The 288,358-nt window shown below is 38.5% G+C and overlaps 3 protein-coding genes and 1 pseudogene across 5 annotated transcripts in view, besides 5 other annotated features; 2 read left to right on the forward strand and 2 right to left on the reverse strand.

Moving 5' to 3' along the window:
* ADAM23 (ADAM metallopeptidase domain 23) lies at nt 15,601-193,196 on the forward strand. 3 transcript variants are annotated; one of them, NM_001410985.1, is made up of 26 exons: nt 15,601-16,149; nt 17,376-17,593; nt 53,301-53,377; nt 102,954-103,017; nt 114,121-114,203; nt 115,322-115,385; nt 119,498-119,570; nt 120,350-120,423; nt 122,164-122,229; nt 129,496-129,567; nt 132,024-132,187; nt 133,197-133,281; nt 134,272-134,362; nt 137,089-137,137; nt 139,292-139,391; nt 142,809-142,880; nt 143,796-143,885; nt 145,184-145,264; nt 159,394-159,444; nt 160,160-160,223; nt 161,478-161,583; nt 164,686-164,805; nt 166,806-166,974; nt 168,120-168,231; nt 177,859-177,949; nt 189,648-193,196. In NM_001410985.1, exons 1-26 carry the CDS (start codon nt 15,936-15,938, stop codon nt 189,694-189,696), a joined length of 2,499 nt encoding a protein of 832 aa, NP_001397914.1. In that variant the 5' UTR covers nt 15,601-15,935; the 3' UTR covers nt 189,697-193,196. The 3 variants fall into 3 exon arrangements, with proteins under 3 accessions (NP_001397914.1, NP_003803.1, XP_005246989.1); NM_003812.4 differs by lacking the exon at nt 177,859-177,949 and adding an exon at nt 181,979-182,069; XM_005246932.4 differs by lacking the exon at nt 177,859-177,949.
* Nucleotides 16,046-16,175: a silencer, noted in NCBI's record as "silent region_12269". NCBI's record gives its function as "represses an Ori minimal core promoter by ATAC-STARR-seq in GM12878 lymphoblastoid cells {active_cell/tissue: GM12878}" and the evidence as "EXISTENCE:reporter gene assay evidence [ECO:0000049][PMID:35858748]".
* Nucleotides 156,238-157,437: an enhancer, noted in NCBI's record as "MED14-independent group 3 enhancer chr2:207448893-207450092 (GRCh37/hg19 assembly coordinates)". NCBI's record gives its function as "activates an origin of replication core promoter dependent on BRD2, BRD4, P300/CBP and CDK7 cofactors, and independent of MED14, by STARR-seq in HCT116 cells {active_cell/tissue: HCT116}" and the evidence as "EXISTENCE:reporter gene assay evidence [ECO:0000049][PMID:35650434]".
* Nucleotides 186,653-187,852: an enhancer, noted in NCBI's record as "BRD4-independent group 4 enhancer chr2:207479308-207480507 (GRCh37/hg19 assembly coordinates)". NCBI's record gives its function as "activates an origin of replication core promoter dependent on BRD2, P300/CBP, MED14 and CDK7 cofactors, and independent of BRD4, by STARR-seq in HCT116 cells {active_cell/tissue: HCT116}" and the evidence as "EXISTENCE:reporter gene assay evidence [ECO:0000049][PMID:35650434]".
* Nucleotides 213,746-214,327: an enhancer, noted in NCBI's record as "H3K4me1 hESC enhancer chr2:207506401-207506982 (GRCh37/hg19 assembly coordinates)". NCBI's record gives its function as "activates a minimal SCP1, AML or CMV promoter by ChIP-STARR-seq in naive H9 embryonic stem cells {active_cell/tissue: H9 hESC(naive)}" and the evidence as "EXISTENCE:reporter gene assay evidence [ECO:0000049][PMID:30033119]".
* Nucleotides 214,328-214,907: an enhancer, noted in NCBI's record as "H3K4me1 hESC enhancer chr2:207506983-207507562 (GRCh37/hg19 assembly coordinates)". NCBI's record gives its function as "activates a minimal SCP1, AML or CMV promoter by ChIP-STARR-seq in naive H9 embryonic stem cells {active_cell/tissue: H9 hESC(naive)}" and the evidence as "EXISTENCE:reporter gene assay evidence [ECO:0000049][PMID:30033119]".
* On the forward strand, nt 214,556-221,434 carry FAM237A (family with sequence similarity 237 member A). Its single transcript, NM_001102659.3, has 3 exons — nt 214,556-214,651; nt 216,296-216,717; nt 220,730-221,434. Exons 2-3 carry the CDS (start codon nt 216,306-216,308, stop codon nt 220,861-220,863), a joined length of 546 nt encoding a protein of 181 aa, NP_001096129.1. The 5' UTR covers nt 214,556-214,651; nt 216,296-216,305; the 3' UTR covers nt 220,864-221,434.
* A 2,255-nt stretch (nt 221,435-223,689) lies between these two features.
* Nucleotides 223,690-288,358, reverse strand: part of DYTN (dystrotelin) — a 66,776-nt gene continuing 2,107 nt past the window's right edge. The window contains exons 2-12 of the mRNA NM_001093730.1: nt 282,593-282,667; nt 279,371-279,572; nt 277,857-277,942; nt 276,912-277,012; nt 272,214-272,285; nt 271,796-271,959; nt 266,835-266,946; nt 265,244-265,392; nt 237,939-238,098; nt 234,972-235,464; nt 223,690-223,990 (exon numbers count right to left, since the gene is read on the reverse strand). Coding sequence (NP_001087199.1) covers nt 223,887-223,990; nt 234,972-235,464; nt 237,939-238,098; nt 265,244-265,392; nt 266,835-266,946; nt 271,796-271,959; nt 272,214-272,285; nt 276,912-277,012; nt 277,857-277,942; nt 279,371-279,572; nt 282,593-282,667 — 1,718 coding nt within the window. The 3' untranslated portion in view covers nt 223,690-223,886. The remainder of the gene's footprint in view (nt 223,991-234,971; nt 235,465-237,938; nt 238,099-265,243; nt 265,393-266,834; nt 266,947-271,795; nt 271,960-272,213; nt 272,286-276,911; nt 277,013-277,856; nt 277,943-279,370; nt 279,573-282,592; nt 282,668-288,358) is intronic.
* Nucleotides 258,586-259,432, reverse strand: VPS26CP1 (VPS26C pseudogene 1; annotated as a pseudogene).

A 288,358-nucleotide genomic window follows, 5' to 3' on the forward strand; every position in this document is an offset into this window, starting at 1 on the left:
TGTAAATTTGTTTAAGTTCTTTTTAGATTCTGGGTATTAGCCCTTTGTCAGATGGGTAGATTGCAAAAAATTTTCTCCCATTCTGTAGGTTGCCTGTTCACTCTGATGGTAGTTTCTTTTGCTGTAAAGGCACTACCTTTTAGTTGTAATGATTTATGAGATTTCAGACTCTCCCTAGCTGGGAAGGAACATGGTGAATTGCATTATTCAGAGGGCACAATAAATAACCCCTCAGTTCTCTAACTAGGTTCTGTACAAGTTAAAAGACAGGTGGAGGCCAAAATATCACTCTTACTGATGGAGGACTTCTGTTCTCTGTGGGTATCTCAATCCCAGTAGGAGAAAGGAAATTCCAAGGTAGGAGAAAAGAAAGCTTATGTAAGCATGCCCAGTTTATTATTCTCAAATTTACTCATCAGCTAAATCACTTCTGTATACCAGAGATGGAAACAGTACAGGGACAGAGAAAAGCAGGAGTAGACTGCAGTAGACTTCCAACTCCTTGGAAAGAAACATCAGGAATGGAAGAATCATTTCCTGCCAACAATATGTTAGAGCAGAAGGTACAAACTGGGAGATTTAAATAGGTAACCGTGGGCCAGACCACAGACACACTAAAAATGAAAGGCAGTAGAGACTCACTGTAGATACTTGAGAAGGGGCAAGATGAAGACAATTTAAAGAAAAGCATAAAACAGTAATAGATAAATTCAAAAAGATAGTTCAGAGAGCAAAAAGAGACTGGGTGTATTAGCAAAGGTAAGAGTAAAAGTAAAGGCTTAGACAGTGTTTTTGGAGAACATTTCAAGAACAAAAAGGAAATACATACAAAGAATAGGGTTATTCTGTGTTGATCCATAGGACAGAATTATATAATCTAAAGTGGAAGTTGTGCCAATATGAGCTTTGGTTCACTGCAGGGAGAGCTTAGGATTAGAGCTGCTGAAATTTATATCGGGCTATTAGACAGGTTTTTCATAGAGCAGAAGTCACTACGATGAGCCAGATCTGGTCCATTTTCATGTTTTCTTTGACTGCAGGCAGTGTTTCAAAACAGTAGAATGAGTAAACACTTAAACATTTTAAAGTTACTCAAAATCTAGATTTCAAGTTTCTCTTGAAAAATGGGAAAATCTAGCAGCATTGGGCCCATTTGCCTGAAGATAACAATTGAATAGAGCTGTGTAAGGGTGGCCTGATGTAGAAAGGCATGTGTTTTCTTGTTTGCCACAGTCTTCGCCATTCCTTATTGCCCGGTACCTTTACTTTTTAAATTACATGCCTAGTCCCTATAGGAATGCGACTTTTCAACCCTTGTTTTACAGGGAGTCCCCTCCACTGGGAGGGAGGATGAATTCAGTGACTCTTGACTCAGAGCTTCTGTAACTCTGTAACTTTTGGCCATTTTATCTAACTTTTTCTCATCTTAATTATGACCATGTTTCTTTAGTGATATGCTGTTTTTATTATGTACATTTTATTCTAGTAATATTTCTTCTTGCTTGGGAACAACCATGTGAGGTTTTTTATCAGGCGATAAATGCAAAAATGGCCAACAGAAGCTGCAGACAGGCCTGATCCCAGGCCAAATAGAACATGACCAAATTTGTTGGAGGCACTGTTTTTCTCCGACTCAGCACTCCCCTCACTGGGAAGGAAGGGTCCTTTGAGTACTTAGGAGTCTTGTTATTCCAGCTTGTTCTCATTAGTCACTACTTAACATGACCTCACAGCACCCTCCATGGCTCCTGGTTGGCCTATTGAACTGCTTGGCATGGCTTAATTGATGAGAAGTTATCCCAAAGCCACTGCAGATGAGTATATTCCCCATAGTCAGCCAAGGAAATCCAATCCACAAGACAGAAGGTAAGTCATATGATTCTAGAGAATCTAGGAAGAGACATAGAGGATGGTGAGGAGACAGGAGCAATGGAGGGGGGCGCGGAGGGCCAAGGGGGATGCTGGTAGGGAAGGGGAGGGACTGGTAGGGGTGGGACAGAACAAAGTGTGAGTGCATTGCAGAGTGGGTGCAGGATGAACTTTGTCAACTAGGAATTCTGATCACTGTTGTCACCTTTATATAAAGTTTGTACTAGACTGGAGGTGGGTTACTTTTGTGTTTGCCTCATCTTGTTGATTGAGCATGGCTTGTATCTCATTTCTTTATAGTGATTGACAGCCACTAAAGCGTAAGAACATTTGCTATTATGTTATAGTGACAAGGGGCCTTAGATGCTCCTTTATGCCATAAAGAATATGTATGTTAATAATGATAAAACCAGTACAATATAACCTAGATATATGCAGTGCTTTACTTCACGGGGTGAAAGTTAGGCTTATAAATGTTGCTGCATCTCTGGGAAATGTTCCAGAATAAGATATGCATCCTTGGGTATCACCAAATTTCAGCCTACGATCTGCCCCAAGGCTTGTATTACAATAAAGCATGGTTTTCTTCTATGACATAAACATCATCAAAGATTACAGACATATGCCACACCTATTTCCATTTAATAATTTATAGCAACTAGCAAACAACATTTAACTAAATGTAAATTCTCAAATATAATAATTGACCATTTTGCAGTATGTTGCATTTTACCAAGTGCTTCCACGTAAACCACTTTTTGAACTCCTCATAAGACTGATCCTGGACCCTTCGGTCCTGGGTTGCCTGGTCCTGCCACTGCACTTCACTGCCTTTCTGCTGCTCTCAGCAGTTCTCAATTTTTGCTAAAATGCATTTCTTGTAAATTCTTTAATAAAACAAATCATCATAAAATGGATTGTGAATTCCCAGAACAATGTTATAACTGAGGGTTGCTTTCTTGACTTAGAACATGAAATCTCATAACAAATAACAAAGATTTACTACCAGTATTTCTTTTTAAAAGATAATAAAATTAAGTTCCATAAAGAGGAAAGGAATATATATACATGTTGATTATGCAATGGCTCAAATATGTTGTAAAGTTTATATAAAACCCAGAAAAACTCTAGCTCTACTGTATCATAAATATGATTCATTTAAAGTGAATATGTTTGCTAAAATACGTTCTGTCAAATATGCAAGATAGACCCACGTATCTTAATGTAACAGTGATTTAATTCAACGATGATAAAGTTTCAGGTTTTATATCATAACTAACCTTTAAGAAACTACCACTTGTGTAGTTTTAGTTTATGTTAAAGATGAATATCTACAATTATCTGAAAAGTTTACTTTTTTTCATATACTTCAACCAAAATAACAAGTTACATGCATGAGCAGATATGAAAATCCACCAGTCTTGTAATGATACACTCAAGAAAGCAACTTGCAAAAATATAAAATATAAAAGAATCCACTCTTTTCACCACCCTTTTTCTTTTGGAAAATAGTTATTTTCATGAACATGTATTATTTATATTATTATATAATGATTATTAATATTCTAAATCAATACTTTAAAAACTATTAAAATATAACCATCAATAAAATATGTAGTAATCATTTTCTTGTCATTTTAGATTTCAAAATACCTTTGGGGTATTGTTTTTATGATCTGAATTTTTTAAAAGTTGGGCAAAACAGAAGGTTGATGCCTCTGTGGTCGGTTTTCTCTGGGAAGCAAATTTTGAGACAGAGTTTCACATACAAGATGCTTTCTAGGGAATGGCCTTGGGAAGGAGGGAGGCAGGGGGAGAAACTAGCTGATCTAAGAGCTATTTGGCACACCCCACAGGGAGCTCTGGGGTGAGAATGGCCCATCAGAGTTGTGTTGCACTGGGGCAACATTAGGGTCGCCAGAGAAAATGCTGCACGTTTGAATTTCATATTCAAATTTTGAATAAGGTTTACTTATAGTAAAAGTCATTTATTGTTTATGTGAAATTCAAATTTAAATGGGCATCCTGTAATTTTATATGCTAAATCTAGTAAGCCTACTCAATATGGCCAGGTCTTTATATCCTCACCTCAACCGGTTATTGGCTGTGGCTCATCCTAGAAATGGTATGACCCTGGGACATCATTGCTCTTCACTACTGAAATAGCCTCTACAAAGGCTGAGAGCTGAGGGCTGTCTGCTGACAACACTCCCCGCAGCTGTGTTAATGAGCCTTCCTTGAGGGGCACCTGAGCAGCTCAACTTCATGTCCATCACACCATCCTGGTGCTGTTGTTGTTAATAAGTTTCTCTAGCAACCAGAAATATTAAAAAATCATTTAATTAACCTTATTACTATAATTAAAGTAGAGACTATTCTTTTTCAAAACTAGTCTCTGTAATATTCAAATACTAGATACATAAATAAATACATAAAACAGCCATTGTCCAATCCTTGCATTGTTGTGTCTTTCAGGGACTGTTTATTGGTAAGGACTAGAAGGATCACACATTTGAGTTTGTCTAAGATATTTTTAGTTTATGCATGACTGCAAAAGCGTCATGGTTAGGTAAATAATTTATCTGCTCTTCCTAGCCAGAACCTTCTTAGTGCCTCTCACTGCAGTAGATGTTATCCTCGACTTTTGTAGAATGGGAAACAGAGCAGCTGAGCTTTATATCCCATTTTATCCAGCTAAAAAAACAGTCCCATTGCACTCCAGCCTGGGCAACCAGAGTGAAACTCCGTCTCAAAAAAAACCCCAAAAAACAAAAAAAACAGTCCCCAGTAAGGACCTTGATTGCCCTCACTGAGCCGATCAGTTGTGGCTGGAAGATGAAGTGCCGCTGTGAGTGGTCCAGCTTGTATCAGGCTCCTGACCCTAAATGAATGACCTGTGATGGGTGGGTTGGGGGAGGACCTGGGGAACAAGGTTATGAGGGATAGACATGGCCGTGGGGACTTACTTTCTTATTTTTATTTTTTACTTGGTGAAAATAATGTTTATTATTTACATTATCTTATATCACCAGACATCTAGACTTTTTTTTCAGCTATGCTTAGAAAACTGTGCCAAATAGATTAAATTACCACCCATTAGAGCTAAAGATAAGGAAAAAATTAAAGTGGGATGTTCACAAATAATGTCTAAGTCTGTTATGGGAAGATCATATTTAATTAAATGAAACAATACATGTAAAGCTATTTGCAGTAATAGGAAAACAGTAAGTGTTCAATATGTCAGCTAATAATCATTATATTTAAAGAACTTCTGAGCTGATAATTTTGAGAATTCACCTGAGTACATCTATGACTTTTCCATTCAGTATTTAAGGAGAAAAACCTGGGCCTAATTCTGATATCTGAACAGGGAGGGTTCCCCAACAGAGGTCCACTACAAATAAATAAAGTACTATGTGCAGTATTGCTTGTTATTTGCTCACAATATCTCTCTCAAATTTCAGATGCTACCCCTTCATTAAAATAGTTCAGGATTTGGATGGTTATGTTCACCTTATCTACACTGCTCATGATTTTAAAGCCTTAGAAAATGTTCTCTCTCATTCTTTATCTTGCCAGATGGTACAATTCTTATCTTTTTAGATTTTCATCTGGCAGCAGCTTGGTCATTTAAAATGATTTTTCCTGGATTGTATCCAATTCCTTTATATGGCTTGTACATCAGAGTTTGGTGTAATTTTGATATTTTCTATTTTGTTACCAATGTTGTGATGTTGGCATTTTTTAGATGAAGTTGTTTTATCCCATTCAAGGAATAGTCAATATTAACTCCACAGTCTGTTTCCCATATTGGAGATGAGTGTGTGTGTGTGTGTGTGTGTGTGTGTGTGTTAGTGCCAGTTGTAATTTGGATAATAATCTGTGTGTGCACTGATGTTTCTAGGTGGGAAGAATGGCTATTTAGATATGCAAATAGTTTAGACTACTTTTTCCAAAACTTACTTGTTGTTATTAAAATTCTTTTATCAGCTTTTCCTTATGTCCTAAAGCCTCAGAAACTCTGTTTATAGTTTATCCCAGTTCACCCAAACATTTGAATACCTGGAAGAACTCAATGGTTTTTTTGCATGACTGGGCATTTTAATGTGCAATCTTTCAGGTAATTTATCAAAATAGCAAATAAAAAGTCTTAGATCTAGAGAATCCTAGAGTTTATCTTTTCCTTCTGGAGAAGTGACTGCTAGTCTCTTTCATTTGATTCCTGCCTTTAAGCCATGTCCATATCCATGTCATGAATAGTCAAATCCCATGACAATCCAACAGAAATAATACAGCTAGTTCAGCACTGGCCTACGCACTGCAATGCACTAAATGACGTTAGGTGTACAAAAGCATGTTGTGTGGTTTAAGGAGCCATACAAATGTTAGCTGTTTTTTTTCTTAGGACAATAGCAGAATAAAAGTATTTAATTACTTCTGTTCAGGGCTTAAGCTTTTACAATTATGTCTTTAGAAATCTAAACATCTTAATATGGCAAAAGCTGATGTTATCTGATATGGGGAGGTGGTTAATAAATGTTGCTATTATAATTGATCCTATTAAATTTAATGGGTAGCTATGTTGGTTAACTTAAAATTTAGAAAAAAATAAATTATCTGGTAAGTGGAGATCTTGGCCTTCTCTTATAGAGAGGTATTCCAACGTAAGAAACAAATTAGGTTTTGTTTTGGGATTATACGAAGAATTGTATAGAATGGCTGCATTCAAAAATCTTTAATGTGAAGTTAGGAACATAATTCAGAATAGTTCTGTGTGGGGATGAATGTGTCAATGGTTTTTTGTTTGTTTGTTTGTTTGTTTTTTGACGGAGTCTCACTCTGTTGCCCAGGCTGGAGTGCAATGGTGCAATCTCGGCTCACTGCAGCCTCCGCCTCCTGCATTCAAGTGATTCTCCTGCCTCAGCCTCCTGAGTAGTAGCTGGGATTACAGGCACACACCAACACGCCTGGCTAATTTTTGTATTTTTAGTAGAGAGGAGGTCTCACCATTTTGGCCAAGCTGGTCTCAAATTCCTGACCGCAAATAATCCACTCATCTCAGCCTCCCGAAGTGCTGGGATTACAGGCATGAGCCACCGCGCCTGGCTGTGTCAGTGGTTTTAAACAGACAAAAATAAAGTGTAAAGTTGGTTTATAGCCAAGAACCATGATTTCAAATGTTATATTTCCTTTGAAGACACTGTTTCAGGTGGTTTGCTTTGGGGCTGTAGTCAAATAGATTAGACAACATCAGTGTGTGTGGTTTTTTTTTTAACTCTAATTTTAAACGAAATTGATCACTAGTGAAATGTGGAATTGGTAGAAGATTGAATTCTGCAGTTTTTTTAATGTGATTTTTATTATTACACTTGATAGATTGATAGTATTTGTGAGTCATTATGGTATGGTTGGGAGTTTATTCTTTGGAGTCAGGCATACACGGATTTCTGACCCAGCCCTGCTTTTTAGACTTTAGACAAGTTATTTACCTTCTCCAAGCCTCAGTTCTCTCATGAGTAAAATTGAGAGTAACAATAGTAGCTCCTTCATAAAGTTGTAAAGGGAGTAAGTGACATTATCCAGCTAAAACAGTTAACAAAGCATCTGGCACACAGTAGATGCTACATACATGATTCCTTTTCTTTCTCTGCCTTCTTCTTGTTATTATTTTATTTTTATTATTTCCTGCATTCTTTTATGTTTCTCACCAAATTTGGTACTACCTAAAATGGAATTTAAGAAGCTGCAGTTGTTGAGTTTGTAAGACATAATAAGGGTAATATAAGAAACTCATCTGATAAGAAAATTGTTCCTTGGAAATCACCTTGAGATCTTTTGTATTTGAGATACAAAAGACAGGAGAAGTAGGAGAAAGACAGGTGTTTTATTTGGGTGGATTACCTCCAAACATGTGGGACTTTCCTTGCATACTGGGCTTTCTTCATGCTGCAGAATGAGACTATTTTATCCTTTCAAGCTGTGGAACTGGGCTTACAGGAATCGGTGATGTAGGGACCCAGACCTCACAGCTGTATCCTTCTTCTCTTTACAAAGCAGTGTCACGTGGAAGACTGGAAATGGATTACATGGCAGGCTGACTGGGATTTTTCTAAGCCAAAACACTTTTTTAAACAAACCTTGTACTAAACACTATGGAAAGTACTGGAAAGCCAGAAAAAGGCTTGAATGTTAGTCCCAGCTCTGCACAGACTGTTGTGTGACCTTGGGAAATGAGCTGAAACTCTGAGCCGTTGTTTCCATAATTGCACAACAATGAGTTTGGACTCCTAGATGATCTCAGAGATAACTTCTGGCTCAAATATTTTCTAATTCTATATTTTTTTAGGTCCTCCAGCAATTATATTAAACTTGTTTTCTATCTTTCTTTATCCAAGGTTAACTTGTGATAAAAGCAGAAATAGGAAAGAAAAACTTGGGAACAGCACAGGATTCCAATTCAGGGTTTGAATTCCAGTTCTGATGCTGAGCAGCTACGTAACCTCAAGGAAATCTTGTTACCCAGTGTGTCTTAACTGTGGTTGCACATTTTATTAATCTGGGAGGATTTTAGAAAACACTGATGTTGAGCCCTAGTCTTGAAAATCCTAAACACTCAGGAATTGGTAGAGTATCAGAGCTCTCTATGTGCAAAATAAATTCAAAATGAAATATCACCTCACATCTGTTAGGATGGCTACTATCAAAAAGACAAGAGATAAATGTTGGTGAGGGTGTGGAGAAAGGGAACTCTTGTACACCATCGGTGAGAATGTATTAAGTTGGTGCAAAAGTAATTGTGGTTTTTGCCATTACGTTTAATGGCACCATTACTTTTTTTTTTGAGACAGAGTCTCGCTCTGTCACCCAGGCTGGAGTGCAGTGGTGTGATCTCGGCTCACTGCAAGCTCTGCCTCCCGGGTTCATGCCATTCTCCTGCCTCAGCCTCCTGAGTAGCTGGGACTACAGGTGCCCACCACCACGCCTGGCTAATTTTTTGTATTTTTAGTAGAGATGGAGTTTCACCGTGTTAGCCAGGATGGTCTCTATCTCCTGACCTCGTGATCCGCCTGCCTCGGCCTTCCAAGGTGCTGGGATTATAGGCGTGAGCCACCGCGCCCGGCCGGCACCATTACTTTTAATGGCACTTCTGCACCAACCAAATAGATTAGTGCAGCCATTGTGGAATACAGCATGGAAGTTCTTAAAGAAATTAAAAAGAGAACAACCAGCCGGGTGCGGTGGCTCACGCCTGTAATCCCAGCACTTTGGGAGGCTGAGACTGGTGGATCACCTGAGGTCGGGAGTTCAAGACCAACCTGACCAACATGGAGAAACCCTGTCTCTACTAAAAATACAAAATTAGCCAGGAGTGGTGGCACATGCCGGTAATCCCAGCTACTCAGGAGGCTGAGGCAGGAGAATCACTTGAACCTGGGAGGCAGAGGTTGTAGTGAGCCAAGATCGTGCCATTGCACTCCAGCCTGGGCAACAAGAGTGAATCTCCATCTCAAAAAAAAAAAAAAAAAAAAAAGAGAGAGAAAAAAAGAGAACAACCATATGACCCAGCAATACCTCTTCTGGTTATATACCCAAACAAAGTGAAATCATCACCTTGTAGTAATATCTGCACTCTCCCGTGGTCATTGCAGCATTATTCACAATTGCTGAGATATAGAAACAACTGAGGTGTCTGTCAGTGGATGATTGGATAAAGAAATTATAATTGTGTATGTATGTAATTTTTTTCTTTCTTAATTGCTGCATAATAGAGGCATGTAGTTTCAGGGTACATGGGATCATTTAATACATTCATATAATTTGCAAAGATCAAATCAGTTATACAACGAAATTTTAATCAGCATCAAAAAGCAAGGCCATCCTGCCATTTGTGACAACAGGGATGAATCTGAAGGTCATTATGCCAAATAAAATAAGTCAGACACAGAAAGAAAAATACTGTGTGATCTCGCTGATATGTGGGATCTAAAAAATAAAGGTTGAATTTATAGAAACAGAGGCTAGAATTGTGGCTACCAAGGGTGGAGGGCAGCAGAGGGCAGGATGGGAGGGAGACTTAGGGGAGATGTAGTCAAAAGGTACAGAGTTGCAGTTGTGTAGGATGACTAAGTCTAGAGAGCTAATGTACAGCATGAGGACTACAGCTATTCATATTGTATTGTATACTAAAAATGGGTAGCTATGTGAGTGACGAATATGTCAATCTGCTTGACTGTAGTAATCATTTTACTATGTATATCAAAGCATCACATTGTACACCTACAATGTATAAAAGTGTTTTTAAAAAAGCTCTCTAGGTGATTTGAATGTGCAGGGATCGAGGATCCCTGCAAAGAGCTGTGAATCTTAGCACTCTTACCTCTAAGGTGGGGCTCCTAAAAACAATAACAGTAACTGCCCTGTGTCACAATGTTGAGGATCACGTAAAATAATATAGACAAAAGCACTTTGCAGTGTGTAAGTGCACAGTAATAATTAAAGCAGGCATTGTTAAAGGACTTAGCCATTGCTATTATGCAAGCGGATGGGATTACATTAGCATATTAATTCTGTCTGCTGGGGTTCTAACCTTTTCATATGCAATTCAGCTGCTATAGTTTAGCCCCCACTCCCACCCCCAGTAGGACGTGGTAATTTACTTCTGTAGAAACTCCTAGTGCTGCTCTGTGACCCAGTGAGGACTTAATGATTATGTGTTGACTCAGCGATTATTCTTAATAAACACAATTCTTCCAAGTTTTGCAGAGCACATATTATCACCACGAATCACCATGACATGCTCATGTATCCCTTTGTGCCCAGCTTGTAAACACACAAAACTGTTAGATAAACAAACCTAATGTTTTAGAGTGGGGGAAAATCAACTGTTTTCAAATTTATCTTATACTATCTGAATTCCTAATTAAACTCCTTTTAACATAATTTCCTTTAAGAACTCAATTTTAGGTTTCTTCTGTGGTTACCTTTCTTCGGATATTTTCATGCTCGACATTGTAACACATTTTTGTCTGTTCCACTACTCCCCTAGAAATGTCCGTTGCCATTGGTCTTTTGGTATTGAATACTTTTTCTTTTCCCAGTCGTGTTGAAATTAGTCACACAGTGACTTTTGAAATTGTCCCACTTTGTCCTGGTCTTCAGAATGAGCAGTGGTGTAATTAACACAGACCTGCAGACTTGCAGACTAATTTTCATGAACTTGAAGGTTGCCTGTGACATGGGGTGTGGCTCTGTGTCAGGAGTGTGTATCCCCTGCCGCATGGCCGCTCTACAGGATTGAGTTTGAGGAACACAGGCAGATCCCAGATGGTGACAGGCTCTGGGAAGGACTAGAGTGCATGTATTACTCCATTCTCTGACCACTCATGGCTGTAGCATCCATTCAGCATCCCCTACTCACAAGAAAGTATAGCTTGGAAAAACAAAAGAAATGTCTAGAATCTTTTTGACATCTGTATTTTTTTTTTTGGTGAATGATTTCTGACTTTTCTCCCATTATCATCATCTGAGAATTGGCTTCAAAAGGAGAAATACTTCTTTCCTAAGGGATCCCTTCAAATGATGAACATCTTTTGAGAATTTAGTGACTACTTACTGATTAAACAACTATCTAAATTACAATGGAGAGCAATCTTTTCTAGAATTAGAGCCCTCTATATTGTGGCACACGCTTCCTTCGCTTTTTCTGCTTATATGCACAGGACATAATACAGTTGATGAAAAAAATTTAACCTTACATATATATATATTTAAGGTGTATATATATAGTATATATTATAAGGTATATATATTTAAGGTAAATATATATATATATATATATATATATAGAGAGAGAGAGAGAGAGAGAGAGAGAGAGAGAGAGATTTAAAAATGGCTAGCTGACAAACCAGGTCCTGTAGGCTGCATGGTTTTCACATTCTTAGAGGTTTGTAAAGAAAAAAAAATGCAGCAGAGACCATATGGCCCACAAAACCCAAAATGTTTATTATCTGGCCTTGTACAGAAAATGTTTGCTGACTCCTGAACCACGTGGCAAGTACCAATAACGAAGCACACTCGCTTTTTACTTTCATGAAGAAATGCATTGTCTTTTCTCCTTTGAAGTATCCACTTCCGCTGGTAAAATCAGTCTTCACAGCTATTCTAAAAGGAGGCTGAGAAACCTTCTCTAGCTGGCTCTGTAACACAGGCTGTCCCAGCGAGCTCCTGGGTATAAGCTGCTCTTGAGCCAGAGCTGCTGTTTGAGGCTTGTTCATGCTCTTGCTTTCACTCCCTAGATCTCTCTTAGTATCAGCACCATCCACTAATTTGCTGCACACCTTCTTTGACCTTGACTTTTTGGGCAAATGCTTATTCCATTCCAATTGCTCTTGTAAGTCTGCTTTGCTACCTTCCCCTGCTTTTTTACTTATTTTACCCTCTGGACCTCTCTTCTGTCATCCCCTTCTTCTACTTTCTCCCCTAGCATCTCAGCCCTCTTGAGGCCAAGGCCTGCTACATCTAATATTTCTATTTCTGTCCTTTGCTTGCTCCTGTCCAGACCCAGTCTTCTCACTGGTTGCAAAGTGGGTCCAGTTCTACCACTGGAAACAGATTTTGGCAAATAGAGACCTTCTGATCTCCTCCCTCACCAGACCAATGGACCATTTTTGTGAACAGTATGACGACCCTTCCTGGGTATTGCTCACATGCACCCCTCATGGTGCTTACCTAGGGTCCATATTGCCTGGTGTAATTTCCTTCCCATGGACCTTCTGGCCACCTGCCTTCACCTACGACTGCAGCATTTCTCCATGTCTGCCACTGTGACTAGATCACTCCAGTGATCCTCTGATGGCCTTAGGATCCAACACACATTGGTAACCAGGGCCATTATAGCACTCAAGCTTCTGGTATATTTCTTTATTCCAGTCCATCTTGCTGAATCCCTCTGTTTCCTACCTGTGAGTGCCCCTCTATGAATGCTGATTTGATTCCAGGTACTATACTAGGCTGTGGAGTCAGAGATGACCAAGATACAGCCTTGCTCTCAGTATTTTTTGATGGAAGAATGATGATATGCACATACACGAATACAGAGCAAAGCAGTAGGTGGCAAGTGATTAAGCAAGTCACTAAATCTTATGAAAGCACAGAGGGGAATATTTAGAAGTAAACTCTATAAAAATAAAAATTCTGAACTACCTAATAAGAATATTACTAACTCTACCAAGTTGACCAATTAAATTATTTAATCAGTTAATATTTGATTCTGTTTTTAACCTTCCCTTAAATATATGGCTTAAAGACTAAACTTCCAGTAAATTTTTTCTAAGTAATGTACTCTTTCTCTGACTCATTATTTCATTTATTGATATCTTATTTTGACTCTAGCAATGTCTGTAACCATTAAAGTTCTGTAAATAAATGCAGTCTTTTGACTATAGTACATAAGACAACATCCCTCTTTGTAAATACCCCAACCCCTTATTAGAAACTATATTGAGGCCAGGTGCGGTGGATCACGCCTGTAATCCCAGCACTTTGGGAAGCTGAGGTGGGTGGATCACCTGAGGTCAGGAGTTTGAGAACAGCCTGGCCAACATGGTGAAACCCCGTCTCTACTAAAACTACAAAAATTAGCCGGGTGTAGTGGCACGTGCCTGTAATCCCAGCTAATCCCAGCTACTTGGGAGGCTGAGGCAGGAGAATCGCTTGAACCTGGGAGGCAGAGGTTGCAGTGAGCTGAGATCGCACTACTGCATTCCAGCCTGGGTGACACAGCAAGACACCATCTCAAAAAAAAAAAAAAAAAAAGAAAAAAAGAAACTATATTGAATCCTCATTCCATACCCCAAGTGCATGAAATGATGTGTTGTAACTGGTGGGTGGGTTTGGTCAGTCCAGGTTGGCTGATAGGTTTATTTATCAGAACAGACTTTAAGAGGTTGTCACTGAATTGCAAGAGATGCCTTTCAAGTAACTTGCATCTGGGTGCTTTGCACCTTTCATTTCCCTCTCCCTTCTCATTGCTTGTACATCTCCTTTCTGGCTTGCTTTCTCTCAGGCCCTTTTTCAGGATGCATATTGTGTCAAATATAAATTTGGAAAACCTAGCCAGAGAATACTTGACTTGAGGGAGACAACCCTAAGAACATTGACCTGCAGTGGGCACTCCGGTGGGGCTAGAGTGTTCACTAGCCTGCCCCAAGTGTGACTTCTGCTTGTGTGTATCACCCATTTCTTTATTCATTTAGTACATATTTTCCAAGCGATTTCTCTGTGCCTCAGACACTGTGTGAGGTCCTAGGGACACAATGGTGTGCAGAAGGGAAAACTGTTGTTGCCCTCACATGGGGGAGGTAGCAACAATTACAAATTTACAGGAATAAATATGTGATAATAATATCCTAGCTCAACATAGAAAGGAAGTTATCTCAGTATTTACCTAACAGTTTTGTAATGTGTGTGTGCGCGCGCGTATATGTCTTCTTCTTTTCTCTTTGTTAAGTGTGAGTGGAGAAGATGATGGCTAACACTGAGTTCTGTCATGGCCATGGCACTTTTATACCCACATTCTTTCTTTTAATCATGGAATTCTCCACCCCAGCCCTCACCCCGTGGATGTCGGAGTAAGACAACATTGTTATCACTCAGATTGTCATTGGGAGGGTGAATAAATGAATGCTTGCATTATGAGAGTTTGGGGGCAGAAATATGCCACAGACTCTTATCTGAAGCCATCAGATTTAGTGGCTGCGAACCCACCGAAGTCAGGGATTTACATTTTTTACAGCAACGAGAGAAAACTTCCCCTTTCCTCTGCAGAAGTCAGGACTGGATCTCAAAAATAGAAATGTGTCCTCCTAAATGTGTGCCCATCCCCGTGGTTGACAAACAACGGATTTCCCAAGATAGCTGCCACACACTTGGTTTCTAATCTCTGTATTGCTTCCCCGCCAGAATGTCGAAGTCCTTCCCGAATATGCCCAGTCATACTTTCTGAACTTTTGAGCAAACACCGTCCGGCTTCTTGTGCTTTCCTCAAAGACCCCAGGCACCGGCAGGGAGGACACAGGCCGGGGCAGAGCGCCCCTGCGCGGGGGATTCCTGCCACTCCGCGCCAGCCTGCGGCGCAAACGCTCTTCTCAGCCGCAGTCCCACCCGCTGCTGGCAATCTGAATGAGGAGCCGCGCTATTTTTACCTCCCCGGCTGCAATCCTTTATATTTACATGCAGGAAGCAAATATATAAGGGATTAAGAAGGAGATGCGTGGCCTTAGTTTATCCAGAGCAGGAAGAGGTTGGAATAGGAGAGGGTATGTGAAGTCTGGGGTGGTGGAAAAGGCAGGTGGACTTCGGCTGGTTGTTTTCTCCCGATCATCCCTGTCTCTGGCCTGGAAACCCCCGTACTCTCTTTCTTCTGGCTTATCCGTGACTGCCGGCTCCCCCTCCACCGCCCCCATCTTTTGAGGTACCACCCGTCACCTCCGATGCTGCTTGGGCTGCTGCATCACTCTGCTGCTTTACCCCCTTCCCCGCCCCCCAACAAAGCATGCGCAGTGCGTTCCGGGCCAGGCAACAGCAGCAGCACAGCATCCAGCAACAGCATCAGCACCCGAAGCCCCGCTCGGGCGCGCTCTCGGGGGGCGGGGCGCACGCCCGCTCCGCGCGTCCCCGCGCCGCTCGCTCCCGCGCGTCCCCGCGCCGCTCGCTCCCGCGCGCCGCCTCAGCATCCTCAGGCCCGGCGGCAGCCCCCGCAGTCGCTGAAGCGGCCGCGCCCGCCGGGGGAGGGAGTAGCCGCTGGGGAGGCTCCAAGTTGGCGGAGCGGCGAGGACCCCTGGACTCCTCTGCGTCCCGCCCCGGGAGTGGCTGCGAGGCTAGGCGAGCCGGGAAAGGGGGCGCCGCCCAGCCCCGAGCCCCGCGCCCCGTGCCCCGAGCCCGGAGCCCCCTGCCCGCCGCGGCACCATGCGCGCCGAGCCGGCGTGACCGGCTCCGCCCGCGGCCGCCCCGCAGCTAGCCCGGCGCTCTCGCCGGCCACACGGAGCGGCGCCCGGGAGCTATGAGCCATGAAGCCGCCCGGCAGCAGCTCGCGGCAGCCGCCCCTGGCGGGCTGCAGCCTTGCCGGCGCTTCCTGCGGCCCCCAACGCGGCCCCGCCGGCTCGGTGCCTGCCAGCGCCCCGGCCCGCACGCCGCCCTGCCGCCTGCTTCTCGTCCTTCTCCTGCTGCCTCCGCTCGCCGCCTCGTCCCGGCCCCGCGCCTGGGGGGCTGCTGCGCCCAGCGGTGGGTATGGCCCCGTGCCCTTTGCGTTGGCTTTCCCGCGGGGCCCTGCAGAGGAAAGCGAAGGGCGCGCGGGTCCGTGTGCTCCGGGCTTGTCCCCGGCTCGGCCTTTCCTTCCCTCCCTGCCTGTCTTTCCACCCTTCTCGTTCCCAAACCCCCATTCATCCCAGTTCACTTTTGGAAGTCCATTTCTGTTGCATTCGCGAAAAACCCATTCCAATTCTTGTTGGTTCCACTGGGAGGTGTTTAGTGGATCCTGGGTCCCTCAGCGATCTCTGTGCAACTTGCGGAGGGGCAACCAGTGGATGGGAAATACAGCGAGGGAGCAAGTTGCTACTTGCGTGGTGGAACCTTAATGTGAATGCGGGGAGGATGTAGTGATAATAGTGGTAATGGGCTGTTTCCTCAAATTTCGTATCCGGCGCATTCAGTGCGGTTGGAATTAAGGTGGGGGAGGCACACTTCGGGGACCAAAGAATTAAGGTGCTGAAGACATACTTCATGCACGACCTTTGGTTCTGATTTCTCAAAGTGCTTGTCATTATAATGAACAATTAATATAATACCATCTTCTATATATTGATGATTGGAAGTCACTGAAAGCAGAAAGCTGGCTTTGTCAGGAAAATAAAAAGAAATTGGGAAGCTGCCAGCATCTGTATCCCTACATGGCAAAGTATGTTTGCTCATCTTAAAGTTAAAAGAGAAGGGAATTGTCCATTTTGTTAAAAGAGTCGATTAATATTCGGTATCCATAAATTCAGTACTCAAGTTATCTTAGGAGCGTTCTTAGCTCTTGGATGGGATGCCACTAGGCAGAGTAGAGTTGTGCTTCTGTGGACTCAGAGAAGGGGTGGAGATCGGGGGCAGGACCCCTGAACATGTTCATTTAATGACTCTTCTTCCCTCAAGTTCATTCTACCCCCCCCCCAACACTTAGAAGTATAGATTTGAGTCTGACTAGAAATGTATATATAAGACATAAATCAAAATAAATAGTGCACAGTTGTATAAGCCTTATTGGCTATTTATTAACTTCTCCAGGCCATTTTATTGTTGAAATAACTTGCTTTACTCTAGCTCTACTTCTTAACTGCTTATAAATAGAAAACTTTGTGTTTGAAATTAAAGGAAAAATGCATTTTAGTGCTTATGTATTTATGGGGTAAATATGTGTGTGTTTGTGTATGTTTGTATTTTCTGCTCCCCCACCCCCCTACCTCCACCAGCTCCGCATTGGAATGAAACTGCAGAAAAAAATTTGGGAGTCCTGGCAGATGAAGACAATACATTGCAACAGAATAGCAGCAGTAATATCAGTTACAGCAATGCAATGCAGAAAGAAATCACACTGCCTTCAAGACTCATATATTACATCAACCAAGACTCGGAAAGCCCTTATCACGTTCTTGACACAAAGGCAAGACACCAGCAAAAACATAATAAGGTAGGCAGGAGGCTGGCTATGCAAAAGTAACTATCATGAAGAGTTTTCCTTTGATTTGATTTTCTGCCAGAATCTGAGTTCACAAATTTTACTGCAGCATTTTATTAAGAAAGCAATTAATATTATGATAGGGGAGAAACTGGAAGGAATTAACTTGGGATCTACTGGGATAAGACTGTTGTTTCTCTTCTCTGACTAAACTGGAACTAGAATTTTCTGATACCTGAAATGATATCCATGTATCTTTCAGGTACATTGGGCACTGAACAGTAGTTAAGTGAATGTGTTTATGATTCTAACTTGTTTCTGTGAGGCTTTATGTAAGGGTGCAGTATTCTGCCTTGATATAAAACTGTCTCCCATGATATAAAAACTGCTTTCAATCTGCACATGCAAGATTGCTTCAAGAAGCTATTTGGCTGCAGTGTCTCCATCAGTCTTTCCACTTAGAAATTGAGTGTTTAAACAGTCTGTTTCTTTAATTGATCAGTAGGAGGAAAAAAAAATTTTCTGTTGTATTTTCAATAGGTAAACAATTTGACATTTAAAAAGATTATGGTGACTAGACACAAATTATTTGCATAATATGAAGACCAATTTTGATTGGCATAATTCTTCAGTACCTACTCTGCATTGATTATGAGCAGTTGCTTTACTTTCAGGTTAGTTCAGAAAGTGGAACTGATATTTACCAAGGTATCAGTAGAAGACAAATGTTTAATATCCAAAGAGTTTAAGGGATCTTTTTCCCTGTGTTACTATTCTTTACTTGAATTAATATTATTTTGAACCCCGAGCAGATTTAAACAATGGATTATCGGTTCTTCTGTTGTTTATCGGGAGCAGAAAATAGAGTCTGTATGTTAAATGTTTCATTTTGATCTGTACTTGTTCAGGTGAGAACAACAGTTAGCAATTAACTGTCTAAACATCTAGAATTTAAGAAAGTATCTGCAGTTTACATCATTGTTTTTTATTAGTTTTCTAAAATATAGGTGAGTGGTAACAGTATTTATCCCCATTTTACAAATGGGGAGCTAGAAATTTAAGGCTTTTGGGTGATTTTCCTATGTTGTAAAGCAGCTAATATAAAATTCAGGTGACCTGAATGTTTAATTTTTACTATTTTTTACAAGTTAGGTCTCTGAGAAAGTGCTTTCTTCACCTTGAATATTACTGGAGAGGTGAACTTTCTTTCACATTATTTTGAAGTGGCTGCTACCCACCGTGAGATAAATGTGTCTCTGTTCTCAGCCAGCCCTTTTCTCCATAAGCTCCTATATAACTTAATGGGGTGACTAATAGGTCATGTCTAACTCATTTGTCTTATTGATAGGAGAAATGGGTGTTGTCTTTAAAGAAGAGAAATCCAAGGCCCTTTTGATAAAATGCATTGAGGCTTTTATAGCTTTCCTTATGAATGAGACCTTTTAGAGTTAAGTGGTTAGTTCTCAAACTCCAGCACCTTTGCTTAGGATGCTGGAGGAAGGAAAAACAGCTGCCTCAAAGCCTGTTTCAAAGAATGCTCAAGCCCTCCTCAGCAGAGACTTGAAATTTCAGTGGCACTTTTTAATAACTCAGATGTTTGAGGCTATGACTAATGCTTGCCTTATAGTTTAACCTTATGTGGCTGTTTTCTTTGGTGGGACGTGGTTTGACTGTAATATACCTGACTTCCGTGATAATAAGGTTTGTTAAACCTGTACCCACCGCTTACCTAGAGGAATAGTTGGGTTTCTTTTATACTGTACTTTGAAAAGAATGTTTCTACAGAAATCGTATTTGAAAGCATTTTTCTTATTAGTTTAACTCTATAAACATTTGTTGCACCTTTCTCATATGCAAGCGGTATGCTAAGTATTCAAAGATAAGAGATAAAGGTTAAAAGGATGAAAAGACATGATCTATCCTCCAGGAGGCAGGAAAATGAGATAAGCAAGATTCTAAAAGTGCTCCCGTACAGGTATAGACAGTGTTGTTGTTTGGTGGGTGCCTTGAAATTACCCTTTGTGTTCTGTGACCTCCCTTTTACTTCTGTTTTTAAGCATCTCTTGAAGTAGTTGATAAAAAGTGTTCCATCTGCTTTCTGCTGTATCTTAGGATGACTTGCTTAATAACAGTGATGAGAGACACTTGCCAGTTCTGCTGCTTTAGAAATGTTTCAGTAAGAAAGTATAGAATTTCATTTCTGCTTTTATGTAAAGAAGTTTTTAATATCTGTGTTATGTACCTTTTTTTCCCTCTCCTGATTTCATTGCACTGAAGCACATTTTAATGAAAGCCTTAGAAATGCTGAATCACTGTGCCTTTCTCATGGATCCCTAGACTGGGGGTAGAGGTGGAAATGGAAATTCCCAAATATAGGTTGCAAGGCCAAGCTCCACATTTATGTCTGAAGAAATTTCGTAAATGTTCAATGTTGATCAATCTTTATTACTTTATAGCTGTGAAAGTTAACATGTTTATTAACTCTTCCAGAATTGGTGAGTGTAAAAGCAGATTGTGCAAACCACCTCTTTGCATCCTAATGTTTCTGAATGCCTTAATGTTTCTTTGTCAAACAATGTTGAAAAATCTTTTTTATCTGCATAGAGTGATGTATAACCAGTTGTCCAAACTGTGCCATTTTTTAAAGTAGAAGTGGGCACTCCTAATAATTATGCCAGGTTAGTAGGCATAAACCAAGGTAGTCTAGAGCAGGCAGGGAGTTTTGACACCTTGGATCCAAATGCTGTATTCCTTGATTTTTGGTGCTTACTCAAATTCAAGATTCTTTAAAGACAATTTTATTTTCTGATGATTTATTATAAATTCTTTCTTGCTAGCTAGGAAGTCAGATTCCTGCCGTGTAGCAGTATTAGGGTCTGAAATGGAAAAATTTAATTTTGCTTTGTGTGATATTGTGAAATGTATTTGGTAATTATCCTGTTTCCTGGTACACAGCTTCGAAGACCGTTGGAATCTCCAGAGTGATGAGTGTCTTTCATATGCCAATGAGATGATGGGTGGCTGGGGGTCCCTAAATAGCTTCAGGATGGGAGCTGGTCACCAGAAAGACCAGCACATTATTAGAGGTTTGGGATTTGCACCCCACAACCCCAAAGAGAGAGGCAGAAGGTTGAGTTGATCACCAATAGCCAGTGATTTAATCAGTCATGCCTATGTAAGGAAGCATCCATAAACACCCAAAAGACTGGGTTCTGGAAACTTTTGGATAGCTGAACATGTGGAACTTCCTGGAGGGTGGAGTTCCTGGGGAGGGCATTGAAGATCCTCGCCCTATGTGTCTCTTCCATCTGGCTCTTCATCTGTATTCTTTGTAATATCTGTTATGTAAATGGTAAGTGTAAGTAAAGTATTTCCTGAGTTCTGTGAACCGCTCTAGCAAATTAATTTAAGGGAATTGTGGCTACCCTAGTTTATAGCTGATCTGTCAGGAGCACAGGCCTCCATCTGGGGCTTGAGATTGGCATCTGAAGTGGGCATTTGTAGGCTTGTGGGACTAGGCCTTCAACCAGTGGATCTGACGCTGTCTCCAGGCTAAGAGTGTCAGAATTGAATTGGAGGACATCGAGGTGGTATGTGATGGAGAATCTGCAGAATTACTTGGTGTGTGGGGAAAACCCTCCCATACGTCAGATGTCAGAAGTGTTGGGTTAAGTGTTGTGTGAGACTAGAGAAGGAAAAAACATTGCTTTTTTCTTATATCTCTTACTTTGTTATCAAGATCGATCGTTTTCACTTGTGGAGACTTTTATGGGCGTAAATGGAATTGTATGATTACTAAATATAAGCATTTTATTAACCATTAATGCAATATATTAATAAAATGGACCATACATTTTAAAAGCAGGAGAAACACTTTAGATTCATTCATTCATTCTGAGATAATCCTATGTGGTCTGTTCCTAGGAGAGTTAAGGAAGCTTTTCCTGAAACTTTAGTCAAAAACTACTTGTCCTGCTGGGCGTGGTGGCTCATGCCTGTAATCCCAGCACTCTGGGAGGCTGAGGCGGTTGGATCACCTGAGGTCAGGAGTTTGAGACCAGCCTGGTCAATATGGTGAAACCCCATCTCTACTAAAAAAATACAAAAATTAGCCGGGCGCAGTGGTGCGCACCTGTAATCCCAGCTACTCGGGAGACTGAGGCATGAGAATCGCTTGATCCCGGGAGGCGGAGGTTGCGGTGAGCGTCACTGCAGTCCACCCTGGGCCACAGAATGAGACTCTGTCTCAAAAAACAAACAAACAAAAAACCCCCCTAAAAAACTACTTGTCCTATATCATGCTCCCTTAGGATTCTCGTCTCTTCTGGTTGGGAAGGGATTGTGGAGATGCACGATGCATAGCACCGGACCTTGGGGAAAGCTGACTTTAGTTGACCTGTGTGGCTCAGTCTTTTGCTTTCTCTACTACCTACCACCCCAGGTTGAAGAGAGAAGAGAGAGAAGTTTAAGTGAATTTAGATCTTGGTGATTATTTTTGTTTCCTTCTCTATTTTAGGATAGGACTGGTTCCACATTTCTTGACTTTCCAGAAACCAGTTGTTCCATTGTTGTTGGTATGGGACAACAGAAAGAGGAACATAGGATGAAGACTCCCACCTGTCTCTGCCATGAGATGTTAGCACACGTTTTTACAATTCTGGAACATAAATTTTTATGACCTTTATTATAAGGAATTAATTTTAAAAATCAATAGAAAGTTTTATACTGTGGAACATGGGGAAAAGATTTCCCTTCTGGAAGTTTCTTTAGCAAGCCTAGACTTTATCTAAAGAGCTGCCTTTATCTAAACAGCCTTCCCAAGTTTTCCAGGTCTTCCTAAGCAGTCATTACAAAATTGTAATATATAGAATTCAGGCTTGTAATGATTTTACTTGTAATGCTTGGCATGTAGTAGGCCTTCTGTGGAATGAATTGATGATTGAACACTTATATGTTAGAGTATAGGGGTTCCCATGGAATTCATGTTATAATCAAACTAAAATTCAAAAGGACCCTCAAAATACTCAAGTATTTTTGGCACTGTGCTCCTCACTGCTACTGAGGAGAGATAATTTTGGTCTTGAGTTTTTAGCACTGCATAAGTCACACTAACTATATGCTTACACTACCTAAAGTAGCAAAAATGCCTGTATCAACAATTCTTAGATAATGTCTCTCACTGCTACCCATCATTAATGTGATTGTGATAATCAAGAGCTGGTAGTTTTTGTTATTTTTATGGTGGAGCAAGATGTGTCTTTCTACTCAAATAGTTTCCAGTAAATCAGATTTACACATAGTAGGTGTTCAGTTTTGTTTGATTCAGCAGACATTTATTGAATACTTCTTTTGAATCAGGCGCTGTGCTAGACTCTGGGGAAAACGAAGAAGACTAACACTTTGTCCCTACCTTTGCTCACTGGTGGAGTGTCAGAATCAAGGTAGCCGCTGATGTGTGGTTTATGTTAGTGCAGTTACTAGTGGAAGGAACAGAAGGCTGTAGGCATCCAAAGGAGAGAATAACCGTTGCCTAGGGAAGTCAAAGAAAACCTCATAGAGGAAGAAGCAATTGAGCTGGCCCTAAAGAGTAATTAGGAGTTAAGTTTGTGCAGAAGGTGGAGAAAGGAAGAGCCACAGAATCGGCAGAGGAGAGGCTCCAGGTGCAAAGGCCTGACTTGCTTGGGTAGTAGCAGGTTATTTGGGTGGTGAGTGCAAGAAGGGGAAACTCAAGTGTAGGAAACTTCAAAGACAGAGTCTCACTCTGTTGCCCAGGCTGTAGTGCAATGGCACGACCTTGGCTCACTGCAGTCTCTGCCTCTCGGGTTCAAGCAGTTCTCCCACTTCAGCCTCCCATGTAGCTAGGACTACAGGTGTGTGCCACCACACCCAGGTAATTTTTGCGTTTCCAGTAGAGATGGGGTTTCACCATGTTGGCCAGGTTGGTCTTGAACTCCTGACCTCAGGTGATCCGCCCACTTTGGCCTCCCAAAGTTCTGGGATTACAGGCATAAACCACTGTGCCTGGCCTAGTGTAACATTTGTAATCAATTTTTAAATATCCTACTTAGTTCCTCTAAGAACCCAGTGACATAGGCATTTATAGACATAGCAGTTGAGATTTATAGTTAGTATCTTCAGTAAGGACAAATAGCTAGTAAATGGCAGAGAGAGCCAGGATTTGAATCCAGGTCTTCCCTTTGCAGAGCTCATGCTGAAGAGAGGTAGGGTGTATTGGGAGTGGCAGGAAGTGAAGGTGGAAGGTTGTGAAGACTGTGAAGACACAAGGGGGTCTGGATTTATTCTATATCAAACTGTAAGTCCTAGGAAGTCAAGAGATGAGCGCATATTGATTGAGCATAGATGAGTGCCAATTATGTGGCTCCCCAGCGAGCTTTACTTCTAGTAGGAAGAGACAGACCATAAACATGTCCAGAGCAGCAATGACAACCACATGAAGATTTTAGGTATTGACACGTGCTTGCAGAAGATAAAAAGGCATAATATGGTAGAGAGTGGTGGGTGTGATGATTTCTCTTGAAGAATCAGAAGATTGGGCTTACGGCCCTGGATGGGAGTAATTCACCTAGGGAGTAACCCACCTACAGGTAAGATGTGGCTCCTCTTTAGATAGGATGACACATGCTGTTTACTGCAGTGCCCTCATTCTTTGTTGCTAACACTAACCCTTCTGCATTTCTGGTCCCTTTGGGCATTTGAGTTTGGATCCTTGTCTTTGATTATTCTCTTCCATAAAGTCTAGACCATTTTTGGACATTTCATCCTGGTTTGGTCCAACTGCTAACTGTGCTTTCCAGCAGCCTACAGCTGAGCTGTGCTGTTGAAAGTCTTGCTTCAGCATGTGTCCCTAAATAATGCTTTCTGCTCACGGGTTGACTCATTCCTGCTAACTATGTAACTATTAGTGTCATTCTGTCTTCACTTATTCTCAGGCTTTGTTAGCAGGGTGGACCACTGTCCTTCTCTTTACAGTTGGTGAAAAAATAACCCAGGAGGCCAGGTGCAGTGGCTCACACCTGTCATCCAGGCATTTTGGGAGGCTGAGGTGGGAGGATCACTTAAGGCTAGGAGTTTGAGAGCAACTCAGGCAAGCTAGCCAGAACCTGTGTCTACAATAAGTTAAAAAAATTAAAAAGAAAAAATAACCCAGGAGCATTTGCCCAATGGTGATGCCCTGTGTGAAGGTAAATCATGCAGGAAGAGAGCTCTCCTTCCTGCCTTCCTCATCTTTCTCAGCCATGCCCCTCAGTTTTCCCAGCTATCTAAGAGTGAACCTTGGGAGTCATCTTTGACTCCTCCCTCTCCTGCCTATAAATAGTCGCTGATTAAGTCTTGACGTGTCTCCCATGACTCCATCCCTCCCCTCTTCTCTGCATTGTGTTCTTGTCATCGCCTCTGGTCTCTCTCTCTGTCAATCCATCAGTCCCACTGCTGACAGATTAATCTTTATGGAACACTTATTTCATCATGTGACTCCCTTTATCCACATTCAGCAAGCATAATTTCAGCTAGATGAATTTTCCTCTTGGAGCCAGGGAGAGGATGTAAAAGTCTCTTGAGAAGAACTGCTGCTTTCCTTCTTACACCACACATTTGCTGTTCCCTTCTCCTTTCAGCACTTTTCCAGGCCTGTTTACCCAAAGGTCAGTCCATAGCAGGTTATAATTTTGGATGATTCTATTCATTTCTGTCCAAACCCTGGGGCTAGTTATAGAAAACCCCTGTGACCAGTGGCAAGAACCGAATCTATCAGGAATGTGTTCTTAGACTTTCAAGTCCAAATTCTGTTAAATTCCTGCTTCAGAACATCATGTCATCTCCATCTTTAAGATCTGAATAATTAATTGCTTGTAGAATATCAGTTTTCTAAATGAAAATATTTTATTCCTTTCAAGAATGTATACAATTATAAGGCTTTATTCATACAAAGTATTCAGTTCACAATTGATATGGGCACCCTTTAACCTTATGAAAGACTCATTCATTCATATAATTCATTCATTCAGAATCTACTGAGTGAATTTTCAATTTTACAAGGGAGTCTTTGTATTTAGAATTTGTATGAATTCAGTATGATTTTAATTAAATTTAATGGTAGAAATGCTATTATAAAAAGGCTAGATCCAGTTATGTTTTACTCAGAATAATGAGAAATTAAAAACAATCATGTTAATTCATGGCCAGTTTGAATAAAACTTTTGCTTTCTATAAGTGACATGAGAGGTTCATTCTCCATCACAGGGCACCCCAGCCTGGGACAGATGTGAACCTGTGAATTAGCACAATGTTTCAAATAAAGTTTTGTTATATGGGTGTCCTGTATGGCTAAAGAATATAGAGAGGCTAATTTCCTCATCTGGAACATTACACATTGATAAATTCAAGCCATGTGTATTGTGAAAGATGTTTGTTACCAAGATCTACCTTAAGATCTAAGTGTTCTCTAAGCCTTTTATTTGGAAATGAAAAGGATGGAAATTCAAACAAGTCTTCTCTGCTGATAGGCACTAATTACAGAGTAGTTAAGTTCAAACAAACCAGTGAACCAAAGTGTAAATAGAACCTTTGTATTAGTCCATTCTCACACTGCTATAAAGAACTACCTGAGACTGGGTAATTTATGAAGAAAAGAGGTTTAATTAACACATAGTTCCACAGGTCGTACTGGAAGCATGGCTAGGAGGTCTCAGGAAACTTAAAGTCTTGGTGGAAGGTGAAGGGGAAGCAAGCAAGTCTTACCATGGCATAGCAGGAAAGAGAGAGAGAGAGAAGTGCCATACACTTTTAAACCATCAGCCCTCGTGAGAACTCACTGTCATGAGAACAGCATGGGGCAGTCTGTCCCCATGATCCAGTCACCTCCCACCAGGTCCCTACCCCAACACTAAGGATTACAATTCAACATGAGATTTGGGTGGGGACACAGAACCAAACCATAACATTCCACCCTAGCCCATCCCAAATCTCCTGTTCTTCTCACATTTCAAAACCAATCATACCTTCCAACAGTTCCCCCAAAGTCTTAACTCATTCCAGTGTTAACTGAAAAGTTCAAGTCCAGAGTCTCATCTGAGACAAGGCAAGTCCCTTCTACCTGTGAGTCTGTAAAATAAAAAACAAGTTAGTTACTTCCAAGATACAGTGAGGGTAGAGGCAGTGGGTAAATGCTCCCATTCCAAAAGGGATACATTGGCCAAAATAAAGGGGCTACAGGCTCCATGCAAGTCCGAAACCTAGCAGGACAGTCACTAAATCTTAAAGCTCTGAAATAATTGCCTTTCTCACATCAGGGCACACTGATGCAGGGGATGGGCTGCCACAGCCTTGGGCATCTCTGCCTTTATAGCTCTGCAGGGTACAGCCTCTGTGGCTGCTTTCATGGGCTGGCATTGAGTGCCCGTGGCCTTTCTAGGTGCATGGTGCAAGCTGTTGATGGATCTACCATTCTGAGGTCTAGAGGGCAGTAACTCTCTTCTCACAGCTCCAATAGGCAGTGCCCCAGTGGGGACTGTGTATGGAAGCTCCAACCAAACATTTCCCCTCTGCACTGCCCTCATAGAGGTTCTCCATGGGGGCTCTGCCCCTGCAGCAGATTTCTGCCTGGATAGCCAGGTGTTTCGTACATCCTCTGAAATCTAGGCAGAAGTTCTCAAGCCTTGACTTTTACCTTCTGCATACATGTGGGCCCAATACCACGTGGAAGCCACCAAGGCTTGAGGCTTGGACCCACTGAAATAAGAGCTTGAGCTGTACCTTGGCTCTTTCTAGCCATGGCTAGAGCTGGAGTAGATGGATGCAGGGTACCATGTCCTGAGGCTGCACAGAGCAATGGGGCCCAGGTCTGGCCCAAGAAACCATTTTTCCCTTCTAGGCCTCTGGACCTATGATGGGAGGGGCTGCCATGAAGGTCTCTGAAATGCCTTGGAGGCATTTTCATTCACCTCCTCTTAGGCAAGCTTCTGCAGCAGGCTTGAATTTCTCCTGAGAAAATGGGTTTGTGTTTTCTGCCACATGGTCAGGCTGCAAATTTTCCAAACGTTTATGCTCTGCTTCTCTTTTAAATATAAGTTCCAGTTTCAGCCCATCTCTTCATTCACGCATATGGGCACATACTTTTAGAAGCAGCCAGGTCACATCTTGAATGCTTTGCTGCTTTGAAATTTCTTCCACAAGATACCCTAAATCATCTCTCAATTTCAGTGTTCCACAGATCTCTGGAGCAGGGCACAGTGCCTCCAGACTCTTTGCTAAAGCATAGCAAGAGTGATCTTTACTCCAGTTCCCAATAAGTTCCTCATTTCCATTTCAGATCACCTCAGCCTGGACTTTGCTGTCCATATCACTATCAGCATTTTGGTTAAAATCATTCGAGAGGTCTGTATGAAGTTCCAGACTTTCCCACATTTTCCTGTCTTCTTCTGAGCCCTCCAAACTGTTCCAACCTCCGCCTGTTACCCAGTTCCAAAGGCGCTTCCACATTTTCCGGTTTCTTTATAACAATGTTCCACTCCTGGTACCAATTTTCTGTATTAGTTCGTTCTCACACTGCTATAAAGAACTACCTGAGACTAGGTAATTTATGAAGAAAAGAAGTTTAATTGACTCACAGTTCCGTAAGCTATACAGGAAGTATGACTGGGAGGTCTTAGGAAACTTATCATGGCAGAAGGCAAAGGGGAAGCATGCACACCTTACCATGGTGGAGCAGGAGAGAGAGAGCAAGCAAGGGGGGAAGTGCCACACACTTAAACCATCAGCTCTCATGAGAACTCACTCACTCTCATGAGAACAGCATGAGGGAAATCCACCCCCGAGATCCAATCACCTCCCACCAGGACCCTCCTCTAAAACTGGGGATTACAATTCAACATGAGATTTGCGTAGGGACATAGAGCCAAATCATATCAACCCTGGACTGGTGACTATGAGAGCAGGATGTGGGAAATCCGTCCCCATGATCCAGTCACTTCCCACCAGGTCCCTCCCTCAACACTGGAGATTACAATTCAACATGATATTTGCATGCAGGCACAGAGCCAATCATGTAAACCTTGGACCAGTGACTATGTTGCTCTTGAGCTTTGATCTGTAATTATATAGCTGGGCACACTCACTTTTGCTTATCTGCATGACAGTGAGGGAGTCATCCTGCCACATTAAAAAAAAAATCTTAGATGGTAGTGAGAACAAGGTAGTCACGTATTCCTGGACCACTTCTTTTTGCCCTCAGTGGGGCTAAAGATTAAATTTAGAAGTAGTCAAATCCAAGCACAGCTAGAGACATCATAAAGAACATTCCAGAGTCATGGAGATAGAGGTTTTTGAGTATCTGTTGAATTCCAGTGCCTGTTTTAGAACCTCCTTTCCCTTAGTGTGGTTATTTAATAATTTACTGCATCAAGTTGTAGTCTGAATCACTTAGTCGGGTGCTTTGTGCTGTCTTTTAATTGTAAGCAGGCCTGCTAATACCATATACTATAATAGCTGTATTGCAGATGGGCTCCATTAACAATGTGAATCAATCAATGCTTAAGAGAGTCCTCTCTCCCCATGTTTATCCTTGCTTTTTATGTTTTCAGGTAAGTAGAATGCATGAAATCAACTTTAGCTCAACTCTCCAATGCATTGGTAATAAATATAATATATTGCCTTTCTATGGAACCTGAATGGTTTTATTGAGGCACTTTCATATCTATAATCTCACATGGTCCTTGCAGCATAACTGCCAAGATGATTATTATTTCTGTGTTCTGGATGAGGAAATGCAACCAGAGAATGAGTCAAAAGCCCAAACAAGTCAGGTCAGTTTGCTAGAGGTCTTAAGAATTATTAGCGTGACCAAAACGACCAGGACTGTGGTTTATAGACTTCCAGTCTCTTGTTTCTTTTTTCACACATCTGTGGGTTGAATAGGGAAGTTTCTGTCCTTTGTAGACAGCTTTCTTCTTGATGATAAAGACCTGTGAACTAACTGCAGCTGAACTATATGCATGTGTACACACCTCACTTGGCCTTCCTCTATGACCAGCTGGTTTTCTCATCTTTTTTTTTCCTTCCCTAAATGAGTACTCCAGATAAATAACCTTGTTTAAACTACTAGCATTTTTAGAATATTTTGCTTATCTGCTTACCTTTCCTTCTTTAATTTTCACTTTCCTCTAGCAGTTTTTCCTTCTTTCTTGTATATGGAACAAAGTGGTTATGTTTGGTGTTTCCAAATAATATGTCAGACATTCGTACCATTCTAGAAGTAGATTTTCTTTTTGTTTTGAAAAATATTTTCTAATACAGAAGTATGCTGCTTGAAGAAGTAGGTCTTCAAAATAAACTGAATTTAATTATAACTGGTTAATATACCCTTTATTTTTTACTAATTAAGGAAATGATATACACCAAATTTAAACTTTTTGTCAGCATGTGAAATGCAGTATAGCCAGTGTTTCTACACTGACATCATATTTTGGTGCAAAGCAAGGAAATTGGCATTTTAACGATCCAGTGTAGCCATTTATTTGCAGGATAAATATGATTGTGCTGCTAGGCTGTATAGAATGTCAGAAATTCCTTTGACTTCTCTCTTCTGGAGGAAGAATGGTTGGAGGTCAAGTTTCTGGAGGTCTGACAGATCAGCTGTTACCAACTATCTGGAACTGGACAAGTTACTTAGCCCCTCTAAGCCCCAGCTTCCTTATCAATCGCACAGTGCCTGGCATACAGGAGGTACATGGGAAATGTTACCAATTAATGACTGACCAGAGGCTTAGGGAATCCAAGTTGTGAACTGCTCTTTCATGAATAATGTATTTCTTTCATTAAAAAAGAAAGGAGATTTAAGGGTAATTGTGAGACAGTTGTGGCGAGGGGTGATTCTCAGGGTCTTTCTGGTTGTATGGCTGCAGATGAGCTTGATTGGTCTACCTCAGACGTAAGTGAACACCTAAGAAGGAGAGACTACATTGGGATGCACATGATGTCTCAGAGGCTGCAAGCCCTGGACCACATTGAGGCAGTTGTACTGTAGGGGTGTAAAGAAGTTTTCCATAAACCTTTGCCTATAATCAGGGCACTCTAAGTCAGGCTTGGATATTAGGCATTTTAGTGGGTTGTCAAGGTGAACCATTTGCTTCTTGGAGCTAATTGTCAGGATGGGTATGGTATGGCCCCAAATACTCATACTATAAATAGCACACGTTCAGATGATAATTTCCCCAAGATGTATTCCAATTAGACATCCACCCACCTCCTCTCTTTTCCCCAACTCACCAAACGAAACCAAACCTAAGAAATACTTTCATCTGCCTTTGGTAGTTTTCTGGCTTTGGAATGAAATGGAACAATTATAAAACCATGACAAATAGAATAGGACATAGACCTCCCAACCCAGAAGAAATTTAACAGGGTAGAAATATCAGACATAAATTCTGTTTTTATTTGGACACTAGGACAATTGAATATGTTATGACAAGGAGATAAGATTTTGGTTTTTGCGTCTTAACAGTCTTAACCAAGAAGAGTTAATACACTGATTCCCCTCTTCTTATAAATTATGGCTAAAATTATGAGAGTTAGTAAACTTGGTAATTACTGTGGACAGCCCTGTGTAATGTAATGGAGTTTCATCTCTGCAGAACGTTTAGACTGTAGTTAGAAGCATTTATCACCGTTGGGCTGCATAAGTACTGTCACTTGTTCCCTTCAGAACCAGTGTGATACTGAGATGATGCCGTCTTATTACTTTTGGCTTTGCAGTGGTTTGTTAAACAGTTTTTGGAAATGGTTAATTATTATTCTTTACCCTTCTGATTAACTATAACTATATCCTTATTTATTCTTTTATTTGGGATGTTAATCCTTTTAAGACCTACTAATGCATTTTAGGATTGTTACCCAAATAGTATATTTATGAATTATCTTGTCTGCCATCAGATCTTAAATTTGTTTTTCCATTTAGTTTTTCAGAGTTCTTGGACTTCCCTTATATTTTCACACCGTAATGTGTTAAACATTTATTAACTTACTTGTATGAAACACTTGTTTGTGATGTAATCGTTTGAGAATCTTTGTTCTTTCACAGAAAGCATAATCTCTTCCTTGATACACAGACCTACATATCCAACTATTTAACCTATATCTCCACTTGGATGTCTTATAGGCAACTCAAGCTTAACATACCCAAAATGGAACTCTTGATTGTACTATCATCTACCCTAGCCCGTCCCTCCCAAATCCTTCCCATCTGGTTAAATGGAACATCACCTTCCAGTTGCTTAGGCCAAAAACCTTTTGCCTTCTCTTCCTCTCAAGCATCATGCCAAGCCATCAAGTTTTGTGTTCCCTTAAAAAACTATCCAGAGATCCAGCCACTTCTTCTTTGCTGCCAACCTGGTCTAACCCACTATCTCTCACATGCACCATTAGAGTATCTTCTTCTCTTCTCCCTGATTTTGTCCCTCTCCTATCACTCTGGTTCTCCTCTGTTTCACACATATCAGGCAGAATGATCCTTTTTAAATTCTGATTGGATCATTTCACTCTTGGCTCAACCTCCAGGGATTTCCCATCTACTCAGAATGACTTTTTTTTTTTTTTTCCCACCTCCAATCATAATGTGGTCACTGAAGAAAATTAGGCTACTGTTAGTTGTTATAGTTGGTTGGCAGGAAGTGCTCTTTATGTTTGTGTATTTAAACACATGCCCTAGAAAAACTAATGAGATATAAAAAGTTGGGCGCTTATAATTCTATTTTTAATTTTTGGAGGAACCTCCATAGCATTTTCCATGATGGTTGCACCATTTTATAATCTCACTGATGGTGCACAAGGGTTCCAATTCTCCACATCCTTACCAGCACTGGTTATTTTCTGTTATTTATTTTTTAAAAAATATTAGCCACTCTAATGAGTATGAAGTGGTATCTTTGTGGTTTGGTTGCATTTCCCTAATGATTAGTGATGTTGAACATCTTTTCATGTGTTTATTGGCCATTTTTACATTTTATTTGGAGAAGTATCTTTCAATTCTTCGCTCATTTTCTAATCTAGTTGTTTGTGTTTTTTTTGGTTGTTGCTGCTGAGTTGTAGGAGTTCTTTATGTACTCTGGATATCAATCCCTTACCAGATACATGATTTACAAATATTTTCTCCCATTCTATGGGTTGGCTTTTCATTCTGTGGATAGAGTCCTTTGATGCACAAAAGTTTTAAATTTTGATGCAGTCCGATTTATCTGTTATTTATTTTGTTGCCTGTGCATTTGGTGTTATATTCAAGAAATCATTGCCAAATCCTATGTTATGAAGGTTTTCCCCTCTGTTTCCTGCTGAGTTTAGTCACTTTAGCTCTTATGTTTAGGACTTAGGTCCATTTTGAGTTAATTTTTAAATGGTGTAGGTTAGGAACCAACTTTATTTTAATTTTTTGCATGTGGATGTCTAGTTTTCACAACACCATTTGTTGAAAAGACCATCCTTTCCCTTGTGAATGTTTTCCCATTTGTTTGTGTCTTTAATTTCTTTCATTCTTTTTCTTCTTCTTTTTTTTTTTTTTTTTGAGATGGAGTCTCCCTCTGTTGCCCAGGCTGGAGTGCAGTGGAGTGATCTTGGCTCACTGCAACATCGCCTCCTCGGTTTAAGTGATTCTCCTGCCTCAACCTCCTGAGTAGCTGGGATGACAGGCCCCCACCACCACACCTGGCTAATTTTTGTATTTTTAGAAGAGATGGGGTTTCACCATGTTGGTCAGGCTGGTCTTGAACTCCTGACCTCAAGTGACCCACCTGCCTTGGCCTCCCGAAGTGCGTGATTACAGGCGTGACCCATCGCGTCTGGCTTGAAGTAGTTTCCTTCTATCTGTTTTTGCATATTTTATCTCATAAGTTTCTTTAAAAGGGAGACCAGACTATGAGTAGAATAATTGACTGGCTGTGCAATAGATAGCCAGTTTTGGGTAAGACACTTATATCTAGATTTAAATTTCCTAATTTTAAAAATAAGGAGGTTGGGTTAGATTTGGGAATCTCAAACTTTAGTGTGAGTTGGAACCACTTGGGGAAGTTGTTGAAAAGATTTTGAGTTTGTAGGTCTGTATGGGGTCTGGTGGTTTGCATTTTTATAAGTCTCAGGTGATTTTGATCTGGATGCGTTTGTTCTCTAGAATCCCTTATGGCTCTAAAATTCTTTGAAATATCCTCCAGTAAAAGGCATTTGGGTATTTATTAGAGGACATGAAATGAGGGTATGGGCCATTGAATTAGGGATTGTTTGTTATTCCAAATCATGGTTGCATTTGTGGACAAGCTGCCTCCTGAGATTTGGGCATGTTAGATGGAGAGTAGGAATTATGAAGTGAGGACATTTATTGCTTGAAAATGAAAAGAGTAGCTGCCTTCAGGAGTGGCTGGTGTGAGATGATTCAGGGACAAAAGAGCTTTTGCAAAATAGAAGCAGAGGAGAGGGGCTAAGGAACAGTGGTCAGCAGAGAGGCTGTTGGGGGGATCACACTGCCTCGATTTATCACTAGGAAGTCCAGAAAGTCCTGATTTGCCGCCAGGAAGTCCAGAAACAGACAGTCTCTGGTCTGGGAATTCTAAACAGGAGTGCTGGGAGCCTAGAGCAAAGGAATGTTACTGGAGGTGAAAAACTGATGACCAATTTGCATACACATGCACACTTACACCTGTAAAGTTAGTATAAATATGTCATATAAAATTGGTGGTTACTCTGGTATATTTACTTACATGGTCTAAGAATTCAGAGTTCATAAAAATATAATATGAAAAGTGAAAATTTCTCTCCCAGCACGCCCCAAAGGCTGTTACATTTCTGTTTTTAGTTCTCACAACGTTAAATAATTTATCTCTACCCTATTTTTAGATCCTTCAACCTAAGTACTATCTTTTGTCTGCCTGCTCTGAAAGGCAAAGACTGTATCACACTATGGTGTTCTTCCCCTTTTCGCCCTACCACTTCGATTTTTCTTCCTTACTTATTTTGAATTTGCTGTGGTCATTTTACATTTGAAAAGGACTTGGAGCAGCGGGACTTAGGGTTAGAATTCTGTGTTCAGTTGTTGTCTTCTGCCCCTGGGGAGAAAAGTAAACTTGGAGACTCAGCAAGAACAGCTGGAACCCAAGTACCCCCATTTAAGGATTTGCCGGGAGCTCCTGCTTGGCATACAAAGCCTCAGAAGGTTGATGGTGAGGGATGGAGAGACATTTTGTGAAGGAAAAATTGCATATTTCCTGCTCTGTTATTTTTTTTTAAAGTTAAGAAGGGGCCAGAGGAGGAAGAGTCTATACAGATTTTGTTGTGGTTTCATCAGGAAGCCACTGATGGGTTTTAAACAAGGAAATAACATTACCTGATTTATATTTTAATAAGATCATTATGGCAGCTCTCTGGAAGACGGACTGGATGGGGCAAGAGTGGCTGCAGGGATACCAGTTGGGAGGGGTTTACATTTGTCCAGGCAGTGATGGTGTGGACTGCACTGGGTGATGAGCAGAGGAATTGCAGGGATGCAAGTAGATTTGGGATACATTTTGGATTATTGTAGGCTAGAAGAGGAGAGGAGTTATAGTAGACAGATTCCCCTAAAGATGTCCACATCCTAATCTCCAACACCTGTGAATATGTTCTCTTGCATGGCAGAAGACACTTTGTAGATATGACTAAATTGAGGCTACTGAGATGGGAGTATATCCTGGATTATCTGGGTGGGCCCAGTGTAATCACAAGGGCCCTGATACAGTCAGAGAGAAGGAGATGTAATGTTGGAAACAGAGGTTTGAGTGATGCGAGGAGGGGCCCACAAGCCAAGGAATACAGACAGCCTTTAGAAGGTGGAAAAGATTAGGAAACAGGCTCTTCCCTAGAACCTCCAGATGGAGCCAGCCCTGCCAACACCTTAACTTTAAACTTTAGACTTTGATTTTGGACTTTTGACCTCCAGAAGTGTAAGATGATAATTTATGTTGTTTTAAGCCCTGACATCCAGGGAAATTTGTTAGGGTAGCAGCAGGAAATAATCCAGCAGTCAAAAATGACTACTATTCTTTGTCCTGGGGAATAGTGCTGCTATGTCCCAATGTGGGGCCGAAAAGGAAGGTTTAGGAGGCTGACAGGAAACTGAGCCTGTTCAGCTCAGGAGGACTGTTGGTCATCTGTGTGCATATGTTAATGACCTCGTTGTCCCCGGGATCAGGGGCAGGTCAGGATGAGATGGAAATGTGGGAGCCTTCACCAGGTAAATGGTATGTAGAGACCTCGGGGTTTCACCCATGGAGAGACTGTATTACGTGAATTGTGGAAAAACAGCTTAGTAATTTCTTTCAGAGGCTACATAGAGACCTATTCCCTCTCATTGCTTGCTGTCTAAATTATAGTTGTTTTCTTTTGAGTCATCAAATGACATTTCAAAAGACAATATGAAGCTGCCACTTTGGGAGAAAGAAAGCAATATTAAGCAGCTTTTTCGAAGATCAAATTTCTGGACTCTGTAGATAGTTGCAATATTTCTTCTGTTATTATTTTTTGAAGGATACATATGAGCTCATTTGACAGATTTAAACCTGTAGTTTAATTTGGGGGGAAGGCTTGTATGGCTATATATTTTTAAAAATCTAGTTCTTTTCAGTTGGATTATATTTAACTGTTGAAAGAACGAAACTTCCCATTTTTGTTTGCATCAGTTACTTCTTGCTGTTTTGTTTCAAGGGCCTTGGTGACAGCTGAAAATAAGCTTTGAAAATAAAGTTGAATTTTGACTGGGCATGGTGGCTGACGCCTGTAATCCCAGCACTTTGGGAGGGCGAGACGGGTGGATCACCTGAGGTCAGGAGTTTGAGACCAGCCTGGCCAACATGGCAAAACCCCGTCTCTATTAAAAATACAAAAATTAGCCGGGCGTGGTGGCACGTGCCTGTAGTCTCAGCTACTTGGGAGGCTGAGGCAGGATAATCACTTGAACCCAGGAGGCGGAGGTTGCAGTGAGCCGAGAACGCACCACTGCTCTCCAGCCTGGGTGACAGAGTGAGACTGTCTCAAAAAAAAAAATAATAATAATAATAAAAAGAAACAAAAGTTGAATTTTGTGTTGAGGCAACACATCTAGAGGAAGCTATACATACATCTTCTGTACATAGAGAGTAGGGGTTCTCAACCAGTTTGCTCCCCGCTGCCAACACTCCCCCATAGGACATTTGGCAGTGTCTGGAGATATTTTTGGTTGTCAGAACTGGGCGGGGGAGGCTACTGGAATCTAGTGGGTGGAGGCTAGTGATGCTGCCAAATGTACCACAGGGCACAGGACAGTCCCCTAAAATCAAAGAAGTATCTAGCCTAACAGGTCAATAGTGCTGAGGTAGAGAAACCCTGCAGTAGAACTTGTAAACTTATCAGTTAGGAATATGGCAACTGTTATCTTTCTGTCACTCAGCACTGTTTCCTACATTGCATCTAGTTGCTCAGTGAACCAGCCAGCTTAGTTTTTTTCTGCCCTAAGTACTACAACATTTTCTTTCTTTGTTTTTCTTAGAGATGGGTTTTTGCTCTTTTACTCAGGCTGGAGTGCAGTGGTGTGATCGTTGCTCGCCGTAGCCTCAAACTTTTGGGCTTAAGCAATCCTCAGCCTCTTGCGTAGCTAGGACTGTAGGCTCACACCACCATGCCTGGCTATTTTTTTCTACTGTTTGTACAGAAAAGGTCTTACTGCGTTGACCAGCCTGGCCTCAAACTCCTTGCCTTAATTCATCCTCTGGCCTCAGCCTCCCGAAGAATTGAGATTACAGGTGTGAGCCACTGCATCTGGCCTACGTTCTTGCAGATTCTATAATTTTTATTTTGTGGGAAATTGGCTAATTTAGTATTCACTGGAATAGGAAGCAGAAAAAAAAGAGTTTGCTTGAAGTCTTCATTTAAATGGATTATAAAATTTTCTTTTTGCCAAGATAAAAGTGTTAAATTTATTATAGTCCTCTACTTTTGGAAAAAAATTAATGTACTGTAAGTAGCTTTTATTTTGAGCTCTTAATCAAGTATTAATAGCATTATGTTTTCTCTAATTATGGCTAATTAAATATTGCCCAGATATAGTTATTTGCTTATTTCAGGTAATTAAAAACATCATCTGAAATAACCGTAATTGAAATAATATAAAATTGTAAAAATTGCTCTGTTTGTTTTTTATTCTTTGGCACTATTACAAAATTTTGAAGCACTGTGAATTTTTTTAAAAATTCAAGAAAAGTCTTCTTGCTGTCATTTGGTGACTTAAGTAGCAGCTCGGAGAACAGATGTAGGAATGAAGTGATTTATATAATGCTTCAGAATCTTTTTGTTCCTGAATTTCACAATATAAACTTTAATTATGAAATTGGTAAGAGATTTTGAGAAACCTACATTATTTAGTAGGATGTGGGATATATCTTAATTTCTGTGACTTAAAATGAGGTCTCTAAGATGGGAGATATAGTTAGTAAATAAAAATAAATAAGTTTATGCCTTTAAAAATTCCTAAAATGAGATATTGTATATGACAATGTATATGATGATGTATGCCTAAAAGTAGTGACATGTTTGAAATATTAGAAGCAGTAGAGATATCATGACTTCCAGAACATGGAAGTGAACTTTCGGAAAATCAAAGATAAACATTATGTTGTTTCTTAGGAATGTTTAATATATATACATTCATGCATGTGATCCATGTGGTTTGTTAGAGAGCTGTGTCTTCATTTGCTGATCATTCTTTTGAAATTTTAACATGTATGTGCAAGACATAAGAAAGTGATGCTCTTGGACTTGAATTCTTTTTGGGAAGTTTATAGTGCATAATATCTCTTGGTTTTCAAAGTGACACTGTCCTAATTAAAAATGTTGATTTTAAAACCCGATTAGTATGTTGCTTTACAATTGACTTCTATAATTTTTTCTCTGTTATCTTAGGTTTCTCATTTAAACTCTAGCTCTATCAGACAGTAAGTTATCCACAGAATTATATACCCTCCTTTATTCATTTACTAGGATTTTTTTATCCCTAATATGCCCTTATTTACTCATTCATATGTCTCTCATTTACTCACTTGTCCATTACTACGAAATTTATTCACTCAGTAAACATTAAAGGATATATCTTTAATTAGTGTATTAGTCTGTTCTCAAATCGCTATAAAGAAATACCTGAGACTGGGTAATGTGTAAAGAAGAGGTTTAATTGGCTTATGGCTCTCCACACTTTTAAACAACTAAATCTCATGACAGCTCACTACTGCGATGCCAGCTCCAAGGGGGATGGCTCTGCAGGCTATACAGGAGGCATGGCAGCATCTGCTTCTGGGGAGGCCTCAGGAAACTTTTACTCATGGTGGAAGGCAAAGTGGGAGCAAGGTGTCTTACATGGCAGGAGTAGGACCGAGATGGGGGGAAAGTGTGACACACTCTTAAACAACCAGCTCTCATGAGAACTCACTGTTGTAACAACAACTCCAGTGGGAATATTGTTAAACCATGGAAAACCGCTTGCGTGATCAAATCACCTCCCAACAGTCCACACCTCCAACACTGGGTATTATAAATGAACATGAGATTTGGGTGGGGACACAGATCCAAATCATAAAATTCCACCCTGGCCCCTCCCAAATCTCGTGTCCTTTTCATATTGCAAAATCCAGTCATGCCTTCTGAACAGTCCCCCAGAATCTTAACTCATTCCAGCATTAACTCAGAAGTCCAAAGTCTTTTCTGAGATAACGCTAGTCCCTTCTGCCTATGCACCTATAAAATCAAAACCAAGATAGTTACTTCCAAATTACAATAGAGGTACAGGCATTTGGTAAATACTCCCATTCCAAAAGGGAGAAATCAGCGAAAAGAAAGGGGCTTATAGGCCCCATGCAAGTCTGAAACCCACCTGAGCAGTCATTAAACCTTAAAGTTACAAAATAATCTTTGACTGCATGTCTCCCATCCAGGGCACACTGTTGTGAGGTGTGGCTCCCAAGGCCTTGGCAGCCCTGCCCCTGTGGCTTTGCAGAGTTCAGCCCCCAAGGCTGCTCTTAAGGGCTGGCATTGAGTGCCTGTGGCTTTTACAGGCACAGGGTGCAAGCTGCTGGTGGATGTACCATTTTGAGGTCTTCAGGATGGTGACCCCTTCTCACAGCTCAACTAGGCAGTACCCCAGTGGGGACTCTGTGTGGGGGCTCAACCTGACATTTCCCCTCTGCACTTCCCTACTAGAGGTTCTCCATGAGGGCTCCGCCCCTGAAGCAGGCTTCTGCTTGCACATCCAGGCTTTTCCATATATCCCCTTGAAGTCCAGGCAGAGGTTCCCAAGCCTCAACTCTTATATTCTGTGCACCGGCAGGCTTAATGCTACATGGAAGCTGCCAAGTTTCATGGCTTGCACCCTCTGAAGCAGCAGCCTGAGCTGTACCTGGGCCTCTTTTAACCATGACTGGCCGGAGCTAGAGTGCCTGGGAAGCAGGGAGCAGTGTCCTGAGGCAGACTGCAGTGCCCTGGGCTTGGCCAGTGAAACAATTCAATTCTTCCCTCCTAGGCCTCTGGGCCTGTGATGGTCTGCTGTGAGAGTCTCTAAAATGCCTTGAAGGCTTTTTTCCCATTGTCTTGGCTATCAGCACTTGACTCCTTTTTCCTTATGCAAATTTCTGCAATCCCCTTGAATTTTTCTCCTGAAAATGGGCTTTTCGTTTTTCACCACATGGCCAGGCTGCAAATTTTCCAAACTTTTATGTTCTGCCTCCCTTTTAAACATAAGTTCTAGTTTCAGTTCATTTCTTGACTCATGCATATGAGCATAAGTTGTTTGAAGCAGCCACATCTTGAACACCACTGCTTAGAAATTTCTTCTACTAGATATCCTAAATCATCTCTCTCAAGTTCAAAGTTCCATGGATCCCCAAGGCAGGGGCACAGTCCAGCCAAAGTATAATAAAAGTGACCTTTGCTATAGTTCCCAATAAGTTCCTCTTCTCCATCTGAGACCTCATCAGGCTGGCCATCTCTGTTCATGTCACTATGAGCACTTTGGTCATAACCATTCAACTAGTCTCTAGGAAGTTCCAAATGTTCCCCCATCTTCTGTCTTCTTCTGAGCCCTCCAAACTCTTCCAGCCTCTGCCTGTTACCCAGTTCCATGGCTGCTTCCACATTTTCAGGTATCTTTATAGCAATACCTCACTCTTGGTACCAATTTTCTGTATTAGTCCATTCTCACATTGCAATAAAAAAATACCTGAGACTGTTAATTGATAAAGAAAAGAGGTTTAATTGGCTCATGGTTCTGTAGGCTGTACAGGAACCATGACAGCATCTGCTTCTGGGGAAGCCTCAGGGAGCTTTTACCCGTGGTGGAAAGCAAAGTGGGAGCAGTCATTCACATGGCCAGAACAGGAGGAAGAGAGATGGGACGAGGTGCCACACACTTTTAAACAACCAAATCTCATGACAACTCACTACTGCGATGACAGCTCCAAGGGGGATGGTGTTAAAACCATGAGAAACCGTCCTCTTGATCAAATCCTCATGATCACCTCCTACTAGACCCCACCTCCAACATTGGGGATTACAATTGAACATGAGATTTGGGTGGGGTACAGGTCCAAACCATACCATAGTTTAAAGGATTTATTCTTTATATCTAACTGCCTATTCACAACTCCACTTGGGTATGTAATGTGCATATCAAACTTAGATTCAGAGTCCTGAATTCCTACCACCACCTCCTTCTCCTGCAATTTTCCCCATCTTAATAAATTGCTTGCTCCTTTTGGTTACTCAGGCCAGACATTTTAGAGTTTTCTTGTCTCCTCTATTTCATTATAATCCATGTCTACTCTGTAAGTGAGTCCTATTGACTTTGCCTTCACTATCTTCCCAGAATCTGACCAAGTCTCATCAACTCTATTGTTATTTCCCAAGTCAAACCCCTATCACCTCCTACCTGGATTATTTTGCAAAAGTCTCTTAAGGCTACTCTGCTTCTCCCTTGCCCTCTGACCACTTTAGTGCATAGTCCGCACAATAGCTTCCAGTGAATTTTAAAAAATGGAAACCTGATCATATCATTCCTCACTCAAAATTCTCAGCAAATTACTATTTCATTCAGAATAAAAGGCAGAGTTCATACAGTGGCCCACAAGGTGCTACACAATTGACGCCTCATTGGTTCTGTGACTATTGCCTGCACAACTCCTCTAGTCTCCCTCCACTTGACCCACACTGGCCTTTTTATTGCTATTCTTTGAATACACCAAGTGTGCCCCTGCCTCGGGGCTTCTACAACTAGCTGTTCCCTCTGTCTGGGATTCTCTTTCCTTAGGTATTTACATGACTTGCACCTTCACCTAGTCTTTGCTCAAATATCAGCTTTTCAAAGACTCCTTCTTTGACCATCCTATTTAAAACTATCACCTCTTTCTTCTAAAAACTCCCTAACTTATTTTGACTCTTGTCTACTTTAATCTTTTTACCTATATCACTCATCACTATCTAACTTACTTTATATTGTTGGTTGTATTAGCCATCCCCCACAAAACACACACCCTAAAATGTAAACCCTGGAAGGCCAGGGCTTCTGCTTGAAATGTGGTAGACACACGTGATTATTTGCTTAATGAGTAAATGATTTCATGTATGATGTAGAAGCCAACAAGGTAATATATAATCTGAGGAAATAGATATATTCCTCAGATACATAATAGACATATTCTATTTTTATTTCTATATGTCTTCAAGGCTCCATCTAATTTTCTAGGTTCACATTTAGAAAAAAAAATGGAGTTTTAATAGGCCTAAAACATTACATGGACGTGGTGAGACCTATCATTTGCGTATGAAAATAGGAGATTCTGCATAGTGGTCAGTATTCTAAATGTTAGTTTTAAAAATTGTGCAAATACAGGTTGAGTGGTTGATCGTTTCCAGAGCTCTGTGGAAGTTCGATATTAGAGAACATGAGGTCACGTATCAATATTAGCTTTTCTACATCTAGCTTTGGGTAAAGTATGTGTAGTACACATTTGTTTTGAGTAAAATTGTGAAACAGGACAGTTGTGGGCCTCTATGTTGAGGAACAGGCCTTAATCATGTTACTTAGGAAGTCTACTGGCACCTGCATTTTTGTAAAATGGAGAAATCCATTTTTGGCATGACTCCCAATGTGAAAGTTACTCTTTTCATCCAAAGGGGTAGAATACAACCCATCCATAGTCGTAGATGAGGTCAGAATTCAGTGCAAAGGACAGAGCCAGACATGGCTGAGGACCAGAGAACACTGAACTTTTCCTAATCTGTAGCTGTAGTTCTCTGTAGATAAAAGGGATCTCTGCCCCAGTAATGTGCAACTTGCTGAGGGTAGTCAAGGAAAGCAAAGACCACTTAGGAATATCATTGTCAAACAGCTGTATATTTAACATGAACTTTGAGCAGTCTCATAAGCAGAGCCTGAAAAATTCTGCAAATGGAAATATCAGCTCTGGTATAGAGATCCCAACATAAATCACTGGGTAGAAACAGTATGAAACCTATCAACAAGGATCAGTGAATCGAGGTATTTCAGGAGAAGAGAGCTCTGGCCTGGACAGGTCTGCTCAGCCTTCTTTGATTACATGTTTTCAGTAATTTATTAGTGAGGGAGAATTGGAGGTTAATATTTGAATCTACTCTATATCATTTATGGTTTGCTAGGTAGAACAATGCTAAAATGAACTGTATAATTACTGTACCATAATTTTCATTTTGTATTTCAGAATTTCTCATTCTTAACGAATCCTTGTGTAGTCATCATAAAGACTCAAGTTAAAGAACCTTCTATTGCCTTGGATTGATATTTGCATTGACATGAGTCCACTGGATTGTTATAGTCAAAATTCCAAGGACCAGAGTAGGCAGACTAGGGAAGTAGGACTCCTTAAGGAGGGTTGCCTCACATGAGGCTTTTTTTTTCTTTTAGAATAGTATTCACATTATATAAGCAAATTTAAAAAACTGCCATGTAATGAGTCACAGACACTAAGCATGGTGCTTGGTGTCTTGCTTTCCAAAACTTATATTTTATTTCCATTCTTTTATTTAAATTATTTAGTGGGTGTTCAATAATTCTGGCTAGAAAGACAAAATATGTTCTTGCTTTATGACACAAGTGTTAGCAGAGAGAGAAGTGTTCCTTGGAGTTGTGCAGTTTGGTGATGTAGGAATTGACGAGGAAAAAGAACAAGGTGAATCACACCTCAGCTACTAGATTAATGCACCACATTAAATGTTACTATTCAGGAAGGCAGTTACCAAGAAGCTTCCATGGTAACTGTTGTCATAGTTGTATTTTTACTCATCTTTCAAAAAATATATGAAAGTGAAATAATACTGCTGTAGTGATACTTGTGCTGCTTTACCCATTTTAAATAGCAAGTGCTCCAAAGGCTTGTAATTCAGTCTTTCTCCTTAGTTGGCATTGCCAGTTTAATATCCAGCAAACATTAATCACTAACAGTAAATGTATAGAAGACGTTTCATATACATGTCCAAGGATGCTTTGTCAGTGAAAGTGTATTGTTACAGAGTCCTCCAGGGTTGCTAAATAATCACTAGGGAAAATCTTAGTTTGACCTCCCCCATACCCACCATAAGATTAAATGTAGCTTCTCTTCTTTGGCTGGCCATGAAGAATTTTAAAAAGAAATATTTAGTGTGGCTAATGTGATTGACTGGAATATGTATTTGGATTATCAGTGCCTACTTCCTCTTTCTCTTCAGCGTCCATCTTTTGCATATTTAAGAGTACTTCGGCTGGGCGAAGTGGCTCATGCCTGTAATCCCAGTACCTTGGGAGGCCGAGGTGGGTGGATCACTTGAGGTCAGGAGTTCAAGACTAGCCTGGCCAATATGGTGAAACCCTGTCTTTACTAAAAAAAAAACAAAAATTAGCTGGGTGTATTGGCGCACACCTGTAGTCCCAGCTACTTGGGAGGCTGAGGCACGAGAATTGCTTGAACCCAGGAGGCGGAGGTTGTGGTGCTGAGATCATGTCACTGTGCTCCAGCCTGGATGACAAAGCGAGACTCCATCTCAGGGGAAAAAAAAAAAAAGAGTACCTCAAACTGAGGTACATAAGAAAAGAGAGGAAGATGAATTTGGAATCTCTTTAAAATTGATTTATTTAGAAAAGAGCTCTTGTATAAGATTTGGTCAGAAGTTAAAATTGACAAATCCATAAATCCAAGCTTTCCTTTTTTCTGTACCATCAGATCGCATAATCGAATATTGGCTAGATTTCTTTTAGAGTAGAAGTTCCATCTTTTTCGGCTAGGTTGGCACAGAGAACAAAGTCACACGGTGATCTGCTTCCTTTAAGTAGGAGATGTTCATCGTGGGTTGTGAGAAGAGTGTGCTTTGTTGATGCTTTGGTCTTGTTTCTGTAATAGCCTTCAAACGGTATGACTTAAGCTTCCTAATTTAAGGCCAAAAGATAGATTGATTAACATTTTCGGGCATGTATGTTTTCGGGCATTTTTCGGGCATGTATGTTTCCCCCCTACTTGTCATTCTTGTAAAATGCTTTATTTTATGATAAACTGTCATGTTTAACTCACACCACAATCCACATTGCAGTATAACACTCCAGAATGGAAGGCATCTTGTGTTTTACTTTAAAAGCATGTTTCTTAAGCATTTATTTGTTAGCAAATACTTATTAACACTTTATAATTTCATTCTATTAAATAAATCCTAGAAGAGCTGTCTGAATTCTTTCTTTAAATGCGGAGAAAGTCTTCCTCATAAGCCATTCTCAGCTCTCTCCAGCCCCCAGCAGACTCACTCCACAAATTCAAATGCGCTTGTTGCCCTTACTCCAAATTTGGTAATTAATCATGCTTATATTGTGTGTGGTATCTTTACAAATAATATTTATGCCAGGGGTAGTGGCTCACACCTGTAATCTCAGCATTTTGGGTGGCTAAGATGGGAGGATTGCTTGAGGAGGCCAGGAGTTCAAGACCAGCTGGGGCAACACAGTGAGACCCATCTCTAAAATAATAATAATAATAATAATAATAATAACAACAACAACAACAACAATAACGATTCTTATTTAATTGACATATTATATTTTTCACTCTTTTCAGTTACTCATTTGATTTCCTTAACCATATTATAATCTTTTTGATCTAAGTGTTAATTCTCGGCCAGGCATGGTAGCTCACACCTATAATCCCAGCACTTTTTGGGAGATCAAGGCGGGTGAATTGTTGAGCCTAGGAGTTTGTGACCAGCCTGGACAGCATGGTGCGACCCCATCTCTATGAAAAAATAAATAAAAATATTAGCTGAGAGCAGTGGCATGTACCTGTGGTCCCAGCTATTTGGGAGGCTGAGGTGGGAGGATTGCTTCAGCTAGGAGGTCAAGGCTGCAGTGAGTTGTGATTGCACCACTCCACACCAACTTGGGCAACAGAGTGAGACCCTGTCTCAAAAAAAAAAAAACAAAAAAAAAAAACCAGAAAAACAAAACTAACTCTCCTATACTAATCTGCTCTAGTATCTTACATAAGGTAGGTATTTAATACAAATTGTTGCTGGTTAGCCCATAATACTATCAATTGGAACATGGTAGAAGAAAACATGATAATATTTTTCTCCTTCAAACTACCTGTTTAAATGCATCATGGCAAGAATGTTCAGCAAATTACCCTAATTTGCAGAACCGCCTTCATGTAGCATTTGCAGCTGTTTCACTTCTGTGGAAAATGATTCATATTATTTTGAAGACATGACAACTTGAACAAGGTCAAAGCATAATACATAATGGTAATTAGCAATAAAAATACAAAATTTGCAAATTTTGCTGAGTGTAAATGCACATTGGAATTTGCTAGATGGTGGCTAACTATCCTGGGAGGGAACTTTAGGGTGGGGTTGATTGATACCCTTCCAAAATGTTACTGTATTCTTTTTTCTCTTTTTCCTACTTTACTGTCTCCTTCCTAAATGACTGAGCTTTTTCACTGTGGCTGAGCTACATTGGTCACATTATTATTATTGCTATTTTCTTTGAGAATGGGTCTCATTCTGTCACCCAGACTGAGTGCAGTGGCATGATCTTGGCTAACTGCAGCCTCAAACACCTGGGCTCAGGTGATTCTCCTGCCCCAGCCTCCTGAGTAGCTGGGACTAGAGGCATGCACCACCATGCCTGGCTAATTTTTGTATTTTTCATAGAGGCAGGGTTTCACCATGTTGCCCAGCCTGGTCTTGAACTCCTGGCTTCAAGCGATCCTCCTGCCTTAGCCTCTCAAAGTGTTGGGATTACAGGCATGAGCCACTGCGCCTGGCCGTCAGTTGCATTATTGTATTATTTAATCCTCGCACACATCATGTTGTTAAGCTATTATTATTTGTATTTTATTGACCGGAAAACATTGAGGCTTGCAGATGTAAGGACTTCTGGCATAAGTATGGCACTTTTTTGTCATTTAACTAAAACTAACACCTCATGTTTCTTCCTTTGATCTATGACCTTGGACAATAACATTAGTTAATCTCTCTCTGCCCTTTAAAAAAGTTTCTTTTCTATAAAAGGGTAATAAAAATGTCTGCTGTACCAATTGCATGGGGTGCTGTGTTCTAGATAGACATGACAGTACTTTGAGATGATTAAAATGTAAGAAATGTGAGGCATTATTATTTTTATCATAACACAAACCTGTGCAATCACCAGTGTATCAATTTAGAATGAGGGATTAGAACAAAATTACAATTAAAAATGGTCTGTTGATATTTTCTTTTGGACTTCAAAACTTTTAAGATATATTTACATATTTGGATTTTTGCATTATACAGAAAAAGATTCACAAGCTGGACTTTCATGTTTCTCTAGCTACAGGATAGGTCCAAACTAGTCCTCTTTAGAAAAACCTCTGTGATTGAAAAGAAGTGACTTCTTTTCCTCAAACTTATTTCAATTTAAAGTTGACATTTTATTCTCATTGATATTTAATTATCTGGGATGCTGGATTCTGTGCCTACTGTTTTCGTATGAAAAGAAAAACATACCAAACAGCCACGCTGATGAAAGTCTTCCTGGTGAAGTGGACTCTTGTTCTCAGCAGCTCAACCCATGATGACAAAGGCAGGGTCCCTCTAGCATCAAATTAGCGAATTTTCCTCCTCCCATCTTGTTAGTTGGTGAATTTTCAAATCTGCCTTCTCTGAAACATTATAAAATGTCCTGAATCTCAAAAAAAGGTGATGTTTTATATTCTATGACCTTTCTCCACCATATTTGAAGATAATGGAGTGGAAACTCTTGAAGGGTCTATTGAAAAACTGTAAAGGTAAGGAAAAGAACCGTATGCAACAAGATAAAGGAAATAAAATACTTCCTGAAAAGGTTATGGTTACACACACACACTCACACACCTGTCACATGTATACAGTGTAGCTGCTGTATTCAGTGTTTTAACAGACATAGAATAAACATTGTTTTTTCTATGTTAGAATAAACAGAGAAGACAGGCATCTGCTTACTGACTTTTGCGGTCTCTAATGCCCTCTTTCCTGAAGCCGAGACCTGTAGCCCTCTTCTTTACGAAGTTGAATGTGAATCATTCCACTGGTGTTTGCTTAGGCCTGCTTGATACCCTAAAGGGCTTCTTACCTCTGTTTGTAAAACATTTTCTTGTCTATTGATATTCCACTTTGGGCATGTTTCGTTCATTACTTAAATGAATATCTCCCTAAATAAACTGAATATATCTTAAGATCAGGAAACCACTTCCAAATTCTGTTATGTTTCTCACACCACCTATAGTTTAGAGCAGGGGTCCCCAACTTCCAGGTCACATTGATATCAGGCTGTGGCCGGTTAGGAACTGGGCCACACAGTAGGAGGTGAGTGGTGGGTGAGTGAGCATTACTGCCTGAGTTCCACCTCCTGTCAGATCAGCAGTGGCATTAGAGTCTCATAGGAGCATGACCCCTATTGTGAACTGCACGTGCGATGGATCTAGGTTGCATACTCCTTATGAGAATCTAATGCCTGATGATCTGAAGTGGAACAGTTTCATCCTGAAACCATCCCCCACTCCACCCCATCCGTGGAAAAATTATCTTCCGTGAAACTGGACCCTGGTGCCAAAAAGGTTGGGGACCACTGGTTTAGAGCATACTAAGGTGAAATATATGTCTCAGAAGATGTGATGATCCATAGTGTAGGCACTCAGTTACCCAAGTTGCTCAATTTCTACTAAATTTTACAATTTAGTAGAAATTCAGCCTTATGATATTTTTTGAATTCTGGGAAAATGTTATTTCCCATTTTCAGTTCCAGTTATGGGTACGCTCTACAGAACTCACAAATTCTTGCCAAGTAGTGAAGAATACTGTTTGAACACCTATTATGTGTGAAACATAGTTGCATGAAAACATGTATATCCTGCAAATGGCTGCCTTTTATTTTTATGATTAGATATAGAGTTATTTTTCTTCTTGTTTTTATGTCTATATTAGCTATTCTAGAATATAAGTCCCAAGAAAACACAATAGTATCTATTGAGCCTATTTAATGTACCCTACACAGAGTTGAGCATGTATGATTGCTTAATGTCATAACATTGCTTGATGATAAGGTGAGAAACAAGTCTTAGCCGAAGAACCCAATAGCTTTCTTAAAGTTATTTAATATACCATTAGATGCCATCCACTAGAAAGAAAAAATAAAAACAAAAGCACATTGCTAAGACGTGTAAACTGTTCTCCAGTGAAGGAGGTTTGTGTATATAATTGAGTTTAATTGTTTTTCTTTTCAGAGCTCCTGTAATTTCCCTGTGCCAGATTCTGAGTTAAAAGAAAAATACTAAAGTGGTTAGGCAGCAGCTGTTCTCAGTCCTTCAGGGTGGTAATTCTGAGCCCAGGGACATGCTCATTCTTGTTGTGAAATGATGTTCTTTGGCTATAAAACCCTGCATTCTTCCCCAGTGCTATTATAGTGAATGTCCTTATAAAAGCAAGGCTGTTTAACAGATATCCCGAAAGAGAAAATAACTGATTATGACCTAATATGTGGTTCATGAACTCTTCTCTGAAGCATTCCTAGGATCTGATTTTGTATTACTGAACACATTTCTAAACCTCACTGTATAGTTCCTTTGTAAAAGAAGAACAATACTGTAGGTAGTCTTTGTATTTTTAATGGATTTCAGTGATGCTGGTCAGTTCATTATCTCTAAAATCTGTTAAATCAACTAAAAATGATATGGCTGTATATTGTAAGACTTTGTACTCATCCCAGCCATTCTTCTAACTTTTCTACCATTTGGAAGAAGCAAGCCAATATTCTGTTAAAAAAAAAAAAAAAAAATATATATATATATATATATATATAAAACAACAATGTGGTTTATAAAATAATGACTCACTTTACATGATTTGAAAACATTTAAAATGGGCATATATAAAAACTGTGTAATATTTTGTTAAAGAAAAAGTGACAAATTGAAATGGACTGCATAGCATCCAGAAGTTAAACACTATTTTAATTGTGTCTAAGACAGGGCAGAAATAAAATGATAGGGAAAAGTAGCACTTGTCAGGTATTTATTTTGGTATAGAGAAGAATCTGTACTGTCTAAGCACTTGCAGAATGTATAGCAATGGAAAGAGAAACAGAATGTAAGCAAAATAACATACATCAATATATTTAAATGACTTAAAATGGATATAAATGTATTAGATGAAACTAATTCCATTTGATACATTGACAAAGAAGATGAATATGGTGAGGAAATCTTAAATCATTTTATAGAAAATGTGCTTCCTCTTAGAATTAAAATATTAAAACATTCTTACTGATAAAGGTAATAAAATCAGGTTTTTTTTTTCCTATGGATAAACAGATATCTTGTTGCTGGCATGATAAATTGCTTCAGTTCTGGAGAGTAATCTGTTAAGATGTTTGAATCATAATGATATGATGATGATGATGATGATGATGATGATGATGATGGCGTGTGCCAGAAATGGTGCTGAGTGAGTTTGAGGGAGTGGCCATTTAGGAGAAGGCTCATTGTCTTGGCCACATGTTCTTGTTTGCGATCATAAATGTCACTGATCATGTCACGTGAAGCCTGCCAGTCTCCATCCCACCTTTTCAGATTCATTGTTTGACATTTCATCTGAAAACCATTTTCCTACAGGCCATATTCATTTTTTAAAAAATTTAAAAAGCTTATTTTTCTCACATTCATTTTGACTCGATTTTTATAAATGTTTTCCTCCATGCCTTGAGTGTCTTTTCTTTCTCTGACACGTGGATTCTTATTCATCTTTTGAGTTGTTGTTCAAATAGCACCTTGTCAGTGGATCCTTTCTGCACCTCTCTGTGCCTGGATGGGGTTCAGCCATGGTCCCTGTGGCCCATTAGACAAGCTGAGGCTGACAGTTGTACCTGCCCCTCTGGAGACCATCACTTCTTAGAGGGCGGAAGCTGTGTCCCAGCTATCTTTATATGCAAAGCAGGACTTAATATGTTTGTGTGGAATGATTGAATGCAAAAGCAAAAGGAAAACCCAGTATGATTTACTAGCTCTTTGATTAAATTCTATTAAACTGAAGCTAGTCACATTGACTTGGTATAAACCTATTCTAGCAATTATCAAATTGTGTAACTCCTACAATTCTGTAAAATGAAGGTACTACATTTACCACCAGATTACCTTATTTTGCAAGAGTGTTGTCAGTGTTTGTACTTGTCACATCACTTATTTGCTATAAAATAAGCCTTTTACTGAGTCTCTGTCAAGTTCTTCTTAGTGTTTATAAAGATGTTCAAGGAGGTATATTTATCAGCTCTTTTAGACCAGGGTGCCACTAATGAACTCATCTCTACTGTATAATATTCTTAAGAGAAACTATACTTAAGGATTTATCTTATTCTTAGGAAGTAAATTTTACATACTTAAAGCTTTTTTGATCTAGAGCTGAAAAATCTCTCCTTGTACAAATTATTCATCAATATAAATATCTTTATGCAAAAATTAATGCTTCAAGGTACAGAATGAATTTGAAGACTAGTGGATATTTGTATTGAATAGAGGTTCTGTTGTGGATAACAGAGACCACACTTGACAGAAGTTTCTCTCTCTCTCTCTCTTTCTCTCTCTCTCTCACTCATAGTTGTATGGATACAGGAAGCCCACAAGTATGGTGACCCTGTTCTAGAAGGTTGTTTGGAATTTGACTTGGTGTCCTATGGCATTAAGGATTTAGGAGCCTTGTTTCTCATTGTTCTGTATTTAAAATTTAATATTTGTTAATTTCCTTTTTACATTTTATGGATTATTATTGAGTGACTATCTGATTTGGCAGTGTGCTTGACTGAAAGTATAAGTCATGGTTTATTTATAGTGTTTTATGGGTTTGGTATGGCAAAAAGATCTTGACAATGAATATTTGGTGAATTACTTGGAAGGTCAGATATGCTGGGGAAGAGTCATTAATCTAGACCTGTTTGCAAGACCCCTGTGATATATGTTGTGGAGCTTACCACCCAGGGGAGGGATGGGAAAGGGAGAGACAGGGAAGCACAAATAAAGTGCTTCCAAAGCCCTGAACGTGAAGACTGTGTGAAGAAAGACTTCATGAAAAGCATTGCAGGTGGGACGCCTTTGAAGGATGGGGAGAGTTTCAATCATCATAAATACAGGGAAGGCAAAGAGGAGCATGGGGTAGTATTGGGGGGAAGGAGGGAATAGAAAGTACTGGGAGGGAGATGCCTGGTGTGTTCATGCTGGTGTCCAGTTACCATGCATGAAGCACTTCACAGATGATTTGCAGCACCCACTGTGCCTTAGGAATGCAATTCTGGAGGAAGGACGTTAGTGAGTCAAGGAAGTACAGTGTAGGTGTTTCATTTAGCCTTGTTCTTTTTTTTTTTTTTTCCTGATAGTGTGACAAAGGAGAGTTTTATGTTAGCTAATACTTTGACAAAACTTTATTGATTTGTTAATTTGCAATATTCAAGATGCTTCTGTGAGCTATAATAATCTTTAACATCTAGTAAATAGGATTCATGTTTAGATGGAATTATCTTTGTAGTTTGAATTAAGACAAAATAATGACAATATTTATAAACATATGACTCTTAAAGGGGGACATAAGCTCTCAGTATTCACAAAAGGCCAGGTTCTAAGTGCTTTCTGAAGTTACAAGGTTGTACTCTCCCATTTTACTGTCATATTCTGCTGATACATCATTTAGAGAACGTTCCAAGAAAGTTCTAATTCCTGCTGAAGAGCAGAGCACTGACATGATTTTTCACTTAGGTGTGCAGAAAGAGTTGTTTAGCTTTATGCACAAAACGGGCTGAAATCAAGCTTTAATTAGTCAGACTTTTGCATAATTCGTCACGGTCACTTTGTAAGTCCAGCAGAATATGCTGTTGGTTTTTATCTTAGTGGGTTCATTTTCAAGGATGTGTTGTCTTATTAGCTCTTTGCTACCCAAATATTTAGATTTTCCTAGCAAAACCATGATATTGTATCTAGTCTCCTAAAGAAATGAATTGCTATATGATGATACATAAGGAAATGAACTGATACATAAAAGTTATTCGTCTTAAATATCATTCTTGATAATAATCTGTCTTAAAGACAGGAAAGTAAGTTAAGGTTCTTCTGTCTTTTTGAATCCATAGGCTGTCCATCTGGCCCAGGCAAGCTTCCAGATTGAAGCCTTCGGCTCCAAATTCATTCTTGACCTCATACTGAACAAGTGAGTATTTAGACATAATCTTCTTAAGAAGCAGGTGCAATAAAGCTTTGTTTTTATAATATCGGTTTAGTCAAAATAATGTCTGTTGTTTAACAACTATTTTCTAGCAGATTATTATAGAGCATGTAAAGTATAAAATTCTGAATGGTGAATTATATATTTTTTTCCGAAATAAAAGATATTTAACATGTTAAGCATCTCAAACCCAGCACTTACATATTATAATTTTAAATGGAATAAATATTTGAAGTAATCCAGTTAATTAAATGTTAATTATAATCATCACTATATATAAGAAGCATGATAAATTTACTGATTCAAGTATAATTTGACTACAGTCTAGAAATTTCTTCCATTTACTCTTTATAATGCAATTCGCATGACTTCTGTGGGAAGAACAGAGTAAGTGATGACTTGCAAATACCTATTTTGAGAAGATTCTTTGCTTTATAATTTGCTCTAATATGGTTTCTTAGAAATTTTGGTCCTGATGAAAATTTACCCGATTGTCTCTGAGCATGTGTTTGTTGATATTTAAATGCTGTTTCCTAAGTTCAAATCAGTTGTACAGATGTCTTTGTACAAAGTGTGAACAAGAGCTGTTGACTTAACTAAGGCTCTTCAGCCTCAAATAGATCTAGCAGTGAGCCTTTCTTTGGTGAAAGAGATTTTCTATGTGGTTTTCTTGAGTTACAGAAATTATAGTCAGTATTTTAAGCTTTTGTCAGTATTTTGATCAGGACTGCATCTTTGCAAGAAAAATACCTGTTAATGCTATCAAACACTATAATGTAAGTGACCACAACCAATATTTGAGAAATTGCAAAGAATTATAAAGAACAACTATTAAATTTTTTGTATGCCAAATTCTGTGAGCTCTGCAGAAAAAAATGCAAAGTCAGCTTGGGTGTTCCTTACCAAGTGTTATTGCAGCTTTAAGTCAGAATGAATCAGCAGAACTCAGAATTGCCTATGTAAAGGTATTGCAGGTTTTCCTCTTTGGTTGAGTTCCGTTTCACCATGCTGTGTCAGCAGTTTGTCTGCCTAAGGGACTTGTCTTGCCAAATCTTACACTATGTTGAGTGGCAAGATAGAGCTAATTTTAGTGTAAGTCCTCAATTCCTTTAACTCTTACTGCGGTGGAGACCATCATTTCAAACTGTAGCGAGATGATCGCAACCAACCCTGCTGTGTGTTTTGAGCAATAAAATATCTCAGCCATAGCAGAGCCTCCCAGTCAATTAGTACATGGCAGAGAAAGGGTCATATGGGATGGCCAGGGTACTTAGAGGTCTGGAAATGTGCCAGAAGTTATCAGTAACATTTAGCATGCAAAGGAATCAGGTTGAGCACCTATTATGAGCAGTCCCTGACTTGAGGAATTTAGAGTCTACTTGGGGGAAGGTTGATAGACAAGTACGTAATTTTAGAAGAGTATGAAATATGCTGGAGGTTAAAATGGAATGTTATGGTAGCACCAAGGAGTGGCAGCTCTCAGGCTGGAGGAGTGTGAAAAGGCGTCTTGGGAAAGGTGATGCTTGAGCTAAATCTTGAAGTGTGTTCTAGGCATGTGAGATAGTATATCTGAAGAGGCAAGGCCACGTTGCAGTGTGGCATGTTAGAGGAGCATGAGCCTTTTGTTGACCTTCCTCATAAATGACAAGATTGAGACGAGGAAGATGAGTTGGGAGAGGTAAGCCTAGGGACAGCTCAGCTCATGGAAGTTCTGGTATTTCACGTGTCAGTGCTGGGCCATTATCCCCTAGACTGAAAAATCAAGTCAGGGGAATAAACAGAGGTCCTGTTCTCAGGAAGTGCTAAGAGGCGTGGAGAGGGAATACTTTCAATAAATCTGCAGTTGATAAAAATTATTAGGATTGCTCCATGTGGATAACAAGGCAGAGAGGATAGTTAAAGCCAACAGAGGTACCTCGATTGGTTGGTTGGTTTGAGGGTGATGTCTAGCTGAAATGGGCAGTACCAGGGAACAAACAGGTTAAATGGTGAAGGGAAGAGAATGTGGCATCAGAAGAGACATGATAGATTTGAGGGGCTTTGGGACATACATGTGGCCATGTCTAGGAGGTAGCTGGATATAACCTCAGGGGAGAGATGGGAGCTAGAGATAGTAGACTTGGTAGGTATTTTTATATAAATGTTAATGACCAACATGGCTGTGAATGAGGTTACCGAGGGAGGGTAGGTAGAGTAAGGAGACAGAAGCTGAGAAGACAGGTAAGAGGAGGGGAGAAGAGGAGGCACCCATGAAGGAAATTGAGAAGGAGTGATTGGAGAAATAGGACAATCAGGAGAATGATTAAACAGAGTTTCAAAATGGGAAGGTGTGATTTACAGTGTCATCTGCAGTAGAGCCATCTACTGGCACATGCTGTGGAATAATCTAATGAGGTAAGAGGCAAAATTTGCCCTTTGGATTTGCCATTTGAGCAGTCACCGGTGGTTGGAAAGCAGCAGTTTCAATGAAACTCTGGGGTGGAGGAAATGAGAGGGGACAGAAACCGGGTTACAGTAGGCTGGGAGTGAATGAGAGGAGATGATGTGGAGGCAGCAAATATCCATTGAGGAGGTTTGGATGAGAAGAAAAGAGAGCAGAAGACATTGGGATCAAGGCAGGGCTTTTTAATGATGACAGAGCAAGTTGGCAGAGCAAGTTAACAGAGCAAGTTTGGTGGACTGAGAGACGGAGCTGATAAGAGTGGGAGGTTGAAGATGCAGAAAGGAGAGAGGAGATATCTATAGGGCAAGAGCTGGGTAGAGACTGAAGGGAATGAGATCAAAGCCCAAGGGCAGAACTTAGTTTTGAACCGGTAAAGACAGGTTGTCCTGCACTGGTGTGAAGCTGTAGGGTGTGTGCAGATGGAGATTGACTTGCAGGTGAGGGGATGGAGTTGAAGAAACACATTTCTGAAGTTATCTACTGTAGGGGTTGGGATGGAGAGGGAGGTTGGGTTGGGGCTTGAGGAAAATGACAAAATTGCTGGGAAGAATGAGTGAGGAAGCCCATCAAGGTCAAATGCAAGAATTTTTGAGCAACCTTCATTAGAAATCATGTGCTATGTGTTAGTCTTTGTGTATTTCTTTCTGGTGTTGTTTTTTATATTTTATTTGTATTATTTTTAAAAATTGGAGTGCTTTGTCACTGCAGAGTGTGAATGAAGGAGGCAGACTGTAGTGTGGACCCAGGGCTCAATCTCTGTGGTAGCACAGAATAAGAACAGTGTAGGCAAAGCTCTTTGAATACTCATGAATAACTTGCATAGTTAAGTATCAGGATCCAGTCTGGGTTAGAAGGGAGATGAGGTCAAGAGGAGGCTATGAACTGGGGACAAATGGAGGTCTCTGAAGGGAAAACTAACTGCAGTGAGAGAGAGGCCATGAGAGCTGCACTCAAGTGCTATCTCCCTTGATATGGTTTGGCTGTGTCCCTACCCAAATCTTACTTTGAATTGTAGCTTTCATAATCCCCATGTGTCATGGGAGGGCCCCAGTGGGAGGTAACTGAATCATGGGGGCGGGTTTTTCCCCTGCTGTTCTTGTGATAATGAATAAGTCTCACGAGATCTGATGGTTTTATGAAGGTCAGTTACCCTGCACATGCTCTCTTGCCTGCCGCCATGTAAGACATGCCTTTGCTCCTCCTTCACCTTCTGCCATAATTATAAGGCATCCCCAGCCATATGGAACTATGAGTCCATTAAAGCTTTTTTTCTTTATAAATTACCTAGTCTCAGGTATGTCTTTATGAGCAGCATGAGAATGGACTAATGTAATACATCCCCCATGCTGTCCTGAGCTTTCTGAGTGCAACCTGAGTGTGCAAGGCTGGCATGATGAACTGGAAATGAGGGAACTGTGTTAGAACATGAGATGTGTTGCTGGGGGTGGGCTCTAGTTTAGATTACTTCTGTCTGGGATTAACCAAAAAGTTTGATATGTGTTAGAATAAAGGTAGAGAGTCAGGAGAATGTTTAAGTCAGTAATAGAGGACCCAAAAGAGCTTCTGAGGAAAGAGGGACCTCATTTCCACTATAGGATGATCATTGCTACATTACAGACAGAGGTGTTAAGTTATCAAAGGAGGGAAAGGTGTCTGGTAAGTATGTGGGCTCAGGGTGTGGAGGAATGAGCACATAAAGGTGTTACCATAAGTTAATCCAGGTGGTGACCATAGAATCTTCAGAGTTGGTGACCTCACCAGGCCCAGAAGCCCAGCTTGTGAGGACTAACCTGACAGGAGTTCCTGAGAGGAGAGCCTGGTTTGCATCTGGCTTGTGGAGGCATCTCATGGCAGTGCTGTGTGTTTTATTCATTTGTTCAGCAAATGTTGAGTGAGCATCTGCTATGTGCCTCTGGCTGTTATAGGTGCTGATGTTGCTGAGAATAAGATAGACAAGACTTGTGCCTTCCCTTTTAGAGCTTCATTCCAGAGGAGGAGGCAAACAGTGGGCCACCACATAAAGACATATAGGATGGAGAGGGACTGGAGGTGGGGTGTCCAGCATGATTTAGATGGTCAGAAGAAGCAAGAAGGCCTATCTGAGGAGGGAACCTGAGCTGAGCCCTGGTTGTCAAAGAGGAGCCACAACACGTTGCTGGAAGGCTGAGGGTTCTGCACAGCTGGGACAGCAAGACAGCCAGAGCTAAGGAGGATGTGGGATGTTCAAGAAGGGCAGAGGCCATTATGCAGTGCAGGGCAGGGGATAGTGGGAGAACGAGGAGACGAGATCAGAGAGGAAGCAGCTGTGCAGTCAGGCGATGAAGGACTGTGGTCCATGGTGAGGAGTGTGGGTCTGAAGCCATTGGATGGCAGTAAGCATGGAAGAGACATGGTCAGATTTCTATTTTATTTAGCCCCAAAGGTCTTAGTTATGGCCTTAGAGGTCCTTTAATTACACTCCTCTCAGGGTGCTCCTCTTTTAAAATTTTGTTTAGTGTTTCCTCTAAAATAGCCGTTATTCCAGGTTACAGAAGATTTTGAAAAGATCACTAGGGTAACGTTTCTTGTCTTTCCTTTTTTTTTTTTAGTGTCAAACAAGCATTTTAGATATTTTTTATTTTGATTTTTATTATCCACTTTATTGAGGTATGATTGATGTTAGAGCAACAATTCTTAATGTTTATCAGTCCTTGGAAGTCTCAGAAGGTCTGAGGATTGATTGTCTCTTCTCTGTGTGTGATCAGAATTATGCCAAAGCCTATATTACCCATAATTATATTTGCTGGTGTTTTCAGCAAATGTTTACTGAGAATAACCATGATTAGAGTGGCACAATGGTTGAAAGCATGGGTAACTCTTTGATCTTGGGCAAGCTTCTTAACTTCTTCCTTTTCTTCATTTTTCCTCTTCCTCCTCTTTCTCCTTTTCCTCCTCCTCCTCCTTCTCTTCTACCACCTCCACCACGACCGTCATCACCTATCATAAAACTCACTTTTCTAAAGTTTACCATTCAGTGTTTTAAAATTACATTCACAAAATTTTGCAGTTATCACCACAATCTAATTCTAGAACGTTTTCATCATCCCCAAGAAACCCTGTACCCATTAGCAGTCACTCCCCATTCCCTTCTTCCTTAGGCCCCTGGTGACCGCTAATCTACATTCTGTCTCCATGCATTCGCGTCCTGGACATTTCATACGATATGCAGCCTTTTGTGACTGACCTCTTTTACTTAGCATAATGTTTTGAGGTTCATCCATGTTGTAGCTGAGTAATATACCATTATTTGGATATATTCTAAGCTTCTTAAGCTTTAGTTTCCTTCCGAAGCTGTAGGTTGTTGCAAGGATTAGATGAGATAACATGTGGTGCTTGCACGTGTTTGTTGACAATGAATTATTATTACCTCCGTGAGGCAGTCACTGCGCTGAGATGTTGGGGGATTCTACATTGAGGAGAAGAGGCATTGATCTCATGGAACTTATGATCTGGTGAGAGCAGCTCAGGTCATAAGAAATGCTGCTTGTCTTCCCTTTGGCTTCAGTCAGTCTTTTTCTGACTTTAGTAAGTGAGAAGGGAGGGGTCCACTATGTAATCTTTTCTCTCTTCAAAGTCGGCTGAAGAAAAAAAAATGGAGACAATTTGGTAGGCCCTGGGTTGATAGGTGCTCAAGGTAGTGAGCACTGGGAATTCAGATAACATACTTCCATTGAGTTGAAAGCATGCTCGCGAGACACTTGGTACTTGTCCAGTTTTCCCAGAGCTGCTCACCAGACATCCATTAAAGAACATGACACGACTTGCAGGCTATTGCGTATATGTGGGTATTTAAGTTTCCAGGCCATCTGACTGGTCCGAGGTGAACACCCAGGTCCTCAGCATGCTGTCCTGTTTATTGTGAAGTGAAATCCCTGTGCTTCTTTTAGCCCCTGCCCGATGCAGAGAGGAAAGAATTCTTAGGATGCATCAAGGGTAATGCCTTCTTGGTTAAAAAGGCAGCATTATGTTCCTTCTTAATAGAACGCTACTCCAGCGAGAGAGTGTGGTGATGTGACATGTCTTTGTACATTCATCTTGAATGATGCCCAGGGAGAACTCCGGGTGAAATCAGTGTAAGACATCCACATTGGGTGGCTGACTCCAAAAACTGAGGAGTAGACCCAAAACTTGGAGAGTAAGGTAGTTTCGGATTTAGGAAAACAATCTTTATTCTGATTTTCTGGGAATCAGAGGTGTTTGATTTAAGATGAATATCTAGAAAATGCTGATTTAAAGAAATACATGCAGGCAGTACTTTGCTCGTTAAAAGCAGTTCACGCTGTGTTTTGGAAAGAAGCAGACAGCTACACTGATATAGTTTCAGTTAGCTTAAATACAGAGCCCAACCTTCTTGCTGACTGACATGGTTAATTCATTCTTCATTCAGTCAACAAACATTTATTGAGCTTCTCGTTTGCGTAAGACACTGTGCTGAGCAACACGGGGGAATTCAGAGCTGTATGAAAGAATTTCTCGTCTTCAAGAGCCTGTGGTAGAGAAATGAGATTACAGTGTACACGAATAGTGTTAAAACATGATAGAAAGTGACTTGAGAGATCTTGGTGATGAGGGAAGGTTTTCTGGGGAAGGTGGGATTCCATGGGACTCCTACAGGAGGCTGCCTTGGTTTTGGGTCCCCTGGTAGCAGACCCTGAGACAAGGAGGGAGGAGCTAGGAAAGGGTGAGTTCTCAAGCTGTTTACTCCTCTGGGCAGCTGGGATTCTCACTGAGAGCTCTGGGAGTCTGTGGACTCATGCCAGAGAGTTATCCCACCTAGAGGCAGGGAGCTAGAGTTTTGTCCACTAACTGCCAGGCTGTTGTTGGCTGAAGTCTGTTTCTTGGGGCAGTAACACTTTACTACCTCCTCCTGGGTAGAGTACAAAGCCCTCAGGCCCAGGGTCTCAGGCAGTTCCAGTCAGCTGCCTTCAGTGTGTGGAAGTGAATGCCAAGGGCATAGTGGCAGGGCCCAGTGGAGCCCATAGCAGGTGCTTTAGACTTTGAAAGGTGTGGGAAGGAGAAAGACGCAGACTCCACAGGAAGTGGCAGGCAGAGGTGTGGAAGCCCAAAAGCACCAAACTCCTGGGGTGAGTCAGGACTGGTGAGGCCCCCTCTCTTAAAGAACCTGAATTACCAAGCTGCAAACAGAAGGCAAACTGCCTGGTGGGAGTCCCTGGATCCTAAGGGGGATATTCAGCTTTATTTGGCTAAATGTTTTTTTCAGCTCTGCGGATTTGGAGATTGAACTTAAATATGGTTGTAAGAAGGAACATGTGGAGAAGAAACAGGCCTCCTGCCTCATTTTTCTCTTGTGGTCGAGTAAGACCAGGACAGGAGTCAGGAGCTGTGGCTGGGGACAGCTTGAGGCACCTTGACCTATACCAGCCTGAGCTGTGGTGTTGCTGTCTTACGTCTTGGTTTCTAAATTTTTGTGATTCCTGAATCCAGATTGGCAGGCCTTTTGTGTCATTGCTGGCCTTTTTCTCTCCAACTAGCAGCCCATCATGCTCACTGCTGTCATTTCTCTTACACATCTGAGAGAGGGAATCAGGGAAGGCACTGGCCTTAGGAATTTGGAGTCAAGACTTCCAATTTCACCTCTGCTTCAGAGAGCTGGTCACACACTCTGGGCCTTAGTCCGAAGGAATTAGAGGAGACTATGTGAACATTGCTTTCCATTTCAGGAGTCTCGGGGTTTATGATGCTGCTAACTCGAAGGTTAAATGCTTTACTTCCCAGTTTCAAGAGATCTGCAGAAGGAAGGCTTTCTATTATGGTGATAGACACTGTGCCAAGCCCTATGTGTACCCATAGTCTCCTATTTAAGTTCCTTTGATAACCCTGTGAGGAAGATGTGATTATCCCCATTTTACTGCTGAGTAACATGCGGGCTGGCGAGATTCAGTCACATGCAGGGACTCCAGCATGGGCTGTCTGCTTGGAGTCTCCTTCACCGTGGCTGCTGTGGTCACAGCACTGGACTACCAATTTGCAAGTGAGCTGAACCTAATTCTGATGATTGCATATCTGTTCACATTAAGTGAGAAAAAGAGTGGAATTATTTTGGTCAATTTGTAACTATATGAGGAAAACACGGAAGGTCCCAAATAGGATTGAAAATAATGCTGTTTGTTGAGTAGAACCATCTGTTATGCTCTGTGTGTCTCCCACTCTGCATTCGTACGTTGAAGTTCTAACCCCTAGTACCTAAGAATGTAACTATATTTGGAATGAAGTCTTTAAAAAGGTAATTAAGTTAAAATGAAATCTTTTGGGTGGCCCTTAATTTAATATTACTATTGTCATGAAAAGAGAAAGTTTGGACACAGACACTAGTGTGTTGGAGGAAAGACCATGTGAAGACACAGTGAGATGGACGGCGGCTGTCTGCAAGCCAAGGAGAGAGCCCTGTGAATAAAACCAGCCCTGCTGACACCTTGATCTTGGACTTCTAGCCTTCCGAACTGTGAGGAAATACATTTCTGTTGGTTAAACTACCAGTCTGTGGTACTTTGTGGCATCCTTAGCAAACTAATACACCGTTCTAATTCACTTATTGCTCACCTATTGCAGTGAGACATTCAGCATTAAGTGCTGCTTGTTAATGGGTAAAACTGTTTGTCCCTTATACTATGATTTTCAAGTGCTGTTTTGAGAAATTGTGGTTTCTTTTGCATTTAGGTACTTTAGGATGATTGGAACTGTTTTGGTAGTTTTGAAAAAGTGTGTGATGATAAAGAATCTTAAGAGGCAGGTATCCCCAAAGTTGCTGTAAATATTGATTGCCACTGTGCTGTGTGCAATATGATGTAGTCAAATATTGCATTGTATATGTCCTAGAGGCCTGATAGTATTCTAAGCTTTCTAGTGCTGGTAGGAATGAGTTGCTATGGATTTTTCTCTCCTGAAGCCACCCTTTCCTGTCTGCTTCTAAACTTTTTAATTCTAGAGTGCCAGGTAACTCTTTTTGTTGCCATATTTTCTCTGATCAGGGTGATCAGACATTTCTGGTCTGAGTCAACCCATATTGAATGCCTTGGGTATTATCATTTGCTTTTGATGACTCATCTTTATGCTGGTAGATCAGGTCCAGAAAATCTTGAAAACATATACAATAAAAGAAATATTGTCTAAATTTTAGTAGATTCTGGTTCTATTTACTTAGGGTGTCTATGCAACCTACTTTCAAAATGGTTTGAGAATGACTTGCACAATTAAACATAACAAGATTATTAAAAATAAAATCACAACCAAACCATTGATACTTATATACTGATTCTTGATTTTCATAGATGAACAAAATCCAGCATAACTCTTGGGTGGTGAAATTCAATGGATGTTTGCCCTCTGCCTGCCCCTACCCCTGCTTGCCTATTAACAATAATTATTGTGAGTGACTGGGACCCAGGGAGATTAAGCACCAGGCTAGAGAAATGAGGAGGGCCACAGGAGCCAGATTTAGATTTTCTAGGTTCTGGGAGATGAGAAAACTGGGATTGCCCAGAAAAGAGGACCCTGTGGCTACAGTCTTTAGCAGGAGAATAAAAAGTATGGCAACTAAGAATTTGTAGCAAAATCAAAAGAATTTAATTGTTGATGGGATCATATTACACTGTTTATCTTACCTAGGATATAAAAGACATCTCTAGTGAGTCAGGAGACTATTTCTTGACTGGTGGATAAAAGGAGACCCTTTGCGGGTATCCACCCCAATGCAGAATGTGGGCAAATAAAATCTGAACTTGACTCATTTTTTCAGAGCACTTCTTGGTCTTTTGAAGACAAAGACAAATAATGTATAAAAATTCCAGCAGAAGTTAATTGTGACAAAAAATTGAAAAGCACAGAGAATTAGATGTGACCAAGCATCTGAGATAAGTTTATTACAGTAGTTACTGAAATGAGATCTTACCTTTTAGTGGGTTGTGTAATTTTCATTATCTGATACAAGAATTTTATCTCTCTAGAGATATAAATGTTTCCTTGTCAAAGAGGAATTATCCCTTGACGCCTGATGTAGTAGGGCATTCAATAGCATAATGGTTAATGTGTGCAACCATTATTTTTCTTAAATGGGTTTCTCATATTGACCCTCTGTGTTAGCCAAGTGTATAAAGTTCTTTCTAACCTGAGTTGATGGATAGATTTCCATTGACAGAAGCCATTCATGAATGATTCCGAGCACTTTTATTTCACAAATGTTTATTGAGTGCCTGCTAAGTGCCAGGCACTGTCAAAGTTTGCCTGGAGAAGTCCTTCCCTCATGAAGCTTATAGAACAATGGAGGAGGAAAGACAAATCTGTAGGCATTTAATGACAATCTGAGAAGTACTGTGATGGGGAAAGTACAGGATGTTTTTATCCCACATAGGAGGGGTACCTAACCCAGATTAGAGGTAGAAATGGATAACAAGGTAAATGTTTATGGAGCTAAATGTCTCAACTCAGGCCTAAAGCATGTTTAAGAGGTGGTCAGAAAAGGCTTGAAGGGGGAGAGAGTGTGGAGGCCTGAAGGTAAGCAAGAAACTTGGGACATGGAGTGAGAGAAAATGGAGGCTTTGAGAGGTGAACAGAACCACACAGCTAGTAAGTAACAGCCAAGAACAGACCTAGGAATGCCCATTGTCAAAGCCTTGGAGAGTTGAGACATTATCTAATTCGTTTGTGCTGCTATAACAAAATGCCATGGACTGGGCAATATTTATATATTGTTTATACAATAGAAATTTACTTCTGATGGTTCTGGAGGCTGGGAAATCCAAGACCAAGCCTTGATATCTGGTGAGGGATCTCTGCTTGCAAGATTGTGCCTTGTTGCTGTGTCCTCACGTGGCAGAAGAGCCATATGGAAGGGCCAGGCAATTCTCCCAAAGCCTTTATTGTAAGGGCATTAATCTCATTGATCATCTCATTAATCTCATTAATCTCATTGATAAAGGCAAAGCTCTCATGGCCTAATCACCCTGAAAAGACCCCACCTCTTCATAGGTGGGGTTTAAATTTCCACATGAATTTTGGAGGGACCTATACATTCAAACCATAGCAGACGTTTTCAGTGATAAAGAAGTCTGACTAAAAATGTGTTTGAAAAGCTCTACAAATGTGAACCTTAGAGAAATAAAAAACTTTATATCATTTGTGTCTTAACCTTGCTTTATTTTGAATACTACTATTCATTGCATAAATCTAGTCCCAAACAATAACTTATTAAATTTTCCTCTTGGTTCTCCATAGATTTATATAAAGTAAGGGCTTGACATCACATGAACTGGCTCATTAAGACTCTTGATGGTCATCTGTTGCCAGTGAGAATTGTGTTGTTTTAGAACCATTTTTTGGATGATTCATACACTAGAATCTCATCATCTAGAGTCATTTCTCCTAATCTTTTAAAATTAATTATAAATTAGAATCCCCAAATAAGAATCCTAACTATGGTTTATTATGGGCTATTTATAAAAGTACTCTCTTTAACAAGTTTGTTCTAATGCTTCTTCCATGATGATATCCATGAGCCTTAATATAATATTTAGATTGTGTTTAAAAACAAAATAATCTATACTGGCTTTTTATTTATTTATTTTTTTGAGACGGAGTTTCGCTCTTGTCACCCAGGCTGGAGTGCAGTGGCGCGATCTCGGCTCACTGCAACCTCTACCTCCCAGGTTCAAGCAATTCTCCTACCTCAGCCTCCCAGGTAGCTGGGATTACAGGCATCCGCCACCACGCCCAGCTAATTTTTGTATTTTTAGTAGAGACAGTGTTTTGCCATGTTGGCCAGGCTGGTCTCGAACTCCCGACCTCAGGTGATCCACCTGCCTCGGCCTCCCAAGTGCTGGGATTACAGGCGTGAGCCACCACACCTAGCCTATATTGGCTTTTTAAATGAAACAATTTCTACAAAAAGTTTCACGTCCTTTAATATAATTACAAATATATTTTTCCATTTTACAGGAATATCTTTCAAATAAGAAGGTGGAAATCTCTAATACATTGTAGAGAGCACATTTCATTTCTTCCTCCTTTCTTTTTTGCCCAAGTGAGTTCACACATCCAATAAATCAGACTAAACTACATGTGACCAGAAGGATCTCACAGCATAAGAATAGATTATATCTCTTGTAAATCTCCAGGATTTCTTGTTTTTCTTGAATGTCCCCCTCTCATCTTTATTGAAGATAATGGACAGATAAAAATTATGCATATTTAAGGTATACAAGGTGATGTTTTAATTTTTGTATACATTGTGAAATGATCACCACGCTCAAGCTAATTAACATATCCATCACCTCAGATGGTTATCTTTTTTCTGTTTTTGTGCTGAGACTATGTAAGATCTCCTTTTGCAAATTTCAATTATACAATACAGTATAATTAATTATAGTCACCATACTGCACATTACATCCACTGAACTTACTGATTCTGCAAAATGGAAACTGAAACCCTTTGACCAACCAAGGGATTCTTAGAAACTTACTAGTGTCTGAGGCTCTCCCTTATTACTGTTCATATTTATTCATTAAGGACTGAGCTAATACTTGACCCTAAAAAAATGTTTGCTCTTTAAAGCTGTTCAGTGGTAAAGGGTTTCTTTATATGATTGCTAGCATTTGCCCTCCCTGTGCACTATGCCAGCTCATAGGGAAACAAGAATAAGATGCAGTTCGTTTAAGGAGCCCACAGTTTAGGGTGGGATCAGGGAAAGCTATACAGAGGAGGAGATGGTTGAGCTGTTTTGAAGGATGACTAATTTGAGGGTGAGTAGTTCAGTACTTTTGGGTGTGGTGAGGGACAATAACTTTTTGAGCATCCATTTATTTTAGCTGGCCATTCAGTGGTTGATATCAAATGTTTACTGGATAAATGGAAGTGATGGATTGTTGATACAGCTTAGCTATTTTGCATCTTTTTTCCCACTAGTATCTCAACCTGACACAGCTTTAACAGCCAGAAGTTTTATAAGCTGCAAAAATGAGTACTACTGATATTTTAGCTGAGGTTAAAAATGTACATGTGAAAACCATGGCACGAGAACTATGTGACGAATGCACAAGCCTCAGTAACCAATGCTATCAACTGGAAGAAAGGGTATCAGCGATGGAAGACAAAATGAATGAAATGAAGCGTGAAGAGAAGTTTAGATAAAAAAAGAATAAAAAGAAACGAACAAAGCCTCCAAGAAATATGGGACTATGTGAAAAGACCAAATCTACGTCTAATTGGTGTACCTGAAAGTGACGGGGAGAATGGAACCAAGTTGGAAAACACTCTGCAGGATATTATCCAGGAGAACTTCCCCAATCTAGCAAGGCAGGCCAACATTCAAATTCAGGAAAAATAGAGAACGCCACAAAGATACTCCTCGAGAAGAGCAACTCCAAGACACATAATTGTCAGATTTCACCAAAGTTGAAATGAAGGAAAAAATGTTAAGGGCAGCCAGAGAGAAAGGTCAGGTTACCCACAAAGGGAAGCCCATCAGACTAACAGCTGATCTCTCGGCAGAAACTCTACAAGCCAGAAGAGAGTGGGGGCCAATATTCAACATTCTTAAAGAAAAGAATTTTCAACCCAGAATTTCATATCCAGCCAAACTAAGCTTCATAAGTGAAGGAGAAATAAAATCCTTTACAGACAAGCAAATGCTGAGAGATTTCGTCACCACCAGGCCTGCCCTAAAAGAGCTCCTGAAGGAAGCACTAAACATGGAAAGGAACAACCGGTACCAGCCACTGCAAAAACATGCCAAATTGTAAAGACCATCAAGGCTAGGAAGAAACTGCATCAACTAATGAGCAAAATAACCAGCTAACATCATAATGACAGGATCAAATTCACACATAACAATACTAACCTTAAATATAAATGGGCTAAATGCTCCAATTAAAAGGCACAGACTGGCAAATTGGGTAAAGAGTCAAGACCCATCAGTGTGCTATGTTCAGGAAACCCATCTCATGTGCAGAGACACACATAGGCTCAAAATAAAGGGATGGAGGAAGATCTACCAAGCCAATGGAAAACAAAAAAAGGCAGGGGTTGCAATCCTAGTCTCGGATTAAACAGACTTTAAACCAACAAAGATCAAAAGAGACAAAGAAGGCCATTATGTAATGGTAAAGGGATCAATTCAACAAGAAGAACTAACTATCCTAAATATATATGCACCCAATACAGGAGCACCCAGATTCATAAAGCAAGTCCTTAGTGACCTACAAAGAGACTTAGACTCCCACACAATAATAATGGGAGACTTAAACACCCCACTGTCAATATTAGACAGATCAATGAGATAGAAAGTTAACAAGGATATCCAGGAATTGAACTCAGCTCTGCACCAAGCAGACCTAATAGACATCTACAGAACTCTACACCCCAAATCAACAGAATATACATTCTTTTCAGCACCACACCACACCTATTCCAAAATTGACCACATAGTTGGAAGTAAAACACTCCTCAGCAAATATAAAAGAACAGAAATTATAACAGACTGTCTCTCAGACCACAGTGCAATCAAACTAGAACTCAGGATTAAGAAACTCACTCAAAACCGCTCAACTACATGGAAACTGAACAACCTGCTCCTGAATAACTACTGGGTACATAACGAAATGAAGGCAGAAATAAAGATGTTCTTTGAAACCAACGAGAACAAAGACACAAAAAACCAGAATCTCTGGGACACATTCAAAGCAGTGTGTAGAGGGAAATTTATAGCACTAAATGCCCACAAGAGAAAGCAGGAAAGATCTAAAATTGACACCCTAACATCACAATCAAAAGAAGTAGAGAAGCAAGAGCATACACACTCAAAAGCTAGCAGAAGGCAAGAAATAACTAAGATCAGAGCACAACTGAAGGAAATAGAGACACAAAAAACCCTTCAAAAAATCAATGAATCCAGGAGCTGGTTTTTTGAACAGATCAACAAAATTGATAGACTGCTAGCAAGACTAATAAAGAAGAAAAGAGAGAAGAATCAAATAGACACAATAAAAAATGACAAAGGGGATATCACCACCGATCCCACAGAAATACAAACTACCATCAGAGAATACTATAAACACCTCTACGCAAATAAACTAGAAAATCTAGAAGAAATGGATAAATTCCTCGACACATACACTCTCCCAAGACTAAACCAGGAAGAAGTTGAATCTCTGAATAGACCAATAACGGGCTCTGAAATTGAGGCAATAATTAATAGCTTACCAACCAAAAAAAGTCCAGGACCAGATGGATTCATAGCCGAATTCTACCAAAGGTACAAGGAGGAGCTGGTACCATTCCTTCTGAAACTATTCCAATCAATAGAAAATGAGGGAATCCTCCCTAACTCATTTTATGAGGCCAGCATCATCCTGATACCAAAGCCTGGCAGAGACACAACGAAAAAAGAGAATTTTAGACCAATATCCTTGATGAACATTGATGCAAAAATCCTCAGTAAAATACTGGCAAACCGAATCCAGCAACACATCAAAAAGCTTATCCACCATGATCAAGTGGGCTTCATCCATGGGATGCAAGGCTGGTTCAACATACGAAAATCAATAAATGTAATCCAGCATATAAACAGAACCAAAGACAAAAACCACATGATTATCTCAATAGATGCAGAAAAGGCCTTTGAAAAAATTCAACAACCCTTCATGCTAAAAATTCTCAATAAATTAGGTATCGATGGGACATATCTCAAAATAATAAGAGCTATCTATGACAAACCCACAGCCAATATCATACTGAATGGACAAAAACTGGAAGCATTCCCTTTGAAAACTGGCACAAGACAGGGATGCCCTCTCTCACCACTCCTATTCAACATAGTGTGGGAAGTTCTGACCAGGGCAGTCAGGCAGGAGAAGGGAATAAAGGGCATTCAATTAGGAATAGAGGAAGTCAAGTTGTCCCTGTTTGCAGATGACATGATTGTGTATCTAGAAAACCCCATCATCTCAGCCCAAAATCTCCTTAAGCTGATAAGCAACTTCAGCAAAGTCTCAAGATACAAAATCAATGTGCAAAAATCACAAGCATTCTTATACACCAATAACAGACAAACAGAGAGCCAAATCATGAGTGAACTCCCATTCACAATTGCTTCAAAGAGAATAAAATACCTAGGAATCCAACTTACAAGGGATGTGAAGGAGCTCTTCAAGAACTACAATCCACTGCTCAATGAAATAAAAGGGGATACAAACAAATGGAAGAACACTCCATGCTCATGGGTAGGAAGAATCAATATCGTGAAAATGGCCATACTGCCCAAGGTAATTTATAGATTCAATGCCATCCCCATCAAGCTACCAATGACTTTCTTCACAGAATTGGAAAAAACTACTTTAAAGTTTATATGGAACCAAAAAAGAGCCCGCATTGCCAAGTCAATCCTAAGCCAAAAGAACAAAGCTGGAGGCATCGAGCTACTTGACTTCAAACTATACTACAAGGCTACAGTAACCAAAACAGCATGTTACTGGTACCAAAACAGAGATGTAGACCAATGGAACAGAACAGAGCCCTCAGAAATAATGCCGCATATCTACAACTATCTGATCTTTGACAAACCTGACAAAAAGAAGAAATGGGGAAAGGATTCCCTATTTAATAAATGGTGCTGGGAAAACTGGCTACCCATATGTAGAAAGCTGAAACTGGATCCCTTCCTTACACCTTATACAAAAATTAATTCAAGATGGATTAAAGACTTACATGTTAGACCTAAAACCATAAAAACCCTACAAGAAAACCTAGGCAATACCATTCAGGACAGAGGCATGGGCAAGGACTTCATGTCTAAAATACCAAAAGCAATGGCAACAAAAGCCAAAATTGACAAATGGGATCTAATTAAACTAAAGAGCTTTTGCACAGCAAAAGAAACTACCATCAGAGTGAACAGGCAGCCTACAGAATGGGAGAAAATTTTTGCAACCTACTCATCTGACAAAGGGCTAATATCCAGAATCTACAATGAACTCAAACAAATTTACAAGAAAAAAACAACCCCATCAAAAAGTGGGTGAAGGATATGAACAGACATTTCTCAAAAGAAGATATTTATGCAGCCAAAAAAACATGAAAAATGCTCATCATCACTGGCCATCAGAGAAATGCAAATCAGAACCGCAATGAGATACCATCTCACACCAGTTAGAATGGCGATCATTAAAAAGTCAGGAAACAACAGGTGCTGGAGAGGATGTGGAGAAATAGGAACACTTTTACACTGTTGGTGGGACTGTAAACTAGTTCAACCATTGTGGAAGTCAGTGTGATGATTCCTCAGGGATCTAGAACTAGAAATACCATTTGACCCAGCCATCCCATTACTGGGTATGTACCCAAAGGATTGTAAATCATGCTGCTATAAAGACACATGCACACGTATGTTTATTGTGGCACTATTCACAATAGCAAAGACTTGGAACCAACCCAAATGTCCAACAATGATAGACTGGATTAAGAAAATGTGGCACGTATACACCATATACTATGCAGCCATAAAAAAGGATGAGTTCATGTCCTTTGTAGGGACATGGATGAAGCTGGAAACCATCATTCTCAGCAAACTATCGCAAGGACAAAAAACCAAACACTGCATGTTCTCACTCATAGGTGGGAATTGAACAATGAGAACACATGGACACAGGAAGAGGAACATCACACACCAGGGACTGTTGTGGGGTGGGGGGAGGGGGGATAGCATTAGGAGATATACCTAATGCTAAATGACGAGTTAATGGGTGCAGCAAACCAACATGGCACATGTATACATATGTAACAAACCTGCACGTTGTGCACATGTACCCTAAAACTTAAAGTATAATAATAATAAGAAAATAAATAAAATAAAAAAAATTTACATGTGATCTTACTCCTTTGAGAGGTTTAGTTAACTCTGTTGCTGTGAAATCACTAATGTTCTCATGTCTGAATGGAAACATCTAGTGACAACAGTGCTTTTAGAAGTAAATAATATGTCTATTTTCATGCAGCTTTGAATTCCTGGGTTCTTTGTATACGTTTGATTCAGTGAACTATGAAAAAATGAGCAAACCTTAAGACACCATGAAGTATTTTCAATAAAAGCAGTTTGAGACAAGGTTTTCAGGTTGGCGGATTAAAGGAATCAAACTGTTCCTTCACCCAGCACCGTGAACAACACCCGTACTACATTTTTCTTGTTTTGAGTTTATCTCTCCTGAAGATATGCTGTTTGGAAGTATTTTTTTATTATTAAAATATTGCACGACTTGTTTGAAAATTTATTTTTGCTGGTTATTTTTTATGCAGAAAATTCTTTCTTCCTATAAGGCCCAGAATATAAGGCTAGCTTAATGCCTTGTTGTGTTGATCAGATACTAATATCAGTGTAGATGATCTCGTACTCATTGTTGCATTAGATCTATTGTCATGGTAGCCACACCATATAGGAAGCAAAAGAAAACTAGTGTTTTTGTCTCTTTCTTTGAAGGCAACTTCCTGGTAAGTAATGATTAAATTATATGACTCTCAAAGTACAAAAATAACACAATTCCTTAGATATTACTCCACATTTGTGTAGCACCAACATGCAGGTAGTTAGCCATGATAATGGATATTATGTTCATGAAAAATCGGTGCTCAAAAGTAGCTTTTAGAAGGGAAACAAAACCTTGTATATTAGTAAGATTTATCTCTATCTCAGCGGTGAATGATACAGGGTCTGTAATCAAAATGTTTTTCTTAGTATAATTTGACTACTAGCTCTATAGGTAATACCTTTCACAGAGAAGCATGGATGCCCATCTCCTCTCCTTTGTGCACAATCCTGAGGGTTAGTCTTGTCCTTCCTCTGCCCTTGGCATCAAGGGACCTCCAGGAACCTGAGAGTGTGTATCTTTGGGCTGTATCTACTGTCATCTGCTTCCACCTGTGTGAGGGATCCCTGGTTCGCTGGGAGATACTTTCCTGCCAGCATTTTTATCCACCGTTGATGAATCACCCTCTCTCATCTGCCACATCTGGTAGGGCTTTGAGTGTCACAACCTCATGCTTTTAATTATTTATTTTTTTAGTAGAAGATACAGTTTTCTTACTGTTGAAGAAAGCATAGTTCAACCTCTTTTTTGAAAGTTGGGTTTCAGTGTTTTCCTGTTTAAAGTCAATATATCAAAGAAGGCTAAGAGGTGAGCCACTCACTTTTTTTTTTTTTTGACTTAGTTGTGTGTAGTGTTTGAATTGCAGGGATTTATACAGGCTACTGAATTGAAAAGAGCTTTGATTGTGATACCTCAGTGAAAACGATTACATGTATGTTTGTGTATTTGTTTCCTGTTTCCAAGAACAACTTGTAGCTTTTTAAAAATGAGCTTCCTTTTTATCATGACATGTTGAGGTTAGATAAATCTTTAAATGTCCTGCAATCTAACTCCCTAGCTGATTTTCGAATCTCTTCTTATCCCTATTGAGAGCTCTTCTGGTGTATTCCTGAACACTTCCAGACTTAGGTAGCTGATTCTTAAACTATGCTGATTGCTATCAAGTACTTTTTTTTTTCATGTCATTCTGTAACGTTTTATCCCCTGGTTTCAATTTTTGCACTTAAAGCAACTCACTCATGGAGACTGAGCATTAGGCTACTTCATTCAGTTATCAGCACCTCCTGGAAATTGGTTCCTGACATTGCTATTGTCCCAAAGATAACAGCCAAAGTTCTGTTCGTATGTGTTTACCTAGAATATAAAATAAGAATACAGATCATTTTCCAAGAGTGGAAAATTATAAAAAGAACTTTTCTAAGGCATGAAAAATACTATATTTTAAGCACATAAGAAGCTATTTATAGTTTCTTCCTGCCAGTGTCCAGTGCTATTAAACAGCAGGAGATTTTTATAGTCTGAAAAGGGATATTTTGAGTCTATAAGAACTTTTTGCAAGGTGATAGCAATCTCAGGTTGAATTCTGCCAGATTTTGCTGTCTCAATATGATTTACAAATGAATTGAAGTTAATACTGTCTGTTAAGAGAGAAGTTAATACCTACCCATTATTAAATATAAAACCAATGTGTTAAATATAATTTAGTTTTATTTCTAAAATTTCATTGAAATATAATGTTTTAGCATTCTGGTTAGAATTGAAATGCAGTAACACAAATATGTTTTTAGTATCTTCTTTACAGAAAATATTAGTTTATTCTAAAAATTAAATTTGATGCCAAAAATTAATTTGTATCTGGTTGCATTGGGAAGAATAATGTCAAAAATGCACTAACTTCCTTTGCCTTGATTTGGGGAATGATGGTGGTGTATAAAAAATGATTTAGAAACCATCAGTATGCAATACCACAATTTTGTGATTATTGTTATCTTTTGTTATTCTTAACACATCTATCTTCCAAATGCGATTGAAAACAGGGCATGCTGTTTAAACTGGCTCTTTGGCCATAGTCTTTGTTCAAAACAGGTCACCTTTTGATGATTTTACCTAAAAACATTTTATAAATAACTGTAGTTATTTTCTCCTGTGTTACCTATGAGCCAGCAGAAACTTTTCTTCTGTGTTTATGGATTTAAAAGAGTTTTTTGTTTGTTTTTTTGGTTTGTAATTATGACATTCAGCTTATTACTTCTTTCATATGTAATACAAATGTTGGCCAAAAATTGGTATTTTTCCATCGACTTTGAAGAACTGTAGAAAAGAAGTCAAACACTTGTAAATCGTATGTTTTGGTGATTCTAAGTGATACTCCTTGGGTTTCCAATGAACTTCAGGTACAGAGGGCTGTTGTTAATTGTCTTTCACATTTATGCCATGTTAGATCATTGATCTGAGCAAAGCCCCAGTATTGTTTAATGTTTTCATTATCTTTATCTATCTCCAGTCCCCATCTTATTTTCCCTGACCATATCCTAATGAGGCAACCAACCCGATGTGTTTTACACGATCTTTTTATTATAGGTGTTCTTAAAAATTACAGTTTGTGGACATGTAATTTTATTTACTAAAAATAGTGTTATGCTATAGATCTCTACTCAATACAATGTTTAAAGGTCTGTCTGTAAACCTGTGTACATTTTTATATCTAACCGTGGTAGAGTACCCTATATTGTGTCTCTAACTGCTTCATCCCCCAGGGGGAGCTATGTAGATTCCCCGTGGCTCTCCACAACCACAAGCCATATTATAATGTATATGTATAAATCAGGATGAATAGAGCCCATTTATACATATACATATACATTGGCTGTATAGGCCAATGGGCTTTATCCATCCTGATTTATACATGTGCGTTATAATATGGCTTGTGGTTGTGTTGCTGGTTTATTGGGCCAGTGTGTACTTAATTTGATGAAGTACTTCAGGATCGTCCTCCAGAAGGGCTGCACTGATCTCCTCTTGAGCAAAGCATGATGTTCACTAGAGTGTTCAAATCTCATATTTGTTTTTGGGATGAACTAAATGACTTTTTTTCCCTAGGCATAGTTACTCTCTGTATGTTGGGTTTGAATGGGTGATTTCTTACAGTAGACAAGAAGGTACTTGTCTGAAAGTTAAAGGAGAGGAGATAATGAAGTGAGAAAAGGATGAGGGAAAAAGAAATACATTGCTTATCAGCTCCTAAAACTAGGCCTGACACAAGGTAGAGGGTCAGTCAATGTTTGTATAATGAGTGAATTAATAGTGTGGTATGGTAGATGTTTTAGATTTATAGCTAAATATTTTGACTTACATTCTGCTTCTGCCACTGGGGGGAAATCGTGAGACCACTCTGACCCTCAGTTTATGAAACTGAAAACTGAGATTGATGGAAGGGCTAATTGAGGTGCAGTATGTGAAGGGACTGGCATGTATAATAGGCATTTAACGGGTGTTTCATTCCTTTGGCAAAGTATACTTTCTATTACATGACCAGTAATAATCAGTTTCTTCTGCAAATATTCTGTCATAAGTCAATTCTGATTTTGGCCTTTTTAATGGCTGCTGTAAGGATTTGTGAACAGTCTGTTATTTCCTATTTTGCTATTCATGGAAGCATTAAGTAAGGTTTTACTTAAAAACCACTCAGAGTTATCATGGCTTCACTAACACAGTTGTCTGTGCTGCAACTACGTAAATTTTGACCTAATTTTTTCCCGATCACCTAAAACCTATAAAGGACTATTTTGAAAGGTCTTATATTGTAAAGCCTCATTTATACAGGCTTCTGGGAATGGAGTTTTACACATTAAGTAGGTTTTCCAGGTAACTTAAATTTATTCCTTGATATAACTTTTATATATCCTTGGTATATCTTTGATATATTCCTTGATATATTCATGACCTATTTCTTGATATAATCTTTATATATCTTTAATACAACTTTTAAAAAAGGTGCCATTTAAAAATCCTCTATAATATGTTAAATACATTTTTTTGATAGAATGTATTAGATGTAATTTTACTTTTTAATATGCAAAATTATTGGTTTGCCTGTTTAATCAGCAATATGATAGGCTTTGTGACTGTTTTCTTGTTATATAGGTTATCATATTTGCCCTGAGTGAACCTGTTGTATCAGCCCAGCTCTTAACTAATTTGTTCCTTTTTAATGTGTTAGAGCCAGAATAAGAAATAACCAAAATTAGTAGCATTTTATGTTAGTCATGGGTTAGTAACCTTGAATAAAGACTTGAGGTCTTCTCTGGCCAAGTGTAAGAGACGCCCTGCCTTGAAAATAGTGCTTTTGAAGACTCAACTTTGTATCCTAGATGCTGGCCATGTTCCAGGTACTTAAGAGTATCATGAATCTGAAATCTGGAAAACAAAGGGCTTTATTTCAATTTTTAGCAAAATAACTTCAGAAATGTAGCTATTAATTTGACACATACTTTGTAGAGTTACAGAGTTTGCACCAAATTCCACCATCTACAGATGAAGACCCAGAAATTTAGTAGTGGACACTTTTGTCCAGGGTCCCCTTGGGGTGTGTTGAGCCCTAGAACCCAGGACTCTGGACTTTCAGCCCATAGCTCTTGTCATTCTCCTTTACTAATAGGGACAGTATTGCCTATAGGGCTCTTATATGTGTAAGCTGTAGATTATGTATGTGGAATTATTAAATGTACCGTCTGTACCTAAATATTTCAGAATATTTAAATAGTAAAGATTAAGTAAAAAGAAGAATAAGTATGTCAAAACATTAATGAAGATTCTGGGACTGAGAATATGTTTTGAGGTCTTCAGTACCAGATTTGATTGCTATAAGACTTCCTCTCCTGACTTTGGTAAGAGCCAAGTGGCCTATAGGGGAAGAAGGGGCTATCAAACCTACTAGCTATAGAATTTTCCAGGAGGTATGTATTTGCAAACTAAAGCTTCTAAAATGGTAGTTTAGATTTGGTTTTCACCTCCAGAATTGTCAGCAAAAGGATAAAAATTTTAGCTCAAAGTTAACAGGGCCTGGAATCCAGGCAAAATAACACTAATAATCAACTTAATCACTAATAATCTACACATTTCCAGTGTGTGTTATAGTGTCCAAAGTGCCTTATATGAGCTAACTCATTTTGTTCTCACAGCAACCGGGGAGATAGTTACTATTTGTATTAGTTTGTTCTCACATGGCTATAAAGAAATTCCTGAAACTGGGTAAGGGTTTATGGAGAAAAGAGGTTTAACTGGCTCTTGGTGTTGCAGGCTCTACAGGAAGCATGGCTGGGGAGGCCTCAGGAAACTTACAGTCATAGCGGAAGGTGAGGGGAAGCAGGCAACGTCTTACATGACCAGAGTAGGAGGAAGAGAGAGAAGGGGGAGGTTCCACACACTTTTAAACAACCAGATCTTGGATAACTTGCTCACTGTCACGAAAACAGCACTAAAGAGTGAATCCTCCCTCATGATCCAGTCACTTTCCACAAGGCCCTACCTTCAACATTGGGGATTACATGAGATTTGGGCAGGGACACAGACTCAAACCATATTACTATTATTATCCCCGTTTGCAGATGATGAAACTGAGGCATGGAGGAGTTAGATCTTGAATGTTAAGTTGTACATATAGTTGATTTCATCTGCATTCTGGCTCTGGATCTCCACCGGCTGTCTAAAGAGGCACCCCCATATAGCTGCAAGTGCAAAGGATATCCAGATTTTCACCAGGCTTTCTCCTTTTCCTTAGAGAGAGAATGTGGGATTTTTGTGGGTGACACAGATTTACATTGGTTCTTGGGAAGGTCCAGCCCTTTTTTAGTTGTGTGTTGACACTTTATAGAATGGATCATCACATTAAGAAGGGTTAGATTTAAAGTCTAGAGTTCTCAGACAAGACAAAATAATTTATTTCCTGTTAAATTAACATATGCCTCATAGAGGCTACCAGATTTCATGAAATTTCTTACCAAGTCTCTTCTAGACAAGCCTTTTGTTTTTGCCTCACCACAACAATTTCTGCAAACAAAAGGTGGTATCTTTCTACACGGTTATTCTTTGTCATATTTAAGCAACTTTTGCAGAGGAAAAGGCTTATGGGTGGGGATTCATTACCACATGCTGACCCTGGACCCTGTAGGATGGTAGGAAAATAAAGTAGAAGCAAAGCAGAATAGGGATGCAAAAAGTAGTAACTTCAGCTGAAAAGTGAAATGTAGTGGGCTAAGCCTTTGCTCTCAAGGTTCACCAAGTGGAGCTGATGTTTCGCTAGGCAGAAGAAAACTTCAGTTTAGGAGTCTTTCTCCAGGCCTTGTCCACCTACTCACACTACAGGCTGTCATGGACCTTAACGTTCCTAGGTTCCCACTGTTTGGTTTTTACTCTTTCAAGCATTTCGTCAGTTATAGCTTGAAATCTGTATTTCCATATTGAGGTAAACAGAGTACCTTCATTTGGATTTTACCTTTTAGATTGCAGATCTAGTCTGTTTATTTTTCTGGATGTTTGCTCTCTGAAGGGTAAAGCCCGTCATGCTTAATCATCATTTGCATTTTTTTCTTAACTTCTCTGCTGTTCACAAAACAATCTAATTCTTTAAGCAGGTGTGTAGTCATGTCCCTTGGTTTTATCTAAGTAAAATGAGAAAAATCTTGTTTTCCAATCAATCATACTTGCATTTTGACATGAAACAGCAGGTATTTGTCAAAATTAATTGTTAGATAAACCTGTATAAGTGAAAAAGAGTGGGATGGCTGAAATCATTTTTAAAAATGGAAAAAGGTGCTCAGAGGATCTGAAAAATGTTGGATTGGATTGTACCTTACCTTGCAATAAAAGGAGATTCACATCTATTTAAGGACTCTTGCTTTTCAACATTCACATAGTGAGATATAAATGCAGGGCTATTTTTTTTAACTATAAGAAAGTATATTTAAAATTTGACCATTGATAAAACTATGACATCCCATATGATAAGTTGCAGTCAGATGCTTGCATGGTAGGTGATATGGTTTGGATCTGTGGCCCCACCGAATGTCATGTCGAATTGTAATCCCCAGTGGTGGAGGTGGGGCCTGGTGGGAGGTGATTGGAGCATGGGGGCAGACTTCTCATGCATGGGTTAGCACTGTATCCCCCTGGGTACTGTCCTCACAATAGTGAGTTGAGTTCTAATGAAATCTGGTTGTTTATAAGTATGCAGCACCACCCCCCTTGCATCCTCTTCCTCCTGCTCTGGCCATGTGAAATGCCGGCCTCCCACCTTCACCTTCCACTGTGATTGTAAGTTTTTTGAGGCCTTCCCAGAAGCTGAGCAGATGCCACCATGCTTCCTGTATAGCCTACAGAACTGTGAACCAATTAAACCACTTTTCTTTATAAATTACTCAGGCTCAGGTATTTCTTTATAGCAATGCGAGAAAGTACTAATACAGTAGGATTTATTGTATGGCTTTTTCCTGCGTGCTTCATTTAAAAATGTACTTTTCTTAATGAGATTTTGTCTGAATGTCCACTGTTGTGTATTTTTAAGCCGTAGTCTAATACTTTTGTTTGGTCTCACTGATATAAAAATGCAAACTTGCCTTTTAAGTTTATAGGTGTCTTTAAGCTTTCCTGGGTCTTTTATTTCCTGATAGACTTTATTTTAGCCCGTAAATTTATAGGCTGGTATTCAATGGTGATTATAGAGCACAGATCTGCAGACCAATGATCCTGTGCAGCCTGCTTGGGCTTCCCTCATTTCTAGGTCTGTCTCTCAGTGGAGGTAAGGGTTTAATGAAATGAAGAAGAGACAAAGAGTTTTTCTCCTTTATAAATAAATTGCCTAGTTCACTTTTTTTTTTGAGACGGAGTCTCGCTCTGTTTCCCAGGCTGGAGTGCAGTGGCGCAATCTCGGCTCACTGCAAGCCCCACCTCCCAGGTTCACGCCATTCTCCTGCCTCAGCCTCCCGAGTAGCTGGGACTACAGGCATCCACCACCACGCCCAGCTAATTTTTTGTATTTTTAGTAGAGACGGGGTTTCACCGTGTTAGCCAGGATGGTCTTGATCTGACCTCGTGATCCGCCCACCTTGGCCTCCTGAAGTGCTGGGATTACAGGCGTGAGCCACTGTGTCCGGCCGCCTAGTTTACTTTTTATCACTTTACTAACAGGTCTTAGAAAAGGCTAGGCTGGGCGTGGTGGCTCTCACCTGTAATCCCAGAACTTTGGGAGGCAGAGGCGAGCGGATCACCTGAGGTCAGGAGTTTGAGACCAGCCTGGCCAACATGGGGAAACCCCATCTCTACTAACAATACAAAAATTAGCCGGGCGTGGTGGCTCACACCTGTAGTCGCAGCTACCCAGGAGGCTGAGGCAGGAGAATCGCTTGAACCTGGGAAGCAGAGGCTGCAGTGAACCAAGATCATGCCACTGCACTCCAGCCTGGACTGAGACTGAGACTCTGTCTCCAAAAAAAAAAAAAAAAAGAAAGAAAAAGAAGAAAGAAAAGGAAGGGGCTTAGTAAAGCCCCCTGCTTTTCAAATATCACCTAATGAAGCTAAACATAGCATGCATTGAGGTACCTACTAAGTTCCAGGTGCTGAAATAGGCATTTTGTATTTGAGTAGTAAAGACCTTGTCTTATTTCTGAGAAGTCATCAACAACATAAGACTTGTAACAAACGCACCTTATAACTCTATGAATAATTTTCTCAATTTTTCTCTCTGAGATCGCTGGCAAAGTTTTGTCCAAAACCAAGGATTCATTAAAATGGCAGCTTGTCATGATGAAGCAATGAATATCCCAAGTTACTTGTTCATCCTCAGTAGTGAAGTTAGAGACCTGTTGTCACCAAACCATCATATGAAAAGAAGATAGCAATAGATGTTTATATTAGTTTCTTTTTCATTGTCAGAAATCTTTGTACTTTTGAGACATAGAAGAATAGCTGTTAAATCAAAAGCAGTTTTTTTGTAAAGAGATAATGTTTTTGGAAAAGTGACTGCTCATTATAAAATGTCAAGTCGATACAAAAAGAATACAAAGAAAAAGTGAAAAACAGATTCGTATTCAGAAGTAACCATTATTAATATTGTTAAACTTAATTCAGAGAACTCTGTATGTATACTGATAGAAGGCTTGATAGTGTACACATATGAGATTATTCTATAATGATATTTTAAATATAAATGATTAAATTTAACAAAATTTGAATACAATATTAAATTTATTTTTCAGGGGGAGATTATTTGTATTTTCTTTTTTCTTTTTTTTCTTTTGGAGATGGAGTCTCGCTCTGTCACCCAGGCTGGAGTGCAGTGGCTTGATCTTGGCTCACTGCAACCTCTGCCTCCTGAGTTCTAGCGATTCTCCTGCCTCAGCCTCTCGAGTAGCTGCGACTACAGGCATGCGCCATCACGCCCAGCTAATTTTTGTATTTTTAGTGGAGATGGGATTTCACCATGTTGGTTAGGCACGTCTCAAACTCCTGACCTCAGGTGATCCGCCGGCCTTGGCCTCCCAAAGTGCTGGGATTACAGGTGTGAGCCACTGCGCCCAGCCTGTATTTTCTTTACCTCTGTATTTTTGACATTGTAATGAACTTGTATTATTTTCATAGTTAAAATTATATAACAAAAAATAAACTATGGTAATAAGTTTTATGTAATGAAGACAAGTATCAGTAGTGGCTGTGTGACACATGAGTGATTCCTTCTCTCCTCCTGAGCCCGTGGCTTTGACATTAGCTAATAGTTGTAGGAGTCTTTCCTTTGGATCCCAGACTTGAGCTCAGAATCTTTATCAACATAGTTTTGTAGATTGTCAGACCCAATTGACTGCAGTTAGTCTTGAATTGAGACTCATTTCCTAGACTTGGTCTCTTTATTTAGTTCCTTCCTAGTTTTTGCTTTCTAATTATGCATCATAGTTATGAAGTGCATATACTGTGCATGAAATCACATTAGGAGGAATTATACGTGGAGGAACTCATGGTCTGTGATTCTAATTATGAGCACCTTCTTTTGGGGCTTAATAAATATTAAATTTAAAAGAAAAACAAATGAAATGAAAGGAATTGGTGAAGATCAGACAAATACTGTATTTCTTTATAACAAAACATATTACTTGCTAAAAAAATCCTACTAAAGTTGTGAAGAACTTTGTATGGAGTCGTTTAAAAAGAAATGCCTCAGATTGTATATTTAAGAAGAGAAGAAATTTATATACTAAGACTTCTTTCACTTCATTCTCACCTGTTATAATGTTCTTTTTACATTGCCAAGATTTATTAAATTTGTGTTTTGTTTAGTAACCACAATAAATACCAATTCTTTACTTAAAATAACTGGGCCCATCATGGGTCTTTTTAGCATGGTTTCTCCATACTTCCTGGATTATTTGTGTTTGGCTTGACTGGAATTAATTAAAAAGCAGATTGTCTGAGAAAGACTTTTGAGTGTTGTATTTCATGAGTTCTTCAACAGTTGGGAAGTGTTTGAAGAATAACTTGGCTGGACATGAAATTTTGAATCATACTTTCCCTGGGACTTTATAGAAATGGCTCAGCTTAAGCTGGAGATTTGCTCAGTGAGTGTGAGGCCACCTAGTTTTTCCTTTTAGAGAGCTCGCTTTTTCAGCCTTAGATGGTCATATGATTTTTCTTTATCAGTAACTTCCAGGTGTACTAACACTATTTATGTTCATTGTTTTACCAGTTTTTCCAGGAACATGGTATAGTTTTTTGAGCTGCAAATTCAAGTCTTTCTTTGATTTTAGGAAAGTTCTGTTCTGTTATATTTTTACCTATTTTTTTCTCTTCCATGTGTTTTATTTAGGAGTACCTACCAACAAGATGTATCTTTTATCTTTTTTGTCTATCATCTCTATACCATTTTATCATTGATTCCTGACTGTATTTTCGTTGTTTTTCCTTTTTCTAATTTGGGTTGCACCCTTGTACTATTTATTTTTTATTTCATTTTTTTCTCTCCTGAGCTTTGCCAGCTGCCTTTTCATGTTCTTTTATGATGTCTCTTTGAAGTCCTTTTACAAAAGAGGTTCTTTCTATAATTTCTTTGAGATCAGAGTATTTGAACATTTCCTCTGTTTTCTTATGATGCATATCCTTCATCTCCCCTGCGGTTTGCTACTTTCCTTCTTTCTTTTCTTCCTGGTTATCTGTGTTCTTTTCTTTCTCATTATGATTCTTCCATGCATGGGGACAGCTATTTGCTGAAGCAGAGTGTGGGGAGGAGAGCCAGTGGGGACAGGGAGGGAAGAGTGAGCCAGGGTTCCACAGCTTGTTTGGAGTTTGTTGTTTTGATCACTCTTCACCAGTCTGTTGTTCTCTGCCTTGGAGGGGTGCATCCCTCCCTAGGGGCATAATCAGGACAGTGGAGCTCATAGCAGAACCTCCTTGGAGCTCTGTGTGGCAAGCAGGCGTTTGAACTTTCACATTTCTTCACTTCACCCCTAGAAGGTCCTCTGACCTGTTGAAATTCTGGGGATGCATGTGTTGGCTTAGACTTCTCAGTATTTAGCTTTGTAGTTTTTAGCAGCTTGAAATTGGACTAATTTCTTTCTGTAGGGAATGTGTAGTAATTTTTTATTCCTCTTTTTTTATTCCTTTGTTGCTATTTATGAGGAACTTATCTGTGCAAGGAATCCAAATAAGGAAAAATTAATGATAGTCTAAGACAGAAAATGAGAGGGAAGGAAACATTTTCATTCCCTGGAAGTATTTTGATTGTTACATATTTCCCTAGGTATGTTACAGTGTCAGTGGCCTTGGATGACAAGGTAACGAATGAGGTTCTGTTAACTAGGAACATTCACTGAGGTATTCAACACTAGGTGCAGATGACTGGGATTTGGAATATTTAGAAGGTAATTTCAATGACATATGTGGTGAAATGTAGGTAACTGTAGGAAATGGTGTAATGCTTAGAATTCACATAAAAGAGATAAAGAGAACTGATAGCCACATGCTTATTTCATGAGATTATGGGTTTAAAAATTAGAATTACTTTCAATTTTCTAAACAAGCTGCTTAATAGCCTCTTAAAGGACGAACAAATTCAAATTCTTCTCTAGTTAAGAATTGTAAGAATGATCAGGCATGAGACACAGAAAAAAGGAAAAAAGCCTCATTATGCTATTACTTCACTCATCATTTCTGATTTTAAATTGCAGTTTAGTGTGGGTATTTAAATTGCTAGCTATTTCAAAAATGTCCTCTGGTTTTAGATACTATAATCAGCTGAAAAGGCTATTGAGTGCCGTTACATGGCCTCAAGATCTAAAAACTTTTGTATAAAAATAGAACAATTTATAATACTGATCTGACCCTCTGAGCATGCATGTGAAGACATTCCTAGAATAACCCTTTTTAGAATTATTGGATGTTCTAAATAGTCTAACAATGTAACGTATTGTCTTTGATGAAAAAATAGAAACTCTGAAAAAGACTTTTTTTTTGAGCAAAAAGCATCTGGAAGTGCCTTGAACTATATAAAATGAGTGCACAGATATACCTAGTTTTATGTTCTTCACTTAATTGTGCTTTGCAGATATTGTGCTTCTAACAAGTTGAAGGTTTTTGGGAGCCGTGCATTGAGCAAGTCTATTGGCACCATTTTTCCAACAGCGCATGCTCACTTCTCTGTCTGTGTCATATTTTGGTAATTCTCGCAGTATTTCAGACTTTTTCATTATTATTTAAATTATTATGATCTGTGATCAGTGATGTTTGATGTTACTATTATGGTTGTTTTGGGGGTACCACAGACTGTACCCATAGAATCCAGTGAACTTTATGGATAAATGTGTATGTCCTGGCTTCTCCACTGACTGGCCATTCCCCTTCTCTCTCCCTCTCTGGCCTCCTTATTCCATGAAACACAACAATTTTGAAATTAGGTCAATTAACAACCTTATACCGGCCTCTATGTGTTTAAGTGAAAGGAAGAGTCACATGTCTCTCACTTGAAATTAAAAGGTAGGAATTACTAAGCATAGTTTCAAGGCATGTTGAAAGCTGAGACAGGTTGAAACTGAGGCCTCTTGAGTCAGTTAGCAAAGTTGTGAATGCAAAGGAAAAGTTTCTGAAGGAAATTAAATGTGCTATTCCAGTGAACACAGGAATGATAAGAAAGTGAAACAGCCTTGTTGCTGATATGGAGAAAGTTTTAATGTTCTGGATAGAAGATCAAACCAGCCAAAACATTCCATTCAGTGAAAGCTGAATCCAGAGCATATCTCCCCTCAATTTTATGAAGACAGAGAGAGATGAAAAAGCTGCAGAAGAAAAGTTTGAAGCTAGCAGAATTTGGTTCATGAGATTTAAGGAAAGAAGCTGTTTCCATAACATAAAAGTGCAAGGTAAAGCAGCAAGTGCTAATGTAGAAGCTGAAGCAAGTTATCCAGAACATCTAGCTAAGATAATTAATAAAAGTGGCTACACTAAACAACAGATTTTCAATGTAGATGAAACAGCCTTCCTATTGGAAGAAGACTCCATCTAGGACTTTCCTAACTAGAGAGGAGAACTCAAAACCTGGCTTCGACGCTGCAAAGAACAGGCTGACTCTTGTTTGGTGATAATGCAGCTTGTGACTTTAGGTTGAAGCCAGTGCTCATTTAGCATTCTGAAAATCCTAGAGCCCTTAAGAATTATGCGAAATCTGTTCTGCCTGTGCTCCATAAATGGAACAACAAAGCCTGGGTGACAGCACATCTGTTTACAATATGGTTTACTGAATATTTTAAGCACACTGTTGAGACCTATGGCACAGGACAAAAAAAGATTCCTTTTTAAAATATTACTGCTCATTGACAATGCACCTGGCCACCAAAGAGTGCTGATGGAGATGTACGAGGTTAATGTTGTTTTTATGCCTGATAACACAACATCCATTCTGAAGCCCATGAATCAAGGAGTAATTTCAACTTTCAAGTCTTATTATTTCAGAAATACATTTTGTATTACATTTTGTAAAGTGATAGTTGCCATAGATCGTGATTACTCTATTGGGTCTGGGCAAAGTAAATAGAAAACCTTCTGGAAAGGATTAACCATTCTGGATTCCATTAAGAACATTCCTAATTAATGGAAGGAGGTGAAAATATAAACATTTACAGGAGTTTGGAATAAGTTGATTTCAACCGTCATGGATGACTTTGAGGGGTTCAAGAGTTCAGTGGAGGAAGTCACTGCAGACGTGGTAGAAAGACAGTAAGAGAGGAACAACTAGAAGTGGAGCCCGAAGATGTGACTGAACTGCTGCAATCTCATGATAAGACTTGAATGGATGAAGAGTTACTTAAGTGGTTTCATGAGATGGAATCTACTGCTGGTGAAGTTGCTGTGAACATTGTTGAAATGACAGCAAAGGATTTAGAATATTACATAAACTTGGTTGGGCAGAGTTTGAGAGGATTGACTCCAATTTTGAAAGAAGTTCTGCTGCGGGTAAAATGCTGTCACACAGCATCACATGCTACAGAGAAATCTTTCATGAAGAGTCAATCAATGAGACAAACTTCATTGTTGTCTTATTTCAATAAATTGGCACAGCCACTCTAGCCTTCAGCAACCACTGATCACTCAGTTCAGCAGCCATCAACATCAAGACAAGACCCTCTACCAGCAAAATGATTACAACTTGCTGAAGGGCTCAGGTGATCATTAGCGTTTTTTAGCAATAAAGTATTTTTAGATATAATGCTATTACATGCATAATAGACTAGAGTACAGTATAGTGTAAACCTACCTTTTATGTACACTGGGGAACCAAAAAATTGTGTAACTTGCTTTATTGTGATACTTGCTTTATTGTGGTAGTCTGGAACAGATCCTGCAGTATCCCCAAGGTATGCCTGTATCTCAGTATAGTCGTGATCATAGGTCTTGCTTTTCTTTAGATTCACTGTTGGTGTTATCATCCATGAATTTCACCTTCCTGTGTACAAACATCTCTTATTACAGTAGGAGAATATGGGAGTCAGAAAAGGAAGACATTTATTGTCATTATGAACTCAGAAATATGTTTTCTAGTGATCATTGAAACAACTGAGATTGATATTTTCCAGCCACGGCAGTTTTGGTGATTGAAAGCAAGATCTGTTTTTTAAAAATTAAATATAAGTTTGCACATTCTTCCAGGGAAGGGCACGGGATAATTTCCCTTGCCATTTTATTTTGAAACCAGCTTTGTTGTGGTGGCACGCTCCATGAGATTTGCTCCATGAGATTTGCTCCATGTTGCACCACACACAGTCTTTGCTCCTGTGTCCTTCCATAGAAAAAAACAGTGTGGGGAAGGATTTGGTTTGTCTTACCCTTTAATCTTCTGCTCCTACAGCTCTCTGGTCTGATAGTTCACTATTTTGGTAATAAAGTCAGATATAGTTCAAATCCTGTCTGGTCTATTATTTCGTGAAATTTTTGAACTTTTCCATGCTTTGGCATCCTCCAAGAACTTTTTCCTTTCTAAGTTTTACTGTTTTAATATAAATGGACTCCTATGTGAACACTTTTAGACTGGAGTCTAAAAGTGGCCTAATAGGCTTGCTATTTTTAGAGAAGGAGAAAGTTGCCTTTTGTTCTCTCTGTGCTTTTCACCTCCCACATGTTCTTTAGAGTTTTTTTTCCTGTTCTGGTCTTAGTAGTGACAGCTTTCTAATTCCAGAGGCTTTTTCCTGGGTCTGTTTCTGGCTCATTTTGTCTCATACTCAAAATTTTTAATGTCAGAATTGGGCTGGGCTCTTCTCTTTCTATTATCTGTAAACATTTTGGGTTTCTTTTCCTCTAATTTATGAAAATTATGAAATGTACACATAAAGGAGTGGAAAATATATTCACCCAGTTTAAAGAAGAGTAATAAAATGGACATTCGTATATACCCACCATCCAGGTTGAGAAATAGAACATTGCTTGTGTCTCAGAAGCTCTCTGTGTTCCTCTCAGTCACGTTCCCCCACCCCAACTCCTACCCAAGGTAACCTCTCATCCTGAAGCTTACATGGAAGATTTGGGCATTTTTATTAAAAAAAAAAAAAAGAAAGAAAAAGCCAAGTAGTGATAAAAAATAGTAACAATAGAATTTTCAGGAAAAAAATAAAGATAATGTAAATGCGTTTTTTTTCTAACATTCCACAAAAGAATAATTTGTTTAGGATTGAGGAGAGAATTAATGCTTGTCTTAGTCTGCTCAGGCTGCTATAGCAAAATTTCATCAACTGGGAAGCTTAAACAACATTTATTTCTCACAGTTTTGGAGGCTAGGAAGTCTAAGATCAAGGCACCTCAAGATTTAGTGGCTGGCAGAGACCCTCTTCCTGGCTTATAGACAAGCCACCTTCTTGCTGTGTCTTCATATGGTAGAGAGAGAGAGGGAGAGACAAAGTTCTTTGGTCTCTTCTTAAAAAAGAGAGGACTTCACCCCTTTGCCCTCATCTAAACCTAATTACCTCCTAAAAGCCCCATCTCCTAGTACCATCACATTGGGGGTTAGGGCCTCAATATATGAATTTTGGGAGGGCACAGACGTTCACTCTTGAAGGATTTCAGCTATTCGTGCTGTGTCACTGAAATTAGAACTAGTGTAAAAAGAAAAGTTCACGTACATATAATGCAAATATTCAGTGAGCTGGCACCCAACCTACCCTTGTTTGATAAGGAATAATTGGAAATTTTCTATTTTGGCCTAGCAGTTTGAGGGCAGACAACTTCTTCTGACCTCATTTCCTCCTGATCATTGTGGACATACACCAGCAGCATTTCCTTGTCTTACAATAGTAAGCTTGCTAAAATAATAATAAATAAATAAATAAAAATAAAATAATAGTAAGCTTGCTAAAATAAAAAAACACGCTCGTACACACAACACATACACCTAAACACACGTATGCACTTTCTTTGTAAAGCTCTGTTTGAAATATACTAAAGAGGACTGTTCCTGAAGTAATCTTGCAGTCATGTCTGCTCTCATCCTTTGTTCTTTCAGCCTCACATTCCCAGTCTTCATGGGCTGACTGCCTGGGATTGACTTTTGCCTTCACAGATACTTATCTGCAAAAGATAGAGACAGAAAGTAGCCCGAGTCTCAAAGTTTTCTTGCTGCCACTGCCGTGTGCTACCTCAGACCCCTCATTGCTTACCTGGGGGCTAAGCCCTGCCTCTAGGACCCTCAGGTTCCTGTGGATTCCTGTCTTGAGTATGGTGTGCCATCTTGTTTTTTTCTGAGCTGCTTGACTTGTTGACTCTTCATCAACAAATGTTAGAATGCCTACTCTGTGTAGGCAGCTATACCAAGAACTGTGGATGCAATGTGGTGCCTGTCCTTTTTATGGGATGGTTATTTTGGAGAGTCTTGTTTGCTTTTCTAGTGTCCACAGGCTGGTATGATCTCTAGCCTTTATAGGCATTTCTCTTGACCCAGAATTTTGACTCTGCTAGACCACAAGCTTCTGGATTTTTCCTGGAGTGGCCACTTCATTTTTCTACCCCTGTCATGAGTTACCAACCTTGGTGTGGCTTTCCTGGATGTGAATCAGTTCATTTAGGACTTTTCTCATATCTTCTCTAGTCCTAACCATTCTGGTTCCTGGAACTGATACTGATAGTAAATTCGCCATAATGGACCATATACAGTTAATGCTAGCATTTCTACCAGGGTTCTAAAAATGTCTGGTTTTAAGATTAAATTAAAAATAGTCCCTCTGAAAGACCTAAATAGAATAGTTTCTCTCTTTTTCTGTGTCAGTCTCTTTGGGATTTGGCTGCTTCTGGAATCTTACAAAGGTTTTGCTTTTGATCCAAACACTGCAAGGCACTTTGTGAATGTGAGTAAGATAGTCTACATGGGCTGAAAATTTAAGACCATTTAATGAAAGTTGTCTGGCTGCAGGAAAAATGCTCATTTTTACAAATTGTCTTAAAGTTCTGATTTATAGATCTGTTCTGCATTTTTCTACTACCACTGGATTTTATTACTGGCACATTATATTTAATTAGGATAGAAGGAATGTGTGTGCTCATAATTATTTAAAATGATTTCAGGACATATATTTAGAGAATCGAGTGTAAATACTTAATAATAGTTAAAAGATAAAAATTCAGTTTTAGTATTATGCAAAATGTCTAGACTCTATAATTAGCCTGGAGTAGATTAAATTATGCACCTCTAATCACTATTTTATACATGTCTTTCAAAGTGACATCAATTGTCATCAAATTTGCTTATTATAAGATTTTGCTGGATGAGTACTTATATTTTCAGTATATTTATTTTTTAGTGTCTTTGTGATTAAAAACATGTTAGCATGACTCTCAGGTTTTTAAAATTTGTTTTAATTACAATTAAGTGATGGTTTTCTAATTGTGTTGTCTGATTTTCAGCAGACCACTTAAATAGTTTGGTGTTAATGCAACTGTGGCTTTAGCAGATCTTGATCATTAGCTCTCAGATGAATTTCTATGTAAAGGAATTTTGTTATCAATCTAATCTGTAGAAAGAGTGTATCACTTTACATCTTGGTAATTGGGGTACAGTCTTTTTGTTGAGGTACATAGAAATATGTAGAATTAGAAGAAAATTTCAGCAGCTCTTTACAGCATATAGGCAATACGAATAGAACTGTTCTTTCAGCACCTTCTGAAAAAGATGGGCCTGAAGTCATCCCAGTATGCAATAGCTGATTATTTGACAAAGCATGTATCAAATAGATGAAAATATCAAATAGACGTGTGTGTTAATAGTCCTCAACTTCCAGTTTAGCCTAGGTGTATATTTAAGGTAGGAGATGATGACAATCATACTCATATTCACTCTTTTAGACTTAGAAGTTTTCTTGGAGACCCTATAATTCAACATTCTTGGTTTTTGTAAGGGAGAAGACTAGTTGGACAATGTTAGTTACTTCTCTGAGATCTCAGAGATGGTCAGCTCCTGGGTGCCTGTTTAGTTCAGGCATTCCCCTGTGACAGGATATGACAGCACAGTGAAAAAGGGCCGGTTAGCACGCTCATAAACAACACTGAATCTGAAAGTCCACACCAGTTGGAAGAATTATCCTTTCCAAAGAAGCTACAAATGACTGATAGTTTTTCCAATATATTCTGTAATTTTCAGAGGTATCTTAGCTTGTTATTATTTTAAAATTGTACATAATTTAGAAGAATGAAAATTCTGTTTGTTAGAGAAATTAGTTGTGATTTAGGTAAGCAAAGCACAATCATGACTTTTTTTTAAACAATCGAAGTCCCAGTGAACAATTTTTGTGATGCTATGAAATGTGCTCAGAAGGTGGGCTTATTTGAAGGTCATTTTTCTAAATGATAACTTAAAAAAATAGTTGCCACTTTGTATGATAGTAGTTTTGTACCCACATGAAGAAAGCATTAAAAATTCTCTGTTCTCTTTCTCTTCTTGGTAGGTTGTGTTCTTATCTACCATACTGGTTTGAGATTACTGTAGAAGTATGTTTCTAATTGCTACATTGTGACAATTACTTAAACATATCTACTATTTAAGAAGAACCAGCCTGGCAAGGTGGCTATTTCTTCTAATACCAGCACTTTGGGAAGCCAAGAAGGGAGGATTGCTTGAGCCCAGGAGTTGGAGACCAGCCTGGGGAAGATAGTGAGACTCCATCTCTACAAAAAAATAAAAAAGATAAGCCACTCATGGTGGCACATGCCTGTGGTTCCCAGCTACTTGGGAGGCCAAGGTGGGAGAATTGCTTGAACCTGGGAGGTTGAGGCTGCTGTGGGTCGTGATATTTCTACCACCTTCTAGCCTGGGTAACAGAGCAAGAGCCTGCCTCAAAAAAATAAAAAATAAAAAGGAGCAAGATTATCATCTCTAAAGATTCCTGTGTTATATGTATGAAGGGTACCATGATTGCACAGAATATTGTTTTCTGTATAGTACAGAGAAATCAAGGGTGACAACTTCAAATGCCTTTTACTTTACAGGGTTGTGCAGACATGCCCTCAGTCTGTCTCTTGGGGATTTGCTCTACAGAGGCCCCTGTCTCAGTTCAGCCAGTAGATATATTCCAGGCTCAGGTTGTGGTGGTGCAGGAGAAATCAAGAGTTGGGCTTCTCCTAGGTAGGACAAAAAGAGAGGAAGAGAGCACACAAAAGACAATAGTAGTAGTTCTACAAAAATCTTACTCTTCCTTTATTAAAACAGTGTAAAATTACAAAGTACACATTAGCATTTGCATAATAAATTTTAGGACAAACATCTATAACTTACAGTGAAAGAATTTAAAGAAATGGCAACATTTAGTTAAAAACCTTTATCTTTGTTAATCATTTCTTTAATTCTCTTCTTCTTATTTTTTTCTCTCACTCAGTATCTTCGGCCGTTAATTGAATGAGTGGAGGACAGTTAAAGCCACAGGTTTTCATATGTGGAGAGGCTGCTCCTTAATGTCTTTGCTGGTCTCTTGCCGTTCTCTCCTGCTGCTAACATTAATTACTTTGCTGATGGCTCTAATTGACCCAGTAAAAGAATCTTATCTGTGTTCAGCCCTTCCCAGGTCCTGAAGTCTTTGCAGCTTCTGCTTGCTTTCAGCCTTTATAAATAGCCTTCCAAGTTCTGAGTTCTGGTTCTAGAGTTCCCTTTCCTTTGAAAGTCCTACCCCTTGCTTAAGCCTGTGGATCACTGTTTCTAAACCCACCTTTTCAACACTATTGCCCCATATCACTGATGCCCCAGCTCAACTGGACTTTTAGCTTTTCCCTGAATAGGCCTCTTTGCCTTTTCCTGTTTCATGGATTTGTACACAGTGGTCCCTGTCTATAGGATCTTCTCTTTCCTGCCCATATTTCCCTGTCCAAATTGTATCGTAGAGACTGCCTAAGCCCTGCTTCTTCACTAAAGGGTTCCCTGATCATATTAATTGAAATTAATTTTCTCCTTGAGGGCTGCTTGATGCTTTGTTTGTTATTTATGGTAGTAGGCTAACTGCTGCCTTGGCTTATTTTAGCAATGAGATTATAATCACCTTGACGGTGAGAGGCATTTTGTTTCTCTTTTTGTCTTTACCTACTCCCACCAGCTGATATTCAGGGAACATCTGTCTCATTGAGTTTAGGGGATGTAGGGAAAGCCTGGTCAGCTGCTGCTCCCTGCATGGTAGGTGGTGGTATTGTGAATGTCTGTGGTTCCTGGTGTTTCCTGGACTCGAAATTAGTCCTTAATTAAATAATTCCTTTATTAAAGGAACTATGCTTCTTTTCCTTTAAAAATATAGCTTGTATTGTGGTTTCGTCTTAAAATGGCAGTATACATTCATTGTAAAAATTTTGGGTAATACAGTTAAGCAAAAGAAAGAAAATAAAAACTCTTGAAAGTTCTGCAGGAAACAGTAGCTCACTGCTACATTTGGTATACACCTTTTCAGACATTTTTCTATATGTGAATGTATGTATATAAACATACTTCTAAAAAGTTGCCAAGCATAGTATTCTTTTATTTTTCTTTTCACTGAATGATGTTGTGAACATCTTTCTAAGTGTGAAAGCCTTGAAAGCTGCTCTCACCTACATCATGCATGTATTGTTTTTTGTCTAGTCATTTCCTCAGGAAACCCTTATGAGTGGAACTTGTGGATTATAGGGTGAACATGCTTTCAGGGCTTTTGATACCTATTGCCAAATTGCCCTCTGCATGCCAGTTTTCCTACATCCTTGCCAGCAGTGGCTACTGTCATTCATTTTTATTTTCTAAAGTGATGGGGGAAAACGATCTCTTTCATTATTTTAATTCACAGGTATTTTATTGCTAGTGCAGCTGTAGGTTGGTGTATGATTGATCACCATGAATATTTCTTGTTTTCTTTTTTTCATGAGTTGCATGTTGTATACATAATTCTTCATGTTTATTTAAATCCAAGTTTATTCATAGGTTATATATATGTATGTAAATATATATGTATGTATATTCATATATATATATCTCTGTGTACATTATACATATATAAATAAATTCAACTATATTTGTACACATATAAAATTTGTTGTTGTTAGTAGAAACTTTTCCCCCTAGATTATTTTTAGATGTTTTTTGTTGGTTGTACATCTAGAAATGTGTTTTGTTTTTGCATATTTATCTTGTAACCAGTCACCTTACTTAACTGTTATTATTTCTGATAGTTTTTCTGTTGGTTTCTTTTTTATTCTTTTGGCTATTTTATATATACCTAGGAAGAATAGAACACCATATAAACAGATGTGCAGTTTTTCTGTATAGAATGAAAAATGAAAAAAGTAAAGAAAAAAGTAAAAAAATGAAAAGAGTTCTTTTCCTAGAATGTGGCAAAAACTGGACTTGGAAGAGAGTAGTTTCTTCTGTACAAGGTTACCAGAAGGCAAAGCTGATCATGGATCCTCTTCTGTTCTCTGCAATTTCTCTATGTGTGATGCTTGCTTTATAGTTATGTTAATAAATATTGGATGTATCAGAAAAGAAGCTGGATTAGCAATAGTCACCAACTACATTCATTATTAGCTTTGAAATTTGTTCATCATAGCATTTCAGTGATGTGTAACTATGTGCAGAAGATAGGCCTTTTTTATTTGGATCCAGTTTTCCTTGTGTTTAATTTTTTTTTTTTTGGTTTTATGACATACGGGGGTAAAACTAGATTGTGAAAGTAACCATGATTCTGTCATAAAGGAATCTCAAAATTACTGGAAACTTGGAGAGACACTGGTAGCCACAACTAGAAATGTGTTATCCACTTCATATGGTCGAGCTTTAAGTTAAGGGGAAGAAACGAAACATCTTTCATCTTTTATTTAAAGATTTTTCTTCTGATACCACCCTCCTCAGAAGGGAACTCTCACTGGCTTTTAGGCTGATCAAGCCAGCTGAGTGAGGGTTCTCAGCTTTTATATCACCTCAAGTCTCCTAACTCTTTGTTTCTCCACTCTACAATTAGCTTGCAGGCCTGCCTATGTTTCCTGTCCTCATTATACTAGGGTTTTCTAAACTTTATTATGGCTAATGGGACCATTACCTGAGATGCAGGAGTACCTACACATTTACATTTCCACTGCAATCTCTCATATGGTTTAGGAGATCATTAAATTTCTCTTGTTACCCCCAAAGAAAAACCTCTATAACCTATTCATGCTAGGAACATTCTCTGCCTGCAGTTCTGTTCCTATGAAATGTGCCCACACTTACCAGCCCTTGCCGGGCATGCCATCTTTGTCTGACTTAACGCAAAGCCTCTATGCAACCTATAATTATTTTCACCCACTTAATATATCATTGCTACATGCTTAAATCCCAGCCTCTCCATGTCCTCGATCTTTTAACGTAGCTTAAAATTCTTACTGTATTGTTTACACTCAAAGGAGTGTATATTTTTTAGCTGAAACAACTTTTGGTATGAAAACTATTTTAGGTGGTATGAGTCTATTTTTTTTTTAAAACTTTAGAAAAGTAATGGTTGAAAAATTGTTATACTTTTAAAGTCTTCTGTTACAAAAAGAAAAGAAATATAAGAGCAAGCATAATTGTAGGATACAAGCTTATGTTTATATGAATGTATTGAGTTTAAATTTTGTGTCTGCATTACCACTTACAGTAATTATCTAGTGAATTTAAAATATCTTATGTGTATAAAAGGACAAAACAGAGAAGCTTCTAATGGAAAGAGGGAGCGGGCACGATGCTTCACTGTGGCTTCATGGAGCCTTGGGCATAACAATGTCACTACGCTCGAGGCTCCATGAAGTTGAGAGTCTCCGCAGTGACAGCATTGGTTGTCATTAAATGAATGAAATGTGTACCTGGAAGGAAGGGGTGGTAGGAGACTTCTTGGATGAATGTCAGCGCTCATTTAGGTGTGATTAGGGCTCCCAGTACTGAGAACTTAAGTACTTTCAAGCAGCAGATAATCAGATGACTGACTTTGCATGAGAAATATGGGCATTTGTGGTACTCCTTTTCTAGATATCATTTAATTTTTCTACTGTTTGTTTAACTTCTGTTCCAGTCCCAATTTGAACACATATGGAAGTAACTTACATGTTTTACTACTGAGAATTGAATTAGGGTATTTGTGCTACTGTTTACTTAGGAACAAAGATGTATGGCAAGGTGCATGGCTAGTCACCACCTGACAAGTTCAGTGTCTTGCAGTGAATGTGATCTCATAGCTTCCTGACTTCCACAACTTACACTGCTGACTCCTCTTGCCCAGATCCACCTACTGATGTTATGCACTGAGAGAGCCTAAGGCACCTACTCAAGGCTTTCCTAAAACAGTGGCTGTATTAGTCCATTTTCACTCTGCTAATAAAGACATTCCCAAGACTGGGTAATTTATAAAGAAAAAGAGGTTTAATGGACTCACAGTTCCACCTGGCTAGGGAGGCCCCACAATCATGGTGGAAGGTGAAGGGTATGTCTTACATGGTGGCAGACAAGAGAGAATGCGAGTCAAGTGAAAGGGGTTTCCCCTTATAAAACATCAGATCTCGTGAGACTTACTCACTACCATGAGAACAGTATCAGGGAAACTGCCTCCCATGAATCAGTGATCTCCCACTGGGTCCCTCCCACAACACGTGGGAATTATGGGAGCTACAATTCAAGATGAGATTTGGGTGAGGACACAGCCAAACTGTATCAGTGGCCATGTGAAGTATGATGACAGAACCCAAAAGCAACTGGAGGAGAGGACATACTCACAGACTGTTTGCTTACTAGAATCTCAGCTTTTGAGTATTTTCCACCTTGTAGACCAACCTGACCTTCCATGTAGAACTCGATGTGTATACCTTAAATTTGGCCTTTAGGTAGGGTGACCATATGCCCCAGTTTTCCCAGGATAGCCCTTCCTGGTTTATGTATGTCTGTTGTCCTGGCACAATTATTAATATGCCTCTTTTCATTTCCACAAATGCCCTAGTTTGGATGATAAATTATATGGCCATCCAGTTGTTAGGCCTTGGTGCTTGCTACTATTCATCTAGACTTTTTTTTACCTAGTTCTGCTGGTGAAGAAATGCTGTGTGGGCCTCTAGGTTCCTTCAGACAAGCTTGTTCTCAGCAACTCACTCAATTTCCTAGTTAGAAATAAACTGAGTGCTTAATACAAAATTTCAGAGAATACAGATTTTAAAACTAGAAAGGACTTCCAGAGACTGGTAGTTCAACCACTTTTTACAATGAAGTAAATGATTTTAAGTCATGTAGAAAAAATGATTTCCTTTGTGGTCCAATGTATATCTTTTCTAGTAGCCTTCCTCATAGCCCAAGGCCCAGTTAGCCACGTCGTCTTGTTCTGAACAATTGTTTTCTTTGATCAGCCTGCCCTTAAACTTTTCTGACCAGAATTACTCCAAAGAGAAGCATATTTTTGTTTGTTTGTTTGTTTGTTTTGTTTTATTCTGAGACAGAGTCTTGCTCTGTCGCTCAGGCTGGAATGCAGTGGTGTGATCTCGGCTCACTGCAACCTCTGCCTCACAGGTTCAAGCAATTCTCCTGCCTCAGCCTCCTGAGTAGCTGGGATTACAGACGCTCACCACCACACCTGGCTAATTTTTGTATTTTTAGTACAGATGGGGTTTCAGCATGTTGGCCAGGCTGGTCTCAAACTCCTGACCCTGTGATCCGCCTGCCTCAGTCTCCCAAAATGCTGAGATTATAGGCATGAGCCACCGCGTCTGGCTGGTTCTTTGTTTAAAGTAAGGGGTTCAAGTTATTTTCCAAAAAAACTGGATCTACTCTTCTTGGTTAATAGCTTTCCTAGATACTAGGGAATCTTGGTACCTAACTTTTCCAATTATTAGAATCCTTGGCTTCTCCATATGGAACTTCCTTGTAATGGAAGATATAAACTTTTGGGAGTTTTGACCACATGGCTGTTTATGTGTCTACTTACATTAGAAACATGAATCTCATATTCAAGGATTCCAACAAATACACACACACACACACACACACACACACACACACACACAGACACACACAGACACACGTCTATACACATACATATAAAACTTTCCTGAGGTAAATCTCTTTTTGTGAATTTCCAATTCCTAAATATAATAGCAGCTCTGCTTGTATAGTTGCTGATGATTGTGAAATTCTTTGAACATAGATTTCTAAAAGATATTTGTGATAAATCCTGAAATTAGGACAGTTTAGACAATGTTTCAGTGACAAACATGAAATCTGAGACTTCAGCACTGTAAAATGTTATCTCTTCCCCACACTGCGATATAGTGCAAGTTGAGTAGCTCTTTTAGACAGTTCTTCTCCAAATCATGATGAAAGGGTCTAGGCTGCATTCATATTTCTGTTATGCCATCTGGAGCATGTGGCTTCCAGGGTTGCCATGGAAGAGAGGGCTTAGATAATCCTGCAGGGATTTTAGTGGTCACACTAGAGGGGCAGACATCACTTCCTTCATGTCTCATTAGCCATGATCCATTGTCTTGGCCCTAACCTAACTGCAGCAGAACCTGCAAAATGTGGTCTTATCAGGATGCCAGGAAGGGGAAAATGAAATAGCATTTGGTGGACACACAGCATTATTTCTGCCACAGTTCCCTTCATTGACCTGATTCTTGGCTCATTTGTCATGTTTCAATAGTTTTATATTCTCCTGCTCTTACATGTTCTTCATATTTTGAGTAAAATCATATTTAGTCTCATTCTAGAGTTCCTAGAGTTTTCACCACTTTAGTGGTGCAGATTCACCATGAAGGGCAGAGTGAGTGGGTTCAAGAGTTTCCTTGTTCTAGTTCTTCCACTTTCTTTCACTGGCTTGAACTTCCATCCTACGTTTATTCATTTACTTATAAAGGTCACTCCTCTTTCAACAGATAACCTGCATGAGAAGCATGGGAGTAGCCAGAGAATACAGCTTTTCTGTAGCTTCAGTGATTGAAAAAAGATGTTTATTTTAGAATTTAGGATGTTCAGAGTTTGCCCACAAGTTGTTAGCATCTTCAGAACCAAACATCCAATTGGCTGATCAACAAAGTAAAATGCCAGTTTATATTTGGGTCCGCAATTGCTAAATAGATGAGTATTAGCATTTCAGAACATTCTGTTTCCAACAGGAAATTGTATTAGGACTACAGAAAGCAGAGGTGGAGGAAAGGACAACTCATCTTCAGGCATGTGGAGACATAGATTACCGGTTCCTTCCTGGCTGGGTGGGGCTGGAGACACCACTGCACAATCAACTATTCCCTTCTCCCTTTTTAGTGTTTCTTGTCCATCATCAAAAATTACATTTCACTATTATTTCAAGACTTTTATAATTAATTAGGTTACATTTCAGTTGATGTAATTCACTCTCAAGGAGATTACAAAATAATATTTTTGAGTGAGGTGATCAATCTTGCACATTTGTGCTGATTTTGCTTAGTTTCAATTTGAAAGTTGCATTTTTCACCCTGTTTCCAAGCCCCTATAGCAGGTGTTGGTAGATGTTTGCTCACTCAGCAGATATTGATTAAGGGCCTACTATGCATTAGGCATTATGCCAGGTGCTAGGGATACTGTGATGAGTGGAATAATTAGTTTCAAGGGAGGCTGGCTGTGGTCAGACAGAAGGAAAGAATGGAGTAAATGGGGATGTGTGCTATTTACAGGAAGTAGAAGAGTGGACTGGCATGGTGAGGAGGGGCATATGGTGGTGTATTTCTCTCAGTATTTGCCATAGACCTCCTGAAAAGTAGCTGTTTTTCTTCTTTAAGATTCTAAAATGCCAGAGATACTAGAAACAGGTATGTTCATGAGAAGAAGAGACCCTTAAAAAGAGGGAAATAGGATAATTAAAGTGACCTTTATGAGATTTGGGAATTCATGGTTAGAATGCCCTTGTAATTACAGGCAAAATTAAGATAACGTTGTTTCCAACTCTTAGATGTGCTCCAATGATTGTGTGGTTGAAAATGTTGAAAATAGTAAATTACCTGTAGAGAGACACAGTTGGAATGTAGTTAGGGAGACCTCTCTGCCTCCTGGTGTTGCAGAAGCTTTCTGCAGAAGAATGATACCATCACCAGCTTCATCTATGTATATCATAGTGCTGGTAGCCAACTTAATTAACTAGCAGTGAAATAAGTTTCTGCACCCTGTGAGATATTCCCCATGTATACAGAGTTCAGTAATTGTCATTACTTTTACTATCTGAGATTTTTAAAAAGGAATGAGTAGACATACCACAATTTAGTTTCAAGTGTAGAATTATCCTTCAGTACACATTTGGTTTGTGATTTTAATGGGAAACATGTCTAAAGTTTAAGCATTGGCTTCCTTTCTGTGTTGGAAAGGTTGTCCTTCATCACACACAGGACATACGCAGGACATACCCAGGAGGCCCCCAGTTACTCTGTTGACTGGTGCTCAACACCCCTTTCCAGCCCTCTTCACTGGATTATTTTTAGAATGCATCAGATGCAGCTCTCAAAATGATGCAAAATCATTGAGTCCTCCCATTTTTCAGCTAAAGAAGTAGTGTCACGGTTTCCTAACAAGAAAACCTACTATGAGGCAAAATTATAGAAAATCAGAATAGCAGAATAGGGCATGAGCTGAGGAATCTTCTGCTTTAGCCCTTCATTTTTGCATAAGAAGAAATAAAGACCCAAGTTTAGAGCATACAGCTGGCTTAGAGTGGGACCTACTCTTGTCCTTCAGTTCCCATTAGGATTAAATGAGTTAATACCATTATAGTCCTTATAACAGTACCTGTGCCATAGTAAGTGGTCAGCAAATGCGAGTTATCACTTGTCATTATTCCTAGTGATAGAGCCCAAACAGGAACCTAGATGCCCTAATAATCCAGTGCTCTTCAGGAGGCACATATTTTGTATTTCCACATTGTATAGGGAGAAATATGTTTTAAGAAGTTGAGTTAAAATAAAAATAGTGACTGCCACAATGCCAATTAATGTGTACCTAATCAGCATACTCAGTACTCTGTACTGAATAAGTACTAGGCTAAGAAATGCAGTACTTAGCCTAGTACTGCATAGTCTGAGTTAAATACTGCATATTCATGGTTTCCTTTAATCCTCACAATGTTCTATGAGATTCACATCCTTGACCATCTCCATTTGACATACAAGTTGGGGAACTTGCCTATTTAAAAAATAGGTTTTAAACACTATTTGACTTCAATGACTTTCTTAACCTTTGTTATTTATTTATTTATTTTAAATTTCTTTTTCTTTCTTTTGAGACAGGGTCTCACTCTGTCACCCAGGCTAGAGTGCAGTGGTGCAATCGTAGCTCACTGCAGCCTCGATCTTCTGGGCTCAAGCAATCCTTCCACCTCAGGCTCCCTAGTAGTTGGGACCACAGGTGCATGCCACCACACCTGGCTAATGTTTTAAATATTTTGGAAATGGGGGTCTTGCTATGTTGCCAGGCTGGTTCTCAAACTCCTGGCCTCAAACAATTCTTTGCCTTGGCCTTCCAAAGCTGAGATTACAAGTGTGAGCCACTGTGCCTGACCCCTTACCCTTCCTTTTATCCCAGGAATTGGCAAACTATTGCACACAAGCAATCTCTGGCCATTCTTAACTTGTACAGTCTGCAAGTTAAGAATGTTTATATGTGTGTGTGTGTGTATATATACATTTTTTTTTTGAGATGGAGTCTCACTCTGTCTCTCAGGATGGAGTGCAGTGGCATGATCTCGGCTCACTGCAACCTCCGCCTCCTGAGTTCAAGCGATTCTTCTGCCTCAGCCTCCTGTGTAGCTGCGATTACAGGTGCGTGCCACCACGCGCGGCTAATTTTTGTATTTTTGTAGAGATGGGGTTTCACCATATTAGCCAGGATGGTCTTGATCTCTTGACCTCGTGATCCACCCGCCTCAGCCTCCCAGAGTGCTGGGATTACAGGCATGAGTCACCATGCCCGGCTTTGTTTTATGTATTTTTTAATGGTTGAAAAAAATCAAAAGAAGGATAATATTCCATAACACATAAAAATTATGTGAAATTCCAATTTCAGTGTCCATACAGTTTTATTGGAATACAGCCATGCTCATTTGTTTACATACTGCCCGTGGCTGCTTTTGCAATATAATGGCTGAGCTGAGTAGTTGTAGTGGAGCCCGCATGGCCCACAAAACCTAAAATATCTACTCCCTGGCCTTTATAGAAAACCCTTGCTGACCTTTGCTTTATACTCTTCCTTGGTGATTACATTTTATGACATTCCAACTGTTTAGGGCATAATTGTGGAATTTTTATAGGATCTGTCTCCTCAAGTTACTTGCCTTTTGGTTTGTTCTGTATTAATTAACATATCAATCAGATCCTGAATAATGTGAATAAAAAGAGTTCACCGTCCGGGAGGCGGAGCTTGCAGTGAGCCGAGATCGCACTACTGCACTCCAGCCTGGGCGACAGGGCGAGACTCAGTCTCAAAAAGAAAAAAAAAAAAAAAAAGAGTTCACCGTTGGATTGTCTGTGTCTTGTCTTTTTTTTTTTTTTTTTTTTTTCTGCAGATTGGGGAGTAATTTATTCCTGGATACTGTGTGAAACTCGATGATAACCTGTTTTTGTTTCTGTACTAACCATGGACTGCAGCTATTTCTGGTTTGCATGCCCCTCACGTTCATTTATTGAGCCGATTGTTTTTAAACCTCCAAGTGTCTTAGATGCAGAAATCACTCTATTTTCTTTCCTTTGTAGTGGTTTGTTGTCTTCTGATTATGTGGAGATTCACTACGAAAATGGGAAACCACAGTACTCTAAGGTACGGTTACCGGCGTCGGCAAGTACTCTAGTATAAGTGTGCTTATCATAGAGTTGATCAGTGCACACTGCGTTGTTTTGACGTCTGTCTCAGTAAAATCACCTGTGCTCTTTTACAATGATACTATTTTTAGTGAGGAGAAATTTATTAAAATATACAAATGTTTGAGGTAACGTTAGGTATTCAGGACAAAAAATGTTTATTGTTTTGATTATACATGCAGTACCTTTTGTGATAGTATAAAGAGCTATACAGTTCCATATCAGCACCTGAAAGTAGTTAGTAAAGAAGGATGAGGCTCATGGCCATCGAATCTGGATTAGAAGACTGGATGGGCTGTTAGAACGGTTCTTTAGTGCAAATGATTTTGCTGCCCAAGAAGGGCAGAGGACAGGTGGGGGAAGTGAGATTTAGGTAGTACTTTTTCTCTAACCTTCATAACAATTCTATGAGGTGGATGTTATTATTCCTGCTGTACTATGGAAGAAATTAAGGCAGAGAGAGGGCAAATAAGCCTGCTTAAGGCCACGGGACATTGAATATGAGGGTACTTGGGTATCTGATTCCTTCATTTGGAGATGAACTTTCTTGTCTTCAGGGAGGATTAATAAAGAGCAAGTGGATTTGGATTAAAGCAAGAGAGAGAGAGAGATGATTTGTATGTAAGAAACAGTGACCTCCGTCAGTCAGGGTGAAGATCCCCAGAATGGCTACAGAAAGAAACTCTGACTTCTAGGGAATCAACAAGTGCCACTGAACCTGAGCAGTGTCCCAGTTACTGGGGACACCAGAAAGGAAACAAAGTGGGGAAACCTCACTGGATTTTTGTTTGTCTTTTTCCTAGATTGCTAACACATGTCAGCATAAAAGTAGCACCTTTCCCGTATGTGGACTTGTGCCATATAGGTAACTGGGATTTTCAATCTGATGGCTTCTCAGCAAATGTTTATAGGTGTCCTTCATTATAAATACTGCTCAGGAGGCCCTGGCATGTCTCAGGATTTATAACATTTCAATTTGTAATTGGACGTGTTTTCCAGCCTTTGAGTTTTGTGCCACAGATTAAGAACTTTCATGTATCATTCTTATTAGTTGTCAGTTCTTGCCTTAGGTTGCATTTGGGGGTTGTTGAGTCTCCCTAAAAGTTAGTGCTGTGGAAAGTGAGCAGAAAAGCTAAATCAAGCGCGGGAACAAGCTTCCTGGCATTTGTACAAACTGAAGCTTCTGTCAGCTGTGCCAGGGCCCTGAGCACTGCAGATGCTGAATCATGAGCCTGGAGTAGACAAGATTGCAGGGAACTTTATAGACTCAGCAAACGAGCCACATTTGCAGGACACAGAAACCTGATCCAGACTTCTCACTAAGGCACTTAGTTACTTTTTTTTTTTTTTTAAAGAAACAGAATAGCTAATTGGCCTCCAGAGGTCATTTGAGGTCCCAAAAGGAGACCTTATCATTAATAAGACACTCCAAATCTGATATCAGTTGTAACTAAAACTTAAAAGGTATTTCAACTCTAGCAAAAGAAATTGTGTTCACTGCAGTTTGTTTTTGTGTTCACTGCTTTTCTCTCTTTCATGACCCATTTTCTTCAAACAGCTCATATACCCAAACTTACGTGCTTCATAGATAATGAACTAACAGTCTGTTTTTTATGTGTCTGTATTTATGTACATCAGAAAAACCCAAGATGATATGGTGCACACTATTTTATATCAAGATTTTTTAAATGTAGCAAAATTTTAAATATTTTAGCATATATTAAGTAATCTTCTAAACCTTTAATTTTTAAAAATTTCATAATATTATTTCTAATTCATTTGTTATAATATGTTTAAAAATGCCATGGTGATAGACATTTTGACTCTTTCCAATCTTTCACTATCCGAATAACTTCAAGGGAAGGCCTTCCAGATACGTTTTGAATACATCCCTTATAATTGCTTCAGAATTAATTCTGAGAAAGGAATTTTCTGGGTCAAAGAGTTGGTACAATTTTTTAACACTCTTCATATATATTAACAATTTTTATTTCTGAAAGTTTGTATAAATTCATATTCCCACCACCATTACATATATATATATATTTTTAAAGCATTTGTAAATAAACTTCATGAAGATTGTCTTTTATGCTGCTTCAGAAAATCTTTGTACAGAGTACCAGAAAAGGAAATTAATATGTAAGAATGGCTAGGTTAAACTTATTTTCACATAATGCAGCCTTTTTTCCCCTAAAGATCTCAAATTGTTTTTTTTATTTTTATTTTTTTGAGATGGAGTTTTGCTTTTACTGCCCAGGCTAGAGTGCAGTGGTGCAATCTCGGCTCACTGCAACCTCCACCTTCTGGTTTCAAGCGATTCTCCTGCCTCAGTCTCCCAAGTCGCTGGGATTACAGGCACCTGCCACCATGCCCAAATAATTTTTTTTGTATTTTTAGTAGAGACGGGGTTTCACCATGTTGGTCAGGCTGGTCTCGAACTGCTGACCTCGTGATCCACCCGCCTCAGCCTCCCAAAGTGCTGGGATTATAGGCGTGAGCCACCGTGCCCGGCTCAAAGATCTCAAATTGTTTAGAGAAAAGTACATGCACACATTGTACACACACATGTAGACACACAATATTTTCCACGTAACTAAAGAACAGTCTATTTGGCTATGAAGTTAAATGTGAATGTGGATATTGACAGCATCCCAGGAATTAGTTGCAACCATACTTTGCAAAGAGGGTTGTCTAGGTTTTCCCATTTCACCACTAACAAGCCCCTCTCTCATTCTTACTTCTCACTAAGAAAAGATTAATGTCTTGGCTTTTACTTTTATTGCATGGACATGGGTTAAAAGTGCTTCTTTCCATGTGAAGCAAATATAGGAGCTCGAGAGGTCCAAAAGAAGCGTGTAATATGAATGCTAGGTATCAGTCCAAGAATAAGGAAGAACTTTTGTTCTGCACTTGATGGAGCAATAGCTTTTGTTTAAGTTCCTACCAGTGCTTTGCACATAATATATAATAAAACTATTTTGTTGATTTTTTTACAACTTTAAAAAGTAATTTATTTACTTTTCTTATTTAAACAAATTTATTGGGATATAACTTATGTATCATAAAGCATATAATTGTTTTTAGTATATCTACAGAATTGTGCATCCATCAACATAATCTAATTTTAGAATATTTTCATCACTGCATAAAGAAACCACACCACCTGTTAACAGTTGCTCCCCAGTCTCTCTTTTACCAACCATAGGTAACCACTAATCTATTAATACTTTCTATCTCAATAGATTTGCCTATTCTGGACATAAATGAAATAATATAATAGGTGGGCCTTTGTGACTAGTTTCCTTTTTCGTCCCTAGTTTTAATGAGATATAATTGAAAAATAGAAATTACATATATTTAAGGTATGTAACTTAAATTGTATATATAGGAATTGTATGTATTATTCAAAACATCAGGTTGATATGTTGGTACATTGTGAAATGGTCACCACACTCAAGCTAATGAACACACCCATCACCTCACATAGTTATCTTTTTTTTTTTTGTAGTGAGAACATTTAAGATCCACCCTCTTAGCATGTTTCAAGTACTATATATTTGTTGACCAACTTTGCTGATGAGCCTATTTAAATAAGTTAATTTTTAGCATTTCAGTTCTTATAAAATAATAAGCATCAACAAAACACTATGAAAGTACTTTTCAAAATTAACATATTTCTATTAAGTCTTTTTTGGTGAGCTGCTAATACATATTTGTAAGTGCTTACTAATACTTTGATTTCTCTTCTGCTTACGTCAGCAGTCATGATGAATAAATAGATGAAGTGCCTCCATCCCAACTTCCCTCTACCTTATTACTATCATTATTAGGTGGGGAAGGCTTCTTTTCCTAGGTCTATTTCCTCACCCTGGCTTCTTCCTATTCCGTTGCTCATTCTTGCTCAGGGAAGGAAGAGCGGCTTGACTGCTGGGAAAGTATGTCTGTGCAGCCAGTTCCTCCCTCCCTTTTTTTTTCTTTTTTTTTTGTAGGATCTACCTTCCTACAAGAAGAGTACATTCTCTCCACCTTTCTCTTCTCTGAATTGTACTGTGGCCACCCACATGTGTGTATGTGGCTGGGGTTAGGTTGTCCCACATTGTCTCTGCCTGGGTGGGTAAGGCTAGCTACTCCTGGGTGCAGCATTAGCAGGCCTATTAGATTCTCAACTAATCCTCTCCTCCAGTATAGCTCTATAATAAATGAAGGTGACATTTTGATGTTTCAATTCTATGTCACTCTCTCATTTAGTTTTAAACTTGGGTGGGCACCAATTCATACCTATGAGGATGGCTATAATGAAAATGATGGACAATAACAAGTGCTGTCGAGATTGTGGAGAGATTGGAACCCTCATACACAGCTTGTGGGAATGTAAAATGTTGTGTGGCTGCTTGGCAGAACAGTTTGGCAGTTCCTCAAAAAGTTCAACAAAGAGTTACCATATCACCCAGCAGTTCTACTCCTAGGCATATACTCAAGTGAATTAAATACATATGTCCACAAAGAAACTTGTACATAAATGTTCATAACATTATTCATAGTAGCCAAAAGGTGGAAACACCCTAAATGTCCTTCAATTGTTGAAGGAATAAGGGAAATATGGCATATCCACATAGTGGAATTACTATTCAGTCATAAAAGAAATGAAGCACTGATACATACTACACCAAAAGATAAATCTTGTAAACATTATGCTAAGTAAAATAAGCCATACACGAAGGGGCACATATGATACGATTCTGTTTATTTGACATGTCCAGAATAGGCAAATTCATAGGAACTGAAAGTAGGTTCATGATTGCCAGGGCCTGGTGGAGTGGAGGGGAGGAGAAATGGAAACTGATTGCTAATGGTTACAGGACTTTTTTCTGAGGTGATGAGACTATTCTGGAACTACATAGTGGGGATAGTTATACAACTCTGTGAATATGCGAAGAAAAACACTGAATTTTATACTTAAAAAGGTAAACTTTATGATTTCTGAATTATATCTAAATAACAACAACAATAAAAAACCCAGGTGGGGAATAAGAGTTTATTTACCCACCCTCTTCATCAAACAAGAATCCTTTAGGATTGGTCTTGTCACATATGCTCATGAATAAGCCATTCCTGTTCATTCATTAAACAAATATGGTTTTACTGTATAGCATAATGTCCTTTAGGTCTACCCATATTTGGCAAATGCCAGGATCTCCTTCTTTAAGGCCGAATGCTATTCCATTGCGTGTGTGTTTGTGTGTGTGTGTGTGTTGAAATAAGCCAGACACAGAAAGAAAAATATTCTGTGACCTCACTTATGTGTAGAATCTAAAAAAGTCGAATATGTATTTATGTTGGTGCAAAAGCAATTGCGGTGTTCGCCATTGAAAGTAATGTCAAAAACCACAAATACTTTTGCACCAACCTTATAGAACAGTGGTTACCAGGGGCAGGAGGTGGAGGGGTGGGAGTGGGGTGGTGGGTTGGAGAGATGTAGGTCAGATGGTACAAAGTTGCAGTTATATAGGCTCTAAGTCTAAAGATGGAATGGATAGCATAAGGGCTATGGTCAGTCATATTGTATGATGGGAATTTGCTAAGAGAGTAGATTTTAGGTGGTCACGCCACACGCTTAAAACGTAACTGTGAGGTAGAAATAAGACATGTTAATTTGATTGACTATAGTAATAATTTCACTATGTATATCAAAATATCATGTTGTATATTTTAGATATACACAACTTTTTTTTTTGAGACAGTGTCTCACTCTGTTGTTCAGGCTGGAGTGCAGTGGTGCAATCTTAGCTCACTGCAACCTCTATTTCCTGGGTTCAAGAGATTCTCCTGTCTCAGCCTCCCGAGTAGCTGGGATTACAGGCACGTGCCACCACGCTTGGCTAATTTTCGTATTTTTAGTAGAGACGGGGTGTCACCGTGTTGGCCAGGCTGGTCTCGAACTCCTGACCTCAAGTGATCCACCCACCTCAGCCTCCCAAAGTGCTGGGATTACAGGCATGAGCCACTGTGCCTGGCCTGATATATACAACTTTTAGAAAACAAAAAAGCAGAAAAAATATTGATTTACCTTGTACTGTGACCTTTTTGAGGTCATAGTTCCTGTTCTAGGTACTAGATATGTATCAGTGAACCAAACAGATAAAGATCCCTGCCCTTATGGGTCCTGTGTTCTCTTCTCACCTTTATTCTTTTCTTTATCAGTATAACCACATCACCCTTTTAGAATGTTCTTTGTGCTTTCCTTATCAAATCATCATCACAGCTCAGTTCAAGCTCGCTTCTAAGAGTGAAGGGTTTTTGGCAGCAGGAGAGCATGGATTGTGATCAGGTGGAGTAGGTCTCTGTGCGCGTGGCTCCTGGCTGGGAGGTAGGGTTGATGCAGAGTGGAAGAGATTGGAGGAGTGCGTGTTCTGAAGACCCTGTCCAGTGTATGAGTAAGGGAGGGTGGGCCCTGCAGAAGTCAGTCAGAGTCTGGCCGAGGTGCTGTATTGGAGTCAGGGTATTTTCAGACACACGGGTCTGCCTGTCTTCCCTTTTCTGAGTGTTTCCCCACCTCTTTCTGCTTCCTTTCCTTTATTTTTCTCATTCCCTCTTCTTTTAGTAATATTTTAATGAAGTTTTCAGACTATTTTTTAAATCTATTTTCCCTTCTTTTTTACTGCCTCTCAGCTTGCCATAATTGGGTTTAAAAATTCGTGTTTGTATTGTTTCTAACCAGAGATAACTTAAAGTTTGTATTTCCACTCCTATACTAAAAATGACTCTTTTACTTGCGTGTACACTAGAATTTTTTCCCTAGTCTTTGAATTAATAGCCAGTTTTTTAAAAAGTTTCTTACCACTGCATAAATAATAATTTAAGCAATAACAAGGAAAACAGAACTATCCACACTAAATCACTTAAATTAGATCCAGGATTATCAGTTATTTGAATTTTGAGTATAAAGTTGAAATTATTATTAATCATTCAAAATATTGACCTTCCTGGCAACATTCGGAGTACATTATAGAATATGAAAGGAGCACGGGGTTAAAAAATGCCCCAAGAAATCAAGATAGCAGATGACACTAGTCCTCACAAAGCTATTTTAAGTTTGAATAGTATAATTTATGTGAACTATTAAAAATTTACATAGCATTGGTACAGCCAAACTGTTCTAATACTTTATTAAACTACTGCAAGAACATTTTCCCCATTAAATTTAATGAAGGTAAATAATTAAATTATTTAATAATTTGTGTGTTGGGAGTCTCAAGTTCCCCAAGTCTCCAAAATTATTGTTTTTTATTTCCTTATTCTGCAGTACTCAAAATCAGGTATACATGTCCCATTATAGATATCTTTTTCTATTTCTCATTTGTTATCAGCTCACTGATTTTTAAAATAGTTTAGCATATCCTAGTAGTTGATAAGCTTGAAGAATTTAAAGATATGTATATAGAATAATCATTTGAGTATAGTGTCAGTAGTTTTTATTATTGTATTCAGAACCTAGATATCATAATATACACATTTTCTAGTTAAGGACTGTGTAGTTTCTTTTCAAATGTTTATCCAGACCTGCAGGAATAGATTGAAAATATCAGTGTATGGTCACTATCAATGTCCAGGTTTTTGGGAGTTTCATAAGCAGTAAAGAACTGGCTGATGGAACTTTACCATGCAGATGGAATAATTAGACACAAAGTTGGGGTGCTTTTAAAAACCAAATTAAAACTATTGGTTCTATTTCCACTAAAATGAGTAGAATCAAACAGTTCCTGTTGTTATTACTATTATTATTATTATCATTATTATTTTTTATAGAGGCAGGGTCTTTCTACATTGCCCAGGCTGGTCTCAAACTCCTCCTGGGCTTAAGCAATCCTCCCTCCTTGGCCTCCCAAAGTGCTAGGATTACAGGCATGAGCCATGATGCCTGTCCAGTTCCTGTTATTAGATTAGTAATACCAGAGAACTGGATCTTTTTTTCCCTACAAGTTGTAATCACTAGACTCACAAAGTTATTATCCCCAGCCATTTCTGGTTAGGAAGTATTTTAAAAGATGGACATGGCTTCAATGTGTCAGTATATGAAGAGGAAGCCTGGTAGGTTCCAATGGGATTCTGAGCTTGGAAACCTTGTGGAGCAGAGTTATTATTTGAGCATGATATGGCTTGTGGAGTGTTCAGCTATGTGCAAGTAGCAGGCTGAGAAAGGTAGGGAGCATACTAGGATTTTTAATTTCCTGTGACTAGCCAATAACTTCCACTTATCAGATGCTCCATTTCTGTTGAATTTAATTAACTGACAGTTTTGGATCCGAAAATGCTGATGTCTGTATGGGTGCACAGAGACTTGTGTCATGGGCTGAATCGAGCCCTTTTTGGTTGTCCCTGCTGCCATTTGCCACGTCACAGGTCTGTGACCCACTCCTAGGTGGTCAGGGCCAGCCCTCTTTAATTGTCTGAGGTCTTCCTAACTGGAGAAAGAAACATGGACTTGAGAACCTGAAGATGTGGGAATCAGTTTGTCTTTTTGTTATTTTTAGAAGAGCCTTTTGCACTTTGTTTCTGTCCCCATATGGGTACATGGAGACAGCAGTCACTGTGAGGTAATGGTTGTTGAAGATGGCCAGATCCCTGGGTGGAAGGCACCCCTGGAGCTGACTGTCCAAAGTCATGATTGCCAGTGCCCTTAAGAAGTGGGCTCCCTGTACTGGCCCACTTCTGTTATGCTTGGCACCCAAGATGGATTGCTCTTTCTCTCTCAGGATTTATTTTATATGAGATAACTCAAGATCTTACTTTGCAGTGGTCTGAAGTGTTACCAAATAATATTTTTCCATAGTACTCTTTAAAAACTTGGTATTAATTTAGTAATAAAAAAATCAGAAAATCCTCTAATACTGCTAGTACTAATATTAAATTGGAAGCTACCAAATTGTTTATAATGTTTAATATAACTACACAATTTAGCTATTAAAACTTTCTTATGATGATAAACATCAGAGATTGGATGTTGCCTGAAGTCTCATTTAAGTTTAAAAAAATACAGTGATTCAAGGCCAGGCACGATGGTGCATGCCTGTAATCCCAGCTACTCAGGAGGCTGAAGCACAAGAATTGCTTGAACCTGGGAGGTAGAGGTTGCAGTGAGCTGAGATCATGCCACTGCACTCCAGCCTGGGCGACAGAGTGAGACTGTCTTTAAAAAAGAAAAGAAAAGAAAAGCAGCCCTTCACTGTACACACACACACACACACACACACACACACACACACACACACACACACACACAGTTGTCCTTGAACTGCACGGGTCCACTTATATGTAGACTTTTTTCAACCAAACACAGTATTTGTGGGATGCAAAACCTGTGCATATAGAGGGCTGACTTTCCATATATGTGGTTTCCACAGGGCCGACTGTGAGACTTGAGTATGTGCAGATTTGGGAAATATGTAGGAGTTCTAGAACCAATCCCTGACTTTATAAATATATATTTATCTCTGTTTTCTCCCGATAACCCACCTAAATAACAGTTAGGGGATAAAAAAGGATATGAACCCACCAATACAAAGACAGGAGAAGAGAAAACAAGCAGGTGAGATGTAGCCATAAAATTTCAGGAGATGGAAAGTGGATGAGGAGTGACTCTTAGCTTTGAGCTTTTCATGCTCTGCTAAGTTCGTATGGGGGGAAACCAAGAAGAAACAAGTCAACTTATGTCACTTATCCCAGAAAGGCAGAAATAAAAGCATCTGAAAAAAGAAAAATTGGTTGAAAGTAGATGTAGAGCGGTTAAGTCCCCAATTCACTGCCTGCCCTGTGGAGCCAGATAAGCAGATAGGAAGTCGGGGACTTCCCTAGTCTGGTAGGAGCTCATGTATGGAAAAAAATGGATAGGAGAGAATTCTCAGCTATATTTTATAAATAATAAAAATTATTATTTTTATTATTATAAAATTCTTTTATAAATATTATTTATAAATATTATTTTTATAATAATAAAAATTTATTATTATTTATTTTAAAAAGCTGCCCAGAACTGAAGTGCATAGTTTTCTTGATTAAAAGGTGTCACAGCAGGAGGCTGAGGCAGGAGAATCTCTTGAACCCAGGAGGCGGAGGTTGTAGTGAGCTGAGATCACGCCATTGCACTCCAGCCTGGGCAGCAGGGTAAGACCCCGTCTCCAAGAAAAAAATAAAAATAAAAGTGTCACAGAGTACCCAGTACAACAAAGGAGCAAAAATTCTAAAAATAAATAAATAAATAAAAATGGAGCAAGAATGAAAATACAATAATTATAGTGGCAGAGCTGTGAACAATATTTGTGTACACATAAACAATGAATATAGATTTAACTAAAACTGGTGATATGAATTAGAATGTACTGGGGGTGAGAGAGGTTTTCGAGATCCTATATTAGGTAGATAATTTCTAAAATGGAATTAGTCAGAACATAAAAAGTATAAACATTCAAAAATATATAGCCAAACACCAGAAGAAACAGCTTAAAACATTAAAAATGGTTGCCTTGGAGGTGGAGGGGAAAGAGGGACAAAGGAAACTGCTGTGTTTTTTTAAAAATAAAACTTGTAGTTATTATTTGACTTTGAAAACTACATTCATATATTGCTTCTAAAATGTTTTTAAAGTTAATTTTTAAAGGTAAGAAAACAAATAAGATATTGTATAATTTTCCATTAAAAATGATTATAAACAAACTTTTGGAGTCTCTCTTCAGTCAAGTGGAAGTCCTTATTCTATAACAACATCTGAAAAGTACCTGTACTCCTACAATACATACTTAAGAAATGTATGTTTTATTAATTACCTTGGTGTCATTGTTTTTTAAAGCCTTTTCTCCTTCATTCAATTTAACACACACATGCTTGTTATAAAAAAGTTGAAAAATTGCCTAGTCTTATTTGCAACTTTATATAGGAGGAGTTTCTAGGGTTATTAATACAGTGCACATATATGCCCATCCTTGCATTTCTTTTTGCTTTATGGAAGCACCCAAAGAATTAATCATAATGCATAAAATACAACCAATCAATGAAACCTGCTTTCCAGGGTGGAGAGCACTGTTACTACCATGGAAGCATCAGAGGCGTCAAAGACTCCAAGGTGGCTCTGTCAACCTGCAATGGACTTCAGTAAGTGGGAATCTCATTGGCATTTTATTCATTGACCCTTTCCAGTTTCCCTTTTATGGATATATATATTTTAGTGACTCTTCCGTGCCAGTGCTGTGTTAGGGACTGCATGTGGAGTGGTGCACAAGGAGGGCAATGTCCCTGTCCTCTTGAACACTTAGTGTTTGCAGGAGATTCAGAGATTAACCAAATGATTACATAGATGAATGTTTAATCACCATTGTGTTAAGAGCTGTAAAGGGGAAGGACAGATGCTTGTGGAGTGGCAAAACCTAGTCCAGGAAGGTTTCCCAGCGGCATATTCCAGAGGACATATCAGTTAGACCTACAGCTAGACTTGAGAGTCAGTAGGCCTTAGATCTAAGAAACTTAGACCTAACAGTAAGTTGGAGTTAGCCAGGCAAGGGTGGGGTGACAAAGAGAGGGGTTCGCACATTGACCTAGGGGTGGGCTCTAACAAAACCATGTGTTGGCACCTTTTAGACCTGGACACAGTAGCACCTCATATAAAGACTTAGTTTCGGCCATGTGACGACAAAGAATCTTGAAACTTTTCGCCCTTTTATAAAAAACCTTATGTCCCTGAAAATTAAATGTAATTTGTATGACATAGAGTCATACTGCTTGATGGCAGTTCAGAATTTATAAGCGTAAAGATACCACTGTTTGCTTCTTCAGAACCAGATGGTTTTAGATTATTCTCATATATAAAGAATCTGTTTTCTTACAGATGATATTGAATTTGCATAATTAGAAATTTGTATAGTTGTACATGGTTCTGGAATAATTACTTTAGAGACTGCCACTGAGTGAATAGTCCTATCTCAGAGTAATTTTCTAATCTGTCTGTTGAATTTCAAACATCAGTTATATCAGGTATAATTTGCATGCATTTGATGTATACTTTTATAATTTTTATAGCCTCCATGCTGCCTAATAGAGTGCTGGGGCCACACTGGGACTCCATGCAGATATGTGAATTAAACTTGTGACAGTGTAAAGGGATTTGTTCAGTTATACTCTTTATTTTGAAGACACAATAATGAAGCTCACTTGCTATTTCTTGCCATTTCCTGTGTTTGTTTATTCCCTCCTTTGTGTGGTTTCTTTTGTGCTAGTGGCATGTTTGAAGATGATACCTTCGTGTATATGATAGAGCCACTAGAGCTGGTTCATGATGAGGTGAGTCTATGCCATCAGTTGCCTGATGGCGTTCTACTCCTCCAGCAACTTTGTCTTTGAGAAGAAAAGAGAAAAGAGTGTAGATTTCAAAGTGCCTTTGTACATGTTAACTTATTTCAAACTTAGAGTAGTACCCTGAGTTTTGAAGTTTTAAGTTGCACATGCCAGGCCCATGTACCCGTAAAGGATAGTAAAAGACATCAAACATAGGTTTTCTGAAGCAAATCCTAGTCCTTCCCAGTCTATGAAAAGAGCAGAGAGGATATTTTGTTTTGTATTAGCCAGCCTCCTTACTTTAAACTAGCTTTCATAGAAGTCATTATATGAAAAAGATACTTGCACACACACATTTATAGCAGCACAATTTGCAATTGCAGAAATATGGAACCAGCCTAAATGTCCATCAATCAGCAAGTAGATAAGTAAAATGTGATACACACACACACACACACACGCACACGCACCATGGAATACTACTCAGCCATAAAAAGGAATGAAATAATGGCATTCACAGCAACCTGGATGGAATTGGAGACTATTACTATAAGTGAAGTAACTCAGGAGTGGAAAACCAAACATTGTGTGTTCTCATTCATATGTGGAAGCTAAGCCATGAGGACACAAAGGCATAAGAATGATACATTGGACTTTGGAGGCTCGGGAAAGTGGAAGGTGGTGAGTGATAAAACACATTGGGTACAGTGTACACTACTTGGGTGATGGGTGCACCTAAATCTCAGAAATCACCACTAAAGAACTTATTCATGTAACCCAACACCACCTGTTCCCCAAAAACCTATTGAAATTAGAAAAAAAAACAGCTTTCATTCTTACTGTCATCTTTAGACAATTGTGTGACTATAAGAATGTACTTAACTTTTATGAACCTGAAAATCTTTAGTGGGGAAATCTGTGGGCTGAACTATGATTATATTATAAAATACTTAGTTTTCTTTACAGATAGGGAAGAAAATAATGTTTAGAGTCATGCACAAACCAGTGATTTAGACAAGAAATCACATGCTCTAATAGTGTTGCTTGCTAATAGAATGCAATCAAATTTAAAATTTGACATATATTCAGTAAATATTGTATTGAGGGCTTACTACAAGCTGGGTATTATTTTAGGTTCTGGGGATACTTTGGTGACAAAATAGACAGAGATTGAGCCAAATGGGGCTTACAGTCTACAGAGGCAGATAGAGATACACAGAATGAATAAGTAATTACATGTGGTATGTTAGATAGTGATACATGGTAAGGAGAAAAAGTGAAGCCAGGAGAGTGGAGAGTTAAATTTTTTTTTTTTTTTTTTTGAGATAGTCTCGCTCTTTCGCCTAGGCTGGAGTGCAGTGGCACTATCTTGGCTCACTGCAAGCTCCGCCTGCTGGGTTCACGCCATTCTCCTGCCTCAGCCTCCCAAGTAGCTGGGACTACAGGTGCCCGCCACCGCACCCAGCTAATTTTTTGTATTTTTAGTAGAGACGGGATTTCACCGTGTTAGCCAGGATGGAGTTAAATTTTTTATACATACACAGTTCCGGGAAGTCCACCAAGAGAAGACAAGTGGTGAATGAAGCACTTAAGGAAATTAGAGAGCTGGAAGAACATTCTAGAAGATGAGCAAATACAAAGGCCTTGAGGCAGGAGTGTGCCTAGGGTGTTCGAGGAGCTTTGAGGAACCTGACAGGGTTGGAGAGGAGTGAACAAGGGGAAGAATGGGAGGAGATTAAGGCACTGAGAGGTAACAGTACAGAAGTCAGATCAGTGAAAAGAACTGTAGCGGGAAAATAATATTTTGTGAGTGATAGAGTTAGATTATTGCAGTTATTTGATGGGGAACAGAAAACATTTTTTATCTTTAGGGATTTCAAATTTAGATAAAATTGGGCTGGGCGTGGTAGCTCACGCCTATAATCCTAGCACTTTGGGAGGCTGAGGTGCGCAGATCACGAGGTCAGGAGTTTGAGACCAGCCCAGCCAATATGGTGAAACCCTGTCTCCACTAAAAATACAAAAATTAGCTGGGCGTGGTGACGGGAGCCTGTAATCCCAGCTAGTGGGGAGGCTGAGGCAGAAGAATCGCTTGAACCTGGGAGGCAGAGGTTACAGCGAGCCAAGATTGCACCTTTGCACTCCAGCCTGGGCGACAGAGCGAGACTCCATCTCAATAAATAAATTAATTAATTAATTAATTTTGAAACAGCTAACAGTTAGATAGGCTACTGATAATAAAAGCTGAACAGACAAACTTTTATTGTCTTGGTTATGGCGATGTATGTATGAATATGGGGTAAATTTCAAAGTTGATGCAGAAAAGTTTTAAAGGGTTGGTGTTTGAATAAACCTCTGTCATTTTCAACTAGTAACTATAAAAATTATCAGGTAATGAAGACAGCCCACTTAGATAAAGACATTTTGATTAAGTAAAATGTTATTTATCTCACTCCAGTAAGGAAAGATAATCTGTGTACAGCAAAATTATTCGACTCATTCAGCAAAAACTCTGACTTTGATTTCTGGCTTTGATTAATGGCCCTGGTACCCTAACAAAATCCACAAAGAACAAAACACAGATTCCCAAATAATAACTATTTAAGCCTTAGAGTTTTTTAAATGTATAAAATGAGATAATTTTTAATGCATTCATAGTAGGGCAATTTTGTAGATTTGATGAATTAATAAATGTAGGTGACAATGTCTATTAAACTGTCATAAGGATTTATAAATATAAACTATTGTTATAATGTTTAAAGCATTGGTTTTGCATTGTTTACTTGTGATCATATTATTCAGGGCCTGATTGTTACATGCAAATTGCCTTCTCTTTGCCTTCCTTCCTGTTGCCTACCTTTTGGTTATGTAATGATTTGTCCTCATCCACACTATGGGTAGAGGAAAGGAATAGTGCTTTAAACTTTAGTCGATTTTTTAAATTGTGTTGCTGATCCCATTGTTAATTTCATTACTATCTTTTCACCTTTTACCAGAATTTAGAGCTTACTGTAATTAATTTTAGATATTTTGATGTTTGTTGTTAGATATTATTGATTTTAGTATGCTTTGCGATAAGTCAAGTAATACGCATGGGATATTTCTAATGAGAATTCATGTTATCTCTCAAGTAATAAATGAATAGCAAAACTGTTATAAGTTTTATGTAACCTATTAAGAAGTTTCTTTTTTATAACTTTTTCTGATTATAAAACTAATATAGGAAATTTGGAAAAGCAAAACAAATACTTAAATAGTAATTTTCCATTATCCTGTCCCCCAAAGATAACTTCTTGTCATGTTTCAGAATATGTTCTTCCAGTTTTCAATGATATAGTCCCATATATTTTTAAAAATAGATTGGATCATTATTTTATAAGATAATTTTAAGACAATGATGTATCTCCCTGAGCCTCAATATCTTTATTTGTAAAATAGGGATAAACCATGCACTATATGGCGTCTTTGTCAGGACTAAATTAAATAATGTGTACATTAACAGTACCTGATACATACTATGCACTCAGTAATGGAAGCTAATAGGAATAAGAATAATGGTAATAGACATTCCTAAAAGCATAATTTCTAGGGCAAAAAATGTAAATGTTTTCACGTTTGTTGATATACCTTACTAAATTTCTCTCTCAAACTATGCTACCAATTTCCTCTTGCCAGCAAGGTGTGAGAGTGCTTTTGGCCTTACAATGGTAATTAACTATGGATATCGTAATTTTTAAAACTTCATCAGTTTTATGGCAAAAGTTGGTGCTTCATTAAAAAAAATGCATGTTGAAGGAATATGAAAGCATTCGGCATGTTTTTACATGTTTATTGACTTTTTGTGTTTCTTGTGAATTTCCCATTTATAGCTTTAAAGAAAGCTAAGATTTAAGAGTAACCAGTAACACTATGTTTTTATCTAAACTGGGGCAATTAGATGATACTCTTTTATTTAAAATTAAGATTTCAATAAGACATACTTTTCACTTTTGATAGCTAAAAAACTGACATATAAATATTCCCATTTTAGGAAGGACATTAGAGAAAGTTCCAACACTGTTTCATAGAGGCTTGTTCACATCTTGCTTTCTAAATTGCCTACAATTGTTTTGTTTCAGAAAAGCACAGGTCGACCACATATAATCCAGAAAACCTTGGCAGGACAGTATTCTAAGCAAATGAAGAATCTCAGTAAGTTTTAACTAAAAATAGCGATTATATTTTATGTAGTATGAGCTTTTATCTGGTGGAGCTCAGTAGATATGCAGGCTTGTTGGAAGTGGAATTGGTCTGATATCAGGGGTGAACATCGTGGATCAGCACTGGAATGAGTGGTGGCTCTTGTGTAAAGAGGCATGGAGAGTCATTTCCAGTGCAGACTAAAACATGAAGACTTTGAGTAAAGCTGCCTTGGGAACCAGAAAGTGTGGTCAAATTTAGTACAGTGATTTACAGTGAGGTTCATCCTGAAATCTTCCTGGCAGTTTGCTGCTCTTGAGCCAGCTTGGATTGCCTCCCTCTCATGCTCTGCTCCAGACACATCTTAAGTGTGCTAATGTTGGAAGAAGCTTCTTTTTGATTGTTGGGGCATGTGATTTTATTTCTGTATATTACTGCTAAAAGTCTTTAATAATTTATGCAAAAGCTAATGCCATACATTATTTTGAATGCTAAAATGAATTAGACATAGTAGAACTCTGTCAAATTTTCAGATATTGTCAAGTGGTTTTATATCAAATATGCATCTTCTAATGAATCTTGAACATTATGTTTTCTTGATGTTTGGGACAAAATTACATTTGAACTATCTTTGTGGTCATGAGAGTGTGAAATATATAATGATCAGTGTGCTTTTTTTCACCTTAGTTTGACATATATTATCAGTGCCACTGTTTCTTCATGTAATATTTTAAAACATACTCCCATTGAAATAAGCATAAAATTTTGATACTAATTTTTCCTTTCTGCAGCTATGGAAAGAGGTGACCAGTGGCCCTTTCTCTCTGAATTACAGTGGTTGAAAAGAAGGAAGAGAGCAGTGAATGTGAGTGTGGCATTGAGCCTTGGGTGGGCCTATTTTACTCAATGAAGTCATGTGCCTATCACCCCACATTATCTAAGTGTACCTAAAACAGTTCAGATTTTGGGGACTGTTGTTTAAAAATGAAAACAATAAACAAAAAACCCTATGATTTGAGCCTTAACACACTGCTTTTTATTGATCTCTTTCTGTTAGTGATTCAAACTGATTACGGTAGTCTCTGAACCCTGACGTCATCTAAAGAACGTGTTGTTTTAGCTCTGTTTTCTACGTGTTTTCTGATGATAATTGCAGTGCGTTTTATTTTCTATTTAAAGTACAGCAGACTTTTCTTTCTATATGGCTTATATAGTGTCATATAAAACATTTCTGTTAATAAAAAATCTAGAGAGAGGAGTTAGGTTTTGAAATGTTGGCTAATCATACATATTTATATTACTTTCAGATTAAAAACTCTGTTACACCAAACTTTAAAGCTGTATGTGTTTTTCAGAACACAATGAATTTATTTGACTATTAGCAATATAACAGTTTCTAAATAAAAATCATGTAATTGTATAATCAACTACTGTTATATACTTCACATGTATTGATAAACGTATAGGGGCTTTGTAATTGAAATTATGTTTCTGGTCTTTTCATAATAGGCTAGAAAGCTGTAATGATGGGGACTGTTTAGTAATTACATGGTGAATGCTATGTAACTGAGAATTAATTCCACAGCTTATACATTACATGGTAATTTACTAGATAACTTAATGAGTAACTATAGTAGAAATTGCACATTTTAGATAATGTTTTGCTGAGTGTATTTTTTTTGTGAAAAAAATAGACCACCAGCCATCAAAAACTTAGTTCCAGTTTAAATTTTCCTCCCTTTTATGAAACTCTTATGATAATTATGGATACATTTATTATATATTATATAAATTATTATTAGATCTCTTTTAGCTCATTCATAAAGATGTGGTTGGTAATAATATGTTTTACAATGGCTGCTGTTCTTTCCCTACAGTCCACCTCATCAAATATAAAGTGATCAATGACTATGTACATAAAGAAAAAAGAGCCACTATTATAATTTTCCAACTATGAAAAAGAAATAAAAGTCCAAATGAAGGCTAAAATACTTACTCTTAAAGAATTATCTAGTTAATTTAGAAGACTTTAGACTGTAATAATTGCCAATATTTTTTCCTTTGAGAAATTGAGCAGTTAAGAATTAGCATATTATTTTTAGAATTTCACTCGAGTGAGTTAATGTTTCTATTTAACTACATTGATATCTGTATCAGATATATCTGGAAGTAATTATAACTTATGCTATTCTTATTAAATGAGTTTTACATAGATTTTCATTGACGTTTTAAGTAAATATGAATATTTTATCACATTTTAATGTGAAATTGAGATTTATTTATTTTAACATAATTATGCTATAATTTTTCTCTAGAATATTTTTACATATAAAAACCATATACAACAACATGGACTGTTTTCTATGTTGATAAGTAAGTACCTTAATGATAATAAAATACAGTTATTTTCTAAATACTTGAATATGTACCCATATTTTATGATCACTTTTTAAAATTTGCCTGACCAACTTTCTTCTAAGGTGTTTATAAAGTAGGCAGCAGAGAGTTGTTCTGAAATTCAAAGTCTTATCTACAACTTAACAGTGAGCACTAGAGAGATTTTATGTCAATCACTATTCTGACCATATATTTTTATTTTCCGTAGCCATCACGTGGTATATTTGAAGAAATGAAATATTTGGAACTTATGATTGTTAATGATCACAAAACGGTAAGAATATAGAGTCAGTGGGTTTTAGAACAGATAGCTTACTTAAGAAAGAATACATTTTACTTTATAGTTAATCATTATTTTTTACTTATTAACCCCAAGATATTCAGACATATTAAGTGACTTGATTTATTTGTCGGTGTTTGGAGACTCTGAGTTTTATAGAATTTTCACAACTCTAAACTTTCCTTACATTTAATAATTATAATTAATAGATTTAGCTATCTGGCATCTTTTGTCTTCATTTAAAATTCTTATTCTCTACTTTTCTTCATCTATGTATTTGGTCACTGCTTTCTAATTTTATTCCGTGCTTTTGTCCTGCTAATATGTTATTTTTTCTTACTAGTTAATTATGCTTATGGTAGATACAATTGTAGGAGGCAAACATATAAAATAAAGGTTTATCTAAAGTGAATATCTTTGATGACTTATCGTCTTTTTTTTTTTTTTTTTTGTGAGACGGAGTCTCGCTCTGTCGCCCAGCCTGGAGTACAGTGGCGCGATCTCGGCTCACTGCAAGCTCCGCCTCCCGGGTTCACGCTATTCTCCTGCCTCAGCCTCCCGAGTAGCTGGGACTACAGGCGCCCGCCACTACGCCCGGCTAATTTTTTGTATTTTTAGTAGAGACGGGGTTTCACCGCCTTAGCGAGGATGGTCTCGATCTCCTGACCTCGTGATCCGCCTGCCTCGGCCTCCCAAAGTGCTGGGATTACAGGCGTGAGCCACCGCGCCCGGCGACTTATCGTCTTTAAATATTGGAAAGATGAATAATCTCGTGTTAACTTCTGTGGCAGTAAAATGTGATTGAATATGTCATTTCAGTAACACTTAAAAGATATATGAAAAACATTCATTGTTCCTCATTTTCCCCTCTTGAAGATACAATAGAAACTCCGTTAACTATACTTAACCGTTTCCTTTATAAAATTACTTGCCTGAAGCCCAGAAGAGTCTTGGTCAGTAGGCTATATACTAGTACACCCAATACTAGTGGTGTGCTGGTAAATTTTAATACCTAGCTCTCTTGATTTATAATGTTTGCTGATATCTGTGGTGTAAATATTGCCACCATAGCTGATTTCAAGCTATCAAAGTGAGATCACTGATGAGGAGTTAGGAGAGGATGTATCTAGTTGGCTCTCGGGATCTGATGGGAGCTGGCTCCAGCAACCACTGCCACACTCCCCAGACTGTTTAGGCCAATTGTAATCTCTGTTGTAGTTATGTGATTGAACTTTAAAAGTTGTAAACTCTAAGGCAAAAAGTACTTGTTTTATCAAAACAAAGTTGCACTTCTGAAAAGACTTTATATAGATGAGAATCTTTTAAAAAATGCATAGAAATCAGGTATTGGTGACAAACTTATGAAAGATTGGAACAAAAATTGAAATTGCTTTGGAATTATCTTTAAGTCTTTGTTTTACTTTAAGGAAACCAAAATTAGATTAGTACATGGTATGATAAGGTTGTGCTTCATGCTAAAATGATGTGAAATTCTAATTAGCTGGCCCTACTCAGAGAATGCCTTGAAACTAGAAATTTAAAAAAATAGTGACTTAATTTATATTTAAACTTTTAAGTTTCTACTTTAATGGATGTTTTCCATTAACTATCAGTTTAATTGTGTTGAATATCAATAGAATACCTCTTACTTTTGTATACACATTTATTTTCTGTTCCAGTTGCCTTTAAATATATTGCTTGAGATGTTAGTAAGAAGCAAAATTTATCAGAACACATATAATTTAAGAGAGGTCCTTTTTGGTGGAAAGGAAAGCCAGATGTGTAGGCAGTCATTTTAGACAGTAAAGGCTAAAATATGAGTTTCTGAAGGACTTTAATTTGCTTGAAACCCCAAGATAGTTTTTTTATCTGAATTATTTTTGTTGATTGGAACATTGAGATTTTTTTTCCCAGCTGATTCTCAATCTTGAGCATTGTGGCATGTTGTGAAATTATGGCTTTTGAAGCCTAAGCTTTTTTCAACATCCATTATATAAATACTTTTAGAGTAGTAGAAATAATAATTAAGATATATTCAATGTCTTTGAATGCACAAAGTGCATTCTCAAATAGCTGTTAATCTATAGAATCTGTTCTCAAACCTTTACTTGCAATTCCAAATCTCTTGTTCTACCATAATATATCAGGAAAGTACATGAAGCTATCAATCAAAAGAGCAAATCTCAGTAACTGTGCAAAATAGGAAACAGTTACTACTAAGTGTTAATTACAATTAAACAGTTATAGTTTTTTGGTAATTGTTAAAACAGCATATTTTTTGAATTTATTTTTTAACCCTTCTCAATGGTAAACATTTAAATAACCTTATTCTTATGAATAATAAAATAGCATACTTCTTAAAATATTATTTTATATGTAGAAAATTTCTACACACCATGTCACATGTTCTGTGATAGAGTTCCTTATTTAGGCTATCAAATCTTTTAAGGGTAAATTTTAATAATTCATTTTATTATTGTTGTTAGTATTATTATTATTATTGTTATTATTTTGAGATAGGTTCTCACTCTGTCACCCAGGCTGGAGTACAGTGATCCAATCTCATCTCGGCGCAACCTGCGCCTCCGCAGCTCAAGTGATCCTCCCATTTCAGCCTCCCGAGTAGCTGGGACTATAGGTGCATATGACCATGCCTGGCTATTTTTTGTATTTTTTTTTTTTGTAGAAACTGGGTTTCGCCATATTGCCTAGGCTGGTGTTGAGCTCCTGGACTCAAGTGATCTGTCTGCTTCAACCTCCGAAAGTGCTGGAATTGCTGGCGTGAACCACCATGCCTGGCCTATTATTACTATTATTAAAATGGGTGAGAAGTAGGTATGATATGGTCATCAGTTTTTGAAACAAGGAAAAAGAATTGTAATTTGTACTGATAAATTTAGAGGGAATCGATGTTTAAAAAGGAAAAAAAGGCCGCGTGTGGTGGCTCACGCCTATAATCGCAGCACTTTGGGAGTCCAAGGCGTGTGGATCACTTGAGGTAAGGAGTTCGAGACCAGCCTGGCCAACATGGTGAAACCCCATTTCTACTAAAATATAAATATATATATACACACACACACATATACATACACATATACATATACAAAAAAAATTAAAAAATTAGCCGGAGGTGGTGACATTTACCTGTAATCTCAGCTACTTGGGAGGCTGAGACAGGAGAATTGATTGAACCCGGGAGGTGGAGGTTGCACTGAGCCAAGATTGCACCACTGCACTCCAGCCTGGGCGACAGAGTGAGACTCCGTCTCAAAAAAGAGGAAAGCTTTTATTTTTGAGTGGTAATAATGCCTAAAATAGAAATTGCCTAAGATTTCTACTATTTAAAGAAATAGTACTTCTTGGCTAATAGAACTAAATATATTCCTTTTGCTTTAAGACAGAGTTACATTCTAATCCATAATAGTCCCAAATACGTATGACATTTTATAAGAATTTTTTTTTTGAGAGCTGAAAAAAATTTTTTGAGGTATGCTTTCTATGAGATGAAGGTTGTTTTTAAATTTGATTGCCACTTCAGTAGTATATCAGAACTTACTGGATCAAAGTACTTAAATTCACATGTTGAAAGTCAAACTGAACTAGAATAATTAATACATTTATTTCTGAATATGTGGGGATTTGCTGCTGGGCTTTAGGATAATCATCTCACTGAGAGTACTCATCTTACAATCTTTATACTATACGATCCAGAATAGTTATTTTGATAATTCTCACCTTCGGGTTGAAAAACCAAATTCTAATCTTATTTTTTTTCAAAAGACAGTTTTCTTAAGGATTGCATGTGTTCAGGAAGGAAAAGCAACCATTTTAAATAAAGATTGTTTTAAACTGATCAGAAATGTGAAAGTAAGTTTTGTTATAAATGGTGATTGCATATTTTTCTTTATATGCAAAATTAGTTCTAATTCATGCAGGAAATAGAAACATTCTGCCTACATTTGCATTCAAGCTTATCCCTTTAATTCAGAGTGATTTAACGTTGGCTGCCTGAAAAAAATGCAGATATCTTATTTTCAATAGGTATCACATTATCAGTGGCTTTCCATTAGAAAAGAAAAATCCCTCAATTTGGTAAAAAGTATCTTAGTACCTGGCTGGTGGAACCTCATTTGCAAGCCAATTATAGCCTTGATAAGAGTCTGCAAACATGTCTTTGAGCTGCTTAAGTTAAAAATAAATATTAAAAATCTTATTCTAATAGAAAATTGGTTGAGATTTTTTAAAGTGCATAAAGTGCATGAAAAGCAAATGTTTTGCGTACGTGTTTTGCTACATACTTAACTATGCGTCAATAAATGTAAATATGTGAGGATAATTTAAATATTTTTCAATTTAAACCTCACTTGGTTTTCCTTACTTAAAAACCACTACATTTTATATACACCTAACAAATTTTGAGTTTTCATTAATAATCATGATTTGTTAGGAATATATATAAACTATTTAATAGGAATTGTTAACTGAACCAGCTTACCTCCTCCCTCAACCTAGAGACTAGAAGGATTTAAATTCTAGCTGTGTGATCTTGAGTAAGTTATTTGGGGATAATAAAACCCACCTCATAGAGTTGTGAGGAGCAAATATTTGTTTTAGGCGAAACACTTACAGTTTCTACTAAACCCTAGGTGTCCAATTAAATGGCACTTCAAGTTAACAAATCTAGTGGTCATTGTTCTGTCCTTGTCTTACTCTCTCAGCAATATTGGACACAGTTGATTACCCTCTTTTTTTGAAAATTTTATTTCATCTCTTGGCTTCTATGACGTGGTAGCTCTCTCACCTCACTGGCTATTTCTTCCTAGTCTTTAAAATCTGACCTCTGGAATTATGTGAGTGCCGCAGGGCTTGGTTCAGGGCTCTTTTCTCTTTGTATACTCTCTACCTAAGTAACAACTTGCAGCCTCAAGTCTTTAAGTGGGATCATGACTTTAAACTCGTTATTCCCTACTTTTAGCTCTAGCCCCTTAAGTTCTGTGCTCATATACAGAACTGCCTATTTGATATCTCTATTTTAGTGTTGATTTGAATAGAACTTCTGAATCAGAACTCTTAGTTCCCTAGTCCTAAACTTCTCTTCTTCTAGTCTCTCTTATTATTTTAAGTGGCACCACAATCCCCCATCCATTCAAGTTCAAAACCTAGGAGTTATCTTTTAATTCTTCTCTTTCCTCACCTTCCACATCCTATACATCATCCAGTCGTGGGAGCTCTACCCTCGTAGTGGTACTTGAATTCACTTCTCTCTACAGTTGTTTAGCCTCCATTATCTCTTACCTGGACTATTGCAGTAGCTTCCCAACAGGTATCTCTGTTTCCATTCTTGGCACTCTCTAATTTACATAACAATGACAGGCAAAATAATTTTTCTAAAAAGAAAATCAGAGGATTGAAAATTACAAATATGAAATAAATTTAAAACATTACATTTTGATAGACTTTTAAAATACCTCATTTTATTAATTTTTAAAACTTGAAATGTTTTAAAACTTGTCATGTTTTCCGTGATCATTATGCTATAAAAAGAAATCTCAATAAAATAACAAATTAATACTCAGAAGCAAACTAAAATTCATCTTAATAGGTGTGTAACACCACTGCATTAGAAGAATAGATATCAGCTAATGTTTTCTCTTTCAATCCACAATTCAGTGGAACTAGAACATTTTCATCATCCCAGAGGAACTTAATGTTAATATTTTTCCTTTTACTCTTAAGTGTATCTTGGAAAGTTTTCAGCTTGTGGAATTTGCTAGGCAACTTAAAATGCTGAGCTATCTATAGAAACTTCTTTATGCCAAGTTTACAAAATGTGTTATAATGCCTGAATAATTTCAGATTAATAGGATGTTTTATGACCCAGTTATATGCACACATTACAGTTTACTTTAAAAGAACACAAATATAGACAGTTTGGGTCAGATTATGATGTACAGTAGTGGCAATAACATGAACAGTAATAGTAATATTATACCAACAGTTATGTATTCATGAATACTATAATAATAGCAGAATATTAATTTATTTAGCATTTATTATGGGTAATCAGTGTTTTTGTTGTTATAAAAAATAAACATTAGATATGTAAACATTGAGATATATATTCTTTGTTTAAAAAACATAGTCACAGATAGAATGAAATGAAGGGAATCTGACAAAAGTTATATATAGGGTGCGAATGGGCAAAGGACAAATAAAAGAATTTTCTAATGTAGAAATATTTTGAATCTTTATGAAAGATGCATTATTTTCATAATTATAATTGAAGGTAAATTTCAAAGACTTGTGCAAATCTGAGTCTGTGGTTTTAAGTAGGTTTTGTTTTCCTTAGTGTTGTAGAAATAATAACCTCATGGACCAGTAGAGGGCATGATTTTCCTATGGTAGACCAGTTTTCAAATGTCCTCTTGAAGACATTAAGCAAAGCGTACTACTCCTTGCTAAAAACGTAGCCCTCCAGATGTCATTGTAGAATTACTCTATTAATTTACTTTTCTTTATTTCTTAAATAAACATAAACAATCATAAACTCTCAGCACACTTCATTTTTACTTTTTGTCTTCTCTTTGTTTTGACTTTGAGCAGTCAAAAGCAAATGGCTTCATTTGGAGGAGGCATTCCTCTGAAAGGATATACTAAATGCCTGGCAAATGCTGTCCATATCATGGACAGTATCTAAAGCACTGACAAAGACATTTTCTTGATCTGTGCGTGGCCTTGAATTTAAAGTGAGACAAGTGGGTTAAGCCGTTTGTATAAGCTACAAAATGTCATTTCAATGAAAACAAAAGGATTGAATTTGTAGACATTAAGACTAAATTTAAAACTTACTTTTTAGGTATAAAGCTTCTCATATCGATTTCTATAGGTCCTTACTATTATTCAGAACATCGTAGGTTTTTTTGTTTTTTTTTGAAAAAAATTTTGTAAAGACAGGATCTCACTGTGTTGCTTAGGCTGGTCTCAAATCCCTGGCCTCAAGCAGTCCTCCAGCCTCCACCTGCCAAAGTGTTGGGATTACAGTTGTGAGCCATGCTGCCCAGCTAACATCATGTTTTAGATAGTCAGAGTTTTGCCACCTAACAGAGAAGTAACACCACCAAATCCAGTATACCACAAACTAAATTATATATTTTTAAATCCATATTTCTACTATTACTGAGATATTTCTGCTTTTACAGCATTTTGAAATTTATTATTCACTTATGATTTGGCAGTGACTGGTATGTATTTCCCCCCTAGTATAAGAAGCATCGCTCTTCTCATGCACATACCAACAACTTTGCAAAGTCCGTGGTCAACCTTGTGGATTCTGTAAGTATCCTGGTTTTCTTGAATTTGTGTGCCAAGATGGAATGGTTTATCTCTATTTGCTTACTTGTACTTTAGGTATTTCTTGAACAAATTTAAAAACACAATCCTGAAGCTCATCTGGCTAAGGAATTATAGGATGGTCCGCTTCACAGAGTAGTGCTCTGAGAGTTTCAGATGACTGAGTTATTCCCGGAATCCCAAAGATACATTAGTGTTGCTTCTAAGTTGCGTCTATACATTATTGCCCCCAGTCTGTGGAGGACAAAAACAGTGGAGAAATAGCTACCAAAATCTATTTGCTATTATACTGGCAAATGAGACTTTTTAAAGAAACAACTGGGCTTTTCTTAAATATATGGTGGTAACAGAGAAGAAAAAATGGATTGAAGCAGAGTATGTTTGGAGAATATAGGTAATACCAAAAAAAATTTTTTTAAGGACACAAATATATTTTCTTAGTGTTCCCATTGGTGTGATATTTCATACTTGATTTCTAGATGATGGAAATAAGTGCAGTCCCCAAATAAAACTAATTTGGAAGAATAAAATATGTATCTCCTTACAAAGACTTCTAACTGTACAAATCTTCAATATTGATATGTTTTCCTCACTTATTTTGTGAATTACAGAAAATGCTTAAGATTTTCTGCCTTTTTCCTGCCTTAGGTTAGAACTCTATAGATATGAACATTATATATTATGTTCCAATGAATATTTAAGTTGACTAGTCAGAAATTAAATATAGAATATTACTCCATATGTTGTAATGTAAAGTGCTATTTTGCTTAGCTAAATATATTTTTATCGGGTATTTTATTGTGTGTTCCTTCTTAAATGCGAAAAAAACCCCACCATTTTTTATAAGTTGCCAAATATCTAAATGATACTTATTTACTCCAAAGAGCTGCCTTCTTTTCTGCCTTTTAAGCAGTCCACAAACCTCCAATCATGTAAATATTCATAACATATGTATGTTATGTACCTGGTGGGCACAGCTGCACAAAACTATAACATGAGTGGATGTGCGTCGAGTATCTCATATAGAGTTAGGATAGCATCTCAGTGCCAATTTACACCTGGTTTATTAATTTTCTTTAATTTCAGCTCTTGTTTATCTTCTCAGAGGAAAACCACAAGTGAATGTGGAAAAGAGAATCTTAACCACATCTTTTCCTCTGCAAAAGCTGTTTACTTGGTAGCATCTCTGAATTAGTCATTTCAACATGATTGAATAGAGTTACATCATGCAAAGTGTAATTTTTATTTTGGGTTACCACATAAGGTTCTGAAGCTGACCACTAATTTTTAAAAGACATTACATTTAACTTGTTTTTGTTGTAAAGTCATTATATAATAGCTTCAATTTGATTTAGGCATAATGGTGTTCCCCTTCTTCAGTGTGTTCAAAGATCATCCATTGGTTTTTGTTTGTTTGTTTGTTTGTTTGTTTGTTTGTTTTTCTTTGAGACAGAGTCTTGCTCTGTTGCCCAGGCTGGAGTGCAGTGGCACGATCTCAGCTCACTGCAAGCTCCGCCTCCCAGGTTCACGCCATTCTCCTGCCTCAGCCTCCCGAGTAGCTGGGACTACAGGCGCCCACCATCACACTTGGCTAATTTTTTGTATTTTTAGTAGAGACGGGGTTTCACCGTGTTAGCCAGGATGGTCTTGATCTCCTGACCCTGTGAAGCACCCGCCTCGGCCTTCCAAAGTGCTGGGATTACAGGCGTGAGCTACCGCGCCTGGCCCATTGTTTTCTTAATTAGTTTGAAAACAGGGCAAAATGACAGCATTCATTGAAGTTGCTTAATTGTGTGAATTGTTTAGCTACTGGGCCAAAAATAGAGAGAGAGCAGAAAGGGAACAATTTAAATATTGTGGGTGATGCCACCCAGTGGTGAGGATGAGATGAGTGATAGGGATCTGCTCTTTTTTAGCCTCAGATCCTTGAGTCTCTCTCTCTCCCAATGTTATTTTACTTTTCATATAATATGACCTCCAAGGGTAAGCCAGCTATATTGTTTGGTGCTTATCTGGAGATTTAGTGATTCATTCCAATCCAGCAGGAATAAATTGTTGCACTGCGGTTACTCAGAACTGGTATATCAGGCTCCAACCTGTTACCTGCTATGAGATTTGAAAGGGTGATTTTACTGAACGATGTTTTAAATTTATGCCCTGGCTTTGGAATCCTTACTGTCTCTCCCTAGGACAGTGAATGTATTGCTCTGGGATCGAAATAACCCTATAGGAGAGTTGAAACCAAATTGTGTGATTGTTCTTTCTTTATTTTTGCTCTTGGAAAAAAGAAAGGAAAAGAAGATTCTCTATAATGGGCTAATTATGACCCCGTGTTCTCTCACCTCCCCCTTCCTGTCCTTCCACTGACTCTGACTCACTGATCGTGCATGTTTGACCCAGTGTTTTCCTCCTGCACCTGTCCTGTTGTATACCCTCAGATTTACAAGGAGCAGCTCAACACCAGGGTTGTCCTGGTGGCTGTAGAGACCTGGACTGAGAAGGATCAGATTGACATCACCACCAACCCTGTGCAGATGCTCCATGAGTTCTCAAAATACCGGCAGCGCATTAAGCAGCATGCTGATGCTGTGCACCTCATCTCGTACGTACTCATTTCAGCCTTTAGTGTAGTCTTTGGTCTGACATTTATCCTTATCCCTTTTTTGGTTCAGTTAAGTTAAATATCAGAAAATAGTGACTTGAACAAGATTTCTGTGGGTTCCTTTGTCTGTTAGATAAGAAGCATGGAGTTAGGATATCCCATGCTGGGATGCTGATGGTTCTGTAGTCACAATATCTACCTTTAGAGCCCATAACTTCCATCCTCAAGATCAACTCACAATCTAGGATGCCTGCTGGCCCTCCAGCCTTCATTACTGGCAGCGGGCATGACATGTGGGGAGAAGGGCAAAAGGGTACTCCTTCCAGCCGAGCTGACTGCTGTAAAGCAGGTTTCCTGAAAGCTTGCACATGTATGTTTCATGAACAAATCATTTGCTAGGTGTTAGTCACATGGGCCACACCTAGCTACAAGAGAGGCTAGCAAAATGTAGTCCTTTTAGATGAACTATTCAGTTGAGTTTCTACTACTAAGGAAAAAGGGTTCTATACTTTCTTTTTAATATAATAAGCTATTCTCTTCCCCAGTCATGGCAAAGCTATTTTCAGATAGTCCTCTAAGGTTCTGTCCTGGAATCAAACCAACCAAACCACTCCTTCTTTTCCTCCCACCATTACCGTTGACTTCCTGTTTTTTCAGTCTTTAATCAGCAATTTTTAATAATCAGCAATATTAATTCTTTTTAATCACTGCTAGATATTCTCTACTAGAAAAAAGTCAAGAGCTGTGTCTGTTTATCTTGGTGTTTTCAATTCCTGTGCTAGTACATGATGCTTAGTAGGTACTTGGTGCTTGCTCAATTGAAATTACGTAACATAACAAATTTAAAGGTAATTATGTCATAAATTTTAAGGTAGTTGAAATAAAGTTTTTGATTTCTTGGAGGAGGATGGTTTGGGGGTGTTCCATGTAGGAGGGTAGACATATTTTGGGAGAGTATGAAATGATGGTCCACCACGTTGGTTTTCTGATAGCACTGCTTTTTCTTAAGGCGGGTGACATTTCACTATAAGAGAAGCAGTCTGAGTTACTTTGGAGGTGTCTGTTCTCGCACAAGAGGAGTTGGTGTGAATGAGGTAAATTTTACCAATTAGAGTTTCATCTTTGCATCTGTTCTCTTTTTTCCCTATGGCCCAGTTTACATCCTTTCTCGTGCTTGTTTAGAATGATGACATGGCAAATGTAGCATGAGTGGCTTATGTTATTAATAAATAGAACCCAACGTGGTCCTTTTGGTTCATAGTGACATATTTTGGTGTCATAATGACAATTTTTCGTATATATCAGGCAAATGCAGCTGAAGATTGGCCTGGAGACTTTTAGGCCTCTATAGATAAGATGTTAAGCTTTTATAAGCTTATTAATCCTTCTCTGACTTTTTTTTTGTTATAATGCTCCTCTGTCTATGTTAAATTTAACTCATTAAAATCAAAGGATTTCTGATATCAGTACTGTATGTTTTTTTCTCCCTATGTATATATTTTCATTTTCATGCCTTCTACCTACCTATCTGTAGAATGAACTCAAACACCTATTTCCTTAATCTCATTGTTCAGATTTTAATACTTTCAGTTTTATAAAGGAAATTCTTAATTGGTAACAGCACCCAAAAAGCATAACCAATTATATCTAAACTCTTGTCAATACTGAAATATATTATACCAGGTTATCTCAATAGCCTACAATTAGCCTGGAATAATATTGGAGTATATTATACCAGGTTATCCCAGTTGCCCATTTAGTAGGTACCTCTCTTGACATATTTTAGTAAGTTAAATTTATTCTTAGTTTGGTATAAGTTGAATTGGAGCACAGCCTTTTGTGACTTGTATTTTATGTTTCAATGTGAGAGCTTCAAATTCTGAGAGATATCACATAGTAAGAGGGGCTTTCTGCTTCTTGGGCCCAGTTGTAAAGAGGAGGTGAGAAGTAGCATATGCCATCTTAAGATACTGACAGGCTCTACTTAGGGAACTGAGAAGATTTGTGGTAACAATTAAGAAATAATAACTAGCTTTGTGCACTCTCTCAAATGTCTCCCACACACTTTCAACTCTGAAAAACAGTATGGTCTTCCAATGGCAGTGGCACAAGTATTATCGCAGAGCCTGGCTCAAAACCTTGGAATCCAATGGGAACCTTCTAGCAGAAAGCCAAGTATGTACACTGACCTTCTTACTCATTTTCATGTGCCATTCTGTCTGTATAATGCATGTCCAGTCAATAAATAAATATTTTTCATTCCAGTCATTATAGTTTAATTGTAGTATATCTCCTTCCTCTAAAATATTTAGAAAATAAGCAACTTAAGGTAATTTTTAATCTGTTTAGGTTGTAAAAATTTCCCTTTCAAAATCCATAAAATCATACCCAGTTTCTCCGGGAATGAGTCAGCTCTTTCTCACACTGCAGAATGTGGGGCTGGGGGCAGGGAATACTCTCACACTCAGGGTTCTAGCAGCTGAGCAGACGTACAAGGTGCTAGATAAAGCCTCCATCACAAGCTTAGTGAGATCACAGTTGGATTGGGAAATAGCTTAGATCTAGAGTCAAAGAGAGCTCATCTTTAAACTCTAATGAAATTTACCCACCTAGTCTCATCAGAAAAGTTGGAGAAAAAGGCTTTGCAAGGGAAGACCCTGCCCCAGGGCCTTTTAAGCATGGGAACAGGTGGTAGAGGATAGGATTCTCCTCTAGTGGCCCAGGCAGGTCCAAAAAGGAGAACCAATAGGGCCACACATCCCATCAGTAAAAAACATAGCCAGTGACTGTTAGGCGTCATTTTTTCGTTAATCAGATGAGAGGTAGATAGGAAGACAGGGCTGATTTTCTAGTGGGCAAAGGGTCTAGGGCTCACAGTAATCTGAAGGGTCCATGAAAAATGTTAATTTCTTTTAAAATCAGAATAAAAGTCAACCCAGATTGTGTTTATCTTTATACAAACCCAGTGGTAAAATATAATTTTTAATACATTTTTATGACAGTGGGCAACGACCTAATGCAATCCGGTGGAAAGAGAGACCAAAGTGTTCATTCATATTATTCACTTAACTAGAAATTAGATGAAAGTGCCTTCCTATTTTTTGAAAATATGAGACACTGGGAGTAAAGGTCTCACTTACCACCCCAACCTCCCTAGAGAAGAAAAGGAAAAATCTACCTTAATATCATTCTATATTTTATATTCTTTTTTTCATTAATGCATAATATTGTGGAAAATTGAAACAAATTATATTTACACAGGCTTCTCAATTCCCTTTATGGGTACATTAAGATAGTCATCACAAGTGTCTGGTGGCATTTCACAAACCTCCGCAAACTTCCATTGATTATCTTGCTCAGAGTGTTTGCTCTCCCAGGAAACACCTAGTACACATTAAAGGAAGTGTTTAGAGTTTCACCATCTGGCATAAACACCTTAAAACCAGAAAGGTGTATGACCAGGTTTATGCCCTTGTTTAGAAATCTTGAATCTGGGAGGAGGCCAGTGCTAGAGTCAGCTGAGAGGTGTTACTGAGTTGCATGATGGAATAGGGTGAGAAGTAGACTTCATTACTAATGCCTGCCATCGTTCCCTCCTTCCTAAAATTCTTTTTTTTTTTTTTTTTTTTGAGAATGAGTCTCACTCTGTCTCCCAGGCTGGAGTGCAGTGGCACGATCTCGGCTCACTGCAACCTCCACCTCCTGGGTTCATGCCATTCTCCTGCCTCAGCCTCCCGAGTAGCCAGGACTACAGGTGCCCACCACCACACCCGGCTAATTTTTTTGTATTTTTAGTAGAGATGGGGTTTCACTGTGTTAGCCAGTATGGTCTCGATCTCCTGACCTCATGATCTGCCCACCTCGGCCTCCCATAGTGCTGGGATTACAGGTGTGAGCCACTGCGCCCGGCCTAAAATTCTTTATTTCTTTGTGACTTGTTTGTTTAGGTAGCTATTTCATTGGTTCTAAACTTTGAGTTTAAAAAATCCATTTGGAAGTCTATCTTTGCATATACCTCTCTCTCTCTATATAGGTATATATAGATAGATGTATACCTCTCTCTATATATATACGTTGATATATATTGCTCTCTCTATCGATATATCGATAGAGAGAGAGGCATAGAAAAGAGAAACAGGAAAAAATTAATGAAGAGAAGAGCCCATCACAATATCAATATGTCAGTTTCTGGTATCGAAGTTAAGTTGTAATTGTTTTTAAGTGATTATGTACACTTCTGTTTTAGATTGCTCTCTTTCACTAAACCTTTTAGCATAGTGTTCATTCAAGTCTCTTGCTCATCCTCACTTCAACTCTAACAAATTGAATTCTCTTCTCTAACTTCGAGCATTCTCTGTTAGAAAACTTCAGTGATGATATGTTGTGTTTGTGCAACAGAGCTTTAAAATTCACAGCACATAGGTACACCGTCTAGTGTGAACCCCACAACCACTCTGGGAGATAGACAAAAAGGTGTTATTCCCATTTAGAGGTAGAAACACTGAGACCCAGGAAATGCTAAGTTACTTGCCTATGGGACTCTCTCATATGACAGATCTTGGACTAGAACTCAGGCTGTCTGATTTGTAGACCAGGGTACTTTTCACTAAACATTAGAACTAGGAACCAAATTGAGTTGTCAGAGTTACAAAAATAATGAAGAGAGGCACAATATTACTTCTTGCCAGCTGTTTTCTTAGGAATTAACCTATAATTCTGGAAAGGATAAGGAACTATTGATTTAAAAGAAATTTTGTTCTGTAAGACTTCACATTCCGTGTCTATTTGACTGACATGGAATTGGTAATAAAGAATTATTGTAGGAGTTGTAATACCAAAAAAATATGTGACTTTCTTTGTTTCCTTTTTCTTCTGTTGCTTTTATTGTTTTATTGGACCAGAATGTGACTGCACAGAATCCTGGGGTGGCTGCATCATGGAGGAAACAGGGTAAATTTTCATTATGCGTGCATTTGATATATGCCTTTTGCTAAAATTGCTGTGTAGAGTTAGAAACAAGGTCTCTCGGGTATTGGTCTTTTAGGCTAAGCACAATATAAAATGAATAATTAATTGTCTGATATTTTTAAACTGAAAGATCTAATTTACTTTGTATTTTAATTTTTTATTTAAGGTTGGTGATAAAAGTAAAATGTATTACCTTCTACTTCTTATTAACCCTTAAAGGAAGCACATGATTAAAGGCTTCTAAGTTTAGTGGAGGCATTAATTTTTTAGTACACTTAGATTAAAAGTTGGTTATCTACCTGAAGCAGTCAGTGAAAATCAATTTAGTCATCAATTTACATTTTAAGGAACTCGTAAATATATATGTTTACGGTAATAAAAATTAAACTTTACTGTTTATAAATCAATAAAGCTTTTTAAAAATTAAGACAGACTTATTGTATCTAAATCAGGTAGTCTTCTAGTGATAGACATTTGAACATTCCCTCACTTTTCTTTTGTGAATACTTTGGGAACTAGAGCAGCTTCCCCAGAGCTGCTGTTGCTTCAGTGAACCAAGGCCTGGAAATATTGCCCTCTTTCACAGGGACCCCTGCCTCATGGGAGCCACTGCCCCCAGACCCCCTAAGCCATAACCCACTCCTAGTAGAGGGGAGAGGTTTCCTCACCCATGTGCCTCTTTTGCTTTCTTTGCCATGCCAGACACCTGCTCAACACACCAACCATTTCTGGTCCTACCTCCGTCCCTCTGGTTGCCAGAGGCCCTGACCTACTTGGACAGAGCTCCTTTGTTTTCTTCCACCAGCCCTCCTAGGAGTCCAACTCCTGGGGAGGAGTGTGGGCATGAAGGTTTGCACAGTAGGCCATTATCCCTGCTACTTTAGAACGCATTTCTAGAAATAGAGTTTAAAACGTGAAACCCTTAGCTTCCACGGTTCCCTATTACTCCATAGCTTAGTAATTTATGGCTTAACCAGGCTTTTTGAGGACTACTATAAGAAGATAACACCTATAATATTGGTTCTATAGGGAGATGTCTTCTGTCTTCTAAATTAATCTCTGAAGTTTTTACAATGACTCTTCATAATATATATAACATATAATATCTTTAATATATTTTATATAATAAAATATATAAAATGTTTTAAATAAGATAAAATGTTTTAAAGTTAACATGTATTTTCTCAAGAATACATTTCTATATATTTTTCTAAGAGGTTCCTATCAACAGTGGCAGGTTTCACCTACTTCTGTAAACTACCTTCATACATCAGAATGCATAAAATTATTGAATTACTTCCTAGAATAAGTGGCCTGTCACTCGCAAGTCAAGCACTGTTATAATCACGCACTGTATTCCTGAGGAATAGGTGTGCGTGTGTGTGATTCAGTTTAACTAACCATGTGTATAATATTCCCCTGTGTTCTGACATAGAGATATTATATTTGATTAAGTAATTCACAGAAAGGCTCATTTTCTATTCCTGATTAATAATGAATATCACCAAATAGTATTTGAAATTGAGAATAAAGAGCCATTATTCATGGAAGCGTACCCCAATTCTATTGTCACTGTGCATATACATACTAAAAACATACGTGCATATACATATATGATCTAACACACCTCTTTAAGGTTTCCTTGTTTACCTGAATGCATTGTTGGCCTGCATGATATAGTCTTTAATATACTGGCCCTCACAACTCTCTCCTCCAATGTAAAATCTAGTACGTTCATGAGCTCCTTTTATTCAGAAAACAGAGGCAAAAAAAAAAAATGCTTGACTTTAATGAGATATAGCAAATAAAAATTAACAAACTTTAAAATACAGCCTATTTGAAGAGGTTTTGTAATGAGCTTTTTAAAAAACATTTCAAGCCTGGTCACAAAAGGGCTTGACTGCTGAGGAGGTTGTAATGTAGCCCCCAAATCTTTGATTTTCTTTGAAATTCCATCTCTGCAAACTCCACCACAGGTACTTAAGTGGCAATTTGAACATAAGTCCCTTGTCAAAATTTGTGTAGATTCATTTGGATTCAAAGTGAACATTTTGTTCTAATTTAGGGGTTTTAATTTTCTTCTCTGATGATTGCTTTTGGTAAATTATTTACATAGTTGATTCTTTGTTTCCTCAGGGTGTCCCATTCTCGAAAATTTTCAAAGTGCAGCATTTTGGAGTATAGAGACTTTTTACAGAGAGGAGGTGGAGCCTGCCTTTTCAACAGGCCAACAAAGGTTAGTAACTTAGAAAGCATACTAAGAAAGTATATTATTTCTCCAGTGTTTTACAGTGCAACAGTGCTGGATATCAGACGCCTGTCTTGGAAAGCAGGTTTCTTGTCAATCAGATTAATATTTAGTTATAAAAGTCCTTATCATGTTAAAGATTGAGTCCTGTTTAAATGAATGACAAAACCATAGATTCAGCATTCTCAGTCTCTGGTGTTTCAGTGCTAGCTAGAACTCCCAAATCCTCCCTTCCAAAGAGCAAACAATCCTTCAATTAAAATATCTTTGAGATTTTCATGTTAAGATTTTTACCCTGCTGCTAAGAGATGGTGGGTTAAATTAAGATAAAATATTATTTTAACTAATTTCTCTGATAAAAATTCCATTTCTCCTTGACATTCTTTCTAGGGACAAGTATTAGTCCATTTTCACACTGCTATAAAGATACTACCTCAGACTGGGTAATTTATAGACAAAAGAGTTTTAATTGACTCACATTTCCACATGGCTAGGGAGGCCTCAGGAAACTTATAATCATGGTAGAAGGTAAAGGGGAAGCAGGCATCTTCTTCACAAGGTGGCAGGAGAGAGAGAAAGAGTGCGAGGAAGTGCCACAGTTTAAAACTATCAGCTCTAGTGAGACTCACTCACTATCATGAGGACTGTATGGGGAAACCGCCCCCATGATTCAGTCACCTTCCACCAGGTAGGTCCCTCCCTCAACAGTGGAGAGTAGAACTCAAGATGAGATTTGGGTGGGGACACAGAGCCAAACCATGCAGGGCCTGACTAATTTCTTGACTTTTGTTTTTTTTTGAGTGGTTTGTCCTCTTGGGACATTAGTTCCTTATGAATATCAGCGAGCCAAAAAATCACCCAAGGTATTTATGGATACCATAAATACACATACGTGTTTATAATGCATTGTCTCTTTACCTGGAGAGGGCCACATTGTCAATTGGCATCTCGTCAAACTTTGTGTATATAGTGTCACAATCCCTTATTCGTGTATTCTTAATTCAGAAAACTGAAAATTTTCAGAAGTGTTTTTTATGTTTGTGGAAAACACATTTGACAGTAAAACTTGTCCTAAACTGAAAATATTTATACCTCATAAGGTAAATATTCATAAGTCTTGTTGCAGAAATATTAACTGATTATAGGGTGTGTCCCAGGCCCCTCAGGACTATTATATAGAATATGGTAAATGCATCGTACTTCTCTAAACTTCAGCAAAGCTGGAAGTCTCAAACTCACCAGCTTCAAAGCTTTTGCATAAATCGGGGCTGTAGACCTGCAGTAGCATGTTTGGAAATGAAGTTGCTCAGCAGGCAAAAGATAGGATCAATGCTAATTAGCAGATGGTATGGAAATTCTAACATGGCAAATTTCGTATTTCTTTTTAAAATACTACTTCATGAGTCAAATATAGCTCATTGCTATGCAAAATGTTTAATACTTTGCAAACTGAGAGAGCAGCGAAATAATGTTAACCTTTTTTTTTAAATCAGTAACTAATGTGGTAACTAACAGGATAATTTATTCCTAAACCCATAATTAAGTGACACTACGTAGTCAGGAGATGGTGGCTTGATGCCTGACATCTGTGTAGAATCTTAGTATGGCTGTGGAAAAAAGAAACAGGACTTTCAAAGTGACCTTGCGTCGTGAAAGTCAGTTGCCTGCCTTTCATAACGTTGATTTCAATGCAACAGAAATCCAAAAGCTTCAAAGTGTTCAAAATGGGTGAAATAAGTAATAATGAACTAATGTGAGCTGCTGGCATTTTTGAATTGTAATGTACATGGCTAATTTTACCCACCTTGTAGCTTAGGAGCTAATTATAAGCATCATGCCTGAGGAAACAACTCTCACTTGTTTGGAAAGGTTAAGGTTTCTAGCATATGCATAAAGATCCATCAATGGATTTCTGAAATTGTCTATGAGTTAGGAGAAAATTATTCTAATAACTTGGAAATGAAATAAAAATAACTATAAATCATCTATTTTTTAAAAAGTTAGTAAATATGGAATTATGTCTTTTTAAACTACGTAGTACAATGGTTAATAAACAACTATGGATGCCAGTGGAATAGTTTATATGTATGTATCAAAGAAGTGACTTTTTCCCCCAAGCGTTTTGAATGTATGTATATGCATGTGTTGTGTGTGTATTATTTTTACATTATATGTGTGCATATTTTCTGTGCTTTAGGAATCTTCCCCACTGCCATGTTTTCCACACTGTTGGAGATAGTGACCCGTCTCAGGATGGAGGCAGAGTCCTAAGAAGGAAAGAAGGGGGAGCCTGGTATAAAGTGCAGGCCATGTTCTAGTCAGCCCTTCCCTTTTCCAGTTTCTCCTGCCTCCTGATCAAAATAACACAGAGATGTGCAATGCTGATTTTGCTCATAGGACTTTTCCACAGGGGGAGTCCCACCCAAGTAGCCTGGAAACCTTTGCTTTTCGTAATAGTTTTGCCTTCCTGGAAGTGGAAGGAGGATCAGTTCTTTCTCAGGTGAATTTAGTGGAAGGCAGCGCTTCCTTGAGGTGTGTTCAGCTGCTGGAGATGGAGTCAGTTTCTCCCTCTCATATTTAGGGCTCAGAGCATTTGGGTTGGAGTGTGCTGCTCCAGCCTTCATTTAAGGTGTAGTGATTATGCCCAGAGAAATCCTGCCCCCCTCCCCACTGCCCCTGGAATGGGAAGCAGGCATGTTTCTCATAAACAGTCAACTACCTTTACAGTTGCTCTATAATATAGTTTATCTGGCAAGCAAGTTCATGGCACCAGTAGACTAGATTATTCTAGAAATTATACTCTTCTATTGCCCTAGGAATGACTGAGAGATTTCTGTATATCCATACATGTGTCTTATGCTTGCAGACACTTGAGATTTCTTTTCAGTGAGAATGATGGTCTTGGATTTCTAGCAACATTTTTTCCCCTAAGTTTACTTGCATTTACTTGATTGTACATATCACATTTGGCTATGACTGAAGCATATTTATCTTTTTGACAGTTTTTATGGCTTCTCAGCTGTCTTGAGACAAGTTAGCAAATTAGATATCTGTGAGTCTTATTAGCAATGCATTTTAGCTCCATTAGCAAATATGAAAAGTGATCTATTCCTCTTGACAGCTTGTCTCCATGAAAAGTAACTCTAATGCTAGAGTTCATCTGTGGAGCCCACAGCCAGAGAATCCCCCAAGAGATATTGCCCCATTTCAGATATATTTTTAAGTACTATTAATAAGTGAACAGTATTTCCCATACAGTCATCATTTATAAGATGCCACAACAACAGATCAAAGAAGAATATCACATGATAGCTGATTATACGGCCATTGTATGTGGCCCAGTTGATGTGCTGATTTTCTGTGATAAATTGAAACATTTTTCCCTTCTGTCCCTAATCTCTTTAGCTATTTGAGCCCACGGAATGTGGAAATGGATACGTGGAAGCTGGGGAGGAGTGTGATTGTGGTTTTCATGTGGTAGGTATAAGAAACCTTCTATACTTACAGCACAGATCTTACTTGGTGCAAACAGGTATAGCATTTGTGAGAGGCCAGCACATTGATTGTGGTCTTACTGCCTTTCTTTCTCATCTCTCTGATTAGTGCTTAATTCAACTCAGACCTGTTGGAATCAGTCATGTCCTTATGGCCTTGTCTGAGCAAACCTAATAGATTCTTCTAATTAAATTCCCTACCTCTTAAAAATTTGTAGCTCATATTCATCTCAGATAAGTTTTACCAAATCGTAAAACATTCTTTCCGTGTTGTATATTATTTTTATCTTTATAAAATAGATTGGGTATTAGAATGTAGTGGAGCTAATTGGAGGAGAATTGCCTGCTAAAAATTAAGCTTTCTCGGCCGGGCGCGGTGGCTGACGCCTGTAATCCCAGCACTTTGGGAGGCCGAGGCGGGCAGATCACGAGGTCAGGAGATAGAGACCATCCTGGCTAACACGGTGAAACCCCGTCTTTACTAAAAATACAAAAAATTAGCCGGGCGCGGTGGCGGGCGCCTGTAGTCCCAGCTACTCGGGAGGCTGAGGCAGGAGAATGGCATGAACCCGGGAGGCGGAGGTTGCAGTGAGCCAAGATAGTGCCACTGCAGTCCGGCCTGTGTGAAAGAGCAAGACTCCGTCTCAAAAAAACAAAAAGGAAAAAAAAAATAAAGCTTTCTATTTGCTATTGAAGTCCTTTCATAGAAGATCTTACTTTGGTGACAAGTATGGCAGGAAGGAATCTATCCTTGTTTAAAGTAATTAATTCTTTCCCAGAATATTTGCTTACTGTTGTATAAATGTTCTCATTTGGAATATGCATGCCACGTGTGGAGAGAATATGAATGACCAGCAGGTAAGGCTCTTCGCTTACTCACGTGAAGTGTTTTCTCTAGGAATGCTATGGATTATGCTGTAAGAAATGTTCCCTCTCCAACGGGGCTCACTGCAGCGACGGGCCCTGCTGTAACAATACCTCATGTCTTGTGAGTTTTCTGACAGTTTCATCTTTCTTTTAATTGACAGATTAGCCAGATATCTCAGTGTGTACACTGAGCATTTGTGTAGCTTGTCACAAATTTCTTGGGTACAGTGTACATATTAGCCTGGCAGTTTTCTAGGATCGATAAATCTCAAATTCTGTGGGCCGCAACATTTATCTCTACTATTATTCACTACCAACCATCTTATCCTCCAATGCCTCATTAGGAAAATATACCTAAACTGCTTCCAAAAGAGTTGCCCTACTAACATAGATGAAATCCAAATTAAATTGTTGAATAGAGGGGAGACAATTTCTGTGGTCTTTTTAATAATATGACCTACTTATAACATTTTTCTTCAAAACTTACCCTAATTTATTTTAGACCTGAACATAAAAGCTAGTGCTCATATTTTCCCATTGGGCTTTTAAAATCCCCTGTAAAGGCAAGAAAGTGAGATAGGAAAGTAACATATGAATGCACACTCATATGTGTATATACATGGTTTGTGTGTGTGTGTGGACAGACACAGTCTTCCATCTACAGAGACCACCAGTTATTTTTGAAAACTCATTTTAATCTTCCCTTTTCTCATATATATAACCTCTAATATTTCTTATAACCATAGAATTACATAATTTTATGATTTTGTTTCAATATTAGGGGGTACTATGCATTATGGTATTTAGAAGTTTCTAGCTTATTTCTCCTTGCTTCATGTCCCCAACCAGATTATAAATTGCTTGAGGGCAATGGGCTCTTTCCTTCACCTTTTACCCACACCCTCCTCAAATAAAATGCTTTGTATACAAAAGGCATTCCCTGGCATTACTAAAGGTAATTCGTATGAATTTATTAAAATTTGATTGTCTGTGTTTAGCAAAAGAAAGTTTAATATCTATGCTAATAGGTAATTCAGTGAAGGTTGGGTATATATGTGAATTCTTCAGAGAGATCTTAAATGTTTATATTATAGTGTTTTGCTATTTTGTCTTAAGCCAAACCAGAATTTCTTCTTTAGGTGATTTCCGTCACATTGTTTTCTGAAAATAGTACTCTGAAACAGTGGGTTTTGAAATCTGAACATTTAAAGCTTTGGTTGATGATTCATCTTTAGTGTAGAGGGTAGCATCTGGGTCTTGTTTCTATTCTGCAATAGGATATTCTGTCTTGCTAATTCTTAAAAAGAGTTTGGTGTTAGTTATGCGAGAGTATAGGCATTGTCGGTGAGTCTAAGAATGTTATAATAACTCTGAAATATTATGTAATGCTAACTCTTAATATTGAATTTTGATTTGCAGTTTCAGCCACGAGGGTATGAATGCCGGGATGCTGTGAACGAGTGTGATATTACTGAATATTGTACTGGAGACTCTGGTCAGGTATGGCGCACTGAGTTTTTGGTAATACATTTTACTTGTACAGGTTGAGTATTCCTTACCACAGTGCTTGGGGCCAGAAGTGTTTCAGATTTAAGATTTTTTGGATTTTGGAATATTTGCATATTCATAATGAGATATCTTGGGGATGGGACTCAAGTCTGACCATGAAAGTCATGGATGTTTCATATACACTTTATACACATCGCCTGAAGGTAATTTTATGTAATATTTTAAGTAATTTTGTGCATTAAACAAAGTTTCTGTACATTGAACCATTGAACCCTCAGAAAGCAAAGATATCACTATCTCAGCCACCCATGTGGACAATCAGTGGTTGTTTGGCATCACCATCATTCCTGACTCTGAATCTGTATGCTACCAATAGGCAATTACTTTCTTGTACTTATTCACACCTAATTACTTAACAGTAAAAAAAAAAAAATTGGACATGCATTAAGACATTGAAAAAATAATATGTTCACCAAGCAGCACAGTAACATCACCCAGATAACTGTATCAGCTGTTGAAAAATAGCAACAATGAAAATGGCAGGCTTTCAGTCACCACTTATGATGCCGTGTTTTAAACCTTTGAAAAGGTTACTGTAGGATGTATTTTACTTTTTTTTTTTTTAAGAAACATCAGAAGCAGTAGAGGGACCAGGAAGTGGGTCCTCTACGGATAAGGGGGCATTCTGCTGGATGGCTTTTTAAAATGTTTCCTCCAGAGTCATCTGCCTCATTAACAGAGTTTTTGCTTAGAAGTCTCTCTTTGATTTTATTAGGTTGGTGCAAAAGTAATTGCGGTTTTTGCCATTGCTTTTGATGGCAAAATCAATAATTACTTTTGCACCAACCAAATATAAACTGGCATGATTTCTTGTTATGAATGCACACTGGCTCTCGTTCTTCACAAAGCCCGTCACACACTTTCACCATATGTCCAGAGGCACTTCTGCAGTGTTAACAACGTCATCTTCATCATCATGTCAACGTTCAAAAAGTTTCAGATTTTGGAGCATTTCTGATCTTAGATTTTTGGATTAGGGAAGCTCCCTCAACCTGGCTCAACCTGTACATATTTTAAAGCTTTCAGTATAGATTGCACATGTGAATATGCTTTGTTTTATGTTTTATTTTGCTTGGTTTTCTGGTTATTTCTAGCTCTTTACCATACCTTTATTTTAGGAAAGTTTGGTGTGGTTTTCTTTTTTTTTTTTTTGGCAGGAGGGGCCTAAATCTTTTTTTCTTCCTAATTTCTCCTTCATAATTAGTTATCTTTATATGATTTATACCCAACTAATTGAGTTTTCTTTTCTGGTCCTTATATCTTAAACAGTACACTCACATTGATGAAGCACTAATGTGCTGTTTTCAAACATTTTAAAGCCACGAAACTATTTATTAGACAAAATTTGGATGGATGCCCAATGTAGAAAATAAGGAATAAGCAGCACTACTCTGGTTAAAGTGGGATTGGGAGCAGAAGTCCACCTTTCTTAATTCTCCATTGCCGTGTCTGTCCCACAGATGTAGCCCTGGCTTCATGGCCTATGTGGTTTGGCATGATCTTCTTCCCATTAAGCTTATTGCCACATAATTAATATTGCCCTCTAAAATTCCTTCTTTACATAATGTTTATGTTTTTAATTTACCTATTTTATGTGTTTAATTTATACATATTATGTCTTTATTTGTCATTCAAATGAGTATTTGTTGAGGGCCTACTGTGTTAAGCACTGCTGTAAATGCTGGGACATGGCCTTGCTCTTGTGGAACCTACATTCTGCTGGGTATAGAAAGGCAAGTAAATAAAAAATCAGATGGTGGTAAGTACAAAGCATAAAATAAGGCAAAGTGGAAAGAGTATAGGGTAGGATGTGATAGATAGGGTGATCAAATATTTCTTTCTGGAGGACATGGCATGGAAGCAGAGACACAAATAAGAAGGAGCTTGTCAGTAAATAGTGAGTACAGAAGCTTAACTTCTCCATGAAATGGAATGAAAGCAAGGATAGCTGGAGAATAGTAGAAACAAAAAGGAAGTCAAGAATCAGGGCAGGTAGGGACATGTAGGCCATGGAAAGAATTTTAGATTTCATTCTACCTTCATTTTAATTCTGACATTATTTTAAAAGCATTTCCCCATACTGTTACACAGTTTTTATAGTTAATTCTTTTCACGATTGTATGAGAGTCTGTCATGTGGATTTATCAGTTGATTTATACCCAGTATGGGTATTTAGATTTTGGCAGTTTATTATTAGTAGTATAGAAGTGAACATCTTTGTGCATTTTTAAAAGAGTGTTTCTTGTTCAGGGTTAGCTCCTCAGGACAAGCTCCTAAAAATGGGGTTACCTGTTGCTAGGCATTGTGCTTTCCAAGAGGCTCCCAATAGAGTACACTTGGCAGTCAAAATATCACTTTTATTATTGAAAATGGCCAAGTTGAAGGCTGTAGCTTAATGTGAGGGCTAAAAGTTATCTTTAAGATCCCAGTTCAGGCTATAGCAACAGGTTACTGACAAAATTGGGTCCAGAAGGACAATGTATGGCACGGGGAGCAATGGAAAATGCATGGTTTATGTGGGTAGGCTTGCTTATAAAAGAATGGCAGAACTGTGGCGGAATGCCTAGTTCTTCTTCCCAAGCTTATCATTGGTCAGTCACTCCACCTCCCAATGATGGAAGTGAGTAAGGAGTAGGGGAGCTGGGGTTACACTGAGTTCCTTAACCAGAAGAAAAAATGAGGAGAGAGAAAGAAGGGTTCCTAAGTAACATTTTTGTAAAGGTGTTGATATATATTATTTGAAATTCAATTCAGATGGACCCTCTTAAAGAAATGGTACAGTGAAATATGTTCAGGCCGTGTTTTCATGATTTTTATGCATATCTGTTTCTTACATTTCAATATATAAATAGGTTTTTTTGCAATTTTCTGTAATATAATGACAAAGTATGAGAATTGTAGGTTCTGTGTTTAATGACGTGTATTGACAATACTGATACACTGTTTCAGAGTTATATTTTTAGCTTTGTAGAATACTACTGTTTTTATGTTTACCATATATGGTTTTAAAAACTTCTGTGTATTCAGCCCTTTTAGAGGTATAGTTTTTTCATTTCAATCTTTAACTCTTTAAGTGCCATAGAATTTACTAGAAATAAGATTTTTATGATGAGAACTCTTTGTTTAACCTAATATTCTATTGTCTAAGTAAAACATTTTTTCTTTTTATAGCATGTGTCTAAGCTGAAAATTATACTGTTAAATTAATTTCTCAGTACATATTAGAATAGAATATTTTTGCTAATATTTTTCTAGCATGATCAGGATGAACCTAAAATAGAAGTAGAGGGAGTTAAAACCCCCCAAAATTCTTCTTTTTCTCCTTAAGAAATAATGAGCTTTGAATTTAATTAATACTACTAATAATTAAGAAAATGGAATCTCTACAACTCTGAGAATCAGTATTTACAGGCAACATTATGACTTTATCTCTTTTACCTCATAATGTGTTTTTCTTAATTTTTATATTAGCATTTACTGATGCCTCAGAGCTACTTATTAAACTTACGGTTTATAATAGAATAAACAATACTTACGTAATTAAGAGAAATCCTTGACAAACAATACTGGTGGATGTAATACAGATATTTGAAAGATAGCAGAAATAGGAGAAATGTTTTTTGTTAGTGCTATGAAATATGTCATCTAAGTGGGTAGTATAACATAATTTAAAATAAACACTTCTAAATGCTATTGCACTATTGAAGCCTGCCTGCCTCAAGTGAACCATCCTGTATAGCATAATGTACAAGGAAGGTTCTGGAATGACATTTAGAGACTGAATCCAATGCTCCACTCATAAGCAGAATAAAGTGCACAGATTTATGGTTTTCCTGTTTTAAATGTCCCCAGAGAACATAGTACATTCCCTAATTTCCCTCGTTAAACATTCCCATGATAAGCAACTGTCTTTTATTAGCCTAAACTAAAACCAAATAGATTAGAAATCTCACATGTGGCTATGCCAATTTAGAATAAGGGCATTTTTTCTTTTTTTTTTTTCTTTTATTATTATACTTTAAGTTTTAGGGTACATGTGCACATTGTGCAGGTTAGTTACATATGTATACATGTGCCATGCTGGTGCGCTGCACCCACTAACTCGTCATCTAGCATTAGGTATATCTCCCAATGCTATCCCTCCCCCCTCCCCCCACCCCACAACAGTCCCCAGAGTCTGATGTTCCCCTTCCTGTGTCCATGTGATCTCATTGTTCAGTTCCCACCTATGAGTGAGAATATGCAGTGTTTGGTTTTTTGTTCTTGCGATAGTTTACTGAGAATGATGATTTCCAGTTTCATCCATGTCCCTACAAAGGACATGAACTCATCATTTTTCATGGCTGCATAGTATTCCATGGTGTATATGTGCCACATTTTCTTAATCCAGTCTATCATTGTTGGACATTTGGGTTGGTTCCAAGTCTTTGCTATTGTGAATAGTGCCACAATAAACATACGTGTGCATGTGTCTTTATAGCAGCATGATTTATAGTCCTTTGGGTATATACCCAGTAATGGGATGGCTTGGTCAAATGGTATTTCTAGTTCTAGATCCCTGAGGAATCACCACACTGACTTCCACAATGGTTGAACTAGTTTACAGTCCCACCAACAGTGTAAAAGTGTTCCTATTTCTCCACATCCTCTCCAGCACCTGTTGTTTCCTGACTTTTTAATGATTGCCATTCTAACTGGTGTGAGATGATATCTCATTGTGGTTTTGATTTGCATTTCTCTGATGGCCAGTGATGATGAGCATTTTTTCATGTGTTTTTTGGCTGCACAAGGTTTTTTTCTAACTGAAACATCACAAAAGTAAAATCTGATAAATTAATTTTAGATCCTGATGTGCTTTTTCTAATAGCAATATTGCTTTTGCATTACTGTTGACTGTGGTTGTGTTAGTTTTATTTATTTTTTAACATTACAAATCTATTTATTTATTTTTCCATAAGTGTTTGGGGTACAGGTGGTATTTGGTTACATGAGTAGGTTCTTTAGTGGTGATTTGTGAGATTTTGGTGCATCCATCACCCGAGCAGTATACACTGCACCATATTTGTAGTCTTTTATCCCTCACCCCCCTCCCCAATTCCCCCCAAGTCCCCAAAGTCCATTGTATCATTATCATGTCTTTGCGTCACTACTTAGCTACCACATATCAGCGAGAACATATGATGCTTGGTTTTCCATTCCTGAGTGACATCACTTAGAATAATAGTCTCCACTCTCATCCAGGTCACTGCAAATGCTGTAAATCCATTCCTTTTTATGACTATGTAGCATTCCATCATATATATATATATGTATGTATGTACATACACACACACTACAGTTTCTTTATCCACTCATTGATTGATGGGCATTTGGGTTGGTTGATGGTCATTTGGGGTGGTTCCATGATTTTGCAGTTGTGAATTGTGCTACTATAAACATCTGTGCGCAAGTATCTTTTTTGAATAATGACGTCTTTTCCTCGGGGTAGATACCCAGTAGTGGGATTCCTGGATCAAATAGATCTATTTTTAGCTGTTTAAGGAATCTCCACACTGTTTTCCATAGTGGCGGTACTAGTTTACATTCCCACCAGCAGTGTAGAAGTGTTCCCTGTTCACTGCATCCACGCCAGTGTCTACTGTTTTTTTATTTTTTTATTATGGCCATTCTTGCAGGAGTAAGGTGGTATTGCATTGTGATTTTGATTTGCATTTCCCTGATCATTAGTGATGTTGAGCATCTTTTCATATGTTTGTTGGCCATTTGTATATCTTCTTTTGAGAATTGTCTATCCTTAGCCCACTTTTTGATGGGATTGTTTTTTTTCTTACTGATTTGTTTGAGTTCATTGTAGATTCTGGATATTATTTCTTTGTTAGATGCATAGATTATGAAGATTTTCTCCCATTCTTTGGGTTGTCTCTTTACTCTGCTGACTTTTCCTTTTGCCATGCAAAAGTTCTTTAGTTTAATTAGGTCCCAACTATTTATCTTTGTTTTTATTGCATTTCCTTTTGGGTTCTTGGTCATGAAATCTTTGCCTATAAGCCAATGTCTAGAAGGGTTTTTCAATGTTTTCTTCTAGAATTTTTATAGTTTCAGGTCTTAGGTTTAAGTCCTTAATCCATCTTGAGTTGATTTTTCTTTAAGGTGAGAGATGAAGATCCAGTTTCATTCTCCTACATGTGGCTAGCCATTTATCCCAGCACCATTTATTGAAAAGGGTGTCCTTTTCCCCACTTTATGTTTTGTTTGCTTTATCAAAGATCAGTTGGCTGTAAGTATTTGGGTTTATTTCTGGGTTCTATATGCCATTGGTCTATATGCCTATTTTTATACCAGTGCCATGCTGTTTTGGTGACTATGGCCTTACAGTATAGTTTGAAATCAGGTAATGCAATGCCTCCAGATTTGTTCTTTTGCTTAGTCTTGCTTTGGCTATGTGGGCTCTTTTTTGGTTCCATATTAGTTTTAGAATTGTTTTTGCTAATTCTGTGAAGAATGATGGTGGTATTCTGATGGGGATTGTGTTGAATTTGTAGATTGCTTTTGGCAGTATGCTCGTCTTCAAATATTGATTCTACCCATCTGTGAGCATGGGATGTATTTCCATTTGTTTGTGTCATCCATGATTTCTTTCAGCAGTGTTTTAGTATAGAGGTTTTTTGACCCTTTGTTAGGTATATTCCTAAGTATTTTTTTTTTTTGCAGCTATTGTAAAAGGGGTTGAGTTCTTGATTTGATTCTCTGATTGATCGCTGTTGGTGTATAGAAGAGCTACTGATTTGTTTACATTAATCTTGTATCTGGAAACTTTGCTGAATTCTTTTATCAGTTCTAGGAGCTTTCTAGAGGAGTCCTTAGGGTTTTCAAGGTAAACAATCATATCATCAGCAAACAGTGACAGTCTGACTTCCTCTTTACTGACTTGGATGCCCTTTCTTTCTTTCTCTTGTCTGATTGCTCTGGCTAGGACTTTCAGTACTATGTTGAAGAAGAGTGGTGAGAGTGGGCATCCTTGTCTTGTTCCAATTCTCAGAGGGAATGCTTTCAACTTTTCCCCATTCAGTATTATGCTGGCTGTGGGTTTGTCACAGATGGCTTTTATTACATTGAGGTATGTCCCTTGTATGCCGATTTTGCTGAGAGTTTTAATGATAAAGGGATGCTGGATTTTGTCAAATGCTTTTTCTGCACCTATTGAGATGATCATGTGATTTTTGTTTTTAATTCTGTTTATGTGGTGTATTGCATTTATTAGCTTGTGTATGTTAAACCATTCCTGCATCCCTGGTACGAAACCCACTTGATCATGGTGGATTATCTTTTTGATATGTTGTTGGATTCAGTTAGCTAGTATTTTGCTAAGGATTTTAGCATCTGTGTTCATCAAGGATATCGGTGTGTAGTTTTCTTTTTTGGTAATGTCCTTTCCTGGTTTTGGTATTAGGTTGATGCTGGCTTCATAGAATGAATTAGGGAGGATTCCTTCTTTCTCTATCTTGTGGAATAGTGTCATAAGGATTGGTACCAATTCTTTGAATGTCTGGTAGAATTCTGCTGTAAATCCATCTGGTCCTAGACCTTTTTTGGCTGGTAATTTTTAAATTATCATTTCAATCTCACTGCTTGTTATTGGTCTATTCAGGGTATCTAATTCTTCCTGATTTAAGCTAGGAGGGTTTCATTTTTCCAGGAATTTATCCATCCCTTCTAGATTTTCTAGTGTATGTGTGTAAAGGTGTTCATAGTAGCTTGAATGATCTTTTGATTTCAGTGGTGTCAGTTGTAATATCTCCTGTTTCATTTCTTAGTGAGGTTTTTTTGGATTTTCTCTCTTCTTTTCTTGGTTAATCTTGCTAATGGTCTATCAATTTTATTTATCTTTTCAAAGAACCAGCTTTTTGTTTCATTTATCTTATGTATTTTGTTGTTGTTGTTGTTATTTCAATTTCATTTAGTTCTGTGCTGATCTCGGCTGTTTTCTTTCTTCCGCTGGGTTTAGGTTTGGTTTGTTCTTGTTTGTCTAGTTCCTTGAGGTATGACCTCAGATTGTCTGTCTGTGCTCTTTCAGACCTTTTGATGTAGGCATTTAGGGCTATGAACTTTCCTGTTAGCACCACCTTTGCTGTATCCCAGAGGTTTTGATAGGTTGTGGCATCATTGTCATTCAGTTCGAAGAATGTTTTAATTTCCATCTTGGTTTTGTTTTTGACCCAATGCTCATTCAGCAGGTTATTTAATTTCCACGTATTTGCATGGTTTTGAAGGTTCCTTTTGGAGTCAATTTCCAGTTTTATTCCACTGTGATCTGAGAGAGTGCTTGATGTAATTTCAGTTTTCTTAAATTTATTGAGGCTTGTTTTATGGCCTATCATATGGTCTATCTTGGAGAAAGTTCCATGCACTGTTGAATAGAATGTGTATTCTGCAGTTGTTGGATGAAATGTTCTGTATATATCTGTTAAGTCCATTTGTTCCAAGGTATGGTGTAAATCCATTGTTTCTTTGTTGACTTTCTGTCTTGATGACCTGTCTAGTGCTGTCAGTGGAGTATTGAAGTCCCCCACTATTATTGTGTTGCTGTCTATGTCCTTTCTCTTCCTTCCTTCCTTCCTTTCTTTTTTTTTGAGATGGAGTTTCGCTCTTGTTGCCCAGGCTGGAGTGCAGTGGTGCGATCTCGGCTCACTGCAACCTCTGCCTCCCAGGTTCAAGTGATTCTCCTGCCTCAGCCTCCCAAGTAGCTGGGATTACAGGCAGGTGCCACCATGCCTGGCTAATTTTTGTATTTTTAGTAGAGACAGAGTTTCACTATGTTGGTCAGGCTGGTCTCGAATTCTTGACCCCAGGTGATCCGCCCGCCTTGGCCTCCCAAAGTGCTGGGATTACAGGCGTGAGCCACCACGCCCGGCCAACATTTCTTAGGTCATTAGTAATTGTTTGGTAAGTGTGGTAGCTCCAGTGTTAGGTGCATATATGTTTAGGATTGTGATATTTTCCTGTTGGACAAGGCCTTTTACCATTATATACTGTCCCTCTTTGTCTCTTAGCCACTGTTGCTTTAAAGTTTGTTTTGTCTGATATAAGAATAGCTACTCCTGCTTGCTTTTGGTGTCCATTTGCTTGGAATGCCTTTTCCACCCCTTTACTTTAAGTTTATGTGAGTGTTTATGTGTCAGGTGAGTCTCCTGAAGGCAGCAGATGGTTGGTGAGTTCTTATCCATTCTGTGCTTCTGTATCTTTTAAGTGGAACATTTAGGCCATTACATTCAATGTTAGTGTTGAAATGTGAGGTACCATTGCTTTCATCATGCTCTTTGTTGCCTGTGTGCTTTGGTTTTGTTTTTTTGTTTTTGCTTTCTAACTTGTATTTTTGTTTTATAGATCCTGTGTGATTTATGCTTTAAAGAGGTTCTGTTTTGATGTGTTTCCAGGATTTGTTTCAAGATTTAGAGCTCCTTTTAGCAGTTCTTGTAGTGGTGGTTTGGTAGTGGAAAATTCTCTCAGCATTTGTTTGTCTGAAAACGATTGTATCTTTCTTTCATATATGATGCTTACTTTGGCTGAATACAAAATTCTTGGCTAATAACTGTTTGAGGAGGCTGAAGATAGGTCCCCAATCCCTTTTAGCTTGTAGAGTTTCTGCTGAGAAATCTGCTGTTAATATGATAGGTTTTCCTTTATAGTTTACCTGGTGCTTCTGTCTCACAGCTCTAAAGATTCTTTCCTTTGTCTTAACTCTGGATAACCTGATGACAATGTGCCTAGGTGATCTTTTTGCAATGAATTTCTCAGGTGTTCTTTGTGCTTCCTGTATTTTCATGTCTAGGTCTCTCACAAGGCCAAGGAAGTTTGCCTCGATTATTCCCTCGAATATGTTTTCCAAGCTTTTAGAATTCTCTTCCTCCGGCCGGGCACAGTGGCTCATGCTTGTAATCCCAGCACTTTGGGAGGCCAAGGCGGGCGGATCACGAGGTCAGGAGATCGAGACCATCCTGGCTGACGCAGTGAAACCCCGTCTCTACTAAAAATACAAAAAATTAGCCGGGCGTGGTAACGAGCGCCTATAGTCCCAGCTACTCAGGAGGCTGAGGCAGGAGAATGGCGTGAACCCGGGAGGCGGAGGTTGCAGTGAGCCGAGATAGTGCCACTGCACTCTGGCCTGGGCGAAAGAGCGAGACTCCGTCTCAAAAAAAAAAAAAAAAGAATTCTCTTCTTCCTCAGGTACACCAATTATTCTTTGGTTTGATTGTTTAACATATCAAACCTTCTTGGAGGTTTTGTTCATATTTTCTTATTCTTTTTTCTTTTTCTTTGTTGGATGGGGTTAATTCGAAGACTTTGTCTTTGAACTCTTAATTTCTTTCTTCTACTTGTTCATTTCTATTGCTGAGACTTTCCAGAGCATTTCACATTCTAAAAATGTGTCCAAAGTTTCCTGAATTTTTGATCGTTTTTTCTTTAAGTTACTATTTCCATGAATATTTCTCCCTTCTTCCATCATTTTTTGGATTTCCTTGCTTTTGGCTTTGCCTTTCTCTGGTCTCTCCCTGATTAGCTTTATAACTAACCTCCTGAAATTCTTTTTCAGGTAAATCAGGAATTTCTTCTTGGTTTGGATCCCTTGCTGGTGAACTAGTGTGATTTTTTGGGGGGTGTTGAAGAGCCTTGTTTTGTCATATTACCAGAGTTGGTTTTTTTGGTTCCTTCTCATTTGGGTAGGCTCTGTCAGAGGGAAGGTCTAGGGGTGAAGGCTGTTGTTCAGATTCTTTTGTCCCACGGGTGTTCCCTTGATGTAGTACTCTCCCCCTTTTCCTATGGGTATGGCTTCCTGTGAGCTGAACCACAGTGATTGTTGTCTCCCTTCTGTGTCTAGCCATCCAGTGAGTCTACCCGGCTCCAGGCTGGTACTGGGGGTTGTCTGCACAGAGTTCTGTTATGTGAACTGTCTGCGAGTCTCTCAGCTGTGGATACCAGTGCCTGTTCTGTTGGAGGTGGCAGAGGGTGTAATGGACTCCATGAGGGTCCTTAGCTTTGGTGGTCTAATGATCTATTTTTGTGCTGGTTGGCCTCCTGCCACAAGGTCGTGCTTTCCAGAAAGCATCAGCTGTAGTAGTGTGGAGAGGGACCGGTAGTGGGCAGGGCCCTAGAACTCCCAAGATTATATGCCCTTTGTCTTCCACTATAATCAGCTCTTCAGTTTGTGTGGGAGCTGGGTGAGGCCTGTGACTCCTGGCTTCCCCCACTTTCCTGACAACCTGCATGACTCAGCAGAGGCAGCCATAATCCTCCTAGGTAGAGACCTGGGAGTCTCACCCCCATCCCCCACAGCAACCACAGCAAGACCCACCCAAGGAGAGTCTGAGCTCAGACACGCCTAGTCCTGTCCTTACCCGATGGTCCCAGCTTCAAGAAAAAAGGGCTTTAGTTCTTCCCCGGCCTGTGAAGTCTGCACACCCGATTGGTGCCCTCCCCCAAGTTATGGCCAGGAGGCTTCTCGCCCAGTTCAAATTGTTAAAAAGTTCAGCTAGAGAATTCCTTCTCCCTGTGGAGTTTTACCCCCTGCTCCTCTGGCCACCTTCCCGTTGGATCCCTATGGTGCTAGGCAGGAATGGGCTGCTCGGGGACCCAGTGAACTCTCAGGGCCTTTTTGTTGCTTCCTCTACCCCTGTATTTGGCTTGGCTCTCTAGCTTGACTCAGTTCCAGGTAAAGTCGGAAACTTTTCCTGCAAACAGACCTTCAGCTTCTCCAGCGGGGGTGTGTGTTCCCACTTCCACAATTGGGGCACTCACAGTATTTGGGTGTCTCCTGGGTCCTGCAGGAGCAGTCTGCTTCCTTCAGAGGGTCTGTAGGTCCTCTTGGGATTGCTAGTTTGTTCTTGCAGTCCATCTGGAGCTAAAATTCACAGTGCAGGCCTCCGCATGCTGCCCTGTCCGGAGCTGCAATCTAGTCCTGCCTCCTGTCCGCCATGATCCCGATCACTGGTTGCATAAGGTTAAGAGTGAGTGAATGATTAATGATAGTTGATTAATGAGATAATGATTGCATTTTGAGTGGCTCTGGATGGATTAAAGAAACCACAGGGATTTCTGCTCTTGTGTAGTTGTGTATTTCTGCTTTTTACTGCTGATCCCTTGAATACTCACCAGATTGAAAAGCTGTGGCGAATGAAACATTTATGAGAGTCAGTTATTCTTTAGAAAGGTGTAGAACCAAAGCATTTGCCTTGGAATGTTTGTTAGGAAATTACTGCTTCTTAGGAATGCTAAATTAGTTCTGTTATCTTTCTGTGGTGAACTTGATAAATGGCTCAATATGTGCAGCATAGAATAACATAGTCGTATCTGGTTATTGAGTCATTCATTTATTTTCTCTGTGAGCTCACAGTACTTGCACACCTGCCACATGCCTGGTGTTGTTGTAGGTACTAGGGCAGCAGTAAGGAACAAAACATAGAATCCTGCTTGCATGGAGCTCACATTATGATGGGGCAACAATGAACAAACAAGTAAGTAAAACTTATGAATTGTCAGTTGGTGATAAGTGCTTTGGAAAAGAAAAAAAAACAAAGAAAAAAACTTGTAGACTTCTCTAAAAATAAATAAATAAATAAAAAGCCCTTAAAGCCCTTATCCTAAATTGGCACAGCCCCAGAGAGTGCCAGCATTGGAGGGGCTGCAGCTTTGAAGAGCATAGGTTCTATAAAGGCCTCTTTGGGATGATGATATTTGAGCAAAGCTCTAACAAAGGTGAGGGAATGAGCCATGCCGAAATCCAGAGCGACAACGGGAAAGCAAAGGCAAAGGCTGTGGGTGGCAGCATGACTGGTGTGTCCACGTGGACTCACATCAGCCATGGGTGAACAGAAAATGATGTCACAGAGATGACGGGGTGAGAAAGTATAGGAGCAGATCATGTTGAGCTTGGAAGGTCATTGAGTAAGCTGGGAAACAGAAGATCGATGTGATTTGGTATTTACCTTTTTAAAGAGATCACTCTGATAGCAATGTAAACTCTAAGGTGACTAGGATAGAAGCAAGGGACTCAGGTGGGAGGCTATTACAGTAATCCAGGTGAGAGGTGGTGGTGGCTTGGACAGGGTGTGAGCAGTGGAGGTGGAGAAAAGGGGTCAGATTGGAATTATATTTTGAAGATAGAACTAGCAGGATTTATGGACAGACTAGATGGAGGAAGAGTGAGAGAGGAGGGGAATAGAAGATGACTATGGCCTTTGGCTTGAACAATTGGAAGGATGGAACATCATTTACTGAGAAGGTGAAGACTGAGGGAGGACCTCAGTGCACACTGCTGTTTCTTATTTATTTGCCATGCCTGCATATTTTTTTCTTTTTGTATTTGTTTTAAACTCTGTAGCAGGGCCTTTGACTTGATCTTTTTCCATTCTCTTAAATGTAGTCAATAAAATGTACAGAGAGTAACTTTGGGGGGAAATGAAGTATTTCTTTAAAAAATGATTTGATAAATAGACCTATAAAAAGAAATAACCATCACATCACAGACTGTTCTAGTAACATGTCTGCAGTTTGAAGAGGTCAGAACTATTAATATAATGGAGATATAGCACTTACTTTGTGTTGAAAGGCAGAGTATTTCTTCTGTTTCACTAAAGTAGCCTATAGGTAAAATGTCATGATGTCAAATGCAGATTTGACATTTTCAGAGAGCTGAGCAACTTCTTGTAAATTAGTTTCTTGAATGTGACCGTTCTATGTACCAAGCTGATTCATTTCCTTCATTGTCCATTTTAATCTCTTCTACTTTTAACTCTGTAGGCAAGTGAATGTGACTTGTTATTCTGGTCCATCTCACCATAAACAGAGGAAACATATAAAATGCATGCACTGTGTGGCCCTTACTTACTTATTTTACCAATAATAGGATAAATAATTTGAATTAATAACGTATTTAAGGAGTTGCATGTGTTTTTCTCAATGTTTCTAGTTATATATATCCACCATGCTTGCATTATATATAGTATGTACATTATCTGAAGGTACCTAGCATGCTGAATATTAACTAAAAAGATAATATTTTGCAGTGCCCACCAAATCTTCATAAGCAAGACGGATATGCATGCAATCAAAATCAGGTATGCTGGGCTATAAATTTTAAGTGTAATTTAAAAAGGATTCATTGGAAAGTTTTTTTTTCCTTTTTTGATAAATATTAATATAACTTTGAAGGGAATTTTACTCAAGTAAATTATTATAGTGGGATTCTAATTTAGAGTTGCTTCATGTTATGCCAAATATTAAATATATTTACCTCTGGTGACAAATTGTCCAGATTAAGAGAAAAAAAAAAAGAATGTAATGGCTGAAGAACTGGGAGTCTCATTTATTGAGTTGTGACCATCTTTCAGTAATTTCAGCCTGCCTGGTGTGTGAAAGAAAATATGACAATCTGTCATGAGTTTTTTTTCCCCTGAAGCCATATTATAACCTACAGGTGAGTATCATGATGTCAAATGCAGATTTGATGTTTCCTAACCATCCATACACAAAAGAAGCTAAAAATCATTTTGGTGTCTCTCACAGAAATGTACCAATTTTTGTTTGCTGTAAAATTTCAAATTGTAGATGTTTAGTTTACATTTAGAGAGCTGTACAATGAGTTCTGTTTAGAGTTTTAAAGTTTTAACTCTTATTCTTGAGATATTTGTGATCCTTACTGGTCACTATAAAAATATTAGGGTATGAAATGAAAAAACTTTATCCAAGTGAACCAGAAGGAGACATTGTAGTAAAAACATTGGGGAAGACAAACTGACTCTGTGTGCCTCACATGTGTGCTCCTGTCCCCAGGGCCGCTGCTACAATGGCGAGTGCAAGACCAGAGACAACCAGTGTCAGTACATCTGGGGAACAAGTAGGTCGCACCTCCTTGCTTGGCGGTTACACATACCATTTTCTCTTAATAGTGTTCTTCTCTGCCAGTCTTGCTGAGAGAGATGCACAGCTTGGAGTGATGTTTTAAAAAAATCTAGAAAGGATGAGAATAAAGAGAACTGTGAATCTTAGTCACAAAAACTATAGAAAACAACTGCTTAAGTTGGGTACTTGTCAGAACTGAGCAGTGCCATTTAATGGCTGTGGCTCTCAGAGAAGGGGTGTTGCATTCATTTGCAAAGATTGGGTTGAGTACAGTGTGATTATCCAGCCACTTGTGTGATTTATTTTGTACCTTGGTTTTAACATTTGACCCCCTTTTTTTCCATTAACACACACACAAGTTAGCTTTCTGGTTTTTACCGCAGGAAAATACCAGACTTATTTTTTAAATTTTGTCATTTACTGTCTCACTTCAAAGTGAAGAGATGCATGTACTTCCTGAGATGCAGATAGGTACATGGCTGTGATTCTTAGTACATTCCGTAAAAGTTCACGTGCATATCCTCTTCCTGACATTTACAGTGCCTCTCCAATAATATCAGTTCATGAGGGCCAGACGGGGGGAAGAATGAGAAATGCGTCTGCCTTTCTAGCCAAGGCTGGGTTCACCCCAAAGGAAAAGAAAGCACACAGAATGAGAACAGGGCTCTGGCATGAGTGATTTTAGAGTTTGGCAAATATCATTTATTTGACTGATTTACATTCAGTGCTTTAGTTTTGACAGAGAAAAGATAATAGACATATTTGTATTTTGAAAGGTTTAATTATCAAAACTCAGGTGCCAACATAAAATCTCAATAGGCTACGACTTTATAATTATCTCCTAATATTGATATAAAACAAGATTAAGAATGTTAGTTTCCTGTGTGTCAGTCACTTCACCAATTCCTGCTGATAATCATTCGCACCTTCCATCCTCAAACTCACCAACAAGGATTGGAGAGAAATTTATTTCTCAGGCTAAAAACAGTGTTGTTTTGGAGCTTTTTTGTATTAGCTTGCAAGAGCCAATTGTTAAATTTTCAGGAATTTTGGAAGCCCATGGATATCACATTGAGTGTGAAATCAGCCATGGAGAATTTATACCATGGAAACTTGCAAATGCTACAAATCAGGATGTTCTTTTTCCTTGCTCTGGAGAATCGGGTGTTAAACACTTACTGGCACACTACTGGTTATGGATAACAAAGAAAATGAAAATTAATTTTCTTCTCTTGCCTATCTCCAAAAGAGGCTGCAGGGTCTGACAAGTTCTGCTATGAAAAGCTGAATACAGAAGGCACTGAGAAGGGAAACTGCGGGAAGGATGGAGACCGGTGGATTCAGTGCAGCAAACAGTGAGTGGTCAGCTCTAAGGGCATAGTCACTGGACTTGGAAGCCCTTCTTATGCAAGTGCAAAATGAGCACAAAATAAATGCTAATGATTTTTTTCTAAGTGTTCACCATTCCAAAATTTAAAGTATTTATTTTTAATAGGTATTATTATATCTAGAGGCAAATGGCTATAGATTAAACTGTTACTATGCTACAGATTCATGCCATTTTCACAAAATTCAGAAAATTTCTCAGGTGCCACATTTTACTTCATTTTTGTTCTGACGAGATACTTTGCCAGAGCATTACAAATTAATACTAGCTTTTAATTTTCTACTTTTACTAGAATATATGGCCTATGAGTGTAGTAGTATACATGTAGTTTAAATGCAAACTATATAGACCGTATATATTTTTGCGACCAACGTGAAATCTTACTGTGTTTTTTATCATTTCACAAGTGTAGTAACATTTGATTTAATCAGATATCTAATATCTACACCAGAGATTTTTTTTCCCTTCCAAAAAGCATCTAGTTAGTACATATTAAAGCCATCTTTACTCAGGAAATGAGATGCTTTCAGAGCACATTGATATTTCTTTCTCCCTTTCTTTTTTTTTTCGAGACTGAGTCTCGCTTTATCACCCAGGCTGGAGTACAGTGGCATGATCTCAGCTCACTGCGACCTCCACCTCCTGGGTTCAAATGATTCTCGTGCCTCAACCTCCTGAGTAGCTGGGATTACAGGCATCTGCCACCATGCCCGGCTACTTTTTGTATTTTTAGTAGAGATAGGGTTTCACCATGTTGGCCAGGCTGGTATTGAACTCCTGGCCTCAAGTGATCCGCCCTCCTCAGCCTCTCAAAGTGCTGGGATTATGGGCGTGAGTCACCACGTCCAGCCTGATATTTATTTGATTAGTTGAGGAAAGTTAGAATTCTCATTAATTAGGTTATTAAGGTTAATTGAATTACTGTGGAACAATGGAATCATTAAGGAATAGCCCAAACCTCTTTCCTTTTCCTTCTAAAGCAATGAAAATTCTCCTAATTTTGAAGCAGAGCAAGAATTTAAGGGAAGCTTTATTCTCAGTTAATGATCTCTGCTATATTTTACAAAACTTTGCATTTCCATTTAGTCTTTGATGATGGATGAGGCCACAGTAGGCAACAAATCTTTGACTATAATTTTTAAAAAATTAAACCAAAATAATAGAGAACAGAGCTTCTTATCTGATGTCTCATAAGTGAAGCACAGATGTTCCAAGGTGTTGATCCTCAGTCCTCGAGGTGTCAGGGGATAGGAGCAAGGGGAGCCTGAAGTAGTCAAAATCCATGGGATTGGACATCTTGAATTTGATTAGCTTTATTCATTCACTCCATGTCCTAGAGAATCTGATTATCTCTCTGTGTCTCATGACCTCAAAAAGTTTGAGAGGCATTGGATTAGATTATTGTAAAGGATAGCTTTTGAGTATCTGGTAATAGAATACCCAATCCCCAATAAGTTAAGGGAAATTAATGTGTTTGAAACTTGAAAAAATCATGAAATATATGACCAGACACGATGGCTTATGCCTGTAATCCCAGCACTTAGGGAGGCTGAGGCGAGTGGATCGCTTGAGTCCAGGAGTTCAAGACCAGTCTGGACAACATAGTGAGTCCTCATCTCTATTTTTTTTTTAAGTTGTGAAATGTATAAACATAAAAATAAATAACAAATAAATATACATTTTACCAAATAATTATGAAGTGAACTCCCATGTCACTCCTACATGGGTCAAGAAATAAAACATTGCAGCATCCCAGAAATAGTGCAGATACCTTCATCCTGACTTTTGTGGCAGTCACTTTCTTGCTTTTCTTTAGAGTTTTACTGCCTGTTTTCATCCCTAATGCTTCATGTATTATTTTGTATTTTGCTTCTCAAGTCCAGCATTTTAAGAGTTTTCTGTGGTGTGTATAGCTGTCTGTTGTTCATTTTTATTATTTATTTGTTTCACTTTTATAAATGCACAAATGAATGAATATACTATACTTTAGTTCTCCATTCTGTGTTGATGAACATTTAGTTTGTTTTCATTTTTTGGCTGTTAGGAACCATGCTGCTATGAATATTCTTGTATATGTAACCTAGTGCACATTTGTACCTCTTTCTGTAAGGCCTGTACATAAGTAGAAAATTTGCTAAGTCATAGGGGATCTTATCATTGTTACCAAATAATGTCAGACTGTTTTCTAAAATGGCTGAACTAGTAAATTCTACCATCAGTATTATGTATATAAGAATTTTATTGTACCATATTTCACCAACACTTGGTATTATCAGACTTTTTGCTTTTATCTGTTCTGGTGGGTGTGACCTGCTATATTAGCATGGTTTTAATTTGCATTTCCCCAGATTACAAGTGGAATCTAGCACATTTTTGTACATTTGTTGGACATGGATTTCCTTTTTTTGTGATGTGCCACTTCAATTCTTTGCCCATTTTTTAGGAGTCATTGTTTACTTAACAGATAGACTGGAGGTAGAGGTCCTCATGGTGCATGAATTTAACAAGGTCACCAAAGACCCAGATAATTTCTGCCCCTCCATCCTGTAACCCTTAGCATGTTGATTTTTTGTCCTTATGCTTTGTGAACTCATGATTGTAAAGTGGATACAAAAGCTACACATTCAAAGGTAGGAAGTAAGGATAGGAGCAAAAGGTCTTCTCCCTGTCAGTCTCTAACCTTTTATCCAGAAAACAAAATCCTCCCAGCCACTCCCTAGCCAGCTTCTCCTCACATCTTCACAGCCCAGGGGCCACTTTTAACTCTAGGAAGACGAGAAGGGGGAATGGATAGGAAAGTGGGCGTCGAGAATGGGAGTACCAAGAATAGATGAGACAGCAGTCATGATCCACCTTTCAGGGCTGGGCACTTTGCTGTTCCAAACAAAACTGTGATCCTCTTAGCAAAGAAGGAGGAGGTTATCACCTACCAATGATATATGATCAAATGTTTTTGTTTAGAAAGAAAGATAATATTTTAAAAATTTGAATCAATGTGGACCGAATCGTTTTGATTTTTTGAGCTTGATTCCTCCTGTCTGGTCTGTTTGTTTTCTTTACACATGTTCAGTGATGTGTTCTGTGGATTCTTACTCTGTACCAATCTTACTCGAGCTCCACGTATTGGTCAACTTCAGGGTGAGATCATTCCAACTTCCTTCTACCATCAAGGCCGGGTGATTGACTGCAGGTAACATATTAAATATTAGAAGACCTAATAAGCCATGAGAATTACAAATTTCACAAAATGAAATTTCAAAAAAATCAGAAATCAAAGATTTTTCTAGTTTTTACAAGAGGAAAGTTAATTTAGATTTTATTATCACCTTTCATATTGACAGTCACTTAAAAAGAAACAAAGTTGTATATTGACTTGCAGCTTACATTTGCTCAAAATTATACTAGTTAGTAGTAATATGGCCTTCTTTGTCATCATAATTTTAGGAGTAGAATTATGGTGTTCATTCTAACCCATTATTAAAGTTTTAAGCATTAGAGTATGCCACTATTTTGAACACTGTGTGTGTATTTATTTTGTGACTGAAAAGAAAAAGAATTTAAGCTATAGTTTATGAAGTGTATGTCTGGTTTGGAAGATGGCTTAACAAATACCTAATCATATATAGAAAATATTTATTAAAATAGTATGTATACCGATAAGCAAACATTTGATATCCAGTTGTCTGTGAGTACAAGGCATGTAGATATGAGGCTTATTTTTGTTTAGTCGGGGAGTCATATTATATTCCAAATAGGTATTGTTCCCTTCAAAGTAGTTATAATTCGAAGATACTATTCTCTTACTCAATGGTATTGTTGTTGCTCAAAACACTTTTGGGCTTCCCCCTGCAGAATTGCCTTCAGCGTCTGCAAACTTTTACTTTTAGTATCCTTAGAGTACCATATCTTCACCTTAAGTGAGGTAATATAAGATTTGGGATTATCCAAAAGTAATTTTAGTAAATTCATTGGGTACTAAATTGGCTAATGCTGTCTCAGTCAAATGGTTACTTTTTTTTTTCTTGCTTTTAAATGGCTCTGAAGACAATTCTAACAGGGTCTTAGTAAGATCCCTCCTGGAATAAATTTGTAGTCTCTAAAGCTAGTTACTTTGACGTATACAAGCTTTATTTGAATGTGTGTTTTCATGCCTTTAGATAAAATAGCCTTGTTAAATTATATTGTTGTATATACTAAACTAGCATATTTGTTAAATATTCAGCAAGATATTCTATTAGTGACTATAGCATTATCATTCAAATTCAAATTATACCTAACTTTGAAATTTTAGAAGTAAGCACTAAAACACATGAAATAATCTTATGAAACCACTGTCATATATGTGGTCTGTCATTGACTGAAATTTTTTACACAATGGTAAGTACTTGCCTATCTGAACGTATCTAAACATAGAAAAGTCATACTGCCCCTTTTCTATGTTTAGATACGTTTAGATAGGCAAGTACTTACCATTGTGTTATAATTGCCCACAGTTTGCAGTACAGTATAATATGCTATACAGAAGTGTAGCCCAGGAGCAATAGACTAGACCATCTAGCAGTGTAGGTGTATAGTAGGCTATACCATCCAAGTTTGTGTAAGCTCATTCTATGACATTTGCACAAAGACAAAATTGACTAATGACACAATTCTTAGAATATTATCCCCATCATTAAGCTAGGCATGTCTGTAAATATCAATAGAAAATAACTGATTTGTTTATGTTTTTCAATTATGGATAATCAGATCTTCTGAAGTAAGAATAATAATTTTCAAAATATTTTTCATTTGCTGTTTTTGTTCATCGTCTGCTTTTTTCTACCATGCTACATCTGAAAGCCTTGGAGAGCTAATGATATATTTGCTTCTTTTGTTCTCATATAGATACTTCTCTCCTTTAGTCTTAATGTTGGGTCTTGAAAACACGTGAAGATTTAGAATATACTTTGTGCAAATGACATTTTTCTTGTTGATGTGTACTGTAATAATGATAATGAAAGAGTGTTTCTTTTTCATGCTCTTTTATTAAGGAAAGGTAGGGAAAGGGGAAGAAGAAGAGGAGTAAGAAAATGCTAGGAGAAATCCACATCCACTGACAGCCTCTTCGGTTTTGTGAAGAGCAAGCCTCATTCATGGAATGATGTTCTAAGTGTGGTGCAAATAGTTATATGGGTATCTTTCTTGTTTTAGTGGTGCCCATGTAGTTTTAGATGATGATACGGATGTGGGCTATGTAGAAGATGGAACGCCATGTGGCCCGTCTATGATGTGTTTAGATCGGAAGTGCCTACAAATTCAAGCCCTAAATATGAGCAGCTGTCCACTCGATTCCAAGGGTAAAGTCTGTTCGGGCCATGGGGTAAGTAGGTATCAATGTGACAGCTGGAACCTTCATGGTCTGGCATGGTCACAGTGACTGGACTTTAATTTCAGCCATTCTCCTAGCCAACATGGTGAAACACCATCTCTACTAAAAATGCAAAAAATAGCTGGGCGTGGTGGTGGGCACCTGTAGTCCCAGCTACTCAGGAGGCTTTTGCAGAAGAATCGCTTGAACCCAGGAGGCAGAGGTTGCAGTGAGCCGAGATTGAGCCACTGCACTCCAGCCTGGCGACAGAGCGAGACTCCATCTCAACAACAACAACAACAAAAAAGGCCAAATTCAGCCTTGTTAATCACAATCATGGTATTAGAATATTTCAGATTAAAAAGCTTCCTTGTTTGATTTTATCATCTCTGAATGTGTTTCTCAGGGAGATAAGGGTTTAAACACTCCTGTCTCTAGTTTGCTCATTGTTATTTATTTCCTCTAGATTACAGTTCCATTCCAGCATGCTGGTGGGTCCCTGGAGAAACAGGGAGGAGACAGAGATCACTCTGGGGTCCTCAGCTTGGCTGACTGAGAAAAGAGGGTTACCAAGGACTAGGGGTGTGGGGGTGTGGTGGGGGGGAATCCTTGTTGGGCAGGGAAAGTGCCACCAAGTGAGTTTGGTGTTGGACGTGGTAACGGTGAGGTCATACAAGGCACTGGTGATTTATGTCTCCTGGCCTTTTATCTCCAGCAGTGCTTTTGAGCCCACTGTCTATTAATTTATTGAAGTAAGTGTATATGTTTTTAAAGTGGGTTCCTAGAAACAGTTACTTCTGAACAAAGTAGAAAAAAGTATCTTATCAGACATTTGTATACTTATGTAATATCATGATTCAATTTAATTTAAGAATAACATGAATAATTCAATTTAAGAATAATAATAAATAATAAGATAAATAATTGAAGAATTTCTTCCTTTTACTCTTTTTCTTTAATTAATGGGAAAAAATGTTACACAATTTGATCTATGCATTATTACCTTGTGTCTAGTGATCAAGACCATGGGAAACTTTAAAAAGAAATTCCAAATAGCTTTTAAAGCTTCCTCCCTGCCCCCGTGTCTCTTTTACATTTATCACTATTATTCTACAAAATACAGTGAAAATGCCATATCTGTTCCTTTTTCTTCACAGGTGTGTAGTAATGAAGCCACCTGCATTTGTGATTTCACCTGGGCAGGGACAGATTGCAGTATCCGGGATCCAGTTAGGAACCTTCACCCCCCCAAGGATGAAGGACCCAAGGGTTTGTGTGATTTTGGTTTCAATTCATGGAATACTGAATTCGTTGACACTGTTCCAATGCACCAGTATAACATTCTAATTGACTTAAGAGGAGACACATAAGAATATCTGTTTTTGCCTTTAAAGTATATAATTTATGTTACTGCCAAATTAAGGATTCTGATATATCATATTTTTAAAATGTGTTTGAATTACTTCTTAGTCTAGAACTGAGATTGGGAAGAAGTAAATATACACATTTTCTTTAATACAGTATTCTTTTTCTCTTTAAACCTTATTCTCTTTCTGTAGTCACAAATTATTTTGCAGTTCGTCTAAGCTATGCCATTTTTCTAATAGATCAAATCTTTTTGGCTGACATGAGGCTCTGGTTACTTTTCAATGTTGGAATCTCTCCGGAAGGAAGTTGTCACCTTACAAGCTCTTTTTGAACATTCTTTTGACTAGGAAGGAGTTGGAATTCTTCATAGAACTTTCATTCTTCAAAGAAAATGTGAGAGATCTGGACCTTTGTTTTAATCAGTCATTAAGAGGAGAGAAATTAGAATTTTGGGATTAGAAAGAGACTCAGGGGCCACCTAGGACCACTCTCTATTTTCGCAGATGAGAAGGCCCAGACCCTGAGGTCAGGTCACTTACTATAGTCACCCAGGTAGTGAGAGACAAGGCCAGGATCAGGACCTAAGTCCTAAGTGCCTGATCTCAGACTCTTGTTCTCTTCCCATCCATTATATCATCTTTTTTTTTTTTTTTTTTTTTTTTTTGAGACAGGATCTTGCTCTGTCACCCAGGTAAGAGTGTAGTGGCACAATCATGGCTCACTGAAGCCTCAAACTGCAAGGCCCAAGAATCCTGCCACCATGCCTGGCTAATTTTTTATTTTTTGTAGAGACAAGGTGTCACTATGTTGTCCAGGCTGGTCTTGAACTCCTGGCCTCAAGTGATCCTCCCGCCTTGGCCTCTCAAAGTTCTGGGATTATAGGTGTGAACCACTGCACCCGCCCCTCTTACATCATCTTTTTTTTTTTTTTTTTTTGAGACAGAGTCCGACTCTGTCGACCAGGCTGGAGTGCAGCGGTGTGATCTTGGCTCATCGTAACCTCTGCTGCCTGGGTTCAAGAGATTCTCCTGCCTCAGCCTCCTGAGTAGCTGGGATTACAGGCACCTGCCACTGCGCCTGGCTAATTTTTGTATTTTTAGTGGAGATGGGGTTTCATCATCTTGGCCAGGCTGGTCTTGAACTCATGACCTCATAATCCACCCACCTTGGCTGGGATTACAGGTGTGAGCTACCGCGCCTGGCCTCTTACATCATCTTATAATGTAGTCTGTGTTATCAGGAGTATGGTAATCATTTTTCATTATTCTCCCGATTCTCAACCCCTCATACAATTTTCAAAGATCTAGAAAACCCATCAGTCACAAACAGGCCTACTACAGCATCTGTTACATTGTACCTAAGAAACCAAGGAAATACTAGAACCAGTTTTTATATACAGGGATGACGTTGTACATCAGCTTCTTTATCATGGTACTGCTAACAGTTTTTTTGTAACTGCCGTGCTTTTCTCTGACAGGTAGGAAAATGCATATAGGATTAGTACCATTTAGATCAGCTTAGTTTTGGATGAAAGTTTATTGAAACTCTCTGAACTTCAGTATAGTTTATATGGGAAAAGATGATTTCAGATGCAGATGAAGCTCTGTAGTCCTCAATTCCTGAAGAGATTTAGGCTGATTCAGGCGCATGTGAATTGTTCAGTAATAGTGGGTGTGTTAAAACACATTTTATGCATTTGCTTAATATGCCCATGATATTAAAATTCTGTAAGAATCATAATCACACCCTCACAGTCTATTTCTGTTCTCCTTCTTCTATTTCTAAAAGGGAACGTATTCCACTTTTACACTTAGTCTTTTGTTACTTTAAAACTAGAACAAAAAATTCTTGGATCCACCTTCTGAAGTTAGATTTAGAGAAGATTTAAGCTCTAACAAGAGAAGCCAAGGTTCATTCTTTCCAAATTTTCTCTCCACAGTGTTTCTGTGATTTTTTTTTTAAGATCTAGATGCTATTTCCTCAAGTGATGTATAAAGATGCCTCAACGGATGAGCAGAGCTAAATTTACTTAGACTCTGCCTTTTTTTCTTTAAGTAGAGTAGGGGGTTATTAATTGTCTGGTTCTGTAATATCTATTCCCTGTTCCTTCACCCACCCATGCCTAAAAATCTTTGGAGGCATTAAGTAAAGAAAGTCACATTCTAGAGAAAGAGTACTCACAGCTGCCTTTTGTTTTGTTTTGCTTTACTCTCTCCATTTAATGTGGTAGTATCCCACACTACCTTTAAAAAAAAATAACTTTTTTGATCCTTCAAGTAATACATACTTATTGTAGAAAAATTTGAAAATACGGAAAATATTAAAACTCAGAGGTGCTCAAGATAAGCCTTATTGGGCCTGGCTCAGTGGTTCGCGCCTGTAATCCCAAGACTTTGGGAGGCCGAGGGCAGGTGGATCATCTGAGGTCAGGAGTTCGAGACCAGCCTGGCCAACATGGTGAAACCCCATCCCTACTAAAAATACAAAAATTAGCCAGACACGATGGCACATGCCTATAATCCCAGCTACTTGGGAGGCTGAGGCACGAGAATTGCTTGAACCCAGGAGACAGAGGTTGCAGTGAGCCAAGATCGTGCCACTGTACTCCAGCCTGGGTGATAGAGTGAGACACTGAGCCCCCTACTCATCCCCCAAAAAAGAGGCCAGGCACGGTGGCTTACACCTGTTATCCCAGCACTTTGGGAGGCCCAGGCAGGCGGATCACCTGGGGTCAGGAGTTTGAGACCAGCCTGGCCAACATGGTGAAAACCCATCTCTACTAAAAATACAAAAATTAGCCGGGCATGGTGGTGCGTGCCTGTAGTACCAGATACTGGGGAGGCTGAGGTAGGAGAATCGCTTGAACCCAGGAGGTGGAGGTTACAGTGAGCCGAGATCGTGCCATTGTACTCCAGCCTGGGTAACAGAGCGAGATTCCATCTCAAAAAAAAAAAAAAAAAGAGATAAGCATTCTGGTATGCTTCTTTCCTGTTGCATTTTTCTTTTTCCATTTTTAATGAAGACAATGGAGTCATTGCAAAGTTATCTATTGGTTCTAAAATTATTAAAAACCTTATGAATCTCTAATAATTTTGATTAAATTGAAAATGTCATTAAATGAAATAAATGACCTAGTTATTTTTATAAATATTTACATTTCCAGAAAATTCAAGCAATTTTAGTACAAGTAAATAATAGCTTTTATCTGTAATAGCTATCTATATCTTTTTAACCTCTATTTAAAAAATCTATTAATATACTGGTAAAACAGAAACTAAAAAATTTTAAAACTCTGTTGTAGATTTTATTATTTTGTTTTTGATTGTCAGGTTAAAAGAAGATTCCAAGTGAGAAATTATGTGCTTTTCGTTTTATTCAGTTAGCAAATATTTATTGACTGTCTACTATTTAAAAGATAGCGTATGCTTGGCACACAGACACTCCATAAATATTACACTCTTCTCTTTTGAAATATGCAAAGGAAATGAGATGGTGCATGCTAGTGCCACTTTTCAGTTTATCCATATTCATTTGTTTTGTTGCCTTGCCGACGAGTAATAGGTAATGGACTCAAGTTATTAAAACAATCAGTGTTTTACTTACTGTAGGCTCAGCAGTGTGTGAGACACTAAGATTTTTCTCAAAAAATGCATGTTGTGGCCGGGCACGGTGGCTCACGCCTGTAATCCCAGCACTTTGGGAGGCCAAGGCGGGCGGATCACAAGGTCAGGAGATCGAGACCATCCTGGCTAACACAGTGAAGCCTCGTCTCTACTAAAAATACAAAAAAATTAGTTGGGCGTGGTGGCAGGCACCTGTAGTCCCAGCTACTCGGGAGGCTGAGGCAGGAGAATGGCGTGAACCTGGGAGGCAGAGCTTGCAGTGAGCTGAGATCGCGACACTGCACTCCAACCTGGGCAACAGAGTGAGACACTGTCTCAGGAAAAAAAACCAAAAACTGCATGTTGTATCTTTTTTCTCATGATCCAACTGGTTTGGTTGGCACCTGCCTGATTGAGCACAGTGTTTGGGCCCTCCCCAAATGCTTGCCATTTATAATGGGCACCACCCACAGTGGCCAATCATATCCATAGATGAAGGTTTTCTGTATAGGTGCAGTAAGAGTATTAAAAATACTTAGTTTTATTTAATTTCAATGTGCTTCCATTATATAGAGAAAAAAATTCAAGAAACATAATGAAAATATGGCCTTTTTAAAAATCATGAACATGGGCATAAAAGATAAATTGTACCCAACTGCCCTTTGGATCAAGACCAAATTAGTAAAAATGAAGGCGAATTCTATGACTCCGTCTTCACTGATTTGAGAATGTCAGAAATGAACTGATGTGTTTTGTGTATTTCTTTTATTTTAACTATAAGTTCCTGGAAGAATAGGAAATTCAACCTCTCCTGTGTGAGGACTGAAAGCATACCTGAAAGCATTGCCACTGTAGTCACCCTGTACTTACTACAGTTGTCCACTATGGACCCATAATTTAAGGCATGCTAGATTATTCACGCCAACTTCTCAAACCAAACTATTGAAAGACAAGAAATAAGATCTCAAAGCACAAACCATGTGAGCAAGGATTTTTTAAAAAAGATTTTTGTCACATTATTTATTTTTTCTACGTTGTTCATTTCACATGCAAAAACCCTTTCTTAAGTTTATTTTTAATTTTTTATATTTTTTAAGCCTAGTCCTTCTCTCAACTTGTTTCCACTGAAATCATTATAGAAAATTATTTTGCTTTGTTCTACAAGGACAGAATGTATTTTAACTCTGTTTAAAAGACCTAGAATTCTCTCCTGTTACAGGGAGACCCACATCAAGTACCCCAATTATTGTCTGTATGTAGACACATTCTCAAGGTGCTTACTATAGAATACAGTGGAACTTTTCTCATTTGATAGTTTACATCACCATTGTAAGAAGGAAGAGAAACTGGGACATAGGTAATGTTTTCAGTGATATGTATGGGCAGATATTCCTGGGAAGCTTTGGTCAGACCTTTTCATCACAACCACACTCATCAAATCAGAAATGAAAAGGGCCTTAGAAAGAATTCAGTCTAGACCCCTTGTTTTACAAATGAAGAAACTAAGTTAGTTTTCAGGGTTAACAAAGAGTGAGAGGCAGAGCCAATAATATAACATAATCACCTTATCTTGAGCCAAATGCTTTTTTCTGTTATTCCATACTCCTGTTTTGAAGTTGAATAGTGAGGCTAGGCACAGTGGCTCACGCCTGTGATCCCAACACTTTAGGAAGCTGAGGTGGGCAAATTGCCTGAGCCCAGGAGTTCCAGACCAGCCTGAGCAACATGGAAAAACCCCGTCTATATAAAAAAATAAAAAAATTAGCCAGTTGTGGTGGCATGTGCCCATAGTCCCAGCTACTTGGGAGGCTGAAGTGGGAGGATCACCTAATCCCATGAGGCAGAGGTTGCAGTGAGCCAAGATCACACCACTGCACTCCAGCCTGAGCAAGAGAGTAAGACCCTTCTCAAAAAAAAAAAAAAAAAGCTGAATATTAAGTTATTCTGCTAGTTCTCATAGCACAATAGTAAACAGAAAGTGAAACAATAACCAGGTAGTAATCAAGCTTATTAACTGATCCATTATTGTCAGTGATGCTTTTTATGGAATTAGATAAGAAAGGAAGTATTATATTATTATCATTTAGTATTTTTAAAATAATAGTTTTGAAGTCTTATTTTCTGAGGTATTAACCTTGAGGAGTATTTAGTGTTTACATTTACCTTTTGCAATATATCCTTTTGGTGACTGTCTTCGTCAGTGCACAAATCTTTGATTTTATAGTTTAGATGATTAGATATGAGAAGTTATCCTTATCATATATGATTATGCTCATGTATAATTATGTGCTACCTGGATATTTTTCTCAAATAACAATGGCCTTATCAATAACCCAAGGATATATCAAGTTTAAAAATTTTTTAATAACTGAATTTATTTTGTTTCAGTTCAGAAAAACCCTATTTTCATTGACAGCATAAACTGAAATATATTCTTACATGAAATCATTTATTTTGCATCCTTTTAGACATTTGTCCATGTATCTAAAAATGAACTTGTTTTTTTCTTTTATGGAAAACAGTAAGGAGATCTGATTGTATGTATAATGTATTGAAATATGGAGCTACATACCAATATTATACACTAGTATATAAAGAGTTTATTTAGTATTTACTTTTCTTGTCTTGAATGGTAGTGGAATAATAAATCCCTGAAGAAAGCACTTTGGTCCATGGAATACAAATGATGACTTTGATGCCTCCTGCCTGTGAAGTATCAAAAGATACAGGATTTTAACCCCCTTTGGAATCACTTGGGGGAAATAATGCATCTTCTTATTTGAGAAACTCTCTAAAAATAAGGAAAAAAACCCACTCAATTTCAAAACAGCACATTTTCAAAATGTCTGAAGCATGACATGTCTATAAAGGAATTCTACATATAAAATAGAAAATCTTAAGAAAAGGAGAAAATTTATAGTTTTTGATATTTTATACTTACCAAAAATTCTGTCTTTTAGCACAAGTAAACCTAGGTAGCAGGGACCAAGACTGAAAATAATAATAAACCAACAAGTAATGGAAATAAGCAAGTAAACAAAAATGAAAACATTCTGCTAGGTAATAAACAGATTCCACAAACACATTATACTGAAAAGTAAGTGTATCAAAGAGTTAGGGAGCAAAGTTAAGTTCCTAATAAAAGGATTGTGTTGTCAGCTAGAAGCTTTAAGCGTTCCATCTCCAGGTTTGGTAGGATGAGAAGGAAAATAAGATATATCATCGTGTGTCCAGCATAGTTCCTTGAACAAAAAAAAAGGTATTTAGTAGGTAATGAATGAATTAATGAATAAATTACAGAATAGATAAATTAGTGTAGAAGTAGAATTTTTTTCAATGAGATGATAAATTCTTTGTAGCTATGAAAAGCAGCTGCAACCTTTGTTTTCAAATATGTCCCCTATAAAAATCCACCCACCCGTGAGCTACTCAGTTAATTTATGTCAAGGTGATGCACAAGTTCCTACTTGCCAAAACAAAGTTCAGCACTCTCTAAAGGAAGAGAACAAAAGCAAAGCAGAATCGACAAAAAGAAAATCTTCACATCTTTAAGAGACAACCATGTTCAGTACAATGACAAAGAATCAAATGGCACTTTACATGTATTTGCAGGATACTGTGTCACTCAAAGTAATGGGAGGGAGAGAGAACAGGGAGGGTAGGGATGCTTTTGAAAAAGCTTTTTTTCCCACTTTTAACTTGCTTTAGCGTTAAGAGTACTTACCAGCTAATAATGTGGAGGAAATTATTCTTTCTCATTGGAGATTACAGAATATATCTATTCATCTTGAATACCCACTTGAAGCCTCTGTAGAAATGTCTCGTCCTCCGGTTGTATTTCTAAAACCTACATGATTTTGTCTTGTTTCTGCAGTGAGAAATTACATCCATAGCAAAGACAAAAGTCTTTTTAAATTATTTTTATTTATCTTTCATATAGTTCTTACAATTTCTAAAAAATTAACACTCATTTAGTATCACAATTTATGGGAGAGGGTTTTTTGTATTTTTAAGCATATGTGGCTTATATAAAAATTGCAGAAGTCATAGGACTGTCATGTATTGCAGCTCTGAGAACCAATGCCTGAAACTTAAGCCAAAAAAAAAAAAAAAAAGTTATGACCAGGCACGGTGGCCTCATGCCTGTAATCCCAGCACTTTGGGAGGCCGAGGCAGGCAGACCACGAGGTCAGGAGTTCGAGACCAGCCTGGCCAATATGGTGAAACCCTGTCTCTAACTAAAAATACAAAAATTAGCCGGGTGTGGTGGTGCGCACCTGTAGTCCCAGCTACTTGGGAGGGTGAGGCAGAAGAATTGCTTGAACCCGGGAGGCAGAGGTTGCAGTGAGCTGAGATCATGCCACTGCACTCCAGCCTGGGCGACAGAGCGAGACTCCATCTCAAAAAAAAGAAAAAAGAAAAAAAAGTTATAAAATAATGTATATCAGTTAATTTAGTATTCTGAAAGCAAGGGTTTTCTAAGGTCTTTTTAAAAATGAGGCTTCATATTTTGAATACCTTTCAGTCCCAGTGTTTGCCTCCATAACTTGAAAATCGGAGTAGTTCAGGTGGTTTTGAGTTCTAATGTATTGTCATAGTGGGGAAACATTGCTGCCACCTTCTGTGTTGGTCTTCTTCCCTTAGCCTTCAACACTCTCGGGGGACTTTTCTGTTCTCTGTTGTGTCCCCATCTTTTTGTTTGTTTGTTTTTTAAGAAACCAGGTTGTGCTTAGTCAATGATAAAACTAGAATTTCTCCCTCACATTATTATCTTGTGATAAGATAAAGCAGTATACAGTTAATTAACAGGGTTAGAAATCCAAGATTCTTTCTCTTCCTCTGGGAAAATATTTAGCTAAAAATGTCAGTGAGCCCAATTGTAAGCCTTAAAAAATGGTGGCTTTGAGTCGTGGATCTTTGTTTCGTTTCACTGTCTCAGAGCACACAATACATGTGAAGGGCAGCCTTGTTGAAGCTAATCTCTGTTTTCATGGGAAAGGTAATTTGAAGCCAGTCCTTTTGATTCCTATAGAAATATGAAATAAAGTGTATGTATGTCCACACACTTGTGTGCACACAGGCACAGACACACAACTGCAAACAATGTGTCTTCCAACTTTAACACCAAACTTCATTTTGCCTTTGTAGCGGGAACCTTGGGGACCTCCACTCATTCCAGGCCCATTTTCCAGGATTGGAAAGCTGTACACAGAGAAGCAGTGACATAAAGTTATTCAGATTCTCACTCTGATAGTCATCTACCACTTGGTGGTCTGAAGCAATTAATACGGTTTCCCAGAGACCCTAACTTTCTATAAGTTTATCCACTTGAGACTACTAATAAACAAAAAACAAAATGTCTAAATACTATGACAGAAATCCAAATATTGCAGACTTATCTGAAATACGCTTTTCAATAACTTCCCAGGTAAACATGTATTTACTTTTAAAGCTATTCTGTCTTGAATTTGTAAGGATCTTTGCAAAACTGAATGATATATTCTGAATTTTGAAAAGATGTAGCTTCTTAGGCATATTTTACAGTTTGAGAATTTTATAAACAATTACTAATGGTTCATTACTTTTGTAATTAAAATACAGATTTGCTGTTATGCAATTTAAATTACTTTTTAATTTTACCTCACATCTGGTAGGAACTATAACAAATTGAATTATTTATGTATTTATAAGTACGTATAAGATAATTATGTTTTTTAAAAGTAGGGTGTGCAGAATTTGAAGGTAAATTCACAGTTATCCTCAAATATCTTCAATGTGTATGTAGATCTTAATTTCAAATCTTATAGCAAAAAAATTCAATATTTAGCCAACTTTCAAAGCATGTCCTGAATAGATTATTTTGTATGTTAGTGAAATTAGTATGTAATTTCCTTTGTTAAAAAATCTCCATTTTCCCTCCACACAGTGAATATGGCCACAAGCAGGCTAATAGGGGCCGTGGCCGGCACCATTCTGGCCCTGGGGGTGATTTTTGGAGGCACAGGGTGGGGAATAGAGTAAGCATCCTTGCCAGTTTCAGAGTGTTTCTGTGTGGTGCCTGATGTGTGAGGCGATGCCTGTACCTGACTCCATGTCTCGTCCTGTTGACCGTGTTTCCTGTGGTAGTGCACCTTGTGGTGTGACTTGGATGTTGCTTGTGTCCTGTGGTTTTCTTGTGTCATGTAGAACCTTCTCCTGTCTGGAACAATGTGGGGCATAACATAACACTGGGTGTGCTTCCGATATCTTCATAATTAAGGCAATAGTCCCAACACTTCCATTGCTCCTCCACTTTGTAGAAGTAATTTTAAAATACAGACTTTTTTTTAAACCATTTATTGGCAAAAATGCTTTTATATGTGTGTTTTCTTAGGATTCTTGTAATAAAGTTAATCTGTGCCAGTCAAATAAATTTACATATATAACTAGCAATTATCAACAGTTATAGGACCTTTTAAAGGTAATAAAAATGATAGCTACTAATGTTTTCTTCATTTATTTAGAATGATATAGGAGGCTGCAGCTTAATTTTTTAAAAAGAAGATATTTAGCATACTGCCTTCCTATTTTTCCTATAAAATAGGTTAATAATTCAAAATTGAAGTCTACATAAATATTTGGAAGCAAGGAGCATTAAGAATGAAAAAATATTTAATCCAAACCTGTATAACCATAAGTGAACAGCTGCAAATCACCTGGTGGGTTCGTCTTAAAAGTAGCCAGGGTGTAAATAAATATATTGTGTGCCACTTGCCCATTAAGCTGTCACAGAAATACAGTTCTCCTGATGCTTTGATTTAGGGTGCTCTGTACTTGATCCACATCCTCAGAATAGCTGTCAGTTCTCCAGGGCACATTGCTTCCTGAGATTGCTAATCTGTAGATTAAAATATTATCATGATTTTTTTCTTCTCTCTCTAATTAGAAAAAGAATATTTAAGAATGGCAGACATAACCCTTTACACAGTCTTTTCTGTCTACTGTGGTGGTGGTGGTAACACTTCAAAGTGGCCCAGGAATGAATTACTAGTATCTTCAGGAATCACTAGATATCTTTGACTCACCCATCCCAAATCATGGGCTTATTGTGAATATCAGATATGTTTTTCTATAGTCCCATTAGTTAGAACAAATGGGTGCTCCTCTTACACACTGGAATTGGGAGACCCGGGGACCAAAATAGCATTAAGAGGGAAGCAGGTTCATAGTTCACACCTTGTGTTGAAGATGACATGAGCCTTCTTTCTCCTGGATTCAAGGACTTTGACCAGACTTAGATCTTCCAACTCACATCTCATCTCTATGGACTGTGAAGCTGGTTAGCACAGGGGAAGCTAGAAATACTAGAAAAGAGATTTTGTTTCTCCTTGTGTATTAGAAAACAAAGACCATAACAGGGATAAAAATATTTAGAGACAAAAACTTTGTCCTGTAAAATTTCCCCTTGGATCTGTTGACTGGATTGTATACAGAAGAAACATTCCTTTTTCAGGGCCAGCTCCATGCATGCATTTATGTGAAATTCCTCCTTGACAAATGGTAGTTTTCTGAAAATCATCCCAAATGCATTTTTTAACATTATACATTGGCTGTAACTTTGGTGTCCTTAAATGTACTAATTGAAAGGATGAATTTTAATAATCCTTCCTTGAAGTCTTAGAGATAGGTAAAAATCAAAGAGGCCTTTCTTGTAAAACATAGTCCTTGTTATCAGCATTTGTTTTCATCAATCATTTCCAGTTTTGTTCGTTTGTGACTATTTCTAATTGTGACAGGTAAGTCTGTGTAAGTGTATGTATATTTTTTCTAAAGATAGATTTGTTATTATTCCTGGTTTATGAGCACTAGTTTTCTCTTAGCTTACTGATTTTTTTCCCCATCAAATTCCAAGTTTTAGCATAATTGCTCAAGAAATATAGTTTTTTAAAAAATAATGTAGTACAATATAGATTGTCTCAACATTTCTTAGTTTAATTGATAGAGTAATGTTCATTCAGTCACTAAGAATTCCATGGACAGTTTTTTTTTTAATTTCTCCTTAGTTTATAAGTCAGGAATCATTTTTCATGAATTATGTGTTGATTCTAATCCTAGCCTGTTTTCTGAAGCGGACGAAGTGCAAATCATATCCAAAGCATAGAGTATGTACATGGTTATATATTTTTTTAATATTTGTTTTGAAATTTGATTCTCTGTTGAATTGTGGGGAGGAAATACATGTAAGTAGAATAAAGTTTCTCTAAAACAGAAGTTAGCAAACTTCTGTAAAAGGCCAGATGGTAAATAGTTTTAGCTTTCAGCCTACAGGGTTGTCTGTAACAACTTCTCAACAATGCTGTCTTAGCATGAAAGCAGCCATAAACAATATGTAAATGAATGTGCATGGCTATGTTCCGATAAAACTTTTTTGCAAAAGCAGACAGTGGGGCTAGATTTGGTCTGTGGGCTCCAGTTTCCTGACCCTTGACTTATAGGATATGTTTTAGGGTCAGACAAATCTGTGTTCACATCTTGCCGCTATCACTCACAAACTTCTAGAAGCCTGTTTCCTCATCCATTAAACAAGGATAGTCATAGTTCCCACCTCATACGATTTTTGTAAAGATCAAAAGAGATACTATATGTCAAGTGTTCAGTACTGTGTCCAGCACATAGTAAGTGCACAATACGGTAGCTGTTTAAACTATTTTTATGGCTCTCATTATTATTATTATTATTATTGGTGTATCTCTAAAGGCAACTGAGATTCGTTCTCTAGACGGTCAGTGGTTAGTCTTAAGAGCATGTCACAAGCCCAGGAGCCTAAAGAGACCTGCACCCCGAGACTGTATTGCAGCTGTCCTCTACCTGCCCACCAAGCACTGGATGGTCTCCGAATAAAAACACATTATGCATGCAATTTGTGTGCTGCCAAAAGTGGCATCCATTTATGTACACAGTTGAGGGCACTGATGTGAGCAGAAAAGAGAATTTTTTACACAGAAATGAATGTTTACACAAAACTCAAGGATTTTCGGGAAACTAGCAACATTGGCTTTGTGATTCCTGGAGCAGGGATAGATAGGACTGAAAGTATTTTGTTGTTAGGGGACACTGTACCTGCATGTTAGCATCCTGAAGGATGGGATATGTAAAGTAATTATTATACTAGGTTTAACGTTGCTTAGATTTTAAAATGCTAAGCTTAAGGAGAGGAGTGAGCGAGTGGACAGGAGTTACTAGGATATGGATTAGCTCTTACCCTTAGCAATTGATAGAAATGCCACCTTGTCTTTTCTTTCTTACTGTCCTTTGGCTCTCTGCTTTTTTATATCTCTAAGCCTGAAAGTTCTGTTAGTAACAATGGGAACTTTAAAGCTATTCTCAGTTGAATCTAAGGAATCTTTTTACCATTTCCCCAAAATTACCCAAATGAGATTTATGCTTCCTTATATCTTGCCTTTGGAACCCCATTTTGGTCTTTACCACTGTAAGGATAGTGAAGAAGTGTATCTTTGAGAGCAAGGCTTCAAAAGTCAGATCTGTATTGACTTCCTTCTGACTGCTAAGTTTTAACTGTTTCCAAGTGGGGAATTAAAAAGTTAGCATTCAGACCACTTTTAGGTGCTTTTTGGAAGGGCATTGTAGCAGAATGTGTTTCCTTTCCTCCATGCCCCCATTTGTGAGTCAGATGGAGCTTGTCTGAATGCGATGGTGTTCTCTCTGTGCTTTTACTTATTTGATACATGATACTGGGAGAGGGGAAGAGAAGAAGGATGTGTAAAGACAGCAAGTGGGGCCTATTTGCTTCAAATTCTGTGAAAGGTGAATTTAATGGAACTTAATTGTCAATGGTGCAGAAACTTTAGATTTAAAGGCATATAAATCCAAGCAACGCTCACCGTAGCATCTAAAATGCAATTAAGCTAAGTAAATAAAGGCAATTTAAATGTTTAGCCGTCTTTTACACAGGATATTTACTTCCTGAAACTGCTTAACTGCCTTTCCCTTGTGGTAACGAAAGTGGTTGGTTCATATGACTCTCTTCCCATGATCCTTTGTCACAGGTCCTAGTGCCACCAATCTCATAATAGGCTCCATCGCTGGTGCCATCCTGGTAGCAGCTATTGTCCTTGGGGGCACAGGCTGGGGATTTAAGTAAGCAACGCCGCATGTCTTCTTCTCAGTGGCTCTGGCATTTCTCTTTTCTGCTTACATAACCAAGTTTTGAGTTCCTGCTACAAGAGCTTAGGTTCTGTCAGTCAAACTGCAAAAAATAAGTCTTTTTATTCAGAAATGGGTTAGAAATGAAGAAACACGGACCCTCAACTGTCATTTTCAGGCAAGTGGAAATGTAGAAGGAATTCATATACACTGATTTTTAAGGAGAACAACGAAGTTCTTTGGTAGAAGACAGTCCAGCTTGTAAGAGCAGGCACTCTGAGATACATTCATTTCTACACAGGAAATCGAGGAAACCATGTAGTTGGAAATAAGTGGATGTAAATTGCTTGTATCTGTTTAAAACTTGTTTGTAGTCCACTGATATTTTGAAATTTTCACAACCTAAGTAATTATGCAATCATTACTTGTATTTTTCATATGTAACATAGTATATGTAGCTTTGTGATTTGAAAAGCTTTATAGTTTAATGAAAACAGATTTTAAAAGTATTTGTATAATCCTCGACCAACTGAATTGGTTTTAAATCAGAATTTGAAAAATGTGGCTTTGTGACACTTAGTATTTTCTAATCAAGGACTAAATATTGACCTGACAGGTAGGCCTGGTGTGTTTTCATAGTGACCTTTTAGTTTGGATTGCACACTGCTTACTGAACTAAGATTGTTTAAATAGACACACTGGGTATTCACAAATAAACTTCAATTGTGATCAAAATTTTTAAAGCTGATTTATCCAGGCTGGCTATTTCTACACTCCAGAATCATTGGATAATTGCTTTTTATACCTTTTCATGCTATAGTGAGTTGATGATTATGATTTGTAGGTAAGCCCTCCTGTGCCTCCTGTGATAAATTTTCAGCCAGATTCACAGAAACAAATTTAAGTGGGAAATAAGACCATTACCCAAATTCAAAACCCACTTTGCCTGCATCTGGTTACTCAAAAGAGGAAGCTTTTGCCCTGAACTATCTGAATAATTGCCTTAATTATAAACTTTATATGTTTTATATTTGGGATTTTGAATTCAATATGTTTCAGCCAGTTAAAGTGTTATTTTTAGAAGCTGATTAAAGAAACCAAAGATGATTTAAATACATTCAACATTTTCTGCTAATTTGTTATCATATTAAGATTTATTGAGTAAGTCTACAGTTTTGGAGTGCCTTTAACTTGAAATAGTATTATAAAATTATACGTCTTTTCTCTCGGTATATTTGTAGAGTTGAACTTGTTTAGTAATGTAGTCTTGGCATCAGTGTGTTTTCAAAAACACACTCATAAAATGGACAACTCATATTTAAATTTATTGTTTTGGTATTAATAAAATATTGCCCACATAGTGAGTCACGCATGTGGCATCTAGTAAGAAATATGTTTTCGTTTGGGCGGACCTAATTCAAGCAAAACTTTTCTTAGTGTTCCACTGCTACAAAAAAGTCATTGAACATTATAGTACTGCCATACTCTTATTATTTTATAATGCTTCCTTGAACTTTTTCATTAGTATGCCTCAAGAAAAATAAATCTGGATCATGCCCAGGCTTATGCCTCATTTGGCGTTAAGAAATCCCGGTTTCAAAGGCCTGGAAAACAGTCTATTACACGTCTTTGCCGTCTAGCCATATGCAATGCCAAATTTATCATTGCAGTGTTTCGAGAGAAGAGCACACTATTCTGTAGCAGGACCTCAAAACAGTGGCCTGGCCTAGCTCACAGCTTGAATTGCATGTTTCTTTGGGGAAAAATGGAAAAGCCTTTATCACTGTGTATATAAGTGGATTAGGCCCTGTAAAGATTCTTTATATCTGAGAGAGAGAGAGATCTCGTTATCACAAGAACAGAAAACAAAAGGTGGGGGATCAGCACTTAGTGAGATGAGAAACAGCCTTTGCTGACTGCTGCCTGGTTGTTGCTGTGTAGGGACCTGTACTGCTGAGCTGAGTCAAAGCCCCTTCCTGTGCCCTGTAACTCTGATAATCACTTTCAGGGAGAACTGTGTAGAAAGACACACAATAGGGTGAAGTATTTCATGCCCCGAAGCAAAGAAAACGATGAAGACTAAGAATAATTCCAGAACATGTAACTTCAGGAGTTTAAATTTGGAGAATGTGCTACTCCTGGGTGACTGTTGGTTGCTACATGAGGACCTTAATTTGCTTTAGATTTTAGTAGTAACTGTGTGGTTTGTGTTCAGCTTTAAATAACACTTCTACCTTGTAATAAAAGGCTTTTGGTGCTGAATGATAATGTTTAGATTTTCCCACCACTTGGACAGTTCTGGAGATTACTAGTCTGGAGATAATTCGTAAGTATAATTATTTGCTATTTGAACTGAAAGCCTTTGGGTTTGAGTTCAATGTAAATGTTTAAAAAGAAATTCCTTTAGAATCAGAAGTTGAAAATAGTTTGTACAAAAGATTGTTCTAAATGCTGCTATTGGGAATCCCTCCTGATACCAGGTTTTTATTTCTAGAAGAAAAGTTGGTAAGGTAACCTGAACAATTTGAGGGCATGTCAACTTTTTGATTAAAGGAAAATACAGTAACTACTCAGGGAAAATACTATATTTTCCTAATGTCACATTTCTTTAGGTGTACTAGTGAGTAGTTTAGATGTAGAAGTATCATACTATACGTGACCTGCCCAAGTATAAATGAGAAATACAGCTATGCTCTAAGCCCTGACCTTGTCTGCCATTCTTTAAAGTTCTTTCCTTAAACTATTATTTCCTCTGAAATAGGTGGTAAAAAGCATGAAAATGTGTGCATGTATGTGAATGTGTGCACATTTGTGTGTGTGAAGTGATAATAAAGATGTATCAAGATTATTATAATCTGAAAATAATACTGATTTAAATTACATACTTCCTTTTAGTAGATTAGTTGAGTCAGACCGCTTTGGTTAATGCAAGCAAGACTTCCACAAGCAAGGTTGTGGATTTCCTGAAGAATTTTTAAATGTTTTATTTGGTAGATTTTTAAAAAATATTGTCACATATTGTGTAATGTTATGGGTAGTAACTTTGCTTAATTTCTTTTTCTTTTTTTTTGAGACAGAGTTTTGCTTTTATTGCCCAGGCTGGAGTGCAGTGGCATGATCTCAGTTCACCGCAACCTCCGCCTCCCAGGTTCAGGCGATTCTCCTGCCTCAGCCTCCTGAGCAGCTGGGATTACAGGCATGCGCCACCACGCCCAGCTAATTTTGTATTTTTAGCAGAGATGGGGTTTCTCCACGTTGGCCAGGCAGGTCTGGAACTTCCAACCTCAGGTGATCCGCCAGACTCGGCCTCCCAAAGTGTTGGGATTACAGGCATGAGCCACTGTGCCCAGCCAACTTTGCTTAATTTCATACTCCAGAAGTATGAGGTTACTAAGGGTATGATTAGTCGTAGAGTCCCAGGTATTGAGGGTCTTAGGAATTTCTCTATGAAATCCTGTGAAAAACGAACATAGGCATGTGGCACACCAATTTGCTCTACTTCTATATCTGCATTTATTTTCATTCACCCCATGCTCCTGTTCTTCCCCATCACCCACACACAAGAATAAAGTTATGAGCTGTGGTGCAGAGGATTGCAAACCTCTGTCCTAGTTGACTCATGGAGACTCATGACACCTACCCAACATTAAATGATGATACTGCTTGATTCGACTGTTAGAGCTGTTGCTTTTACTGGACATTAGAAAAAGCAGGACCATTTTAGTAGCATCTTCCCTAAAGCTTAGGAAAGGTGAAAAGTATATGAAAAGAGAATTTCATATCTCCATTTAAAAGTGAACAGGATTGTCTTCAGCACCTTAGGCGTTGCTATTTATCTGATATTCCCTAAATTTGAATGTAGGGTTTTACATGCACATTAGTAGGTGATGGTGGTAGGAAAAGAGAAATTCTAGGTGATGGTAGGAAAAGAAATGAAGGTAATAGTGACATGGTTTGTTGAAAATTGAAATCAAAAGGACTACAGGATGAACACTGAGCTTTTCCAGTGATACCGTAACACCTCAGTCTGTAGAACCTCATCACCACGTCTTACTCTCCCGCTACTTGCCCTGTCCATGGGATTCAGTGGCAAAGTGGATTTCATCAGTGGCCATACTGGCCTGGCATAGCTACTCCTTACATTAAAAGTGTTAATTTAATATTAATAAGTCTGTGTAATTATCATACGTGATTCCTTCTCTCTGAGAAGTTATTTGTGTTAAAAGCTCTTCTGAGCCTGACTCTGGATTTAAGAGATTCTGTCTGGCCTACGTTCCATTTTATTGGACATGTTAAAGAAAAGGCTGTTTATGTACTCACACAAAATGAAAAAGAGCTATATCTAGACTATTACCAGCAAAGTTAAGAGTTATCTGAAGCTGGGCATGGTGGCTCATGCCTGTAATCCCAGGCTGAGGTGGACAGATCGCCTGAGGACAGGAGTTCGAGACCAGACTGGCCAACATGGTGAAACCCTGTCTCTACTAAAAATACAAAAATTAACCGGGCATGGTGGTGCACGCCTGTAATCCCAGCTACTCGGGAGGCAGAGACAGAATCCCTTGAACCCGGGAGACGGAGGTTGCAGTGAGCCGAGACTGCGCCATTGCACTCCAGCCTGGGCAACAAGAACAAAACTCTGTCTCAAAAAAAAAAAGAGTTATCTGAATGTCAAGTCAGATAAAATTTGAAAGGAACTTAATATTGTTAATTATATTTTCTCAAAAGAGTAAACACCATTTTTTGTGGGGGCCTTTTGATTTTTATTGAATTAGGAAATTGAATTAAATTTGGCTAGTCTTTCCACGAGGAGGATAACCAGACTGCTGTTTTTTTGAATTCCATGACTGTATCCCAGTTCAAAATGAGAAGCCTGATTCCCTTAATGCCTGGGACTCCTGGGTTAGGCACTTTCTCTTTCATGGTACCAGGCTGGCCAGGAAGATCGGTGCATTTCCCTGCCCCAGCGCCCCAGGGAAGTGAGCTCAGTGTATGGTGGCCTAGGAGGGGTTGGGCTAGGGACACTTCGTCAGGGGGTGACTCAGCATAGAATGATAAGAATGTGCTAACCATGGATAAATATATGCCCTTGAAAGAAGAACTAAAGGCTTTACGGCTCTGAGACGGTTATTGTTACTGAAAGAGTCTTGCTTTAATTTTGTGTAGATGTTATGTGTATAATGTATATTGTAGACAAAAGTCCAGATTATTTCAGAAGTAGTAAAAATGGATGAAAGCTGTGAAAATGTAAGCTTTATGGATTATGCTAGTGTTTTATAATGATCCAGAAATACCTTACAGGTTATGAGAAAGTTAATTACCTTCAGAATCCTAGTGAGCGGAGGGTATTCAGAGGAAACCGTTATGAAGAAAGTCAGCAAGGACCTGCCCGCAGTAGTTGTACTTTCACATTAAAATTGAACTGAAAGAATATTTTTTTCATAGAGAAAATTCAGACCGTTCTCAACATACAGTGACTGTGATGGTTTTACAATTTATGTGTGAGGCACCTTCACAGTCCGCTTGCCACAGGAGTGTTCATCTCTGTCCTCATCGCAGTGTGGCCTCCCTTGTAGAGGAGCTCACTTTCCCCCTGCTGGGACATCAGTGGAAGAGCTAAGGTCCTGGAATGCCCCATTGGTGTTCAGAGTCCATTTTCATCCAGAAAGATACAGTTCTGCAGGATGGCTCAGCCTCTCTGTCTGGCCTGGGAACCCAGTGATCCTGTAGAGCAATATTTCTGCAAAAAGGTGCAACCTAAGCTTCAAAAACCAGCTTTTAAAAAGAGCACAAGCTTTTGGACACCAGCGGTTGTCTGTGTGCCAGGCTGAAATGGAATTTCCTATCTCCATTTAAAAGTGGACTGCATTGCTGTTACGACCTTGGACATGGCTACTTATCGGTCATTCCCGAATTTGAATAAAGGAATTTAGATGTGGGCAACATGCACAGTGCTAGCTTGGTTTGCCCTTTCCTCTACATTTGGATTTACTGAGGAAATTTAGTTTAACATTTATCTTGAGTTCTAGCAATACATAGCTCACAAGATTGGGGCCTCTTGTCCTTCAGGGTCATTTCACAAGGTCAGGCAGTCTCTGTTTTTCCTCCCTGACTCACAGAGTATGGCTCCTTAAACCTCTACCTTCCAGGGATATGAACATAGGTGGCAGATGGAGACCCTGTGCTCTGCAGCAAACTAACTTGGTGGAGGATGCATTATGGGATACTTGCCTTTTGGTTTCACATTGGTTTCTTGGGCAGCATCAGCAGTGCCCGCTTTCAAGAATGTTGACTTAAAAGAGGGCTGGGTGGGAATGATGAAGAAAAGTAAACAGCATTGTTGCAGATAGTGTTGGCTGCAATGGTTACCTGCTAGGCCAATGAGTCACACACTTAGGTCACTCATGAAGACGTTTTAATGTAAACTTTAAAAAGAAAAGACAAGTTTTCTTTAAAGACTTTTATGTTGATATTTCAAAAGAGAAGCATCAAAGTGACCATCTTGGGAAAAATAAGAACTTTGCAGGATGCCTTTATACCTATTTTGAGCTTTGGTATTGTTTTTATTTTGAATTACTTGTGGGGGAGGAGGAATATATCGCAATGGCTTTGATACTTAGGGCCTGTAAGGGTATCCAGCTGGCCCTCAGTCGGTGGGCAGGGGAGTGAGGGCTTTGGGGACTCCTCAGTCTCCAGTTTTGCATGATGCCTCGGTGGCAGTAGCGTTGCACCCGCCCAGTATGCAGACTAAATGCATGAGCCCCTTGCTTGATGCCCCACATAAAGCCAGACCATGGGGAGGTTGCAACCAACTTTTACTGTTGCCTTGTAGTGTCTTGCTGGTTCTTTCTTTTCTCTTTAAACATAGGAGCCACTTTTTAGGAGACTGGACACTGTGAGCAAAGCATTTTAACTTGCCGATTTTCAACTAAGCTAAATTCTGCATTTGCTTAACTAACCTGAACCTGTGTCCACTCTCCTTTGAGTGTACTGTCTTACTGTGCACTCTGTTTTTCAACTTTCTAGATATAAAAAATGCTTGTTCTATAGTGGAGTAAGAGCTCACACACCCAAGGCAGCAAGATAACTGAAAAAAGCGAGGCTTTTTTGCCACCTTGGTAAAGGCCAGTTCACTGCTATAGAACTGCTATAAGCCTGAAGGGAAGTAGCTATGAGACTTTCCATTTTTCTTAGTTCTCCCAATAGGCTCCTTCATGGAAGAGGCCTTCCTGTAATAATTTTCACCTAATGAATTAGCAGTGTGATTATTTCTGAAATAAGAGACAAATTGGGCCGCAGAGTCTTCCTGTGATTTAAAATAAACAACCCAAAGTTTTGTTTGGTCTTCACCAAAGGACATACTCTAGGGGGTATGTTGTGAAGACATTCAAAAACATTAGCTGTTCTGTCTTTCAATTTCAAGTTATTTTGGAGACTGCCTCCATGTGAGTTAATTACTTTGCTCTGGAACTAGCATTATTGTCATTATCATCACCATTCTGTCATCATCATCTGATTAATATTGTGGATTTTCCCCCTCTGCTTGCATCTTCTTTTGACTCACTCTGGAAGAAATGTCAAGAAGAGAAGGTTCGATCCTACTCAGCAAGGCCCCATCTGAATCAGCTGCGCTGGATGGACACCGCCTTGCACTGTTGGATTCTGGGTATGACATACTCGCAGCAGTGTTACTGGAACTATTAAGTTTGTAAACAAAACCTTTGGGTGGTAATGACTACGGAGCTAAAGTTGGGGTGACAAGGATGGGGTAAAAGAAAACTGTCTCTTTTGGAAATAATGTCAAAGAACACCTTTCACCACCTGTCAGTAAACGGGGGAGGGGGCAAAAGACCATGCTATAAAAAGAACTGTTCCAGAATCTTTTTTTTCCCTAATGGACGAAGGAACAACACACACACAAAAATTAAATGCAATAAAGGAATCATTAAAAAAAATAGTAAATGATTTTTTTTCCCTCAGCCTGCTGGCACTTAATATCTTCTAAATGATTTGGCATGATTTTTTTTTCTTTACTACCGATGACAAACTCCAGTGGCATGAAGATCTAATTTTCAAAAGGGTAAAAACTGCATGGCATATATACAACAAGCTAGCAAGCCAATTCTCAGCAAAACCTGCAACAGAATTCCTAAAGTGAAGATGACAGATGAACACAAAGAAGCTGCCTGGGCCTCTTCACTTAAACATGTCCCCACACCCCATCCTCTCGGAGCCCCACTTCTTACCCCCCACCTCCCACCCTCTATAATCCCCACTCCCCATTGGAGACCAGGCCAGGGCAGAACTCCACGGACCTTGCTCTTGTTGATTCACTTTCCCCATTGTGTTTTCTCCTGGACTGAGCATCCTTTGGAAATGGGAGCTGGAATTTGAACAATGATGCTATTGTATAGTTCTTTTATAAATGTAAATATGGAAATAAGAGATTTTGACACATCATTTTCACTTGTCTGTATTGAGATATTTTCCTTGTAAAGGTTCTCTGTAAACTTGAGTTGATTTTTTGCTCCCCATCTTTTTTGTTTCTTGTCTCTCTTTCTCTGTCTCTGTCCTTCTCTCTTGTAACGTGTTATACAATGACTCTTGGGCTTGCTTAAAAAGACAGATATAGCCACAGATGCAGGGAGTTTGGGCACAAAACACGTGCAGTTTAAAGTTGGTGTGCGTTAAACCAAAAATAAAAGGGGGGACATAAACAACAAAATAACCCATATCAAAGACACAAAATTATGTAAATGGAAATATATGTACTAAGTTTCGAAAATTTTTTGATGTCATTATAAACCTATGTAAATAATGTAAGAAAGTAGACACCCTTTCAGATTAATCACAAAAGTGCCAAGCTCATGATTTTGGTTTTCGGTTTTGACAATTTTCTTTCCCTGTCTTTAATGTGAAAGGAGGATAAACTTAAAGCCTTAAATAAAAAAATTTTTTTAAATGTTAAAAGCTTGGAAAAAATTAAGCTTTCCATTTTATTTGTATTTGTTAGTGTCAATATTTCATCCATGCTCATTTTCCTGCCTCAAAATATATATGGTAGAACCCTATTGGAAAAGTGGTAATGGGAATAGAAGGAGCAGTTACCTTTGTATCCGCATTGTTAAAATAGGCTTTTATGCTGTGCTGTGCTTTCAAGAAACCTTGTTTGACCTCTGGCATTTTACTGATCAGTGGACCGTTGCACTGGATTATAATGGGATTCTACTATATACAAATCCACATTGTTCTTCTCCCTCCAGCCAGATTTGCAGATGTAATCTGGGCTTTCCAAGTCCCTCTGAGTTTCCTTCACTTTTACTGATTTTTTTCTTCTAAATATGGTCAAGATAGCTTCTGTCACATGTTAAGTAAATAAGCTGAAGAAATTTGGTCCCGGCTTTGTTTTAATGTACAAACCGGTATGTGATCACTTCAGTGAGCATCCCTCTATAGATGGGCTTTAGTAAAGACTGTCCCAAAGAGCCCCTACTTCTCTAATGCCCCCCCCCTTTTTTTTTTAGGAAAAGAACATGCAGTTTTACTCATCACTTCTTCATGACACCAAATCCATTGCTAGGTTTAGCTCCTGGTCCCTTTTCAGCAAGATTCATGTTATCCGTCTTACAACTTTGATTTTGGAAAGTATTATGTCCTAAAAATGCACTGCTTAACACAGTGGGGTTTTTTTCCCCCGAGGTGTCTTTAACTGGGGAAGTACCACAAACATAGAGCAGAGACTTTAATTTCTATATTCTACAATAGACCATCACCAAACATCTTATCATGTTGTTGCTTTCTGAGTAATAGGTGCTACGCAGGTAGGCGGGCTTTCTCTAGGACTAGGTGTACGTTTATTTTGTAATAACAGGGCTATCTACAAGGCCTCTCAGCCTTACTCCTGGCTTCATAGGACACAGGTAGCATCCCTCTAGTCATTGGCAATGGCTCTTTCAGCTCGGAGGAAGCTTGGAGGAAACTCAGATTACTTGGTATCTTTTCCTGTTGCTGCATTGCTTAGTGTTTCCTTGTTGCTGGGTCCTACTCTCTAGTAGATACTAAACTGCTGTGAAGTACACCATACACATTTCACTAAGATTCCAGAGCCACCTTGGTGACATAACAGAAACAAAATCATGTTGGTTACAAAACAAATTAAATCTCTATTGTTAACTTTTAAGCATTTCACAAACAACATTGTAAATGTGCGATGTTACGTTTTAAATCAGACCACAGTGGTCCCCAAATATTATGTACATATGGCAAATGTCAGTGTAACTTTTTGTTACACTGGCAATTTCATAGGTAATCGAACCTATGCTCCAATGTTAAATTATTTGTGTATATGTAAAATACACAAGCTTTAAGCTATGTGTGTATGAATATGAAAGTTAATGCAACCATATCAATTGTAAAAATGGATTATAATTATTTTTGATGGTATTAGGTTATGTAGTTTCAAACTCTTTGCTGTATTTTGTTTTGCACCTGCCATTCATTTGCTAATTTTTGTGGCGTGGAGATTCTTTTTTATTAATTTGAGCTCACAGCACAAGTGTATCACTGTTTAATGTTACCCAACAAGAGTTAGTGTTAAGTGATGATCAAGTTCCCATTTCACCTGCTCTACTTTTGCTGCATTAATTAATGACACCCGGATGAGGAGACGTGCGCTAACTTCATTGCTCATCTGGGATAGTGCATGAGCCCATTGAATTAGAGCTGCTCCTACTAGATAACTGAGCAGTACACATAAGTGCATGTTATGAAACATGAATCACATAGAGCAGTGGAGTTTTACCAAGTGGTGTGTGTGGTTTTTGTTTTTTACTATGCAAAGATGGGAAATGCACAAACTTTTCAAAGACTAGTGTCTGAAGAACTTTACAAACAATACTTGAACCCTTTCTTTAAAGTTATCCCATCATGTTTTATAGTCATTGTTGCTTCCATTGTTAGTTTCCATTTTCAAGTGCTTTGTAATTTTTTAAGTGCACTACCTGAAATTTTGTTTGAAATTAATAAATTCATTCGTATCTTGTTGGCTGCCTATGAATGGAGATTCAGTAGTCATTGTATGCATCTTTAAGTCAAATGTGTATTAAAACTTTCGTTAACGTAGAATGTTGTAGCTTTATGCTTTAATCATTTCTTTTAAACCCCCTTTTCTGTTTCCTCTTGTAGTGCTGATTAAATGGCCATGTGCCTGATATCATCAGAGTTTTAGCATGGATCCAAAGGCTTACTGAAAATTTAAGCAGTCAGTGGCACAAAATAAAATCTCTGATTAATGATAAATATATGCCTGATTACGATTCAGTTTTATTGGATTCATTGGAATTTTTTGCTTCTTATAAATCAGAAAAAACCCTACCTTAGGATCGCTTAGAGATTTTTTTTTTTTAGTATCTCCCTTCTGAGTTTTAAGAGTGGATGGCTAGTAATAACATCCACACTTTGGACCTGGTACCAAATTTGTAATCAAGCAACAAAGAAAGTAGAAGGAAATCTGGTTATATAAATTGTATTATAAAAAACATTCTAAGGAAGGCATTTCTTCACAGCTCCCATGGAATTGGTCACCAAATTATATCCCTTCTTCATGAATGTCTTCAATATGTCTCCTCTCCATCCCATTGCCATGCCTTGGTTTGGCCTTAACAGACACATGTATCTCACATATATCGACTGCACTGACACACAGTTACTAATCTCACCACATTGATGAAAGCATTGCAGGGCTTTTCATTTCCTGTAAGTTAAGGCTCAAACTTAATAACACAACGTAAACTCCTGCCCACCTCTCATGATCTCAAACCTGTTTCTTTTTGTAGCCTCATTGACTCATCCTCTTGTAGTCACCTTAAAGGTCCCCTAGAGGAACCTCTTGTACTCAAGGCCCAACAATCTTATTTAAATGTTACGTCCATTACCCATAATTCATTCGTTTCCATGTCATTTCATGTAATAAATATAGAAACACTTTAAAATAGCATGAATATTATACTTAAAATTAGAAAGCTTATTAGAGTATTTGAGTGTTGTTTATATTTGACTTTAAATGAATGATTTGTTTTTGTGTGTGTTTTCCTTTAAGTCATTCTGTTCTTGAGGATGACATTGAAATGAGTTCTACTCCATGCTTCCTTAGTAACTGGCTGAGAAAGGTGACCCAGAAACTCCCTAGATAATAGAGCAGCAAACCTAGAGTTAAAATTTGATGTGAATAAGTAGATAATCCATATGCTTATGCTGGAATTCCCAAGTAACTTTTAAAATGTAAAATAGGTGCCCTTTAGTTTAATGTGCAAAGGTTAGGGAGTTCCATTCACTCATTTATTCATTCAGCATATTTATTATGTCTCTATGCTATGCCAGGAACTCCTAGGTACTGAAGGAACAAAAGTAAATTCTTGGCTTAAAGTTGCTCACAATTTAGCAGGAAGAGACATGTTTAAAAAAAAAATTTCTAGACCCAAGGTGATGAGTAAACAAAGCTACTCTTGTGCTGGGAGTAAAAAGAAGAGCACTGATGGGCAGGTGGGCGAGGGATGCAGAAGCCTTTCCAAAAGAAGTGAGTTTTGAACTATATTGAAACATGACAAGAATTCACCAGTCTAACAAAATGGGAAACGTATTCAAGGCACAGGAAGCAACAAGTGCAAGACCCAGGAGGAGGCACCCAGACCCTTGGGTAAGTAGAGCTAAATGTCCCATCCATTCAGCCTCAGTTTCCTCCCTCCTCCGTTCTCTTCTTTGTTTCCTTCCTACCTTTCTACAACCTCTTGATCTGTAAGAATCCTACAGTAGTCAGGCTCCAAGGACACATGATGAGTTCAATCTTGTGAGCAAGATGCAACATGCAATGCTATGTGGCAAGTGCCATAATAAACATAAATATAAGTTGCTTCAGAAGAAGAGAAGAGCAAGGCTTTGTCTCTGATCCTGGAGTCAAGGAGAGTTTCACAGAAGAGGTGGCAGTTGAGCAAGAGGCTGTGCCTGTGCAATTGGGCCTAATACTGTGATCCCTTATTGTGAGATTTAACCAGGGCTTGCTCGTTTTGGTGGTGGGACTAGGGGAATCCATTCATAAATGCTTTGCAAGCACAACAACCCGTAATGCTCAGAATTGTCCTCACCAGATCTCTGAGTGTCTTTTGTTTGTGTGAAGATTATGATCTCTGTTAAAACCTTATATTTTTAGACAGTTTTCCACCGATGTGCTCATGATGGATCAGTCTTAAGTGTATGAGACTGTCAGTAATGACAAAGAGGGCTTCTTGACCTGGGCTGTGAACCTCTAATATTTTCTTAGCATAAAAATTCCTAGCTAATCTCAGTCTGGAGTGAGGGGGTGGGTAAGAAGAACAATAAAAGCTTTTAAAGCATCATTTAATATATCCTTCCACTAATTAGGGGTCAACATCATTTTCTAAGTATAGTTGAGCTTCTGGTGAACCAAAATTAGCATTTGTCTATCTGCTAAGCTTTGGAGAGAAGGTTATCATTCCTCAATCTTTTCAGAAGCCCATCCACAGCTCTGACTCCTTGACTAGAACAAGTTTTTGGCCATGTATATGACTTCTGGAGAGAAATGAAATGCCTTGAATCTTCACATGAAAACAGATTTCCTGCTGATGCTCCTTTAGCAGTTGATTGCATGTGCACACACACGTGTCCTGGTGTGATTGTTAAAGACTGTACTTGTGGCCCCATGGAGTCCACCCTTAGGAGAACATTTATCTGACTGTGATGATTATTGAAAGCCAAACTCGCCAAGTAAAGCAATTGGTCTTACAAAAACAAGGCAAAACAAAACAAAATCTCTCTGAATGATCAAGAGTATATGAAGAGTTCTTCAGATCTCTTTGGAGCTTTAAATAGCTTCCAGTCTTCAGGAGGTAAATGAGGTTGCAGCAGAGGTTCTTGCTTCTTTAGGCCTATAACTCAGGGTAAGGACAGAAAAAGGTAACTTGGATTATAAATGACATCAGGGAGGCCTCTGTTTTCCAGCAACAGACACAGCCTTGTAGAGCCATTGTAACTCCTATAGAGATAGCAAATGGATTGTATGCAATAGCTTTAAACTGCTTTTCCTATATAGGTGAAATGGCTACAAATCAAAGGTCACAAATGCTAAAGTCTACAGGAGCCAGTCAGTTACCAAAATGAGCTGAACAGGGCAATGGAGGAGACAAGGGCTGAGGGAGGCTGAACTGAGTTGGAGACCGTACACCTTGTCCTGAAGGGAGCAGCCTCTACTCAGCTCCAGACAATTGTCACTATGAGGAAAAGTGGCCCAGTCATTGCCCATTCCATTTATTTTTCTAGAGAAGCCAGAAATCCAGGCTTTTATATGAAATTTCCTTTTAAAAAATTGTAAAACTCATTCATATTTTTTAAACACTGTGGATCAAGATGGTGAAAACAGAACCTGACGTCACATAGGATTGGGTCTACTGGCACCTAGCGGGGTAGCTTCTACATAAGATAATAGGACATTTTTATGTCTGCCCTCTGAAATCAGCTGATAGCTCCAGTGAGTATGCAGACATGGACTTGCTTCCAGTCAGGGTTACAGGGTGCCATGTGAAGGCTCAGGCAGACGTTCTTATGAATTGCCACTTACAGTGTTGACTTAACTATTGTTTTGTGTGGATAGGAAGCAGTCACTGAAAGCCACAGAGTATCAAAGAGAGCCTGCCTAAAGATACTTCGTGACGGTGGTGCTTTGTGTAATAACTAAGCTTACTCAGATATGCTCATTTATGGGAGATGAACTAAACCTATATTGGCAAATTGAGGCTCATTCCTCAAATTGAGGAGCATTCCTGCATTGCTCATTGAGGCTTTGTCTCGATGTTCACTAAGGCAGTGTAGTGGCTGCCTGGATCCTGAGCCAGTGATTAGAGAAAATGCTGTGGTTGATTTTGGTTGCCTGCTACCTGGCAACCAGAAGTACCTGACTAGGTCCGCATAAATCTTAAAACAGTGTTCCTTTCTGTCTTCGATTCTCAAGGATAATTGGAGATGGGGATGAATTAGTTGATCTAGCTAATCCAGAGGCCCCACGTAATATACTGGATCCAGGGAAATAAAGGATTCCTGATCCAAGAAATACAGAAGCTGAAAAATCCAGCAGGAAGGAACAACTGTTTATTTTTTTAATTGTTGTTTTCTGATAATTATGAAATCCTACATGTTTATTGGAGAAAACGTGAGAAAAAGAAAAATTTAAAGAAGAAAATTGAAATCAATATCATCACCACTTTATAATCTCCATTAATAATTTGTAAATTTCTTGAACTCATCATTTTCTTGGTTTTTCCCATGAACACAAAAGCAGCCTACAAAGTAGGCAGCCAGTAGTTCTTGCAGAGGATTTGTGTTGTCTCCCCTGCTCGTGTGTGTGTGTGTGTGTGTGTGCACGCGCACGCCATGTGCCATGTTCTGCTGGCTTCAAAAGAGGGTGGGACAGTATGTTTAGGGCAAAGAAGTACTTTCTAGCCTCTTGGTTTTTGGCTTAACCTGTTTATACTACTAGGAAGACTGCTTTTGCCCACCAAAGCCCAGTCAAATTCCTATGCATCCCCAAGTGTCACTTCAAATATGTACTACCTCCTTCGTGAAGCCTTTCCTGATCTTTTTAAAGCTTTCTAGAGAGCTTTAAAAAGCTCTCTACAGAGAACATGGGAGCTCCAGTTAGTGGTAGAGCTGGGATGAAATCCCAGGTATTTTAGGATCCAGAGCCCATCCTCTAATTACATCACTTTATTGCCCTTTTTTATTCCCATTTTATTTATTTATTTATTTATTTATTTATTTATTTATTTATTGAGACAGGGTCTCAATCTGGCACCCAGGCTTCAGCGCAGTGGCATGATCATAGCTCACTGCAGCCTCAAACTCCTGGGCTCAAGGGATCCCGCCACCTCAGCTTCCCGAGTAGCTGGGACTACAGAGCACACCACCGTGTTATAGCCAATTGTAGTTGAAAAAATTCACAATTGGAGAGGTTTAGCACCTTTTTTGAAATCACCATTCTAGTAAGTGCCAGGGTCATAATCATGCCACCGGCAGTCCGAGTTTGAATCCTTTTCTGGACCCAAGAGAACATGGAAAATAGCACTTATGGCACCAAAACATGAGCAGTAGGGGAGGAGCAGTAGATCCTCAGAGAGAATCTCTTGCTGCCTACTTTTATGAGCTGATTCTGCTGGGAGTGCTGCTGGAACCATTATTTATTGTCACCACCAGGAGATCTGTTTTGGAAAGCCTTAACTCTCTAAATGTAAATTCTAGCCTTTTGTTAGAACAAGAGAGAGTGGGTGTGTGTGCACAAGACCCAAGGGAAGGCTGAAAATTTGTTCGTAGGCCACTCCACCTGAGAGGGAATATGTTAAGCAGTTTGAAATGTCTCTAGGAGTCATTGTGAGAAGAAACGGGATTTTTCTGTTACCTCTGATGAGTGAAACAGTTTTCTGTTACAAAACTGATGAGTGAAAAGTCACAGGAATGCCACTTCGAATCTCATATTAAAAAGAACTTCATTCAGTCGACAAGTAGTAAAGATATCCACCAAGTAAAAGACTCTTTGCTGCACATGGTGGGTCAGAAAATGTTATGCCCAGATATCCTACCAGATATTACAGCTTGGTAAAAGGGCTAAGGAATAGGGAAAGAATTTCATTTATGATGAAAGTGTCACCCTTGGTAAGGAAAATACAAATAAATAATTATGAAAAATCAACAGAGGAACCACCTCGACATCCCCACTCTAGGGGTGTAGGGAGGAGAGCAAAGAAATTCTATGGAGGAGGTAGCATTTGAACAACTGGTAAAACACAGGTATACGGAAATGGAGAGAAAAATGTTGAGAGAAATGGAGAGAAAAAGCTTGAGCTAGGTAGGATACGCAAATTCAGCTGATGTAACAATGACCAAAATACCAGAGGCTTAAAGAAGAGTGAAGATTTCCTCCCCATGATGAGCAGTCCAGAGCTGGTAGGGAGGCCCTACACACCTGCTGGCTTCTTGCTGTGCAATCCTTTGCACCAGCCTTCACCTCATGGAACGAATGAGCTGTTCCAGCTCCCATCACCCTGTCTGCCTTCCAGGAATCAGGAGGGAAAGGAGGAGACACAGGAGGCCTACCAGTTCCTCTGGATACCAATCTGGCAGTTGAGAATATCGCTTTTTATCACATGGAGTGCCTAAAACTTAGTAACATAAGCACATCTAGTGCAGAGAGGCTAGAAAATGTAATGGGGAGGAAGGAGTATTCCTAAAGAAAAATGTTTAGAAAGGGGCATTGAGAGACAGATAGCAGCCTGCCACTGAGCTTAAAGAAAAGTGCCAATGTGAGATTGTGGGAGTGGATGGGGGTAAATGGATAGGTGCCATGATGGGCTTATTCCTCAGGCCCACTTTCGAGGAATAAAGGGGTTATATGGTGTTTCTTTCTCTGTCCACTGGGAGTATCAGGGAAAGACGGGCATCTGCAGTTGGCCCTTTTGGGGAATGCCTCTGTTTAAGAAAACTGCCTTCCTCAAAGTAGACTGCGCCCAATGACTATCAACGTGGGAGTTTCAAGGCCAAGCCCTCTTACTCCAACTCAGGACATCTGTGAAAAGACATCCCAGCTCCAAAAGCTCTTCCTTTGCCAACAAATTTCCTGTATGGAAATTCATCTCCCTCCACCCAATCCTGCCTCCTTCCTTCTTTTCCACAGCTGTAGAAAAGCACTCCAAATCAACACTGTGCCTGCTAATCTCTGCCCCAGAGACTGCTTCCTGGGAAACTCCATCTGGCACAATCACCAGTTTGTTTTTATCACCACATAGTGTATAAAGGGGGAGGGAAGGAAGTGAGGAGTGAGCTACTGTACCTTTGAGTAAGATTGTAGAGATCCTGAACAGTAGTGTGGACTTGGTTCTGCAGGCAGTTGTGAGCAGGCTTCTGAGGATCAGAGTAATGGTAGCTATCTGGCAGTCATATGTAAGATGGACTGTGGGTAAGAGAGGCAAGAGGTGCTAAAACAGTTAGGATGCCAAGGCCATACCACAGGTCCAAGATAATGAACACCTGACACAGGGCTCCGGCAATGCAAAATGAAGAAGGGAAAGATCACACGAGTAGAATCGACAGAACTGTGCGTTGATTTTGGGAAGCAAGAGGCAGGGAAGAGTAAAACATAAAGTCCAGGTTTGATATCTGGTGATTGGACTGATGGTGACTTTATGGAAGAGATCCTGGTTTAGGGAGCAAAGATGTATTCCATTTTGATCTGCTGGAGTTGAAGGGCTAAAGGGAATCTAGGTGAAGATGTCCAGCAGGCTATTGAAAGGAGAGCATGGAACTCATCAGAGAGGCTAGCACAGAAATATTTACTTGAGAACCATGTAAGATTCAAAAGTTTAAGTCATAATTTAAGCCATAATCATTTATGCTATAAAATAATTTAAACCAGAAAAACTTGAGGCAATTTCCAGGGGAAGTAGCATAGAAAGGGAAAGCAAGGGAGAGGTGAAGAGAGGAGACTAAAGAGACTGAGGAAAAATATAGAATAAATGACCTGAGAGACCATTATTTCCATGAGATGAGCACTGTGTGCTAAAAGATTACTGAGAGCAGAACTGAGTTTTGTTAGTTCCAAGAACAGAATTGATGAAGAAAGTATGAATCAGCTCTTCTCATTGTAGCCATGATTCCAGTTGATGGGGACTCAATAATGGATAACACACAACCCAACTACCAAAGACCTGGGAACGTTAATAGGATACCTAAAACACTTTTGAGGGAAACTAGGATGTCCACACTTAAAGAAGTGTTTGATAATATCTCTGTGTTGCAAAAGAATGATTTTAAAAAGGAAACATTTACTTCCATTACTACAACCACAGTTGTACTTTCTTGAGGCTGAAGCTGAAATTGCAAGATTTTTGGTCTTCCAGGAACAAGAGATAAGAATTACACTCCTGTACTTATTAGAAACCAATTTTGATTTATCTGCAGAGTAGCTGTTTATCAATAACTTCCTAACAGCTTTCCACAGAAAAACCTTATTCCTGGGCCACTATGACAAAAGAGCAGAAGGTCATCACAGGTAGAACACAAAGAAAGTTGTGATTGTTCTCAAGTCTCCAAATTATATGCTCGGTGTCATACAAAAAAGAGGTGAGATGCTTAAGACATTTCTTCAAGCATTTAGTATTTTGAGAAGTGTGAGCTGAGCATACGAAATGAAAGGAGGCAATCCAAGTAGGAAGGAATGGGTACAGGTAACCAAAATGGCTCTAGTTGTTATTCACCAAGTTCTCAGAAAGTTGTATAACTTCTCCTTTCTTGGCAATGTATTGCCTGGAGCCACATTTAATTTGTTGCGGTTAGAAATAAATAAATCTTTCTTTATTAAGAAATATGAGGCCTTGTATTCACATATTTATATAAGACCAAATAATCCGATGAAAGGAGGAAAATGTAGTCAACTCAGTCAATTTTTGCTTTGTTCTCAGCATATATACCTAGTGGGTAGCTGCCGATATGGAATAAAAAGCTTTTTGCTTTTTCAGATGAATGAATTACAGATGAACATCTTTGAAGGAAGTCCTTTGACTACATGTATACAATTTCAAGTTATGCAGAAAGGCAAACAACTGATATATCCACAAGTCACATATCACTTATATTAGTGGACTATTACAAATACTTTGTAACATAGGTAATCTCTCTGCAATATTTTGATAGTTAGCTAAGTAGCTTTGCAACTCGTTTGGTTACCAAGTCTTGCATGTATTTACTTTTATGTTAGTGAAAGATAAAGATAAATTTTGAATTGCTTGTACAAAAAATGATCAATATCTAAAACAGAACTCCTTACAAAAAATGTGAGCGACAGCTAAAAATAATGGTGAAATCTTGCTTTTGAAAACAAGCGATATTTTCCACCATGGAAAAATTAAGTCCTGGAAGCATCCCGAAAGAATAATCCCATCCCCTCATAATGCTCTTCCTGCCTCCAGATACGGGGGCCTGTGGATGCTTTCATGCCTGCTATTCACTGTGAGAAAGGTTGTTCTATAGAATGTGTTGTGAGGCTGACCTTTGTCCTAGGAACAATTTTAGAGAAAGGGAGAAGTGTGGTATCTGGAAAGCTGCCAGGGACTGTGGGTCTCTACAGAGTGTGCTTAAACTACAGTGATTTAGAAATGGGAGGGAGGGGTCACACCTCAGTCAGTAAATATGACTTTTCAAAAATGACCAGAGAAAGGGGACTTGGATCTATTAGCAGATGAGCATGGCTTTAACTCTGTTTGCTGTTTTAATTTCCTCCCCTATTCTAGACTTTTACATCTGAAATGTTTATAATTAGAAAAGATAAGCGTTCAACGGTCTTCACAACCAGCACCAACAAGCCATCAGAAACACTGCTGGGTTTTATGAAATGCCTAAAGCAAATGCTTCTAGTGTGGGTTATTGCATGGTACCCTTCTGGTCCTGAAAGGGATCGATGCAATGATTGTGTAATAGATCTCCTGAACAGTTCCATCACTTGTACTTGTTACCCAGTGAGGGAGAAGTGCTGACTAAAGTCAAGAAACTTGTTCCAAAATGTTCTTTTTCTACTGGGGAAGATAAGCTATGCTGTATATCAAGGGCAGATGTCGTGTTTGAGAGCAAAGGTGGTCAGTTTTCTGAGAGTAACTCTAGATCAGGTCTATGAGTTGAAAAAAATTACAAACTCATATATCAGCGGAAGATATATAGGAAATTATAAACTTCTCACTAAAACTTAATCAGCAGTTGATGTCACAACTCTGTTAGAGTCTAGAAGTTTTCTGCATGATTATTATCATTATTATTATTATTATTTGAAACAGAGTCTCGCCTAGGCTGGAGTGCAGTGGCACAGTCTGGGCTCACTGCAGCCTCTGCCTCCCAGGTTCAAGCGGTTCTCCTGCCTCAGCCTCCTGAGTAGCTGGGATTACAGGTGCCCACCATCATGCGTGGCTAAGTTTTGTATTCTTAGAAGAGTTGGGGTTTCACCATGTTGGCCAGGCTGGTCTTGAACCCTTGACCTCAAATGATCCACCCACCTTAGTCTTCCAAAATACTGGGATTACAGGTATGAGCCATCGTGCCTGGCTCTGCATGATTATTAAATCAGAGTGACATATGGATGGCTACTTCAAGATGTGCATTAGGTATGAAATTTAGTCTCAGTATAGGATACACAGATAGGATAGAGATTATTTGTATGAGTATTTGAATATATAGTGTAACATATCTTTGAATATGTAACTTGTCTTTAAAAATCTGTGCTTATGTATATACACATACATTTAATTTATCTTAGGATATAACCCTCAGACATGTGAGAAGCATGGCCCTGTTGAAAGAAATGGACTCTTTTTCAGTAGCTGCTAGTTACTGCAGGAGAGTGGGGGGCACCAGTCATCCTGAAGGTTTTTAAGGAAGGGGAGGGTACTAAACAGGAGCCTGATTGCAGAGTGACTGAATGGTGAAGAGGTTTAAGCTCTCCACATACACTTTGGTTAGGTTTCAGTGGTTTCAGATGTGCATGCCTAATGACACTTGAATTTGAATAATACGAAATTCAATTTGGATGATCCATTTTATAAACATAAGGCGTTGTGATTTTGTTCAAATGAGCATTGATACAATTTCAAAGCCAGCGTGGATTGAAGGTCTTCAAAAGTTAGGAGGACTGAAGTTGTTTGTGATCTTAATGCAATGTTTTTCTCCTTGATCTCTATCATAATACATGCTTTTATTGTCTTTGTTTCACTTGTGCTGTTTTAAATTATCTTGTTGATCTATTTGTTCCCTTAAATATTGTTAGTCTCCTCCAGGAGAAATGGAAGTTCCTGGAGAGCAAAGACTTTGCTAACTTTATCCATTGATATATTCCTTTATGTCCATGACAGATGGCATGTGTGTGTGTGTGCATGTGCTCGTGTAATATTAAACAAGTGAATTGCTTTGGTTTGTGCATGTCTGTCATTATATTTTAGTGCCTTGTACTCTGTCTACTCTTGTCTGCTGTGTTCTCCATTAGCTTGTGGATTCATCAGTGGTTTAAAACATATCTTGATGATCTTTGATGGCACCCAGTAGAGAATGTGGTTTGAAATAGCAAGTATTTGGTCATCTCAACAATCTTCTCTTTGCTCAGAAAGATGCTATGGATGACCCCTCACATCTCACTGTCCTGACCTCACTTCGGTGAAGGAGCAGGGGTGAGACTGGTGTCACAGAAAATAGACAGTGACTGTTGTCCTCCCTGTTGGCATCCCAACTAGAGTTCAGGACAGTGTGTGATATATTTGTGGTTTCCCTCCTTGTTTTATTAACATGAGTTAAATGAACTAGGTTCTTTAATAGAAGACATCCTAAATAACCAAGAGAATTCTACCATTTTTGGGGAATTAATGTTTGTACCATCTGTTTTACATGAGGAATGAAGAACATTAGCTGAGAATAAAGAAGTTCCATGGGCAATATGGACTTCTATTTTTTTTACTTGAAATATAGGTGCACAGAATGGGTTTAATCATAATCCCTATCATTGATATACCCTATATTTTGATATACCCTATCGTTAGTCCATTGGCCTTTCACATGCATATATGTATTTATATACTTACATACTTACTTAAAATCATAAATATCCATGAGTCTACCACTCAAAATGATAATTAGAACATTGACAGTAACTAATATTGCCTATGTTAAACTCCTCTATCATGTTCTTGGCCTCCTCTCCCCTAATGTAATTAGTACCTTGATTCTGGTAACAATGGTTTTATTGTTGAAAACATACTTTTTAAACATAATTTTTATTATTATTAATAAATGTGTTATTAAGTTTTAGTTGTCATAAATTTATAAAAAGGGTATTGACATTCTCTATATAATCTTTGGGGACTTATGTTTTCCTTCTCAATATTATTTTTCTATAATCCATCCGTGGTGTTCCAACTAGCTGTACTTCATTCATTTTAACTGCTGTGAAATCGTCTATTGTGTAAATATACCACAATTTATTCATTTCCTACTCTTTGAGCATTTGAGTTCTTCCCTGTATTTTCCATATAAATAGTGTCTCTGTGAATGTTCTTGTGCATATTTCTTAGTGTACAAGTGTAAGAATTTCTCTCTGATTTATATCAAGGAGCGTAATTGCTTCTCATGAGATATATCAATGTTTAACTCTTTTCTACAGTGATCTTACCACTCTAGTTCTTAATTTTAATAATTTGCTAAACACTAGGATTTCTAGACATTTATTGAATTAATAGATTACTGTCCCAAATCATAGAATAATAAATTGATAAAGCAAGAAAAAAATCTGAGATTACCTAATTGGACCCACTCAACTTACAGAGAACAATGATGCATAGGATAGATGAAATGATCTGTTTAAAGTCCTAGAAATGATGGACTTTCAGATGCAGTCCCAAATAGTTTATGGAACCATCATTGCATTCTTACCAGCATCTTCTATTTCTCAAATAAATAATGTTTGATGAGTAATAATAAACTTCCATTTTTAAGAGAATAAGTCAAGACCTAAGAAAATAAAAAGATAAGCAGAAAAGAAATTATCGCAATTTAGGGTTAAGCTTGAATTTATTCAATGCATGGTTTCCCATCAGCTCACATTACCTTGTATTAAACTTGCTGTCTCCAAAGAAAGCCATTCTCAGCTCCTTGGACAAAGTACTTTACTTTCTCCCACTGAAGGTCTTTTTGCCTAAACTTGTTTGCCTCTCTTAATTACCATGTGATTTAGTTATAGTTCTTGAATTTCAAGCCTATGTCTACTGTTGAGGGTTAATTTTGAAATGCTTTTACTTTCTTCCTTAAAAGGGGGCAGATGTGGCTGGGCTGGAGCAATCCTTCCACTTGCTTCCTGCCTGACATATAGATTTTATGTCTGGAGCTGTGGCAACCAACCTACGGGTTTAAGAAAGGTCAAGAAAATTGTGGAAATGTAGGACTAATATCCTTGGGCCACTGAATTAACATCAGCAGCCACATGTAGTCAGTTTTTCTGTTACTTACAGCTTAATGCATTCCTAGCTGATGCACCATGTTACAAAAATGATCTCAAACTAGATTTTGAATATTTCTAATTTTCTAATGCCAGAAATTTAAAATCTTATCATTGGATATGAATTTTTTTCTCAGAGAAAAATGGTTTTATACTTTTATACCTGACATCTACTTTTCAGATGATAGTCTTTCAATCAGAAACTTCACTTTAGAAAATGTGTTCCTAATCACAACAAAGCAGTATCCTCATTCAGCAAAAGTGTAATTAACATTTTGGGCACTGGATGAAGAAAAAAAACTAAATTAGTTGACTGACATTTTTACTTCACTGTCCAGACATGTGAAAGAAAATTCACCAAAGTTAATTAATGACACTCACATCTCCAGCCTCAGATTCAAAAAGGGGCAATTCTCATATGTAAATTCAACCAGCATTGAATAGGACATTATCATACATGTTTTGGGCTCTAAGGCTGAGAATGGTTAGACATGACTCCCACTCTGAAGGAGCTCATAGTCTAGTTTAAGTAGCAGTGGGAAGGTGAGGAGAGACAGATAGGCATGTATAACAATTAGAATACACTAAGCAAATAATGCAAGCATGAACAAAATTGTATGGTAACAGTGCACAGCAGAACCAACTCCCTTAGACATACATGAGTCAAGGAAAGCTCCTCATCCCAGAAGCCCTGCTCAAACTGTAAGATGTTTTATGCATTCAACATATAGGTCTATATCCTCATTTTTCACAGATGTTTTCAGCTTGGCAAAAGTCCATGACTGTCATTGGACCCCAAGCTTTGTGAATCCTCCTGCTTCCCATATGTTGAAGTAGAAATTTAATGGTTTGTTTTGGTTTGGTTTTTGTTTTGTTTTTTCTATTCCATCATAATTGAAGCCTTAGGAAAAGGAAACTTACAATTCTAAAATCTTAGACTTTTGTCATTGTTGCCTTGGTATATAAACCAAATTGAAAACAAATTCATTATATTGTAGTCTTTTTTGGAAATCAGTAGGACAAAAGATAGGAGAATTCTGAAAGTCGGTATCTGTAATAGTCACTCTTGAACTGCTGGGATAATTGCAAAAGAAAAACCCAACTCTTGGCAAAGCCAAAGGAATCCCTGTGGGTGTTGAAACCTGCTTGAAAGAATGGTCAAAGAATGCAAGTATCTTGATAAGTACCCTGGGGGAAAAAAACACTACTACATCTATTATTACAACTACAGTATCTTCAGCTGGACAAGCAGAAAAAACATGAATGAACTATTCCTGTATCCCCAAGTAACTTTCCTTTTTCACACATTTTGGAATCAATGTCCAATATCATCTGACTACTTCACTGCAACTTGTCCGTATAAATTTGATGACACTTTAAGAATGACTCATCCACTTACCCCAATGAGCATTCCAGGAAATTGTCCTTGTTTATTGCCATTTCCAAATGATGGAAAAGCACAAAGAATGAGAGAAAAATAATTATTTTTACTATCTGATCCTAAATGTTAAAGAAGCACCCTATTCTTAAAGGTTGTCCCCATCATTTGCAAATTAATGCACTGCTGAAGATGCAAACTACCTATATAACTGCTCTCGAATTTCATTAAAACTAATCAGAAGTCCTTTTTAATGTCTTTGAGAATTGCTTCAAGTGGCAAAAATCAGAAAATCTACCCATGGGGCACCTTCAGCTAATTGCAATTTACTTTTCAACTAGTCATCCTTTAGCCTTAGGCTGCAACTGCACAAAGCTGAAACAACTCTTTGGGTGACAAATGCCAGTCAAACCAGTTATTTAGCATCATGTAATTTTAAATGACCATTGGTTTTCTGAATATTTTTTAACAAGTCAGAATGATGATGTGATGAACTGAGTTCAGATGAAAATCGTTAAAATTATTTTCTCTGCAGTTGAGACTGCCCTATGCTCCTTCCTAGTTGATATTGGGGGACAAGTAGAGGAATAAGGATAGACTATATGGTAAAGTTAATAGAGAGTGACAGACAATGCACATTATTTAGGACAGATAAATGACAGTGAATCAACCTAAGTTTCAGAAAAAGAACCATCACTCTTAATCAACTAAGTGACCCAATAAAAATCCCTTAATGGGAAATAGGGAGGAAAAAAAATGGTGTTTTCTTTGACATCACCTGAGACCATGTATATGAAAATAATGTTTTGTAAAATGTAGGTGCTGTCCAAATGTTAGCCTTTGCTAGAGAGAGTCTAATCTGTGAAAATGAAACCACAATGATAAGACATCAAACTAAGCATCCTTATGTGTTCAACAGAATATAGAGTGTTTCAATCTAATGGCTTGGTGGTGGCTTTCTTTTTATCTAAATGCAGGAATTGGAATGTCATTTTCCTCTTGCAATTATCAAGCTGAGAGTGGGGATCAGGATTAAAAAACATATATTTGGCCAGATGTGGTGGCTCAGGCCTGTAATCCCAGCACTTTGGGAGGCCGAGGCGGGCGGATCACGAGATCAGGAGTTAAAGACCAGCCTGGTGAAGATGGTGAATCCCCATCTCTACTAAAAATCCAAAAAAAAAAAAAAAAAAAATTAGCCAGGTGTGGTGGCAGGCACCTGTAATCCCAGCTACTTGGGAGGCTGAGGCAGAGAATAGCTTGAACCTGGGAGGCGTAGGTTGCAGTGAGCCGAGATTGTGCCATTGCACTCCAGCCTGGGCAACAAGAGCAAAACTCTGTCTACAAAAAAAAAAAAAAAAAAAAAAAAAAACACCAAGAACAAACAAACAAAAAAACCCACATATATTCCCCTTCCCAAGAATCTTGCCAAGTTGCCCCAATAACCAAGAAATAGAAATATATGTTACAACAGAGTATGTAGTGGTTAGGTTCTTACTCTAAATTTAAAAATTCAATAAGATGATTACTTAATTTACAAGTACAAGTTGATAACTTATATTTATGAGAAATGTTTAATCAGGACATTATATTCCAGGGTGGCAGTACAAAAGTATACTGAAGGTCAAAACTTCCTGTCCCAAGTAATTACTGTCATGCATTACTTAACGTAGGGGATACTTTCTGAGAAAAGCATCATAAGGCGATTTCGTTGTTGTGGGAACATCATAGAGTGTACTTATACCAATCTCGATTGTATAGCCTACTACACACTTACGCTATAGAGTATCGCCTATTGCTCTTAGGCTACAGACTTGTACAGCATGTTACTGCACTGAATACTGTAGGCAATTGTAACACAATGGTAAGTATTTGTGCATCTAAACACAGAAAAGGTAAAGTAAAAAATATAGATTATAATTTTATGGGACCACTGTCTTATATGCAGTTCGTTGTTGACTGAAACATCATCCTTATGCAACACATGACTGTTATATTAAAGAAAAAAAAGCATATGAGCAGATACCAGCTAGACATAAAAATTATCTTTTAAAATAATTTTTATTCCCATTGTCAAGAGCTGCTCTAGGCCTTCTGATTAGGATGGTGATGTCACACACCTTCAGCTTCTATGAAATAGGATGACCATTTCAATTCATTATTTTCAGACTTATAAGAAAGGTGGAGCTCAATTACAGTGGCCTTTATCACTTCATCTTAGCCACTTATTTCAGTGGTTGTGCTTAGGATTCAGAGCACAAAAATGGGAAAATCTCCACCTCTGAAATCTGAATAATGAATCTCCCTCTCCTGCCTTTCAGTGTCCCCTCTCCTTACTCCACTTATACCTGTTTTCTCTGCCTTCAATGAGACTTCCAGTTCCCCCCTTTCCTCCCAGTCTTTCATTTCTCTACTCCTTTTTCTAGCCTGCTTACACCCTTGATTCCTTTAATCGGTGGCGTAATGACTATTCTTTTCTCTTACATTCAGTCAGATGAGCATTGTAGAAGGAAAAAAATAACTAATATTTGTCAAGTCTTGCTACATTTAGCACCATTCTAAGTGTTTTCTGTATATGATCTCATTTTATCCTTACTAACCATGAGGAACATTTCTGCCCATTTTACAGGCAAGAAATCTGTTTCACAAAGATTAACTAACTTGCCCAAAGCATTATATCAAATCAAAAGCACTTGATTATATCAAATTGTAGACATCTCATTATTAAAAAAAAAAGAAAACTAAAAGAAAATGCTGCAATTCTAATTACAAGGTGCCATCAGTTGACAGATATATCCTGATTTCAGCAGTGTTAAATGTGCATTGCCTCTAAGACTCAATGACATATAACAAGTGAGGGATCCATAGCATGATAGTCTTCACTATTATGTTATTTTACCTCATAAAAGCCATACAAGCATGCAAAATGTTTATGACAAATTGATGCAAACTTTACCTGGGATTTGAGTACTGTTCTTTAGTCTATCTCCTCTCTCCTCTCTCTTCTTTCCTTCAAAGATTAATCACAGCTTTTCTGCTCTTTTTAAGCTTCCTACTTAACACCTACCCTCATTCACTTTTTTTGTGGATCACTGTGCATCTTACTTCATTGAGAAAATAAGACCATTGGTCGCGTGTCTCTTAACTTCTGCGCCCCCTACCCACCACACTACCTGTAGACATATCCACATCAACAGAGAACCTCCCTTTCTCCCTCTGTTTTCAAGGGCAAGTGTTCTGCCCTTCTGTTGTAGTCTGGCTCCTCCTTATCCTCTTACCCCTGTTGCTTATTGTTTCTTCTGAGGTTACTAGTCATCCTTCTCTCCTAATCTGCAACCCCTCTCTCTCTATGAGTTTCTCTCCCTCAGCCTGTAAACATGGCCAAGGCCCAACTCCTAACTTTCCACTCCAGTCTTTCTCCCTCTTATTTGAACTTCATGGAGAATACTCCACAGGCACTGTCTTCATTTTCTCACCTTCCATGTCTGCTTCAGCCTACCGCAACTTCTCCTCCCTTAACATTTAGTTGAAATTGCCCTTAACAAGTTTCTTGGTGACCTGCTATTTTTTAGATCCAATGGAATTTTTTCATCTTCATTTTATTGACCCCCTTTGCTGAGTTTGTGTGATATGGTTGATTTCTTCTTTATGTGAAAAGCTCTACCTAACTGGCTTCCAAGGCAGCACACTCTCCTGATTCCTCCTATCTCTTTGTTTCTTAGTGACTCCAATACTGGCATTTTCCAGGTTCTATCCCAAGTTGTATCCCTACTGTTGTAGCCACTTTCCACACTTTTCTCTGATGGCTCAAAATATTGCCTACATGTTGATGAAATCCCAAATCTGGACCTCTTTCCTGAGCACTGTATCCCAAATATTTATCGTAAGTTCCCCCTTCTTCCCTACCTACTTGGAATTTCCATTTGGATGTCAGTCATCTCACACTCAACATGTTTAAAACTAGATTCTTATTTTCCTTTCCTAAACCTATTCCTCAAATCATTTCTCCTTTCAGCTGATGGAAATTCAAATTTCCATTTACTTATTCCCCAAAAGTTGGTGTCATCTTCAACTTCTCTCTCTCTGTTGGACCTTATATCCAGTCCATCGATGAGTCTTATCCCTTCTACCATCAAAATATATTCAGAATCTGACCACTTTCACCCTCTCCACTGCTGCCACCCTTATCTATTCCGCCATCTTATCCCACCTTGATTGCAACAGCTCCTAACTGAGCTCCCTCCTCGTCCCTTGCTCCTCTCTGGTCTGTTCTCTACTGAGCAACCAACATGGATTTTTGGTCACTTCTCTGACCTCATGTCCTGCCACTATGCCTCAAAAACACCCTTCTCACACCACACTTGTTCCAAAGCCATCAGACTTGTTTTCCCACCCCCAGCCTGAAGCATTCTTTTACTATGCATGACTCACCCTCTCACTTTTTTGGGTCTTTGCTCAAATATCTTCTTATCAGGAAGGGCTTCTCTTAGTATTCTATATAAAATAGCTCTTCTCCATCATCCTTTTCCCTGCTTTACTTTTTGTTGATGACCCTTTGTTTTTTTCACAGAGACTCGCTTTGTAATCCAGGCTGTAGTGCAGTGGCGTGATCTCAGCTCAGTGCAACCTCCGCCTGCTGGATTCAAGCGATTCTCGTGCCTTAGCTTCCTGAGTTTCTGGGAGTACAAATGCGTGCCACCACACCAAGCTAATTCTGTGTATGTATTTGTATTTTTTTTAGTACAGATGGGGTTTTACCATGTTGGCCAGGCTGGTCTTGAACTCCCAACCTCAGGTGATCCACCTGTCTCGGCCTCCCAAACTGCTGGGATTACAGGCATGAACCACTGCACCTGGCTGACCCTTTGTTTTTCTTATCACATCTGACACTTTACTCATATATTTTTTCTTGGGCTTCAGAATGACGGATAAACTTTATTGACTCATGCATGGCACTACTTGTGTATTTAATTAGCTAGTTGTGTGTTTGTTTTTGATAGATAGCTGTAAACTCACCATTCAACATAGAAACTAGAAGCATAAATCATATATTATGTGTGTGCACACGTATACATATACACTATATATGTGTATAGATATAATTTTAAAATTAAAATATAAATAATTTTTTTCCATCACTCCAGACTCAACTAGCATGTAAGCTACATGCGTACAAGGACTTTGTTTTGTTCCTTCTGTATACACAGCATGTAAAATAGTGCCTAACACATAGGCACTTGAAAATAAAGTAAGCACTGCATGTTTATATATGAATGTTTTCAACAGTAATGTAACTATTGACACGTCCCAAACCAGGGGACACATCTTTACCTCTGTTCTGTTCGGCCTTCCCTCTCTACAGTCCTTTCTTTGACTTCGCTCCCTAGAAGCATGAACTGCGATGAGCACTCCCTTCCTGCCTTTGCTTGTACTGTCTTCTACCCCTGAAACTGCACTCCTGACCCTTTGGCTTTAGGATACCTGTACAACTCGTTTTTCCAGACATTCACGAGTCACCTCCAAATGCTTTCTCGATCTGACGATTATGTGTCTTGGGGTTGATCTTGTCATGGAGTATCTTACTGGAGTTGTCTGGATTTCCTGAATTTAAATGTTGCCCTATCTTGTTAGGTTGGGGAACTTCTCCTGGATGATGTCCTGAAGTATGTTTTCTCCAAAGGCATGAGCTCCTCAAAGTTCAGGAAGCAAGTCCAAGACTTCACCCTTGATCTTTTTCCACAGCCCTATGGGGTGAATAGAAGCAGACATTAGATACAGCTCACACATGGAGAAACTGAAGTACACTCCATCATTTCTGAGCAGGAGGAATAGCTCAGAGCCCCCCAGAACTCCTCTTCAGACCTCCTATTTAATGGTACCTTGGGGAAGGGGCTGGTTCTCTGTGGCTTCGGCAAATCTTACTACAAAGCCTTGTGCCCCTCGGAAGGTAACCATGGATACTATTGAGCTGGCACAAAAGCCTTCAGTTAGTGGAGACTACAAGTGGTTTTCAGGGGCTGAAGGAATTTTCAGGAAAGGGGCAAAACGTGGAAACACTTGCAGAGGGAAGACCTTTGCCTCAGGCCCCTTGGCTGGGTGTGTTTCAGTTAAGATGGGCACTTATGCTCAGAGGAGCACTGGAGCAGTGACAGGGCTCTAATCTGGGACTGGGATAGTAAGTAGCTGTGAGGTGAGAATCAAAGGGAATCCCAGGCGCTTTTTTTTTCTTGGAAAGCTGGGACCCTGCTGTGAAATCTGGAGCGGGGTTGTTGGGGGGTTGAGGTGCTGACCAAAGCGATGCCAGCAGCAACCCAGTCTCCTGAGTGACCCAGGCCAGGGTCTGGAAACAACGGGGTGTCCTGGCAACAGTCAGGGGGAGCTTCCAGCAGGGCGAAGTCCCTATCCTCATCTCTGCCCTCGGGGGTGTTTTTCTCCTTTCGGCCCAGGGCTACAGGCAGGAGAAATTCACACCTGGAATATCTCGAGGAGGCGCCTTATTTCCTCTGAGCCCTTGCTGAGTGTCGAGAGGCAGCTCATGTCCCTCCTCCGACCCCAAGAGTCCACAGTCTTCCCTCACACCCCTTTATTCTCGGACGAGGCCCGTGTGGTGAGCGGGAACCCCTGCTGTCCCCTGGACCAGCGCGGAGCTGGGCCCTAACTTTGCAGTTCCCGCCGCATCGGCACGCACCCGCGAGGTGGGAGCGGGAAGCCCAGCCGCATTAGAGGCTCAATTCCGGCAGGTGCAGAGTGGGTGCGGGTCAAGGCCAATGAGAGTGTGTGTGGCCAAGCCCGCTGGTTTCCTGAACCGAAATTCTCCGGGGAGGGAGAGAAGAGGAGGGTGCGGGAGACGGACTTGGAGGCGAGAGGTGGCGGCAGTTTCCAGGAGCTTTGACGTAGACTTGGAGAGGCGCCGAGCACTCCCACTGCTTAAGTAGAGGCACGGTAGCCTCCAGGACGCGGAAGCTGGGGACAGCCACTCGCTCGGGAGCAGCCTGAGCGTTTCCTCTCCGCGTACTCGAGGGAACTCTCTCCACGCGTTCGAGGGAACCCGGAAGGGGCCAGGCGGGTGAGTGCGGAGGGAAGCCCTTGTGCCATCTGGGAGTAGAGCCGCCGAGTCAGGAGGTGAGTGGGGCCCAAAGGACAGAGTGGGTCCCTGGCAGCTCCGCCCTGCGGAGGGTGAGGCTGCGCAATCAAGTGCGGGGCCGAGACTCAGCGCGGGGCTCGTAGCGGGGTGCACGGAGGACTCTAGGTTCAAGGAACTCAGAGAAACACCTTTCCAGGGTCTGGGAAGCCTCTCCTAAAATTTAGAAGGGGACCTAAAGGAGCCAATTTGAGCGCCGTGGCGCCAGCAGACAGGGAGTCCCGGATAACGCCAACTTCAGTACCTTGGACAGAGTCCTGCCCTCTGAAAACTTAGCTTAGACTTGTCCTTTAGGAAAACCACCCTTTGAGGTACCTCGATATTTTAGTTCGGAAAGGGACACAACAAATATGATTTCAAGTAGAGATAATGCATACATGATATGAAAGATAGAGGAAATAGTTTTTGAATAATCTTGTATCTCTAACATGCTTCTTCAATATAGGAACATGCATGTTCAAAGACACTTTCTGAAATATTTATTTAACAGTACCTAAACATGTCCTACTGCTGTTCAGAAGAGACAGATTATCCAACTTATGGTGTTATCATTAAATATTCCAATATAAGAGTATTCCCACAAGCTGTATTTTGCTTGCTTTCATGATACTAACATCTAAAAGGTTTGGAAATATAATACAAACCTGAAAGTGAGCTGTATGTGCCCTTCCTATTTTTTCTTTATGTTAGAGCTGTTTAAATGTGATACACATTTTGTATAGTCTGTGAAGGAATATATACACTTTTTCTGGCAAAAAAAGTGAACATTTGGGTTATTATTATTTCAAGAGCATCGTTTATCATTGCACCTGTCCGAAGTGGTAACAAAAGAACAATTTCAAAGTGGTATGTAGATGACTCAATTTTATGGCAACAGACATTGAAAGCCAGAAAAGTTGAATGAGAGTCACGTTTTTTAAAAAAAAAATCCTTGAGATTCATAGCAAGAACAGAGAGATTATAAAACATTATCTTTATGAAAGTTATATCAGAATTGCAGAACATTATTGGTATTTGTAAAATGCTTATTGATTCTACTCTAATTGGTTGAATATATGTCTCTTTGTTTCCACATATATTCATCCATACTTTTAGCACATTGTCTTTTGTTAATTTTACTATAACATTTGACAATTCTGATGTATTTTTTAAAAAAATTAAAAGTCACAGTGAACAGGAATGGATCTAAAGGTTAAATATATTTAAATTCTTAATTATATATAAGTCCTAGATTAGGAGAGCCAGGTTTCGCTAAGATATTATGGAATAGTTAAAGCCATGCAGCAAAATTTTAAATGTTCACTTAGTATGCTGTTAGGCTACATTCTTCTGTACCAGAGAAAAACAGATTAGCAGATTAATTTATTCATCTTGTAAAGGAACACATCTTAGGAGGGAATATGTCTTGGCCTGACCGTCTTGGATTTATGTTCACTCCCTGGCCTGGCAATGAGTCATTTTAGATAGAACGGAGCTTGTGATATGGGAGCTTGGCTAAGATTTCCCTACTTTGTGACAATGATGTGTTTCCTTTGCTGGAAGTAAGGTTATTAAGGGCATACTTATTTTCTTTACTGAGCAGAGCACAAGCGGGGACTGATAAGAAATATTTCCATCCTGTGCAGTTTTAGGGCCATGGCTGATCCTGGGAACAGAGGAGGGATCCACCGCCCCTTGAGCTTCACCTGCTCCCTGCTCATTGTGGGAATGTGCTGTGTATCTCCTTTCTTCTGCCATAGCCAGACAGACTTGCTGGCTCTTAGCCAAGCTGATCCTCAGTGCTGGGAATCCTCCTCAGTGCTTCTCCTGGAAATGTGGAAACCTCGCGTTTCCAACACTGTTTCAGGCTTCTGGGATTTTATGATCTACCTGAAGTCATCTGAGAACTTGAAGCATGGAGCACTGTTTTGGGATCTGGCCCAACTCTTCTGGGACATCTATGTGGACTGTGTGCTCTCTAGGAACCATGGCTTAGGAAGGAGGCAATTGGTTGGAGAGGAAGAGAAAATCTCAGCAGCGCAGCCACAGCACACAAGGAGTAAACAAGGTGGTCAACCCCAGCTCCCATGTCTTTTGAAAGGGTCAATCAAGTATGAATGTGCTGAATTGTGAGGAAGAGGGAAATGGCATTAGGGGAATCCAGTGTCATATATATTCCTCTCAAGAGGTGAACCCCAAGAGCACATAACTGATAGGAAGATAGATAGTACTTCTTTTTGCATTGCATAGTAGCTGTTTATATCAACATATTGTCCTCATCCTCATACTTCCTGTGAACAGCAGCAAGGAAGAGTCAGAAAGAAAAGACAAAAAGCATGATTCCCAAAATACAGCATAAAAGTATAAACAGATCCCCCAAGATCAACATTATTTTTTACTATTAGCCTGAACACTGGCAGTCATAACCTGATGTTTACTTGCCGTGGAATTGAGAAGACTTGAATATAAGCTTAGGAAACATTTGCAGCACACAAATTCTTGCCCTTGTTAAACTGAAAATAAATATTGCTTTCATGTAAATAGAGAGGCTCTTTGAGAGGTATTCAGTTGAAGAAATAAAGAGTAAAAAAGTCAGCTGGCATGTAGATTCACTTCATGTTGCTTTTTGAATGAATCTCAAGTAAGTAATTAACTTGCAGCAATCTGAGTAATTAATTTTTAGTAAGTTGGAACTTGCTACAAATTTAGAGTTTTTCATTGAAGTAAATACTATATTCAAATAGTCTCGTCTGAGGGTACAGAAAAAAAGTCCCTTATAGAATTAGAATGAGGTTGAGTAAGCCTCTGTGAGTAAGCAGAGAGATGCCTGAACCCTATACATATTATTGTTATCTTTTTTTGATGTCATTTCAACCAATGAGCATTGAAACCTTTTATCAAGGGCTGTTTGAGTGCCAGTAACTCTTTAGAATTATATATACAACAGTAGAAAACAGGGGCATAACTAATTTTTACATTTGTACATTTTAGTGTTAGAATTGTTACATATTCCTGTAACCTCCATATTAAAATAGCAATTAACAGTGGTAGTTCTAGTGCTACCCTTTCCCAAGATATTTTAGAGCTTTTATATATCTAGTTTGTTTTAACCTTAGTAATTAAAAATCCTCATGATTTGCTAATCCAAAAAACCCAGATAATTCATGGCTATTATTTACAGATAAGTTTATTATTTTGGTAAGTGTTATTGTAACTCAAACCAATTTCATTTTTAGAGGAAATATTCTTTCAGCAGCCTTGCTACTAAAGTAGAAATACCAAATGAATATTTTTAAATGTTGGTTACCCATATTTTTAAAATATTTTGAACAGAGGCTGCCCAGGCATCAGCACCAGTACAGACCATGGTTTTTTTTTTTATTCTATACTGCTGAGGATGGTCTGTAGGGCCTTTTCTTCCATACTTTAAAAATCATATTGGCCAGGCATGGTGGCTCACGCCTGTAATCCCAGCACTTTGGGAGGCCAAGGCAGGCGGAACACGAGGTGAGGAGATCGAGACCATCCTGGCTAACACGGTGAAACCCCGTCTCTACTAAAAATACAAAAAAATTAGCCGGATGTGGTGGCGGGCACCTGTAGTCCCAGCTACTCGGGAGGCTGAGGCAGGAGAATGGCGTGAACCCGGGAGGCGGAGCTTGCAGTGAGCCGAGATCGCACCACTGCACTCCAGACTGGGTGACAGAGCAAGACTCTATCTTAAAAAAAAAAAAAAATCATATTTAGCTGTCTTACTCAAATCACCAGCAATATCTTTTTCTATCTTGCACTTACTTTGAATAACTCAAAGAAATGTCTACTAAATAAATGAAAATATTATTTCTATTCAGCTGAACACAAAAAGTTATATATATACTTATTTTATAAAGCTTTTCTCCGAGACAGCTTCAGCTTTGGAAGTCACTTCCTTCGTCTTGCTACGGAGTTGTTGGTGATTCAGCTGGTCTGCAAACTTTAGGGAGTTGGTATGCAAGTAGCCAAATAGCAGGAGTGAGTGTTTCACTTTATTGAGATTATTTTAATGTTTGACACAAAAAATTGTTTGCAGACCAAGAAACAAGACTTTCCATTTGGTTTGTATAACCACAGTCAAAGAGGGTCTTGGGTCAAGGAAATACCATGTCCAACAGTTAAATAGTTACAGGAACATTGAGATTTCATCTCAAGAGGCTTGATTAAATCTCTAGAGGTTCAACTGGGCTCTGAATGTACCTGCATGGATCCTCCAATATTTTTTTTCTTTTGTCCCTCGGGGATAATATGTTGTTAGGTTGGGACGGGAGTGAAGGTGAAGCAGTGCTTGTCTCCATAGTTCTCAAGGAAATCACATCATCAAGTCAGAAGACAAGAAGAACTAAAATAAGTGTCTACGTAATATGCAAAAAGTTCTTGTTATTTTGATGTCTTCAGATCAAATAGTGTAAATGCAGTTGATAAATCTTACTATGAATCATACTTTGTTAAAAACATAAAACTCCTATGTAATTTTGCATGTTAATATATCATATTTGTTAATACTGAGTCAACAAATATGAAAACAAAAAAATATCAAATAACTGCGTAACCGTGAGCAAGTTAACTAATTTAGCCATCAGTTCTTTCAACTGAAAAAGAAATGTATGGAAAGTAGATGACACACAAAGTCTCATCTTTTCTGTTCCAATGTACTGTGATTCTATAAAAAAAAGAAACGTATGAAAGGCACTTATTTAACTATGAGAAGAACCTGGAAGAGCTTCACCCCAAGGACCGTTGACTGAGCTGGATGATGACCTGGACACCATGGCTGTTTGTAACAGTGATTAGCAGGAACAGACGAGGTTCAGAAATAAAAGGGCTAGAGATGTCATTATGAGAAAAGCCTCTAAAGATCATTGTTATTTAGTCTAGAAAGGCATGGGCTAATAGCTGAAGGTTGAAGTATCCAAGAGAAGGTATGAAGAGGATGTACCCAGAGTTAACTAGTTAACCACTAAATTTTGATGGGTTATGTTAAGGGAGAAAGAGAGAAAGGGTGAGAGAGACACACAGACACACACACACACACACACACACACACACACACAGAGAGAGTGTGTGTTAGGGAAAGAGCATACTGATGACTCCCAAATAGAAAATAACAGAATTGAGAGTAACTCATGGGTTAGTAAAGGCTTCAATGCAAATGAAGAAATTTTGAAGTACATTCTTCTTTGTGTCAAAAATGGTGGCCTCCTCCTTCAACAAACCTTGCTCTGCCACTGGGAGGGACAAAAAGCCTGCCTTCCTGAGCCTGGCATTTTGTATGTTCTAGAAAAATAGTGAGTCTTTGTTTTCCTCTGCGATGAGAAAATTAAAATTTAGATTTATAATCTGATGGTGTTTGCAGCTGGTGTCTCACTAGCTGGCCAATGCTCATAGTGCTTATATTTTAAACACTAACCACAAGAGAAAACAATGGTTCAGAAACATAAATAGGTTCTCAAATGCTTGATTTTCTACTTCACCCACTCCAAGAAATTTTCTAAGCCACATACTCAGCAATTACCCACCTAGAAATCTACTGTTAAGAAACATTTAGAGCTGCAGCCAATGATGCAATCCAAAGCTATTCATTGCAATATTATGTATAGTAACAGGAAACCTGGAAACAATCTAAATGTCCCACGATAGGGTAGTGGTTAAATAAGTTATAGTATAAAGTGTGCATACACAAAACTATGGTTATCTCTAGGAGGTTACATTTTGAGTGGTTTACATTTTTTTCTTCATATTTCTATATAAAAATATATAATGACTATTTTTCACTTTAAAATCAGGCAAATATTTTAATGCCTATTAATTGACAAAAATGTACTTATTATAATGTATTTGTTTTAGATTATATAACTAAACTGCATAGGACACAAGACTTTGCACAAATACACACTTACATATATTCCTCTGAAATCAATTTATAGAGAATTTTGATATTGGAGTGGCAGAAACATCAAACCTGCCTTTTAAAGATAATTTATTGATATTTAATTAACCTGAAACTAATTTGGTGATCTTATGAAGTTCCGCTTTTCTACTTTCAGGTACATATTCTCAGCTCCTAAGGACCTCCTTCCTAAAGAAGAAAGAGTTGATTGAAGATTTGATAAGCATGCATGTGCGTAGGAGTGGGTCTAGTGTCATTGGAAAAGTGAACCTGGAAATAAAGAGAAAATAAATTGAACTCGGAGCTAATTCATGCCTTGGAATTAAATATACATATATATAACATTTTTCTTAACTATTGATTATTTATTTATTTTAAATGGTGGGAATGCCCAGAGATAAATATGAACCCAAATTCTCTCAGTATACTAATTTAAAGCTGCCTTCTATTATTTATTTATTTATTTTAGGCTGCTAGCATGTTTCTTCTAATGGTGACATTACTGCCAGTCTATCCCACAGTCTAAAGGAGTTAAATAACTTCCAGAGATGACTTGAGGATTCTTTGTATTCATTTAATAGTTCATTTTGGGATGCTTGACATGTTAATAAACTAGTGTGCCATACATTTAACTTGAATACACTGCATGGCTTCCAAGACTTCAACCACTGGATTGCTTATGCACAGGCACATAAGGGACTACATTTTGGAATTACTAGTTACTGACAATCTATGATATCTGAATCTTGTTTGACAGCATATTTTTGAATACTGAATGAAGCAAAAAGTAAAACAAAACAAAAAACTGGCAAATAAAGCATTCTTCTAATGAAAACAAAATTAATAAAAGCTCTGGACCCCAGGTAATGTTATTGGAGTCTCTTTATTTCAATATTTAATGTTATCACTAATGACATCCAAACTCTAATAAAATAATGTTTAAGTGTAAATAGGTACAAATTATTTCCCAATAAGCATATTTGTTATTTGATTAAATATTATAACTCTATAAGTGGTTACACTTTGCATTGAAAAACAAAATAAAGCGAACAGCATTATAAGAGAAGAACCCATAAATAATTATTTTCCTGAAAAATGACCAGGCCCGAACAAGGTTTATAGCAGAGAAGTCCAATTAGCAAATGTATTTGAGTTAGAGACACAATGCTATTTTTATCTCTAATTATTCCCAACTCTCCAATCATTCTATTATAACCAATATGTAGGATTGACAGCCAGTTTGAATTTCAGATATGTTAGCAATTCCCTTGCTTTTTTCAGGTCCAAAGGAAGCCTCAGTAAATCTTTTCATTGAAGGATTAGGGCCCTCCTTAAACTAGAAATTGCATCTAAAGGGTTATTATCAGAAAACAGTTTCATTTGAGGATTAGTTGAGTCTTCACAACAAGAAAAGGAAGCTTGGGGAAAGAGGTGGGGGAGAAGGCCCAGCCTCAGCTTTTGGCTCCTTGGGAAAATTAGTATTTTATTAAAAAGTTGCCACCCTTTGACTACTTTTTCAACATACAGGCTCATGATTTTGCATTGATGGTGCTTTTTCTAACGTTTTTCATCATATTCTTCAAAACTATCACGTAAATTCACTATCTCTTATAAATCATCAAAGAGAAACTACACTTGGAGAATGAGCTTGCAGAAGAGCCTGCCCTTTGTTCTTCCCTCACCTTGGTACTCCACAACGGGGATTGGCAATCTTTTTCTGTAGAGTCTGATAGTAAATATTATAGGCTTTCTGGGCCATCCAGTCTCTGCTGTAACTAATCAATTCGGCCTCGGCGGAACAAAAGCAGTTATCACAATACATAACTGAGTGAATATGGTTGTGTTCCAATAAAACTCTGTTTATGGACACTGAAATCAGAGTCCATACACTTTTCAGGTGCCACAGAATATTTTTCTTTGGACTTTTTCAATTTTTTAAAAAGATATAATAACCACACTTAGCTCATAGCCTGTTCAAAACAGGGAGCAAGCCGAATTTGGCCCAGGGACTGCAGCTTGCTGATGAAGCTTACCAAAAGTGTAAGGAACAAACTGGGATGAAGTGAAAAGAAGAGTAACTATGCTAAGCAACAAAACTAAAACCAACAGTTTATGATAGGCTGAAAAGCAGATTAAAAACTATTAGGATGAGACGGAACAGGGATAACCTAGTCCTAATCCCATCCAATGAGACATTATTTCACTCTGTAAACAGTTCTAGGAATTACAGATCATATAAAAATCCACAGCCTTTCTGAATGTAACATGGCCTGCATCTCAAGATAATAGACAAAAACATTGAAATCACCACAATGTTTATTGAAAGGAAGTACAGAGTAGTAGTTACAGTATAGGCTCAGAAGCTGAGTTCAAATCCCAGCTTCATCAAGAAGTGGCCAAATCAACTTTGGACAAGTTACTAAACCTCTTTGTGCCTCAGTTTCCTCATAAAATGAGAAACGTACTACCTAGGTTTCTTGTGAGGATTAAATGAGTCAGCACATAGAAAGTGCTTAAAAACTAAGTGCTCTAACAGTCAAAAAAGGTTAGCTATTACTTTGGGCATTAGTAAGTTAAGCATCTATAACCTAATCCAACATAACAGAGAAAGGAGGCACACTGATGCTTTAGTGAAACTTGTTGGATGTGGAGATTTTAGCGACAAACATTCATATATTAAATTTTTTATTTTGAGATACTTGATTCATATACAGTTATAAGAAATAATACAGAGACGTCTGTATGCCCTTCATCTAGTTTCCCCAATGGGAACATCTTGCATAACTATGGTACAATATTACAACTAGGAAACTGACAGTGGTATAATCCAAATTTATTCAGATGTTACCAGTTTTACATGCACTCAATTGTGTGTGTGTGTGTGTGTGTATGTATGTAGTTAGTTCTTTGCTAAGCCTATTCTCCAGCAGAAGCATCAAGATAGAAAATTAGGCCATCAATTCAGTAATTTACATGATACTTGAGGAAGACAGTTGCATGCATCTATGTAGGTCACACACTTGAATGTTACTCCGGAGGTATTCACAATAAGGATGGCCCTTCATGCAGAGATCTGACTCTGCCATATCTTCCTTCCTTCTTCATCCTCTACTCGCCCTGCTAACCCCCAACCTTCACTCTGAACTGCAGAACTAAGATACATAAGTAGGGAGGGAGATCAAAAAACAAAACCTGTTTTCTTCATAGTTCACACTAAACTATTAAAAGAAAGGTAGAAGTCTTAATTCTTTTAATACAGTTGTGCAACTGCATTTTGTCATCACACCAAGAGGCCTTTGAGCCTGGACTCCATTTCACTTCAAATTGGGCAAGGCAATTTGATCAACAAGGGCAGAGAAGGCCCTGCACACTCGCTGAGCTCCACTGTACAGGTCCATGTTTACTGAAGACTCCGGGCCTGAAATCAACAAACAAGAGAGTCATTTAGAGAAACATACCGGTAGCTTCTCATGAAGATATTGATAAAGCTCTCACATGGAGAAGAAACAGAATCCATTTTTCTTCAGTTCTCAAGGACAATGTCCTTAAGTTAGCCAGCAAATAAGATGGCTATTATTTACCACGATCATTACTACGAATTCAGTCAGGCATAGGTTCTTAAGAAGCACTTTCCCACGGCTCCTTGCACAAATCGGAGTAGCCAGAAAGCCCACTATTGAGCAGTGGCTCCAAAATTCTGTTGTATATAAAAATCACCTGGAGATTGTGAAAACAGATTTCTGGACCACACCTACAGAGTTCAGATTCTGTTCAGGTGGGACGGAGCCTGAGCATTTATATTTATTGTTAAGTTCCCAGGTGATACTGATGCGGCTAGTCCAGACACCACATTTTTGAGAACCAGTGCTCTATAGTTACCTGATTAATGGTTTGAGTGTCCCCTATGATCTGTCATAATAGGAATTGTGGTATAGAAAGATCTACAATTTGGCAGGTATCAACTAAAATTTTGATATGCATAATCTTTAACTTAAAGAGTTCTGTTTTTAGGAATTGATCTTATAAACATATTTACATTTGTGCATAAAGATATATATTATAAGGATACACACCAAAGTATTTTTGTGATAAAAATTGGAAGCAACTTAATTATATACCAATAAATAAATTATAGTGCATTTGTACCCTGAGATATTATGCAGCATTTTAAAAATGACATTGCTCAATGTCTAAGATATTGAACAAGTGAAGAAAGCAAAAGCATAGTATGATCTAACTTATGTTGAAAAAGTAAAGACATACATATGTGCATAGAAAATGGTTTGAAGGAAACTCACTAAGCTGTTAATAGTGGTTATCTCTGAAAAACAGGTGGGAGAGAGTGAAGAGCATGATGATGAATTCATTTTTTAAAAAATCTGTGCACTTTGCATTTTAATTTACAATAAACATACAGTATTACATTATTTGTGTAATTAATAAAAATAAGATCACAGGAAATGAAAACATGGGGAGATTTATTATGTTAGTTGTTTACTTTATAGCTACATAATTTATATTGTGGGTCCATCTGTGCTGTTTTTTGTTGAACATAAGGCTAGAGGGTTCATGCATTTTTTATCCCACTTATCACTCCAATACCGCTCCAGAGGACCTTGACTAAATAATATTTTATTGTCTGACTAACAAACCTTGTCCAGAGGCAAACTTATTTTAAGACATCGTTTCTCAGGCCACAGTGATAAAAACTTAAAATATAGCAATAAATAAATAGGAAAGCCATAATCAATCTCACATACTGTAATTTTTCTTATTGTTATTCATTGTTTTCTTTTTCAGCTTTAGTCTCTTGAAATATTAAAAATAGCCAAAAATATGCACCTAACACCTAGCATGTTGCTTGGCATATATTTGGAACTAAATAAATGTAAGGACTGAATTAATATAGCACATAGGCAGAGACCTAATGAGATGTTAGATGGAACACTTGTGAAATTGGCAGTCCAGAGAAAATCACAATGACAAAATAATTCACTTAAATGTAATTAAAAGTCTATCTAGTCTTCGAATAAATCAGGGATGTGAGAGTAGACTACAAGAATGATAGATGTAGAAATGAAAAAGTATTAGGTTTTTTAGTCTATGTTCACTCTTCTGGGCAACTGGAATACTGAGCCCATATCTTATTTACAATAATTAATTAAGCAAGCCAATATGTATTGAATAGCTACTCTGTACTAAGACCTTTCCCTTGAGCTCCAGATTGTACATGTTGATTGCCTCTGTGATGTCTTCATTTGGATGTCTCTCAGGCAATTCACAATACATTCAAAACAGAACTCTTGATTTGCCAACCGCATAACAGTTTTCCCAGCTTTCCCCATTGCAGTAAGTGCATCACCATCCATACAGGGCAACACCGTCATCTCTTGGCTAGACTGCAGTAGGCTTTTACCTGGTCTCTTTGCTCACCCCTTGCCTTTCTCTAAGTCACTCTCCACACAATGCCAGAATGTTTTAAAAATAGAAACATACCCCACTTCAAAATAAATGCCCAGTGCAAGCACAGTGCTTGGCACACAACAAATGCTTGATTAATATTTGTTGAATGAATGAATTAGCGATTGAATGATGAGCCAACTACACTTTTTTTCTGCCTTCATGGAGCTTAAATGCTGGAAATATATCTTTTCCCATTAATTACTTCTGTGTATATCTGTATCTCTATCTATCTATGAAGCAATGAATATAGTGAATCCTCGGACAACATGAATTTGAACTGTGTGAGCCAACTAATTCATGGATTTTCTTCTACCTCTGCCATACCTGAGAAAGCAAGAGCAACCCCTCCTCTGACTCCTTATTTTCAGCCTACTCAACGTGAAGATGATGAGGATGAAGATCTTTATGATGATCTACTTCCAGTTAATGAATAGTAAATATATTTTCTTTTCCTTATGATTCCCTTAATAACATTTTCTTTTTTCTAGCTTACTTTTTTGTAAGAATGCAATATATGATACAAATAACATACAAAATATTTGTCGATCAACTGTTTATTTTACTGGTAAGGCTTCTGTTCAACAGTAGGCTATTGGTAGTTAAGTTTTAGAGGAGTCAAAAGTTATATGCTGATTTTTGGCAGCATGGAGGGTCAGTGCCCCTAACTTTTACATTGCTCAAGGGTCAACTCTGTATCCATTACTATTCCAGTAAACACTTCTAGGACTCCCAGGCAACATTTGAGATTACCTTATAAACAAATGAAATACAAATAAGGTGCTCTCCTGAGCTTGGTCATTTCCTTAGAATTTGCTAAATTTGAAGTTTTATTTTCTGATTACTTGATACTTTTGAGTGATGGTTCTAGATGGGGAAAAAAGGAACAGGAATAAACCTCCTGCTCCCCACCCTTAACCATGCTCTCGTACATATAAGATCATGGCATATGCAAATAGAGATCTTTTTACTTGTTCCTTTCTGATTGGGATGCCTCTTCTTTCCTTTTCTTGTCTAATTACTCTGGCTAGGACTTCCAGTACTATGTTGAATAGATGTAGTGAAAATAAGCATCCTTGCTTTGTTCCTGATCTTAAAGAAAAAAACTTCAGCTTTTCACCTTTAAGAAAAAGGAATATGATGTTAGCTGTGGGTTTTTCTTATTTGGACTTTATTATGTGGAGATAATTTCTTTCTATTCCTAGTTTGTTGAGAGTTTCTCATGAGAGTGTATTGAATTCTGTAAAATGCTTTTTTCCTATATCTATTGTGATGATTGTGTGATTTTTTTTTTTTTTTTGAGACAGAGTCTTGCTCTGTTGCCCAGGCTGGAGCACAGTGATGTGATCATAGTTCACTGTAACTTTGAACTCCTGGGCTCAAATGATTCTCTTGTCTCAGTCTCTTGAGTAGCTAGGATTATAGGCATGTGTCACCATGCCCAGCTAAATTTTCTTTTTCTTTGAGATAGGGTCTTGCTCTGTCACCCAGGCTGGAGTGCAGTGGTGCAATCACAGCTCACCGAAGCCTTGATCTTCCAGGCTCAGGCCATCCTCCTGCTTCAGTCTCTTGAGTAGCTGGGACTGCAGGCACGTACCAACACATCCAGCTAATTAAAAAAAAATTTTTTTTTTTTTTTTTGTAGAGATAGGGTCTTGACAAGTTGCTCAGGCTGGTCTCAAACTCTTGGCCTCAATTGGTCCTCCCACCTCAGCCTCCCAAAGCACTAGGATTATAGGCATAAGCCACCACGCCTGGTCATTGATTTCTTCCTTGACCCACTGGTTGTTCAAGAATGTGTTGTGTAGTTTAACATCTCTATACATTTTTTAGTTTTCCTTCTGCTATTAATTTCTAGTTTTATTTCACTGTGGTTGGAAAAGATATTTGGCATGATTTCAATGTTCTTAAATTTGTTAAGACTTGTTTTGTGCATTAACATATGATCTATCCCAGAAAATGTTCCATGTTTGCTGGAGAAGAATGTATATTCTGCACTATTGGGTGAAATAGTCTTTATATGTCTCTCAGGCCTATTTGGTTTACTGTTTTCAAGTCTACTATTTCCTTATTGATTTTCTGTCTGGAGGTTCTAATCATTATTGAAAGTGGTTTATTGAAGTCCCCTACTATTATTCTATCACTGTCTATTTCTCCCTTCAGTTTTGTCAATAATTGCTTTATATATTTAGGTGCTCTGATGTTTGGTGTATATATTATAATAATTATAGTATCTTCTGGGTAAATTGACCCTTTTATCATTTTATAATGACTTCTTTGTCACTTGTGTGAGTTTTTGACTTAAAGTCTATTTTGTCTCATATAACTATAGCCACCCCTGCTATTTTTGAATACCATTAACATAAAATATCTTTTTCCATACCTTCATTTTCAGCCTTTGTGTCCTTAAATCTGAAGTGAGTCTTTTGTAGACAGCATATAGTTGGGTCTTTTTCTTCAATCCATTCAGCAACTGTATGTATATCTTTTGATTGGAGGCTTTAATCCATTTATATTTAATAATTATTGATAGGGGAGGACAATTTTGCCATTTTGAGAGTTGTTTTCTGTCTGTCTTTTAGTTGTATTGCCCCTCTTCTTCTAGTTTGCTGTCTTTTTAAAAAAATATTATTTCGTTTTTTTCTTTTGTGCATCTTTGACAGCTATTATATTTGCACTTACTATGAGGCTTATATAAAAATCTTATAGTAATAACAGCCTATTTTGGCTGATAATAACTTCACTTCAATTGCATTCAAAAAGTTTTCACTTTTAGTTCCCATACACTTTTCTAAATAGTCTTTTTTTTTTTTTTTGAGACGGAGTTTCACTCTTTTTGCCCAGGCTGGAGTGCAATGGCATGATCTTGGTTCACCGCAACCTCTGCCTCCCGGGTTCAAGTGATTCTCCTGCCTCAGCCTCCTAAGTAACTGGGATTAAAGGTGCATGCCACCACGTCCGGCTAATTTTGTAGTTTTAGTAGAGATGGGGTTTCTACATGTTGGTCAGGCTGGTCTTGAACTCCCAATCTCAGGTGATCCGCCCACCTCGGCTTCCCAAAGTGCTGGGATTATAGTCGTGAGCCATCTCGCCCAGCCATCCCCATACACTTTTCTTTTTGGTTTGTTTATTTTTATTTTGTTCATTGTTTCATTGTTGTTTTCATTTTAGAGATGGGATCTTGTTGTCTTGCCCAGAATGGAGTGCAGTGGTGTGATTAGCTCACTGTAACCTCAAACACCAAGGCTCAAGTGACCCTCCCTCCTCAGCTTCCTGAGTAGATATGACTATAGGCATGCGTCACCACACCACACATCTTTACAAAAATTTTTTGGTAAAGATGTGGTCTCACTATGTTGCTCAGGCATACTACCAGCTTCAAGCTAGTAACTGCTTGTTGAAACTACTAGCTTCAATCAGTTCCCTGACTCAGCCTCTCAAAGTGCTGGGATTACAGATGTGAGCCACCACATCCAGCCCACATTTTGTTACTGACATCACAATTTACTTATTTTTGTATTGTATATTCATTAACATATTTTAATGTTGTTTTTAATACTTGAGTCTTTTAACTTTCATATTAAAATTAAAATTATTTAAATACCACTATTTTCATTTTATAGTATTTTGTATTTGCCTGTATATATTTACCTTTACTAATGAGTTGTTGGATATAGTATTTTTGATTGATAGTTTATTTCTTCTTTCAGCACTTTGAATATATTATCCCATTTCTGTGAGATTTCTGATGCAAAAACTGTTATAATCTTATAAGGGTTTCTTTCTACATGATAAGTCACTTTTCTCTTGCTGCTTTCAAAATTCTCTTTTGTGTTTGACTTTTGACAATTTGGTTATAATGTGTCTCAGTGTTGAAGTCTTTCAGTTCATCTAACTCAGGGTCTGTTAGGATTCTTGGATCTGGACGTCCATTTTCTTTCCCAAATTTGAGAAATTTTTGCCCTTGTTTATTTGAATAAGCTTTCTGACCCTTTCTTTCTCCTCTGCTTCTACAACTCCCATATTACAAATATTGGTCAGCTTAATAGCATCCCATGCGTCCCTTAAACGTTCATCACTCTTTCTTCTTTTTTCCCTTCTTGTCAGATAATTTCAAATGATCTGTCTTTGGGTTTGCTGATTTTTCTGCTTGATCTAGTCTGCTGTTGAACACTTCTATTGAAATTTTTAGTTCAATTATTACATTCTTCAGCTCCAAGACTATTGTTTGGTTCTTTTAAAAATTTCTCTATCTCTTTGTTGAAATTCTCATTTCGTTCATGTATTGTTCTCCTGGCTCACTGAGCATTTTTATGATGGTTATTTTCAATTCTCTGTCAGGTAATTCAAATATTACTATTTCATAAGGGTCCATTTTGGAGCTCTTACTTCTTTGTTGGACTATGTTTCTCTATTACTTCTTCTTCTTTACTCTTTATTTTAGTATCTGTGCAATAGAAAAAATAACTATCTCTCTTAGTCTTCAAGACTGGCCTCATACAGAAGACCCTTAGCAATCAGCCTGGTCAGAGATTCTCGGGGGCTGTTCAAACGTTCATACTAGTCCCAGCTGCCTTTTGTTTTTAAGCATCTCTCAGGCATCTAGAATATGATGGGTTTTGTCAGTAATTTGAGACAGGTTAGACAGAAGCCCAGTCCCTTGGACAGCCCCCAGAAGAGTTAGAAAGTTGGATGAATGGTCCAATTGTTTCCCCCTGCAAAGTGAGAAGCTGGGATATGGGTTTTATTTTCCTGTTTGCTTTGCATTGAGCCTTTTGGAAAAGCTATGATAAGTGTTTTCATGCTAGTCCAAGATACCATCTTTGTTCTCAAACCATGCCCTCCTAATATCATCACTCTACTCCTCTGTCTTGACTTCTCATCAGTGAAACCTATAGTGGCAAATGAATAGTTAAAAAGGATGGAAAAAGAAGCTAGAAAAATAACTTAGTAGACATATGCAAGAAATTTTACTATCAAATGGAAAAAAATAGTTGAATAATACAGTAAAACAAGAGGACTTTTTTTTTTTTTTTTGCCACAGCAGAGGCAAGGAACAGCTGACACTTTTCCAAATTTATTTTTTACTGCAATTTTTATGCAAATTATTCACTACTGATTTTCAATCCAAGTTTGGAATTTAAAGAGGTTTGTGGAACTTCTACACAGTTTTCTCTTTTCCGTTAAGTTCTCACAGTCTCTTTTTTTTTTTTTTTTTTTTTTTTTGAGACGGAGTCTCACCCTGTCGCCCAGGTTGGAGTGCACGGGCGCGATCTCAGCTCACTGCAAGCTCCGCCTCCTGGGTTCAAGCCATTCTCCTGCCTCAGGCTCCCGAGTAGCTGGGACTACAGGCTCCAGCCACCACGCCCGGCTAATTTTTTTTGTATTTTTTAGTAGAAACGGGGTTTCACCGTGTTAGCCAGGATGGTATCGATCTCCTGACCTCGTGATCTGCCCGCCTCGGTCTCCCAAAGTGCTGGGATTACAGGCATGAGCCACCACGCCGGGCCCAACAATTCTCAAAAAAAAAAAAAAAAAAAAAAAAAAACTGGATCGGTAGGGTGATTAGAAACTTCTTGCTATTATCTGATGCATCCATGATAGAGATAGAGGCAAACGAAAATACTTTGATTTTGCTTGTTTCACTTTCCACATCTTCATCCATGTGGTTATCATAGTTCTGGCTCTGATTAAGTTTGGTATACTTTTAGTAAGTATGCATAGATTATGTTTAAATTATAAAGCGTATTTTAGTAATCCAAATTGCCAATGGCTAAGTGAAGTTTGAAAATAGGATCATATTCAATATCAAATTGAATAACGATATAAACATAATTAGAAATAATTGGGTGAGGAGTGATATATAATGCAAAACGGTAGCCATGAAGATTAATATAGTTTCTCATGTTTAAATGCCTTAAGGAAATAAGACTAATATAAAAGAAGGGAAAGTGAAATTTTAAATCTCAACAATTAGTATTTGTTGTATTACTATTCAAGAAATTTTATGTTTTCTATACTTGCAAAGTATAAAGATGTGTACTTTTTTTCTTGCAAAGAAAAAAAGATGTGTACCATTCTGCTCATATCATAAGCACATTTATATAATAAGGCATACTTCCTGCAGAAACTTCTCAATGGTTCTATTGAGATTGTGAGTGAAAGCATTAAGTAAATATTTTGAGACTTTTAAAAATATTTTCTACAAGATTTGATAATGCTAATTGTATATTTATACATTATTGCATCAACTGAATTTAGAAGTATACTTCACCTTTTTATAATTTTCCTTTTAATGATATAGTGATGCATGTATATTTATATCTTGATAAGGTCCCTTGAACTATGAATGAATCTTTTAGCTTTAAGTATTAAACTGCACAAGTATTGGGATACTGCCTTCCAAATATGTGTAGTAGACCTAGCCTACAAACAATCTAAAATGTGCAATAAAGCTACTACATCTGTGAGGGCTGACCCAACACAATATTTTAGAAATTATCAGCTTTCTCCAGCTCATTTAGAGAAACAAAAATAAAAAATAAAAACAACATGAATACGCTAAAGACTAAAAAACTTTTCTATAAAGTCCAAACTTTTGGTGAAATTTTCCTAAAAAGGTCAAGTGGATATTGACTTCGCTTTGAATACTCATCATGACCCCAAAAATGTTTAGATGGAAATGCAGTGGGTGGAATTTTGCGTCAGCTTAAGAATCAGCACAAGCAGTTCCCATCCCTTGCCTTTTGAGCATACTTCTGGCATCTTTCTGAACTTGTTTTTGTTAATACAAAGATTATAACTCCAACTCAATTTACTGTAGAGTATTTTAGAATCGCCGAATAATTAGTTTATTGACTTGGTTCTACCAAGTTCTATGCAAAGCTGACATTATTATGTACTCGGTTTATAGCCCTCCAACACTTATGGGCTGAAATGTGCCCCCCTCCTACCCCAAATTTATATATTGAAGGCCTGACTAACCCCTAGTGCCTCAGAATGTGACTGTATTTGGAGACAGGGTCTTTAAAGAGATAATTAAGTTAAAATGAGGTCGCTAGGATGAGCCCTAATCCAATATAACTGGTGTCCTTATAAAAAGAAAAAATTTGGACATAGACATAGACATACATAGAAGGAAGGCCATATAAAGGCATGAGGGAAGACAGCCATTTGCAAGCCCAGGAGAGAAGTCTCAGAAGAAACCAACACTGCTGACACCCTGATCTTGGACTTCTGGCCTCCAGGACTGTGAGAAAATATATTTTGGTTCTTCGTTTAAGCCACTGAATCTGTGTTACTGTGTTATAGCAGCCCCAGCAAACTAATACGCCAACTCAGAAATATTTTGAGAAGGCCTCCTCTGATGCAAAAACACATGAGTATTTTATCCTTCATTTTATCACAAGTCTGTAGATGATCACTCCAACATAAGACAACTTAAGCTTTCTTAGAAAGAAATTTATATATAGTTGACCCTTGAACAATACAGGTTTGAACTGTATGGGTTCAAGTCCACTTATATGTGAATTTTCTTCTGCCTCTGATACTCCTGGGACGGCAAGACCAACCCCTCCTCCTCCCTCTTCTTCTCCTCAGCCTACTCAACATGAAAATAATGAGGATGAAGACCTTTATAAAGATCCACTTCCACTTAAATATATTTATCTTTCTATGATTTTGAAAACATTTTCTTTTTTCGAGCTTTATTATAGCAGTATATAATACATATGACATGCAAAGTGTGTGTTAATCAACCGTTTATGTTCATTGGTAAGGCTTCCAGTCAACAGTAGGCTATTAATAAAGTTTTGGGGAGTAAAGTTACATGCGAATTTTCAACTGTGCAGGGGGCCAGCACCCCTAATCCCTGCATTGTTCAAGAATCAACTGTGTATGTGTGTCTATAAATAGTTCCTGACTTATGATGGATTGACTTACTATTTTTTAAATTTTATGATGGTGCAAAAGTGATATGTGTTTAGTAGGAAATAATACTTCAAATTTTGAATTTTGTTCATTTCCCAGGCTAGCAATATGTGGTATCTTGTGAAGTAGGGCAGCAGCAGTGAGCCACAGCTCCCAGTCAGCCACATAATCACAAGGGTAAATGATCAGTAGTCTACTCCACAGTGTATTATATTTAATGACTTACATGATATATTCAACACTTTATTATAAAGTAGGCTTTGTGTTTGATGATTTTGCCCAATTATAGGCTAATGTAAGTGTTCTGAGCACATTTAAGGTAGGTCGGTTAAGCTATAATGTTTGGTAGGTTAGGTATACTGAATGCATTTTCTACCTAACAATATTTTCAACTTACATTGCATTTATCAGATGTAACCCCATTGTAAACTGAGAAGGATCTCTCTCTACATATGTAAAGATAACAAAATACCCTAATGAGAAATAAGACAATGGCACTCCAAAACAGAAGCAGTAACTACAGTAAAGAAGGATCTTATCTAAAGCCTTCAGAATTTAGCAATGAATCATAGCTTATGCAGAAGATAATAATGATAATACTACTTATAACATAGAAACTGCAATCAATTCTCTTCTAGAAAGAGAGTTACAATATTATCACCATTTTTAAATGGTGACATAGGCTGCCCAGTTATATATGATTTAGGGATACTGATAATAATAACAATATTTTGCAATAACAAAATAATAAAGCATTTACTGAATGCTCACTATATGCCAGGTTCTATACTAAAGTCTTACATGGTTTATCACCTTTAATACTCACAACAGACCTGTGAATTAGGTAATCCTAAAAATCAAGTTCAGAGATGCTACTGATAACCAATAGATTCAGAGCACTGCTACATACTAGATGAACTGGAGCTGTTGGGCTGTTATAAAATCAAGTTTTTAAAAAGGCAGCTTGAATCCTTGGCCATCACGATGTCTATGGATTGTGAAAACCTTACCTGATGGCGTTTCTAGATTGAAGGCATCCATAAGTTTTGACAATAGTTCTTGCAGTTCCTCTTCCTCCAGCTCATCCTTTCTCTCCTTGATGTTACCTGCCTCTTTCTTTTCCACGGCTGCCAGAGCAGGACTGCTCATTTCAGCAGGAACCATTTTGGGGATGTCCTGCTTCAGTCCCTCCTGATAACTGGGTAGGGCACTAATGACTTTCTGTGGCATCTTTTGTGTTTGGCTTTGTGCCCTGGTGCTGTGCAAAGTGGTCTCTGGTGATTCTGGATTTCGCAGAGCATGCTCTGCATTTGTGTGACTTCTGTGACTTCTGTCAACCTCATCAAGCTTAGGAAGAGGTTCCCCTGTTGAAGCATCTTCAGTGGCATTCTTGATCTGCAAATAATCCCCTCCCTTTGGAACCTTTTCAGTTGAAGAATGGTCAACCTTGTTCCCCACATTTTGAAAGGAAGAAGATGAAGGACCGGGTGGCTGCAACCTTGCCTGGGGAAACAAAACTTTATTTATGAAGAAATTAATGTTTATCTTACTTTTTCATAAATGCATTACATTTCAACATTCCAACAGAACATTCTAATGCAAGACTTTTCTTTCTCCTCTGTAAATATATTATCATTACTATTAATTTTAATTTATTCTGCTAATTCTATGTCAACCTAAAACTCTCTACAAGAGCTGGAACAGCTCAGATTCTAAAATAACAGAGGGAATAATTACAAGAAATTTAGGAAAATTCTGGGTTCTAAAAAGCCCAAGTTCTAAAAATACCATAAGGAATTTCTGAAAACATAAGCATATGTTGAATTGACAGATAAAAATTATCACAATAAAGCATTTTATAATAGTCTTTCTGGTAGGTGTGTTGTGAAGGGTTTCACAGTAAGCCACAGGGAGAAAATCCAGGGATGTGCTCCGCTTGAAGCACAGTTCTCATTGTGTGGCCCACAGACCCTAGGAGATCCCCAAGACCCTTCTAGGGTTTGTGATGTCAAAATTATGTTCATAAGGATACTTAGATGTTATTTGTTTATTGTATTGACATGTGCACTGATGATGCAAAATCAATAAGTAAAGCTGTTGGTGCTTTAGTGTGAATCAAGGCAGCATCACCAAACAGTGCTAATAATCAGGGTATTCTTCACCCTCATACACTAGCAGTGGAAAAAAAAAAAAGCCAGTTCTGCTTAAGAACACCTTTGATGGAATAGAAATAGTTCTTAGTTTTAAAAATATGAACACATGTCTTTTAAATATTATGTGTGATGAAGTGGGAAGTGTGCATAAGACACTTCTGATGTGTACTGAAATATGAAAGGGTTGCCTCTTGTGTCAAAGAAAGACTGACAGACTATGGTTATTCAGACTTGGGTATTTGTCAAACAGTTTCTCAAAAATGAACAAAGCGAGAATGTCACTGCAAGGAGAACAATTAACAGTATTTGCTGTCAGTTATAACAGTTAAGGCCGGGCGCAGTGGCTCATGTCTGTAATCCCAGCACTTCGGGAGGTAGAGGTGGGAGGATTGCTTGAGGCCAGGAGTTCAAGACCAGTCTGGACAACATAGTGAGACCCCCTCCCTACAAAAAATAAAAATAAAAATTAGCTGGGTGTGCTGGCATGAGCCTGAGATCCTAGCTAGCCACGAGGTTGAGGCGGGAGGATTGCTTGAGCCCCAGGAGTTCGAGGCTGCAGTGAGTTATGATCCTGCCACTGTACTCCAGCCTGGATGACAGAGCAAGACCCTGTCTAAAATGTATATTTACATACATAAAAAACAGGCTTTCAGTCAAAACTTAGAATTTTGGAAAACTTGCATCCTACCACTATGAGCTTGATAGCTTTCCAATTCTTAGGCAATTTTGTAATTACATTGGCAGTGACATTAATGAACGTGAATTTTTTTCACCCAGTATCATAAAATGGATGAGCATTAGGACATTCAGTATAGCTCAGTGAACCAATATTTTCCAAATGACCAATGTATAATGTTACACAATCATGCGTGGCTAAGAGACCCACTTAAAGACCATGTAAGAACACTGGATTTTAATGAAACAGCGTGACATAAATATGGTTTCAGATTAAAGTCTCCTTTAAGAAGCTGTCATGTATCATGTTTTGGTGTAGTATTAAAGAGAAGTATGCCTCGGTATCTGAAAGGCTATTAATATACTTCTCTCTTTTTCACCTGCAAATCTGTGTGAGGCCTGATTTCTTCAGATACTTCAACCGAAACACATTGCAGCAGATTGATTGCTGAAGTGGTTACAAAAATTCAGCTGTCTTTTATTAAGCCAGGTATTTAAAGAGATTTGTGGAAAATATAGAGCAATGCCACTCTTCTAAGGTTTTTAGAAAAACATATTGTTTAAAAATGTTATCTGTATATTTAATGGGTTTATTATTTTTATGTTTTAGTTAGTGAATACATTTTAACTTCTCAGTTTTAATTTGCATTAATTTTATTACTTATTTAATTTATTTAACAACTCAGTTTTAATTTTCAGTAATTTTATTATTTATTTAATTTTATTTTATTATTAATTTAATTTTCATTCATTCATTTTCATTTTGTTTCTGTGGTTATATCTATAACAACAGATATTGATGCAAAAAGATATAACCACAGAACCAAATTCCCCTCGGGGTTCTCAAATATTTTTAAGAATGTACAGGGATCCTGAGATCAAAAGGTTAAAAAACCGACGCTATAAAGAATCACTTTGCCCCAAAGTCTATTGTTTGTAAATATTACAGATCCTGTTGTTTTTCAATGGCACTGCCTTCATGGAGGGATAGGATATAGCCTGGATGAGGAAATGGGAGGTCAGGGTACGGGGAGAAGAGGCAAGGGAAGAGGCTGATCAAAGTAAGGTGGGAAGCTCCTCCCTTGGCTGAAGGACTCAAGGTTAGACTTCCAGGCAGTCCAGATGGCCAGTGTCCCTCACATTTTATACCTGTAGGTCCCGTCTTATCTGTTGTAGCTTGGTCCATAGACTATCCTGGTTGGTTTTGAGTTTGTGAATCCTTGTTTCAAATCGACAAATTCTTTCTTCCTGGGAGGTGTATATAGCTTGCAACTTGTCTTTGTATTGGTTTAACTGTTTTTTAAGGAGCCTGAAAAGAGAACAGATTTGAGCGGTTTGGAAGGGCAAGAGGCCAGTACACTAATTAGAGCCCTGGTAAGATGTATTCCGGTCCTTTTTGTGGGAAAAGATGCTGGAAAACCCTGTGTCTCAACTGTGTTTTTTGTTGAGATGGAGCCTCGCTCTGTCACCTAGGCTGGAGAATGCAGTGGCGCGATCTTGGTTCACTGCAACCTCTGCCTCTTGGGTTCAAGTGATTCTCCTGCCTCAGCCTCCTGAGTAGCTGGGATTACAGGTGCACACCACCATGCCTGGCTATTGGAAAACCCTGTGCCTCAACTGTTATCTCACATTGATCAATATTGTTGACACTGTTTGTTCACCATGTGCAGCTGCCTTTGTGTGTATTATGGATATGATTCTACTAAGCATTCCACTGGCTTTAGAAGTATTTCAGAAAACTCACCACGCATATTACAGATTACTTTTGACAGCTTCCCTCTACTGGCTACTTAAATAGGAATATTGACTTTATACACTATCCTTTTGTCTAGAAATACTCCATTCAGAATGAAAGTACACCCGTCATGGCTAAACACCCAACACTTGACCAGGAACACAGGGGAGGAAGAATATTGCAGTTCATGGATTGTAGGTCTGCTTTGGCTTCTCTTTTTGTCTAGTTGTTCATTGGTTTAAGAATGAACCAAGAAGTTGGGTGCACTCACTCATGGGTGTGCGTGTGTGTGTGTGTGTGTGTGTGTGTGTGTGTTATCTTAGTGCTTTAGGAGGCCAAGTTGGGGTATCCCTTGAGGCCAGGAAATTGAGACCAGCCTAGGCAACATGGCAAGACCTCATCTCTACACACACACACACACACACACACACACACACACACAAATTAGCTGAGTGCGGTGGCACCTGTAGTCACAGCTACTTAGAAGGCTGAGTCAAGAGGATCACTTGAGCCCAGGAGTTAGAGGTTACAGTGAGCTATAACTGCACCACTGCTCTCCAGCCTGGCTGACAGAGAGAGACCCTGTCTCTAAAAAAATATGAACCAAGTAGTCAAGGTAATCAGGGCAATTCTTTAAAACAAAAGTCAAGCTATGTTGCTCTTCTGCTCAGAACCCTCCAGGGGCTCCCTCTTCATTTAGAGTAAACAAAAGTCCTTACAGAGGTGGACAAGCCCCACAAAGACGGCACAGACCCCCCTTCCCTCTCTGACCTCATCTCTTGCTTTCCGGCTTATTCACTGCCCTGTGGCCATATGGAGCTCCTCGCTCCTCTTTGAACACCCCAGGTCTGTTCCCCACTTAGAGTCTGCTCTTCTGCTCCCTCTGCCTGGATGCTGTTTCTTCCCCAGCTCATTGCTCAGTTCCCTCCCCAACCTCCTTCAAGTCTTTGCTCTCAAGGCGCCTTTTCAGTGAGGCATTATCTGACTGCCCTACTTGAATACAAAAATGACAACCCCAACCTCTCCTCCAGCATGGCCAAACTCTTCCCTTCTTTACTTGTCTCTGTGGCATTCTGCCATGTCTAATTACTACAGAGCCTGAAGAGTCCAGCCTTCAAATTTCTAGACAGCCATACACTGTGACAGACTATGGGCTTTGCTTATTATTTTACTTATATATTACCTACTCTACTCCTTAATTAATTGCTTATTGTCTATTTATTCTGGCAACTTTGCGTGTGCGTGTGTGTGTGTGTGTGTGTGTGTGTGTGTGTGTTGACATGTCTTCTGGATCAGGCCTAAAATAGTTCCTGTCATATAGTAGGTTTACAACTAAAATTGTCTAAATAAAGTAATTTTATTTGATCACTGCTGTTAGCATATTTGTGGAATTTGTGGAAATTGGCTGTCTGGTATGAAATGCAACATTTCTCAGTGTTAGAACCTGCGAAATTCCTAATTGCATAGAGCTTGGGGAGGTCTTGAAATTTAGTTTGGGCTCCCATGCAAAGCAGGCATCTCTGAAAGATAGCCCTCTAACTTCCAGACAGTCACACACAGGTGAAACAGGAGTCTGACTCTAAAATCCTTGCTCGTAATTGGAGTTTCAGGTATATCTTTATGATGGGTTTCTCAGAAAGGAGTCAGCCCAGGGATTTTACACAGCCAACAACAAAAAAACATTCTCAGACAGCCTGTCTAAACAGTGTTCTCTGGACCCAAAGTGTTGTGCTTGTTATGACCACTAACGATGTCAGGCTCTCTCTTTTCCTCATGTTGTCCACCACCCATGTCTGCTTCCTCCACTCTGGCCTATCCACCAGGTCTGGACAACTAGAAGACATAAATCCCTATCCTTCCACAATCCAGGTGAAAGAAGGTAGGACTCTGTCAGAAATCCAGTTCTTTTCTTCTTCTGCTTCTTTTTAAAGAAGAGATGCTTATGGGTTGTTTCTAGTAAATACAAATCACCTGGTGCCAATATTGCCAGCAACTGGGAGCCCAGGACTTTCCAGGCAATTATCTACTCATAACAAACAATTCAGGTTATCTAAGAAATAATTCCTTTCAAACGACATAAAATCTGCCTTTCTATACTTTTATATCTTTATCTGTATTCCTGCTTTCTGGTGGAGGCTAAGCAGCTTGAATCTCCCATGTATTAACTGTTCAAATGAAAACACGAATACTCCCTAGGCAAGCTAATCATGCCCAAAGCAGTTAAATGTTATTTAATTTGTCCATTACTGATATGGTTTGGCTGTGTCCCCACCCAAATTTCATCTTGAATTGTAATCCCCATAATCCCCACGTGTCAAGGGCAGGACCAGGTGGAGGTAATTAAATCATGAGGGCAGTTTTCCCCATGCTGTTCTCATGATAGTGAGTGAGTCTCACGAGATCTGATGGTTTTATAAGCATCTGGCGTTTCCCCCGCTTGTCCTCACTCCATCCTGCCACCCTGTGAAGAAGGTGTCTGCTTCTCCTTTGCCTTCCACCATGATTGTAAGTTTCCTGAGGCCTCCCCAGCAGTGTGGAACTGTGAGTCAATTAAACCTGTTTGCTTTATAAATTACCCAGTCTCAGGCGTTTCTTCACAGCAGTGTGAGATTGGACTAATAAATTTACCTAGCACAGTGTAGACTAATAATAGATAACTAGTAATTGAATAGTACTCTTTCTGTTAATGTGTCTGAGACTGTTGCTTTTAAAATAATCAGTGACATAATTGACTATCAGTGAACTTGCAGTTAACTACCACATATATCACAGGTCTTTTTCACACTACTTGTGCACATGGGCCTCCAATTGTGGGACTTTAATCCCTTAAAATTTGGTCTTTATTAACTGCCTCACTATTCCAGTCTATTACATCTCAGTGATCCAAGACTGTAATTCAGTTTATTACCTAGGGGTTTTGGTATCATGTCACACACACATTTGAGAATTGGGCTGTCTACAGTTTCATCCAAATTATTGATAAAAATGATGGTGCAGACAGGAACAAAGATGGAGCTTCATGTTTTATTTCATTCAATAATCAGCCTTACACTTTGGTACACTTTGTAGTGATAAATACTTTAGCAGTATACAAATGCTGTAAATAGTAGACATGGATTATATCAAAGGGAATATTTAGTTTAAAATGATTCATTTTAAATAATCATTTTAAGAAGGTAAGTTAAAAAAACTAAATTTTAAAATTTGCTTTTATTTCTACATTTTCAATTTTAATATAGCCTTTCTAGTGCTTTACTGCTTTAAAAATGTTTTCTAATTTCTTTTTCTTATTCCATGAAAAAGATGAAAACTACTTTTAATATTTAAATTATTTTGATACTTTAAAAGTGTTTATTGAACTCCTTTTCCTGAGTTATCACAGAATTTAGAAAATGTTTTATTTCTTCTGTACATTTAGATTAGGAAGCATATCTCATCATACATATATACATAGAATTGCTAGTTTATTGGACATGTACTGGATATTAAGTATTGTGCCTGAAAACAAAGGTCTTCCCTCAGGGGAAACTTCTTACTGGGGAGCCAGGAATTCTGTCTTCTAAAGGAATAACAGCAGGAGCTAAGAGCTCAAGAGATGATTAGTTCCTTAAGACACAATAAGAAGATGATAGACAGTTTCCATTCAGCCTAATAAACCTAGTAGAAAGTTAGAATGCTGTTGGATAACAAGTACTGATTTCTTTAGAAGAAGGTAAAACACATACATAACACAAGATATACACAAGAATCAATACTTCACTAAAAGTGCTTAACTAAATTCCAAGGAATAAAATCAGGCAATCGAAAGTCAAAACTTACTTAGCCTGGTCATTTTTGTTATGCTTAACTACTCAAATACAGTCAAAGCTCCCTTTAACCTTCATATTGGAATCACAGGATTTCTTGGCTTAAAATTTTCTCCCAAATTAAAAAAAAATGGTAAAATTTTTGTAGAAAATTTTTCTCTAAAAGCAAAGGAAATGCTATGGATTTCTCTCTGTGGTCGGTATTTGCACATACTCATGTGGCTCCTATCTTCTTTCTCTATGGAGAGCATTAATGGATTCATGAGTCCTCGGCAGTTCATTCCTAGTGCTGACCATGGTCTAGAGAAGGAAGAAATAAAAAAATAAGTTTTTGGTTTGAATTTAATCCACATCCTAAAAATCCATATAAGAACATGATAATTATGTTTTTCAAAGAAATTCAATCTATTTCAAAAAGTGGCTGCTGTTTGGGTTTACATTCGTGTATGATGACGCAGATGTTTACATGCTCAAAGTACAACTGCATATCCAATTTCACAAAAGAAGTTAAAACAGTTTTAGGTTTTAGAAATAACGTCACAATAGTCTTTTGCTCAAGTTAAGTTGCTACCCTGAATGTCTTCTTCCCCAAAGGCATCTACAGGAAGCAGTTGAGTCACTTTCTTTCCCTTGGCTTAGGAAGTCTCTTACTTCTACCATACACCTTTAACTTTCACTTTCTTGTCTTTCCTTTGCTTGCTACCTGCGTGTGCACTAAAGTCATCATTTCTTTTCAAATCCACCAAGTGTTTTGAATAAATAATGGTCAACTTGGCTGTCACTTAGGAATTCCCCACCAAACCTTGTCTCTTACATCACACTCTGCGCCCTGAACTGCAACCCCAGGACAAGTTCTGACCTGACCCAGTCTGGCCCAGGCTCCTGGGGCACCATGTTCCAGCCCTTGGCTCCCACACATCGGAATGAAAGATTGGATTTCATTACACTCCATTTATAAACAGCTGTGGCTACAATCTGCAGTCTTCTCCCATCCCTGCAAATGATCTGAAGAGGGGCTGGCCATTTTAGGAACATTGTTGCACAGGAACAGCCTGAAAAAGCAAAAGGGCAGTAGCAGGAAGAAGAAACTGAACTATATACAGACTTAAAGTCGCATTCTCTGGTTGCTGTGTGCCCTTTGCAGCCCCTTTGAGTGAAATGTGCCACTGCCTCTTCATTCAAATACTTAAACAGCTTCCACGTGCATAGCATAGTCTTTGAATCAGCGAACTTTACATTATTTTTAAAATAATTACAACTCAAATAATAATTGCAGAATATCATGGCTTTGTAAAATGACTGTACTCTCATAAGCCATTGTTTACCTCTATTCAGTCTCTATATATGGTGGAGATAGAGTAGGAAAAGTGTATACATATGCTATAAACTTATTTATGTGTTCTAACACTTAGGGAGAACAATGAAAAACCTTAAAATTCTCAAATAACTCAGTGATTTAATGTATATTGTTAATATGAAGAAAATCTTTAAAAGAATTTCTTGCACCAGTATTATGTGGTACATATTTTTCTGCAATTGAGAAGCATTTCAGGTTAGTGCAAATGGTGGTATATCCATAGAATAGACACTATGGTTTATTTAGTCATTCGCAATGAAAGCATAAGCTGTTTCCAATATTTCAAAATCTTCAAAATGAAAAGCAATGCTGTAGTAAACATAGCCGTATGTGCCTCCTTGTACACATGTGCAAGGTTCTTGGGTTTTAAGTTTAATAGACACTATCCATTTGCCCCTTTGGGCAGGTGCATGCGCGTACACACATACACACACACTCACACACTTGAAAATGCATAGAAAAAGATCTGCAAAGATATACTTCAAACAGATTACCTCTGGGGAATTAGGGACTGGACCTGGGTTGAGAATTATGGTTGAAAAGGACCTTAGATTTATTTATAATATTTTAACTTCTTATACGTCAAACAGATTCATGTCTTATTTCTATGAAGTGCATTTTTTAATAAAAATATGTTATATACCTAAGATAGGATGTAGCAACTTTAATAATGAAGGTGAGAGGGAAGTAAAAGAAAAGTGAAATAAAGGAACAAAACAGCTCTTAAATTTCCTCCCTCAGAACAAATGGATGTTACAGTGAAGAAAAGCCTGAATTGTGAATGTTTTTCCATCCTCGTTTGTTTGAAGCAGGAAATAGAGTAGCTCCTTATTTGTCCTCATACATCAGTCCAGCTCTCTGTCGCACACTCTAGCATGATGCCTGTGTCTTGGCAGGTGTCCCATGAGGGGTGTCTCCTGGTGTCCCAGTCTGTATGAGCTGATGAGTAAAATGCAGACAGGCCCAATAAAACATCACACACAGGTGGCCACTTGTCACTGGATGGTCACAAGACTTACTCTCCACTCACACTTAACTGCAATACGGAAACTCCAGTTTTTCTCTGACTATTACAGATGACCATATTCTGAAAACCTTTCTTAAGCTCAGACTGTACTGATTATGATTGCACGAAAGCTTACAAGTGGAGTTACACATGTGGGGGCAAATAAACAGCTGATTGAAAACATGCTAAAGTATTTGCAGAATGTACACTTAAAAAAACATAGCATTTCTAATCTCTTTGATGAAAAAACTTCACTGGTATTTTTAAAGTTCACTCCCCCATCTTATTTTTCTTTTTTAAAAAAACTTGCATTTTGAGTTCAGGGGTACATGTGCAGGATGCACAGGTTTGTTACGTAGGTAAATGTGTGTCATGGGGGTTGCTGTACAGATTATTTCATCACCCAGGTATTAAGCTTAGTTTCCACTAGTTATTTTCCTGATCCTCTCCCTCCTCCCACCCTCTGCCCTCCAGTAGGCCCCAGTGTGTGTTGTTTCCCTCTATGCAACCATGTGTTCTCATCATTTAGCTCCCAAGCTCCCACTTGTAAGTGAGAATATTTCTTTCTTATCTCTTCCCTTTTTAAAATTTCTGAACATTTTACTGACATATGCATGCATTGGTTCTCCTATTTTTTATTTTTTTATTTTTGAGATGGAGTCTTGCTCTGTCGCCTAGGCTGGAGTGCAATGGCACAGTCTTGGCTCACTGCAACCTCCTCCTTCTGGGTTCAAGCGATTCTCCTGCCTCAGCCCCTCCAGTAGCTGGGATTACAGGCACGCACCACCACACCCAGCTAATTTTTGTGTTTTTAGTAGAGACGGGGTTTCACCACATTGGCCAGGCTGGTCTCGAACTCCTGACTTCATGATCTGCCCACCTCGGCCTCCTAAAGTGTTGGGGTTACAGGCATGAGCCACCACGCCTGGCCGGTTCTCCGATTTTTTAAAATAACCTAAGATCTTATGATACTGAGTTGGCAAGTTAAGGCCCTCTGGGCAGAAGGAAGCCTTATCTGTAAGTTATAATCAGAAGTCTTGGGCAGAGACTTCATATCTATAGACACTGTAGTAGTTTAAAGATGACAGGGTTGAATGCAACCTATCTTAGAAATGGTCCCCTCAAAGCTGAACTTTGTCCGCTAACGTGGTAAACAACACAGTTCATTGGTTGCATATCAGAGGTGGCACATATTGTTGTGGTTAGAATTGCCCATTCTTTTGGGACAACAGATTAAAGAAAATTCATGTTGCTCAGCCATATGTAAATGAGAATAGGCTTTGTGTCTTCTTAAGGACATCACTATTGAGTCTTCTAATACATGCCACAAAGGAGCAATATAATTTATACTATAATTGAGTACACCAGCACACTACTGTTGCAATTAATTTATAGTTCTTACCTGGATAGACAATTTACAATAGACTTTTATCCTTACAAACATCCAAATTATCTGGTCTACTCTACTCTTCCAGAAAAATTATGCAATTGGGCATATTAAATAGACCAAAGGCTGACCAGTAGTTGTGTATTTTGAGGATATTATAGATTTTCTTAGCAGATATTTAGAAACAAAAATGATCTTTAGGAAAAAAAATGACTTGATTTCTGGGAGTAAAAGTTGAGCATATTTGAGTTGAATTCAAATAGAAATTTGAAGATTTGAAAAATAAATAAAATGATACACTTAAAATATTTTTCTTAACTAATTATTTTGAAAATCTTGATAAAGTAGATAATTCCTTCAAGAAAATTAAATCATCAAAGTTGACTGAAGAAAGCATGAAGAGACTATTAAGTTTGAACAAATAAAAAATTTATGAAACTATTATAAAGCCTCCAGTGCCCAGGGCTTTACTGTTGAATATTAGCAATTGTTAAAGAAATAAATAATTTCTATGTTAGATAAATTATTTCAAACACAAGAAAAGATGAAATATGACTCAGTTGTTTAATGTAGCCATAAAAACTCAAATGCTCAAAACTGATGCAGATAAGATGGAGTGGGGAGATATTCTGATTCATAAATGTTGCAATTCTAAATAGAAAACAAAATTTAAAGGACGTTTAAAGAATAATCTACAAACAAGTGTAGATTTTAGTTGCAGCAATGCCAGAAATGTTTACTATTACTCTATTAATGAAATACTTCCAATAAGAAAAAAATGTTTGAAAATTTCAGTTGGTGCTGAAAACAGATTTTAAATAAGTAAATCAAAACACCTCCCCCAAAAAAGTTTTAAAAACAAGGACCAGAAAAACACTTCCTCTACGTTAAAAACCATCTCGAGCCAACAACTAAAACTGTAATATCTAAAGGAAAAGCACTAGAGAAATGCCCCCACTAAATCTACTCTCATTAAAAATAGTTGCCCCATTATCTCTTGAATTATCTATCATTGCTCTGAAAGATGTGGAGTCTTTCAGGAATAAAGACCTGAAATAGAAACAAGAGGTTTAAATATTGGAGGGGAAAAAACATATATATATATGTGTGTGTGTGTGTGTGTGTGTGTGTGTGTATATATGTGTATATATATTTAAATATATATACACATATATTTAAATATATATGTATTTTTGTATTTAAGTGTATTTAAATATATATGTATATATGTAAATAAACATATATATGTGTATATATGTATGTATGTTATATTTAAATATATATTTATATTTTATATGTTGATCTTTAAATATATTTAAATATATATATTTTTTTCAGATTGTGTGATTGTCTACCTAGAAGCAAGATGTTCAAAATAAACCAATATTTGAGTTTCTAAAACAATTCATTCAGAAAAGTTTCTCTTTTCAGGGTAACTATTCAAAAAGCCATAGCTTTCCAAAATATCATCATCAATAATTAAGAAATAATACAGTGGGAAAAGCCCCTACTCACAATATTATCACAATATGACAGGAAATCAGCTATGTATAACCTTTTACTGAGAGACAGAAAAACACTTGAAAAAATAGAGAAACCTAAATATCACAAAGATAAAAGATGTTTCCACATCAACATATAGGTTTAATGCAAAGCTAACCAAAATACTAATAGGATTAATTTTGGCACCTTAGAAATGATTTCAAGATTCGTTGAGAAGAATAATTGTGTTATACAACCCCATCAAAAAGTGGGCAAGGGATATGAACAGACACTTCTCAAAAGAAGACATTTATGTGGCCAACAAACATGAAAAATAACTCATCATCACTGGTCGTTAGAGAAAAGCAAATTAAAACCACAATGAGATACCATCTCAAGCCAGTTAGAAAGATGATCATTAAAATGTCTGGAAACAACAGATGCTGGTGAGGTTGTGGAGAAATAGGAATGCTTTCACACTTGGTGGGAGTGTAAATTAGTTCAACCATTGTGAAAGTCAATGTGGCAATTCCTCAAGGATCAAGAACCAGAAATATCATTTGACCCAGCAATCCCATTACTGGGTATAAACCCAAAGGATTATAAATCATTCTACTATAAAGACACCTGCACACATAGGTTTAATGCAGCACTATTCACAATAGCAAAGACTTGGAAGCAACCCAAATGCCCATCAATGATAGACTGGATAAAGAAAATGTGGCACATATACACCATGGAATACTATGCAGTCATAAAAAAGAATGAGTTCATGTCCTTTGCAGGGACATGGATGAAGCTAGAAACCATCATCCACAGCAAACTAACACAGGAACAGAAAACCAAACACTGCATGTTCTCACTCATAAGTGGGAGCTGAACAATGAGAACACATGGACACAGGGAGGAGAACATCACATACCGGGGCCTGTCAGGGGGTCGGGGGCAAGGGGAGGGAGAGCATTAGGACAAATAGTTAACGCATGCGGGGCCTAAAACCTAGATGATGGCTTGATAGGTGCAGCAAACCACCATGGTACATGTATATCTGCACGTTCAACACATATATCCCAGAATTTAAAATTTTTAAAAAAGAATAATTGTGTTATAATAGCTAATACGTAAAAATATAAAAATGAAAAGGGGGAAAATGGTTAATGGGTATAAAGTTTCAGTTATGCAAGATAAGCAAGTTCTGGAGGTGTACTAAACAGCAGTGCCTATAGTTAACAGCACTGTGTATTGTATACTTAAAATTTGCTCAGAGATTAGATCTTGTAGTGTTCTTACCACACATACAAATTAACTATAATAATTATAAAGGGAGGAAACTTTAGGAGGTGATGGGTATGTTTATGGTTTCACAGGTGCACCTTTATCCCCAAACTCATCAAATGGTATACATTAAATATGTACAGCTTTCTTTTTCTTAAAAAAAACTGATTAAATGGTATTTATATATTTATTTATTAAGACAGGGACTCGCTCTGACACCCAGGCTGGAGTGCAGCGGTGTGATCTAGGCTTACTACAGCCTCTGCCTCCCAGGTTCAAACAATTCTCCTGCCTCAACCTCCCGAGTAGCTGGGATTACCGGAGTGTGCCACCACGCCTGGCTAACTTTTTGTATTTTTAGTAGAGATGGGGTTTCACCACATTGGCCAAACTGGTCTCGAACTTCTGAGCTCAAGTGATCTGCCTGCCTCAGCCTCCTGAAGTGCTGGGATTACAGGTGTGAGCCACTGCACCCAAGCATGTACAGCTTTTGCATGTCAATTGTATCTCAATAAATTGGTTAACAAAATGAAATAAAAAGGGAAAACTAGCTTTATGTTAATGGCTATCAGAAAGCTAGAATAATTCAAATAATGCTGTTCTTATGTAAAAATAAAATGAAAAGCAACTGAGCTGAATAGATAGCATTAAAACACATTCTAAAATGACAAATTTTTTGGTATATACTACAGGAACCATGATAAAAATTAAAAAGGAAAGGATTTATTCAAAAAAAGGAATAGGGGACTCTCTTAGCTTACCTCTGATTATGCATCAGAATAAAAACCAGATAGATTTAAAAGCTATGTGTCAAGATAATCAAATGATGTTAAAACAAAATACAGCTAGAGTCATTTGATTTCTCAATGAATAAATTTTTCCCAGCATAAAACTGTGAAAGAAATTACAAAGAAAAAGAAAGAGACTGATAATGTTTTTAGACTGAGCATGGTGGCTCACACCTGTAATCCCAGCACTTTGGGAGACTGAGGCGGGCAGATCACATAAGGTCAGGAGTTCAAGACCAGCCTGGCCAACACAGTGAAACCCCGTCTCTACTAAAAATACAAAAATTAGCTGGGCGTGATGCGGGCACCTGGAATCCCAGCTACTTGAGAGGCTGAGGCAGAATAATCGCTTGAACCCGGGAAGCGGAGGTTGCAGTGAGCCAAGATAGTGCCCCTGTGCTCCAGCCTGGGTGACAGAGCAAGACTCCATCTCAAAAAAAAAAAGACTAACGCTTTTATAAGAATTGAAAGTTTATATGTAGGAAGTCAAATTATCAATAAGACTAAAAGGAAATAACTAGGAAGAAAGATTTCCCTAGTCAAAATATAAAAAGTTTAAATACATTGGTAAATCAAACTGATTCATCAGTAAAAACGGCAGCAGGTGCTGATGAAGGAAAAAATACAGTTGCCTTGTACATTATGTGGGGAAAAGCTTCATTTCACTCTGAGTCAGAGAAATGCAAATTAAAGCAAATTAAATATATTCCAGTGATAAAATTATCAAAAATTAAAACAAGGCGATAGTCAATATTAGCAAGGATCTTGTGAGAAAGGTGCTACATTCACTAGAAGCCTAACTTGGTATTCCTTTCTAAAAGGCAATTTTGCAATAAGCATGAAGAGCCTTAAAAATGTTTGTACTTTTCATTCTTGTGATTCACTTTAGAAATGTATCCTAAGGAAATAATTGGAGATGTTTACAAAGAACAATGTATAAGAATTTTAATAGTGAAGTTTTAAATTATAGCAAAAATTAGAAATAATCCAAATATCAACAACGGTGGAGTTAAATCATATTATGCTTATTTAAATAAAAATTATATAACCATTAAGATGTTTTTTGAAGAATTACAATGACAATGGAAAATGCTCTTAATCTAACTATAGAGAACTATATAATGAATAAATTTTACAGTGTAGTCTAAGCTAATTTTAAAATGTTTATAGGAAAGGAAGTATACCAAAATATTGACAGTGGGGTAATAGCGGATTATTTGCCATTTTAATTTTGTTCTTTGTTCTCTTTTGACTTTTTGAAACTTTCTATAATAAATGTATAGCACTTTGTGATTTGAGATAAAAAGTTATTCAATAAAAGAAGGTTTTAGATTTTTCCTTGGTCATATGAACATCTTAAAAAGAATCCCCAAACTAGGGAATGCTTCACTGAACTTCACTGCAAAATGGTCCAGATTATTTGTGCTTTAGTAGCAGTTCCTTTCCGTTTTGGACTCACCTGGTAACATGAGTTGCTGTCCTCAGTTTGTTGACCCCGAGACATTCTTTCAGGTACAGGTATAGGCTTGGAGGCACCTGTGGCTGCTGTTTCCATTGGTCCAGTTGGCCTTACATCTGCTGTTCCTTTAGAACTCTTGTACTGAATGGAGACGCTATTACTGAGTTTTATAAGAAAGTTGTAGCAACTTTTAATTATCAGGTATGACATTGAGGAAAGCCTTTTTAGAAAATGTACATTAGATATTGAAGGTTTTACTCACCCACCCCCACAATAGCAATAAAGCAGGCCAACTTTTCTCTCTGTGTTCTTTTCCAGACAATTTTGTTGACAGAGTCAAGTAGCCAATAATAGAAATAAAAATTCAATTTTCCCTTCTCCTTGACAATCTAGACATGAGAATGCAAAGAATTCAGGGGTGACAGCAGAAAATCCCCCAGGTCATCTTGTCCAGGTCAGACATTAGGAGTTATAAATGCAGGTATGTGTTTATCACGTCAAATCTGAAAGAACATATAATATATCAGACTAGTTTAAGGTCAGGTATATTCTGTTATACAATTCCATTTGGTTTCATTCCTTTATTTAAAAACTATTTTTAAACATCATCTCAAGTTATGGCAGATATAAAACAAAAAAGCAGAGAACTCCTGATTCCAGATAATTCACATCTAAAGAACAGATAAATATAGAATCATTTTACACATAACATTATGCTTTCTACAAGACACAATGAGAACATAAGGAAAGACACGATTATTCTGTGATATACTTAATTATACCAGGGGTGTGCATTTTGGGGTAGAAGAATAGGGTGACCCACAGTTTCTTTGTAACAAACCTTCTGAATGACAAACTCGATTCCTACCCCATCTGAGATCATTTTCATATCTTGGTATTGTTCTGCTCTGTCTTCATTTGCTCAGGATGCTATAACAAACAGACTGGGTGGTGTAAGCAACTGGCATTTATTTTCTCACAGTTCTAGAGGCTGAAAGTCTGAGATCAGAGTGCCAGCGTGGTCGGTCATACACTGTGTTAGTCAATTTTCATACTGCTGTGAAGAAATACCCGAGATGGGGTAATTTATAAAGAAAAAGAAGTTTAATGGACTCACAGTTCCACATGGCTGGGGAGGCCTCATAATCATGGCAGAAAGCAACAGAGGAACAAAAGCACGTCTTACATGGCAGCAGGCAAGAGAGTGTGTGCAGGGAAACTGCCCTTTATAAAACCATCAGATCTTATGAGACTTACTCACTATTATGAGAAGAGCATGGGAAAAACCTGCCCCCATGATTCAATTACCTCCCACCAGGTCCCTCCCACAACACATGGGGATTATGGGAGCTACAATTCAGGATGGGATTTGGGTGGGGAGACAACCATATCATATACACATCATTTTCTGTACTCAGATATTTACAAACATCAATATGTATTTTAAATGTTTTTTTAAAAAACAAGGAAATCATTCCAGACACATTATTCTGCTACTTGCTTTTTTCTCTGATGCATGATGGTGAATTCCTTCCAGTATAGTAGATAGCAGCTAAAACTTGTTCTTTTAAGTAGATTCATTATGTTCTGCAGAATGTTCGTAATCCTACATATTCCACCACTTTTCTACGAAGGGGCACTTAGGTTGTTTCTGGCTTATTGTCCTGTACTCCAAGGGCCAAATCTTGTGTATATTTTAATGACTAATAAATACCCTATTCTAAAGTGAATCCTTCTACATGTATCCCACCCCCTCTTTGCTGAATGACATTGCTCCAATAATTCTCCCCTGTTGCACCAGTTCATCAGTTTTTCTATGAATTCATTCCCTCAAACAAATGGGTATACAGGCTCTTTTTTGGTTCCATATGAAATTTAAAATAGTTTTTTCTAATTATGTGAAGAATGTCAATGGTAGTTTGATGGAAATAGCTTTGAATCTATACTTTGGACAGTATGGCTATTTTCACGATATTGGTTCTTCTATTCATGAGGATGGAATATTCTACCATTTGTGTCCTCTCTTATTTCCTTGAGCAGTGGTTTGTAGTTCTCCTTGAAGAGGTCCTTCACATCCCTTGTTAGCTGTATTCCTAGGTATTTTATTCTCTTTGTAGTAATTGTGAATGGAAGTTCATTCATGATTTGGCTCTCTGCTTGTCTATTGTTGTTGTATAGGAATACTTGTGATTTTTGCACATTGATTTTGCATCATGAGACTTTGCTGAGGTTGCTTATCAGCTTAAGGAGATTTTGGGCTGAGACAATGGGGCTTTCTAAATAAAGAATCATGTCATCTGCAGACAGAGACAATTTGACTTCCTGTCTTCCTATTTGAATATCCTTTATTTCTTTCTCTTGCCTGATTGAGCTGGCCAGAACTTCTAATACTATGTTGAATAGGAGTGATAAGAGAGGGCATCCTTGTCTTGTGCCAGTTTTCAAAGGGAATGCTTCCAGCTTTTGCCCATTCAGTATGATATTGTCTGTGGGTTTGTCATAAATAGCTCTTATTATTTTGAGATACGTTCCATCAATACCTAGTTTATCGAGAGTTTTTTTAACATGAAGGGATGTTGAATTTTATTGAAGGCCTTTTCTGCATCTGTTGAGATGATCATGTGGTTTTTGTCAGTGGCTCTGTTTATGTGATGGATTATGTTTATTGCTTTGTGTATGTTGAACCAGCCTTGCATCCCAGGGATGAAACCAACTTGATTGTGGTGGATAAGATTTTCGATGTGCTGCTGGATTCAATTTGCCAGTATTTTATTGAGGATTTTTGCATCAATGTTCATCAGGGATACTGGCCTGAAGTTTTCTTTTTTTGTTATGTCTCTGCCAGGTTTTGGTATCAGGATGATGCTGGCCTCATAAAATAAGTTAAGGAGGAGTCCCTGCTTTTCAATAGTTTGGAATAGTTTCAGAAGGAATGGTACCAGCTCCTCTTTGTACCTCTGGTAGAATTCGGCTGTGAATCTGTCTGGTCCTGGACTTTTTTTGGTTGGTAGGCCATTACTTACTGCCTCAATTTCAGAACTTGTTATTGGTCTATTTAGGGTTTCGACTTCTTCCTGGTTTAGTCTTGGGAAGGGTGTGTGTGTCTAGGAATTTTTCCATTTTTTTCTAGATTTTCTAGTTTATTTGCCTAGAGGTGTTTACAGTATTCTCTGATGGTAGATTGTATTTCTGTAGGGTCAATAGTGTATTCCCTTTCTCATCTTTTGTTGTGTCTTTTGATTCTTCTTTCTTTTCTTCTGTATTAGTCTAGCCAGTGGTCTATCTATTTTGTTAATTTTTTTCAAATTAATCCAGCTCCTGGATTCATTGACTTTTCAAGGGTAAAAGGTCAATTGTTATTTGACCTAGCAGCAGCATTTGACAGTAGAACACCATGCTGTGTCCTTGAACACTTTCTTCACCTGTCTTCCAGGATTCCTCACTTTCTTGGTTTTCTTCCCTCTCCATTCTTTCCTCTTTCTCAGTCTCCCTTTCTGGTTTTTCTTCTTTTCTGCAGCTTTGTAAATGGAGTGTCACAGGGCTCAGTCTTTGATCCTCTTCTCTTTCCCCTCTACACTCTCTCTTTGATGATCTCATATAACCTCATGGCTTTAACAACCATTAACATGCCAACAACCCCCAAATTTGTATCTCCAGTACAGACCCTTTTTTCCAAGTTCCAGCTATGAATAGTCAACTGCTTGGTCAATATCTCCCTGTGGACATCTCAGAGACTTCTCAATTTTAATGTGTCCCAAACTAGACTCCTGATTTCCTCCACAAACCTTCTCTACCTGTAGCCTCCCCATCTCGGTTGATGGCAATCTTATTCTTCTACTTACTATAGAACCACCATGACAGTATAATTTAGTGCAAATGCAGGAATAGACACATAGATCTAAGGATGAGAATATAAGTTCTATTAGCCCAAGTATACAAGGAAAGCTAATATGTGAGAAAGCTGGCATTTTAATTAAGTGGGAAAAAGATCACATAATTGGCTAAAAGATCACATAATCCCCTACACCAGGAAAAAAAGTAAAGCTAGACCCTTGCTAAAATAAATTCCAAACAGATTGAAATTTTAAGTTAAAATTTGTAATAGAAATATTGGAAAAAATTTAGGAAAATGTTTATATAACCTTGCTTCTAACTCTTGGCTCTCTTTAGTCTATTCTCAACATAGCAACCAGACTGAGAGTTTTGAAACCTCAGTTAAATTCTCTACTAACAATCCTCCAATGTTTCCCCAGAGTAAAAGCCCAGGTCCTTACATTGGCCTTCCATCTGCCCCCACTTCCTCACCTCTTCTTTTTACTTTTTCTTTTTTTTTTTTTTTTTTTTTTGAGATGGAGTCTCACTCTGTCACCCAGGCTGGAGTGCAGTGGCTCTCTCTTGGCTCACTGCAACCTCTGCCTCCCGGGTTCAAGTGATTCTCCTGCCTCAGCCTCCCAAGTAGCTGGGATTACTGGTACATGCCACCATGCCTGGCTAATTTTTGTATTGTTAGTAGAGACAGGGTTTTACCATGTTGGCCATGCTGGTATCCAACTCCTGGCCCCATGTGATTTGCCCACCTTGGCCTCCTGAAGTTCTGGGATTACAGGCATGAGCCACCGCGCCCTGCCTTATTTCTTCTCTTATTACTCTCCTTCCTCATCCCACTCAATCATGCTAGCCCCCTTGCTGTTCTTTGAATCCATTAAAATTAATGGCAAAAACCGCAATTACTTTTGCACCAACCTAATACCAAGCATGCCCCCACTTGGTGCTGGCTGTCTCCTCAGTTTGCAGTGTCCTTTTCTCAGATGTCTGCATGACTTACTCCCTCACTTCCTTCAAAACTTTGATCAAATGTCACCTCTCACTGAGGTCCGCTATAACCACCATACTTAAATTTGCTGCCATCTCTCCAAGTCTTTATTTTTCTTACCTGCCTCTCCTTTTTTTAAACTTTAATACTTAAATATTTTAACATATGATATAATTCCTTTATATACCATTTCCATTTGTCTGGTCCTCACTAGGATGCAAGCTCACCGAGAGCAGAAATCCTTGTCTCTTTTTCTTCATTGATGTAGCCCAAGTTCCTAGAACAACATTCAATAAACTTATTGAATAAATATTTTTCAGTGTATTTTCTGAAAATTCTGTAGCCATTTGTACTTCTACCAGATTTCAAGAGCATCTATGTTCTTCCCTCCTCACCAGCAAAGGATGTTGCCATTCATTTTAATCTTTGTCTTTTCAATAAGTAAAATGATGATATGTCATTGTTACATTTTTCTTTTTTCTTTTTTTCTCTTTGAGACAGGGTCTTGCTCTGTCACCCAGGCTGGAGTGCAGTGGCACTATCATGGCTCACTGCAGCATTGACCCCCTGGACTCCAGCGATCCTCCTACCTCAGCCTCCCAAGTAGCTGAGGCCACAGGTGCACACCACCACACCCAGCTAATTTTAAAATTATTTGTAGAGATGGGGTCTCCCTATGTTGCCCATGCTGGTATCAAATTCCTGGCCTCAAGTGATCCTCCTTCACTTTGAGAGGCAGAACCTTCAGCCTCCCAAAGTTCTGGGATCACAGGCATAAGCCTGGCCTATTTGCCTTTTTTCTAACCAATAGAGAGGTTGAGCATCTTTTTGGGTGTCTAAGGGCCATTTGCAACTCTTCTTCTGTGATTGCCTATTTACATATTTTGTGTATTTTCCTCTTCACCCACCTCTTCTTCCCCATTTTCTTCTTCTTCTTGAGTTTTTTTTCTTAGAAAGTATAGCCTCTTTATTTTCTGCTACTCATCATCAAATACAGGTAGTTATTAATGTCATATGAGCATAAAAGATTTATAAACCAGAAATGTATTTTCTAAGAAGCAACTTACAAATGACTCAGATAATAAGTTTTATCAGTTTAATTGGTGAAGTCCTAAGATAAAGCAGTGCCTAAATCAGGTTTGTTTACCCTCAGCATTGAAGGCATGTAATGTAGGGAGCATTACAGATCACCAAACACTGTTACAGGACAATGGAAGTACAGCCTGGGAGGCCTTCAGCCTGAGCCTGCCTTGCCCAGGCCTGCACAGAAGGGCAACTATGAAAGAAGGGCAATTAGTGTGCAAAGTAGCATGGCTTATTTATTTATTTATTTATTTATTTATTTATTTATTATTTTGAAACATTTTCACCCAGGCTGGAGTGAGTGCAGCAGCGCAATCACTGCTCACTGTAGCCTCGACCTACCAGGCTCAAGCGATCCTCCCATCTCAGCCACCTGAATAGCGGGAACCACAGGCGTGCACCACCACGCCCAGATAATTTTTAATTTTTTCTGTAGAGACGGAATCTCTCTATGTTGCCCAGGCTGGTCTCGAACTCCTGGGGTCAAGCGATCCTCCCATTTCTGCCTCCCAAAGTGCTGGGATTATGGGCATGAGCCACTTTACCTGGTCACATAGCTTATTTTTGAGAACCTGTTAATTGTGGACCAAGAAAACAATGATAGGGTTTGAAGGAAGAAATGTTTTGCAACAGACTCATCATTGACTTTGAACCACAAAGGGAGACTGAGGAAACACTGGCTTCAGGTCAAAAAACCCTGGATAAAACAGGTCCCTCAGGTGGGTGAGGGGCAGGCCAAGTTCATCAAGTCAAGGACATTTTCCTGGCACCACCCTGGGGAGAGGAGCCTTCACCCACCCACCCTGGGCACGGGGCTCCTGCCATTCAGAACCCTCCCTATAACAAAAGGAGCAAACATTCATTTTTTCCCCTTACATAACTTTGCATTTAAATATATTCCCGGAATATGGCAGCATGAGTTCTTATGACAGTTCTTGAGAGTTCAGAAACACTCCAGCACCAGCCAAATCCCCTTACTCCTATAAGAGCAAGGGACGCTTTTTTCTCAGTTCCCTAAAAATGTTGAAGTTATATTGAAAAATGTTATAAAAAGAACTACAGAAATAGAGTGCGGAAAAAAAAAAAAAAAGCTACACATTTCCAGTGGATGCCACTTTGCATTCTTCCTTGGAGGGTATCTACAAACTTCATAAGCAATGCCACCTGGCCACAGACCCTTTGCTGTGGGGAGTGCTCAGCTACTTTCATTATTAGCGAGTCAGAGAGAAGTTTCCTTTTGCCCCCATGATCTTACTTTCCAGCACAGCTCCAATGGCTGTCACAACAGGTTTTCTGTGCCTTTTTTGGTACAAGAACAGGTAAGTCACAGGAAACGTTTTCTGTGAAATGATCTTGCAAACAGCATTAAGAAATTCTGTTGAATTTCAAAGAAAAGATATGATTAAAGGTGACTTTTGGAAGTAGAAGCCTCGAAGAAATGAGGAGGAAAAATAATTGTAATTTAAGGAGTCCATTTCATTTCTGATACAGAATAATCACAAAAACAAGTATATACTGCTGGCTTTAGTTCCCCATGAACGATAACCAGCAGGATATCCACAAGGCCACCCCTGTTTTCTGTGCTTCCCTCCTCCTGGGCTGAGTCCTGCAGAGCTGCAATAGGAAGTTCTCTGTGACCAGGTGGTTAGCATGAAGACGCATGTCGATGGTGGCCTCAAATTCCACTTTGAAGTTGGTCTTCAGCATGCGGCAGGTAAACAGCCTGGAGAAGACCATGTATATAGGGACAGAGAGGCCCCTACAAATGTCCCCATGGGCATCTGAATATAAGGAAACTCTGTGGCATCATTGGCATAGCTTTTTGCACACCCACAGGTCTCCATGTGCACCAGTTGCAGCCCCATGCCTTTTCACCACCAGCTCTCCTGTAAGCAGCTGCACGATGACACAATTCATTGAGTTGGGGTGTTCTCGAATGAGAAATCTGGGGAGCAAGGCTCTCTCTTTGATATTCTGTAAGGTTGCAGGTATAATCTGTGAAGTCCACAGGACTTGGAGTCAACTTCCCCTCCTGAGGAGCAGAGTGGATGGTAAATTCACCGGCCTTTGTCAAGTCCTTGGTCAACAGAGACTGCCTCATGTCACAGCGTAGTGTATACTGAATGTCTGATAATAAGTCTCATACAGAACTTTGTTACCCCTCACATACAGAAGAAATGCGAAATAAATTTGTTTTGCCATAGGGAAATTTCCCTGGCTTCATCCTTTCTATGGCACTGTTGATAATCTGGATAGGTTTAATGGAATTATAAAAAGCTTCAAAACTGCCCACACTTTTGGCACTGAGCTGGGGGATTGCAATTCCTTCCATTGTCAAAGACACTACTTGATGTGGGACTGAATCCTTACAAGATACGACCACCACACTGGAGAGCATTTCTCCAGCATGAGAAACTATTTGCTCTTCCATCTTGATGTCCAGGGAGGTCCCTGTTTTGAATTCTCCACAGCAGCCAACACTTCTGACCTCACATCAAGTTTTTCTTATCAATTTTTCAGGGACCCTTTTAATAGCATCATTTATCTTATTACCGAAAATATTTTTCTAAGTCTAGGGCTTATTTTTAATTTTGTTTATACTATCATTTACCATAACAAAATGTTTAAAATTACATGCTATCATATATATCTGTCTATTCCTTCATGATTTTTTGTTTTTCTTTCTTCCTTAGGAGATGTTCTTTTTTCTAATATTTATTTTAAATTCTTTTTACATTTAAATTTCAATCAATTTGGAATTTGTTTTAGTATATGGGGCAAAATAAGGGCCAATTTTCCTTTCAGATGGATAGCCAATTATGCATTATTTTTCCATGAATTGAAATATCACCTTTATCATATATTAGGTTCCCATATATGCTTAGATCAATTATTATATTTTGTATTCTCATCCTTAGACCTACATGTTCATTCCCGTTTTATACTATATTATTTGGTCATAGTAGTTTTATAGTAAGTGTTAATATCTGTTGTATTAACATCTGTTCTTCAGATATTAATGTCTCTCACTATTCTTCAGTCTCATAATTTTACTATTCTTGTACAACTATTCTTCCAACATACCTTCAAAATTATTTTATCCTATTTAGAAAACCTTGTGATTCTATCTGGAAATGCATTAAATTTAAATACAGTAGATTATGCTCTATAAGGCTACCATGAACAGTGAATTAGGAAATACTGAACCCATTGTTCCTAGAGAAAATACAGGGTTAGGTTCCTGCAAGCCTCTGGCCACAATATTTTTGTCAACCAATCAATGCACAACCTTGTTTTATGTGTTTCTGTATAAAGATGCTTTTTAAATATATATTGTTGATTCATTAGCATTAAACTCATGGTCAACAGCAATATAAATCATACCTGAATGAAGCTTATTTAACGTGTGTATTTTTTCATTAAGGCACATCGTAGCCTTGCTGTGCTTGGGAACACTAGACAGCAATTCAGTACCGTGCTTTGGGGCCATTTGCCAAAGTAAAATCACCAACAAAAAGCACAAATATAAAAAAACAAGACACAAAATAGACACGAAAAGGACACTTGCTTATAGAATGAGGGCTGAAACAGTAACACAGAGCACTATCTGGTTTGACCTCAGCTGGGAACACGTGCATCAGGCAACTCAAAATTTTTTTGCCACTCTGCTTATGTCTGCAAATACTGAAAAAGCACCAGGAGTGTTAATTTTAGGGTTACAAATAAATTTTTGCAAGTAGGCAAATTTGTAAGTATTGAATCTGCAAATAACAAAAATCAGCTATTAATTTTTGGAGCAGGTACATTCTTATGCTAGTCTTCTCATTTAGAAATTTGGCATTTTTTCCTTTTGTTCAGGACTTGTTTTCTGTACTCAATAAAATATTATAATTTTATTTGGGTCTTGTATCTTTTTTGTTAAACTTTTTTGTAGTTTCTTTTAAAAATAATTTTTACATGTATTTTGAATGAGATTCTTACAAAATTTATAGCTGGTTATTGCTAGTAGAGTGAAGAATTTTGTATATGTTTATTTTATTTTTCCACCATCATTTGAAGCCTATTAATTCTAGTAATTTTTGCTAGTTACTTGGGGTTTCTTAGTAATTCACAATTAAATTAGCTACAAAGAGAAGTAATTCTGTCTGTTATTTTTCTGCAGTTTAATTTTCTTTTTAACTATGTTTTCAAGAACTTCCTGAAATATTTAATAAGAGTGATGATATTTGGCACCTAACTTTCAGTTCTGGTTTTGTAAATGAAAGTATTCTCAGTGCAAACTATCATGTGTAAAGGAAATAAAACCACATCAAAAGGGAGAAGGCTTATTACCATGCAGATAGTTTGCTGAATCATTGAACGAATTCAATATTATCACTTGGCCATAACCATTAATCTCTTAGAAGATGGTCAGTGCTAGTGTGCCAACATAATAGATATCAAAGATGTGTTTTTTACTATTATTACATTGTGATTTAGTAATATTCCACATTCTTTTCTCCTAGATGAGCCACAAATCAGAATTTCTGAACTCATCAAAGTCTAGGGTACACTGAAAATTATTACATAAGAATGTTATTTTGGGGAACAACTCTACTGTACTTGGGGTGGACAGAGTACAACTCATTGACGTTTAGAGAACCCTGGCTTTGTACAGCCCTTGTAATTCCCTTTCCTCATCTCACCTCCAGAAATACTACTCTGGGAGTAGAGAGGAGAGGTTATCCCAATTAACAGGTAAAGAAACTGAGTCCTAGAAAAGTGAAGTGACTTCCTCATGGCCACACACGTGGTTAGTTGAGGGCAAAGCTTCTGTCTCTGTTCCAGATTCAGTCAAACCTCATTATCTTGTTCCAAAGCTCCTTGATTCTTTCCAGCTACATTCTAAAAGAGCTCATGGTTCACCTTATCTATCCATCCATCAATCCCTCCATCATGCGCTATACATTTTATTATTCATTCATTCATTCAGTCAGTCAGTCATTCAACAAATATTTATTGAGGATTTATCATATTCAGACATTATTATAGATTCTGGCAATACAACTGGAAACAATGGACATTCCTCCCCTCATAGAGCTTACATTATAGAGAGGGGCACAGCAATAAATAATAAATAAGTAAGATATAGGATGTCAGAGGGTGATTAAGTGCTCTGAAGAAAAATAGAGCCAGCAAGGATAACTGGGAGTGCCAGAGTGAGGAAAGTGGTTGAATGGTAAATGGTTGTCAGGAAAGGCCTTCAGGATGAGCCTACATTTGAGCAAAGACCTCGGCAGGTCTTTGGGAAGTGAGCAGTCAAGCCACGCAGGGAGGTGATCTAGGGTTGCCAGTCCCCCGAGGTGGCAGCATGCCTGGTGTATTCATGGAGCAGCAAGGAGAGCTGTGAGGCTGAAGCAGAACAAGTCAGGGAGAGGTGCAGTGGAGGACCAAGAGCTGGTGGGGAACAGGGTTTATAGGGCCAGGCTAAAGGCCACTGGAAGGACTGTGACTTTCTTGGAAGAGGGAAGGCCACAAAAAAGTTTGTGCAGAGGAGTGACATGATCTGGCCAAAATCTGAAAAGGGCCTGTGGCACCAGGAGTGGACCATGGGGAGACCGAGGAGGAAGCAGGGGAACCAGTTAGGAGGTCATGTGACAATGTGGGAGAAAGGGACCGCTGAGGTGGTGGCAGTAGAAATAATGAGACTCACTCGGAGTTCAAATCTATTTTGAAGGTACAACCAACAAGATTTGCTGATGGATTGAATTGTTTGTATGACTTTATGAGCCAGGTGTTGGAGTTGCAAGAGGGAGTGAAATCAGATTCCTTGATGGAGCTTTTAGCCAAATGAGAAGGCAGACATTAATCAGATAGTTAGATAAATAAATGTGTAGTTACAAACTATGACAAATCCTTTAAAATAAAGTCTTAAGGGTGGGATAGATCTGGCTTAGTCATATGTGAGGCAGAATCAGGGCTGGAACACAGAGACTGTGGAGGAGGAATGAAGCTGGAGAGATTAAGATGGTGGACCAAAAGGACCAAGACTAAGTCACGTTACAACTTTTCATTTTTAGCCTAAAAACGATGGGAAAACGATGGAGGAATTTGATTTAAGGAAGGCATAAGGATTTGGAAGGGATGAGTGGGTGAGAAGTGCTGTCACATTTGTGTCAAAAATGTGTAAAAGATCAGTCTGACTTCAGTAGCCAAAAGAAATGCAAATAAGAGTATGGAGGCCGGGCACGGTGGCTCACACCTGTAATCCCAGCACTTTGGGAGGCCAAGATGGGCGGATCACTTGAGGTCAGGAGATCAAGACCAGCCTGGCCAATATGGTGAAACCCCGTCTCTACTAAAAATACAAAAATTAGTCAGTTGTGGTGGCAGGTGCCTGTAATCCCAGCTGCTCAGGAGGCTGAGGCGGGAGAATTGCTTGAACCTAGAAGGCAGAGGTCGCAGCGAGCCGAGATGGTGCCACTACACTCCAACCTGAGCATCACAGCAAGACTCCATCTTAAAAAAAAAATATATATATGGATCTTTGTGATGTGACTATGGGAATATAGAAATTTGGGCAAGATCTCAAGTATCCAATATATATATAGATGATTAACATTTTATCATTACTTTCCTAGTGAAAGGTAAAAATAGCTGGCTTTAAGAATAAAGATAAACTGGAAACTGATATCTTTGTTTTTATTTTTAAATTTAAATTCTATGTGCAATATTAAAGATATACATCAAGATGATATCCAAATTATCTAACTTTAATCATATATTGATTAACAACCTGATAGGTAAATGTGACATAGGAATAATAGATAGCATCTAATTGTGAGGTCATTGTGTACTTTATCCTTTAAAGAGCCATAAAAACATATTTTAAAATACAACAAACTTTAAAGCAACAAAATGACCACAGAAATAGGGGTCTGGGATTGAGATGGAGATTTGCTGCTGGATGTCTGAGAAAAGATTAGAGAATTATAAAAGAAATTAACAAATGAATACCAATCTGATTTAAACTAATCTATTCTTATAGTCCTAGTAGGCAAAATGGAAGTGAATAAATATTTCTTTTTCTCAAAAGTGATGAGGCTGGGCATGGTGGCTCGTGCCTGTAATCTCAACACTTTGGGAGGCCGAGGTGGGAAAGTCACTTGAGGCCAGGAGTTTAAGAACCCCTGTGAGTAACATAGTGAGACCCCCATCTCTATAAAACACAAATATAAAAATTCAGCGAGCATGGTGGTATGTGCCTGGGAGGCTGAGGTGGGAGAATCGCTTAAGTCCCAAAATCCAAGGTTGCAGTCAGCTATGATTGTGCCACTGCACTCCAACCTGGGCGACAGAGTGAGATCTTGTCTCTAAAAAAAAAAAAAAAAAGTGTTTCTCTCCTTTATCTTCTGCTATTTTAAATTACAAAGAAGTGGCTACTTCAAAAATGAAGGTCACAAAAACCTTTTAAAGGTCATCTTTAGGTTGGTGATCAGGTATGTGATGCATATACTGGAAGTGGCAGGCTGTGCCCCTCTGGAGCACAATTTGGCATTCTGAATTTCGAGGATTAACCAAGTTCGCAATTTTTTATTCAATGATTTTCATTGAATGAGTTTTCCCTTAATAAAAACATAAAAATATTTAGATAAATGCATGCATAGAGATGTTGACTCTAGAATTTTGGGGGGCAACATTTGGAAATAGCCAAATGTTCAATAATGTATTGCTTGTGAATTGTGGCATTTTCTTATAAGGAAGAGAGTAAGGCCATTAAAAATGATGTTTTGGGAACTAAGAATGAAAAATTGTATCTATAGCATAATCCCTGTTTTGGTTAATCTCTGTTTCACACTAAAATGTGAACAGCACTCATCTGTGAGTGGTGGTATGCTGAGTGTCTTTCTTTTCCTTTTTTTTTTTTAAATAAAGTATTAATTCTGAATTAGCCTTCCAAAAGCAAACCAGCAAAAACTAGGAATATAACAAAGTTATTCAAATATTCTAATATTAAAAATCTTCTTTGTCTTTCTGATGGTTTCATTTGTAGAAATAACTCTAAACATCTGGATGGGTCACCAAAAGGTGTTGTGGCCTCTTAGTTCTACTTTGAAATTAAAGGCCCTTTTTAGAGGAAAAAAATATCTGAAGTCCAACCCTCACCCCTCCTCCTGCCTTGTCTAGGATCTTCAGCATTAGAAAGATTGCTGGCCGGTTACCATAACACCCAGGGCCCTTGGTGGCTGCTCTGTGGGATCAGCCAATCCTCGCAGCCACTCACCTGGCCTGCGCATGGTGAGGCACACCCTTTGGATTCACCTGGTCCAGCAGCTGCTGCCTTCTCGCTGCTTCTTTCTTCCTACAGCGCCCCTGAAGAAGGTTGTTTCTGAGGGTCCTGAAGAGAAGTTTTGTATTCTGCATTGCTGACATCTGCTGAAAGGGCCAACATTTTTAAAAAGCGTCAGATCAGTCTACGTGTGGTCTTCCTTCCTTACTTGGATGGACTGGCCACCATGAAAGTTTTTGGAATTATTTCTCTTAAGTCCTCAGAAAAATAATCTTACCTCCTTCTTGTCCCTGAATTTCTTCACATTCTCATAGAAATAGCATAAGTCTCCAAATTAAACACCCCAAACCCCCTCAATAAGTCCTCTTCCTTAGAGTAACCCCGTCATTTGGCATTCTACACCTAGAGGAGGGCATCAAAGAGGACTAAGCCTGTGGTTGCTCACATTTAGGGTTGTGGATGCCTTTGAGAATTGGATGATAACTCATGGATTTATTTCCAGCGAAATACTCACACATTCCATTCTGCATACAATTTCAGTGGACTCACAGGCTCACCCGAAATCCATTTATTTCACCCCAAGTTAAGAACTTCTACCAAATGCAAAGAAGGAATGAGATGTCTCATTTCAAGGGTTTCAGCACTTGAAATTTAAAGCGTAATAACAAAGTGGCCACATGGTGTCACTCTAACATCAACAAATCCAAGACTTTTAGCACTAGGAAGGTAGATCCTAGGCCTGTGAACCTGAGGACCTGGGTAAGGCAATGCCCACTGGAAATTATTTGGCAAGATTCAGGCACTTGACTTTTGCAGGCCATTCATGTAAAGGAGAGAAGGAGGGAAAACTATCCTTGGCAAAGTTAATTAGTCAACATCCTTCGCTATTGTGGTATTTGAGGAGGTTGCCATCTGTGTGAAGAAACTTACTCACTGGAATTTAGTAATGAAAAGAAAATGTTCTTTCTGGGAAAAAATAGAATGCTTTTTTCTAAAATGTACTATGCTGTTTCTCTTCTTACAAAGAACTGAATTCACTTGCTAGGTATTTATAATTTTAAAAAATTTGAAAGGCAGCTGTGAAGTTTTAGTTGTATACTTTTTCAGTCAACATTGAGATAATAATCTTTCTTTTTTCCTAAAGAAGAAATATTTGAAATTTAGGGTTCAGGAAAAGACATGTTAAAAAAGAAAAATTCTCCAAAAATATGTTAGTAACTAGAAGTCTTGCTGCATCATTTTTGCCATATCAGAGCCCTTCTCTTTTCCATCTGTACCCATTTCCAGTGCTGCTCCCTGTAACTCTTCACTGACATTTTCTATTCCAGAGTATCTGATCAATCACTTCAGACTGAACTCTGGCCTGTTCTTGTGGCCAAAAACTTCCACTGAGACATACAATGTGAAGAAATCATACTTACGTTGGGAGATATTCAAGGTGGAGTTTGCCACTTGCTTAGTCTTAAATATTGCAATGTATGACAGGAGCAGAATCTGTGGTTTCACTGGAGGGAAGGTTTTTTCATGGCTATAGCTTATACTGAATTGATTAATGAATAGTTTGGTATGTGACATTAAATGTTACCTGAATGCAGTGCTCAATGACAGGATGAGACTTCTGATGGGACTTGCTGTGAAGACCAGATAAGAAACACATCTGGCAGATGTCAAAGTTGAGACACTTCAGACAGCGGTATCTGCCAGTTAAAATAGAAGCACAGCTTACGTCACTAGTAGATGAGAAAAAAAAAAAAAAAAGAATATCCAGGTAGAGAATGAGCAACCCAAAATATACAGAAGATGTCTGAGCTGCCAAATCAGTGTAAAGTTTCTCCCAAACTATAGGATTATTAAATGACTCTAATGCGTTTGTTTACTCAAATACATCTTCATATGATAGTATTTTCAAATGGCATTATATTAATGCCATATACGCTATGGTATAGAAGTCTGATTTATTTCCCAAAATACGAAGTGCCTTCTATATGCAGGGTGCTGTGTGCTACAACCTTTAGGATAAACCCTTAAATCTGCAGCTGCGTTTTGTGCAGCTGCACAATGCACTCAAATTCTTTGAATTTAATAGCTAATTTAAAAATAGATTTCAATAAAATCAAATTTTGGCTTGTCTTAAACTTTTGCAGGGTATGATAATATTGGGCCTGTATTCCTGAGTGGTGTTGGGGAAAATTAAGCCATAAATAACAAATTTAAAAATAAGCACTCGTCATTTTATAGAAGTCTGTATGTAGGAAAGATATAAAGTAGAGGAGGGGAATTCCTCACCACAGCCAAGTTTCTTGACCCATCAACATTGGAGAATTTTTCTTTTTGAGAAATGACAGCCTTAAATCCCTTTGTGGTCAGAAGGAGCGGAGAGAGTCTTGAGACACTCTGGTTAGGAGGGGTGTCCCATAATACTCAGGAAACTATTGTGATGTTAGTGGGGAGCTAGTAAGACCTAGCAGTCATCAGTTAGTAACTTTTAAGGATATTTGAGTGGGACCATGTTGTTTGTCTATAAAATAACAGGGAGCTATACATTTTTCCCCTGATATGTAAATTCTCTTCTCTAACTGCAGTGTGTGTGGTATAAAACTCTGTCCTCATATGGTGACAGTTGGTGAGAACCAGGCAGCAGCTACTCCTTTTAGACTGGACATACAGTTCTGAGCTAGCTATAGTCCCTACCTGTCCTATTTCCTTCACGTATACCACTTGCCTTGCCTTTTAAGCATTTGGGTTTTCAACACCTCTCTTAAGGTTACAAAAAAGAAATATGATAAGATTCCAGTGCTCTTAAATTTCATATCTTGCGGCAAAACTTTGACATGGAAGGTTGAAGTAATAACTTCCAGAATTAGGTGATGTGTGATTAAGTGCCAAGTGAAAGGCATGGAGAAGAGGGGTATAGCAGGGAGGCAGAGGGAGAGCCCTATGGGCTGGTGTGGTCTGGAAAGTGAGGCTCATGCTATACATGGAAGGCTGGGCTGGAGATTAAAGCAAAGAAAATCCCAAGTAGAAAGAAGAGAAGGAATAAGGTAACGAAGATTGGGATGAGTAAGAAGGGTTTAGAGGACATAAAATCTATCAGACCTGCTAACTGCCCTGAATAACAGCGGGAAAACACCTTGGAAAGCTTCTGAGGCCAGATGGCAGAAGGTCTGATGGTCTGATCAAAGTCGTTTAGAGGAGGAGCAGGAGAATGTAAATACCTTGAGATCGCCCCTCAGCTACCCTTGTTTACTGCTGTACTTCCAACCCTGACTCCCATGGCAGGATATTAATAAATAATGTGGGATGATATAATAGCAGCTAGCATTTTTGTGCATGTTCTATGTGCAGGCAGTGTACATGTGTTGACCCAGTTAATCCCCATGGAAATTCTTTCAGGTATTCATACGATTACCCTCATTTTGCAGATGAGGAAACTGAATTAAAGAGAGTTTAAGTAACTTGCACAAAGTTACACAACTACTTAGTAAGTAGTAGAAGATTTTGAGTCCCAGGTTACTATCTGAACTGATGGCCTGCCATTTTAACCACTAGAATAGACCACACTATCCTAGAATAGACCACCACTCCTCAAGGCAGGAGGCTTGAGTTTGAATTCACATACCACCATTACTACTTATAGTAGTACTAATAGTTGAATTGAAAACTTAAGCTCACTTAAGTTTAGGAGAATGCCTGGTACATGGTAGGTTTTTCAATGAACATTAGTTGAATGAAGTTGGATAAATGACTTAGTTTCTTCAACTAAGGAAAAATGGAGCTAGTAAACCCTATCCTCCTGGCCTTGCAAAATTTTTAGAAAACTTTAAAAGTTGTTCAACATACATAAATGGGAAGACATTTACTTTTTCAATGAAGTGTACAACATAATAAACTATTTTTATAAGGATTATTTGATGAGTCATCCATGCTGGCTGCTTTATCAAGCATTAACTGGATGGCTGTGATTAACTTATTTAGGATAATATGCTGCTCTATCCTTAAATTTGTTCCTCTGTGCTCTGAAACTACCTACAGGTATATGAGAATGGTTATTGTGTGGGTAATGAGATTGGCCTGTTGTTGATGTTTTTTACCAGTATAGAACCCAGGTTTTCTCCCAATTTCATTTCAACCTTCCATGGCTATCACAGAGCAAAAATGCTGACATGTCCTTCTAGAATTTTTTTCTTGGATTAAGGCCACTCTATGGTCTTTGCACCTTCTCTTTCTTTAGAAGGCCAAATCTTTGTCCTCTTCCTGCTACCTGCAGATCTGCAAATGCATGCCCTCTAACATGGCTTTCTTCATCTCCCAAAAAACCAAAGCTACTGGTTGAGTTTTTTGAGATCCCAAAACATAAGTTTAAAGTTAGGATTATAATATATCCAGGCAATTTTTAATAGAATCCTAAGTTTAGAGCTAAAGAAGTCTCAGACATCATTTGATCTACCCTGCTGAATTTTACTAAAAACAAAACAAACCAAAAAACAAAAACCCCAAACTGAGGTCTAGAGAGGTTAAACACCTTGCCCAGGTCTCCTAGCTCTTTGTATATAGGACACCTGTTTATTGCCTTGGATGCATAAGGGGAAAGATGGTTTACATGGGGGCATTTTAAAGAAATTCTGTTCTCATTCTCAACAGATATTTGAAGGGTAGCATTTCTCGGCCTCTGCCTTTGCCATTTTTAGGGGCGACTTAAGTAAGTCACTCAAACTCTTTGAGACTCAATTTTTGTCATCTATAGAATAGAAATAGTATCTGCTTTATGTTATACATAATAATTTTGAAAACATATTTCAATGTAAAAGTTGTGTTTTATATAATTACAAAGTTAATCCTGTACTCGACCTAGGGCAGGACTTGCAGTAACTCCTTAACTAATACTTGCTTATTGGTTAAATGATTATAATGTACTCATAACATGGCAAATCATATTCAGATTTCCCCATTGTCCAATATAAATAATTTATTTTTCTTTGTTGTATGAGGATTTCTTTGTTCCTGCTTGCTTGGTTTCCAACAGTCCTGTTCATTTATATGTTTTATTGTTTAAAGTTCAGTTCCTTGCCGAATTTTCATGAATGAAGTTTCACTGTGTCCTGCAAATTCTCTGCAAACCCAATTCATTTTCTCAGCAAAATTAAAACCGGATCTCCAGTTTTTCGGTGTACCAAGCAGACCTATTTTACCTCCATGGGGAGCAATTTCAGTTCTGGGTTAGCTAGGGTCAGGAAGCATGGGAAGGGAAGGGGAACAAAGTGAGCAGGAGCTGAGTCCTGAGGCCTCTTGTCCCCTTCTCCTTCCGGGAACCCTCAGTTTTGCCTTGTATTTAGCTACCTGATGTCCCAGAGCTTTAGTCTTCCCACATCCCCAGCCCCTGTTCACTCATCGTGAATAATGGCTTCTTCCATGCCTGGCCTACACCTGGTGGTTTCTTTCTCTTCTCCCAAGCTTTAATGATAACTCCAATTTTACTTCCCTATGGTTTTATTTATGGGAGACCTATAACACTCTTTCTCTAAGATGGGATTTTGACTGTTAGCCTCAAAGCTATGGAAATATTTGAATCTCCCACCTCCAAATCTAGCTCTCAAATCTGCTTTTTGCTCCAGGTGGAGAGAAGATCAAGCCTGAGTTGTTCTCATGAATGCTGATGATCTCTGTGAGTCTGTGCCTTGTTTGCAGTTGTCTGCACAGGGAGGCAGCGGAGCATCATGGCTGCAAAGCAGGGACTCCGGATTTAGGATGCCAGCCTCTGCGGCTTGCTAATCATGTAGGTTATTTAACTTCTCTGTAAATAGGGGATAAGAATACAACCCTTTGTATAGGCTTACAACACATTTTAAATGAAATGACCCATGTGAACTGCTCAGCTTGGCATTTGTCTAACACTTAACAAAAGTAGTGTTGTTAGGATGATGATGATGATGCATGGCTCCAAAATTTAAAAGGTTTCTTTGGAGCAAAAGACAGGCCAAATGCAGTGGCTCACACATGTAACTCAATGCTTTGGGAGGCTGAGGCAGGAGGTTCACTTAAGATCAGGAGTTGGAGACCAGTGTGGGCAACACAATAAGATCCCATCTCTACAAAAAATAGAAAATTAGCTGGGCATGGTGGCATGTGCCTGTACCCCCAGCTACCCAGGAGGCTGAGCTGCAAGGATGACTTCAGCTTAGGGGTTTGAAGCTGCAGTGAGCTATGATAGTGCCAGTGCACTCCAGCCTGGGTGACAGAGACCCTGTCTCTAAAAACAAAATAAAGCAAAACAAAACAAAGACAAAATGTATTCCCCTTAGAGGAAGAAAAATGTCTATTAGTCACATTATGCGTCAGTGGAAGAATTTAATATTTCATCCATTATAGAAGATAAAAGACAATTTATTATCAACCAGGATGCCTCTTGCCAGGAAATCATTGAGCCAAAAAAGTCAACTGAATTTCAGATGTGTAAGGAGGACCCCAAAAAGAATCTGAAGGGATGCAGCTCCAACTGTAGAACCATATGGAGAATGATAATCCAAGAAATGCTGCTGATGACTGTACCTGAGTCCCGTGATTGGGAAAGTCCTGCAGAGAGTGCACCGAGCAGGGTGAGTGACCCTTTCAGCAGCTGATAACCGGTGGCAGGTCGGGAGCCACAGGAGGATGGGAGGCTCAGATTGGACCCAAGACAGGAATTTTTCTTCTTTGATTGCTGGGCTCAACACCTGAAAAACAATGGCACTCTAAGATGTGTTTTTAGGCACGACTTGATATTTTCATTTTCTTTTCTGACTCTAATTCTGTCAGTTCTGCTGAAGAAGTTTATCATAGGAAAAGCTGGAGGTGAGACTACCTCCTAAATTCAGTTATCTGAGATGCTATGTGGAGTAATAATAGGTCTGTAATGTAAATCAGTCAGCAAACTATCCCAATACACCGTGTCTGTCCCCAACTCCAGGGACATTTGCAAGGCACTCACCCCTTGGAAACAGCTGCGGGTGGCACTTTCCACAGGGCACAGAGCACGACTCTCTCCCACGAAAGTTGGGATCTGCAAGAGACAACCTCATCTTAGCTGTTAGAAAGTGGAGAAATATGTCGTCTCCGGGAGCAGCAGGGCTGAGAGCTGGTGCCCACGGCTGTGTAGTCACAAGTATTTGGTATCTGAGACGAGGTGAACTGTCTCAATCCAAGAGAACAAAGAAATGCGTGGGTTTTGTGCAATGTTTGGGTTAAGACAATGAATAAGCAAGTGGGAAGGAGAGGAGGGAGGAGGGGAAGGGAAGGAAGTCTGCCAATGAGGTGATAAACTGCTTCCTTCTGTTTTATTTTCTTGTGATTCCAAATTATTTTATCCTTTCTTTGCCTTTGTTCACCTATGAAATGAAGATCACAATAATACTGTCTTAAAGTTTAGAGTTTTAAAATATATATACTTTTTTTTTTTACTTTAAGTTCTGGGATACATGTGCAGAACGTGCAGGTTTGTTACATAGATATACATGTGCCATGGTGGTTTGCTGCACTTACCAACCTCTCATCTAGGTTTTAAGCCCTGCGTGCATTAGGTATTTGTCCTAATGCTCTCCCTTCCCTTTACCCCACCCTCTGACAGGACCCAGTGTATGATGTTCCCCTCCCTGCGTCCATGTGTTCTCATTGTTCAACTACCACTTATGAGTGAGAACATGCAGTGTTTGGTTTTCTGTTACTGTGTTAGTTTGCTGAGAATGATGGTTTCCAGCTTCATCCATGTACCTGCAAAGGACATGAACTCATTGTTTTTTATGGCTGCATAGTATTCCATGGTGTATATGTGCCACATTTTCTTTATCTAGTCTATCACTGATGGGCATTTGGGTTTGTTCCAAGTCCTTGCTATTGTATATATACATATTTTTAAGACTATTCAAGTGCAGTAGTGAGAAGCAGGAAAGAGTAGATCAAGAAGTTCAATCTGTATTCAATCTGTAACTGACTAAACAATCTACTGAGATAACTCACTACCTTTGGACAAGCCTAGAGTGGCTTTGAGAAAAACCTTTCCAAACACTTTCATATCACATCATTTTAAGAAATGCCAATTTCTGAGGTAGGATGGTAATTACTACCCTTGTTTAAACAAGCAAGGGATGAAAGGAAAGGAAATCAGTTTGTCAAAGAGACATCGGCACTCCCATGTTCACTGTAGCACTCTTCATAATAGCCAAGTTTCTGGAACGATCTAAGTGTCCATTGACAGATGAATAAAAAATGTGGTATGTAATATACAACAGAATAGTACTCAGCCTTAGGAAAGAAGGGAATCCTGTCATTTGTGACAACATGAATGAACCTAGAGGACAATATGCTAAATGAAATAAGCCAGGCACAGAAAGACAAATACCACATAATCGCACTTACATGTGGAATCTAAAAACATTGAATTCATAGAAACAGAAGAATAGTGGATGCCAGGGGCTGAGGACAGGGATAAATGAGAAGATGTTGATTAAAGGGTAGAAACTTTCAGTTATAAGATTTATAAATTCTGGGAATCTAATTGCAGCATGGCTACTAGTAATACTACTGTATTGTTTACTTGAGAATTGAAACAAGAGCAGGTTTGAAGTATCCTCAAACCCCCCAACACCATGAGATGGCAATGATGGTGGTGACAGATGGGTTAATTAATTTGATTGTGTTAATCTTTATGCAGTGTATATCTATCTCAAAACATCATGTCGTACACCTTGAATATATACAGTTTCTGATTATCAATTAATAGTTTTCAAAAAATAAAGCCAAGAGTAATTGAGATTTGATATTTTGCTCAAGGTCAAAAAAGCAAGTTAGCAGCAGAATTGGGGTCTCACTCCAGGACTCTTACTCTTTCTTGAGGAGTTTCCATGAAGCTTTATCACAGCCCGACCTTACATATATTTCAACGGCTCAATCTGTGCCACCACACTCAGTGGTTTCCAACTTTCAGCCACAGTCACCATAAGGCGTTCAATTAAGGCACTAAGAACCTTTTGTGACTGCCAAGATGGCCAGGGACTTGGCTCTGACATCATCTATATGCACAGATACATGTACCTGTCACCTCCATTTATTCCCATTTGGTCACGGGTCCTAATTTCACATCTGATGTCTTCTACAGCACAGGCTGTCAGCAGGCATTGCCTGCAAGCTCAGAAGTAATCTCAGAGACCCTCCTGCTGAGTCCATCAACTCGAATAAACGTTCTTCTAATCAGGAAAGTGGCACTCAGAACCTCTTTGCTGACAATTAGCCAGGCAGAAGTCAACAAACATTTGTGTAATAGTGACAAGATGGCTTGTACTTTAAATTGATAATAATCCTGTTGCCAGTCGAATGTAAGTAACTACTCCCTATGTTATTTAGCCTTTGTCTGAAAGCATAACTCATTACCCATCGTTTGGCTTGTGAGTGCTGATGAACTAACTGGACCACTTATTTAGACTGTGTTGTTGATCCAACATTCACCCTCCTCTGATGTCCTTGAGCCCTGGGAAAGGAGTTTTACTTCATTTGTAAAATAAGGTGGGTGGATAACATAGGATGACTCTCACCAGCTCTGTGATTCTAACACTAGTACAAAGAAAATTCACTTCTGTAGTGGGTTTTCAACCTACATTTTTGCCTATAAAGATGTGCATAAAGATTTTGCGGATGAATGGCCCAAGTGACTAATTTCTTGCAGGTGTTCTAGGAAGAATTAAACATGGCTAGATGGCACACCGGCACAGGCAGACACCACTTGAAACGATAATTATGATGTTTAGGGGGGGATTTGAATCATGTAGTGGGGCCTGGAATTTTCTCTGAGAATCCATTTCTGAGTCTGTAATAGCAGTCAATGGGATGATAATTTCTATGCAAATCTCCAGCTTCCTAAGACCTTCTCAGGAGCATACTGATGCCTGGGGTGCGGGTAGGGGCGGAGTGCTGAGGGAGCTTCTAGTTCAGCAGCTCATTGACCTCATTTGAACCTGAAACAAGGGCAGATTTTTAGAGCCTGTTGGACCAAGTAGTCAGGAGAGCACAAAGAGTTCTCTAGAAGGAAAATGTCCCTCAGCTCATCCCCTTTCATCACATCCGCTTCTAAGCACTCCAGTCTCACCAGTCTGATTGCACAAATGGGCGGACAGACTGTCCAGCCTTCCCAGGCCCCCACCTGCTCGAGTCTTGTGATATGAGATGGGTGGAAGTGAGCCTGCAACTTATGATGACTCCCTGAGAAATGCCTTAGAGTCAGTAGAACGTTTGATGGTGGGATCTATGTGGCTGCTGCAACTACCAGTGCAGCTCAGAAGTATCTATGCCTGATATTCTAACCTTATAAATAAAAAAAAAATCATTGCTCCATTTAAGAAATATATAAATGATGTTTGGAATTTAAGTTAAATATTAATTATTGTCATCATCATGAACACAAAATATTAATATTGAAACCAAATCAAAGCAAAGATAATTCTGAATAGGTTTTTCCAATCCATACTCCCTGTCCTAGAGATTTTTATTATCTTCCTCCTTATCCCGCCCTTGCTCCCATCATGCATGGCTATCCTCAGTTCAGAATCCTTGGTCCAGAACCAAGAGAAAAGTGACAGAAAGTTCCTAAGTCATTACAGTCCAGAATATCTAGCATGGGGATTTTGTAGGAGCTGGAAGAATGGAGACATCCTTCAAAACAAGGGTAAGGGTACAACAGGACAACAGCACCCACACGCAAGACAATCCAGAGCCTGTTTAATCCTTTTGCAGAACTTCTTGCTTGGTTACATCAATTTACATCATTTTAACATTTAAAAAACATCTTTAAGGAGGTTAAATTCCCTTGCCTAGTAAGAATAAAAACCAAATCAAATGTACACATTCTTAAACCACAGGAAATGATGGAAATAATTTTGAGTACTCGACATGGCACTCCATCTATGCATTCTTTAAGCATTTTTTTGATGTCTTTTAGTATCAGGCACTGTTCAAGTCACTGGAGATATAAAAATGAAACAGTCCAGTGGGGAAGCATCATCTACCATAATTTGACAAGTGCCGCAACAAAGTTATGCATAGGAAGTCAAAGAAGCTTTGAGCAAGGAGGTGACAAATGATTGAGAGATATTGAAAGAGGAGTAGTTTGTTAAGTGAAAGGATAGGCAATGGCCTTGTGGGTAGATAGAAATGCAGAAGTCAGGCATGGAGAACTTGGTGCATGTCAGGCACAAATTTTAATATGTAGGAGTGAAAAAGGTATGGGGTGTAAGGAAAAATTAAATACTTTGGAATAAGCAAAAGAGACTATTGGATATGTTTTCAGTGGTGATTATCTGTACCTATAGACAGATACATCATTGTCTTTGCTAAGCTATTTTACAACTCTAGAGAGAGTAAAGTTAACTTGTAGCAAACTTACAGCAATGCAAATAATTCTTATCTATAGACAACATTATCTTTAGCCTCATGAGTATGAGTATAATTCATAACCTTCTACTCATAACCTTATGAGTATAAGTTAAGTTATATTCAAGTAACAGCAATGGCTATGGAGGAGAGAGCTTGCATGGAGTTATATATAAAGATAGACTTGACACTGGAGACATCAGATTCTTTAATAATAAATGTGGCAAATTAACTGAAACAAATGTACAGTTCTTAAGTATTAGGAATTTACCTGCTGTAGATCTGTTAGTAGTTTTCTCAAAACCCTTCGAGTCATGCGTGGCCCAGAATCATAGCCTCCCCTGCTATTTTCTGCATAGAGTTGAAAAAGAGCTAGACATGTAGGAGGAACAATCTTTAAATTGAATACTTGCAATGTATCTTTGAAGAGTACTTGCTTTGAAGTAACAGTCTCTTTGTGGCTATGAAAGGAAAGAGAAGGGAAAGTTATGTTCTTGATTATTGGCTAGCTATTATGAAGGCCTCCAAAACTATTTTGTTTTTAAATGAGGTTTTGTTCCTGTTCCCCAGGTTAGAGTGCAATGGCACAATCTTGGCTCACTGCAACCTCCACCTCCCGGATTCAAGCGATTCTCTTGCCTCAGCCTTCAGAGTAGCTGGGATTACAGGCGTGTGCCACCACACCCGGCTAATTTTTTGTATTTTTAGTAGAGACAGGGTTTCTCCATGTTTGTCAGGCTGGTCTCGAACTCCCAACCTCAGGTGATCCGCCCGCCTCGACCTCCCAAAGTGCTGGGATTACAGGCATGAGCCACCACGTCCGGTCACTATGATTTTTGTAATAACCGTAATTTGATAACTAACGGAAACCCATTCACATTTCAACACCTTGATCATTCAGTACATCTAGGAAGAAGATCATGAGGTTGGTAAACAGAAATGTGAGGATCCTCCCAGGCTTCAAACCAATAATAATTACGGGTGTCTAGGTAATCCCTAAACAAATAAATATCAAGAACAACCAAGAAACAAGTAATTAGGAAGTGTAAATTTTGAAAAATTCCAAAGTCCTCAAATAGTAAATATTTTTATTTAATAAACACATAAGTCATGCTGAGTACATGCTGAAGAGGCCTTGTGGCAGGGATATAGGATAACAGGTTGGGGATTTGGGGCTCACTGCACTTTAGGACACCCGCAGTCCTCTGCATGTTACCTCGGTATTTTGAAAGAGGGCTGTCTCCTGAGAGGGTTATTAGGGCAGCGGCCGCAGGCATAAGCTGGAGAAAACCTGTTCCTTTGCTGCACAGTAACAAAATACAGAGACAAGAATGGGAAGGCCAGGGTTACCTTTGGTGTAATGGATGATAAAAACCATAACTATTAATGGGCATTTCTGATATGGTGCTATAAGTTCCAACTTTTTGTGGCCTCTTATCCTATACCTAGAATTTAGCAGAACAGAGCATTGAATTAACATATTTCACCAGTCATTTATTTGTTCCTGCATTCACTCCAAAATATGTATTGGATGCCTCCTCTGTGCTAAGCACTGTACCAGGCATCAGGGATGCAGGGATAAACCCTGTTTTCATGGAGCAGGTAGCATCACTTCCTCGGGCCTCAGTTGCCTGGAAACCAAGCAACAGAGATAAGGAAGGACCAAAAGGCAGGCACAGGAACAAATATTTATGCAAAGAAAAAAAAAATCTAGTTCACAGGCCCTCACTCAGAGCCTAATCATCCTTGCCCACTTGCTGTCTAGTTTACAAACGTACTGAACAATTTATCGAAGGCAGGGGAATTGTTAGAGACAGGCACAGATAATAGAAATGACAGTCAAAAGCTTAATGTTTAAGGAAGCTGAAATGAAAAAATAACTTGAGAATGTATGTATATATTGTTTGGGCAGTTAAAAAAAATTAAAAAAAAAAAAAACTAGAAGAGAAAATAACTGTAAGGAATTTGCCCAGTGGTTAAAACAGTGCTTGCCTCTGGGAGGCAGGCTGATGGGTGATAATGTATTTCTTCTTCTTTACTTTTTTCGTCTACTTTCCAAATGTTTTGAATTCACTATGATTTTTGAAAAGTTTATTCTAAAGGATGAATTCTAAAGGATGAAGTCTACTGAGTCAATGATACATAAGGTAAACCAAATCGAGGAGGGGGCAGAGGAATTGAAACCTTACAGCTCAAAAAACACACGCACCCCTACCACACACTAGCAGAACTATTGACTTCAGAGCATATGCAATCAGCCCTTTGACATGGTCTACACTGGTTTATAGGTTACCCATCCATGCACAGGATTTTCAACCTTATTCTAGCTAAAAAAAAAAAAAAAACAATTGATAATGGTTTACAAAGAAATCAGCAAAGAAGCTAGCAGTAGCAAGAACTAAGTGTCGCTTTTCACATGTGTATATGGAAGTGTAAACGCCCTAGCAAAAGGTGTGTATGCTTCTCTAGAGTAGGAGTGAATTTGTCTGAAGGAAAGAATAATGTGGAATTCTCTCCCTCTTTTTGCTATCCATGGGTCATTTATATTCCTAAAGCCGATGGGCATTTACTCCTTTGTTCTACTCCTGAGGAATAAATTTGTGAAAAACAAACAAAGAAGACTTCTTATATACCAAACCTCAAGCAAATATTAGCCAGCACCAAATGGTAAATGACCACTGGAAACTAAACTTTGCCTTTGAGGTCACAGCGCGACGTCCACACCCTCACCTGTTGTACATTGTCGTGAGAAGGCTCAGAGTGAGTTCCGGAGCTCTGGGATGCACTTGTCCTGGGTTTTCCTCCCTGGCCTTCTGAAACAGCTCTTGGAGTGCCTGAGAAAGTTGCTGCACAGAAAGGGAGTGCTTGCGAGCTTCCCAGAAACTTGGACGCAGTAGGACCTGCTGAATCAGGGAGCTGTCAATCAAGTCCACTGTAGGAAGCAAATGAAGAATTGAGCCTTATTTTCTGATGGGAACAAAAGGCTTCAAATAAAGCAAATGTCATTTGGTGTTTTATAATTAAGACTTTTTATGGTCGCTATTTTCTTTTAAGGGGAATGAAATATGACTACTATTTGGACATATATTCCTTGTGTATACTTCAGGCGTTACTATTCTAGCGATTCATTTGATTTTGGAAAGGTGCATCTGTTAGTAAAGCATAGTTGTAACATTATTACCAGTACAGTTTCTAGGATGTTGTTTTATAGAAAGAAGTTAAAAAGGGAAGTGAGAAACGAAAAATACGCTTTCCAAGAAAGTTATGACACTGTGGTAAAAAGTTGGGGAAAACATTTTTATACTCTTCATTAAGTGGATTGAATAAATTTACCTTTCCTGTTCAAATATAGTTTTTCTTGTCTGCAGCCCAGCTTCAGAAGCAATATGGTGTGTTGAAAAGCAATTGCCGTAGTTAAATACAAAACAGTGATCTTCATAAAAGAGCAGTTACTCTTCTGTAAAGATCTTTAGGCTAAAGAGTCTGAGAATTCTGCAACTCAGTAATACCACTGTTAACAATCTTGGTTCCATCAGTATTATTATCTAGAGAAGGCACTTAATAAAACTACAGCTGCTTACAAAAAATAATGGTTTATTTCTTATACTGAATATTTTTTAACCACCTTCTCCTAAAATTTTTACAAGGCAATGAATAGAAACAAGAATGTAATAGAGCTAACCCCATAGCTTCTTGCAGAGAGAGGATGACAGACAAAATTAATAAACAGCCACTTGCACCATCTGAGAGGTGGGGATATCAAGAGCGCCAAGAGCTCCTGGCATTTAAAACGCTTCAGCCTGTGAAACCATAAAACCCTGGGTTTCTCTCTACTTCGTAAATCAACCTCAGATAAGAAATCTAGCAAGTATAATAAAAATTTTTATTTGTTCTCTGATATTGCTTTTAAGAGGAGAGTCTAAGGAACAGAGGAACAAGTTTCAGAATGTGACTTAAATAAAAACCTGGCTGCAGGTGGTGAAGGCTGTAAACTCTTTTATCGTTAAAACCTGTCACCTCAGCCAGGCATTCTGAACACAGGCCGATTTCATCTCCTGCTGAGAGTTCTATATTACACCAAACCAGATAATAGTGGTGTCCATTAATCTCACCACAAGATTTATACAGCGATGTGTCCCCGATCTTCCTATTTGGAGCTCATGTTATGCTTTATCTCAGTGTTTGGGATTTTCTGTTTTTAAATTTTTGTTTGGATATCTTTTCTAGGTAACATTTTTCAACCACTGATTTTGTGTATTGTTAATATTTCCCATGAGTGTTATTTATATTCACTGTTTCTGATGCCAGAGATAACAAAAAGTTGAAAACTGTGCATCCACAAATTACGCTACGGAACATACTCAGGCATTCGTGACTGGGACATGTGAACAATTGCTGCTAACTTTCTCTAATGGGAGAAATTCTCCAGGAAAATGCATAATTGGGGGTAAATTTTTAGCTTTTTGTTTGTTCCTGGAATAATAAATAATAGTTATAAGTGAGTTTCTTTATCTAGAGCAGTAATCTACATAAAACTGTTTTTAAAACCAAAAATTTCTTCTTCAAAGGAACCTAATACAGAAACACAGTATAAGGCCAGGCGCGGTGGCTGATGCCTGTAATCCCAGCACTTTGGGAGGCCACTGTGGGCAGATCAGTTGAGCTCAGGAGTTCAAGACCAGCCCGGGCAACATGGCGAAACCCTGTCTCTACTAAAAATACAAAAAATTGGCAGGGTGTGGTGGCTCACGCCTGTGGTCCCAGCTACTCGGGAGGTTGAGGTGGAAGGATGGCTTCAGCCTGGGAGGCAGAGGTTGCAGTGAGCTGAGATCCCTCCACTGCACTCCAGCCTGGGTGACAGAGTGAGACCCCAGCTTACACACACACAGACACACACACACACACACACATACAAGCAAACACGGTATGGAAAATAGAGAAGGATGGAGTTGTTCCTGCTGAGGATGTGGTCTTTGAATCGTCCCACCTTGCTTGCAACTCCTCTTCCCACCTGGCTAACTCTTTTTTGCCCTACCCTACATTCACATATATTTTGTGAAGCCCAATTTGAAAACCACTGCCCTATATAACTTTTTAGGCAGGAGGAAAAATATTTTTAAATGTCAGCCTTCAGTAGAAATGTCATATATATAACATAACTTCTCTTAGGTCTGATATGATAAATTTCAGAAATCATTTTACGTGAAGTGATTTTTCTTTCATGCAGTGAGAAATCAATAACTTTAGATATGCTGAATGCCTGATGTGTTTCATAGCTTGGACCCAGTTTATTTTTCACCTTGGAAAATTTTCACAGGATACATGTTTTAGTAAAAACATTTTACCTTATTTTGCCTAGATAACAGTAGGAGAAAAGAAAAGAAAAGAAAACCATACATTCAATCAGATATAAATTTACTGCAAAAAGGGGCAGTTCTCAGGGAATTCTCGAGATAGTTTTAAAATTCATGGTCCATGGGTTATTTATTCATTTGTACCTACTTTTGCATGTTCATATATAGATTATAGGTACAACTTGAAAATGCAAATCTTACGTGGTAGATGGAATTTTATATTTTTATACTTAAATCTATAAGTGCAGTTTTGAAAATACTTTTTTTTTGCAATTTTATTTTGTGTCCATATTGGTATCCTGAAAAGGAAACCAAAAACATTTTCTAGAAGAAGCCAAGTGGAGAAAATATTTAAAAAATTAAAAATCCTCATGCACAATTATTTCTATTGCTCATCAGCAAAACTACACATGGTTTGCCTGCACGTGATGTTTTCCCATCCTCCATCTTCTCTGTCACGAATGGGCTAAATGCACAAGTCCAGACTTCCAGAATCCAGTAGTCAGCTGCATGGGGGGAGTGTTTGTTTTCTCTATGAATTTTACATCGCACATCAAGCTCAGATTATTTCAAATATTTCAGGAGAGCCTATACTTACACTGGCACAGAGTTTGCACTGATTGTAATTTGAAGGCTGTTCTATAAATGGAATTCTCAATACTATTAAGAGCATCTGTAAAGAAAACGTAAAATATTATGAATAAAGTCTCTCTCATTATATAAATCCCACATCATGGAAGGAAATCCTAGAGATCATGTAAGCTTACTTTATTTTGCAGGTGAGGAAATTAAGGTTTAGAGCTCTTTTTTTTTCTGTAAACAAATAAAAATAGACTTACATTATTCTAGGGCTACAGGTGAACCTAGTTCACCTTCTCAGTCCACCAAAAAGTGACGGAATACTCCATCAATCTGTCCACTTTTTATATAAAAAGTCAATGGCCTTTGAAACAAACAGGATAAAAAAAACTACATGTAGAATATAAATTCAAGTTTGCAAATATATTCTAGTTATATGTGGACACATGCATTTATGCATAAATGAAAAAGACTCCAAAGCTATCCATCTACTCATGCATTTAGCCAATATTTATTGAGCCCTTAGTATATGGCCCTGGCATGATTCTAGGCCCTTGAAATATAGCATTCAACTAGATAGATAAAGATGGCCACCCTTGTGGAGCTTAACTTCTAGTACCAACCACCAAACTGTTAACAGTGGACATCTCTGAGTGCTTGAATTATTAGTGTTCGCGGTTATTTTCTCTCTGCTCAATATTACCTAAATTTTCTATAAAAAGTGTAGGCTATTTTTATAATCAGAAAAAGAATTATTAATATACCTTCTTTTGAGAGTTACCATCACCAATAGCAGTACAACAATAGCGAGCATTCCTGAGCACTGAGTGTGTACTTGCCCATTTCACAGTGTAGAGGAGAGGAGAGAGCTCTGGAGCCAGCTATACTTAGTTCTGTTCCTTCCTTTTTCCTTAAAAGTAGTTACTTTTGATCTTCAGTTTCTTCTTCAGATAAATGGGAATTATAACACATTCCTCAAAGGGTATTTGCACATTTTAAATAAGAAAATGTAGGCAATATACTTCCTAAATTGTTTCTCTTACCTTTCTTTTTTTTGTTGTTGTTTTTTGTTTTTTTTACTTTTCTTTTTTTTATTATACTTTAAGTTTTAGGGTACATGTGCACAATGTGCAGGTTAGTTACATATGTATACATGTGCCATGTGGGTGTGCTGCACCCATTAACTCGTCATTTAACATTAGGTGTATCTCCCAATCCTATCCCTCCCCCTTCCCCCCACCCCACAACAGGCCCCAGTGTGTGATGTTCCCCTTCCTGTGTCCATGTGTTCTCATTGTTCAATTCTCTTACCTTTCTTAAGGACCCACAATTTTAAATTTTTTCCATTGATGCTCCAAATTTGATTTTTATTTAATTTAAGAGACTATAACAACGTTACAACGGAGCTTTCTGTTGCTGAAGACTGAAATGATCAGTCTTCATATCTAGAAAAAATAACTATAGAGTAGATCTCCCCATTTAGTCATATTATCTTTAATGTTATTCAATAAAGTTATATAAGATCATACACATTAATAGCTTAGTTTATTTTAGGCAGTTAAAATGGCCTGTTCTAACTGCTTATTGTTGGTATAAACCAGTAGACCTTAAAGTATGGTTCCTGAACCAACCACAGCAGCAACATCGCCTGGGAACTTGGGAGAAAAACAATTTCTAACAAAAGTCTAAGAAGTCGCCAACGTCGGAATCTAGGGGTGAGAATCTAAGGAATAACCTGAGTCTTAGCAGGCCCCGGGGGTAAATCTGATGCAAACGAAAGTTTGAAAACTACTGGTATAAAGGGAATTTATTGCTTCTGCTTTTTATGACTAGTTTGATTATTGAAGGTCTTTGTGACAGCAGTTTCAGTGGAGTCATGGGGGTCAAAATCAAACTGCAGAGGATGGAGCACTGAGTGTAAGGTGAGGAGAAAACATACAACCAGACAACTTTTTCAAGATCTTATAACGTGAAGGGAAGACAAGAGAGCCACAGCTAGAACAACACATAAAATCGAAAGTGGTTTTCAAAGGCAGGAGAGATTCCAGAATGTATGGGTCAGGGAGGAGGAGCCAGGAGAGACAGAGTGGGGTTGAGGACTCAGGAAGTAGGGGATCCAGGTAGTATATGATGTAGCAAAGTCCCTCTCAGAGGGCACATGTTCCCTTAGCCACCCAGCATCCATTTTTCTTTCTCCAGGTGAACCACCTCCCCTAATCTGAGTCCATGAAATTCCAATAGTGTCAACTGCAACTCTCCCACTTCCATGGGGGCATGTGGCCCAGGCCCAGCCCATCAGTGAGAGCACCGTCGCCTTCCCCAGAGGTGGGTACATACCAAAGTCAGGCAAGTAATGTTCCAATGAATCTGGGTTCAAGGACTCTTGGTTCAAGTTATCAGGGAAGCAGAATTTTTTTTCTCGACTTGAATTTGGAATTGTAGATTGGAGCAGAAATCACCCTCTTGTCAGGCTGTGTAGCTTGCGAATGAAATCAACACACAAGGGTGAGCAGAGATGAACTTAGAGATGGAGAGAAACCGCTTCCTGGTGACAATGTCCCAGCCCAGGAAAGCTAGTCCTTCCTTTGGTTATTTAATTTATTTTCATTTGTTTTAATTGACAAATAAATATTGTATTATTTATCATGCACAGCATGTTTCAAAATATGTGTATCTCGTGGAATGGCTACATCAAGCTAATTAACATATACATTATGCCACATATTTATTTTTTGTGGTAAGAATATTTAAAATCTATTCTCTTAGCAATTTTCAAGAATATAATACATTGTTATTAACTATAGTCACCATGCTGTACAGTAGATCTCTTGATTGGGTTATTAATTTTATAAGGTAACACAGCCTTTTTGAGGTAAGTTTTCTGCCACAATCGCTGAAGTATTGCTAACTGCTCCCATCGCTGTGGTAGAGAGAGGGAGGAAAATGCACAGGTGAAGGAATTAGCTTTGGTAAGAAGCCATCTCTCATTCCCTGAAAGGAAGCATAAAAGGAGATGATGCGCTGGGGGGATGGCCATGTCTGAGAGCTTCTGTTTTCTTTGTAAAGTTGAGGGCATGTTCACACATTTAGAGTTAGGAGGACATGGTGGGGTTGAGGAATAGTGAAGATTTGCACAGTTATAGTGAAGGGTGAAAGAGGAAATCAGTCACAAACTTTGGAAAGAACTGCCAAGCAGTGGTGCATCTCTAGTGTTTCCGGTGATAACAAATTCCAATTAGAGTTTACACCCAGAAACGCTCATTCTGAGGCAAGGATTTCACACACAAGCAAGCTCTGAAGCCAAGACTTACTTGTATTTATGGTGCCCAGAGGAAGAAGTCTTGAGGAAAATGAAACTACTTTCAAATGTAATGTCAGCCGATTAACATAAAACTCAGGCAATGAGGAGTTAGCAGGGTGTGCTGGGGAGTTTTGTGACTAGAAACACAGCCGAGTCTCCAGCCTTGGAACAGGCCCTGAGCAAAAATGAAACAAGGAACTGCTTGGTGTACTTCTTTGATTCAAACATATGTGGCAAGGTCATTTGTGGTGACATTCATTTTTGTCTCGTTCTTGCAGCAAGGGGAGAATTTAAAGAATGGAAAGGCAATGTTTCTGTGTTCATCTTGTAAGTCTAAGCTATTTTCACTCCTCTGGGAGATCTAACAGTGTCTCTGTGTTTAAGGGCCACTCTTTTTTCTTTCTTTTCTTTTTTGTTTTGAGACGGAGTCTCGCTCTGTCACCCAGGCTGGAGTGCAGTGGCGCAATCTCGGCTCACTGCTCCACCTCCCGGGTTCATGCCAATCTCCTGCCTCAGCCTCCCGAGTAGCTGGGATTACAGGCGCACACCACCACGCCCGGCTAATTTTTTGTATTTTTAGTAGAGACAGGGTTTCACCGTGTTAGCCAGGATGGTCTCGATCTCCTGACCTCATGGTCTGCCCGCCTCGGCCTCCCAAAGTGCTGGGATTACAGGCGTGAGCCACTGCGTAAAGACGGCTCTTGAAGTCACCTCCACTCAGGCCTTTGTATGAAAAGATGGACAGGCCCATGAAAGAATTAATCTGGAATTTTCCTGGAGGCGGAGAGAGGCTGATGCCTGGACAAGAAGTTGGGAGATGTCTGACTAAGATTGGGTTTAGGAGGTGTTTCCAGGGCTGTCCTTCCTAGCAGACCCCTGAGTGGGGGAATGAATGGCTGCATGGTGTAGCCAGGGAGACCAGCCACAGGTGTGACAAGGACTTCTGTGTCCAGTCTTGACATGGAGTCCCATGTCTTCAAGTGGAATCCAAAGCCAAAGGCAGAGAGCATCACAAGTGGTGGTCACAATGGACTTCAGTTAGGGCCTTGACCAGTTAGTTGTTCAAGATAGCAGCCTTAGAGCTTTCTGTTTGTCTCCCAGGGATAGTTCCCTCCCAAACTTAACTCAGCCTAAATTTCTTTTTTTTTTTTTCTCGTCTTATTCAGCGTTTCATTAGTAGTGCTAATGTAGCTACTTAGTGCATGTTGAAGGAACAGATGTCTAAGATACTAAGCAGCATTCCAGGCAGAGAACACAGACTGGGCAAAGGCATGGAGGATGGATAAGATGCTGAGCTGCTCACTGTGGCTGGAATGGGAGGTCAGGAATGAGGTAGAAACAGGTGGGAATCAGGGAACAGGCAGGTAGGAACAGGCAGGAGCTATTAGGTCCTTCTGGGTCCCAATCCTACTTTTTGGGGGAGGAACTGTCAAGCCCTGGGTCCTAGGTTTGGATGGATGGAGAAACTGGGTGCCTGTCCAGGATTTCCCAGCCTCCTTGGGCTTTGCCTTCCTCATTGAGATTCCTCCCCAGAGGCGAGGGGGAGGGGAGATGACTTAGGGACGGCAGCTCTCAGATGCATCCTTATCCAGCACAGGGAGCCCGCCAGCTGCCCGTATATATCAGGGCCAGTGTTGTCTTGTTGCTTGCTGGGAAGGGAAGTGTGGGAGATAATTGTGTCTCCTTGGGAAGAAATATGGGTGCAGGCAGAAGCATCTTTCTTTCAGCTTTGGGAGAAGAGATGTTCACTCAGCATCTTCCTCCAGAGTAGGGTGAGGTGAGGGAGAATGTTTAACCCTTTCCCCTTAAACACTCTCTGTAAAATCAATTCCCAAAGGTTAATAATGCATAATTATGCAAAAGGAATTTGGAATAATTCAAAGAGGTTGGCTGGAGAAAGTTCTTGGGGCTAGGAAGGCAGAGAGGAGGTTAGAGAACCATAGGAGTTCAAGGGGGCTGTAGGCAAGTTGGAACAAGTATCAGTTTAGAAAGTGGCTGTGGTGGCCGGGTGCGGTGGCTCACGCCTGTAATCCCAGCACTTTGGGAGGCCAAGGCAGGTGGATAACGAGGTCAGGAGATAAAGACCATCCTGGCCAACATGGTGAAACCCCGCCTCTACTAAAAATACAAAAATTAGCTGGGTGTGGTGGTGCGTGCCTGTAATCTCAGCTACTTGGGAGGCTGAGGCAGAAGAATCGCTTGAACCAGGGAGTTGGAGGTTGCAGTGAGCCAAGATCGCGCTACTGCACTCCAGCCTGGTGGCAGAGCGAGACTCCATCTCAAAAAACAAACAAACAAACAAAAAACAAAAGAAAAAGAAAGAAAGAAAGTGAACTCAGCCTAAATTTCATATCAAGGTACAGTGCCTTGATTTTGATTTAGGAAATGATGTTTCTTGCCCTTGAGTGTTGTGGGGTAAAGTACTAGCTGTTACACATAAGATACTGAGTGCCAGGCACTGTGTGGAGCCACAGAGGGGATTAG

This window comes from Homo sapiens, chromosome 2 (assembly GCF_000001405.40).
Source record: "Homo sapiens chromosome 2, GRCh38.p14 Primary Assembly".
NCBI lineage: Eukaryota > Metazoa > Chordata > Mammalia > Primates > Hominidae > Homo > Homo sapiens.

What these genes read in the sequence shown, in the direction of transcription:
- FAM237A (NM_001102659.3), top strand. Translation starts at nt 216,306, where the DNA reads ATGGCTGATCCTGGGAACAGAGGAGGGATCCACCGCCCCTTGAGCTTC. An exon ending in GCACACAAGGAGTAAACAAG is followed by an intron (nt 216,718 to 220,729) that starts GTGGTCAACCCC and finishes TTCTACTTTCAG; the next exon opens with GTACATATTCTCAGCTCCTA.
- ADAM23 (NM_001410985.1), top strand. Translation starts at nt 15,936, where the DNA reads ATGAAGCCGCCCGGCAGCAGCTCGCGGCAGCCGCCCCTGGCGGGCTGC. An exon ending in GTAACAATACCTCATGTCTT is followed by an intron (nt 143,886 to 145,183) that starts GTGAGTTTTCTG and finishes TTTGATTTGCAG; the next exon opens with TTTCAGCCACGAGGGTATGA. An exon ending in CAAGGATGAAGGACCCAAGG is followed by an intron (nt 168,232 to 177,858) that starts GTTTGTGTGATT and finishes CCCTCCACACAG; the next exon opens with TGAATATGGCCACAAGCAGG.